Source organism: Anoplopoma fimbria, chromosome 16 (assembly GCF_027596085.1).
Source record: "Anoplopoma fimbria isolate UVic2021 breed Golden Eagle Sablefish chromosome 16, Afim_UVic_2022, whole genome shotgun sequence".
NCBI lineage: Eukaryota > Metazoa > Chordata > Actinopteri > Perciformes > Anoplopomatidae > Anoplopoma > Anoplopoma fimbria.
Window position 1 is genome coordinate 14,065,004 of NC_072464.1, and position 288,358 is coordinate 14,353,361.

At 40.5% G+C, this 288,358-nt stretch overlaps 10 protein-coding genes across 14 annotated transcripts; 5 read left to right on the forward strand and 5 right to left on the reverse strand.

Moving 5' to 3' along the window:
- Window positions 1-891: 891 nt before the first annotated feature.
- Window positions 892-3,089, reverse strand: dap1b (death associated protein 1b). Its single transcript, XM_054615505.1, has 4 exons — window positions 2,940-3,089; window positions 1,743-1,833; window positions 1,512-1,575; window positions 892-1,415 (listed from the first exon to the last, which is right to left on the reverse strand). The coding sequence occupies exons 1-4, from the start codon at window positions 3,007-3,009 to the stop codon at window positions 1,299-1,301; spliced, it is 342 nt and encodes a 113-aa protein (XP_054471480.1). The 5' UTR covers window positions 3,010-3,089; the 3' UTR covers window positions 892-1,298.
- A 1,501-nt stretch (window positions 3,090-4,590) lies between these two features.
- LOC129104279 (plakophilin-4-like) lies at window positions 4,591-77,221 on the reverse strand. 4 transcript variants are annotated; one of them, XM_054614876.1, is made up of 22 exons: window positions 77,049-77,137; window positions 61,441-61,574; window positions 45,645-45,757; window positions 39,950-39,984; window positions 35,041-35,166; window positions 34,385-34,578; window positions 33,300-33,882; window positions 27,214-27,384; window positions 23,906-24,116; window positions 22,831-22,963; window positions 21,198-21,411; window positions 14,615-14,798; window positions 13,699-13,816; window positions 12,800-12,991; window positions 12,256-12,429; window positions 11,874-12,024; window positions 10,809-11,001; window positions 10,184-10,268; window positions 9,382-9,499; window positions 9,136-9,276; window positions 8,296-8,360; window positions 4,591-5,800 (listed from the first exon to the last, which is right to left on the reverse strand). In XM_054614876.1, exons 2-22 carry the CDS (start codon window positions 61,567-61,569, stop codon window positions 5,555-5,557), a joined length of 3,576 nt encoding a protein of 1,191 aa, XP_054470851.1. In that variant the 5' UTR covers window positions 61,570-61,574; window positions 77,049-77,137; the 3' UTR covers window positions 4,591-5,554. The 4 variants fall into 4 exon arrangements, with proteins under 4 accessions (XP_054470851.1, XP_054470850.1, XP_054470852.1 ...); XM_054614875.1 differs by having other exon boundaries at window positions 35,035-35,166; XM_054614877.1 differs by lacking the exon at window positions 61,441-61,574 and having other exon boundaries at window positions 35,035-35,166; window positions 77,049-77,221.
- Window positions 77,222-78,164: 943 nt separating this feature from the next.
- LOC129104464 (coiled-coil domain-containing protein 148-like) lies at window positions 78,165-101,104 on the forward strand. Its single transcript, XM_054615161.1, has 14 exons — window positions 78,165-78,219; window positions 78,543-78,664; window positions 81,506-81,609; window positions 82,620-82,711; window positions 82,819-82,970; window positions 84,770-84,865; window positions 85,030-85,211; window positions 86,041-86,179; window positions 88,624-88,830; window positions 96,932-97,072; window positions 98,656-98,774; window positions 99,843-99,960; window positions 100,134-100,268; window positions 100,937-101,104. Exons 1-14 carry the CDS (start codon window positions 78,165-78,167, stop codon window positions 101,078-101,080), a joined length of 1,806 nt encoding a protein of 601 aa, XP_054471136.1. The 3' UTR covers window positions 101,081-101,104.
- A 95-nt stretch (window positions 101,105-101,199) lies between these two features.
- On the reverse strand, window positions 101,200-103,730 carry upp2 (uridine phosphorylase 2). Its single transcript, XM_054615162.1, has 7 exons — window positions 103,572-103,730; window positions 103,341-103,455; window positions 103,074-103,232; window positions 102,805-102,919; window positions 102,455-102,664; window positions 102,197-102,343; window positions 101,200-101,978 (listed from the first exon to the last, which is right to left on the reverse strand). Exons 1-7 carry the CDS (start codon window positions 103,622-103,624, stop codon window positions 101,836-101,838), a joined length of 942 nt encoding a protein of 313 aa, XP_054471137.1. The 5' UTR covers window positions 103,625-103,730; the 3' UTR covers window positions 101,200-101,835.
- Window positions 103,731-104,281: 551 nt separating this feature from the next.
- Window positions 104,282-108,245, reverse strand: LOC129104882 (uncharacterized protein C7orf57-like). Of its 2 annotated transcripts, XM_054615743.1 has the most exons (8): window positions 108,156-108,245; window positions 107,901-107,932; window positions 107,511-107,675; window positions 107,329-107,425; window positions 106,688-106,808; window positions 106,257-106,336; window positions 104,911-105,008; window positions 104,282-104,642 (listed from the first exon to the last, which is right to left on the reverse strand). In XM_054615743.1, exons 1-8 carry the CDS (start codon window positions 108,164-108,166, stop codon window positions 104,638-104,640), a joined length of 609 nt encoding a protein of 202 aa, XP_054471718.1. In that variant the 5' UTR covers window positions 108,167-108,245; the 3' UTR covers window positions 104,282-104,637. The 2 variants fall into 2 exon arrangements, with proteins under 2 accessions (XP_054471718.1, XP_054471717.1); XM_054615742.1 differs by having other exon boundaries at window positions 104,282-105,008.
- Window positions 108,246-111,538: 3,293 nt separating this feature from the next.
- LOC129104328 (activin receptor type-1-like) lies at window positions 111,539-134,821 on the forward strand. Its single transcript, XM_054614958.1, has 13 exons — window positions 111,539-111,557; window positions 111,701-111,836; window positions 122,432-122,505; window positions 122,996-123,250; window positions 123,553-123,825; window positions 124,053-124,319; window positions 125,645-125,850; window positions 129,064-129,163; window positions 130,472-130,618; window positions 130,981-131,256; window positions 132,696-132,893; window positions 133,452-133,582; window positions 133,729-134,821. The coding sequence occupies exons 3-13, from the start codon at window positions 122,439-122,441 to the stop codon at window positions 133,861-133,863; spliced, it is 2,055 nt and encodes a 684-aa protein (XP_054470933.1). The 5' UTR covers window positions 111,539-111,557; window positions 111,701-111,836; window positions 122,432-122,438; the 3' UTR covers window positions 133,864-134,821.
- A 2,390-nt stretch (window positions 134,822-137,211) lies between these two features.
- On the forward strand, window positions 137,212-147,865 carry LOC129104189 (activin receptor type-1C). Its single transcript, XM_054614747.1, has 9 exons — window positions 137,212-137,256; window positions 141,095-141,325; window positions 144,223-144,465; window positions 144,589-144,819; window positions 144,910-145,077; window positions 145,351-145,507; window positions 146,166-146,290; window positions 146,588-146,718; window positions 147,544-147,865. Exons 1-9 carry the CDS (start codon window positions 137,247-137,249, stop codon window positions 147,667-147,669), a joined length of 1,422 nt encoding a protein of 473 aa, XP_054470722.1. The 5' UTR covers window positions 137,212-137,246; the 3' UTR covers window positions 147,670-147,865.
- Window positions 147,866-151,773: 3,908 nt separating this feature from the next.
- On the forward strand, window positions 151,774-155,150 carry cytip (cytohesin 1 interacting protein). The gene is made up of 8 exons (XM_054615504.1): window positions 151,774-152,028; window positions 152,365-152,414; window positions 152,587-152,641; window positions 152,778-152,880; window positions 153,112-153,205; window positions 153,349-153,415; window positions 153,528-153,594; window positions 153,819-155,150. The coding sequence occupies exons 1-8, from the start codon at window positions 151,861-151,863 to the stop codon at window positions 154,292-154,294; spliced, it is 1,080 nt and encodes a 359-aa protein (XP_054471479.1). The 5' UTR covers window positions 151,774-151,860; the 3' UTR covers window positions 154,295-155,150.
- A 3,146-nt stretch (window positions 155,151-158,296) lies between these two features.
- Window positions 158,297-164,198, reverse strand: LOC129104618 (polypeptide N-acetylgalactosaminyltransferase 5). Its single transcript, XM_054615392.1, is given in 11 exon segments — window positions 158,297-159,195; window positions 159,409-159,561; window positions 159,929-160,009; window positions 160,335-160,664; window positions 160,775-160,892; window positions 160,975-161,094; window positions 161,195-161,330; window positions 161,741-161,860; window positions 162,775-162,941; window positions 163,058-163,991; window positions 163,994-164,198. Coding segments are annotated over 11 exon segments (2,499 nt in total). The 5' UTR covers window positions 164,196-164,198; the 3' UTR covers window positions 158,297-159,057.
- An 80,771-nt stretch (window positions 164,199-244,969) lies between these two features.
- On the forward strand, window positions 244,970-249,519 carry nr4a2a (nuclear receptor subfamily 4, group A, member 2a). Its single transcript, XM_054615382.1, has 8 exons — window positions 244,970-245,115; window positions 245,643-245,744; window positions 245,961-246,832; window positions 247,342-247,471; window positions 247,654-247,817; window positions 248,211-248,413; window positions 248,598-248,776; window positions 248,895-249,519. The coding sequence occupies exons 3-8, from the start codon at window positions 245,963-245,965 to the stop codon at window positions 249,149-249,151; spliced, it is 1,803 nt and encodes a 600-aa protein (XP_054471357.1). The 5' UTR covers window positions 244,970-245,115; window positions 245,643-245,744; window positions 245,961-245,962; the 3' UTR covers window positions 249,152-249,519.
- Window positions 249,520-288,358: the final 38,839 nt, after the last annotated feature.

Consider the following 288,358-nt stretch of genomic DNA (forward strand, 5'->3'; position numbering starts at 1 on the left):
GGTTTATTATTCAGCCCAAACATGACAGAAACAAGTTATTGAAACCTGTAATGCATGTGGGCTGAGGAATTTATGACAAAGTTGGACATCCAATTCCTCCATCTCCCCTTTCCCAACTTATTTGCAAGTCTCGTTGTGTTTTTGGTACGACTGTGACAGAAATGTGATGAGAAACCACCCGGATCTGTTTTGAACAGAACTACTTTCATGTACATGGTAACAAGATTACATGATTTTCAGAAGTTTCTGTATTCTGTCCTTGAAAAAGAAAACTTCAGGCTAGCCATTAGGCTTCATGCGTATGAAGATGCCTGGCCCCAGCCTGAATGATACACCTTTAATTAGAAATCTGCATGCATTTTTGTTTTACTCAACTGTTGTCCTCTCTTGCAGATGCAACATTCTACTGGAGTCATTTGCCTTGAAGCAAAGCTGAGTAGTATCTGTGGCTCTTGTTGACTGACAAGACCTAGCTAGCCTTTATGGGAAGTTCCCCAATAATTCTTCCATTCAGACCATTTAACGGTGAATCACTAAACACAATGGAAAACCCTGATCCTAAAATAGCTCCTTTGGCAACACAGAGGACAATTTTAGATTTTGTTTTTGGATCACGAGTGAGGATTTAGTCATTGGAGCCATTTGTTACGCCAGTAGTTGCAATGCACAGGAGTATGTATAAAAGTGAATAAATGCTTGAAAAAGCACTAAAAAAGGTTGACATTTTTAATGGCGCATGATGTTTAGTTTCATTTTTGAAGTTCACAAAGAGCATGATTTTGTTTTTGTCAGTTATAAATGGCAGTTTGCTACCATCTAGTGGTCATTGTAGCTTACTACAAAATAAACCTTGAGGAAAAAGGAGATCTGCAATCTTATGATGCCATGCAATTTATTCTTTTTTTTATTCAAATCTAATAAGAGCCAAGCAGTACAAAGTGAAGATTTCACTGGAAAAAGAGCCATCTCAAAAAAACCTCACTTAACAATCCCCAACCCTCCCATTGAACATACCCAAACACCATCTGGTTTTTATCAGCTGAGAAAAACAACTACAGCATTCCTCTTACAATACTAGAAAAGACACATTCCAATGCTGGTTTATAGTATTCTCAAAAACAAGCACAGCCTAGAAAATAAACAGAGCTCAATAATAGCTCTCTCTCTCTCCTCCTCTCTATAAACACGGACACTCTACAGAAAACCTGTCAGTCCCCTCATGTGTCTAACACTTCATGTTTGTCTTTCACGGTTGACTTAACATGGTCCCGTCCGGGAAATTCTTCAACACGTGTTGTTCAAAACTTCCTCGGCTGCTGGATGAAAAAGGTCCGGGGGGAGTGGGTCTTCTCCATCGCCGGGCGCACCTTGCTGTGCCTCACGCTCACCGGTGTCTCTGGAAAGTCATGGCTCAGCTGCAAACAGGCAGAAGTTTATTACACACCGAGAGGCACTGTGACTATTCCAGTTTGCTCAGTTTGGAATAAATCTAATGTGCAAATTTTCTGTACCTTGTCGAGAGTTCCTGCCAGAAGAATGCTAACTTGTTGCATCCTGTTGGTGGTGGCGAGGGACCTGTAGCAAGAGCACACATATGCAATAGTTTTACTGAACTTGAAACAAATTTCAAAATACTGCAGACCATTCTAACATCTTATGGTGTGAGACAACACCCATTTCTATGCCCTTTTAGTTTACACTTCACACGCATTTATTATATTTTTAAGATGAAGACTGCCAACCTCGGTTTGTCAGACCTCTTGGTCTCCTTCTCTGGATGGGTGCCACTCTCGTCCAAGCTTTTCTTAGCTACCCGTTTACCTCCAGCCTTCACTATTGACCCAGAGAAGAAAACGGTTTAATGTGGGTTAATCAGATAGAGAAGACATTAGTATGCAGAGGATCACCCCCCCCCCTTTCTGTAAACACGGTAAACTAAATCCTCTACGAAACAATCTTAAAGATGGAAATATTACTTTTGCAGAGTTATATTGCTATATGAATGCTACACAGATGGTCAAAGTATGAGAGCAACTAAGTCATTATTAAGAGTCCAAATTGAGCAGGTGGCCTAAATCTAACAGTATTTCCAACCTGTGGGTCAGGGATCAGTCTGGGGGGGGGGTCACAAGAGGATTACACTAACAGATTTTTTTTTCAGATTTGCCTGCTCTTTTATTAACCTCTAGGCAAAATAACTGAAATTTAAAAAAGAAAAAAAAAAAAAAAAAAAAAAAAAAAAAAAAAAAAACCCCCTTTCATTTAACGACTCAGAAGTAACGCCCTCACTAAAGCCAGGCTGTGATGATGGGGGCCACACAAGAGGAAGTTACTTTATTTTAACAAAATAACGCAAAAAAACAAACAAAAAAAATGTTTAAATCCGACATGACAACGTGAGTTAAACTAAATCATCAAGCAGTTTTCCATAAATCATGAAATTCTCCCTTAAATGAAAAAAAGTGATGTAGTTCGCCTTTGTATGCAAACAACAAAACAATGGGGGGGGGAAAAAAAAAAAAAAAAAAAACTTAGATAATTTCTCTGATAGTCGAATTGCTTCTAACAACAGTCGGTGTGTGATTCTGCATGCATGCATGCATGCATCCCCCCCGTGCCTCTGTGAGGACACCGTGTTACTTTCAGCGGAGGCCTGAGCATGAGGGAGAAACGCAGCTGCACAGAAGCAGCCCGACGGATGCAATCAGCATTATAAAAGAAAAACCTGCGAATCACACGATGCGGTTACACTGTAGCACCCTGTGCACCACAGCCGGGTACAACACACAGATGCACTGCACGCTTTAACGTCTCCGTCTGCACGCCTCTCTGTACGTCTCGAGTGAAAAACAACAACGTTTTTGTCTTTAATGTATTTTCCCCAAATAAAAAAAAAAATTCAACGCAACAACACGCAGTGAGCGTCAACAGCAGCTTACCTGCCGGAGGATGCCCAGCTTTCAGCAGAGGATTCTCCTTCGCTCCAGATTTGGAGAGTTGTTGCACCATTGTTGAAACTTTCACAAGCAAAACAGCAAAGAAAGCACTACACCGAACTCTCCTCTACGCCCACTTGCTTGTTTTTATGCTCAAACAAAGATGACGTCCTGTTTTTACAGGAAGCACGCAGCATGAGAAACGCCTATTTTCCACTGATGTTAAGCTCTGACTTATAAAACGAAACAAAAACGACGATATATTGTCCTACTGTAATCACTGTCTTTCGGTTAATGTCTAAGGAACACGATTTTTTTTTCAGTTTTATTTAAATTGCTTTTTTTTTTAATTTAATTTGAGGGACTGTTTTATTTTGAAAATCTCTGCAAACATTGCAATGCCAGATTAAGAAGCACCGCAATCCACAAGTGCCCTGAGGCTGTCCGACAGAAAGAGTGGAACTAAAATAAATTCACTTTTGTTTTTTGGTTCATTCGTGCTGAAGTCAGATGTCATTTATAGTTTGTGTCTTTTTAGCACATGATTGAGTCTGTACAATATGTTCTTGCACACAGTGCATTGGGCAGGAACTGTCATATGACTAACACACTTATTTGGAATATTTAAGCATGTTATCTGATCTTAAGGCCTTGTTTTTGATTTTTTTAATTCCCGAGGCTAGTTTCATATTATAGAAAAACTGTATATATATATATTGCACAGTGAGGGGGAGGACTGAGGGGTTAATAGGTAAGCAGCAGAATATTAGCAGAATTACCTTTATGGTGGAGGACACGGACAAAGCAAACATGAGACATGTCCATTTCTCTTGTTTCATCACCTTACATACGGTTGCATTCTCTTATAGGGGGATGTGTTCATGTTTAAATGTGCTGATATGTGTTGCTGTGTTGCTGCAGGCTTTTTTTTGGCCACAGATGAAGTTTTCTGAACTGGTTGCTCAATCTTGGGATCCACAGACATCACAGACCAACTGGCTGAATGTACAGCTAAGACTGAGGAGCTGCACATCTCTGGTCCTCTTGAGCATTTTGTCATTGTTTGGATATAAGTGTTACTACACCTACCTTTACTGCTTGCCAAGAAACTCTAGTGTGGAGAGCTGCAACTGTATTCTGTTTCCTTTTCCTTTCTCCCGTTTGTAGTTTTATTTTCTTATAATATTCTTAACATTGCATTATGTTGCTCCTACTACTATACTACTACTACTACTAGTAGTACGAGGACTTTTCTGCTTCAGCATAGCTACATAGAGCGGGATTGTTCATGGCTATAGTCAATTCTTATGGTTACATACATTTTTTTTTACTTCAATATGGTGAATAGTCTTCTTTACAAAACTGGAAAACATGGTCCATACCAGCACTTTGCATTTAGTTGCAAGTGGTAATCATGATCAATGAAGCTTGATGCATTTATTCATGATGTGTTGATTTGAAAATTCACATTCTGAACATGCATGGTAGAATAAAGCATAAGGGTGTGTCTTGAACTGAAAGCTTTCTCACAAATAGTTAAAATTCTGGACGTTTACACGTTTATTTGGCCCTGATAGAAACAGTTTTATGAAAGGCAGGGCGGCTGATTTGAAGCTGGCCTCCCTCCACTCATGTTTGTGTGAATACAATGTTATGAAACATTTTTTTTCCCTGACAGGAAACTGCAGAGAACAAACTGTCCAAAAGAGAGAAGAGTTTGATTTCTCTTGTGGGTTTTTCCCATATTCACACTCATTTCTGTTTGTGTGCATAGAAACAGCGAGGGTAAAGGATATGTTTGCACTGTCATTTTGAAAAGATGCAATTACCCGACAGGTTTAAAAAACAAAACTGACCTTTTATTATTTTTTAGCATGGTTGTGTTATGATGCCATCTTTGTCCATGTATTTCTTCATATATTTATATATCTATAGAGATTTAACATGGCACAAGTTTCTTTTTTTAACCAGTGCTGATGAGTGTAAACCAGGTAACACGTTGTTTTTTTCTATATTTACAATAAAATGAAAGAAATGTACAAGACTTCATGGCATTACACAGCTTCAACATTAAGTACAGATACAATTTGATCCCTCTGTACAATCTAACATCATTAGTTCACTGTTGTTTTTTTATTTTTCGTGTGTTTTTCTTTTTTAACAGATATGAGTTCATGATCCATTTTGGCTTCAGCACATACACATTCCCCATCTTGACTCTTACCGCGGACCTTCGCTCACATGACTCACACCTTTCACCATGCTATCACAGCTAAGAGTTTCATAAAGAAAATAAAACTAACATCTAGACAGGACGCACGTCTCCCTGCTGTAGTGTAGGGTATCATCCCTCAACAGCCCCCCCCAGCATGATTTCATCTTCTTCTTCTAAATAAAAAAATAATTTAAAAAGAACATTCCTTGATTTCCTTCTTTGGCACACATTCCTATCTTTCCATCTGCCATTGCTCAGTTGAACTCATCCCCTCCACACACACACGCATTCACTTTAAAACAAACACTTATGAAGCCAAGTTCATGAAAAAGTTTTTTGTCGGTTCTTGTGTTCTCCTCAAGCTCCCCGCCTTTTTGCTGCGGGATGAAGACGCCCCTCAGACCTAAACCCAGGAGTCAGGAGAGCCGGGGTACTGCTCAGGCCTGTAGGAAGGCCTCCGTGTGCTAGCGTAAAAGTCCACGTAGTTGGTGGTGGATTTCAGTCCGTGAGGCTGGGAGCTGTAGTCTGCCGAGGGCGGGTAGTTGATGACCTCCTCCAGGTACGGGTCGTCGTAGCCGTGGGGATGCTGCAGGTACATTCTGTACGTGTCGTAGTTCCTCCTGCCCGGCTCCTCTGTATAATACACAGGCTGCAAGGACAACAGAAAGATAGGCTGTGATTAACTGATTTACACTGGATTATGATGAAGAGCCAGCAGTGGCAAACACATTTATTCAAGCACTGTTCTTAAAGTTATAATCCTCATGAAATCAAATTCATGAAATTAAATCCTTTTTGTGGAAGTTTTGGACCTTAATGTTAGTGGCGATCTAAAAGATTCAAATGGCCTTCATGAGATATAATAATCCATGTATGTAATCTTGTGTATCTGTTAATAAGTTCATCTCACTGATGTCAGTCTCACTGTTTACTGTTCACTCTCATCACACAGCATCAGAGCCGATATCGACTTAATGCAAACCGAGCATTTCGCACTGCTGCTGCCTCAAATTAAAAGTATTCAAACTGGCAAAATATATCAACAAGATTTGAGTTGATTGCGTTTATTCACCAGAAACAAGTCTGCTAAACAAGACATGTTCGTTTCAGTTGCAGGCGACTGGCTGCACCCACTAACATTTTAAGTATTAAAATGATAGTTTTGAGGTACTTGTACTTGTGTATTTTCATTTCATGCTACTTAATCACTACATTACAGAGGGAAATGATGTATGCTTCACTCCACTACATTTATCGGGATGGTAAAGTTAGTGGCTACTTTACAGATTCCAATTTTATGATGCATTATTACCCTTAAGCATATAAAGTCAATAAAATTAATTTAGACATGAAGATTTATACCACTAATCTACTCATGTATGTCTGTTAATTATAATACTGCAGCCAGCAGTTTAGCTTAGCTTAGCATAAAGACTGAAAACAGCTAGCATTGCTCTGTCCAATGCACGGTATCGTGTTTGTTCAATCCATACAAAAACCGAGGTGTAAATACATTAGGTGTAGTTTTCGGGTTTTATGTGCCTTACTTTTTCTTGTCCGAGCACCTAATGGACTCTCCACTGCTTCTTCTCATCTTACTCTTAGCTAGAAAGGAAATAAGTATATATCCTGAAAGTATTCCAATCATTTAAAGGATCTGAGAACTTCTTCCACCACTGTCAATAACACAAATACTTAGTTAGAATCTTCCACTTGTTGGTAATAAAAAGAAACAACAAATGCTAACATCTCTGCAGTTTGAGCTAAAAGCACTGGGTCTGGCTGGAGTTTTGTATTTTTTAAGCCAGTAAACTAATCAAACACCTCAGAGCCTAAACGTCTCTAGCCACTAATGCAACAGAAAACTGTGTCAAGGTAAATGGTATGAATCCAGAAGATAGAATGAATTTATCTGAATGGGGTGATGACTGTCATTAATGTGATGGGATGGAGGACACAAGAGAACACTCTCTTTTGTCTCCTGTCTCCTGTCTCCTCCCTCCTGCCTCCTCCTCCTCACTGTGCCTGTTATCTGAATGGGCACACATGCATGTGTCCCGCAGTGACAGGTGCCTGAGACGCACCCAGACCATCCCAATCCCAGCAGTCACAATCACTCTCGCTCAGACAATAGCTGATGTGCTGGGTCATACCCAGCATCGCCCTTTATCTGCAGCGGAATACGCGTCAGTCTCTTTGTGTTAGTCGAGTGGGGCGGAAGAGCCGGTGGTGCTCGCCAGGTTTATACAGCGCGGTGGATGGATCTCAAACAACAGCCTCGTAATATTACTATCAAACACTTCCTTCAAAGGTTGGATCACACCTAAAGTTTGCTGTCTAAACCTGAATAATGAAGCAAACAAGATCTGAAAAAAATCATTCGTAAAAAAAAAAGAAAAAAAAAAAGAAAAGAAAATGAACAAGAAATATAATGAATCTAATTGTTTTGAGTCAATACCAGAAAATAAAAAAGCTAAACATTCTCTTTTCCAAGCTGCTTTTCTGCCTTGTAGTTCATAGCCAATTAAATATATATTTAGACTGTTGTTCAGACAAAACAACCATTTGAAGATATCATCCTAGTCTTTGGGAAATTATGGCAATTTTTCTCTATTTTCGGATTTTTCCTTGACTCATTTTATAATCGAGAAAAAAATCAACCGATTGAACAATAATGAAAATTAGCCCTTGTGCAAACTTTACTTGGTTGTATTTTGATGCATTTAAATCCACCAAAATGTAAATATTGTGGATGCAACACTGATTAGTTGCTGACTTATGCAATATACAAAATTGTCAGAACCTTCCACCAAAACCTGAAGCCTAGTGATGACATATAATAAGGACTAATACAATTATTTTTTACAAATGTTCCTCTGTGCACCTTGTAGTGCCCTATACTACATGTCTCTCAAATGTGTGTTGTTGTATGTGAATACCAAGATGCTATTATGTTTTATCCCTGCGGGGGGCGCTGCTTGTTGTTGCAAAAAGTATCCTGCACAAATAAAGGTAATTTGTATTGTGGAAATAATCTCACAAAGTACCATGGCAGGGTTGAATTAATCAAAGAGAACACTTGCAGATATGAATGCAGAGCCTGTAAAAAAGAAACAAACATTTACACAGAATAATTCAATTCACCTGTGTTCTTCTGGGCTCCTCTCTTGTGGGGGATGAGTAGTAATATGGAGAAGGCTTTCCAGAACCTGGAAATAATTAATGAATATAAAGAGCAATTCAGTGGGACTTTATGCAAATACACTTCCTTACTTCAGTTCATATCAGTGAAAAAGTCTGCCCATCCCCACAGGACAAACGTCTGTATTTAGATATGCAGTGCTGTGGAGAGCAGTAACACCAAATAATAGAGTTGTCCACTGCTGTTCTGTTGTCTGCATAGCCCATGGGATGGGTATTTTTGTTGGCACTTTACCTAACGGTGGAATCCGGAAACTCAATTTCTAATTTGTTATGTAACGTGTTGAGGCTGCGGCTCAGTTTGTTTACTCTTCCCTCCCTCTGCTCCCGCCAACCAGCGTAGGCTGGCAAGAGCCCTCGTCTGGCTGTAGTATGTCTGGGTACCCACTCACTGACCCGGTCTGCGTGCTACGACTCAGCTCAGCTAACAATGGCACCGTTGTGGAGAGTCCTCCACTGGCTGACCAGTTCACTTTTTCTGCCGAGCAGACCAACTCTTAAGTGGTCTGAATTAAATTGTCTGACTGTCTGAGGGCTGGCAGGCCTTAGTGGAGATGATAAAAGAGACTGTCTTGGCAGGGAGACGAGACTGGCCATGGAATCTGCTCGGAGCATTATGAGGGAGAAAGTAGATAAAGCGTTGCAGAGAGAGGACCAGAGGGAAGCCTGTGATTACAGTCTGGTACAGAAAGTAAATACAGTTTAAATACGGTTTTAAATACGACTAATATGCAAACTGTACAGACTTTCAATAGCTGTCCGATGTGTGCATTGTTTGAGTACCTGTATACTGGTTTTTATGGATACTGTTGTCCCCTTGGTAATTATAAAATTGCATAGTTGATGGTGCTCTCTGGTAATCTCTGATAGTGTCTCTATGCTCTTTGTTGCCCAGCATGGCAGGAGACGACGTGGCACTGGCAGCTGTGAAGAGAACAACACATTTCAACAGTAAATTCCAGAGGTTTTCCTGTTTCACTGGCGGCGTTTATTTTCATCTGGCAAGGTCTGCAGGAAACTAGAGCCTACCAGGGTGGTTGACTGGGGACATCTGAATGGTGCTGGTGGGGAGGGTGGGCTGGGACTTGAACCTGTCCCGTTCAAGTGTTGACACTGGAGTGAGGAAGTGGTTTTGGTTCCATCCGCCCTGTTGGGAAGAGGAGAGAGGAAAAGTGTTGGTTTGAATAACTAGAGCAGTGCTGCATTTTGTAAAACTCTTGTGTGGTATCTTTAAAACGCCCTGTCTTTGGTCACAGAGGGAATATTTGAAAAATTCCTTTTTCACTGTGGCCAAGAGTAAGCCCATATTGATAAGGCACAGTTACTATTTACAAAAAATCTTTTAACCCTTTAATATTTATAAGACTCGTCTTTCTTTTCGGTTTAAATCCAAAAATAATAAACAATAATACAACAAAAGTATAAAAAACACTAACTAAGGCAGGGAACGGGAAAGAGGGGGAGAAGACGAGCCTAACAAAAACTAAATACAGAAATGGACATTTAGATGACGGTTACAGTGCTCCATTTGAGAGGTATGGGTGGGACCGTTCATGTGGAATTTTAGCTTTTATATTGTAGCATGATAAAAAAAGAATTGCATGATAACACATTGAGCGTCAACAGTTTCTATCATTGCAAATTTCCCCGCTGCGGGACTAATAAAGGATTATCTTATCTCATCTTCTTTCTTACAGTTAAACTGCCTTTGTTTGCATAAGGCAATCAACTGATGTGAAAACAGCTCACATACTTTAGTGAAAACACAAAAGTATGTGACTGTTTAAACAGAGCCATCAGGGGCGGTTGCCATCATCCATAATGTTCTTACTTTCTTATAGATGGTACGCAGATCCCGGTACTGCCACAGCGTGTTCAGCACCTGAGCAGCTGCTTTAACCACCTTCATAGAATACCTGGAAAACAAACAAAACCATAAACATGTACTTTTGAATCACTTCAACCTCATTTCAAATCACATTGCAGATATCACAGGACGGAGTGATTGAAGGACAAGAGCGTCCTCAGTGGGTTTTAACCTGGAACATCACTGAATATATAGCAGGCTAGAAATAGCTGCTGGTACATCATTCCACAGGGACATAAAACCTTGATGCAAACGAAACCACCTTCCCTGTGGCCATGGTCTCTCCTTCTCTGAGCATTTCAATGTGTATATATGTGTGTGTGTGTGTGTGTGTGTGTGTGTGTGTGTGTGTGTGTGTGTGTGTGTGTGTGTGTGTGTGTGTGTTCATTAAATGTATAAGTGTTTGTGTAAAACTGTCGAAAGTCCAGGACAGTCTGTACAGACTTGCCACCAGCCACATATGGCTCTTTGTGTATTCAAGCTGTGCATTTGAGCATGTGCACATGTTAAGTGTGTCCGGTTTGCATCGGTGTGTACTCGACACCCCCCACCAAACACGCCGGGACAATTACATGCTGCTGGAGCCCACCTGTCTCCTCTGCCCTTGGTGATGTTGACCAGCTTCTCGATGCCGCCCGTGTCGGCCAAGGCCTTGGCGTTCTCCATGTTTTTGCTGGTGACCTCGTGCAGGGTGCAACAGATGGCCGCCACCGTCTCGTCTGACAGCAGGGTGGTGTTTCCTCCGGGGAGACGATTGACCAGGTCCCTCATTGCGTACTTCCCTGAGAGGCAGGAGGGGGAAGTGAGACATGCAGCTAAGTCAGTATGACGCAGTGTACAGTAGTAAGCTTATGCACAGAGACAAGAAATACAGACTTCATTGCGTTTATCTTTCCGTGTTACGTAATGTCAAAGTGAAAGTCTGCCACAGTGACCTAAAGGATATTTTGTGCCGTCTATATGAATGATATATTAATTCAGCTCGGGACTGCAGTGAGGTGGACAGTTTTCCTAAATGACATTGCGTTATCGTCACAAGGACGTCAGAGTGTGAGCATCCTGGTGTTAAAATAAATGATTGTTTCCCCCTATCTCTCCTCTAGCAGAGCAGCCTAGCTGAAGGACCTGAATAAATGCAGCATTTTTTCTCTCTCTCTCTCTCTCTCTCTGACACAAAACCAAAAGCACCTTAAACACTACACTGCAACTCCTCCCCCATCTGCCAGACGTCACCCCTGCATTGCTGGACCTGTAACTCCTCAATATTTCCACAAAGAGTGCACGTAAAAACTTGTTTTTCATTAAATGAGAGTGTTTAATGGAACAAAAAGGGCTGGAGTGAGATGAAATGAAAAATGATAACCAGTAGTTAAAATGTTCACAAAACGCTTTTGGTTGTGTTTCTGCATTTAATTGAAAAAAAGGATTTCAAACACATTGTTTGACAGCAAACCAACATTTTTTCTTCATGTTTTATGCATGTAGCCATGCTAAACCCGTTTACAACATGGCTTATCAGTGCAACATGAGCTACACTGTTAACTAGAACATAGCCGTGGTAAGAAGAACAGCATTAAGAATCCTCATATTTGTGTTTAATCTTACGCAACACATCAGAATCAATTTCAGTCTGAAATGAAACAGTGAGACTGACCTATGAGCTCCTTGTTCCTGACATCCAGCGCCATGTTTCTCAGAGCAGTGGCGACCGAACTCACCACCCTGTCGTTATCCATCCGCAGCAGCTCCACCAGGATGGGCAGCCCCTTCTCCTTACGCACCGCTGCACGAATGTACGCTGCAAACTGAAGACACAAAAGACATTAAACCTCCAAATGGGTCTTAACGGCGCTCAGGGAAATGGATGGTCTTGAGGTGGAAATTTCAACGTGTGTGTTTCCAAATGTTAAGCTGCATTAGCTATGACTGACACAGTTTATTTAAATTGTAATTTGAAATAGATGCTTGAATAAATAGTCTGCTGGAGAATGCGTGTATTTGTTTGTGTTTACATAGATACACAAACATTACTGTACCTTCCAGTTGCCAGCTGACAGGTTCTGAAGGGACCCAGCGGCGCCCTCCAGAGTGGCGGGATTTGAACTCTCAGCCAGCAGTGTCAAGTAAGGTTTAACCACCGAAGGGTGCCATAACATCTCTGCCCCCTTTGGAGACTTGGAGAAGCCGGGGATGGGTCCGACACCGTCCCACTAAACAAACAATCACAGTGTTTAGTCAGGTTTATATACAAGTTCTTATGCAGACTTTTTTCAAAAACACATGAAAAATAATACATCAAAGTAGAAAACACACTAACTAAGGCAGGGAAGGAAAAGAAGGGGAGAAGACAAGCCTAATCAAAACTAAAACTAATCAAAACATCCTTTTCATAAAGATGTTACTTTACACAATAAAGAAGAAACAGCCATGTGGTCCGAACTTCTTGCTAAATGGTTTGTTAATTTCCCCCCGCAAAAAAATCCATTAAAGTTGACATGCGTGTTGAATAATGTGGACACTTCAAATTCTTTGCCGATTGGAATATCGCACTGAGCATCCATTTAAAAACGGCACACTCACTGTGTCTTCCGTCAAGCTCTTTTTTTTCTTCTTCTTTTTCCTGCCCCAGCAGCTGGAGTCCACCTCTTTACTGGGCGACTCGCTGGCCAATAAGCCGTCTAGCTCCTCCCCCCCTATCTGTCGCGATGGCGGCAGCTCCAGCTCCAGACGATACGACAGGTTCCTTAGAGTGCAAATACAGTTCTCCACAATCTGATGGAGGGCAGAAGGAGACAGGGGTTTGCGTGAGTAGTTATGGTAGCGACTGTCTAAATCACCATGACAAAAGCTACAGTACAATAAACTCTGTGCAGCACGCTACACTGTATACAGCCAATGTGTGGTACACAGGCCTGCTGTCTGCGGCGTCACAAATCAATACGTTACGGAATCCAAAGGGGCTCCAGTAAGAAAGATTATCTGGAACAGAGCTAATGGATTTTATTCCACACTGTTTGAGTTCTGTCCAGGCTCTGCCCCACAGAATGTCAATGAGCCTACATGTTTGACAAAACTAAGGGGCCTAAATCCTAGAAGATGTGATCTCTGCTTTACAGATGAGCAACTTCACTTTTTATGTCTTTTACAGTCTACAGAAACACGTCTGAGAGACCGAGATAGAAAAATATTCATATACTCTATATGCAGGTCAATGAGCTAGGCTATCAGATTCTGAATGTTGTGCATGTTTGAGTTGTTCTTTGGCTGATAGGGTAAATGAAATAGTCGCTGCTGGATGCTGTGGAGGTCATTCCGACACATAAATAAAGTAATAAAATGATTCAAACAGGGTTAAGTGGGATTCTTCACCAGAGCCTCTTATCATGTGGCAGCATGTTTTCCTCCTGTGTGTGTGTGTGTGTGTGTGTGTGTGTGTGTGTGTGTGTGTGTGTGGGGGTGGGAACTGTTTAAGTGCATACCTTGCTGTCGAAGTCAGAGGTGTTTACACATGCTTTGATGACGTAGAGTAGTGAGTCAACCAGGCCTTCACAAACGCGCATTTGTTTTCTGGCCTCCTCACCAGCTGAACTCAGGTTCCTTTTGAAAAGCAGATCACACACACACACACACACACACACACACACACACACACACACACACACATACACATACACACACACACATACATACATACATACATACATACATACATACATACATACATACATACATAAATAAATAAATAAATAAGGCCTTTGATTTGTGGCTTCACTCAACAAACAAATGAGCATATGCAAATACACAAAAACCCAGCTGTGTGTGTGTCCCCCCCACTTGAATGTGTAAACCATCCATAATGTATGAAGTGTCTGTGTGGTCTGACTGAAGTCATTATAGCACTTTGCTGAGTAAATAAGGAACTAACTAAATGTGCTCTCACACACACATACACAACCTCGACCACATCTATGCATGGATGCGTAAACACACACACAGGCTCAATTAAAGGCTAAACTCTACATGCAGCACACTGTCTTCAAAGGAAGTCACCCAGGGGAAAAAGCTGGCAATAATACATAATTGACTGAAATAGTTTATGAAATGATGATGACTTTGAAACAGAGACATGACGGGTCATAGCTATTTGACTAAAATATGCAAAATTACAAGAGTTTAGGTATTTTTTTCTTTTGATGTTTATTGAAATCATTATTTGACACTATCATGTAAATGTTACTGTTGTGGGGTCACGTCTGTATTATATTTTCTTCAAAGACAATATTAACAGAGCTTTTAAAGAAGCGCCACATGATGAGCTCATTCCCCACTAGGTGTAATAGCGTCAGTCGTCCACATAGGGGTGCTAGTGCCAAGTGTGCTCATCAGGTGGTTTACCTCAGGCAGCCTGAGGTGTTCCTCAGCACCAGGGAGGAGTGGAACTTCAGCTTGTGGTCGTCATCGTAGGTGGAGCTGCTCCATCCAGAGTGAGGGATGATCACAGTGTTGGTGAGAGTTGTTAAGGCGTCCCGAATGATTGTCATCTTGATGGCGTCACATGACGACAGGTTCCACAGCAACCCTGTGGAGACGCCCGCATGAAAACACAGGCAGTGAGAAGCAGCCACGCGTACCTCGGGGTTATGTCAGCTGTCATGTGCAGTTAGGGTAACCCAACAGAGATAGCAACAACTTGGGCTTTTAATAGCTCAGTGGATGTGTGCGTGGATGTGTCCGCAAACAAACAAATGGAGACTGACATACAAAAAAGTGAAAAAAATACTCCTTACAAATGAAAGAACAGCTCGAACAGCTCGAGCATCAAGGCATCACACATTCACGTCAAATTTTATCTTGGCAGAATATCCTCGGGGCTAAGATGATTTGCTTGAAACGGGCAAAAAAGAAATAGGACGAGGCGGAGAACCATATGGCAAAGGCTCCGTTATTTCAAATAAATTATAAATAATGTAATGGATTTAGAAAATGATTCAATGAGTCATTTCACTCAATTCAAATAGACTTTTGATAACCACTGATAATTATGCACAGTCCTGGCAGCCTTTGATGCTGCATCTGTCAAGGATTTGCCAGCATGTAGCATGTTCTCCTAATTAGATGCCTCTTGCTGCTAGGCTTATACTAGGGCACAGGCGGACTTGTGCAAGGCACCAGCAACCTTTGGGGGGAGGCTGATGCTGCAGCTGAGTACACGGTTAACGCTCAAAAATGCTGCTGCGACAAAACTACAGAGTGCATGTGTGTTAGTAGTCACTTCATGACCTGTGTCCAATACTGCTCCTGTTTTTTTTTTGCAGTACAACTTGACCTTGGTTTTGTAAGTGCAGAACAAAGTACATGATCTACAGACCAGTGCAAGCTATTAGACTGAACTCTGTATGTGTGTATGTGAACCTTGTATACAAGTGCGCCTCCATGGTAGAGGTCAAAAATAATGATTAGCTTTCCCCGACATCTTCTCTTTTATCCTTGCTTTTTATTTCCTCTTAGCAGGCTGCACTCTCTCTCTCTCTCTCTCCCCCTCTCTCTCTCATTGAACCAACAGAGACAATAATAGTCTATAATGTAGCCCAGGAGTCCAATTCAGACACACTGCTGGCAAGAAGCTGTATAGACAGATACGCGTCTGCCAAGCGGTGTTCCTGCCAATCATTTAATCAACAGCCATTTCACTTACTACCACATCAAAGCTCTTTAAAGAAACATTAAAATCTATAAGTGAAATGTCATTATTTCATTTTTATTTTGACAAAATGTCAATACAAAGCTGAGGATAAACTGATGCATGGATCTCCAAAAGAAAAGCATGCAGCATGTGCTTCTTATCAGAGCTTGCCAGCAGTGTGAGTGGGGTTGCATGCAGAAACCCTAGCATCGGATGGGGCTACCATCTCTGCTCCACTCAGGCAGTGGGATACATTTCAATCAAATCCCTCTGCGGTGATAGAGCTCTGCTCCTTGCGCAAGCACATTCAGTTCTGTGTTTGCCTTTCTCACGGGATACTCTGATACAAAAGGAATGCCCTGAAACAGGACCACTAATGCAGTGATAAGGCAGAAATTCCCACGCCTGCTGACCAACTACTCTGGTCATTTCAACTCCACAACCCCACTCTAGTCCCTCCACACCCAATCTAATGACAATTTCTAGAAGTGAAACATGCAGGATTTCAGACTGGTCCTGTGGAGCCGGTAGCGTGATGGAGGAATCAACAGGCGAAATTCACTAAGGTGTGACTGACAACGCTGTTAGTGGTGCAACACCAGCGGCAATAAGTCATATCTGACAGTCAGATGGAGCAAATCTGTGTGTGTGTGTGTGTTTGCTTGTGTGAACCAAACTGTGTTCTCTGCTCATATTCTCAAGTGTCTTGTCCCTGGCTTTGAAACAGCGACCGAAGGTAAACACTGTTGTGACACCAGGGCCAATACGTCTATCTAGAGTTAAACTCAATAGAGCAAGAGGAGGGAGAGGCTCAATACAGAGATAGAGGGAAATATATTATAAAGCTGGTTAGAATATCTCTCTCTTTTGAAGCATTGATCCAAGAGCTAACTGAACTGAAAACTGGGCGGACATTTCTCTTGACTTGAGGTAGCTCAGCTGTGGCGGATTCTAGTGCTTTGATGCGATGCACAGAGGAGAAAATGTCAAAAGATCATCGATTGGGAATTAAACGTCTGGAAAGGATTGTGTTTGTTTGACTGTAGTCTAAGGGCTGGGTTATGCAAGAAAATAAAGTAGTTTGTATTAATGTGTTGTCCGAGCATGTTGGAAGGCAAACGTGTACCTAAATGTCCCAAAAAGGCCACACTGGAAGCCGGGGTGAAAAGCTGGCTGTCATAGAGAGAGGGGGGAGATAACGGCACACATTTTCAGACAGTCTCTCCTGGAAGTCTTCTCTCCTGGTTCCCAAAAGCCGTTTGACCATCGATAAGCAATTATACTGGTGACTAAATGGCCCTGACACATGGAGCCAGTGGTCAGATGGCCGTCAGGAGGACCATCAGTGAGTTTTTTGTTTGCTGATCGTTGCCGGTTGAGTTTTTGCAGCACAGTTGGTGTTATCTGTAAATGATCGCCAGAGTTGCATGTAGAAAATCAATAGTGTCACCCTTTTATTGCAGTTGTTTCTCTGCTTTTTCACCTCTGTCTTTGCAGTGCAGGGTGCACCTTTCTATTAGACATACTCTCGTTCAAGTATAAAAAGAGACCGCTTAAAGTGAAAGTGGCCTGAAAATAGTAGGCTGAATTACAGATAGAGAACGCTGATGAGGTATTTCCTACCACAAAGGCGCAGAATATAGTATGAAAGTGGCTAGGTACATTTTATGTCAAATTTTCAAATCATTGGATACCTGATAGAGTAGAGAGACGGGACACAAGAGGTGAGAGAGGTAAATAATAGACAACATTGGGTGGGAAAGTATTTCCTAAGTCTGCAGTGCTGGTTCATTGAGGTTGGATATCTGTTTCAGGGTCTATAGTTCACACCATCTACCCAACAGTCACATTTTCACAACTATCATAACACTGAGCTTTCAGACCTGTATCCGTTCAATATCATTCATATTCAAAGCCCGCTCAGTTACAAGTCACTGTATAACAAAACAAGCTGTAGAGTTACCGCATTGCACGGCTAAACACAACCTGCAACTATCTCTACTAGACACACAGAGATCAAATTGATCTGTTGTTGTTTGATTCCCAAAATTTCAGACTGCTCCTTTGATCTTTGTCTCTTAAACCACCGGGGCAGCATTTCATCAACTTTGTCAGGTGCATTAACTGGGTCAGCATTTAGTTCATTCTGTGAAAAGCTGCTGATCATTCAAAAAAACTGACAAATTTATTAACCTTTACATTTTTGGGAGCTGGACTGGAAACTCGTCGATGCTGCATCGACTAAACCTCAGACGAGCAGCTTGCGGAGTACTTTTGAGGTTTGGTGGGTGTTTTCTCATTTTCTCCCTCATGCAGCGGAAGTCAGTGCAATGCTGCTCACGGCTATAACTGGATTTATTTTGGGATCAAATTCACTTTCTCATTTTTCATTTGATCAAAAGGTCTCAACCTCCTCATTCTTTGTTCTCAAACAATCGATGCCAACACTGGGCAACTATTCAGCTTTGTGGAAAACTTTTCAAAGTACTTCTTAGTTTGATAAACTGACAAATACAAAAACAGCTCAACTGTTAAAGCGCTCAAGATTTTAAGTTCACTAGATTCCCCAAAAAGTATGTTTTGACATATTGATTAGATAAAATAATATCAGTTCTCTTGAAGAGCAGGACTTGAGCCAAATTTAAAAAAAGCAAACAATAACAGGATTGTGTTAAAATACGGTATCTTCATTCTGTGTTTTTTTTCACTATCAACTGACTCAAAATGTAAATAAATGTGGCATGGTCACATTAGGCAATGACAGGAACAAAGACAATACAAGCGATAGTGTTTTATGTGTAAGAGGAGATGAGGAGTTTCTTAAGTTCAATGCCTAACCAAACTATCTCCAGAGATTTGTTTATTCTAGCAACAGATGAGGAGTTTAGATGAGGTGGTTAGTGCATACCAGCCGAACTAATGATCTCCTAAATAAGTGACACTTTATTTGACAAAATCGTTTCTCTGTAAGAACAAAGAATTATCTTTAAATACACTTAAATACAAAATTAGACTCTCGAAAGCTTGAAACCCAATAAACTCATGATTAACAATGTGGTTGAGTTTTATGTACTAAGGAGCCTTGAAATATCTAACAAAGGGTCACAAAACATAGCTTGTGTGTGTGCATGCTGGTCTCAGGCATCCCCAGTATGGGAGCTAATGAGAGACCAGTTTGGTTTGGCCTTTTTGATCTGAGGGGCTGTTACAGGACAGCGCAATAACCACAACAGCTGCTGGGAACCGAGGCAGGTAAGGATCGCTTTGTGTGTGTCCCCACAACACGACCTCTGGCCTCGGAGCAGGGGGGGGGCCTGTTCTTGCAGCTACTTTTAATGACGCACAGGTGACACCTGGACCTCCCAGCGGAGTCGAGAAGGAGCTACTGACGCTAATGGGAGCCCCCAACGCTTCTCAAGCTGAGTTCTGACACCTGGCTGGCTTTCTCACCGGCTCAACACTGCTGCTGCTTTCTAAGGTGTCATAATTCATTTATATTCAGCATTGTCCAAACAGTGCATTATAAGTAGAGATGTGCTGCTGGTGAGTGAGTGATTTCTGGCTGCTCCACTTTGGTGTGGGATGCTCTTGTCATCCAGCTGAAAGCTCTTTATGTGGATTGTTCTCATCAGCCGTAATTAACCAGAGGTGATGCAGCACTTCTGACCTTTTCTAATTGCTCCCCAGTCTGGGGCCTGAACTACAATTAGCTGCAGCAGGCTCTCAGGCTGGTCGGGGAAAAAAAGTAAAACAGACCTCACATTAAAGCTGCTTTCTCTGGTGGGGCAACCTTTTGAAATGTGAATGAAGGGAGCCAAAAAAGTATTACGGGATTTCAACCATTGATTCTTGTGTACCTAATTATAACAGCGACAAATTAAAAGACAAATTCTGCTCTTGTGCTCTTTTAAAAAGGTGATCCTTTGGTATGCGTTACTGAAGACAAACAATAAAAATGCTTCATGTGTTGTGTACGTATTCTGACTGTATTGTTTTCCTTCGGGGGCCCCGCTGGACTGCTACCCGAGGCCATATTAGAGCGGGGGCTGGAGCCGAGCTCAAGCAGCTGACTCAGCCACCTGGGAGCCAAACGTCTTGGCTTGCTTATTTCACGAGTGCTCCACCCTGATCCTAAACAACACAGATTTAGACCCTGTTTGCAGAGCTTAGACGACACACAAACACGACTGAGCGGCACGCAGTGCAATAGCAGAGAGGAGGATACTGACAAACAGACTGTCACATACAGTTGTTTTCAGTCAGAGACGCGAGCTAAATCTCTCTGCAGACGCTGAAAATGCGGTTTCATTTCTTTGCATATATTCTAAGCAGTAGTGACAGCAGTGGCAGCAACTTAAGGGAAAGCCTCTTTGACTCTGTTACTACAACAATCACAATCTTAGGATAAGCCACAGTAAGTCGTCTACTTAACTGTTTAGTAGTTTCATAATTCATGCCCAATCTCTATGAGTAGTATTGAATAGTTAACCATGACGTGCAGCACCATTAAGTCATGACCCAACACAGTGTTATAACGAACCGCCATAAAGCACCTCCAGCGTTGTCTGGTAAATAATTCAAGATCTTCTGCACAATGTTCCTACTATGTAACCCTGCGCTCAACCTGCTAAAGATCGAATTCTCTACAATATAGACCCAAAACAACAGCTTTTAATGCTGAAGAGCTAAACAATGAGCTAAAACTACATATAAAGCTCCGTAAAGACGAAGGGAGTTGCAGCTTCAGGTAATAATCACCTGTAGGTTTATCACCACAAGCTCCTCTCATATTTTTACATTGTTATTTGAGTTTAGCATAATAAAAATATAAACTATTACTGCTTTCAGTTATTCACCAAGCAAAAACTTTATACATTCAAGCCTCTTAAATGTGAATATGTGTCCCCTTTCTCTATTTTAAATGAATGCAAATTGTATATATTTGGGTTTTGGACTGCTTTTTGGAAAAACAACAAGTAATATAAAGATGCAATTTTAACTGAAAATTGAAACAGAGATTTTTTTCACTATTTTCAAAAGAAAATTAGACGAAAAGTTCTTTGATATTTAAACTTGTCATAAGATGAAAGGAAGTGTACTTTTGCTTTCTTGTCATGGCGGAAGGAGGAGCTTTATAGCGGATCATAGTTTTGTGGAAGAATGTTAAAGTGGGGTGGAGGGGTAAAGAAACAGTATGGACACTACATGCCCACATCCTAAACGGGAAACCATCAAGCTCAGAATTCACCTCAGTGTTTTGAAATGCAGATTTATCCTCCACACATGCTGACTTACCCGTGACGAGCTCCCTCACTTCTGCATCCACAGTTTTTCTCAGCAGGCGGAGCAGAGCAGGGATGCCTCCCGCGTTCTTCATAGCGATCTTGTTCTCATCCATAGCTTTCCCATAAACCAGGTTCCTCAGAGCTCCACAAGAGTTTTTCTGGACCTCAAGGGCCTTGTGGTCTAGTAGGTCCACCAGATGTTTAATTCCTCCCATTCGACACACCTATGGGCGATGTCAGTGACATTAGGTGGGGAAAAGATTCGGACCACAAAGAGCTTTTTTTTTTTCATCTTATATACTTTGGAGAGCAAAAATCATAGATTTATTCATATGACCAGATAATCCACATGCAGGGAATTTAATCATACTCGGATACCAATTATTTGAATTGCTAATCTATGTCCACAAAAAAAAGCCTTTACCACAGGAGATAAGGTTTAAAAGACTACATTACCGTTTTCATCTTCAGAGAAGAATGAAAGGTACCAGGAAAGGATTGCTCTATCTTTCATGCCTTTCATTGTATAGTATGAATCATTTTGTGATATGATGACATTTTGCACGCTAGTATAAAAAATACATTCTTCATCTCTGATGTCTTATTCCTCTTTCAGCATTACATTGAGAAAGGACAAACTTGACCTTTAATGCTTTGAGGGAAAAACGTGCAGAACGATGGAGTCCTGTGTGTCTATTTTGAGTTAACAGTTGCTGTGTGGTTCGTTTTTCCATTGGTTTATGGCACGAATGAGCAGCGTGAAAGTGTCTATGTGTGGGATTCAGTCGTACAATCTGTAACTAACATTTAAGGGATCACTTTAGTTATTCCAAGTCATGCTGAGAGGGACATGAATAGCTTTGCAATCCATTCAAAAGTTGTGGCAAGTTAGACATTTCACTTGAATCATAAATAAAGGTTGCCAAAGTCAGTAGGATTCATCCTCTCGTGGCCATGAGTGTCTATGCAAAATTATCTTAATTCCTCCAACAGTTATGAACTAACAACTTGGGGTTTTATCTGTTGTAGTTATGGCCATCAGTTCTATTAAATATGATGACATTGTCTCACTTAAATAATGGCTTGGGTCTTGGAGTGAGACAAGAGCGTTAAAAATAGGCCCCATCATGCAACCAGCAAGAACAAGATAAGCCAAAGTATTTGGCAGATTAGCTAACCCATTAAAACTAAAGGGGAGCCTTAATGTCCCTCAATAATCTCTCACTGCACAGGAAAACTGTGCACAACTATAGCAGGTATTGAGGCTAACGCTTCAAGCAGAACATGTGGACACTTTGGGTTGTAAATTGAAGTTTTTGCCTTTGTTTTCCCTTCCAAAAAATTCTACCTTCTTGGGGTTTTGTTTAGGACTTGTCTGATTGTCTGGATGCCCTGTTGGAACAAGTTTTAGCGATGTTGCTGCATTTGAGGTCAATAAAAAGAACTGGATGGAACCTCCAAAATAAAAAGGTTGTGATAAACTGCAGCTTCACTTTAAACAAAATGACACAATTTGAACTGTTTAAATCACACAAAAGTGGTTATTCTGTGTGCCAACTATCAGAAGTTAAGGTGGTTGAGTTAAGGTGTTGAAAGACTCATTACAATAAGACACAGTATGGCATCGGTGGCACAATACCTACCTCAGTCTTAACCCGATTATCACCAAAGCACAGGTGCTGCAGGTAGGCGGCTGCGTTGGCCTGCACTGAGGGGAAGTGGTGCTGCAGCATGTGGATCACCTCAGTCAGCTCCGGGTCACGCCAAGCAAACTCCCTAGAATTAAACGTGGGGTGTAAAGGCATCAGCTTGGCGACAGAGGAAGAAATTAAGTTTCTCCTTTAAAACACAGGCACACTTTGGATCAAAATGAATAAATCAGACCCTAAGGGCAAACTAATAAGCAAAGGAAATTACATTCACATCCAGTTCTATAAAAAAAATCCACTTTGGTCACACTTGCTGCTTTTCTGAATGCAGTACACTAAAGAAGGAAGTGAGGAATGCATCGTCTCTAGACTGCTCTTGATGTACACTTGGGAACTTTTTCAAGTCAATAAAAAATACTATCTTCTGGCATGTTACTTATTAAAAATGTACATCTGTCTATAAACATACAGTTTGAGTTGTGGCAGCTATGGTCTGCATCACTTAGGGTGAACTACGTGCATCAAGAACCCAGGCTGGTCAACCTCTTTTAGTTTTCATTAAATCACAGCACAAAGCCGAAAAACATCCTGGACAGAGATCCTGTTAGATATTCTAGGAGGAAATTTTACTTCCTGAACAGACCTCGGTAATGTAGTCCCCCCCTGGTGAACTCTCTACAAGTAGTTTCACTACAGCAACATACACGGGTGTAAACAAAGCTCCCGATGTGCAAGGTCAGGGGGTTTACTGCGGAGGTCAACCCACTCTCTACGCTTACAGGTCTGAACGACAAGAGCAGACGCAGCACTTTGGCGTATGTGAGAGTCTTTTGTTGAGAGGCCAAGCATGGTAGAGCCAGCTTAAAAGCTAGAGCTGCATGTGACTACTCATGGGGCTCCCTGTTTGAATAGAAAGAGGACACCGGTGTTGACCCAGCAGAACAGCGACGCCTTGTAAGCGTTAGTAGAACCTTCGGCTGACTGTTTCCTGCTACACTACGCCGGCTGCTAACCACTACATCTTATTATTCAAAATACAGCATTACCCTAAAATGTGAGCAGTGCTTACCTGGGATCCTTCTGGATGCTGTCTATAGAGGGTGAGCGGTTAGCACCATCATCCATGGCAACAGCCTGGCGAGTGTAGTTGGGATCAGAGGGCCGGTACTGGGCTGAGCGATACGGATCAGCGTAGGTGGCTGCTGTGTTTAGAGCATAGTTGTTTCTTTGGTAGATCATAGCACTGCGCTGGCTGGGTGTCCGCTGGAGACTCCCCACACCTGAGGGGCCAAAAAAAAAAAAAAAAAAAAAAAAAAAAAAAAAAAAAAAAAAAAAAAAAGTTTAAAAAGGAAAAACACGGAGGCGAGCTGACAAAGCCTTGTTAGTGGAGATTAGCAGCATTCAAACATTTCCAGCTAAACTCTCAGCTCACCGGTAGCACACCACTTCAAACCAAGCTGAAAATAAAAACATGCGGCCGTTCCGTCAGACTCAGCAACTTCTCAAATCTGGAACCAATTAATGAGGAGGATAAAACACAGCTCCCATGGCTCCACAACGCAGAAGTCCTCTTCTTCAAGGGGCTGTTTGCATGTTGTTTTGCTTTTACAAGATTATGGTAAACCAAAGGGATCCTGCTGGCTTTTTTCCAAAGAGGACAGGAGGACTCCACTTGCTCAAAGATCCAACAAATCTTCCCGCTCCTTTGTGCCACTGTGTTGTTAGGCTAACTTTGCCAAACGCAGCAGAGAGCGGCAACGGTAAAACCATGACCGGCTCCAAAACAGTCAGAGATACACCAGTGAAGATGAAGCATCACAAACATGCAGAGAAGCAATCCTTCCAAGGTCCAAAACCTAGTCCTGACGAACAACTCCCTTCAGTCGTCTTCCTCTTTTCATTAGCTCCAAGACATATTATGACCTACTTCTTTTACCACAATGGGTCACAAACACAGAACTGCATAAACAAGCTTGTTGGATTCAGCCCTCCTTCTCACCAGAGCCACGTGATGTGTGGCAGCATGACTGCTGCGCTGGTTAGATCACTATCAGAGTGCCAGCAGGACTGGGCATGTGCATGCCCCGGCTCCCTTCCTACCAGGAGCCAGGACGTTTCAAACTGGTGGGGCTGCTCCAAAAACACAATTTCTCACATCAGTGCACTTCTATGTTGGGCCGCAGCAATATGGTTATCTCCCAAAAATAGAGCCAAAGACACTGGGGCACAAATCATGAACAACATTGCATAGCCGTGCAATTTCAGCACAACTATTTGGGTTTCATTTCTCATCTTTTCAGCCAAGGATCAATATTTCTACTTCCATAAAAAAGATCAAAGAATGTATGAAAAGATGTTGGAGGGGGAAATGGCCCATTGAAATTTCATTTCACAACGTAACAAAGAAAACTTTGGGATCAAATTGGATTTTTCTAATGAGGTAGCTCTTACAAAGACTCGATATTGAACACCCCCCTCCAGCTCCGTCCCCACCCGCCTTTCCTCAGTATAGCTGGCATAAGCACATTATAGTGGACCGTCTGGGGGCCTCTTCGCAGCATCAATAGCATTTATTAGTGAACTTATCGGTCCAAGCAGATCTCCTGTGTGCCAAGGAGAAAGCTGAATGGAGCGTGTGTGTGTGTCGGTGCAAACTAAGCATGTGTATCCGAGGCAGGAGGGATGATGAGACGAGAATGCCAACATCAGGAGAGCTGGAGGAGAGCCGGCTGTGGGTAACCAAGCTGTCCTCCAGCCCCTCCATCCTTCTTTCCATTCTCAGTGTGACACACGGGTAATGGACTCCTTTGTGGCAGGATGACATATCAGTACCTGCCTATTAACTCATGTCTCACCCTTTTCAGCTGACAGTGGAGGGAGGAACAGAAAGGGAGGCAGGGAAGGAGAGGGTGACAGAGTGGAAGAAAAATAGAGCGCAAAAGAGAGAAAAACAGTAAGGAAGAAAGACATAACATAGGTAGCGTCAGAGCTAAAGGGCAGATGGACAGAGAAATTGTGTTTCCCAAAGGAAGGAGAGACTGCAGAGTCAAGGGGCCGCGGATAAAAGAGGAGAAGACGGAGAGATTTGAAGGAAAAGGGAACATCTGTACTTGATAAGGGCAATAAAGGGCTCTGAATGCAAAGATGGGTCTGCTTGAAATGAAAATGTTATGAGAAAAAAGTTGTGCAATATGAATAATGAATTGGACATACTATATAAATAAACATATAGTATGTACACAGTGTGATTGAAAGAAGATCGATTGAAGAAATCAGCTACAAAAAAAGGGGACCTGAACACGACTGAAATAAATTACGTGTCAAACAGTAGTGTTCTCCAGGAGTCATCTATGTTTTGGTGGTAAATATAACAATTACATGCCAGGAAACAGGATATCTTATTTTTAACCGGACGTAAATCACCTGAAAGAAGCTAATCTCCAACATATTGGAAGAGAAAACGGGTGTTTTTGAGCAAAAACTCAATACGGAGACCAACTCATGAATAAGAATAAATAAATAAATAAGTAAGAAAACCAAATGGAGTTTGTAGTGGGCTTGCTATTATCAAATTGAAAACACTGTCGCAAACCGGCCTAAACATCACCTTATTTAGGATATCACACAATATTATACCATAAGTTCTCTTTGATCCCCTTCAGTACTTTAGTTTTTTTTTAATCATTTTAGATAGCTAGGTGCAACATAAAAAGAAACACAGTACCTACTGGTAGCTAATGACAGACTGGTTACCTTCCATATTGATGTCAAACTCAAACAGACAAAATCTAAATCAGACACACATTGCAAAGTTTAAGAAAATGACCACACAAATAGTCTATAAAGATGTGAAATTATTACACAACAACACAGTCCCCTGACAAAATGTACCTTTAGAGTTACCAAGACACTGAACATTTAGGATTTAAAAACTCTCTATTGTACAGTATGCTGACAATTGCTTTTAATTAATCATTTTCAACTTCAGTCCTATACTTCTGAGCTAACATTTCTTCCTGGTAACCATTTTGGACCTTTTCAACACTTGACTACTGACATAAAAGGTAACGCCTTAAATGTCTACCATCACGTCACTTTTCCTTCACATTATCTCTGACGGCTTTCATTTTGTGAGGAAAAACTGATGAAGCAAAGCAGATTTACAGAACAAAAGCAGGAGTGTTTTCTTATCTACAGGGTTAAATCCTTACAAGGTTGCAGCCAATAGAAAAGAGGCAATTAAGTAAATACACATCGATGAGTGTATCTTTTTGGACGTTGTCTTATAATTGTGTCATATCCTTTGTGGGTGGATTGTCTCCATCCTTACTTATCCTTGCCTTCTGGGTTTTGCATACAAAATCAAGTGGGACCGACCTGAGGTGCTCCTGTAGAGGGTGCCCTGCTGGGGGTGGCTGGGGCTGCGGTACAACGGGCCCTGGAACGTCCGATCCTCGTAGATTGGAGCAATGTGGCGGTCTGGGGATATGGCCGACCTTAAGTCCTGGCCCAGCTGGCTGTGTTGACTAGCGTATGAGCTCCGCATTCCTGGAGATGGAGGAGAGTGGTTGGCGGATAAGTCGTTAGCGGCAGAATGGTCTAGTGAGCCACAGACAGTTATGTAAAGTGTCAAAGGTTTGGGCCTTCTGTCATTTCTACTCCCATGCGTCCTGTCAAAGTGTCCCCCCGCCCCGTTGTGGTGTGAAAATCAGTTTAGATACTTGCTTGATTTAGGCAATCAATCACAGTAGAGCACATGTCTCCTTTAATTGTTGTCAAAGGTAATGTCATTGTTGCATGGTAATGCGGTTCACTGATATGCAAAGTCTGCTCTGCATTACCATACAACAATAACTCGACACTGACAAAAATAAAAGCAGACGTGCTCACCGACACCTCTCTCAAGCAAGTTTCAGGTTTGTAAGTTAATTTTTACACGGTATGAAAATGAATGGAAACAAGTAGAAAAATTGTATACATGAGTTGAAAAAAGCATTTGCTAAAATAAACCAAAAATTAAGCATGATTCTTTGAGACAATAAAAAAGTTTTAACGATCTATTTACATAAAAAACTAAACTGCAATAATTAAAAAGTATGTTATGATAAAAACATAGCACCAAATTAAATGTAATGGTTCTGTCTTTTGAGTGAGGCTGAAAAGGAGCACATTAACTCAAACTTTTGCTGTGTAGGAGAAGGATGATGGGCTGTTAAGCTGCAAATTCCAAATAGTTAAAGGTCTAATGCTTGAAAATGGCCATAATTAATGCATGAATCGGCTAATCACTCCCGATGAAATTAAACTTGGGCAGAATGCCTTTATGTGACGAGAGGCACAATTACGCTCATGCTTTCATTGAAAAGCTTTAAGATGTCATGAATGTTTTATGGACTACGCTCTCATTTAAAGCTGAAGGAAAAAAAAGAAGAAGTTGAAGGCAAGGTGAACATAAAGAGAACTCAGGTTTGCTTTTCTTTATTCTCCATTTTGATCTGACAGCCTAAGTTTCTATGTTTTTGTCAAACCTCACATCAGTGAAGCTCACTACACTGTGAAGCCCCGTGGACCGGTATACAGCTGGCAACTTACTGCTCATTGCACATTTCACGAGCCTCCAAACGTCACTTGGGTCCTCTCCAACTGCATGAGCTCATTTACGGACTACTGCTCAACACCAGCTCTGCCATGCAGAACCAGCAAAATGAGGGATTCTTGTCACAGTTAGAGACGGAGGAAATTAATAACTAACAACTTTTGCCTCCTTTGGGAGCAGAGGGTCTTTGGGGGCAAAGCGAGTCAAGATTTTAGATGTAGATAGCGGGCGACACTGAGGCCGACCTCTGAAGCACCAAGCAGTTGAGTAGCAGAGCTCTGCGGAGGGGCATCGAAAGACCCAGCTAACCTCTAGCTGCATGACTAATGCATAGGAGAATGAAGTATCTAGATTAATGGTTGGCGTTTATTAAAAAGACGGCTGCAATCTACATTATGTACAGGCTAAGTTAATAAACAGGCTGACCCACACATAAATATTAAAGCTGAAGTCTGAAAAGTGGTTTTCCTGGTCAGGTTTGGTTGCATTCCATTAAACAACGTGTCTAAATGAACTATAACAGTGTAGATATTTTGTGCAGGTCAAGTGGAAGCTATTTGTTGCTGAGCCGCTTTGCCAAAATAATAACTTGACTGTCAAAACTGTGTTTAATTCAAATAAAAGGTTTTCTCCGATTTTTATTTCATCACTGGCTGTGTGTTCAGCTATCAGACACCCTTGGAGTAAAAAAAGCTGTGGAGGCTATCTCACATGTGTATATCAGATTGCGTTTGGGTTGAATTCCAATTGTCTGTATCTATATTAACAAATCTTACCTGCTTTATAAACAACAGTTTGGCCCCTACCAATAGAATTCTGGCTTTGGTGGAACATTGTTTAATTCCCGCGCTGAGTGTTAGTCCCACTCCACATATGCTACCAGGGTTGTTTCTTTACTGTTAAAGGATTGCTTGGGGGGGGGATTTTTTTTTCTTTTTTCTTTTAAATTATTCCGAAGAAATTATTTTTAAACAGCATTAAATAAAATCAATGAGCCACTTAATGCAATGCTTTCAGAGCAGCTTAGAGGGTTTTAGGCACTCCAGGGTGAATGTCTCTGAGCTTTTAGTGTCCCCTCTTGTGGCGTTTTTGCTAAATGAAACATTTTAGCTGCAAAATATACTGCAGGTTCACAATGCCAGGGTTTATCAATGAATTCTATTTAATATCAAAATTTGAGGCACCGGGGGTTACACTTAACCAGGAATTAAATATAAACAAAATACTTTGAAATGGCAGGCATGTTGTTGTGAAGGGTAGGGAGTAAAACTGAATAATGCTGCTGCCGCTGAGTGCTGTAGTGGCACCCTCAATAGCACAGGAAGCCTTTCACTCTGTGGCAGAGCACACAATAGCCACTAGCAGCAGCTTGGTGGGAAATCAGTTCTGTGCAAAGGTTTAAAGGGGGTGAGGATATGAAGAGAGAGGAGGAGGAGGTAGTGGGAAGAGCTAAGAAAAAGGCGTTAGCAACAGAGAAGAAAGACAGAGAGAGAATACGAGGGGGAGGATGAAAATGAAAAGAGGGCTAATGAGGCCGTCTGAGACCACCAGAGACTTCTCATCCCCTGTAAAGCCCGGCTGTGACCGAGTGACAGGGACAGAATCTCCCTGGCACGGGAGCCTCCATGCGTATCTCTCCCACTCAGCAGCCCTGACTCCTGAAAGTAGCAACATTCAAACAACCTTAGAGGAGACTAATCCATCTGCCTTCTTTACTACGCTCCCCTGGTAGAAGGGCTGCAGCGACTTCCAAAAAGCATCTGCAAATTGTCAGGGAGAAATAACACACTGCTGTCTATTGAGGATGAATGGCCCACATTCCTGGTGCGTTATAGTCATTTAATTCCACCCCCCCCCTCAGCCCTTTCACCGTGGCTTTAACAGATTGCACTTGGCAGAGGGCTGGATGAAGGGCGGTGGCGGGCTTGGCACGTGCTTGTTCTGGGGAAACAAACACTTAAACGGATGCAGCTGACTGCATTCCTCAACAAGAATCATTTTCAAAAAACCCTCTCAAGATTAAGAGGCGAACTGAAATGATCACCAGTAAAATCGTAATACTTTAAAGTGAGAATAGGTGTAAAAAATAAAGTGTACAAAGGTTAAAGATACTATGGTGGCTTGGCTGTCAGGTCTAGAACGCACACATGCATGGACGCATGGAATTTCCCCTCCCTCAGTTTCACCCACTCTGCTCTGAAATGGACATCAAACCTAATGGCCACATTATTAAGAACAATATGTCTTCATTTTCCATTTTTCAGCAGCAGACTTCCTGCCAATGACAGTGAGGGAGGGGACCCATGTGGGTGGGAAAAAGAGAGACGAGCACAAGATAATAAACAACAAACACAAGTAAAGGGATAGAACTGCTGAGAAGAAAAGAAAGTAAACCACCCAATGTGTGACAGAGCATGAGAGAGAAGAGGAAAGGAGACAAAGCATCTTCTGATAGATACTGACAGAAAACCACAAACGGCAACAATATCAAGGTTAGGTTTTTCAAACGGCTTTTGCCAAATGCTTGCGATTTCTGATCACATCCCATTTCCTTCCACTATGGCTCATCAAACACTTGTGACAAATTACTGTGTTAGAGGTAAGGCTCCACTGTGGTGTATGTGAGAGAAAGGATGACAGTGAAGGGACAGACTTGGGGGTGAGAAACAGAGGAGGGAGATGAGAAAGGAAGACATGGGAGGGATGCTCTACCTGAGAGAGAAAGAGAAAGAGAGGAGAACAGTGCTGGTGTCTGCGTTCACTCAGAGGACGGAGACTGAAATCCCATTTGTGTCTGCTTGAGACGTCATCACTCAGAGCTGTGTGACGTAAGTGTCTACTTACAAGAACCTGCATGTGAAAATTAACGTTGGACAGAATGTTCAACCATAACATTAGGAAATTCTGTCAACGCAAGGTCACACTAGTCTCTGATTCAAAGATGGTTTGGATTATTAACAGATCGCTATCTGTTACAGGTGGCGTGTGTCAATGACGGCTGAAAAACACAACAGCCGTCATTGACACGTGCTCTTCGACTGTCAGGAAAAAGGTACCACTCCTCAAAGTAGACATAGCTTGAATAGTTTGCTGTTATATATATATATCAATAGATCAATTTAAAAACAAAACCTAGTGACAATATTTTTGAGTAGATTACAGAGTTAGACCACGATGTGATATTATAGCTAACAATACAATAAACACGGTCCAAATGGCAATTGGTCGGAGATGAATATTGAACCGAGAACAAATAACAGACAAACGTGCACATGCAGCACCTACATGCAAACACAGCACAGTGAGGATGATGGGATCCCGATGTCACACAACAACAACAACAACAACCAAATATGATCACCTTGAATGTCATCATCCACCAGGGCATCTGAGGATATCCCCCCAGGCAGCATGAAGTCAAGCAGAAAAGAGTCTATTAACCTTGGAACTATCATATAGTGTATTGTTAAAAAAAAGTGCTTCTTTTACCATTTGGAGAGAAATAAAAGTGCTCCACCAGTTATAAATGACTACTCTGATTTCTTTCTCCAGCTGAGAATATAACAATAGGATACTGAATATAAAAACGGAAATGTGAATACATGTGTGATTTAGCTATGTAATAACTGTGGTTTTCATTATTTTGTCAAAGCTTCATTCTTATCAACAGGAGATCCCTGAAGAAGTGAGAGCTGAGAATGAATCCCTACAGGTCGGCTGTGGGGTAAAATTTGTTGGCTCCAGATTTGGACAGGATGCGTGTTTAGCTAGAATACATTAGTCAGCGTGTGTGCTAAAAGCTAGTTCGGGCAGGCAGGTTTTCCAATCATTATCTTCCTGATCTCCTCAACTGTTCTGATTAAATTACAACAAAAAAAACACACAAACACACACAGTTAAACAGGCGCCTCATTTTGTCCTTGGTGAGTGCATTCGTATAATGCACTCATCAAAATAATGGATTCCCACAGAACTCCATTATGTGTTGTGGAAATGTCTTCCTCTACCTTCTCTATTATTTCACTACATTGGTATAACATTAAAATGCCTATCACTTCTTTAACCTGCAAATTAAAACTAACTTGTTTACTTAACATCCACCAATATTCTTGATAAATTTGCTCGATATAAACGGCAACTTAACCGCAGCTGAAAAATCTTGTTCTTGGCTCCCAGTGGTAAAAATATCTTGCTTTGACTGAAATGTTAAATGTGAAAGTGTTTTTCCAAAGCTTTAGAATACTAATTGGAAGTCTTCCTACAAACAATAATTAAGAAAATACTTCTTAGCCACATGTTAGTTGTGTGAGTGTCCTGTTCTATTGTTAACAGCAAAACTAAGTATGATTAGAAGTCTATTATACTCCTCTTGCAGGAACTATGTTTTGTCATCACACCAGGACAATCGCTGACCTCACAGTCGCTGTTTATTTTCAGATTCAGTATGATGAGCACAGAGCCAACAACAGGACAACAAAAAATGAACCACTGTCCAAATATTTACAGCCTGCACTGCAAATCCTCTGCTCAACGAGTTCGGAAGAATTTATGGAAAGCAATTATGTGACAGCCTACAAAGACGGCAAGTTGAACATGCTATGAAACTCAATATAGCCGTTTTGAAGGTTTGTTACTTTTAATTATATCAATGTTTTCTTTTTTACGGTAATATACACTCCAATAATGTTTTTTTTGCATGAATGGCTTAAATTTAAATAATATTAAATAATAGTTATTATCTACTGATTGAGTGAGTTTGAGAAGGCTGCTGAGCTGAAACACTGTACATTTCTGTGTGTGTGTGTGAGTGTGTGTGTGTGTGTGTGTGTGTGAGTGTGTGTGTGTGTGTGTGTATGCATTTGAGCACCTGTGAGGCTGTCAGGCCGCGTCATCCTCTCGTAAATGTCGTAACTCTGGGGTCCATAGGGGTCGGTGTTGTGGAGCATGGAGCGGGGCAGAGTGGAGCTGAAGTGCTGGGGCACGGCGGTCATACTAGCCCTGACCGGAGACGACGAGTGAGTCGGCTGCTTAGTCAGTGGAGGGTTGATGCTCTCCACCATCGTCAGAGGCGAGCCCATGCGGCCCGATGATGACCCCGCCGAGGCCTGATAGGGCGAGGTCGTACGACTGGCGCCTCCCGACCGCGAGTTCGTGGAGCCCATGCGTCGCAGTGCAGCCGGGGAGTTCTTCTGCGTGGAGTAGGGCGAGCTGTTGCCACCGCCGCCGGCGTTACTGCTGCGCTTGGCAGAGGGCAAGGTCGTGGAGAAGATGCTGGAGAGGGGTTTGGGTTCAGTCACAATGGGGGAGCCGTAGGCACTGCCAACAGAGGTACGCAGGGAGCCGCGGGAGGGGGACATACTGCTGGCGTAGGCCGGAGAGTGAGAGCGAGAAGGCACTGAGCTCACCCTCCGCATAGCACGGCCAGGCACTGCTGCTGGGACTGCTGGACCCTGCAGGTCAGAAAAGACAACAATATGGCTTCATGCATTTTGTTTCATTCAGGAGATTTACAAACATTTAACAAATATGTTGTACCGTCTGCTATCACTATGACATGCTAAAAAAACCCTGCAGCTTTACATAAACCAATTCGTTAGACTGCATGTATTTACTCTGGGCATATTTATTTCCACCCCCCCTCCGTCGTGTGTGACAGAGCCATTTGGTTTCTCAGTGGTGTGTGTGTACAGCGCTGTATGAAGCATGATTATGTAGCAGTGCTCAGTGCACTGTGTACCTTCTGTGCAATTTTGGTGATTCTCTTTTGTTGTCAATACAAGCTATTGTCAATTATGTTATGTAACTTTCTGAGGCCTTGGACATTGTGAGCAGTGACTGTTGAATTAAAAAAATAAATGTAATATATGCTAGTGTTACTCAGAAGGTAATACGCTACAGATACATTTTGTGCTCGACAACAGCAATGTGTTGTCAGTTGATTGCTGCCAGTACCTGGGCTGAAGCCTGGCCCTCGGCCCTGGTATTCCTCCCCAGGGTACCAGTGCCGGCGCCAGGGAAGGAGTGCTGCATCCTCAGCTCTGCCTTGCCCAGGTTCTGGCTGCTGACGTAGCCACTGCTGGCATCCTGGTAGCCGCTGTCCGAGTACGAGTTCATCTGAGTTGAGCTACGCGAATTCCCCGCGGATCCTGAGAGAGCGTGACAGAAAAAGAAGGCCAGAAATTAAATGCATGGAGAGAGAGAGAGAGGAAGGACGGGTTACAGGAACGGGAGACGGACACATCATACAGGGTTTCATAATAGATATGACCTTTACCTAGACATAATTGCTAATGACAAATAGCACAGCGGGGGGAGAACTGTTCTGCCACCACTATAATCCAGTGTGCCATGATACATTCAGCCTTTCATAAACTTTTATGAGGGATCAGTTGTTACAGGTGACACTCAAAGTATAAAGCATCGAAAGGAAAACGCTGCAGGATGAAACGGGTTTTCTGAATCATCAAGGAGAAGTAATTATATAATTTGTAGTCAAATGATTGCCAGATATATTTAGCGGGACAATGCTGAGGTAAGAAAACAAAGATGGGACTTAGAGAAAAAAGAAAACTGCACAGGATAGAGAGAAGGCAATAACAGACCCTCACTTTCATGGAGGGAGGACTGCTCGGGGGAGTACAGAGACACCTGCTCTGACTCAGTCCTGATGCGGTAGCTGGGCGACTGGGAGCTGTCAGTCACCCGAGACTTGGCGTCCCCTGAGGCGGAGGCATCTGGGAAGACACAGCAGAGCAGGGAGTCAGACAAAGAGGGAAAGGCTTCAAGTCTGAAGCAATTAAGAGTTTTGGCTTTGGATGGAAAATATTATAATAGTCATTAAAGCAGTAAACAATTGATGGAAATGAGAGGAAACAACAACAAACAATGATTTCCGCAACATTAGTTTCACGCTTGTGTACAGTGGAGTCATTAAATCTGAATAGTTTCAGTGCCACTAACATGTCCCTACACCCCCTACACCCCCCTCTTCATGACATCCAGTGTGGAAAACAGGAACTGGAATCAGCCCCGTTATGTCTCTGTGCACGATGTTCCACCTTAATCCCAATCTAGTTAAGCGTGACCAGTGTCAATGAGTTACTCTGCAATCACAAGCAACAAAAGCCAGCAAGTGGAGGGGAACAGAGGCAAACATTGGCAGCCAGGTTTTTTCTTTTTTTTTTAAATCCTGCCCAATTTGCGGATGTGAGAATGAGAGTTGCATCCAATGAAGAAGCCCCCTCGTTGCACCAAACTGACCGGTTGAATTAAATCTGTTGACACGTAAGCCTCGTGTGGTGTTTGACCACCTGGCATTTTGCACTCCCACCTCTGAAGATCTAAGGGATGTTTGTCTCATTTACAGATTGGGACTCAGATTGCCAGAATACACATTTGTCAAGGCTTGTTGTGTGAAGTTTGACCCAGCCTTTCCTCGTTGACTTCAGCAGGTCCAGTCTGAATCAAACATCCTCACTATTTGCAAAACACCTTGCCAATTGGTCCCTTTCAACAGTGCTGCTATCTCGAATTTAATATATGACCCTGCTTAAAATAACAACCTTATGAATTTAAGTTTCAGTTTCCGATTAGTCTTGCTTTCTTGATCGCCGACTCACTCTCTCTCTCTCTCTTTGTTTTTCTCTGTTTTTGTTTTTAAAAGATACACATCTCTAGTTACAATGTGGGAACATCATGATCCTTGTGCAAGATTCACAATATTCTTTTGAACGTTAATTTACTGCATGTAATGAATTTGTTATTTGGCTAATAAAACCACAGCATTAGAGTTGGACATACTGTAATTCAACTTGTGCAAAATACTTAATGCCCTCAAGGTCGTACCAACCATGCAAGCATGTAAATCACATCTTGTCAGAACCATATGTTTTATCAGCAAAACCAATATGACTGTATGAAAACAGAACAGTTAAGAAATGTAGGCTATTTAACTCGTCAGTATAAAAACACTGACATCATAGAGTCGTCACTCATGATGACAAAGCCACATTCATTTGATGCAACGGTTGGTTAAAAGCTGGATTTGAACTATATTTAGTTCCTGCTAGAGAGTCTGAAACTGGTCCAAACCTTCCTGCCACTTCATGTTAATAGTCCTACGGACAAATTACCACAGCACACCCACACACAATATATATTAGTGGAAACCATCTGGAAATCTTGCTCTGCTTTAAGTAATTAAAACAAATATATCGCAGTTGACAGCAACCGTGAGAGCTGGGGTGTAATGTGACAGGGAAAAAATTATAGTGATATGCATAATATACCTCACCCACCTGGGGGTGGGTTGTTGCTGCAGCACCTTCAGCACCTCTCCTTAACAAGGTAACTAAAACTTTACTCAAGAATAACAATACATGCTCACACAGTGCAGAGGATGCAGCAAGTATTAATCAATTAAGTGTTTTTTCTCTATATATTTTTTGGACCCCAATGCTTTTTGGCGTCAGGTCCTGGCGTACAGTGAGAACGTAATTCAAATGTAAGTTAAGTTATACAAGGGACCTGTTAAAGTATTTACAGAAAAACAATGATATTCTAGGTTTCTATAAGACCGGAGGCAAGTGTATGCCCTTAAACGTAAGTAATAACATGACTGAACTAGTCTTTTGTCTCCTCCGATCCCAGCAGTGACTCTGTGTCTGGCACACACTGTGTCGTTTCAGACCACAGGGCTTTTATACTGAGCCTTGACCCTGTTTGATGAATGAGATGCCAAAAAGCCAGAACAGAGAAGGAAGAGAGGGAGACAACAAGAGAGAAAGAAAGAAACCTTGTAGTCATTGTAGATGAAACATTACTGGCTTTCATTATCCATGTGTGGCAGGGGTTTTGGGCATTAACAATAAGGTCTCTCTTATGTTACAATTGAATGTTGTAAATGTTAATGTTGCTGTTTTCTCTCTAAGAAACTGAAGAAGACAGTTGTAAGTTCTTCCACAGGGGATAGATTTTAAAATGTATTTTGCAGTTGAATATTTATCCCTACTACTAATGCTCACTTTAGTCTTTAGTCTCTTTATTGTCTATTAATTATGTATTAGATAAAACTACACAATACAGTTTACAGTCAAGTGACACCCATACAAACAATCAGCTCGTCTGTAGCTTAAAACAAGTGTATTTACATTTCCCTCACTGATTTTTTGCAGGTATTTCACTACTTCTAATAAATGTGTTGGAAACTTATTTGGGTTTTCAAAAAATATATCTAAGTATAAACTAAAGCTACATCTGGACTTGGACTGGCTTTTGTTAGGTACTTGTTTTAATGTCCACTATACAACAAAGAAACCAGAGGGGTCACATAATGGAGAGTCGCCATGCAAGGTCAAGTTAACTCTAAAAAGATCTGGATTGTAGTGCTAACTTTGAGCCTGTTGAGGTTAAAACATATTCATAAGCATAGATAAGGAACAAAGGCTTATAATTATGAGCCTGCTAGGCATCCAAAGGGTTGGAAAACAATAAAAGGTTAGAGGAAATAATTGCCAACGGTGAGAAACTGAGCTTTGGAGAGAGAAATGGACAGTACTAACAGAGAGAAATACAAAGCAGGGGCAAACAAATGAATTAATCAAACAAAAGAATGAATGAAAACTGATGTTTAATACTGGAGAATCAATTATTCACTTCACACCAGAGGGGTGAATTATTCTGTATTATTTCCAGAGAATTAAAGTAAAACTCAGAAGTAGGCTATTTAACAAAAAATGTTGTTGAATTTACTTATTATTTGGGTATATTCATTATTTAAAAATCACAAAAATGCAGGAAACTAAGTCTCTAAAAGTGGTTTAGAGAACATTCCCATTTTTAAGGTCTCAAGTTTGACAAGTGTGATAAAGACATGTTAAACTGTCAGCATATCGAGAGAATGCAAAGCTGAAGACAATAAGACGGGGGACAGAAACAGATAGAAAGCTTTCATTCTGGGGCGTTTTCTACCCTCAGTGGACATGAGGTGTGACAGCATTGACATTTCCTGCGGCTGAAAGGCTGTTTCCACAGTAACACTTCTATCCGAAACCCTCAGACAGTGGAGACGTACGGTGGCTCATGTTGCCAATAAGCCTCACAGACACAGGTGGCCCATTACACTATATGCCACACATTTACACTTTAATTCATTTTAGATTAGAAAAAGTACATTGCCGCATCTGACTATCATTTATCATCTACACTACAATGAGAAATCAATACGAAGCAAAACAGTGATTGTGATTAGTCCCGGGCGCTGTTCAAACACTAATGAAATGTATTCAGCGAGGAAATAGGAAATGGGCAGCAAATGAGAAAACCGTGTAGAATTAATATTCCCAGTGCATATGTATAACTATAACCCTTTAGGCTTTTCTGACAGGATTGACAATAAAAGACTAATGACCATTGCAGAAATTCACTCAGTTCCACTATGCATTAAATAAGCCATGAAATACATTAGTATATTCAATTCATTATCAGGTCTCTGGTGAAAATCCTTCACTAACAAAGACCAAAGGGGTCTGAGAGAGATCCTTCCGCTCCACATCACTGACGGTGGTGTGTGTGTGAGTGGGCAGACATAGCTTAGACAAATATTAAAATAAGAATACGCCTTAGGCTGCCCATTAGTGTGAGCTTGCTTGAAACGCCTCATGTTAGCGATGATTATTGAGGAAATGTAAAACATGCTTGAACTGCACTACACACACAAACACACATTTAACAGACCACCATATAAAAAGATACACACACTTTCTGCCAATATTAAGTAATTAAAAAGCACTTAGTGGAACAGTAAAGCCTTACTTATATCACATATGTCACTATTTACTGTCTAAATCCATGGGATACTGAGCAGAACTGTCTTATCCACTATCGTTTAGTGTAGACCTCATAAACCAAACCAAGAAACAAGCCAAGCAGAGGGGTAAATATGTCTAATAGTGCTTATTGATTACTGTCTGGTTTAGTCAGGGTCAAACAGGAACAGGAATTATCGAAGGTTGTTCCAAACCTGTAGAGAGGACACCTAATTAAGTCTATTTATTTTGGTATTGAAGGAAATCCAAAGCAGCGAGTATAAGATAAAATAAGATAATCCTTTATTCGTCCCACAGCAGGGAAATTTGAAAACTAAAAACAAAACAAGTGCAATAAATAATCAAACAGTAAAGGTATAATAAAAGAGTAAAACGTTAAAAACAACAAATGCTCATGCACATACACATTATTGCACATATGCGGTCGGAAATAATATTTATTTTGCTCATAAATACACTGATACTGATACTGATCTTAATATCCACAGCAACAAGTGTCCCCTAGATGGTAGGTGGCAGTTTAGGTCCACTCCGGTACAGTAAAACTTGAGTGAGCACTGATTTGTTGCTCCTTAATTGTTTGTTTTAACAGTCTATATGAACTGAACGCATGCACACTTGGTTAAAATGGACAGCAAAAACAGATTTTTGTTAGGAAGAGGGACATTCATTAGTGTTTGAGTTGACATACCTGCATTTCTCCAAGGCAGGGACTTCTCAGACGAGCTGCATGGGAGAAAACAGGGAGGGAGAGGGAGAAGTGAATACATGCACTACAAACCAGATACACCATGCTGAAAGACATGTGTGAAATCATCTGGAAGAGACACCTTTCAGCCTCATGTACTTTTTCCTTGGGCCTTTCACAACAGGTTCACAGATGGTAATCGCTGTTTGAGATAAACAGCTAGGAGATTCAGAGATACACTGCCTAAGAGCATGTTTCCAACTCAGATGTAAGGTCCATTCCTGTCATCTTTGTTTATCAAAACCTAAAGGTGCCTTTGTGGACAGCTAGTGTTTTGTTTGAGGACCCATCAGCAGGAAGAGAAATTCTATAACTGTGGGACTGGAAGCAGTTTTTCCATCTCACACTTTAATAAGCCAAAAAGTACAAAAGGCCAGAGGATTGAATGCATCCTGATGGGAGCTGGAACTGAGCACAGAGATGTGAGGCAAGCTACTAGAAAAAAATCATAAGTAATCATACAGTATATTCACACACACACACACACACACACACACACACACACACACACACACTGAGTGTATAAGCTCACAGTATCCTGACATCCTAAAGTGACCCTGACATGCATGCCGTATATATTCCTCCACAGAGAGAAATCCAGAGATACTCAGTCTCCAGAGAATAATGTGGCAGAAAAATGGTCGAGCCAGAGGGCGATCACAGTCTGTAACTTCTCAGCCACAACTACCAATACCAAGCAGCAAATACAGATAGGATCTAGTGACGGAGTGTGTCTGTGTGACGTGTGTGTGTGTGTGTGTGTGTGTGTGTGTGTGTGGGGGGGGGGGGATCGTTGATGAATCGGCCTCGGTCAATAGTTGAGGGATCATTCTTAATGGCACGATAAGAGCAGGAAAGCATCAGACCAAGTTCCCAGTAGACTATGGACAAACTCCGTTCAATTCATTGGGAAACGTGAGATTTTTTTGTGAAGAAACATCCCCTAGACCTGAACCCACTAGTACTGGGGGGGGGGGGGGCACAAGTTTCCCATACAACCAAATAAGGGAGCAGGCTGTGAGGGGAATAGTTTCTGCCATTTTTCCATGATAAATAAAACAGGCCAGCTTTTGCAACTGCATTGTTTAATTTATAGTTGACACAAGGGGTTAACAGAAACCTACCTAGAAACCTACAGTGAATATTTGGATTAATAGATGATTCCATCCGCTGATATCATCGCAATGTTTGGCCCATGGATTGTGCATAACAAGACTATCTTATTTCCCGGTCTTTAGCTGATGTTGCGACTGCTGCTGTTTTTCCATCTTAGGTGACACTCTGTGAGCTTTAAGAAGCACGACTCTCAGAATTTTAATGAGCACGTAGGCAATTAAAAAGAAGAAGTTGGTGGAGCTGTGCTCCACTGAAGCATGGCAGATGAAGTAAAAGAATGGTGACCATAATGATGATGCACCATGCGTGCTGCATGCCGACCGGCTGGCTGGAAGAAGGCAGCGTAAAGAGATTGTAAAACTGCCGATAAACAGCGGGCCTAAACCCGACAGGACCCTTTATTTCCCATCAACCCCTTTGGCCGGGAGGAGGTTGCATCTTTTAGGAGTTTTGCCAGAGGTCAGGTTTGATGAGCACACCCTGTGTGCTTGTAGAAATGAAGGGAGCGGTCAACTCTGGAGGTGTCATGAAAATGTAATGACTCCCATAACAACCCTTAAGTGCACCATCACCTCTGCCACTGTCCCACTGAGCTATTGAGCCAAGCAGTGTGAACTCAATGGTTAAAGCTAATCCCCATTCACACACAAATGTCCAGTGACAGCCCTTTTATTTGTCCTTCTCTGTCTGTCTTTACCTTTAAAAGGTGTGAAAATGATGTTGCATGTTTTTTTTTTAAAGAGTCCCTAGGGGGTGGTGGATGGATACATGCCCCCCCAGGGGGGAAAGTGTCCGCGTTTTAAATGAGATTACATCTTTCGTCAGTCACCTGATTTCTGAAACATCATAGAAATGGGAAACTTGTATCTTTATAAAAAATAATATTATTAAAAAACTGGATAACAAAGCTAGATTTCCACTGAAGAGCCCTGATTATTTAAACTTGATTCAAACCGTACCACTGTTTCTGAAAGGTCTCGTTACCTTTGCATGCTAAAGGCCCAAACAACAAAAGTACTTGTATCTCTGTTGCAACAGTGAAACAAGGTGAAAGGAAAGTACTTTACCACTTCTTACTTTATAGGGTTATATCCTAAATGTAGCTGACAAAGACGCAGTAATGATTTTTTTGCTAAAACAAATACACGAGGCACTACATCAATCGGGATCCCTTGAACACAAGTGCACAGTGGAAAAAAAAAAAAGAGTCTGCTCATCAACAAGCCGCAATCAGCCTTGTCAAACAAAATGTTGCAAAACAACTGCAGACTGAAATCACTTTGATGGTAACCATAGCTTTTTTTCAACTGAACAGTCCCAGGAACTAAACCAGGAATGAAATCAGCAACTGCAATTATCACATGCAGTTCTTTGTCATTTACACGCACGCAACATTAATGCCGACATGGAAAGGGATTCATTGTTGCTGCAGTATGTAACCACAAGCAAACATCACATGAGGAGAAAAACAATCTAAAAATCTTCTTTTTATCGAATTTTGCCGTTTCCATACAGCTTTTCTAATGCAATACCTAAAAACGTGTATAAAAATGTGAAACACAGCTAATGATCATAAAATCTGTTAGTCACAACAAGCCAATGACTATTATTATTATAATTATCAGACAATTACCTTCTCACTAGAGTTCAAATCCATGTTCTATATTTAATGGTATTTGGCTTGTTTGGTCCAACTAATGCAAAAATTATTGTAATTTTCTTTTGGACGACTAAATGTTAACATGCTGGACCACTGACAATGAGGTAAATGCACTTATCCTATTCGTAGTAGTTTGTAGCACTTATTGTATTTGTATTAGTCTGTTGCAATTATTGTTTTCGTAGTAATTTGCTTCTGCACTATACTTTTGCTCTGGTTTATGCTGTAAGATGCTTGTTTAAGAAAGGAGATGCACTTATGACTTCTGGTGACTAGTAGTTCTCTTGAATACCTATGTTGAATACACTTCCTGTAAGTCGCTTTGGATAAAAGCGTCTGCTAAATGACTAATGTAATGTAATGTAAATGCTTCACAAAACAAATTTGGCTGCTGATTTTCATTGTGACTGGCACACAAAAAGAACCCTTTCATATTAGAGGCAGTCATTATATATAGGACTAAAGAAAGATTGCATAGTCCTCTGGGTTTTATTCTAAAATGTATCTTGTGCTGCCACTCAGTTTGTTAAATGTCAAGAGCTAGTGAGTGACAACCACAGGAAAGCAAATGTGTCTCCAAATATGATCATGGGCGTGGTTGGACACACTAAATTTGGGTTCTAAAACACAGAACTCTTTAAAGAGGACATGAAAGTGAAATGCCTGGCTGTGTATATTGTCAGAGATCTGTCATCTAGACCTTTTTGGCAGCACTTGAAGCGGCTCCATACCTGCACCTCTCTAAAAAGGAAGAAAGGGGAAATTGACACTCTTAGCCCTGAGTGCTGCAATCTGCTGGTAGTAGGTGGGTGTTTATGTAGTTATGCAGGCTGGAGTACAAGAATGTATCGTGCAAGCACAAAGGGGTTTTCATCCCAAAGCCAGAAGAGATCACAGAGAGCCATTACAGCACCTGTTTATACCAAGTGTCATGTATCCAGATATATCACAGTTGTATGCTGGTCCTTTTAAGATCGAGTACGGCTCAAACCTGGCCAATGGTGACCATTTGTGAAAAATATGCAAATAACACTATTCCATGTGGGCCTGGGATGGTACCAAAGGGTTTATCTTCAACTCTGCTAGTCTTAGTTAATGATATTAATATTCAGTTTTCTACATAAAGACTTTGGACAGTAATGCACTTTTAAAAAAGACAGTAAATACATTATTAATACAGCAGGGAACAAGGGAGAAATGATGGAACTGATGGGAGGAACTGTGTAATCATCAAGCCTTCAGTATGTCACTGAAGCAATCAGCGCTTTTTTTACAGTACATTCCCCTCATATGAAAGAATACTCGATATTAATAACAATCCAGTAGGATGCGATATTGGGGGGAAAAAACACTATTTATCACCATGGTAAAAAACAATTAAAAAAACAATGCTTACATCGAAGTCTCAGTTGAATATGGAGACCCTCAGTAGTAAGGGACGTACAAACATGCTGTAAGCACTTGTGTTGATGACTATATTAAAATATGGCTTCAGAGACTATGTTTAATTAAAGGTCTGACCATTATATCGTTATATGCAATCATACATCATTTTCTAATGAAGAATGTGACCAGTGTATAGGTTTCATTAGTAAAATATCCACATAATAGAGCACTATGCTGTGCTATCAAAGCCTGTGGCCTTAATGGAAGCAAAAAGGCAGAAGCAAGAGAAAAGACCATCATTTTGATAGTCCCCGAAAAATCTGACCATTAAGCAATTTCTTAAATGTCACAGTCTATTAACCTCGATTGTAATTTCCCTTGCCACTTTTAGGAATTACATTTTAACTAGCCCTAAAAGACAGTCCCACATAGTACTTGTTTAATTAAGTGCAACTGAAATCAGTGATGCCTGAATGAATGTCACGCATCACGCATTTCAAACCATGTTGCTATGACTTTTACGAAGAAATGCAGACATACATGTTTTTACAGATTATGTCTATCTAAATATTCAACCTTGATGTTATATTCTGCAGTATTGTTCTTTTTGGACAACTACCAGTATTTAATCATACAGATGTTATTGGCCAAAGCCTTGCAGTCCTGCATATCACTGTATCACCTCATCTTCTGTATCTTTGTCAAATGAAATTGAGGTAAACATTCAAGCCCATGTAACGGCATAACACTGGTGCCAACCCCTGTACACAGGAGTTCTGTGAAGCCCATTGGGATATTGTATGTGGTATTGAGCTGTACCAATGAACCTGACATGTCTGAGCCACAGCACACAGGACAGAATGTGTGGTCACTGAGGTGTGACGATGAAGCCTGCTAGTCTGTTAGCTGATGAAATGGGAGTGAGTTCCCGGTACAAACTCAGAAGCTCCCCACTCCTTTAATGCTGATAGCAGCGCTTCACTGAGCAAACAGCGCTCCACTATCATGCACACTCACAAACACATTCTGTCACTGATAAACATAGGCTTAATATTTCCCCTACAAAGACTGTTTGTTTACATTTTCATTTCATCTTAACATAAAAGTGATATGAGTAAATTAGCCAGGACAAAAGCCTGCAGATTCAAATTAGTAACAGCGACAACCGTTATTTCTGATAAGCCAAGATAACACTGGAGCAATTCTGTCCATTTCTAAATAAAAGGACAGGAGGGGGACATTTTCAGATTCACAGTCCAATCATATTTGAGAAAAACTGGGATGCTCCATCACTATGCCATAAGGTTACACTACGGAATATGGTCACCGCTGTGAAGGATGAAAACGCCATGTGTTGGATTGTGGCTCTCTATCTATGTGTGTGTGTGTGTGTGTGTGTGTGTGTGTGTGTGTGTGTGTGTGTGTGTGTGTGTGTGTGTGTGTGTGTGTGTGTGTGTGTGTGCATCTTCTCATTACCTGCTGCTACCAGCGCCTGGCGACTCGGCCCCGAGTCTGCATCTTTCCAGCTGATTGGCCACAATCTGCCTTTCCACTTCCAGCTCCCTGGTTAGCCGCTCAAACTGGAGCTCCTATGTATAAACACACACACACACACACACACACACACGCACGCACGCACGCACACCAAAAGACAAGGGACATTCTCATCAGAGAGAGCTTTACGTACTTCGAAATGACAAATGTGAAGTCAATACTAGGGAGACAGGATGACAGTTTGACAGCTAGCTCCTACAGTGTTGTTCTTCATCACGGCATGTAGGTTAATGATGATACAAAATAGAAGCTTAAGGCACTGTAAACAAGCTAAATCCAAATATAAATGTTAGCTCACAAGTAGGTTAAAAAAAAAAAAAAAAAAAAAGACCATGTACATTCACACACACACACACACACACACACACACACACACACACACACACACACACACACACACACACACACACACACACACACACACACACACACACACACACACACACACACACACACACACACACACACACACACACTTTATGGTACAGCCATTTCTCCAGCCCACACAGAGAGATAAGCACCACTTCAGTGGGTGATATTTAGCCTTGGTGGCACTGTTCCTATGGGAGTCGAGTAGAAATCAGCATTTGACTAATTATCTAGCCTGAGCGAGGCCATTACTTGCAAAGCTCTCTAGCTCTGAGCACTGCATCATGACACTCATAAGATACACACAGGGGCTTTTGTACACATAAAAATGATTGCACACACACACACACACACACACCCCACACACACACACATACTAATTTACATACCTTCCACCCTTTTCCACTAAAATTAGACCGTATATACAGATTTATTTAACACGGAAAAACACGCTAATAACAGGCGATGGAATCATTTGCCATGGGCAGTAGACGGGTAACTCTTCCTGTTTTTTTCTTGTGTGACACGTTCAACATCATGGATGCACCAGTAGCAGTGTAAATGTTACTGCGAACTTCTGTTTTTATTTCTGTTGTTTATTCAGTCTCTCTATCAAATTCTCACAACCAGAGTTTGTGATTGTTGGAACAGTGGAAAGACTAAAAGATGTTTTGTTTCTTGTCTGAATAGAGTCCGGTGGCTTTGAGGAGAGCATAGTAATTATATCTTTTTGTACCTTAATAAATAATAAAACATTTTCAAATACCTGTTGATGTTATTTACAACGTGCCTCACATAGTGACAAATACCTGTGACTACTGCAGAGTAATTTGTCCTAGGAATAAATGCCAATTGTTACCTTTCTCACTAAAGACGAAAGCCAGATGTTAGCTGTCTTTTGACCAGTGTGAAAGGGGCTGTAGAAATACCTTTTATATCCACCTATACCACTACCCACGGCAGCATAAAGAGAAAATTCATACCAGCACAGACACTCGTGTTTTTCCTGCAAAAAAGGCCTCACTCACCCAATCTCCACATGGCAGGATCCTCGCCCTGCCTGCTATCCTTAGCAGACCCATGTAATGTCCATTACCATGGTCAATTAAGTTTACAGTCAGCTGCATTCACACACAGACACACACACAGACCCACTCTCAGCTTCTCTTGTGACCTCTGAGGAAGTTTGGCCACTCTACGACTCTAAGACCAGCCTCCTTTCCACACCTACAGTTGAATGTTCCCTGAGGGTACACTGAAATTTCCCTTTACATTGTAGACATGCTCCACTCACCCCTCCCCCATGCTGCTGCTGCTGTTCACCCTCCACTGCTCTCCTCTCCTCTACCTCAGTTGCAGATATATGAAGCTTAACTGCAGTGAGAGGGAGCATGCGGGAGGGAAAGCTGTTAAGTCTTATTTTCTTAATGGCATTTTTTTCCAGCTCGCTGACATACCCGTGCAGTGCTATGAGCAACAATGATTATATCTTGTGCTGCAGGAAAATAAGATAAGATAAGATAATCCTTTATTAGTCCCGCAGCGGGTTTGCAATAAGATAAGATAAGATAGAACTTTATTCATATAAAAAAAAAAAAAAAAAATGCTGGATGGTGAGGATGCTGGATTGTGAAATGAGCATCCAACGTATTATTACATAGAGTAAAAGTACAGCCTGGTATGGAACAATTGATTGTTTACCTTCTGTCGTGGTGGAGGTGTGTTGGTTTGCACAGTAAAAGCCTGCAGCTCACAGTCAATGTCCGTGGCTGTATCCTCTGGTAACATTCACCTTTTGCAATAATCAAACTCAGCTCACTGACTTTACGACGCAGAATATGTCCAAATCTTGATGCGTAAACCAATTTTTTCGGAACAAATAGTGCTGCTAACAAAGCAGCGCTAATCTTCATGACAAATAAAATGCGTTTTATGTAGCTGCCTCTCATTAAAAGCTTGGCAGGGGTTCCTGGTGGAAAGCTTGTAATGTGGAGCAGCAGCAGGAAAAGTTAGGTTTGCATTAGCTTTTACTAAGAAAAAATTGTAGGAAACTCAAATATATATATATAAATATATAAATATAAATATATATATATATATATTTTTTTTTTTAGTTACCTACAAAAACTAATTTCAGCCATTTCTGTCAATGTAATAATCTTGGTTGAAAATTCACTTACTGCTTGATATTTGGCTACGTATAACCGAATTCCTCAAATATAATTGGCCTTCAAGCAGTCACTTGCTATTGGAGAAACACTCTAGAAAGCAGCGTAATTCCTCTGTTTATCAAAAAATGATTGAGCAAGTTACATTTTAACTTTCCGATCATTATCCCAATCATTTAAATCGGCCAGCACAGGTCAGATTCCCGAGGAAATATCAAGGATCATCCCAACGCCTGCTTACTCCTGATACATGAAACACACCCACAAGCTAGCAGAGTGCAGATCACAGCTCCAGGAGGAGGACAGAGATAGAGTGGCCACAACACAGATTTACTTAGAAGAAGAAATGAGCCATAAATCCTCTTTGTGCCACTTAAACCCTTCTGAGGGTTTATCAGTCCTGTTCCCATTCTTACTCACTACAGATGTGGCTCAGTGATCAAAATACAGAAATGTATTTCTAAATATGTGCAGAATGTCAAGGTGGAGAGGGACTTACTCAATTCATGGGCAACTTTTAACACATTCATTTTAAGAAATTTGCCAGATATGTCTTGAGATCGGAACTCTTGGTTGTGCACACACTCCTCATAGAAATACACACAGAGCCTAAAGTTCATAAACAATATGGACTGTTCTTGCCGAGCTCCAGAGAGAGAGAGAGATGATTCAACACAGTCTACTTGATACAAATCTGGAATTCCTCCAGTATGTGATTCTGCCACCAATGTGCAAGAGAGAGAACATAAGGTGGAAGTGACAAGAGAGGGGTCTAATCCATATGGACACCCACAGACAACAGGAAGGAGAGAGAGAACATTTGAACATTCAAATATTTGAATACAGTTCATCCCCACTAGATATGTCAGTCTGGGAGCACTGGGCCATTGTAGACGACTGTAAATGGAACAAATGCGGTATAAATATGGATTTTCACTCAGCATCACACAAACACTCATATATACAACTAAAAGATCAAATTAATCCTCCATGTACAAAGCTTATAATTACTGTATGCGAGTCATGTATGAATCTGTAGCACATGCTTATGGGGAAAAAAAAGATAATTAACACTATCTAAATGAAGACGGCGATTTCCTGCTCCTGCAAATGTCACTATTCTTGGCCCACCATTTCTTTTAAGCTCATAATCCAATTGTTTTGTTTAGCAGCGTGTCGGCTTCTCAAGTCCGGCAACTTCATCTAATGCAACAGAAGAGAAATAAACAGCTCTGCCTTTCTTTATACCTTCACACAACAATTGGCTAGCCTTCAATCAGGCCGATTAGATGGTCTGTGATATTGATCAAGCACAGCGGAGAGAGACATCTGTTGCAGCCATAAGGCAGTATAAGTCTCTGTCACTAGTGATATTCAAAGCTCCTCCAGGGCTACAGCGGGCGGGCATCTTGCCTGTATGCCCGGCCCAACCCGCTGTTTTCTGACTCTGGAGAGGCATGGAGGAAGTCCAAAGCTTCCTGCATGGAGCTCTGTCCTGCAGGCCTTTCCTATCGCTTCACAAATTGGTTGCAGCCGTTAATAGTTTTAGAATCACTGTGTCGTAATTCTTTTTTTTGTAATATACTTTAATGCAGATTTATTTAGTTGTTTTCATTGAGTTGCTTTTCTTTTTTTTATTGGAGCAAAATTTCCATCGGTAAGGATGGCTGACTTTTCAGAAGCTGGAATATGGCAAAGGTAAGGAGGCTTACTCTTAACCATGAAACAACAATGCAGCCTTTTCGTCATGCGGAGTTTACTGGCCTCTCAGATGGCATCACGGATTACTGTCATGCCTCTTAACGGTCACATCCTCAGGCTTTCCTTAGCAAAAAGAAAGGTTCTAAAGCTCGTAATCTCTCACAAACATTTCAATAGACTTTCCTTATTGCCAACGACTCATTGAGACTATTATGAATAAGGATATATCTATAATGGATCATGTGATAGCACAAAGCTATGTGCCAAAGTGGACCCTGGTCTGATGAAACAGGGACAAGGATCAAACTTCTTAGTGGGGCTCATATTAGCCATGGAGAAGGAATACTCTCTACTCAGTGTAATTCATTCCAGGCTTGGCCCCGACAAAGAATAGGACATATCTATTCACCATAACAGTCCACTAAGTCAGACTGAGCACAGTAGCATGGTCGTTAAGCGAGACCTATGCTTATTTAACGAGTATGGGTGCAGCCTTGGTTGGTAGGACATAAACAATGGGCTGACAGCTTTTCTGTACCAACAAGGCTACAAACGCCTTTATTTGACATAACAATGAGCCTGTTGGGCCTGGTCTGCCTTTAGTCCCAGAGCTGAATCAGATCCTGTCCCCTTGTGTCCTCAGACGGGCCCTAACGAAACAGATGACACATGGAAGCGGGCCCAGCTACCAATATACAGGCTCCCTTGTCATCTTTATGGATGCTGACAGTACAGGACCCATCTGAAATGCCTGAAGTGGCTTCTGCCCGCTGCTGGTTCAGCACATGAACGCTGGTGCAGCATAGATAAGCGAGGGAGCTTACGCACACATAACCCCTAAATGTCATGCAGCTATATTAACATACCATACACATACAGCCCATCTACACCGTCGTGTATTGGTTTTTAATCAATAATTAACATATTTACAGTATATGCGCTGTGTTTAAACATAAATGTAGTCACATATCTTTCTCCTGTTAGATATTTGTGTGAAATTGACATAATTAGCATATGCATTTTGAGTTATGGCCAAAAATGTGCTTTCGTGAGCTTTTACCGCCAAATTCTAATCAGTTCAACCTGGAGTCCAAATAGACATTTGTGCCAAATTAAAGAATTTCATGAGAATTCACATTTACAAGAATGGACTCTAGGGACGGACGACCTGATAATATAATGCTTCCTGCCAGGGCTGTCTCCAGGTTTGAGACCTAATAAATTGTAATATATCGCCTTGCTGACAGAATACTTGAATTGAGTACAGAAAGACAGTACTTTGGCATAATCTAGCGATCAAGAATACAACCGTATATTCAGGACCTTCCCTAGATTTTTTGTGGTAGTAGAAACCATCCAAAAGAGATGTTTCTGACTCTTACACAAACTCAGCAATCAATCGAAGCTCTTTAAGAAAAGACAGATTGTCAGTGACGCAATGAAAAGTCTCTCCGCATTACAAAAGTTTCAGACATCGTTCACACAAAAATTGGTCAACCAGCACACTTTTGAACTGTTGCGTAATTTCCTCATCAATTCATTCAATTGGACAACCAAAGTAAATGTAACATGCGTCAGCATATACTGTACCCCGCTTTGTTTTTGGCATGTTTTTCTGCTTACAACTTTCAATTCTGGGGAACATGAATACATTATTCAATACATTTTAATGCATATCTAATGCTTTGTTGAGCAGGTTCCGTTTCTAGATTGATTATGGAAGAATTTTCTCTCCTAAGTCAAAATGAAATATTATGATACACAGGATTTCATTCTGCTACACCTTTGCATGTATTTTTCCAGAGTAAAATTTCTTGCATCACATATTTTGACTTGAAAAGTCAGTCAACACCCATACCTCGTCCAAAATCGCTCCACTCGCTTACGGCTGTATAATTTGTACGTCTAAAGCAGATGTAACACTATATTTATTGTTCACAAAACGCAGACCTAGATTGGTGATGCCATCTCTCTGACTGTCATGTCTGGACAGGAATACATGTACGTGTGAGATCCACCATTCATACAAGCTAGTTACTGAACAGATGCATCATTTCACCTCCTGTATGTAAAATAAGAAACCTACAGCGTCATACATGCCACATATGTTAAATTAGGATAATGTAATGCTGCGTTAGTGATGTGTGAAATTGTGCTTGGTAACTCAACACCTTCCTTTATGTGACAGAATAATAATTGTGAGCAATACATCAGAGGAATTGCTGCCTAATCCTTGGTAGTGAGAGCCCAAATCCCACTATTAATTAAGTCTTGAGATCTTATCCTTAATAGTTCCCGTTAGCCTGAGCGCCGCCCTTGTGAATCTGTGGCAAAGTGTGTTTTGGTATTGCTGTGAATTTGGCCTGGAGAGATACGGCTGCATGTTAATTTGTGATGTTCAGATCCATTCTGCGTAACTAGTTCGGATGGCTTTTACTCAAAGATGAGAATCTCCCAGAAATATGTTTGTTCATTAAGTGGCAATGAGGCCTGACAGCTCCTCATCCTCACTGCAGTGTTGCAGACCCGTTCCAACGAGAGCCCAACACTGTTGCGCAGTGGGAGAACGACAGCAGAGGTTAAAGGATTTTCTGCAGCAGCGGGGACAGTAAAGCAGGCCTGAGGTGTGAGCGAAAAGAACAGGTCTAAGAACAAGCTGTGTGACCAGACCTGAAGGAACCACGCAGCGCAATTACTTGCAAAAACTGCCACAAAGTCACCTTGTTAAAATACTACGGTTTGAGGAAACTGGCTGCAGCGTCATGCCACCATAGCAAAATTATAATAACCACTTTGGATAGGGAGGCATTTAAAAATACTGTAAAATGGCCAGAGTGTGCAGCAGCTATAGGTGAATCAGAGGGAGGAAATTGCTTTAGCACCCACAGCTGCACCAGAGCTGTTCTACTGTATAAGCTGATAATGTGACAAGAGGCCACAAAAAAAACTGAAAACATCATTCACTCTCAGATAATGGAAAAGCAAGTTTACAATAGAGTATAATTTATGCCAGGATTTCTAATGCTGCATTACAAGCATTTATAGCAGGAAATTTGCAGATCAGCAGCTAAAATTATTTTTTTAATTCTTCTATCGAAAGAAAATTTGCATACTGCAGTTGTTTACAGACATGGAATTTAAGGTGAAAGCAGGATAAATACTGTTAGAAAATTGATTTACTGCTGGCTTCCCATGTCCAATAATGTTGTACCACTACACTTTAACTGCTTATGATTCTGTGTTCAACAAAATATAGTTTATTACATTGATCATTGGTGGAAATTCCTTTGTCAATATTAATATTTACAAAAACTAAAAACTAAATCACATGTACAGATAGAAAACAAGCTTAAAATCTAAGATAAAGTGGTTTCAAGTGGTATGCAAAAAAAAACATTTTAAGGATGATCTCCGACTCAAACATTGCGCTTAAAGCATTGCACCAAAAAAACAGGACAATTGGAATGTGACCTGGAGTACTCAGATTACTCAGTGAAAGACAAGTTGTTGCAAACACTGACTACAACATTGTTCACCAGACCTCATTACTCGAAAAACGATTTCATGTTGGTGGCATTTAAAATAAAACATGATGCTGACACGGAGGAGTGGGAACCTGAGAACATCGTTTTTCATATATTTGAGCATGAAAAGGAAATCACAATTTGGCTTGATAGTTAAAATGCCATTATAGAAACTGTCATTGGTGCATTGAATGCTAAATGAAAGGAGCTGTCATCAGCATTAGCAAGTTAAGCAGCCGGCACTTGCCACGCTGAGATTGACAACGAAAGAAAGACCGTCAATAACAAAGACATAGATGAGAGACTGTGCGAGGGCGAGAGCAAAAGAAACATCGTGTCAGTGCTCAACAGATCCAACAATAATCTTAAAATTTGTGGATTTTTCCCATTTTTAGATTTATTTGTTTAAAGAATAAAACAAAGAAGCAGAAACACAACAAGAAAAGAAAGAAGCAAGTTGTGGAGGTAACATATAGGAAGAATTTCACCCCAATAAAAATGATAAGCAAATCCAAAAGTCCTATATTGAACAAAAGTAAATCTTGTAAGCGAGGTGTGACTGTTACAGGTGGTTTGGGGAAAAAGGATCACGTTGGAAAGAGGGCTAAATGCAAGAGCTGGTGGGTTTTCTCCCCCCTCACACTTACATCTTTATGGTAAATGCCTTTACATTTCTGCCTCATTTGCATTCAAAGCCAGACATAATTACACTCTAAAAGACAATTTATGCAGCATTGCTAGTCGAACCAATTGGCAATATGTTGCATCATTTAAAATAAATTCAATTTGTTCTGTGAATCAGTGGAAACAATTTCTCCTTTACAAAACCTTGACTTATATAATTAACCTGCTTCAAGTGCATGTGGGCACCTGATTATTGTGTTGGGTCATGTCTTTCACACACAGGCTTCTAAACCATGTGCTTCTAATGTAACAGCATCATCTTATCATTGGTGCTGTTATTAAAAGTGTAAAAGACTGAATTAAAAAAAAACAGGACTTACAGCTGTTGTTTTGTGCAGCTCCAAGCTGTTGAACCTCAACCAAAGCCCTTATGTCACACTGTTATATGATAATGCCAAGGCATAGTGGCAGACAGTAAATAAGAGTAACTCGCACACACAAAAAAAAAAGCCAATCTGTATCTCCTCCACTGGAACAAAAAACCCCAAAAGGCTGCAGCAGCGCAATCACACAGCCGAATCAATTCATGTAGACCTGTGAACGAACAATTCCACCGAGAGATCAACAGAGTCGAGTCACAAGACACAAAAGAACATTTGCTCTGGGCCAAAATGAAGAGAGTAAGCAATCTAGGGACTGTCAATCTGGAGGTTGCTGTAGTGAACAAAGACCGCAGTGACTTGTGTGATTACCTCACGATCAGTCATTTAGAGAAACTCATCTGAGGGATGTTTGGGCAGAGGACGAAACGGAGCCATAACCCTCATTGGTGATTCACCCGGTGAAGGTTCCTAAAACTTCCTCTGTGGCCGCATGCCATTCCAAGGACAGCCCAGCAGCTTTTCCACAGTGCTTCCACCTTCCTGAGCACAACTCCTGCTCCTCAGTGACCGGCTCCTCTGTGTGCACTATTGACTGTGGCATGATTACAGTGGTAATGATGATGATGATGACAGTGACGGTGATGAGTATTAACAGCCTAGTTTGGGGGGGGCGAGATCTCCCAGGGCTGGGTTCAAAAACGACAGCACTGTGCCGGGGCCAGATGCACACACGCCACTCCGTTGACGCCATGTCACATTTATCCCCTCTTCCCCTCTTCATTCTTTTCGGTTTCCCTCTGCATTGACAGCCTCCTGCCACAGTGCCTTAGAGCACCACTCACAGGTGACAGCCCCTCTGACTCTGCCTCCCTCCATCATACTCACGCTCTCTTTTGTCCTTTTCCGTTCGCTCGCCACCGTCCGCGCCCTCCCTCTGCATCGGAGCGTTTTGTCTCTCCTCCGTATATCTGAGCACGCTCCTCCACCTGCATCGCCCCCCCCAATCGGTGTCACCCTTTTTTCTCTCACGCTTGTTCTGCTCCCCCGTGGGGTAATTGCTCGGAGCCAGGCTCCGATTTTTTATGACTATAATCGAGGCCAGAATGCTTATGTCTCTAGATTTCTCCTTGCCTGTGTCACAAAGGCAGCGCTAGGGAGAGGAAGGCAGATAAGACCCGGAGGAGTGGAGAAAATCACTAGTCGATTGTAATTAGGGTCCTCATTTCTGCTATGGAGGTGGAATAGACACTATCGCCCCCGCAGAGAGAATTCAGCCTTTCTGCTGTGCTTATGGCACGGAACTGCATACATGGCAAAAAACACTGCCTTGAAGCTTGGCCCCGACCCGACTATTAACTCCTTTAGCTGGGTCACTTAGACAAAGATGACTTTGGCTTCATTGAAACGTGAGGGAGACTTGCGCTGGTATCACAAGAGGGTAATATTTCAGCCAGCTCATCAAGCTTCGAAGAGGGTGCTGGAGTTGAAGCACTCAAAGCAAGGTCAGCTCATAGGCTTGAGTCTGGCTGTGCCTGATTCGGATGAAAACGGGGTCACAGAGTGTAGCTCCGGTTTGCCAGGGAGAAGCTGGAGGCGGACAGATTTTTTCACGTGTAATCGACCCCAACAAAGTGGGAAAATTCCACTGTGGTGTTTTCATGAAGGAGCTGTGTTGAAACACCATAGTGCGGCACGCCTAAGAGGCCACATTTTTTGGCCAGGAGTGTGGTACATATAGGCATGTGCAGGCACAGCTAATAACTACTCTGAGGGCAAAGCCCCATAAAAGGGGAGGAAGAGGAGCACACCAAAACACAGCGTTTCCAGGGGCAAGAAACCACAATCCTGACTCTGGAAATGATCTGCTTACCAGCGCATAAGAGTGCAAGGACTAATTTGACACCAGACTAGCGTTTGAGGATAAATCTCTCCACAACGCAAAAAAATAGACCGCTAAATAAACTACCTCCTTTGCACATGTCTAAGGCTCTTATTGCTGTAAACAAGGGGTCGGCAATGAAGTGCTTTTTTTAAATGTTCTTGTTGATCGGTGTGCCATACCGACATTAAAGTTAAGATTAAGTGTAATTATGACACCACATCAAAACTTAAACCAAATGGTTCTGCAATTTTATTCAATCCATATAGGCAATATGTATGGCAAAAAAAAAAATCACTTATCTACCACCCTTCCACCAATCTTGTTCATCAGCAATAGGCTTAACAAATTTAGCGATGATTACTAGCCAATCAGAAGCCGAGTAGGGCGGGTTGATGATGAATGTCGCCAACAAAAACAAAACTTCCTTCATCACTCTGGATGACACCTGTCAGTGCTGTTAATCGTGGACATTAACCATGCGTTTTTTTTATCAAGGTAAAAACTGTTTATCTCTGACATTAGCACAGAAGCTTGCTGAGGGATACTGCTTCATATGTCGAGTCCTTTATGGACTTAAATGTGCAGCATTGCTGCAAAAAGCCTTGACATTTCTAGGCTTCCACTAATAACCCTTAATACGCCAACTACACACAGCAAGGTTTACTCTCTTGTCATCAAATTTGCATGTTGCAAATTTCCCCGCTGCGGGACTAATAAAGGATTATCTTATCTTATCTTATCTTATCAACTGCCATTGCCATCCCTCCCACTCTTTCTTTCCCCTCAGCAACACAAACATAACTTAAATAGGAATACTGAGAAGCCATTAAAGATGTGTGTGTACATTAAGGAGTGCTTGGTGAGGTCAAAATCGAATTTGACGCAGCTATTCCTCTCCTGGGAGATGCGGTAGGTAGCGGAGATGAGGGCAGAGAGATCATTGACATGCTCTTTAAAGACCTGACCTCACACTCATTGATGCCTGCTCAGTGGGTGCCAACAGGCTCCCTTACTAATCAACCTAAAGGCTCATGTATACTCGATTCAAAATCGAATTTGGCCTGCTCTCAAAAGGTCGCTGAATATGGTGCTGGATGCAACTGCTAGGACACTCCAACATCTACAACCTCTAAGGGGCCTCTAAGGTTTCATCTATATGCTATTTTATGTGCATTTAAATTTGTGCACAAGAACACCTGAATGGAAATGCTAAAAATGCTTTAACAAATAATTATTCTCTAGCAATAATAATGTGTTTCCTTTGAAGTAGATAGCTTTTGCCCATGAGGAAAGATATAACTTTTCTTTTCTTTGTGAGTGTGCAAACAAAACAGACTTACATGTGTTGTACATTAGAAAGAAGTGATTCTCTTGGCTTCCCAACCTGGCTTTAAGATGTCTTGCAAAGTTGTTGTTTTTTTTGTGTATCTCAGCCTTCATAAATTTGATGACATTGGCTTCTATGATCAGTCCCACCTGAAGGTGCTTACCTGAGTGAGTTACCGAATAATGTTTGAAAGAGAACTCACTTGAAACCTTGCATATTGTTTGGGTAGAAACATACCATAGACCAGTCGCATGATCTCAAACATGACCATTGTCAAAAACGTATTTCACGCCAGTTATCTTGCAGTTCGGTCTGTAAGAGACATTCTAAAGCCCTTCAACACATTCAAGTTTTTACAAAATTTCTTACCTGTCAACATCCATCTATGACCTTTGTTCATTTCAACTGATGCAAATTGTTAGTTGCTCTGCTGTTGCACAGTAGTTCAACCAGACAGGAAAGAAAATGTCAGATGTAAAAGTATGTTCTTCACACCGAATACTAAATCACTGTAGAGAGCACTCCTAATCAGACAATGAAGAGGCATTTTTTATATGCATGTAAATACACACAGTGTTAGCTCAGACAAAATGCGGTCAACCATTTTATTCATCAAACAGTTGTTAACTGCTGATGGCCGAGTGGTTAATAGCCACTTGATTGAATGTGGCCATCAACACTCAGTGAACGCCACACAGAACTCGTACCTGCACTCCTCGTCAGGCACACCAATGCGGATGCAGATTCTGATATTTGTTCCCTTCAATTTAATATCACAGTGCATCTAGTTACTATTAATGTTTTACTGTAATACGATATGCAGACATGTAAAAAACAAAAACACTGCTTCGTTATAAGGCTACCAGATTTGCTGTATTAGCACGCAACGCATTATTTCCCAAAGGTCTGCAATAACTGAAGGAGAGGAACTTAAACTGATTAAATTCAAATGTACAAAACGCGGACAATCCAGTCCTTGTGCTTCTCCCTTTCATCCTGAGACTTGATATGGGGTATTATATTCGTCATCAGTCATTGCTGAGCTTTTCATGCTCTCTATAAATCACACCTTTTAAATTTGGAGATCATAGAAAATCCTGACTTAATGAGCTTAACCTCATTGCTTGTATCATTCATACACACTTGACTTGTAGTTTAGATATTTCCAGCAGCATTTTAACGCAGCAAAATGTTAGTTGAGATGTCAACAACAAAATGCACAGATCCGTGACAAATTGTCTTAGTGAGGTGCTGTGCTACCATGAACCTCCAGAAAAGCTTCAGAGTTCTTTGGCATTACATCACACGTTTCTGGGACTTGAACGGAGGGATGAAGTTAAAATCATAATTAAAATTCATTCAGAGTAATTTCTTTGACAACAGAGTTTCACAAAAACTGTAACACTTTTAAGAAAGGAGACAAAGAAAACACTCTCATATTTTAAAATCAGATTGTATGTTTCCTGCTGCAATTTATAATAAACGAGGTCCCTTTCTGGCTCAGACGATGCTTACGGAATGTGAAGAAAAAATGTGAAGAGCTGATGATTGCACTGCCAGAGTTCTTCAATTTAATGAAAAACTAAGATTAATAACAGAAACAAACAACAAAACTCTGTTGTTTTTAAATATTCCAATAAATACCAAAGACAAAACAAAACATAAGAAACAAAAAAATTAAAATACATCTACAAGACACACAAGGACATCGTGGTTGCTGAATCCACACAAAAGTCTGTCTGGATGAGTGCAGCCGCCTCCCACTGCTTCAATTACACTAAAGATGAAACAGATAAAAAACTAGGTCTGAGATAATCCTTGAAACAACCCCCTTTGGTTAAATTAAATTTGAATAAGATAATAAATACTGAAGAGGGGGAATTTGTACAGTTCATTTTAAATTACATATACAGTTTGAGCTTTGAGTCAGGCTTGAAAAAAATGTGGTTCTTCAAAGCAAGTTGTGCAGTGCAGCAAGAACTACATTGACATTTAAACACTTAAATGGGGTCTGTACTAAACCATGATGGATGTGTCATCCTAATGGTTGATCAATGCTTTTAAAGAGGAACAGAGTAAAGACAGGACTCTGATAACCAGCAACTGCAGCACGACACGACCAAATCCTCAAAATAATGGCAAAAAGACTGGGGCGTTTTAGTAGTCAATACAGCAGGAAATACAGAGGGAAGACTTAAGTCCACGCAAATGGACACAAAAAGGATAATGCAATCAAAATATGTTATCGAATCTGTCCTTATTTGGGCATCTTGACAAAGCCTGTGCAGCTGTAACAACAGCACTGACAGGAAAAGAAGTTTGGGAAGAGAGCGGAAGAAAAGAAAGGAGTAAGACAAGCAGTTAAGAAGACAAGACGAGGAAGGGGAAATCAGCCAAAGGGGAAAAAAAAAAAAAAAAAAAAAATAGAAGAGCGATAGAGTCAACACTTACCAAACACCCCGTCATGCTAAGCCCCAGACCTAACCGCGACCACCGCTGCAGCACAGCAGACTCACATGTTTACATCGACAGCAGGATCCCTCGAAGGTCTGTCTTTCCACAATCACAGGAGGAACTCACGCGAAAGCACAGAGGGGGGGAGACGACGACACACTCACACAAACCTAGTCTCTGACCTCCATCTTTTCACTCTCACTCACCCTCTGATTTGCCTCTCCATATCTGTTAAATACTGAGGAGAACAATCTTTTTACGGTCCCTCTAAGAGCAAACAGCTCGGGCAGGCTACTCGCTCTTCCTGCTCGCCTGCATGGATATCTGCTCTAACCGGACGAGCCGCTGAGGAACACTTTAGGGAAGGAAGTGACATCGACAGGTGCTCTCTCTTTCCTTCCTTCCTTCCTTCCCTACTCATGTAAACAATAACCACTTTCCTTCTGCAAGCCTAAATTGGACGTCCGTGGGCTATTTGAAATGAATGCATTGTCTTCTCTGGTATTTATTATCACGTTGTAGCTCAACTTAAGTGTCATTCTGGGGAAGGAAAGAGGTATGTGAAATGTCCCAGAGGGGAATTAACATAATTAATAATAGACAAAATCTATTTAGCCCAGTTTGCCCTGTGCTGAATTCTCAGGAATATGGAGGGCTGGAGCGAAGCCAGAGAGCAGAGGAGTGTGTGCGTATGTGTGTGTGTGTGTGTGTGTGTGTGTGTGTGTGTGTGTGTGTGTGTGTGTGTGTGTGTGTGTGTGTGTGTGTGTGTGTGTGTGTTTAACAGAAGGCAGTGTGGATGAATCATAGAGAGGGAGTGAGTCAGAGGGCATGTCCCTCCACAGGCTCACAAAGCCTGCTGGAGATGATCTTCCTGGTTGTCCATTGGCACAAGACAGGCCATGACTGTAGGCACTAAGCAACCAGAAGCTCCAAGTCAAACGTATCCCACTTCAAGACAACAAAGTGAACAAAAGTCCACTCAAACAACAGTTCTGCTTAAAACAGAAATCATCCCACACGCCGAGAAATGACAACTTTGTACTTTCTACTAAAAGTTGTGTGATTACAGTGACAACAGGGTGTTTGACGCAACTGCGCAAAAAAAAAAAAAAAAAAAAAAAAAAAAAAAAGTCCACATAGTTCGCACAGTTGATTTCTTCTCAATAACAGTGCGTGAGCCACCAGACAATTGTTGGTTCAATAAATGTCACTACAGTGCGGTTTCATAGAGATGAAGCATGAATCAATAGGCTCTTAGCACGGTGTGAACGGAGCAAACACACTACCTGTTCTTTGACGGAGGCCAGGATGTTGTTGGCGGTGTTGTCCGCCTCCATTTTGCGGACAGTTGAACTGTTACAGATGGTCAGCAGAAGCCCCTCCTCCGTCACTGAGCTCTGCTCAGGAGCTGGCATTCCTCCTGTGTGGACAAACACACACACACGCACACACACACAACATGATCCGTTGCTCTTCTGTAAAGACTAAAACAACACAATCTTGTACACACATAGCAGACCGTGTGCTTGTGTGCAAACACACTCCACTCTTAAATACACACCCCATGATACACAGAGGCGGCTGATACTGAGAAGTGACTATCAATGGTCACACACCACTACCAGCAATACACAAACACACCCACACATGCCATATGGCCCGAAGACAAAACGACTGTCTGTGTTTCACGTCTGTGATAGTGCAAATCAATGGCATATGGACGGAGACAACACACAATTTAAATGATGATCAGTGTCTGTAAAACAGTCTCGTAAAAAAATACAAAACAAACACGGCCAACGTTAATAGTGAAGCCAAAAAAACCACAAATTCAAATCTTAGCAATGCAGAAGCTTCCCTGAAATACCAAGCATGTGTGTGCATAGGGGAATACTATATATGTTTGCGTATAAGATGCAGCGGAGAGGTTGAAGAAGATGAGCGAGGGCTGGCTTTAAAAAAGAAAAGAAAAAATGAAAACAAGTCTTCAGCCCGACAGAAGAGATAAGGTGTTCCTGTCTCCTTCGCTCTCTCTGGCCTCTCATCCGGGATTGAAATAAGCAAGTAGGGCGAATAGTTATGGTCTCATTATATCTGTTGACAGAGAGAGTGTCGAGGGAACGCTGCTCAAGGTGGATTCATATTTACTAGAAGGAGCCTGTTGAGCCAGACAGGGAGGCTAAAGGCTGCGATGGCTGCCTCACAGCTCAGGGCTTCAGCAGCAGACAAAAGCAAGGAGTCTAATAACACAGGAGGTATGTGACCTAAGGGAATAGGGATTTCTACTATGACTTTTAGTGCCTTAAGAGATCCACTGCCACTGTCATCTCCAAGAAACAAACATAAAGACAAACTCCACCCGTTGGTTTCTATATCTTGATCTACATGCTGTACCTTACTCTACCACACAGAATGCAGTCACGGTGATACATATGGAGAGGAACAGTGGCTGCGAAAACCACCTTTAAATAACCATATGGTAATTTACTAACGAGCCATGCCACAAGCAACTGAACTCTCCACCCATGAAAGTGTGTATTAAAGCATTCCTAGTTAATAATGGCAGCCTAAGGGTAACTGGATGACGTGTGATACAGTAGCTTTACTGAATGAGTCAAATATGTGCCAACATCATCATTTTAAAGGGTTAAAGGGTCCTTTGCTGTCATGCAAAAGCACACGCCGACTTAAATCTGCATACACACACACACACACACATAAACACACACAGACACAGAGACAAGTAAGGAATAATTTAGCTCAGGCTGACAGCCAGTTTGTGTAAGCTGGTCGGGTTGTTTACAGTGAGAACATAAAAGTTTTTGGGAATAGAACAACGTGGGCGGTCCCCCAGACATTTGGGCGAAATGTGACCCTGAGGTATTCTGGGAGTCTGTCACCAAGGCAGCGTGAGCATTTCAAGGTGTTTGAGCCGAACCCGGGTCACGTGCCAGACGCGGTGTTAAATGACAGATAAAGGTTTTACTTCTCCCAAGTATGTTAGTCCGTACAGGATATTCCATGTATTCCCGTGTCGGTCTCCTGAATTCCTTTCCTGCTCATTCATGGTGTTGCAACATACCGCCCCGACTCCCTCCCACTCCCACTGCAGCCTTTGAATCAAGGACATGGCCCTTGATTCCCAGAAAACCCAGCGACAGGAAACGGGAAAAGCTGTTTGAATTTGAAAACTCCTCCTCCCTGACTTCTGCACAAACACAGGAGAACAACACAGACAGGACTGACTGAGTGCACATTTTTAAAGCTTACAGAAGTTGCCAGCCCGGTCGGGGAGGGCAAAATCCTTTCTTCTTTCTCTTTCAGTCTCTACTCACAGAAGGACAAAGAGAGGAGTGCAGCTACGGAGCTAGTTATGGGAATTGTCATGTAAATCACCATAGATTAAGTATAAAAATGAGCCTTATCAGGTCTGGCCTCTCTGTAACCCTTCAACACTTGATAAAAACACGCCCTTCATAGATAAACTGACTTACTAGCTTGTCGACAAAAATACTTTTCATAAAGGCTTCACCAAAATCTGTGAATATAATCTGTCCAAATGAATATTCTCAGCTAAAAAAATCTAAAATTGACTGTAGGAGAGCACACACTAAGCAGACTGTAGGAAATAGAACCACAGAAAAAACAGCATTGAAAAGTAAACAAATCCCTAACGACGGCACCATTAAGAAAAGAGAAATTTCCTTCTTTGTGTATCGGAGCCTACCTCTGAAATTCACCATTATATATATATATATATAGTCCAAAATGTTTTCACTCTGCTTAGCTTTGAGTTCTCAGCAGCTCTGAGATGGGAGTGAAGAAAACGATGCTGCTGTCAACCTACCACAGTCCTATTGGCACACGGCTGACTGGTTCTTCAACATTTCGCTTTGTGTTTCCCTCCAAATGCTGAGGGGAAAAATAACCTGAAACTGAACTGCCTAGCTGCTAAAAATTTGGTTTGTCAAGCGCTTAAGCTGCATTCACAACAAATCAGGTGCTGCGACGATCCGTTGCAAGGTTGAGTGGCAGTATGAGAGTGTCACTAAACAGACACACACATGTTTAACATGACTTTATATACATCACAATAATTGTTTTCAGTCAGAGTGTTTTCATGATCTTGACACTTACAACCGCACTTGAGGGCAGCTTCATTCAATTCACAGCAGCTAGACAAGAAAAGTCTGATGGACTGTCTCTTGTGCTGGAACTGTTGCAAGCAAACATTTCCCACAGAACTGCTCCAACGGGCATCCAAGGATTCAGCTTTTACACCAACTCCTGGGCAATTGGGGCAAGGGCATGTGTTTTTTTTTACCCTGTTATTTTTCTTTACTTTCTTGTGCTAAAGTTTTTTTCAACCCCCTTCCCCGAGGCAGCGAGATAAAAGTCTCTCACCGTCTCGCTGGTTACTCGATTGGTCACCACAGCTCGACTCTGCGCAGCATTTCACCAAAATGTGATTATGTTTAAACTTTTCCACCACAGGCTGCTGCGGTATTTTTTCAGGATCCCCAACCACTTAAGACCAAACACACTGCCCCGTCTCAAATGACTGGGAGGACTTGGCCTTTTTGCTGGTGGGAATGCCGCCTTAGGACAGTTTGAAGAGCAAGCACGAGACTGAGAAGCAGGTGAGAAGCCCGATCTGAGCAGCTTTCAAGGCTGTCATTAGGTGAATGCCTAAGGACCGTACTGCGTAGTTCCCACAGAGTAAAGATGACCTCATTCTGGTCTAAACCATGAGGCAAACCCGCGCCTAATTATTACCATTTTGGTTATTTCCCTTGACTGAGTTGAAAATAAACACTCTGTATTCCATTTTTGAGCATAGGTTATGACAAAATAAAACATGATTATCTTAAACAATATCTCTTTCAGTGACAGAGTTGTCCAACTATTCAGCGTGCTATAATAAGCATCTCTTTTACAAGACACTCTTTCTAGATGGCTAAATCTCCCATTTAAAGAATCATAATCCTCAATGTCTTCAAGTCTGCCAAGAAAAGTCTTAGCCTGATCCAACCCTGACTCCGATCACATGACCTGATCTACTGACCTCAGACTCCGGCCACTCCTCGGAGCATCTTACACAATCCCTGTTTCCGTGATTCTCTGTCTGGAAGATTAAATGTAGTTTATGGTTCAAGTAAGGCAAAGGAAATGGATGCAAGAGTGCAAACAGTGTGTTTTAAAAGAGCTTTTCTGAAGGGAATGTTCCTTAAGACGGATCTACTGTCCCAGATTCAAATACTGCCTTCTTGCATCAATTTCATCCACAGACACGAATTCATCATTTCTTTGATCCCTCTGAAAGCCACCTGTGCCTTGTGTCACCTTCTCCAAGAGCACGGCAGCATTAAATATAACATCGGCTGTCACACTGGCTACGTTTGCATGCACACAGGAAACCAGGTTACAGGGAGAAATCAGGTTAAAGCAAGAAACTAGAGAACACGTTTACTGGCACTATAACAACACGATGATTGTAACTCCTGTGTTCACATGCAGCTGGTCAGTAAACACATTTCTCCAAGGGAATACAACTGCATATCCATGTGTATAAGTGATATACCAGTAAAGAATTGTTTTTTTGCTGTTCAGAGCATTTGGATTGATGGTACGGTGAAAAGGTTTCCTTGACTGTGTTCATGTGTCTGAATTTTGCAAATATCCTTTCACGGTTAAAACCAACATGTTCATTTCAGTTTCTGTTTTAGTCAGACTTTCAATATGATTATTTGGAACTCAATGATGCATCACTATAATTAATCTTTCCTTTCATGCTGCCGTCACATTGATAGTACCCGTCTGTGTCGTTTGTCATACGATATGAGATGTGTTTTTATAAAAATATTCTTGGACACCTGGTTAAAAACGGAGAAATCAGGTTTCTACAGCAAAACTCTAGCTGTGTAACAAGGTGTTTTCTCTTAATCCCTAAATGATAATTAGGAACCCAGGTTACTGCGGACCTCTGTCTAGTGACTAAAGTGCATGTAAGCCTTTAATTCTCACTTCTACTTCAAGGAGAGTTGAACTGCCCTCACCACAACACATGCAGCGGTCCTCTGAGGCGACATCCACACGACTACTTTTCCATTTTGCAACGTTTACACTGAGCGTCCACCCTACATAGACAACAAACGAGTTTAAATATGCTACAGAAGCCAGGTACGTTTGAGAACTCAGCCGTTACCTCGTAGTGTGGACAGGCGGAAACAGAGAAGTTTGAAAAGTTTTTCCCTACGAAATTGTTTGTTTGTGTATATAGAAGAAGATTATAGAGGAAGATCTTATGTATTAGAGTCGTTTTCAGTTATGCTAGTATGGCTGGAAATCATTTCGAAAACAATGCTGAAACGCCTGTGTGGACTTAGATTGTTTTCGTTCTAAAACCCCGGTTTTAAAACGTAAAAGGTATTAGTGTTGATGTAGCAAAGTCAAAAGCTCGATTGTCTGTCAATCAGAGGAGGGAAGATTTGTCCTCAGGAGGCTGAGTGATACCAGGTCACAGACATTCAAAACAGACAAGATGAGCTGAGAAATAATGATAAATTACCCTAAATTTCAATTGCAGGGCGTCTCGGAGAAGCAGCAGTTCAAATGCTGATTGCTTTGACTTGCTGAGCTAAAAAAGTTCCGGGAAAATCTCCAGCTCAAAACAGAGCTGAGAGCTGATGAAAGGAATACACAGTAGGCCTCATTTCACATATACTGATGCTCTTTTTGGAGACAGAGAGGTGATAAGTAACAGTTAATTAGCTTCATCTTGAAACTCGTTTTTTATTTCCACATACAGAACCAGACATGGCCATCCATGAAGTGCTACACTGTGTAGTGAGCTAATAAATAGTTTGCTGCGTATAAAGCGCCCTTTAAACCTCGAAGCCGACATTGTGCAGGTTTTCATCCATACACCAAATTAGATGTTCACTGATTAAAACAGCTTCAACTTGTGCAGGAGGAGCTGATCAGTGAAATAATCTGATGAATTTTTAATGAAAACATGCATGCTCTCAGGCCCCTGTGGCACATCGTTGCCCATTGGCACTTAACTAGAGTGACCTAGCAGCATTATGTAGCATGTGAAAGCTTTCTGGGGAGGAATACAGTCCCATTACTAATCTCTCAGCAGCTACAACAACATCCCCAAAGACCCACAATGCTTAATTGCTTCTTTCACAAACTGTATTGACTTCCTTGAATGAACTTACATTTTTGTCCACATTTGGTCCAATGTTGTTAATCAGAGTTCACCAAGATGAACAATAAAAAATATTTCCGCCTCAATAAATCCCCAGAATGAAGACGGAGGTAGAAAAACACTTTTGCATCCGCTCAAAAAGCATTCACGACAGCGGCATTATGTTTTTTCAGCAAGTCAATGAATTCTGAAACAATTTCTGAAATCCCCTCCACTGCACACACTACTATTAGGCTAAACATTTGGTTAGGAAGTGCTGACCGAAGCCCTGACAAAGTAATTGCTCTGAGCTGATTTGAGAATGTGGGTAACACAAATACATCAATGGTCCTGTACACACCGCATGTCACTGATTAACCTTAACCTCAGACAGTACACTCCTAAGTATCCACATACTGTGACTTCTTAGGAGGCCACATGTGGAAAATTATTTTAAGGAGGATGACAAATTTTCTGTAAACCCATAATGGATTTGCCAGCAGAAATACACAAAAAAAGGTTATTATTAGATCCCTAGATGTTTCACTTTCTGCTGCTCTCAACAGCTGAAAATGCTTTGCTCATATTGACACACCCAGCAGCAAAAGGAATTTCTCCGTTCTAGAGCAGAAACATGTACATACAATCACTCTATCAATCATTACCCTGAATAGGAGAAAGAGAATGATGCAGCCACAAATAGACACATACCTGTTGTTCCGTTGTCCTAGGATTAAACGTGGTGACAAATATGAGGCTATGCGGAAAGGAGACAAAGAAAGTCCAACAGCATCTCCTCAAACATTCTCTACAAAGCGGACACGCAAAATAAATGATTCAGGCGCTGCACCCATGTCTACCTCACACCTTGTACCTCACCCCGAAAAAAATGTTGCAATAACCGGAGGCCGATCTGAACATGTGTGTCCACAGGGCAGGGCTTTCCTATGAGATAAAGCAGGAAACACAGTCATTATACAATCCATTGAACACACAAACTAATGCTACACGCCGCATGCACACTCCCTGAGCTGCACTTTATTTTGCAATCTACAAGGACATGGGAAAGATGGCTGCATATAATCAATGTTTGCACTGTGCGGCAGTGAAAACACAAGACTAACTTTCCGTTGAACAACTTCCTACAGTGATCATTCACCCTCTACATCATTTCCTCAAGACAATGCCTTGAATAATGGGGAGCAGAGAGGCTCGTCTGTCCCATCAGCTGTTTCCAACATGTCACCACCGGTAATACTTTGTGCCAGAGGAGGACATAAATTATTCTGATTGCATGCAAATCCCTTAAATAGAATCAGTTTGCGCTAGATAGACGGGCTTCATCCTGTCGCATATTGTTAGACGAATACATTCAACACCCTAATGCCCCTCTGCATTCAATTACAATGCAAACACAACTACAGCACCAGTGCTTCCTAAGAAGGTATTACAGCACAATGCTCTGTACGTCTCCAGAGAAGTCAATGCAATAAACTCATTCCTTCTGTAGCAGATGTGGCACCAGACAAATGTAAACAGAATATTTCATGCATTAAAATGACTGACAAGGTTGAATTAAATAAGTTTATCATGGATTTGGACATTTATTAGTTAACCTCATTTAACACCATGATAAAACGTGTTTAATCAATGCTGCAGTTTGATCAACCCTACACACTCCATTTGCTGTGTCAAACATTTTCCCACTGCTGAGCATATCAGATGGTCATCAAATGATCATGTTTACACTTCAGAATATGACAAAGAGATTATATGAACGGGCAAAATTGAAAATTAGCATAACAAAAAGGTCCTGCAATTGGCAGTTTCCTGGCTCTAACTATATAAGGTGTCTCTGAGGTGAATAACGTAGCTCGCTCAGCACCTTCTATTAGGACTGATTAGAGCAAGAGATGATCAATCACAAAGCTATGAATTGTATAAATGTAGCTTCCCTGACTGCTTCTTCATAAAAAGGGGCACTTCTGTAGGTGTGTTGTGATGAATTGGAAGATAAAAGAAAGACGGCTTGTCGTACATACACCTCGCTCTGTCTGACGACATATTAATGAACACTTCATGTGAGCGAGTGACTGTGTGAGAAATAATTATTATTAATACGACCAAGTATCCATTTCAGTTTTGTCCATGCCTGATTTTGCTTTCATATTGGCAGGATCCTCAATTATATTTTTTCACCCCCCAAAAAAAGGGATCCTGTTGCGAACAGCAGGTTTTTATTAGATCATTATTGTACGTCTATGACTCCAAAAGTTAGTGGACATATTTCAGCTAAATGACCATGTTGAAAGATCGGTAAAATACAGTCACATATTTGAAACTTGAGGGTTCCTTAGTGACAGAGTATGCAAATATTAGTGATTCTGGCAAGGCCTGTCCAATTTAAATTGCTTTAATATATCAACCTCAGAAGGTCTCCATCGTCTCCATCAATATGCTGCCTGTCATTTAAGACAAAAATAACCTGTGGTATAAGCAAAAAGCCAACGCAGCGCTTACTGCAGCAGTCCTACTTGTACATGAACAACTATGTATAAAAAGTGACGACAGATTGAAATCTGAGATTAATTTTGGGAACCAAACATGATAATCTAGGTTATTTAGACGTTTTATCTGCAAATATTCTTATGTTGATTGGAAATCACATGAATTATTTCAAGTCCTCGTTTGATTCTAATTGACAAGCGTCAGGCTACTAAGTTATGTTGTTAATATGCTTAATTTCCAAGGCATTTTGGGCCCTATAGAGTCCCACAACTGGCTGAAACAGATATTATTCTTTCACTGCAATATCATGCTGTTTCCATCAGCACTGTGTACAGTAAATGTGGTGCTTGGTAACAGATGAAGATATATTTGTTGGTAAAAACAACTGGTAAAGGTGTCTGCAGTTAATCAATTACTTAAACTCAGAAGTAGAAAACATGTAACATTTGTTATTGCTGTTGCTTTGCAAACATTCTTGCCTTCAGTCTACAATTTTTGTAAAGCAGGCGGGTCTTGAAAGTGTATCTGAGGATATCTCGCGTTACCTGACCACAATTATTGTTTTGATGTTGGCAAGAGTTTAACACTTTAGCCCACAACCGCTCAAATGAGAAATGCCCCAATGCTAACAACTTATTTGAAATAACCAGCAGTCCAACTTGGTATATTTACAACTTATTTTGGCCTCCTTTAGTTCTGGCCTGCGAGTTGGAAAGTGATCTCTAAGAGGAAGAAAAACCTCATCTATAATTCCCTCGACCTCAGACTGGTCGAACTGAATGAACTGAACCTTGCACCTGGTTTCCTTTAGTCAATGCCAACTATAATGACAGAATTATCATAAACTTAAAGACTCAAATATTTTATTGACTATTGCCAGCTCTATTTAACAGACATTGCTTATTAAAGATTATTTTGTTGGTTTACAATAAAACCATCTGCATTCAATTTGAATTGAAAGGAAAAGCAGAATGCCTTTAAGATCCAACTTAACACAAGTGAAGATGAACCTTGAAGAACCAAAGTAACAAGTGGAAAAATGTAAATGTGTAAAAATCTATTTCCTGTACTTTAAGCATCAGGACACCGACGTGCATTGAACCATGATGCAGAAAGGAATGCAGTTATTTAAGTAAATGTCAGGTCAGCCAACCTGCACCAGCTGGCCTTTAAAACCGTGACTTAGTTCAGGTGAGAATACATTACATTAGACATCCAAAAAAAAAATCTTTTTGAATTTATTGGCTTAGTTTAAAAAAAAAAAATGCTGAGAATAAAGGAGTGATTATCTCCAACTGCAAAGTCACTGCGTACTAAAGGGAATGTAGGGTTTCTGTTAGATGGCACCATATGGATAATCTATCAAAGGGGATTTAATTGAAAAAATAAATCACATCTCTCATGTTGGTAAAATAAATTCCCCTTTAGCTGTAATGATTCATAGAGGACGTGTCTGACTTTGCAGTTGTGCAGTTACTTGTTTTTTTTGTCTGGTGTGGGTGCAGTCACGTTCACCGTATCCCGTAGATATAGTTCTGCAAATCTTTTCTTATATCCAATGTATGACATAACAATATGCTATTTCTCATCCCAGTAGCCACAGAACATGTGCACCTCTTCTACGCCGTGTGAGTAAGGTTTTTTTATTTTGGCTGCAGAAATCTTAAATCTTAAAGGATGTGTGAGCACCTGGGAGTGAATGTCCATCCCAAAATAAGTGGGCTTTGGCATTGTTTGGGGTTACTGGTGCATGCAGAGGAGAGTGCACTTTGGAGGCCACAGTTCTTCCTGCGACAAAGAATGAGCCTTTTAACAGGTTAAATGGGTTTATAAGCTGGTATTGAAATCTTAGTTTTTCTTGTGAAACATCACAATTTTAGAATATAGGCACAAAAGAGCTTTTTATTCTGATATTTCTCTGCTTCTTGGGGTAGATCTGCTAACTAAGCTTTGTTCTAGAGAGTGAAGGTAACTTAAAAAGCAGTGTCTTGTTAAAGAACCATTGCCTCAAGGCTACAGGTTTTTCAGCTTTGATGTTGTCCCTTTATCATGACTCTGATAGAGAAAGAAAAGATACAGTATAAGCTTTGATATCACACTGCCCACACCTGCTTCACATTCTGCGACCAAATGCAAATCTTAGGAATCTATAAAATGCCATTTTAAATGTCATGTGCTTGAACTGTATCTGTCCATTTACTCTTGTGTTGGCGGAAATGGGTCAACAACTCTCCTTCTCTGGAGTTAATTTAACTTTGGTGCAGAATTTTAAATGCCTTGACATTTAAAAGAATACTTCACCCACAAAATGACCATTTGTATATAAATTACTCTCTCTGTGTTACCTTTAATTATTGAAACTTTCTCTCCCATGCCTCCATGCTGAACGAAGAATCCCAAAAGAGAAAGGTAAAGTCTTGCGGAATTGGAGTAAATGGGGGCTACGCTCAACAACAGCAAACCCATATTTAAACATCGATTTACAAACTCTTGCACAAATGGTGCAATACAATCCAAGTCCTATTTATCCAGTTGTATTATACTTCCCAAACACAAGCATCTTAAATGAAACCTTGCTATTTAAAACACTTTGGACTCCTCTAGACTCACATGGACAAGTATCCTGCCTACAAAACACGAGTTCATGCAGCAGTGTTTTAAATGTTAAGGTTTTGGTGAACTGAGCAAACACCTGGATAAATGAGACTTTGTTTTTACTACACAAGTTGTGTGAAAGTTCAGAAATGGATGTTTTGATATATTTCTCCTGTTGTTAAAAGCAGCCCCCAATTACTTCAACCCATCCAGACTTTTCTCTGTTTTTTTATTCTTAGTTCATTGTTGAAGTATGCCAGAAAACTAAACACTTTCTTCTCAAGGTAACACGGGGTGAGTAACTGAACAGATGGTAATTTTGTGGGTTAAGTATTCCTTTAAGAAGTGAATCATTTTCTTCTTGGCAGAGATTTAACGGAAGCAGGTGAGGCAGACAAGTCCTGCAGATTGTTTCAGTTTTCAGTTGTAGACTGGAAACAGGCGTAAAGCTTGTGCTCAGAATGTAACCTGACTTTGTGGAGATGCCTTCACCTTCAGACTAAATCCAGCCACTGAGCGTACTTACATACCACTCTGGAATGATACCTGATCCCAGAGTTTTTAAAGGTCTAAAACCAGAAGCGCACAGCCTTAGTGTATGTTTCTAGCTTGTGTGCTGAAACAATAAAACAAGTAAGTGATTGGTCAAAATTGTTTGATTCACATGTTAAGCCTGAAATTTCATAGGCTTGACAATCATCTAAAAATGATCAATAATCCCAAATTGCTGCCATTGAAACATCTAGAAGTGCTCTTGTTTTTAACAGCTCCGTTTGTAGGACTGTTGAGTTATTTACAACAGTATGGTATTAGTATAAAAAATTCACTGTTCAGCATTAAATGTCACCCTAGGTTGTGATATGGTTTTATGACTGTAGAGGTTACTGCAGTGTTTTCAGGGTCTCTATATATTATGTCATGCACTCTGCTGGGATGAACTCCTCCTTTTACCATCAGTCAAGAGAGAGCTTTCGCCTGGGGTGATAATGTGAGCAGCACTTTGAAATATTCAACAAGGTATTATGTGCCCTGTTGAGTTAATTCTGCAGCCACATAGCCTTAGATAGATGGGATTGTTGGAGCAACGAGCTTGCAGGAAGACTCTAGTAGTAAAGCTGCATGTGGAGCTAACAACAGTGGAAAAGCTCTTTCCCTTCGCCGCTGCCGTCCACATAGCAGACAGTGACGAGGGGCAGTCTTTCGGACTCAGCATGTTGGGCCTATGGAGGGCTATTATAGCGGACAAAAATCTATTGTGCCCGTAATCTCTGAAAGTGCTGACATGCTTTGTGTTCTGCATTATCTTTAGCTGTCTGCGATCCAACCAAAGCATTCAATCTAGGGCTCTTTCAGGAATCTATGTACATATCTAGTTAGATCAACAATCAGCCAGCAGCCGCACATGTCAAGGCTTATCCGCACAAGCCATCGCAAGCTGAATATGCGAAGTGTGCTTCTTTATTTTGTTGGATTTTTTTTATATATGACAGGTAAGCACGCCAAATGAGCTGTGCTACTAATTCAAAGTTAAGAATTAAGCTTGGAATCGCCCTTTGTTGAATCTGCACAATATACTTCAGGTATTGAAAAATCATATTTTACAATTATAATAATAATCATTTAAGTCTCCAGATTGATAAAACAAAGAGAGATTTTACAGGTTCACAGAGGAATTCCCCTACTCTGCTACAACATGTGGTTGTTCTCAAGGGAGGCAGGAGAGAAAATCTCTTTAGACTACACCATGCAAATGTGGGGTGGAATGAAGCTGCAGTATGTGGGTTGGGATTTGTTGAAAACGTGCTTCTAGTAACCATTATTATCATCCCACACTGGAACCACACCTAAGAAGCTTTTTTCACATAAAAACAACAACTAATAAATCACAAATCTATTGTATATCTAAAATAAAACTGAATACTTTTGCACACTCCTCAAAGTATTCAGTATAGAATTTGAGTACAACACAAACATTCAATCATAACATCAGTGCATTATCTGTATGGCTATCAATTCCGCGTTCATTTTAGGAATACAGTGATATCATAAACATATTAAATTGTTTATTCAATGGTTGGTAACGGAGTAAAGAAAACACAAAAGGCTGACTGCCGCTGTAAAAGCTCTACTTTTAAGATCATAAGAGAGGCTGACCTTATCTTGCCTTGCCGAGAGAAAAGGGTTGATACTTCAGCACTTTACTTTAAATACAGCAACGCCAAGAAACAATACAAACAACCGTTTTGTTTCCAGGCAAACCGGCTGTGAGGCGAAGAATGGAAATTCTTTCTTTCCCCCTCTTTCTTCACTTTCTTAAAAGAGCGGGTAAAATACTTTTTGATCGTAGCAGGGGAAAAAAGCAAATCTGACATGTAAAGTAAGGGTGAGGGCTTAAGCCTTGATTTCAAGCCAGAAATAGGGGTGAAAAAAGTACAAGGAGGAGAGGCCTGCCAAAGGGCGTTAACCATTCAACTGTTGTCAGTTCCCATTAAAAAGAACTCACCATGAAGACTGGGTCAAACAATCACACCAACACACAAAAGGCCTTTTGCAATTGTTTGTGTTTTTGTCTACTGGAGTACAAGGTTGCTCTTCATGCAACTTTTTCTTACGTCTATAAGTATTCTACCCGCTTAACCAATACAGAAAGTTTCACAGACATGGATCATCATCTTGTAAAAGCGAAAATTATGAATAACGTGCGGCATAACAAATGTAACTGACAGTGGGTTGGTTGAATGCCCGATTTGCTGAAACCTCACTCCTTGAGCCAAACAGAGTGTTGCTGCTAGGAGTTCCTGCAGCTCCTACTAAAAAAAAAAGCAAAAAACAGAGGGAGAGTCTGACTCTTCGAACCAACGTCCTGCTGTTCTTTCAATTTAACAGTAAACCACTTTCAATGACTGTCATCTGTGTGTCTTTTTCTGTAATGTGAATCACGAGAGGAGCAAACTAGCAATTCCTCCTTGGTGTGTGTGCATGTGTGTGCATGTGTGTGCGTGTGAGAGACTTAGTGAGAGAGAGTTCACATATGATCTCATCTGCCACATGCACTTTCACTGTTGGCTGAAATAAAATGTGCACTATGGCAACATCAGTGATGCAGGCTGATAACCTTTCAACACTTGCATGGCAACAGGGGAGACTTGGAGCACTACTCAGCATCTTCCAAGTGGCAAGAGGGGTTTTAGACTTGACCTTTGATGAATAGCTGTCAAAACACAATTAATAACCACTTCTTCAATCTCGTGTTTTCTTCTGTTTTTAATCAGACTTAAACAGAGGGATTAAAGTAATTTATACATTATCTATTACCATGGAAATAACGTTTTTTCAAACTGAAATGATAGTGACAGTTCAGGTACTGGGTTATTATAAATAGAAGTTGAAGAATGAGCAAAGGGATTTATGTTGTATGTGAGACAGGTATAATATTGTCAGAATCAGAATCAGCTTTATTGGCCATGTATGTGTAATCATTCAAAGAATGGTTTTTTTTCTCCGTTGTTCACAACATATACAGAAACAGACAAATAAAACATAAACATTAAACTACTATTTGCACGTATAATTATAAATATATATAAAACACTACTATTTGCAAGTATAATTATAAATATATATAAAAAAGTATGTATAATTAGGTGCATTGTGCAAAACGGTGGTAATATTGCAGTATGACTAATTAAATATACATCAGTGTGCATTTCAAACCAGACCTACTTTTTACACCAAAGTGGGACAAAGCAATGGACATGTGTCTGCTAAACATGTGTGAGTTAGAATATATACCTTATTTAAGCATGCAAAAATAATGCTGCATTAGGTTGGGTAATTTGACTTTTTTTTTTTATTTATTATTATTAGCTTCCGGGGCAATAAAGGTGAGTCCATCTTGTCCTAAATGGGTTATTCTTGCACGTTGCAAGGCAATGGGACAGCAGTCACTCCACACGTTAAAAGAAACCCGCCCCTGCTTAAAATGCAGATTAGGGTAATTAAACATGGCGTAGTGAACGTGAGGGTAAAAGGTAAGTGTATCCTGTGGGAGCAGGGAGCAGGGATCTCCACTCCCCCTTTATTGCCCGACCTCGCATTCCAGAGATTCCCACACTCCAAGCTCACCTGCCCGCTCCTTCACCACAAGGGCAATATCAGAGACAAATCAGGCTGCTTTTTTTTTATTTTTTTTGGGGGGGGTGTACCGGTTAAAAAAACAAAAACTAAACTAGCAGAGAAACTGTTTATTTACGCTCGCCAGCCAAGTTTTTCATCCAAATGGTTTGCCATCGAGGGTCCCTCCTCGGTGTGCGTAATCGGCCGAGGACTCGGTCACAAGATCAAGATTATCGTAGTATTAGGTCCTCTCCCGCTGTGAGGAAGCCTCAATAAGTTGTTTCCCTGTGTTTTGCCCCACGAACACGTTCTTTGCACAGTTATTTCAACACTTTTCCACCAGTCCATATACCCTCCTGCCTTGCGCACAGATGCTTTTTTTTTTAATTTTTTTTCCCCTTACGTTTTACACCAATTATTCTGCAGAAAGTGAAGGATCTGTTGGGGGGGGGGGGGGGGGGGACAAAAAGCAAAATGAAATACCTTAGGAGGACTGTTGTTCCTCTGGCTGAGCTGCCGGCTCGAATCTACATTGGAAGACGCAACTTCATCGGTAAAGTCCCGTCGTTTAGTCCCATGCATGTGGACGAGTGAAACGCGCCTCCATGGTCGGGAGGAAGAAGACTACCCCCTCTTGCGCTGTTCCCTCCGCTTCCACCAGCAGTCCCAGGCAATGCGAGCGTGCATGACGTCAGTGGGAATGTGTGAGAGCAATGCGCACTCCTGATTGGTTGCGAGGGGAGCAGAGGGCGTTCCACATGGTGTTTGCAAGAGCTGGGTGAGCCAATGAGAGAGGAGATGATAGTTTCCTTGGTTACAAATTTTGTCAACTTCACAGAGCAGAGGGATAAGACAAGGTAAGCAAGGGTTCAGTGGGTTAAATGTGCACTTGCATAGCAAAGGCTTGATACTGGTTTGTTGTGGTTTTGCAAAGTTTGTGATTTTGGGCTATACAAAATACATTGAATTGAATTGAGTTCAAATTGTTAAGCATGGCTTGCTTAATTTTTCCAAACAACAGTGCAAACCCAAAGGTAGGGCTTTCACTTTATGTAAAATCATGTTAGGTTGCTTTTATATTCTGACTCCTTACCTTAGCTTGTCATTTATTGTAATATTTAGAAAATAATAATATAGGTCTTCATGTTACTGACATGAACAAGAAAAAGCAATTGTCATCAATTGATCCAGAACATAACGTCAGTTTTTTTTATTTTAGTCGTTGATTAAATCCTCTTCTGCATACTTCACATTAACCCTCTACACATTGTACACAGCTGACACATTGCCAGCGAGGCCAGACATTTTCAAAGCTTAATCCAAAACAAAGACGTATAGATGTTCAAGAAAAATATCTAATCACACTGTGTTCACCACCCGTCCCCTGCCAAACTCTAAAAAATGTTAGTCGACTGATTACGTCACGCAGACCTTGATTGCAAAGTTTGTTTTTTGTTTTATTGCTGTCAGCTTGTAGTCTCCTGTTAGTTATTTGAATGACCCCACAAAAGCCAGGTACCTGTGCAGGTGAAATGTTGCCTTCTGTCAACATGTTTTGCACAACCTCTGTATGTATGTCTTGAACAGGGCTCTACAGTGATGAGTGGAAGGGATCTGCAAACGTTCAGTACAAACTACAGAGCCGAAGATGTGGGTAAGTCAGCAGCAACCGTGTCTGAAACATTGCTGACTTGTGACATGGTTGCCCATTGATCTGTTTAACAGATTTGACCTTTAGTCCCCAAGTTGAATTGGTGTCAAGTCTTTGATGCTTTTGTTAGAGACAGCATTGCCTGTATTTATTCACCTGCCTCGTTGAGTCACAGCTGAACTACTCAAAAGAAAACTGTCTTTACTTCTATTTCTTTCTTTGCTGAAGTCAGCATAAAGACTTTACTTCAGGCATTTAGAGTGATGGGATTTTCAACGATTCCAATGATCCTAATACAGCCGTATCATTTGCTTTCATCCATGCAGAAAAACTGACACAGCGGATGAAATATGGTCTTGGCAGCTCAAAGTACAAACCAGCTGAATACAAAAGACTTCAAGCTATTGTTGATGCCAAACGCCTGGAGTCTGATCTAATTGGATTAAAGGTAAATTTAGGTTGTTATCAATATTGTGCCTGTGCTTAAACTGCAATGTTATTACAAAACCTGTGCTTGTTACATTTAATGATTCAACAGCAAATGAAGAAGAACAACAACACAGTGATAGAAAATGTTTTTTTTCCAGAGAACAAACAGTCCTGATTACCCACCACAGGAAGAGCTTGAACTGACAAAAACCTGATTTTAATGTGAGGTGATAAAACAGCATGTCTCGAATAGTGGTAAATAGTGCAATTGCCTTCTGTTGGTCTACCTTTCTTTCCTCTATTTTATACACATAGCGTAAATGGATTTCATTCAATATGAAAAGAGGCAATGCATAAGCTTAAGAGTTGGTCTAACAACATGGAACAGAGCAGCAATATCACTGCCATACACAAAAGCATCGCCAGTTTCATGAATATTCATTTGGTTGCACAGGGAGGGGTTTCTATAAAAGTGTTTGAAGTTCATCGTCGTCTCACTCTGAGAAGAGCAAAAAGTTAATGCTAGGGGCAATGGAGATAAGGCTGTCAGACCTGCAGTGTTTTAATTGGTAAACTGTGGCAGAAGCCTTTTAGTATCATTATGGTTGCCTGTGGCTCCTTCCAACCCAGCGCTCTGCATAACCTAGATAAGACCTGCTGTGTTCACATTCGGTTGCCCTGCTGAAAGGCTTTCTGAGCATCTCCCATTGGTTATGTGACTGAGGGTAAATAAACGACCATGAGTCACTTCAAGCAGGATCATTTTCTGCTCCCTAGGAAGGAACCGGCAGCATGCCTCGAAACCTTTAAAATTCTGCCTATCGATAAGATTGCTTTCCTCAGCAGTATCGTAAAAAAAAAAAAAAAGGTTTTTCCCAAACCAATTCTCTGAAAGATGCCATCCCACCTTTTCATTGAGATACAAAAGCCCTTAATGGAATACACTTCAACACATCACAAAATGAAAAGCACAGGTGTAAATAATGACATGAATTACGGATTGATTCCATTTAGCAGCTGCAGTTTCAGGGTCCTGAGCTGTCAGTGAAATCACTCCTCATTTGCTTCATAATTCTATATTTTTCCCCTTGCCATTTTATGAGTGTAAGAGATTTTTTTCAGTGTCCTGAAAATTTCCCACAACAGAACAAAAAAATGTGTCCATGGCAGGTGCACTACTTTCTACCATAATCCCACAATTCAATGTGCTGCTTTCTATAGATGTGAAAATCAAGAGTCTGACGACAATACACTAGTCTGATCCCAAAAGAGTAAAAACTACTTTATAGGGAGCAGTAAATGAGTGAACAATAGAGTGGTGCAATCATTAATGTGTTTTGTAACACCTGTGCTTTTATGACAAGCAGGGGAAAAAGGAGGAAGTTATGATGAATAAAACATAGTCCACGTTATACAATAGAGGGAGAGCCATGCATGTACACAATAACTCGATAGTCTTAGCAGCCAAGATTTATTTTTACTGTATTATGGTCCTCCGACTAGCAGTAGAGCCCCATAATTTGTTTTTTTACTTTCAACTCTTGAAAATACTAGACCTTTTATTTATCAATTTTAAAGGTCGTGATTGACTGATCTGAACGGTACTGACATCTGACCTTAAATCTACAAGGGCTGGTTTAAGAGATTACATAAAAAAGAGATATAACGTGCTGTCATATGCATGAAAATGTGCATTACAATGTGGATTGGCAAAGCTAGGAATACAGGAAACAGAGGCATAGGTTTTCTCTAAATCAGTTTTATACAAATAAAAAGGAATGCCCACTAAAAGGGTGGACGTGTGGTTTAGTAGTCAAAACCAGATAGTCAACTTTGGCTGTTAATGGATTATTTTTATTTGGCACAGTGAGACTAGAATTCAGCTGAGGTAAATTTAGCTTCAGGCACAGTTTCTCTAATCCAGCTGAGTTTATTAGCAGTCAATGCAAATTAGGATCACCTACGATACATGGCCTGGAGGAGGCATGGCATGACCTCAATTTGGCCTTTTTTCTTTCAGAGCAGCACTATTTCAGATTGAACCCTGTAATTTCCCTTAACCGTAAAATGGACGTCACCCTGAGGGTAAATGCAACAAAAGCATTAGCAACTTGAAATGCAGGTAGACAGTCAGAACATAAATCAACACCCTTATTTATTTTGATTGCCTATTAATATTAAATTGATTGTACCCACGTATTAGTTATTTGAGATATTCCTTTGTACAATTATCTGAGCCATTGGTCTGTGTAAAAAAACAAACTGATAGAAGACAATGAATCGTTGCATGGAGACACTTCTGAAGGAGGGCTTTGTACTTTCATGATGAAAAGAGTAGAAAAATTAGAGTAGATTAAGACATCTACCGCCCCCTTCTCTCCTAACAACATGCCTCATGCCTGTCACGCATGTTTCTACGTGATTATTTTAATTTGCTGCTGTTTATTTTGCTTTCATGCTTTAACAGAGATACTGTTTCGGTTGAATTACCTTAATTTATGAGGCTCTCAAAGATAAAAAATGCTAACAAAGGCTGAGGCAAATGCCTGAAAAAAACATCCCTCATGGACAGGGGAAGGGAACTTATCCTTGACTATATGATACAAAAATTACCTTTTTATTTTTGACCGTCCTTGCAACATTATTATTTATTCACTTCATAGGTTTTATGCTTTTCTTGTGTTATGAAATGGTCCAGATAATTGATGCATTAAAGTACTCCAGACTCAGGTTTGTCCAAATGAAGTCAATTATTTGTAGGAGGAAATAAATGTCATGGCTAAAGTGCAGTTAAAAGCAACACAGTGCTTATTCCACTTCCAGGGTTTATTCCTGCTGTGCATTAAACCTTGTCTTATAGGTTCAGAAGACTCGTTGTGCAGCCAAGGCAACCAAGGAGAGCTCCATATTACGGCAGCACAGACAGGTGTGGAGAAGAGAGTGCCCCCGGCAGCAAAAGGCTGAGTAAGAGCCCCCTATTACTCCCTGTCATTATCTGCTGCAGTTTTCTGGATCTGCTATTACACCATGCAGCCGTTCCACTTAAGCTCCATTGAGCCCAGACAGGACTCTGCATGAAAAAAAGGGGGTGTAAAGGGGGGGGGGGGGGGGGCTTACTTTTAGTAAAATGTATCAGTGATAGAACAAAAAGAGAAAAAGAGGAACATTTTAGCTGATTTTCTTGCAGTGATGATATTCAATTAAAGGGTAAGAAAACAGAGAGAAGAGGACGTTTTGAGCCATGTGTGGGCAGAGGAGTATACTGCATGGAGGAAAACTCTCCCTCTGCGTGCTGAGGCAGTGGTGTGGGGCCCCAGTGGTGTCATGCCTTGTGAAGTGAGAAGGGCAGCACTAGCTCTGGGGTGCAGCTTGTTTGGCTGCGTAATGACTGTGTCTGAGCCACCCAAGGTTAATGATGTACACAAGCGTGAGCCTCAGTAATGAGCCCAATCATAAAAATGTGTCAAGGCTTGCAACTCTCAACCCATATATCTAGTTAGAATACCATGGGATTCAGAAGCCACCTAGTCAAATGGTAAAGCAAGCAGGTATATCTCTATGGTTACTCCCTCTATTCGCAATCATGTCCACCCCTGGGCCAGTAAGGCCAGTAAGTAAGAGGTAAACAAACACTGTAGCATCCTCCGTCGGCCTGCTAGTGTCATTCTGCCCACATCATTAGACATTATGTCCCCACATTTTTTGGAAGAGATTCTTCCAGTCGAGCCTGAGATAGTTTGTGTGTGTGATTTGAAATGATCGCCATCTTTACCAGTGGACACATCAATAATTTATTTTGGTATATTTGTGCCCAGAATTAGAGTTTTTTTTGTCTTTTCTCCCCATCAAACATTTGAAACAAGTGACATTATCTTGCTATCTCTGCAGGTTGTATGTTGTATTATGTAAATTGTTGGCTTAATGAACTAATGTGGTTCTATTTAACACGGCTTTCTCTTTCTCTGATGGAACAGGGAGAAGGCTGAGAATGACATCCATGATTTTCTAGAACAGATCAGGCCAAATAGTAGAACAGATACGGCTATCTTCTCACTTCAAGATTATGGTAAACAACACTTGTTGATTATATTAGCCACTGTTTCTTCATCAGTCTCTTCTGTTTATAAGTACTATACTAATATGTGTCCTTGCATGTCTGTTTATTGGGTTTAGGGCGACTTCTGGAGAAGGAGCAGGAGGCATTCAGGATAGACACTGTGGAGCCAGTTCATCAGCTCAGGGATGACCTGCGCTTCAGACTGGGTGAACTTCAACATCTGCAGCTCACTGCCCATCCATCAAACTGGGAACAAGTGATACAACAGGTATGAAGTAAAGACATGTCTGGATTTCCACAGTGACTCTGACAAAATATCTTTAGTGTATAAAGCTAGCAGAAAGGCAAGATTTCTAAATCTATCTCAGAAAAATAGAATATTTTGCTGCACCTGTTTTGGAAAACAAAATGGATCAGCGTTTGAGAATACTTTGTCCTTGGCTGTTGGCGAACCATTGGGGGTGTATTCTATCCCGTCAGTACACTGAAAGTTATCAACGATGAATTTTAGCTGTGCTCACTCTCTGCAGTTACAGAACCAAACAGTCTGTCCAGTACATCTAATATATTTTTTAATCTCATCTTGCACACAGGGACGTGTTGACTGTCCATGAATCTCTTGTTTGTTAGTTATCCACAGTCCCTAAGTCACCCAGGCTGCCTCTGACTCTCAGAAGCTTTTTGCAAGCTCTAGAGATGAATGGTGGGATTAAGGAGTCTTTAAAGAGAGACAAAACTTTGAATGAACCGTCTGCCAGGCGTTTTGTCGCCTCTGTGCGGATTACTCATGCTTGTTTCTTTCCCATGACCCCCTCTACTCTTGCTGGCCCATAGCCCCTAGCCACCTGATTTCATGGGCACAATAGGACAAGCAACCCGTACACACACGCACACACCCATCCACGATGCCTCTGCTTTTTGTCTCTCTTTTTTTCATGTCTTTTCAAGCCAATCTTTCCCTTTTTCCTATTTCCCCACATTACTTAACTGTCTGACTCATAACAAATCAAAGAGAGATCCTTTTTCAGGTGCAATATAATTACACTCCCATCCGGGGTGTTTTAAATGAAAACCAGAGTCTGAATAAATGGGCACTATGTTAAGCGCTACTTTATAAAAGGGAATTCAAAAGGTACAATAAGAGTGAAACCCCAAGCCATGGGACTGTCTGTTAAAGATTTTGAATTATTTTGACACTATATATTATCATGTATTTTCCAAAATTTAAGGAAATGAGTAGGGTTAAAGCTGAAACTGTGAAAATTGCAATGTTTATTTCAATCAATCATAATTGTCAAGCGGTACTTCTCCTTAATCATTAATTTTGTGCGGGTTATCAACTAGATATACAAAACTCAGATTACTTGTCTATCCGTCCATTTACCATCTATTCAGCCAGCCAGCCAGCCAGCCATCCATCCATATCAGTTGTTGTGGAATTCTGAAATCTTTTGCCATGTTTAGTAGTTACTTACTTTTATCTTTTATATTACTGATATACTCTATATTCTTGTAATCAACAGAAGGAGTCCCCATCTTTATCATGCATGAATCCCATCCAGGCTCATAGCACCTCTGTGCATAATACGTTCATGACTCATTCACCTCATTGTACAAAAAAATGGTAGAGCTGGGCAATGTGTTTGGCAAAAATAACAACACAATATTTTAAAGCTTTGCAAAGCACTATACTGCGGTCAGTAACGAGTACATGGAACACATCTATGAATTTGATGTTTTTGTTTCTGCTTCAGTTTATCAGCAAAGAACATGCTGCACCAGTACTGATATGAGCAGACATAGCATATTGAGATGGAAAAAGTGTTCCACTCGATAGCTGTGATCTCTTGAGTATGCAGTCTCAGTCTTCAGAAGAAGGCATTATCGAAATAAAAGGATTTTCTGGTCAGGGCAAGATGTGGAAAAATTGAGTCCATGTGATACTAAACTTACGGTTCATACTTGCCATTTTTTATATCCCTGCAAAAAATAATATCAAACTGTGCTACAGCCATGTTTGTTTGTTTCTAAGCTTGTATTTAGGATATATTTATTATTATTATACAGATAAACTTTGTGAAGGACCAGCAAGATGACGTAACTGAAAAACTTCAAGCAGAGTACCTGGCCCTGGAGGGAGAGATCATTGGCCTTGGCTTAGAGGTACGTTTTTCACTGCTGTTCTAGATCTCCTCCTTCTGACCAATGTCCATTCTGTGTTATAGCTCACACCTGACCTAAAGAAGAATTTGCTACAGCGTGTCACAAAAGCAAAAGACTAAACATTTCATCATATATCTAAAAGTTGGTCCTATTGTCCTCCGCAGAAATATCTTACTAGTACTTCAGATAATCTGGTGAACATACAAAACATTCCAGAGGAGGTTTTGAATTCAGACTGCCCTTACCCAGAGCTGAAGGACTCCCTGATCCAGGCCTTCCACTCCCTGTCAGAAAGGTACCAGAGCAGGCTGCAGAATCTCCAAGATCAACTGCAAACAACTGACAGGTAGGCCTGAGGACAACTCAAGTTCAGCTTTGCATCTTTTAATTAAGTGTTCACACATTGATTGAACAAGAAAATTGTTGAGATTTCGGCTGCTATTAAAGATTTTCAGCCATCCAATTTTTATACACACATGGATAGCTGGGCAGAATGGGATGAAAGGGGATTAAAACTCAGCAGGACATCAACAACATAAAGAGGCACAGTCACTTCACTCCACAGATTCAAGCTGATGAACACGACAAGTCTTTCTCACCAGGAGGTTGATTATATCAATGTGTCTTGATTTTTATTTCCATATGGTCGCTCTATAGCCCTGTTAGCTTCTATGAGTAGTATGCAATGTATCCTTTGGAAATTAAGTTAAGTTAAACAGAGGAAGGTGAACATAGGATGCGTTCCAATACCCATACAACCATAATATTTTGTATCTCCCAATACTTAATATGTCAAATGTAGTATGCCAAAAACATCAGCAGGATGTCCTACTGCATCTGGTCGCGTTTTTGCAGTAAACCAGCCCACAATCCTCTGCGCGGTGGAATATAGTACATCAAATCGACTGAGCCGCCAGAGAGCAGAGACAGATGAAATCCTGATGAAAACTTGTTGACAGATATTACATACAGTATACTCGGATGTATGACCAAGTGGGTCAAAGTTCAAGGCGCTGTGTTTAAGCGAAGTAGTTTATCCCAAATGTATGCATACTTGATGCAACAGTAGTGCGTACTAAAAGTTAAAAGAAAAAGTATGCAATTTGGAACATAGCCTACAGTGTCATTGTATTATCTCTATGGTCATATGTTGTCTGGGTTGGAATCTGTTTCAGGTTCTGTGGCTGGTGTGCAGATGACCACCAACGCTTCCTGTTCACTTTGTCACAGTACACTCATGACATACCCAACCACAGGGCACTCTACATGGACATGCTGCAAAGACTCTTCCCCGAGAAAACTAGACAAGAGCTGGTTAGTACTTAGCACTAACGCACACAAACTAAAACACATATAGAAAAGTACTGATAGTTGTTGATATACTTTTAAAAAAATGTTAATTTATCAGCAACAATTTTGATAATCAATTATTCTGTAAGGTATATTTCAAGCAAAAGCTCGTTTGAGGCCCTCAAATGTATTGGGGAGATTATTTGATACCAAAAATAATTGTTCACCCTAACACAGTTACTTTAACCCCTCTGAGAACACTGAGCATTGGGAGGTTATGTGTATTCATCCTGTTGGATAAGTCTTGGGCAATACTGCCCTTTTTGATTTTTCTCCATAACATTACAGCACATAAAAACAAACATATATATATGTCCCCTTCGATGGATCAGAACACACATGCACGTACTGTATATTGATGCACCTCCACTCATTCCCATCTAAAAATGTAGCTCCCTCCCCAAGTCTAAAGCATCCCTAAGAAGTGAGTCCCAGACTCCCTGATCAATGTAGCTCAGTAGCCTGATCTGAGCAGGGAGACACAGATTAGCCTGGACATTGAGCCACTAAAAGCGTGGCTGTGCTATGTCACCCACTGTGTACAACTCGCTCATGCCACCACCTTGCATCGTCATGACAACCGCCAGCTGCGCTCTCCACCCTCACTGGCACCCAGAGACCTGTCCTCATATTAGTTCCAGCTGGGTGCTGCATTTGGAGCTGATATCAGTATTATTATTTTTTTAAAGTATGACATTGGTGGCCAGTATGCTCAAAGGATGGACATTTTTTTTCAGTGAGCTCTGGCTATTCTATAGTTAGCACTGCAATTGTAAAATTGTTTCTATGAAGTCAATGTCTTAGCTTTAAGCTGTTCCGATGTTTTCCTCACCTGCCATTAAGTTTTTATCTGCGTTCAATTGTTTCGGAATGATAACATAATTTACTGTTGCTTCTGTCAGTCTTCTTTCAATTCTAATGCAAGATACATCAGCTCTGTTTTAGCTAGATAGCAGGTGTGACATAAAACTATAGTTAAAGGCTTTGTAGAGTGTAAAAATTTAAGAGCCTTGGTGATAAATCTGCTGCTCAGGTTGAGGGGTAGGATTGAGATGAATAGTTTGAGAGAAAACTTTTTTTGTTTATCCAAAGGAATATAGAACAGAAACATTTAGAGTATTCGGGACATTTACTTACTTTTCTCTGTTGACCCCAAGACGTCCAACAAAATACTTTCTTTTTGCAGTTTTTCTGACATGAGATTTGCAGCTGCATTCAAAGTGCATATCACTATCTCAGCAAATGGGTTCTTCATACTGTATGTAGAAGTATATGGACATTTTCTGTGTTCTTTGAGCTGACCTAAAGTTGAACTAGTTTCTCAGTTCTACTATCAGATAGTACTCCACCTCGCTTTAAGTCTCCCTCTGCTGGATGGGGGCCTTTTTTTTCTATCATGATATACTCCTTGCTGTTCTCTAATAACAAGTAGGAGACCATTTCACAGACATGTCCTCATAATGTTCCTTCACAAAAGTGGAAATAATTCATACCTTTTACCTTTTGTGACTGTGTCTAGGCAGCCAGTCTTATTTTCTCCTTTGTGTCGCTCTGTCCTCGAAGAGACTCCGCAGAGGAAATGTGGATGCAGCAGCTTAACTCGATGTCGTGCCACTTTAAGTGTGCACTGCAGACAGAGTGCGGTGCATGGTTCTACATACATACTGTATCTAATGCGTTGGCTAAAGTGCATGCATGCGTATGTGCGGACACATTTTACAGGCATGAACACGTACTGTGTTCTGGCCCACTCGAAACAACACACACAAGAAAGGCAAGGGTAGTGAAGGAGAGGACAAGACAACAAAGGGTGGATCTTCCTCAAGTTCTAAAGTTGTGCTGTAATAAACAGGATATGCTTGAATGCCGCTGGCACTTCTGTTCCGTTGGCAGCTCTGTCAGCTCACTCATTTTCAATAAAACCAGTCAGCCGTCTAATGCCTTCCCACCGTCAGTTAGCCGCTATTAGCCCTCAGATGAATATCATTCCCTCTGTTCCAATGAAGCAGCCAAGTGATGCAGCCTCTGTGAGTGCTGACACAATGATGAATAGCTACAGGCAGCCTTCACACAGAAAGGAACTGTTTTCCTTCAGGACATTTCACAGCCAGGAGAGAGGGACCATTTTATACACCAGCAGAGCCAGATCTGACAGAGTTTTCCCTATGGTCCTGCTGCCATTATTATAGACAGTATATCATGTAGTGGTCTGTGTGGATTTCTGTTTGTGTGTCATCAATTGTGACCAACACTATGAATAATACAGCAGTTTTGTCCTTTGGTCTTCATATCCATGTTTTGTTTTAGGTGATGTTTTTTTTTAGTTCAGTGCTCATAAGAATAAATAACACACTTGACCCCATCCCATGTGCAAACACTGCCATCTCTGTGCCATGTTGTTCTTCCAGATGGAGCATGAACGGGTGTGGGATTGGCTGCGATTCACCCAGGCACAGCTGAGAGTGGTGACCCAGCAATGTCAGCGAGACCAGGAGGAGCTTCTGGCCAGAGCCCTGTTCACCCTGCAGGAGGCGAGACATGCCCACCAGGAGGAGCTGGAGCTCCACAGAGGCCATCAGCACCAGCAGGACATCTGCTCACATCTCAGGGAGAAGGTTAGTGTCTTGTACACCCTCAAACCAGGAGCTGTCAAACTTCAGGAACATTTCCAACTTTATGAGACAGCACCTTTTATGTTAGCAATTATGCTACAGTTCTGTGCCTCCATCCCATATGTGTTATGTCAGGAAGTGGATGTATTACTTTGAAGAGAGTCATTTCTGCAGCTAATCCAATATGAAGCCTCTGTGATCTAGTTCTTATTTTTAAGGCACACCCACTCTCATTGACTGATGAAGTGGACAGAATTCAGCTGGTTCCCAGTATATATTTATGATGAAGTCCTTTTCCATGTGTGGATGCGATAGTTGTGAGGGACCAGACGGGCAATATTTGTAACTGACTGCCTTCTTGTGTACAGTATATCTGCTGACGAGGCTACATATTACGCCAGGCTGCCTGACAGCATCTCTCGCTTTAGCTGCCACTTGGGATGGGCTGTGAATGCAAACAAGCTAATAAGGATGGCCTTGCAAACATGATGTTGCTGTCTCTGAGGGGCGCTAGTTCACATTCACACAACAAACAAGTTACTCATGTGAACAAATCTGTGTTGTTGATGCAGTGCTGTGCAAATTGAATTTGGTTCGCCTGCCAGTTTAAAAAAAATAATAGTGCTTATGTCCTATGGCTGATTAGATAAGAAGAGACTGATGTACTGAATAAGGGGTAGTGAGGGCCGCCACCACTGGGCCTAGTTTTGTGAAATAACAGAACATATCACCAAACAGGGTGCAGAACGCTGGTTTCATTTTTTGCAATGATTAGAGGAACAAGGTCCTAGGTTTGCTTCCTTCTGACCTGGGAAGTTTGCTTGTGCTCACCCTCTTAGCATTCATTACTAATTTCTCTCTTTTCAGTGTTTTTTGACCCCAAATTTCCCCCTATGTGTCTTGTGGACATGTAATACTGATTTGTGGGAAAGCCAGCCAATGTTATAGTTTAAAAACAATATACATATTTACATCAAGAACATTTAGCGGAGGTAAAACCAGTTTTGTTGTGAACTAACAATCCAACAAGTCTACTGTTGGGACAATAGGAACAGAACATGACAATCTCTAGTAGTCATGGGGGGAACCCCCCTCCCTGTACCACTTGCCTTGTGCAATAGTTGTTTTTCACATCTGTGTCAAATTTACATTTTTTCCCCATTTAGATTTTCCCCTCGTCTTTTATTGTATGGTTATCATTTAATTTTATTGCAAGGCTGCAAAATTGTGGCATAAAAACTGTCTCTTCATTTCACAAGCTACGTGTAACTGTGTAACTTGTGCAACAAACGCTTAAGATAAAGCCAACAGCTGTCTGATTCATGGCAGCGCACCTGTTGCCTGACATCAAAATCTCTCACTAAACCTAAAACAAAGGTTGGGCTGGAGGACCATTTCAAAAGATGAAAAAAAGTTGAGAAAAAGTTGACAATTGATTTGTTGTGTCATATAAATACTTCCTGCCTTATCTTCAAGGAGAAAGATGCTCAATTATGTGCAATCTCTGGCATTTCTCTACTTAACTTAGGGGAGACTGTGGCTCAGTGGTAGAGCGGGTTGTCCTTCAATTAGAGGATCGGCGTTTGGATCCCTGGCAGCGCATTCCATGTCGATGTGTCTTTGGGCAAGACGTTAAACCCCAAATTGCTCCTGTAGGCTGTGATGGCGGTGCATGAATGGTTAGTTAGTCCTGATGGGCAGGTGGCACCTTGCATGGTAACCCCTGCCATCAATGAATGAATGGGTGTGAATGGGTGAATAAGATGTAGTGGTAAAGCGCTTTTTTACAAGTACAATCCCATTTACCATTAACATGCAGAACAGTATACCGGGCATGAGGGTGAGTAAAAGGAAGGTCACATTTCTCTGCTTTGGAGTGCATAAAGTTAAAATGTAGAAATGGAAATAAATACTGAATGTTCTAATGGTCTCATTAGGAGGAGAGAACAACTTGGCCAGTGACCCTTGTCTTAAAAGCTGTAATGAATGTTTTTCTCCCCTGTTACCATAAGTATCCATGAAAGATATAAAATGTGAGAAAATATTTTCTGAGGTGAAAATCTACTTACATTTTTCTTTTTGCTGCATGTTTTAACTTCTGGAATTCATACACTCCTACGGTTTCTAAAAAGTAACGGCTTGCAGATTCTTTCAGTTTGACTGGCATCATGCATAATGTTGGACAGGTAGTTTTTCTCCTAACTTGCTTTTATTATGTAGCTGATTATTAAATATTACATTTAAAAGGACTGTGTTCACTTTGTCCTTCACTGTGCTCCTGTACTACTGGCGTAAGGGAAACAAAGCAAATTCAAGGGCAGTGATCACGTCACATTCAGTTCTGTCAGAATGAGCTACATTGAATACAGCTGCAACAACTGTGGCATAATAAAGTTGTGTTGGGGAGAAAAGACAACACAAGTCTGTAAAAGGATGTAATATGTTATTTAAGACAGTAGCATGTACATGCAAGTTTCTTTTTTCTGTATTTTTTAAAACAACAGGGCCTTTGACTTTCTGTTTGGGTAAATCTGAAGTAGAACATCAACTACACGCCTCTGACTGTGGCAAACACATTTTCTGAGTTTTATTTTCATGGCTCTCTGAGGCAATAAGAAAAATAAAATCACACAAACATTTTCATTCCACCTCCATGTTTATTTTTGTTTATGCTGTGAATGTGCACATATTTGAGTTTGTGTGCAGGCTCAGATGGATGCCTGTTTGCATCCAATCTCTTTTTTGAGCTGCCTTTATCATCCCAGCACAGCAACGCAGCGGGGAGACGAGATCTATTCTCCTCCTGTTGCATCTGCTACTTTAACACTTTGTTTTCTGCAGCTGCTCCCTCTGACCTAAGCAACTATGTGAGTCATTCACCTCTCTTGAGATCAACTCCCTTTCTACAATCAAAATTTCATCCCTATTTTTTATTTTATTATTTTACTCTGTGTGCTGTATAGTGTGATATGATTTTGTAGAAGGCTGATGCAATGCAGCTGGCTGGCCACTTCTAAATGTGTCAACATTTATATTGCATAGAGGACTCATGGTCGTCATTATGCTCCATCATTAAAGAGCAATTCATACTCAACTAAACAAAAAAAAAGTTTGATTTGATTGAAAAATATATCCAAATATCTGTGCTAAGAACAAGGATTACAAATTGGTTATTTAGTTAAATAAAACTTAAAAGTAACGAATATATACTTAAAATGGTCAGATAACATTATTGGATGAAAATGGAAAAACGGTCCGAATAGTCAGCTGAAAGTAAATAACAAACAGTAAAAATATCTTAATGTAAAGTAATGTTGTATTTACCAGCTGCATTAGCAACGCTGGTATTGTTATCAACTGGCAGGTGTTATTGTTGCTGTCTGTCTGAGAACAGATTTAGTCACTGCGATAGAGTCGCAATGGTGCAACACATCGTTACGAAACTTTACAAGTGTGAAGTAGAGACCAAAATGAAGGCAGAGTTCAAAGATGGGTATCGTCTGAGCAAGAGTACCAGGAGTATGGGTGTAGGAAGTGGGGAAGGGGCTGTTGTCTACCAATGTTAACTGCTTTAAGAAACAGCATTCTTGAAACAGATTAAGTAGATAAAGGACTGTTTTGATGGTACCTGTTGCCTGAAGTAGTGAATTGCGTACTTTTTTTTTTGTTGTGATTATGCAAATAGACACCCTCGACATCTCATCTTCTCCGTGCCTCCATGGGTTCAGATGAGAGTATATATTGGATGATTTTACGTCAGTGCTGGTCTGGTTCTCCTGACCTTGTGATTGGGAGCAAGGCTGTGTGCTGCCAGCTCTCTACTAAGGAACATGTAGGGGGAGGAAATCCAGGGTAATTGATTTCCGAGTGATCCTGTACCCTTCTGTTTTTTTGAAAGGGCAAGACTGTCACACAGACAACAGCTTCTTCCTGAGAAGCACAGATTGGCCATGCAAAGATGGCTGGCTGGGTTAATGTTTCTGGAACCAGATGACATTACTGATCAAAAAGCAGATGTTCAGCAGCTCCAGATGTGATATACTTGTAGGAATTCATTTAGTATTTGTGTAGGTGTGTGTTGTGGAAAGTAAAATGAAACGGATGATTAAGATGACTAGTAACACTGCATGCATGAAATATTCATATTTATCACTGAAAGACAGACTCTTTTTCTCGAATCATCAGCTGTTGGTTCTGCGGTGTTCCGGCTGCTGTAATTAGCTGGCATTGTTCTTGGTGTTACTGTTCATTCAAGCCTTATTCTGTCTCTGCTTTCATTTAGCCTCCTACTTACATTTTACCAACAGTCATCTTTGATGAGAAATTGTGTTTTTCACATTAGTAAATAAAGCTTGTTGGAGGACAAATTGTTGCAGCATGCTCTGGTGGGAAAAGGATGAGCAGCCCAGCCGGAAAAGCAACACAACAATTATTTCCTGCTGGATAAATCTTGGTCCTTTACATAATAAACAGCACTGGTACAGATGAACTTATACTAGTATTCAAAAGTTTGGAATCACCTGTTGAATCTATGTTTTTCCTTCAATAATTGCCATTTGATCATAGATAAGAAACAGTACGATTTAGATATCTAAGTATAAGTATTTTATTTGCATTTGAAATAGTTTTGGCCCCAGAAGAAGAAGCAGTGAGAGTACTGTTTTTCCACCCAAATACCCTTCGATTTTGAATTTGTCTTCCTCTCCAGGAAAGCGTGAGTGAAACATGATCATTATTGAACCACAACGGTGCAGTCGGGCTGTAAATATTTTGGAAACCTGTTTTTCTCTGGGCCCCCTGTCAGTCCTTAGACTGTTCAGCAGGCCTGTTAATTCAAGCTTGCTACAGGCGTTATTGTGCACTGAAACACAATACCAATGACTTCTTCTATTCTTATTCAAATGTGGCACAGAGGTTTCTTTTTTCTTTTACTGCCATTTCATTATCATTATTATCAGTCTAGTTGTACATTGTCTAGTTGTACATTGTACAGTGTTTTGTTCCCCATGTACAAAACATTACTTTTCATAGAATGTAACATCTATTTGTAAAGAGGCCTTTCTACAAACTAAAAGCATGAAAGAGCATTCCAAAATACAGAGTAGTCCTCTCACATCTGTAACGAATCAAGCTTTTGTAGCCGTAGATTTCAAACTTTTGAACGACAGTGAACTTGGATAATCTGTGTGCCCTTCCTGCAGTTCCTGCAGCAAGCAACGTGTTATCCAGGCACCGTGTGACTGTCTCTGAGTGTTAGTGACTAACACGTACAACTCTTCATTCTCTGGTGGCGGGATGGACACGGTACAGTCTCAGTGGTTGAGACAGTGCGTGGGCCACACAGTGTTTCAGCTGACAACTGTGAGGCGTTAATTGCTCAAATGTGTATAATTTTTCCTCTGCAATAATCGTGTACCTGTTACAGACCTCAGGGACGCTTTTATTGTGCCAGCTGTGGAAATACAAAGATAATTGCATAGTCTCATTGTTTCTCATCTCTAAATGGACATTAGTTCTTGTCCCTTTTAAAGATTAGGTATATCTCCTTCATCAGTGTCACTCTGTAGAGTAGTGCCACATATGAGGCAGCGGTGCTGTTCATGAATATACACCACACATTCTCTCCAGTGTGCTAGAATTCACAGCAGTGATATTGGTGCAAGATTAACACAAGTTAATACCCAATCTTTTTTACTCATCTGTTATTTATCTAAAGTATGTAATTTAATGACTTGCAATGGTGAGTTGTTGCTGCAACACCCCCTGACATAAGACATTACAATAGCTGTATAGTTATATTAAGAAATGTTTCAAGCAGGCTGCCGCGTTCAGATAAAAAGGCTATCATTCTTTTGTATTTCTGAAATCCCTGGAGTCGTTTTTGTGCTGCCATGAAAAAGGATGGTGTCCCATTTCCCTTTTGAATTCTCAGAGAATGAGAATCCAGTGACAAATTACTGTAGACTGTACATAATGACCATTTTATTCTCTTTGTGCTCCCTAAAATGCCTTTTCATCTCTGCATAAACAAGAACGACAGACAAAACGCATTCAGCCAATGTTGCTCTTGCTTTGTTTGCAGATCTAAGCTATAAAGATACACCTCCGTTTGTTCTGTGGCCTTGAGTGACCAGTGCAATTGAACTTTAGATCTCTGCTTTATGACAAAGATAGTCTTATCAGTCATGTGACAAATCTTTGTTTTTTTTAGTCTGTATGTTTCAAAAATATGCTTTACAGACCCACCAAGTTGTTTACACACTTCATCTCTCAAGGTTCCAGACATCAAACATGCAGGTATCTCTTATCGGGGCCAGGCCGGAGTTTGATGGATGGTTTAATTATGTGCGCTTGTTTTTCTGGTTTATTTTTTTTCTAAAAGCAAAGGTTCCTTAGTTTTATTTTCAGAGGGAGAGAAGGAGAGAAAGACGAAGAATGACATGCAACAAAGGCTCCCAGGTGGACTCTAGCCAGGGCTGTTACTGCAGGTGTTCAGCTCCTGCTTTAGAGCCCTAGGCCAACAGGACACCTCACATTATGGATAGCTTAAATTGTGTTAAAACCCTTTTTATGCATTATATGGAAAGCATCACAGAGCTGTGCAGTGTTTGCTATACATAAAACAACATTATGTATCATAATGTTAACATTGCTTATGTTTCAATTTGTTATGGTTTGTTTTATACACCCAAAACAGTGGTGCAAGTTAAGATACTCACAGTGTGCACTAAAGAATCATAGCAGGCATTTTTTCAATTTATTTTAAAACTTGAATGTGCTTTGAGGTTTTTTATAGGTTATGGTGTTTTGCTCAGGGCGACAAAAATAGTTATTGGAGTCTGACTGTGACTTTCGCATTTACAAGATTATATTACACAAGGCAATATTGGAATCAATGCCAACACCAACACCAACAGATGAAAATAACATATCAACACTCACAGTTATGGTATTTGTTACTCAGTCACTACTCGGGTTTGGTCTTTTCTGGCCATGAAAATTACATATTGAAACCAGTTTCAGGAAAACAAATCCCTTAATATCTGCATGAGGGAACATTTTGACTTCTAAAGAAGAAGCTTGTTTCATCTCCATCTTCAACACTGTCAGATGGAGGTAGATTAGAGGCTTGATTGTTTAAAGTCCCCTCTCAAACACACAGCTGCTGCTTTTACTCAGGCGGACTTCAAGTATGATTGACTTGATGATGCCCCTTGTGCTAATGTGTGTGAGACCATGTTAATTTGCAGTTCATTCCTCCGGGGATTGCTGAGCTCTCCACTGATAGATATGTGAATCTGTCTGCCCGATCGGAATGCAACACTCTTAATACCCAGCATGCCGCAGAGAGGCTGCTGCCTAACCGACCTGTCACTCACTTCCCAGCAAATGTTGGACTGAATGTGTGCATGTGTGATAAGTTTAGACCGTCTGGCTCCAGATGTCTAGCTGGGTGAGTGAAGATTGCTTTTTTCTGCAAGCATCTCAGCACGTGAACACAATTTTAGAAGAGAAATATCTGTCAATTTTCTGTCAAGACAATGTATCTCCATGTTTGGTGATTACCACATTTTCAGACAAGTTTAGACACACACTTTCATAAAAGCTTTTTTGGACAATGACAAGAAGCCATAGTCATAGAGTTGCATTCCTTTGGCTATTAATATTGAATATTTTGGAGATACATTTTTGCCTAATATCTTTAAACTAAAAGTTACTGGTCAGAATATTTAAAGTTAAAAAACTGGATGGGCATTTAGGTGACACTTCCGTTAGATTTTTTGAGTTATGTATGATACCTTTCCTGAATTGCTGCATTGGGAAAGAATAAGCAGTATAACTAGAATATGTTCTATTTGTTATATCGCTTAAACGCAAGGTTTTCTTTTTAGAATATACTGCTTTGACGGGTCCTGAGGCAATGTAACACAAAGTGTGAAAGGAAGTTCTAACACCTCTTCCTAAGTTCATGCCACACGTTGGCACCATGGCAATGGGGCTCAGCTGGTGGTCCCCCTGTGCCTGATTGTTTCAGGACAGCTGTTAACGAACAATAACCTGCCTTTTGTTTCTCCCTGGTGTGTATTTGCATGTGTTTTTGTAGCTGCAGCAGTGGCGAGCCCAGCAGGAGGAGGTGGTGATGCTGGAGGCAGCTATAGCTTCTAGACAACAAGAGGAGGAGGAGGCGAGGCTAAAGAAAGAGCAGGAGAAGGAGGCCGCTGTCAGAACACAGCACAAAGAGAAAGTAAACATCCTCACACTGAATGTATCTTTTAATATGAAAATGTGTGCCTATGACTGTGTACAATCACATTTGATTTTATTGCCATTTGTATGATTTAACAACATAAAAAAAAGAATTAGGAACAAACCAATTAAAATAAAATAAAATGTTAATAAGCAATCTCCATAAATAGGTATTTTACAATAAATATTCTTTGTAAATACTAAAGCAGGTGGTACTTTTTATCCTGTGCCCACAACAACTATAACAAGGTATTCCCTTGGTTACCTAGTTTATATTAAGGAATATTAATTCTTGTGCTTTTTTATTATGCAGCTATGCTCAGCAGTCCTCAGCAGGAATGATCGGCTGTATGTTTGAATGGACAGTAGGTATAGATGAGTTAGGTTTAGATGGATGTTTATCCATCTAAAGAGTCGTATTGGCTCAGCTGGAAACAAAGCCCAGGGCACACAAATAGCATTGATTTTACTGAAAAAAGTATTTCTCTAAAGCACCAAATTATATGTGGTACGTCGGCTCATGCTCTTACTTTTTTGTGAGTGTATGGATGACTGGGGCTGAAAGTTTTATAGATCCACTGGAAATGCTATGAATATGTCCCAAACACTTTTAAATAACTTGTTTGCATAACATAAATAAAAAATAATCTTCTGGGAGCTCTGTATAGATAAAACATATCACATTACATTACAGTCATTTAGCAGACGCTTTTATCCAAAGCGACTTACAATCAGTAGTATATTACATATCATTCACCCATTCACACACTGATGACAGGCTACCATCAAGGTGCCACCATCAGACTCTAACTAACATTCATGCAACATCCAGTCCACACCGATGGCAAGCCTTCAGGAGCAACTTGGGGTTAAGTGGACACATTGACTGTTGAAGCCGGGTATCGAACCACAGACCTTCTGATTGGAGAACTACCTTGCTCTCCACTACGCCACAGCCGCCCGTCACCATACTATATCATAAGGTTTTCAATTAATACTTGCTATAAGATAAAATTAGACTACCTTCAAGTTGCCTCCCATTTGTTGCTACATTTTGTGGGCACACATGGAGATCAAATTAAAAGATACATTGTTATAATTATCTGGGTATTTTAATCATTTAATTTAGTTGTTGTCCTCACAGGTACAACAACTCCACAATGTGTGTGTGTGTGTGTGTGTGTGTGTGTGTGTGTGTGTGTGTGTGTGTGTGTGTGTGTGTGTGTGTGTGTGTGTGTGTGTGTGTGTGTGTGTGTGTGTGTGTGTGTGTGTGACTGTTTAATTAACTCTCTCCTCAGGGGTCTGCTTGGAGAGCATGGGCAGCTCGAGACACTCTGATTAATGAGAGCATTTAGGCTGCATTGGATTCCATATAATTTAGCACAATAGTCCGACAGACATTGAAATATCATCTCATTCCTTCTATTTATACTTATCTGATTCCTGCTCTGTCACAATCAATAGGACATGACGATCTGAAGAGTTCTGTGGGAGTCTAATAAGTGGGACTGTGGCTTCTATTCTCGCGGCTGTTGTTAACTTTTTGTTGTTTTTCTTTGTAAATTGCTGTTTCTCCCCCAGGTCAGGCAGTTTTATTTACAGCAGCAGAAGAGGAGGGAGATGCTGGAGGCGAGGGATCAAGAGAGACTCGCTAATCTGAGGAGCGTCATGGAAGAACAGGCAAGGAGAGATAAAGAGAGGTGAGTGTTTCTACGGGACCTGGAGTTTTTAAAGAGATGCACAAATATGATCCAGAACCCTAAGTATACATTTTTACCTGCTGGAATCACAAATATACTACTACTTCATATATACGTCCAATATCAAGCTTATTTTACTCTTCTTTATGTAACAGCTATGTTCAAAACATTTTCACGACAGGCCACTGTGTCATAGTCATTTACTAGTCATAGGGAGCATGACTTGATACTAGATGCTAGTATAGGATATGGGTGTTTTTGGAGGTTAAATCAGAATATCTCTGCCTCTGGTTCTTTAATTTGAATATTATTTTATCTGTCCATTGTGAATCATCCAACTTTATTGAAGTGCAATGCAAAATTGCTGGAATATCCCTTTAACTAAAAGACAGGCTAAGGAATACTGATAAACAGCAGCTCGTGTCAAAATAACTCCTGGATTGCACTGAATGTCACAGACGAGTGGCTTTGGCTGAGGGGGGAGAGTGGGTCATCCTCTGACAGTTCCTACTCCAAGTTGCTTCTGGGTACTTTGCAGCAGCCCACTGCTCCTAAAATCCTTTGGATGGGTTAAATGCAGAGATAAAATGTCATGTATGTACCTGTATGTATCTGATGATTATAATAAATAAAAAGACTTTGGGTGGATTTTATCTTCAACCCCTTAACAAGCTGCGCCTGCCGTCATTACACTTGAAACTTTTGCCCAGAGTGAGCAGTGAAAAACTGCATTATAGTTTAAAACATCCTGTTTGGTCCGATTTGCTCAGCATTAATCTGCATACACTCACAGAGACTGGCATTAAAACCAGATAATGATGTTGACTTTGGCTGTGAGAATGAACTTGGCAGGAATGAGAACAGCGATGATGGGGTGGGTGGGGGCTTAGGAACAGATAAAAACAGACGATGGGAGAGGAGAGCCGCTCTCTCTGGCAGCTCCATAAAACCTTCCATCGCCTGGAGGCCTGCTGTGTCAGGAGCGATAGGTAATGTTGGTTCGTGGCTGTGGCAGAGGAGGAGAGGGGCTGTTCAGGTCTGATGTCTCACCCTCTGTGCTCCCTCTAGGGTGCAGTTTCGGGCCGAAATGTTGCAGCAGCGAAGGGAGGAGAGAGAGGCACAGGAGCTTGAGCTGCTAAGAGAAGGAGAAGAGAAACAGAATCGTCTGGAAGTTCTGAGAAACCAGGTGGATCTTTATATACTCTTAACCCTTTCAACCACCCTAGTTTCCTGAGTTGAATCGGCCCAAAGAGAAGACTTGGACTCTCTATCCTTATCTGAGTTGAGGCACCCTATGGCAGTGAATAAAAATAAAAGTATCCCTATGTTAAAAGTATTTTTTCCCCCTCTTCATCTAAGGTTAGGGTGGTGGCAGAGGCGGACCCAGACAGGATGATGGCAGATACAGAAGCTTGGAGGGTTCGACGCTTGGATGTAAAGGAGTTTGAGCTCCAAAGGCCTCTCTATAGCCTCAACACGTACACAGACAAACAGGTGATGCACGATAACATCTACCCTCCTATGACCTTTAGCTTTTGTTTGAATTATTACAAATGCTCCACAGCTACATGGTCCTTTGCCCCGAGCTCCTATATAATACGACTCTTTCCCCAGTTTCCTTCAATATTCAACCGTTTACAGAATGTTTAGTGTCATCCTGGGTTAAACTGACCGGTGACCCATGAAGTGCAGGACTGTTATCTAAGCTGGTTGGCTGGTCAATCAATGTCTGAGACTTGTATACACACCGTTGATCTCAAGGCCACTCGGTCAATCAGTGTGCTATAGAGTCTCTCCCTGTGTGTGTGTGTGTGTGTGTGTGTGTGTGTGTGTGTGTGTGTGTGTGTGTGTGTGTGTGTGTGTGTGTGTGTGTGTGTGTGTGTGTGTGTGTGTGTTGTGTGTTTACGTTTTTGTCATCATGGTTAGAAATTGCTTATTGTGTAACACAAGCAGTGACTAATGATTGTCACTCACACAAATCTTCTCCTCCAATACCAAACCATGAAGGATTAGTGATTATACTTGTTTCAAGTGTTAAATGCATAGTAAACCATTAAAACAAACAATAGTAACATAGTGGGTTTTGGATTTCGTGTGAAAACAGCTGGATACGTATTATTCATTGTTGATTATTTTATTTTTTTTTAACATCTGTTTTCCAGATTGTGTCTGATCCAAGAGTGCGGGTTGAGCAGGCTCTGCGGGAGGCGGGTCTGCACCACAGCCAGTATGCCAAAGAGGTCCTGTCTGTTCTCACGCCCCCTAAACCACCAAGACGAGATACCAAATCCATGCTCAAGTTCTGACCAGCGGCTTGTTTGGGGTCACATTATTTAGTCCAAACCCCTGTTCTGGTTTTATCAAGAATCATATTCACAGTTGGACAATATGACACAGTTTAGTGTGACCAAGTGACACAGGGCCATTACTATTATTTACTTTTATTGAAAGTTTTATACTCTACAACACATTTCATGGAAATACAGTAGCATACAGTATCACAGAGTGACAATAAACATGTGCCTCTAACAGATTAGGATGACCTCTCTGCACATTTACTAATATGTATTAAGCGTTTATGTTTCTTTAGGGAATTTTGCCTGCATAAACAAGCTTGTGTGGCAGAAACAACTAAATGTAATATATGTCTCTGGCCCTCTTCCTGTATCATGAGAACAATTACTAAGGAATAATAAGTTTTTCTCATCTAACAAGCAAAAAAGAGGAACAATCTTTATAAGTAGTCTTTATAAGACTGCAAACCTCCAATGGAGGCAAATCATTTCCCAACTTCCTGATACGCCCAACATGTTTTGATGAGTTACATCAAGAAAAATAGTGCAAGAAAAATATTAAAATCACCATGTTCTTTAGAATATTAATGTTACCTTACATAAATACCAGAGTATTAAATATTAAACAATAAGATACATACTTTCATATACATATGCAACATTCTTCATCATTTAAATCATACAAATCATATCAACTTTTTAAATAAGTGTCTAATTCACATATTAACAGGTTAAATACAGTATATATACATACAGATGTAGGCATTTCATACAACTAGTCCCAGGTGTTTCTTGATAAAGTGGGACACCAGGACTTGAGGTCTCTGCTGGTACTCCACCAGAACATCATGAGAGGCGGTGATCTGGTCTCCCTCGAAGCGGTTCAGCAAAGCAACACAGACTACAGCCCCTGGAGAGAAAGGGGAGATTGTTGGTCATTTAGTACAGGCTAATCTCCTTGGTCCTCACGTCATTGTGTCAAATGATGAATCAATTCAGGCACTGTATTCTGTAAAGTTTGTGATCAATATAGAGGTTTTGTACAGGAAAGATTGTATCTTTAAAGTCAACAAAAATATTTTCCACTGTATAAAATGTACAGAATACATTTTGTAACTTAAACACTACCTTTGAGGCCACAGACACGGCACATAGCCGCAAATACGGAGGACTCCATTTCGATATTCCTCACTCCGGCATCGTAAGCTTTCCTCAGATACTCCAGTTTGTCTTCATGAGAGAAGGAGCAAAGAGCTCCGTCGAGTCGGCCTTGACCTAGAGAGACACAGCACAGGATCTGTCACTATCCGACCAACGCTTTTAATCAGCTGAAGTTCTCTGTGATCGCAAATGATGTATGAATATGATCACGAACAACAATTTTACCTTCATAAAAGTCATGGGTGCACAAGGTGTTTCCAATCACTGTAGGAAAGTTTTGAAGCTCAGAGGAGCACTGCAGAAGCTCATTGGCCACTCCTTCGTCCAGCTCAGTGCTCCTGGTGATAACTTTACCCAGAACCACCTGCTCAAACTGGGGGCGGAAGGAGTAGTCCACTGCTTTGTCTGTCACCACCACAGTACCAGGAGCCAGACCTAGAGATGACACCAGGCGGGAATTTTAAATATAATTTCTTTAAAGTCACTGCTTTACAGTCAGGATGGAGGAGAATTCAGGAAAAGTCGCCCTTTATAAAAAATTCCAGCACTTAGAAAACAAAATACAATGTGCTTACCAACACCACCAGATGTTCCAAGGCGAAACAGAACCACGTCAAGGCACTGAGCATGGTGCAGCAGTTTGATGAGCTCATGCAGCATGATGGAGATGGAAGGGACACCCATTCCATGCTGTGATAGAAACAAGATCAGGATTTAAAAAAGAGTTTATACAATACTTTGAAAAATAGTAAAATGATTTAATAAGTAATGCAATATTTGAAGCACTTGCCAGTAGAAGTAAAGCCTACGAGGACAGTATATGCCATAGTTCTGTAATACTTACACTTATAGAGAGCACTGGTCCCACTTTGTACATGCAGTAGCGATCAGTTGCCTCGCAGATATCTCTGACTTCCTCCGGGTTTCCAGGTAGTTCCAGTTCCTGGTGCATGAACTGGGCGAAAGCCTTCATTCGATTCGCGCTGCCTCCAACACACACAAACTATGAAAAATAGAAAAAGAGCACGAATTAATTATGTTTTCTCGCTTTTGAAATTGTAAACCCCAAATTATGATTTTTAGCTTTTTTTGATTTTAGCTTTTCACAAACCTTAATATCTCCAAACATTTCTGGAAGATTGTGAGTCTTGGTGCCCAAGCTTAAGTGGTAGAGAATATCCTCCTCCATGGTGTCCAAGTAGGGATTTTTCACTTGGACTAGTTGTCTACGAGCAATAGTACGGCATATTAATAAAGGCTCCAAATGGATTAGCAAAACGTATTACAGCAACAAAAGAGCAATAGTCAATTCCAGTGTGAGTTGATGTTCCCAAATACTTACTTGATATAATCTGTGTGGTCATTCCCCATACAGTTAAGTAGAATTGGTGCCATGACTGCAGAAAAAGCTTTGAAATCAAGTTTAAAAAGTCTTCAAAAGTTGTTCTTCTCCAAAACCTCCAGATGCTCGCTGCGGCTGATTTGAATAAGAGTTGTGTCTGACTACAGAGCTGATATAGAGGTGACCTCTGACCCTGCCACTGATTGGTTCCAGAGAGAGGAGTAGCACCCGTCCTTGCTCTCACAAAAACATCCACCAATACCAAACAAACAGAGCGAGATCAATCAGGTGAAAACTGATTGGCCCAGTTCCAAAGTGTCAGTAACCCTTCAAAAAGAAAAACATCTGAAGCTGTTGGATAACATATATGTTATGTCATACTGTTGTCCCAAGGAACACTGAGATAACCTCTGACCTAAACATGTAATACATTGTCTCAACACAGACACAGAGCTTCATATACAGACAACAGAAATGCTGTTACTTCAGTGAACATTTTCCCTACAAAAATGTACTAAATCAAATTCTGCATAGTAAGGGTTGTTTTAATAGTAATGTTACACTTTTGATCCCAGAAAATTGACCATTGTTTGCTGTAATGTTGCGGTATTATTTGGCAAATAAATAACGTTCAAATTTCAGCCTGTGAGAGAAAATACAATTTATATGTATATAAGACACGAAAAAAAGAGATTGTGAAACATTTTAATTCACACTGATTTTATTTGAATAATCAAACTTTTACTCCTTAAAGCTGCCCTTTAGAGAGTTACATATACAGCAAAACACAAAAGAGTAACTGGTGCCTTCTTTGCTTAAGGAATGCAGTGAATGAGGCACAACCAAAACGCACAATAAATAACTTATTCGATAGCTTTAATTCAATGAAGCACTTTCACACTTGAGTAATACATCTGACATGACAGAACAATTGAAACCAAGTTAATTATTTGATGTGGCTCAGCATGAAAGGGTTAACAAACGAATAAATGGACGAGCGATGGCAACTATTCCTGTTGGAAGCGTTTGAGATCGTTCATCCTTTTCCCACGGCACTGGCAGGCTTCTAGTCTGTTCACATGGAAATGAATACAAGCACAAGTCATTCACCTAATTGTAATTCACTACTACTCTCGACATTATACTGTCAAGAAGCCTCATAATTAATTAATGATCAATAATCATAATTAATTCATGGCTGAAGTTCACACCTTTGGCTTCATTTCCTTTTATTATCGTGAGGTGAATTTTGATAGCATGATGAAAAAACAAGAGAGGAAATGATTAACGGTGACCTGGAAGAATGTAACTCAAACGGTCAGAAAAACGTGTTACTTACTTGAAAAATGAATGTTGTCTGTTGGTTTGTTGTCGTCAGCATAACCAAAGCTCAACAGCTTAGACATGTCGACAGGAGCTGGATTCTTGTCAAATACTCTGGAAAAAAAACAACAAAGACATAAAGTTTAAGTTTCATGGAAATGCAGTTTTTGGAAAACGTTTACATGAAAATGAAACCAAAAGGTGCTTTTGCAGTTTCCAATGAATTAGTTATTTTGTCATCACCACAAAGTGTTTATTAGATTAACATGAGGGACAACATCTGACACAGTGCAAACATTTAATATGGACCTTACTCTTCAAACAATACCAAGATAAACTCTGGCTACTTGTTGCAAAAGATCACTTCCAATAAACCATTGGTTAGGGGTTTTCTTTTCTTTCTTAACAATTGTCAGTTTTCTCTTCATCTTATACTAAACCACCAACTCCTCAAAAACTATCCAACTATACAAGTAATTCAATCTCAGATATAGCCTTCCTAATCTTACTTGAAATAAAGAAAAAAGGTTGCGAAATTATCATTTTTATTCAGAGTCACCCTTGTTCCGGGACATTTCTAGACTCTCTGTTCTTTTGACTCTTAAAGTCAATATTTTTGTACCAAGACTTTTAGTTTATTAAGTCACTGCAATGATGAAAATAATAAGTGTAGGATTTAGTGGCTCCTCTGTGGATTTGCTGACCTATAGTATCAAATCCATCCATGCACTATTACCACAGTGTTAACAGTTTTGTCTAGGTGACTGCGATGTGAGGTTACTTTTGGGTTTTGTCCAGTCATTGCTATTTTCATAAGGGGACAAGGAACACACTGCACAGACAAGCAGTGAGCCAAAGCAAACAGGTGATGTCCAGTTTTATTTGGAATTTGTTCCAAAAGTGTGCTCCCTGCCCATGAGCATTTCTGCCTTATCAGCTCAACATGGAGAGATATGGTGTAGAATTTACTGACAATATGCTCTGAAATACAAAGAATTCCAATTCATCCATATACCATATGTGTTGTTATACTAATAACAATGAAATTGATTATAGTCATCATAGGTTCAAGTTTTTTCAGGACAGTCATAAAACATGTGCCCTATATTTATCAATCATTTTTAGTTTTCTTCTTTAACTTGCTTGGAAAATGTCAAACCGATCCATTAAGTGTTGTTTGCTATAACTTTCACTCAAAACTACTGATATGGTCTGACATAATAAGTGCACTGATATATTTTAAATCTATTCTACTTAGTGCAATTCCGTTTCTAGGGGTTGTAGTGGCATTGTGAGACGCCAGCCATTTGTACTGAATGTAATACGGAACAACAGCACCATCTTGTGACAACATGAACTTACATCCTCTTGAATTTGCTGTTCCCATGATATTGATTGGATGACTGCAGTTTCTCCATTTGGCTGTAATGAACGTTGTTGTTCTGGGGAACAAAAAGCAAAGTCACAGAACACGGTGGTTATTTTGTGAAGGTAAATAAAGTAAGGACATTGGGCTGGATATTTTTCCCATTTTTCCCTTGAATTAGGGGGAAGTATGTTAGAGTCTCATTTTGACTATAAACCATTGAGAAACAACTACCTGAACCACAAAGTAGGCCTGCCAGGTTAAGCAAAAAAGTGTAACACTAGAGCATAACTGACAAGCCCTCAATTGAGACTGAAACATATGATCATAGCAGAACAAAACAACACAACAGGAGAATAAATTGATTATTGTGGAGGCGTATGTGGCTAAATAACTTTCTGAATGACTTTGACATTTCTTTGTTTACCTTCTCTTTGCCATTGCTGCTGCTGTCATTCCTCTCCCAGGCTGACATGTTGTCAGTCCCAAAGGGGGGCTCTGCTGCTTGAAAAGCTCCAGGGTTCCTCTTCTCTTCACTGTTAATTAGACTGTTGGAAAAAGAATATAACATGTATCCTTCACTTAATGATAGCTGGAATATATAATGAAGACTAACAGCAGAAAGCAGTTATTATTGTGGCTGATTGTTAATGTTTATATTGTTTATTTTAATTTACACTACTTTATAACAAGATTGAAAGTTTGCAGTGTCAGACCTGTAGCAGTAGTAGCATATTAGCAGCAAGTAGTAGTGCTAGTTATTGTATTCGTATTAGTTTGTTGCACTTATTGTATTCGTATTAGTTTGTTTCTGCACTATACTTTTGCACTGGTTTATGCTCTTAGATGCTTGTTTAAGAAAGGAGATGCACTTATGACTTCTGGTGACTAGTAGTTCTCTTGAATACCTATGTTGAATACACTTATTGTAAGTCGCTTTGGATAAAAGCGTCTGCTAAATGACTGTAATGTAATGTAATGCTAGTAATGGAGGTCAAAGTATTTTTTAATCATACTAACTAACAAAAAGTCCCTATGCATGATAAAAAAAAATGAAACAATTGTTACCTTGGATTGCCGTTGTCTTCATATTCAGAGCAGAACCAACCTGGAGGTTTGTATGGTTCAGGTTTAGAAGTGTCTGTTTCCTCGTGCCACAAAAGTCCTGTTGGGAGAAAGAAATACATATAGGCAACATGCATCAACCAGCTAGAGGGATGTGTCTAGATAGGGCAACAGGGTGGCATTACCTTTATGCCCTCCTTGTTTTGCAAGCTTGATATAGTCAGAATCACTGTCCAGGACTCCTGCCCTCCGGCCTCTGGCCTGCTCGTCAGGGAGACTGCTGATGGCTGGGGACAGGCCTGGGATCTGGGAGATCTGGCCATTTGATCCTTGATATCCTGGTTTCCCACCTGTTATGTTAAAACACACACACACAGTTAAGAGAATGCCATTATATCATGCACTACCCAAACCAGTGGTAACCGGCCACACCACATCCCACCAGGGTCCAGCTGCTGTGGAGGTCTGGACGTCTGAGGCTGGATCCATCACTCAGGTCTCTGCTGAGGGTGAATGACACAGTGACATACAACATGAGGAAACTCAACTAAGTCTGCATGAACTCGTGTACTTACCAGATGGTGTGGACGGAAGATCTGAGACATTTCTAGTGGAAACGGAGACAAAAACGCGAAACACTGTCAGCCTGGTCGATGACAGCGTGTCAGAGCATCGTCACGCAGGTTAGCATAGGCTAGCTAACGAGCTAGTTCAGCCAGGCCTTAAATAAAACACACATCGTAAATGCCGGCACTAATATAAGTATGCAGGAAAAGACAACACAACAATAATGGTTTGTATTTAAATAAAATAAAACACAGTAGACTCACTCTGAATACATGTTTAGGAGCCGAGCCTGAGTGAAAACGGAGAACCTGACTCTGTTTGGAACTTCTGACCGCGTTGCCGTGGAAACGGTGTTTAGGTAGAGCCCGGAGCACAACTGCTGCTCCGTGGCGTGAGCAGAGGACAGAAGAATGCTAGGCAACCGGTTACTACTGAGTCGACGTCATAGTCAGTCAGTTAGGAAGTGAGTTAGGAAGTTAGTTAGGAAGTTAGTTAGGAAGTTAGTTAGGAAGTTAGTTTGGAAGTTAGTTAGGAAGTTAGGAAGTTAGTTTGGAAGTTAGTTAGGAAGTTAGTTAGTTAGGAAGTTAGTTAGTTAGGAAGTTAGTTTGGAAGTTAGTTAGGAAGTTAGTTTGGAAGTTAGTTAGGAAGTTAGCTAGGAAGTTAATTAGTTAGGAAGTTAGTTAGGAAGTTAGTTTGGAAGTTAGTTTGGAAGTTAATTAGTTAGGAAGTTAGTTTGGAAGTTAGTTAGGAAGTTAATTAGTTAGGAAGTTAGTTAGTTAGGAAGTTGGTTAGTTAGTTAGTTAGTTGGGAAGTTAGTTAGTTAGTTAGGACATTAGTTAGTTAGGAAGTTAGTAAATAACAAAATATACGTATACAAAGAGTACCAGGGGCCATTTCATAAAAACATCCTTTTAAAAAAAAAATATATATATTGCTGTACTATATATATATATTGCTGTACTATATTGCTAGACATTAGTCAGTTAGTTAGTTAGTTAGTTAGTTAGTCAATCAGTAAGTTAGTTAGTGAGTCAGTCAGTCAATCAGTTACTTAGTCAGTTAGTTAGGAAGTTAGTCAGTCAGTTAGTTAGTTAGTAAGTTAGTTAGTTAGTCAGTTAGTTAGTTAGTTAGTTAGTTAGTTAGTGAGTCAGTCAGTCAATTAGTTACTTAGTTAGTAAATAAAATATTTCATAATAACATCATTTATTTATTTTTTATTATAAATATTGCTGCACTATTGTGCTGAACTAAGCCTCATGTACTGCTAGGGAACTTAATCTCTGTCAATACGTCATGGTTCAGCCCATTTGTTGATCATATTTGGTATCAATAATTTATAAATAGGCTAAGGAGTAACTAAAGGTGTCTGTGTGGCCTACTGGAGTAAAATAGTATGTAGTGGAGCAGTATGTGTAAGTATAAAGTAACATACAATAGAAACACTGAAGTACAGAAAGCTCCTGTTTGTGGGCCAATATGGACCTACGGTGTTGTACAGTGATGTTTGCAGAGTTTGAACACTGAAAAATGTCTGTATCTTGAATTTTTGATAGTTTTGAGTAGACCCTAGTGGTTGAAAACATCATTGATACATTACACAGACAAGATGGATTTACAGAATGATTTGGCTCTAATATTAAGTCTGAATATAGGACTTTATTCTAACCTAAGATTAATAAATAAAGTAACACTTCAGACTTTCTTGAAATTATAAAGTATGTAAGTAATACAATAATGATATGATCCCTTTATTCATGTATTTCACAAATAATAGCCCATGTGATATGTTAGGAAACAAAACATGCAGGGATTTCATGCATTTGTTTCTACTTACTGACCATATTTGTTTTAAAAACATACCGGTCATTCTTTTTGCCTGACATATATGCTGAAAAGCTTGAACCCTTCCCTGCCCTGAACGCTGAGTCGGGAACATGCGCAGAGGAAGCCAAATAGCAATGTTCCTTTCATTATCGCGCAGGTCAAGCTACCCAGGGAGTAGAAGTCTGTTACAGGAAGTGTGGGCCTTGGCTTCAGCATAAAAGCACAGTTTATCTTTGGAGAATTTGTGGGTGATTAGAGGATGGTAAAAGCTGTAACAAGCTAACCCAGTTTGTATGAACATGGACCTTAGCAGTGATCTAAGGTAGGGATGATGTACACAGTGCATAGAGTGTGAGATGTGGGCTACAAGATATGAAGCATCTTAATCCAGCCATTCCTAATAGTATTTAAACATTAGTTCTAGCTTCAACATTAAAATTATCCTCACAAATTAAGGCAATAGTGACAATTGATCAATAGGCTTAGAGGGAGCATGGGGCCATTCTGCATATATGTTATTCTATTTTACTTTTAATACTTAAGTACATTTAGCTGTGTGGGGGAAGTATTCAGAAATCCTATTTCTCATTAAAAGAAGCAATATCACAATGTGAAAACGCTCCATTAAATGTGAAAGTCATTCATTGGAAAAATTAAGTAAAAGTACATTTGTAGTATCATAAGACTAAAAGATTTACAAAAAGTACAAAAAATAAAAGCAGTCAAAACTGAAAACAAGCCCCTGTGAGTTTAACACTGTATTATTTCTATACATATCATGATATTATATAATAAGTACTTCTGTTTACATGTGAAAGTAGTTTTTTTTCTGTTGTAGTGGGTCAAGGTATATATATGGGTAGCTTAATCTAAAACATATTTCATGAGGTCATGATGTGTTTTTACTGTAAACATGTCATTTATTAAATGAGACTAGTACAACATTCCCCCCCCTGAAATTGAATGAAGCAGAAGATATAAAAATAAAGAAAAACCATTGAATGAGAAGGTGTGTCCAAACTTTTGACTGGTACTGTATATATATGGGTAGCTTAATCTAAATAATATTTCCTACGGTCATGATGTGTTTTGTATGTACAATTCCATTTTTATTTCCACATATTTCATGAGGTCATGATGTGTTTTTAATGTAAACATGCCATTTAGTAAACGCAACTAGTACAACATTCCCCCCTTAAATTGAATGGAGCAGAAGTAATATATAAATTGTAAATACACAAGTTAAGTACAAACAGGCCCACCATCAACTCCTTACCTTAGTACAATGCGATAGTAAATGTACAGTACCAGTCAAAAGTTAACACAAAAGTTAAAACATACCTTCTCATTCAATGGTTTTTCTTTTAATCTTTCTTTCTTTTTTTCTACATTGTAGATTAATATTAAAGACATCCAAACTATGAAGGAACACATATGGAATTATGTGGTAAACAAACAAATGCTCAACAAACCAGAATATGTTTTATATTTTAGATTCTTCAAAGTAGTTGAATGAGAAGGTGTGTCCAAAACTTTTGACTGGTACTATACATTTCTTGCATTTTTACTACTGCTAATCTTATTATTCCACTTTCACAAAATATAATCCAATTACTAATTATATATATATATATATATATTTTTATCCCACAATTGGGAATAACGTGACGTATAAATTGTTTTATTTTGAAACGCGCTACCGGAAGCGCCCGTGTGTATCATCTGGCTCCACGCTGGTTAATTACAGTGAGTTGTTCCAAGGTAACTTCCTCCCAGCTTGGCTTTCTGCCGTCGTGGATCCGAGTGCTACTTGTGAAGCCCCTCAGTCGGTGCCCGTGTTTGTAAAAAAAATAAAATAAGGGGGGGGCCTTACCATTTCTTTAAAAAAAAAAAAAATGTGTCTTTGTATCTCCTCTCCACTGAATATCGCGTGATTTCTTTTTTTTTCTCCCACTTTTTTTTCCAATTTATTTTTGTCACCGAGCGGTCGACGGACGATCATGTTGGCGTCATGCAGACTCTGCTCCTCAGACTTTGGAAAAACAAATCGGGGATTGTCGGCGGATTCTCTGGAGATGGCAGAGTAGATCGACCCGCACTTTGAAAAGAAAACCACCGAGGTAAGTGTACTCATTACCAAACATATAAACATATCACTGTGCATTACGCATTGCACGCATTTCAATAGAGAAGTTTTTTGCAGATTTGCATGAAAGGTTTAGTGACGTTTTCTTCTACACAGTTTTTGTTATTTGCAGCCACATATATTTAACCTTTTTTAATACTGTAACATGTAAATACCATGTGATTCAGCACAGAATTACGCAGCAGAGCCTGTTTTCTTTAACGCGTAATCTATGTTTTGGGTGAATGGTGATGTAAAGATAGTGATAATAAACGTCTCCCGTCTGGCATTGCGTGCGACCTGTACTGTCTACGTCACAGTCAAGCAAGCAAGCAACTTTGCAACTAGTCGTGACTTTGTTAAGAGGTTTTGGGTTTTTTGTTTTGTCATGCAAACAGTCTTTGGGAGGGTCGATGCTGCTTGATCGTGTGTCTCATCATCCCATGCTGAGCTCTTTAGCATCACAATTGCAGAACCTGGGGGAGGAGAAAACACACACACACACACACACACACACACACACACACACACACACACACACACACACACACACACACACACACAGTATTGCTTACAATGGTTTAATTTAAAATGAGTTATAATGAAATTACAATCAAAGATATCTCCAATATGGTTCTTATACTAGTATTTGTTGACATGCTTTTTCCCTGCTGAGGGACAATAAGACCAAAACAGGAAATGGCATGTGACAAGATTGCAGGGCAGTTAAATGTAAAGCCGGCAGACCTGCTGATGAGAGGGTGCAAACTTCATTACAAAGGTGTTAATGCTAGCTGGAAAACATTCAGCGGTAATTGTGCAGATTAAAGGATGTGTGAAAGGGGAACGTCTCACACTGGAGTGTCCTTCCTCCGAATCAACTCATTGTCGCTGGATCCTGGCTCTCCACAAATGACATTCCCACATACTAATCAGGTCTCTCTCTTCACTAGCAGCCCAAATGTCTGGGGAGCACTTGAATGTGCATTTGTGGTTTATTGTGAAGCCCAGCCTGAGTGATTGAACACGGCCTGGCCAGGATCCATTAATTGTTTTTGATGCATTTATGCTGACACACCCAAATCACTCAGTTGACCACACTGTAATGTATGTGTGTTTTTATTCTGACAGCTAAACATGTGCAGTGATGGGCTCGGGCACATTGTTTAATCAATACGGATTAGCCACTTAAAAAATAACGTGCAATACATTTCTTGTTGTTGGTGAATTCTCCTAGGACTGGATTAGATTGGATCACAGTGGAGATTATTTGTTACAGTTAGTGGCAGTGTGTTTGTGTGGTTGCTCGATGGTCTGGAGTATGTAACCCCATAGCTGACCAGTCACCGAAGTCGGGCGGCCTCCATGTGGGCGCCTGCTGTTCTCAGTGACTCGCGTCCCGGAGTCTGGCTGATAGTGGTCTGATAAAAGGTCTGCAGGCAGTCTGGGTCTGAGATGTGGTTCAACTCCAGGGGTTCCGCTCAGTTCAGCCGAGGTAACGGGCACCGGGCCGATTGTGGTCGCTCAGCCTGCCATTGTGATTAGTCCACTCCTCTTCAGCGTCTCTTGGTCTACAACAATGTTATTGTTTGGCCTTGGGCCAGTGTCATTGTTCCAAACTGCCTATCTGTGGTAACTTACTCCTCAACCAGTTGGAGGTTATCTGTCTCCCTCAGACGAACAATGCATTCCCAACAATGGGAATGGTATGGGGTGTCTTGGAATGTTGAATAATTATTCCCTTGCATTTGTTTCAAAGAGGCCTTATGTGTGTCTGATTAACGATGCTTGACTGTATTTATGTTGTTACGCAATCCTACTGCAGATAGTTATAGTAATAACCGATCATAGAATGTCATATAAAGAGTGAAAAATCACCAAATCGTCACAGTTTTCCCATCAAAAGCCAAAGGTGACTTCTTCAAACTGTTATGTCTGACTAATAGTCAAAAAACCAAATATATTTAGTTTACTATCACATAGGACAAAGAAAGAGACATAATCATTTGATTTGGGTAGTTGTTGAGAATTTTTCTATCGATTGAACAATTGGAAAGCCAATCTCTTTAGAGTTTAAGCTCTAAAGAGATTTATTTAAAAACGACATTGGTCGCCACTTCTTCAATGTTGACGATTTGCTGCTTTTTTTTCTTTGTGTTTTAAACTCTTTGGTAGGAAAAATTAAACACAGTGTCTAGTTTCTGCGTCTGAACAAGTCTTGGAAATTGGGATTGTAATTTTTTATCCTTAAGTGTCTCAGAAATGTCTTACATTTTACACACTTAAAGATTACCAAAGAATACTAGTCAGAGTACTAATAGGGAAGGTAATCACCGTTTGTAGTGGTGGAGGTAGAGGGAAGCGCTAGCTCCAAAAACCCAGAGAGAGTGGTGTGTGTATGCATATGTGTGTGTGTGTGTGTGTGTGGAATCAGGTTACACCGTCTGTCATTAACAAGAGAACTGCAGTTATGAGACCAAGATAGACTGCTTCAAGTCTGAGCAAGAGTCTTATCGCTCTTCCATGTAGGTGGCTCTGAAGTTAGAGAGGGAGGAGATACTGTATGTCTGCCTACGTGTGTGTGTGGGAGACAATGTATGTATGAATGTGTGTGTGAATGCGGGTCGGAGGCGGCGACTGGAGGATAGAAAGGGGGCCGAACTTGGCTTGAAGTCTAGCTCATTGCAGCAACCCTCAGCTATCTTGTTTCAGCTTTGGCTGTATATGTGTGGGTGTGTGTGCGCATGTGCATCTGTGTGTGTGTGTGTGTATGTGTGTGTGTATATGCTGATTTTACTAGAAAGTTTGACAAGCAACAAACCTGGCATCAGATGAGGCAGCAGGCTGCAGAGAAACACAGCATGTGGGTTGAATTCGCCTCTGCTCTATGCTCATGTCCGGCTTTTTTAGAAAGGGGCCCCTCTGTCTGCAGTGTTATTTTTAGTCGGAAAAATCCTTGAGCCTTTTAATAATCGTCAGCTTTATGTAGCCCAAACATATCACGATGAGAGGCGCTGTCTGGGACTTGCGGGCACTGCAGTCTCAGCATGACACGGGAAGTTAGAGGGGGGGGAGGAAAGAGAATAGAAAGATAAAAGACCGTCTGTGTATTTTCGCAGATTTTAGTCTTGTAACTGTTTGGGAGTTTGCTCTCTTCTGGTGGCTCCGCACAGACTTATTGATTTCTCTCATTCTGTCTGTTCAAATGGGGATGAAGACCAGTGGAGACAGAGGAAAAGGGATACAAGACACTGCTGTCTGCACAGACGCAAACATACATAGATCTGCTGTGCTTATGGCTCCTCTCCTCTCTCCACACTAACCCCAGACTGCACTGGAGACAGTCAGCAATACACATTTTTTATGAGCCCCTTTCATTTGCTTCAGCGCTCTTGTCTTATCGCTCAGCTGTTAAAAGTTATGGCTTTGTTTCAGTTACTGCCTCTCTCTCTGTCTCTCTCTCTCTCTCTCTGTCTCTCTCTCTGTGATCACGTTCTCCAGTCCGAGGCGTGGACTCTTATTTGGTGTGGGCACTTTGTCTACGACTTGAAATAATCTGTTCCATCTCGTGGGGGTCACGGGGTCGAAAGCTGAAGTAGTTCTGTTATGATGGAAGTACTTCAGCAACACATTGATTTGGCTCGCTTGATTTAGTCCAGTCCATTCCCCAGGCTTGAGCCAAGTGGGGAATTTATAAGAGGTTTTAGTTATTCATTGGTTTTGACAAGCCAGTAGGGCCGGGCAATATAGTGGAAACCAATATCACAACATCGTATATATCTTTTATATTTCTCGTGATAACTGTTTGCCATGTCATTATTTGGGTGTCGTGACAAATACAAAGACATGGCAAAGGCACTCATGCAAAATCTAAGCCTGCATCTAACAATCATTTTCATTATCAGTAAATCATTTTCTCACTCTTTTTCTCCAACAAAGAAAAAAGCAAATATTCACATTTTCAAAGCTGAGAACTACTTATTTTGGGGGATTTTAGCGTATTAATTGACATTAGGATTATCAAGCAATATCACTTGAAAAATAATACAATTTTGTCAAACTCAATGCATAGTGTTGGACCACGTTAGACACATTTCATTTAGATAAGAATTGGATTTATTGAAACCATATCATCAAATCATCACATTTCAATCCACAGAAAATTGTTGAGCGCTTAAGTCATCGCTCAGCCTTTCATGCAAGAACCCTTCACGGCTTCCGTTCCCATGTTTACTACTAGTCTTTTTCCTTAGAAGTCCCTCCTCTCCTGAAGTCCAGGAAACTCCCAGCCATAAAGGCTCCATCGGCAGCAGGGTGCAATGCTTACGGAGCAAAGTGCTGTATGCACATTCATTGTTTTGTTGCAAGCTGTTTGCTGAGTGATTATCAGCACGGTGGTGACCGGTTTGTCTCCATGTTTATCGGGTCACACAGCGAGGGATATCATGATAGCCTCCTGACTCCTGGAGCTCAGTCTCTACAAGGCAGGCTGCAGAATAAATCAAGAGGAAATATTCCCTGAGCTTTGTCCAGCTGTGCACACACACCGCTCTTTGGTCTGTTTGGCCGATTTTCTTGTTTCACAAGAAGGAGAATGTGTTTAAAGGGTGCACCGTGATACAAATCAAGGTGTCTTTTGAGAGTAATCTTGCCCCCGGGCGGTGAACTTTGTGAGATGGTCGTTTGGAGGGAGAGTGTTTGTGCATTCCTCGGTTGGCAAACATAGCTGAGGGCCATAAAGACTATGTTTGAATTGGCTGTTTCAGATGTTGTGATGGCTGTGTGATAAATGACTAATTGCTATGGTGACCAATGCGTAGATGACTTGTTAAGAGTGTCTTCACAATGCTGTAAACTCTTCCAAGGGTGGGTCTCACGAGACTTCACGCCTTTTCAAAACCATAATAAAACCTTGCAGAGCCTCAAAAACTGCTTTTACTAACTGGGCAGAAATGCTCCTTTTTAGTTTTGCTTCCGTGTGCCTGTGATGTCTTGTGAAAACGCAGAACTCAGGTAGTGTGGGAGCTCAGCAGGAAGAAAAGGCAGCCATTGTCTCTGATTACATCTGATCTAGGCCGAATACACTGTGTGTGTGTGTGTGTGTGTGCACGCGCACACACATGCACTGGGTTACACAGTATCCAAGGAACAAAAAACCTGCTTCGATGTTGCCCTCTACAATGAATGTGTGAGTGAGGGTTGAACATACGCAGGGGGGCATTTGCATTTGATTACATTCCTCACACCGTGAAAGGAGGCAGCTGCTGAGATACTGTAGGGCCCGAGAGACGCATCCCGGCTCCACCCGATGGGGCACTGCAGATTCATCCCCACATTTGACGAGGACCTCGGCCAGCGAGGTGTGTTTCCAAAGGTTATTGAGCTTTGCTTTGCACTCGGCGGAACCATACGGCTTTCATAGGCCGCCTCAGAGCACGACACAGGATATCAAGAAGGGGTCAACCTGAGTTTCACAGTTACACCAGACAAGGTCACTGCGCCGCATTTAGCTCCATTTCAACACCGCTGCCAGTACAATACCTTTGTTTGGCTCATTAACATTTCCTAAAGATATCAAGAGTTAAAAGCTGTGGCGTTTGGGGCACTTTTGATTCCACAGAGCAAAGTTTTTCTTGTTTTTTGAGTTGTACTAACATGCAGATTAAAGCCAAGTTGGAACAGAGGCATGGTGTAATGAGTTCACTCTATGAGTCACTCGATGTTTATTAGTCAGAGAATAATTCACATTATTAAGCAAATTATCGGTCTTAATATTTGCTGATCCTGCTGCTTTAATGATCTGCCTGTTTAGGAAACAGCCATCATCTTGTTGTCTATCGGTTGCCTGCCCTAAAGACGCCTACACTCTAGGCTGCTCCCGACTGAAGTTGACTGTAAAACATTGTTCCTCGAGTTGCACTTAGAGACACATCCAGCCTTCGTCAAAATATTGACAGTTTGACTGAGGTCCAAATTCTCTCAATGTGGCTGCTGTAGCAAGCCAAGTCTACAAAAATAACCACTCATAATTCTGTCTGGAATTTATAAATGAAGTTTGGCCAAACCTTGTTTATTGTTTGGCTGCATTTTTTTAAATCCCAAAAGCAGTGCAGATGATTTGACTTTATGATCTTTCTTTGCCTTTTCTTCTTCCATATCCTTACATTTCATCAGGCATTCATCCCGCACTCTAAATTGATATTGTACAGCTTGACACGGATTTGATGCAAGATTTTATTGGATCCATCTTGCACAGTGTGACATGCAATAGAGCTGCAAGATTGCCAATTTCACACAGTATGTACGGGCCTTAAGCCAACAGCTAACTTCACTACAAGCCTTCCACTCGACGACAAGGCCCATCAAATCTGCCCTTGAATGTTTTACCATTATCGTTGAGCTTTATGGAAATGGTAAGAACGTTGTGAGGTAGTCCTTGACTTTTGGAAGGCAAATTGTATTGGTTCTTCCCCCCCCGTGACAACATTCATTGTATCAATAGTGAGTGTGTACTCCCTCATAACCTACTAAAAAGTTAAGGTTGTGTATTCTTTCAACTTAGTTTCAGTCACCCCAAGTGCTGTATTTGACTGTAGGCAGAGAATGTTTTATTTATTTTTTAGGCCGAGGTGAACGTGTTGATTTGCTGAGCTGTAGTGTGAATATGAATGTGGGCTGCTGCAAAGAGGACAACTTTCGCCCTCAGGTCTGTGCTACACCCACGTCCACCTAGGAGCCGACCATCTGTGTGTCCCTGATGGCATGCTGGCACTTTGGCTGTCTGGGTCTGGGTCTGGGACGGGGGACAGGGACGGGGAACAGCAGGCTCCGCATTGCCCCAGTCTCTGCCTGTTTCCTCCCTCGCCACCCTGCCGTTTTTCTGCAGTTTCCTCGGTGCCCGGGCTATTTGTGCCGTGGTAGCTGTGCCAGCCTGCCAGCTCACAGACACAGATTCCACCTCTCGTCTCCCTCTTTGCCAGCATGATGACTCAGCAGCTCCTGCAGGGCTTCCAGCCTCCTCCCTCTTCGTCCTCGGTGATACACCACGCTCATCAGACAAACTAAGGTTTTGTCATCCCCTCCTTCGCCTTGACCCGGTTACGAAACAGACCAAAAGAATAAAGCAGCAAACTAGACTAATATGTTTGATCTTGAAAGCAACAAATGCTAATACAATTTTTTTAGGTTAAACATGACAGTTGAAGATGTAGTCGATTAGGTGGGAATGTGTAACACAATGTATTAAATCATCCTAACTGCCAACATGCTTCTCTTTTTTGGGTTCGGTTGTACCAATCACAATATTTGAGTGGCACGTTTAATCATCTCCATCTAATCCCTTAAAGCTCTGCTTAACATTTTAGAGAAGTGCTGATAAAGATAGTCCTCTGGAGTGGGATCACTGGAGAGTCTGGGAAGAAGACGTGGCGTCATAAAAGGGGAGCCTTGATAAGTAGGATCAATTTCAAGTCCCTCCAGCAGCACATGGTGGGAGTTAACCCAAGCGTACTTTTCACGGGGCCAAGTCTATCTCAACTGTCTCTCTCTGGGTTGTGCACACGTTGTGACCACCTTGTGTTGAGGTAAATGTGGTCTTCTTTGTTTTCCATGCTCATTAACGGTGCTTACGCATGTCAGAGGTATTGATATCCTCATACAAAATACCAATCTTGGCAAAAGCATTCAGATTATGTACTAATGAAAGGTGTACATCCATAGTAGATTTGAAAAGTAACTGCATTCAGAATATTATCAACTAAAAATTGTTAAAAAAACAAAATAACTGAGAGGGACCCCTTACATACATCCATACTTGCATATAATTATACCTGTATATGTTATTGTGTTATTAATACTGATGAGTTAATGTGTACGTAGCCCTTTAATGTAACAGCTTGGTTGCATTTCTTCCTACTTTCCATACAGTCTGTTAGTTAAATCCTTAACAGGGCCATCTCATTAAAAAGATAATCACATGTTCAATATGTGACACATCAATCTGCAAAGTAACTAGTAACTGCAAAGTAAAAAGCAAATCATTTCCCTCATAATGCAATGAATCGTGACACATGGCCACCTTTTTTGGCTTCTATTAAATGCTGCTTTGCATCCTGTAGTAAGAATCATTAGATTATTAGTTCCAACAGCAGTAAACATGGGGAAAATATAATTACCATGTGGTATTTATACTGGTCTCCTATTACAACACCACATCAGAGGATATGAGGAGGGAGTAAAAGGAAAGAAAGGGGTTGAGACAGATAGATAGTTGGGGGTTGGGGGGGTGTATGAGAGCACACCCTTGGCAGGATGTCAGCTCTGTGAACACACAGTGCAGAACACTGCCAGAGAATTCAATATGCAGGGATAGAGAGCCGCATCACACACATAGCGCCATAAAGTTGTCTGCTCAGATCGCTGGCGGTCCTGCAGATGCTGGTCCTGGGTCCTCTCCATTCTCAAATCCCTTCTGAGGTTTCCAATATCAGGACTAGTCCTGGGTGAGTATTTATCAAGCACAGCTGTTAGCTGGTGTAGTAGTTTCCTATACTTGTGCAAAAATAAACTGTGTAGACAGAAAAGAAACATACAGTAGTGGACGTGTGCAAAAAAAAAAACCCAGACGTAAACACATGTTGGAGATCAGGCAGAAGGCCCTCAGGTTTTGCAGTGCACACGGAAATGCTTTGTACGTAACGGCTCACAATATGTCCACCTAGTAGCTCGGCTGTCAGCGTGTGGCTCACTGCTTACGATGTCTTATTTGAGACAAAGTGTCTGTTACGGAGAGATGATTTGAGAGACGGAGATCATTTCAGTGCCCCGTGGAGGGTCTTCCAGCAGTAAATGTAAACAACAAATGCAGCAAATCATTTACCTACACTTAATAAAGCCATTAAATGGAGCCTCATTACATGCTCTGCTTAGTTAATTGAGGTGAGTTATTGATCTGTCAGCAGCGTGTGAGACAGGATATTGTGCTCTGTGTCTTCTTTTTTGCCAAAGTGATATACGAGTCCGTATCAAGATAACCAGACAGAATCTGCTTCTTTTTTTTTCGAGGCTCTAGCATTTGCTCCAGACTATTGTTTTTTTTTTTACCCCCTGCTTATCCCTTTATCCTGTTTCTTTGGACCCCCTGGCTTCACTGTAGCCCAGCCGGCCGCCCCCCACCAGCATGGTGCCCTTCTTCCTGCTGTCCCCCCGGGGCGCTGGACTCCAGACACCTCGTTGTCTCCCTTCTCGCTCCCTCTATCCTCCCTCACTGTAGCGGCCCACATTGGCTCCGTTCTCTGCCCTTCTCTGACCCACTGCCCCCCAGTTGCCCCCTGGCCATACCCCCCGTTATGCCCCCATCATGCCCTCCTGCCCGTTCCCTGCCCCCGTTCGCTGCTCCCCTCTCCCCCGGTCCGAAGGGAGCAGACAGAGCTCCTGATTATCTCTGTGTGGCAGCCTCTGTTTTGTGCTCTGATTAAAGGAGCAGCATGTGGTCTGTGTGTGAGCGGCCCGTACAGACGCCACCGTTGGGCTAATGCTAACATTATGTGCTTAATCATTTATGTCTGGGAGACGGGCACAAAGGCTTTGGGGAAGGGGGGTGTGTGTGTGTGTGTGTGGGAGTGGAGGTAAGGAGGGGGTGCTTGGGTATTTATCAGTGGCACAGATGCATTCAGGCGCGCAAACACATGCTTCCAAGATAACGGCCCCGGTGCTTAGTATGGCATAAACAGGGCGCTCTGCAGGCAATGAGGTTTCCACAGAACTCACATGTCGTATTTATAAAATGGATAGCTGAGGGTGGGGATTTTTTTCCTTTTGTGTTTACAGTGTGAGTTAAACCGGTGGTCTGCTAAAAAAATCTGTCACTGGATAAAACAAACAAACATAACCCGCACGGAGAATGTGGACCCTTCTAGAGACGCATTAAATATTGAAGGATTAGACCGTCTCCAGGTCTCTAAATGATAGTATTTGGGCAGCCACACTCCCCCTGCCGTGCTCCTCTCCTTTCCTCCTCTTCCTCCTCCTCTTCCTCCTCCTCATCCTCTCTTGTCTGTCTGCTCCTCTTCTCTCACTGCCAAACAGCCTGTCCCTCCAACAAACACACAGACATCACCACGCACGCACGCACGCACGCACGCACGCACGCACGCACGCACGCACGCACGCACGCACGCACGCACGCACGCACGCACGCACGCACGCACGCACGCATTGAGGCAGCCAATAAGAGAGCACCAGTCTCCCCATTGCTTGCTACTCAATGCCTTGTTGCCAGGACAACAGGAAGGCTTGAGACCCACTTTACTTGAACATTTTAAACTTGGTGATGACTCTTTTTCCAAAAACATGAAAAGGTCTCCCTCTGTAAAATTACTCTTTGGTCCACAGAAAATCCTGTTGTTATCTGTCTTCCTTTCCTTTGGTCTTTTGTCTTTCTCACTGAACTGTGTCCCGAAAGATGTTTTGCAAAAAATACCAAATGTATTTAGTGTAAAAACTGCCCACCATTTGCTCTGAATACAATTTCAGTATGTATATTTATTCATTGGAGTAAAGCCTCATGTTTGTGTTTCTCTTTCTATCTAGCTCTACAATGACGGTGGGGGGCATATTTCTTCTGGTTTTGATCGCCCTGGTTCTTCCCTGTTCAAGCTTGGAAGGTAAGTGTCTTGTCACAGAACACAGCTTGTCCTAAAGTACATGTAGTAGCTTGAAGGGTGTGCACTGGATGTCTCAGATCCCCTATTCTCTTTTACTCTGGTTCAACATGCACACAATCTTTCAGCCTCTGTGTCTCTCTCTCTCTGTCCCCCTCAAGTCTTCTACATGCATAGACAGAAAATTCACAATTTTTTTCCCCCTTCACCACCCCTCCCCAGTCTGTCACCCTCTCATCTGCTGTCTCGCAGTGTTATTTTAAACAACTGCAGTGGAATGCAGTAAAAAGAGGAGCTTTTCTTCGGGCGGCGAGTCACGCTTGTCCCCGTACTGACAATAGATACATGCAAAGGATAAGCACTGATCATGTTATGTCACCAAACAATTAGGGAACATATTAGAGATTGAAGTTCTTTGTTGCAGCAGCTCTGTCTATTTTCAGGGATGAATTCTGACCAGTTTTTTTAAATGTTTTTTTCTTTTCTTTTGAAGGTGATGTCAGTTCGAGAAACTCTGAATGTTTGTGTGACGGAGCGTCCTGCAGCAGTGGGGACCGGTGTTTCGGCCAGCAGTGCTTCACCTCCCTCTCCATACTGAACGGGACTTCGGCCCTTCAGAGGGGCTGCATTGTGGGTAATGAGGAAGGGTCCTCGCGATGCGGAAGCCCGCCAACTCCTGAGTTGGTTGTAGAGTGCTGCTTTGGGGATCTGTGCAACATGAACGTCTCCTTGCAGCCACCGTTGAAAGGTGAGGTGTTCGCATCACAACAAAATATATCCTGCATAAACTTCTGTAAGATTTTCATAATCAATGCATGGAAGCAAGTGGCTTACCTGAGGTTCATCATTCAGTCTTTTTAAAAATATGAAGAAATTGTCATTTACTATTGGTCAGAACTTGCATTTAAACTGACTTGACTAGCCTCTTTGGCCAGCCAGCAGAGATACATTTTCATGTTTTCTGATCTGAGTGAATGCTGTTTTAATTTAATGGTCTGCTAATAGCATCGCTGTAATGGGTTTCCCCATATCTCTCGTTCCTCTTATCAGATATAGAACTGTCTGCTGGCAGACCGGTCCTCAGAGACCAGGAGTGTGTGTGCGAGGGCGGTGTGTGTGAGCGAGACCGTCGCTGTGCGGGCCAGCAGTGTTTCTCCTCGCTGAAGATGATTGACGGGGCGGCCGTCCAACAGAAGGGCTGCCTGAGGGACGACGAGGAGGGCAGAGCCACCTGTGCCATGCCACCCTCATCGGCCCATGTCGTCAAGTGCTGCCAGGGCCATCTGTGTAACATGAACGTCACCGCACAAACTCCAGGGAAAGGTGACTTTGTACACACTGTACACATTTCTCTTGGCTGCCGTTCACCGTAGACCTTATGTCCCTCACAACATTATCATTTTATTTGCAACACTGCTTGTATTTTGATTTTTAAAACACCATAAAAACCTTTATGCATATTTAAAGTTACGCAGAAATAGCTTAAATGATTTATTTTGTCAAAAGTGTACTTATTAACCTGCTGTGTCCTCTTCCTGAATCTTTTACAGAGGAGCAAGTAAAGCCCGGGATCAAAGAGGAGCATGAGTGTGTATGTGAGGGCAGCTCATGTGAAAGAGGGAAACGCTGCAAGGGCCAGCAGTGTTTCTCATCCCTGGCGGTCAGCGCCGGCTCCCTGGTGTACCAGAAAGGCTGCTTCAAGGTCTACGAGCAGAGCACGTTGACCTGCAAGACCCCACCTTCCAGGGACCAGATTGTGGAGTGCTGCAATGGGCACCTGTGTAACATGAACAGCACTGTGGAGCTGCCTGTCAAAGGTACACTACGATGCTCAAGAGCGCCATCTATTGATTTCGTCATTGAACTGTGTACTAAACAAATTGCTAAACCCATTTCAGGCAAAAAGTGCTGCTCAGATTTTTATCGATTCAAAATAGGAGAGACCATGTGGGTTAGTTATTACTGTTTTAGACAGAGTGACACACATTCATCCTCTACTGATACGACTATGTCGTCGGCTGTGAAATTGTCTGCCATCGCTGTTCTGGATGGTTTCTCTGGGCCCTAGTTACACCTCTGTGTGGTCACACTCCTGGCACCTCATGAAACGGAAGCGTGGGGAGACGGTGAGCAACAACATTGAGGTTTTGAATATTGTTTAGTCACGGTCCACTTCCCTTGTGCCCTCTCAGATGCTGTCAGAGCTGGCTGACAAGAGCCCAGAGGCTGAAGCCACCTGGGAATGAAGGAGAAGCAGAAACAGAGCTGCTGTTGCGCTTTTCCTTTCTGTCACCTTTACTCTTCTCTCTACGGCAGTCTTTTATATTTATAGATACATATTCATACCTACAATATCCCGGCTGTCTTTTTGGTATTGTATTTGGGGATAAGATCAGAGAAAAATACAACTTTCAAATTGGAATTATCAGTGTTAACTTAACTGTTTAGCACATCATAACAATTAACATACTGTCTTATGTTACAAATCTCCAATGTCTTGGTATTACATTGCTGCAAATACAATATATATTTTTGAGCTAAATGCAAATCTGCCCATGTGCTTGGTTCAAGTCTAGTGAGTTCCGAGAATGTGTTGCTAGTTATGTGTATTTGGGAGAAAAGGTCCATTATTTGAGTTGAGAAAAGGGGATCATTGTCTGGCAGAGATGAGCCGTCTTTCCCTTGGAATGTTTGGAAAGTGTGAATGGTTGTCGGTTCCTCAGGCCCTCTGCTGACTCCATGAGATTCCCTCTGCATGTGTGTGTGTGTGTGTGTGTGTGTGTGTGTGTGTGTGAATGAACGCTCATGTGCATGTAACCCGAACTGGTTTCTCCAGAAGGTCTGCAGAGTGCTGCGACCCTGTGATATGTGTCAGTCTGTGTGGTCCAGTCAGAGAAAAAGCCCCAGCAATGAAGAGTGTTTTCCCTCAACATACATAGTTATGATCACCTCCTCTTGTATCGCTGCTCAGTTCCAGTGGAATCTTCCATCTGTTGTTTACTTGGGCACTCAGTCTTCTGAAAGATGCAAGCCAAAGCCAGTCCTAAAAATCAAGCTTTACTTTGTGTTCTTACAAAGTCCAAAATGATAGCCTGATAGTCTGAAGAAATCTCTCATTGTAAACGTTTCTCTCCCCTCACAGCTGATGAGCTATCCAGCTACAGTGTGACCACACTGGTTATCGTCATCGTGGCGCCCATCATCATCCTCATCATCCTCTCTGCCGTCGCTATCCTGGTGTTCAGACGCATCCACAACAACCAAATGGAGAGACTAACATCACGAGATGCAGAATACGGAACCATCGATGGCCTCATAGCATCCAACGTGGGGGAGAGCACTCTGGCTGTGAGTAGGATTCTATCCGCTGAGCTCATTAGAAAGAATAGTATACAAGCTGCTCGAGGCATATTTTAATTGACTAGAATGTTATATGTCAAATGAAATTACAGTCTTTTAATTTAACCCACTTATTTCTATCTGTGCTAGCTGCCATGCTGTGCATATACTCTTGTAAAATGACTTGTAGTGAGGCACAGAATGTCTGTTTCTGTGGAACAAGTTTGAATTGGTAACAAATCTGTGCAGTGTCTCTATTTACTGAGTAATTGAGTTAAAAACAGCCAGTATCATCAAAGGCACTTAAGAAGGAAACAGTGGGAAAGAATAGATACTTTACATTAAATCGTGTTGGCTTTACTATCTTGATGTATCTAAAATGTGCTAAATAAACCCAGCTGTATTATGTAAGCAAGACAAGGTTGGTAAAGGGTTACGTTATTAAAATTCACTTGGATCAGGATCAGCAAATAAATCTTAGTTGTAGAGGATGGCATTAAACATATGCATCATAGGTATTTTCACATATACAATTGATTATGGATTTTCTACATTTCTCAGCTTATCAAAATAGATACTTTGAATTCTTAACAAAGGTAAGCCAACATTTTACAGCCCCAGAAAACAATAATAATTAAGACAAAGCTGTTGTCTAGTGTAAGCTGTTATATTTAAAAACCTACAGCGTCAATCATTTCGTAAATGATAGCAGATCAAATCTTGTTTTTGGAGTGTGGGTGGTTGGGTGTTTTTTTTTCTGTACACTCGGATTACAGAGAGTCTTTAAAGTGCAAATGTATACAAACAACAGAGATGGAAAACCCCTTCTGAAAGTATGTTTTGTATTAACTTAAGGGATTCAGCTGATGAGTTGAACCACTGTTGGATTAGTGGGGACTTGTGCATCTTCTTTGTATACATTCTTACCATTTTACTAAATATAATACACAATAGAGACCAGATGGCCTCTTTTTATCCAGATTTGTGATCAAGGCTGTCATGAGTTGGCACTGTAATCAAGGGTTTAGTTTTATATTCTGTGATTAACTCAAACACGCTACAAATACTGAATTAAAGATAACCTGGAGCCGTTCAAAAAAAAGCTGATTTTTTTTTTTCATTCAGCATAATGTAGAAAGAAATAAAAAAAGTAAAGAAAGAATACTTCAGGTTGTGTCAAAATCAAACCAGTCCACTGTACCGTTGTTGTAAATGTTATATTCATGTATCTGAATGGCTTCTTCAAGTGGTTTTATTTTGACTTTGCATCACACTGCAAGGCACTCACTGTATGTTGGGAGCAAACACATTAGAAGATTAAATCACTAAATATTCGGCACATACCTCATGATTGCTTCTGCAAATGTTATGAAAGGATAGATAGTTGCACTGTATCACTGTATACATGGTGCAGATTTAAGCCTTTAATATAGTGTAGTGCTGACTGTCGTCGTTAGGTCAACATTTCTCCTAAAATGATTTCATTTTCAGTGCAGTCTACCACTCTTAATTTAACATGTTTTTCAGACCTTAATCTCCAGAGTATTTTGTGAATCTTGTGTAAAAACATCTAAAAAAATGCATAGAGGTAACATATTCATGTAAAAGTGGTGCTATTGCTGGAGATCAACTCTAAAACTTGATTTGAATCTTTTTCCAGTCTGTTAGAGGGATGTCTTTCACAATTTATTTTCTCTCCAATCAACCGTGGATTGCAAGTTTTCTGCTGAGTGGTTTATGTTTTGAGGCCCATTAAACTGATCCAGAGTTTAGGTGGAGTCCTGTGGTTAGCGTTTAGTCTGAAAGACAACCGAGGACATTCACTGGCTTACGCACTGTGTAATCAAGTTCAGCTGAAACTCTCAGTCTAGCTTTTGCCCTAACAAAATGCACAGCGGTAACCGTCCATTTTGTGATTCTATATCCTCAAAAAAAATCAAGTTTTGTAATAACAAACATTATTATCCTTTTTTCCCCATTGAAAGCACATTTATTCACACTTGTAGCTACAATTTGCAGCTGTCATGGAAGCCAGAATGTGTGTTTGTAAGCATGTTTAAACTCCTCAAAGCCCAGATTATCCCATTTATCTTTAATTATGAAACTTGTAAAAAACATGTCCGACTGTCAAAGTATGATCACTCATGAGTTTGTGAGTGTGTGTGTGTAGAGTGACAGAGAGTGAAGTAGCTTATTTTGGCTTTGTTTCAAGCTTTTTCCAAAGTACATCAATGCACTTGGCAATGGAGAGCCCAAATATGGAGCCACAGCATATTTGTTTATTTTAGCATAATTAAAAAGTGCCTGGCAGCACCATGAGAAAGGATATTAGGAACAGTGGTGTAGCTGTGAATAGCATATCAGAGTGAAACACACGTGCTCGTCCCTCTGGAGGGCTGCTGCCCAGAAGTCGTCTGATTATGGTGATAGTGCATCGTTCTGATTGCATTCTGCCGCTTAACAGTGTGGCCCAAATATACCCTCCTAAAAACAATCCTCCTGTACCAAGGAGAGGGATTTAAACTCTCTGCAGAGCAACTCATCATTCATTGTATGGCCTCTGCCTCACATTCCTGTGTTGTGATTCCAAATAGTCTCTCAGGCAGCTCTTGCATTATGCATCTGTTTATCTGAGGCATCACTTCTTTGTTGTTTTCAATCCTCATCTTCCCCTCCCAGTTTAGCCGTTTGTTTTGCTCAGCAGATGCCCGCTCTGTTGCTGCACACTGCCCTCCTGTGTCGGCATCGGGGTGCTGCATGTGTTTTAGCTGAGATAAAAATATAAGGCTTAGCAGCATCACACCTGTTTTGGAGTCTGGTCCTTGGTTAGAGAAAATCTCCAGCGCCCTAACCAGTCATCAGGGAGGGGGTGGCACTTCTGTTGTTTACTCAGCAGGGGGCACTCTGCACCTCCCAGAACAGACACCTCCCCCCCACACACACATGCACACACAGACACACACACAATATCCTGATACACACATTGCTTACCCCCACTTCATCCCATGTGGGTACCACATCAAAGGCTGCCTGTTGTATTAGTCTCCATCTGAGTCCCAGATGCTCCGTATTTCATCTTTTTTTTTTTTTTTTTTTTTTGATGCTCAAGCCACAGGATTCCTTTGGGAACAGTTTCATTCAACTAGATCACTTGCAAATATAACGTTTACATGTACATTTACAAAACCTCAACCTCTTTGTTTCTGTTTTTCTCTTTGCCAGGATCTTCTGGATCATTCCTGCACTTCAGGAAGTGGCTCAGGACTCCCTTTCCTCGTTCAGAGAACTGTTGCACGACAAATCACACTCAATGAGTGTGTAGGTAAGTGTCCCCTTAAAGGCTGTTTTCATATTGACAATAGGACTGTCCTTATTCATTTCAATGGCTCCCACTGTGGTGATATGAGGCGGCAAAAAAGTGTCCCTGTCTCAACTAAAGTGTCATTACAGCCATAAACCATTTGGCAACACACTGTGATTGACAAATACATTATGTGTAAGGGCATATATACAAGTTACAGTGCTACGAAGCTAATCATTGTTGATATGATAACTTACCAGAGGTGTAAATTCCTTCTTGAATAGTTGGAACTGGCTGTGTAGCATCTAACTGTTCAATAACCCTGCAAGTTGGAATTCCTGGTTTATACTTTGACTAATACACTCTTTTTATTTTTTTTCTGCCTTCATTTTTAAGACCATTAGCTCTTCAAAGACTGTCCATAACATGCAATACAATTACTTTATCCCAAATAAATAAATGAATTTGAAATAAATATTTGGGTTGAAAAACATGCTGGTGCTGGGAGGATATTTTGAAATGAGGCAAGAAAAAATCTTCCCGTCATCAAGTCCCCATTGCACTCATTTTAGTTTTGAGATTAGGTGTCAGAGAAAATATGACCAATAGCAGACCTATTTTCAACACAAAAAACTATGGCAACAAACTCATGGCAAACTGTTGCCATAGTTTCCATTGTTGAGTGGCTAGTAACCCATGTTGAAAGAAGTGTAAAGAAGTTCACTCTTAACTCTTCTACACTATTTTTTAAATCTGTAATTGCTTCCAATCTCTCCAAGGAAATCAATTTAAATATGCATGAATTGATTTTTAACCACTAGGAGGCAGCAAAATAAGCATATATTTACACAGACACCACAACATTACAGGCATACAATGTTGTTATGGGGAAAATGTTAGCAAATTGATGCCTAAATACACATTTAATCGACACAGCTACATGATACTGAGGAAAGTGATTTCAGTGCTTTCTTTCGATTTAACTCAACTTCAAGATTTTGACTGCAAAAATGTCTTTATCAGCCACTCAGTAACTTAATCTGCTATTTAGTACGGTTTATACAGTGAACCATATCACAGTTTGTTGTTGCTGGAAACTCTCTACAAAATGACGATGAGCTAAAAGAGGCTAAGTAGCTCATGAGGAAAATAATTGTAATTCTAGCGCTCAGAGCCACCTTTATACATAAGAGAGACCAACAATATGAAGTAGTGCTAGTGTTAAGTAGCACAGTATGACACATCCCTCAGGGAGATTTTTATTATATTTTTATGGGTCCATTTCTGTATGTGCTGTTTGTTCATTTCTCCCATGTTTTTGCCTGCCAGGTAAGGGCCGTTACGGTGAAGTGTGGAGGGGTCAGTGGCAGGGAGAGAGTGTCGCCGTCAAAATCTTCTCCTCCAGAGACGAGAAGTCCTGGTTCAGAGAGACTGAGATCTACAACACTGTGCTGCTGAGACATGAGAACATCCTAGGTGGGTTCCATATTTCATGTTTACAGGCTCAGCAGGCTATGATAATATCAACTGTACCATACCATGTGTCGAGGTATAACTAACTGCTTATTAAACCGAGCATAATTCGATTGATTACGGCAGGATTTCATATATGTCACATAAATCAAGAGGCTCTCTAGAGCTTGAAACATTTATTGATTTACATATTTATCTCTTGTTTAAAAAAAATTAAGCTTTTGCACACCATCCAACCTTGCCATAACTTGCTATTTATCACACTGTAGTGCCGAGACATGTCCCATTGGCCTCGTACAATGATGCATGTATTGATCGATTTATTTTTTTGTATTAATTGCGTTGATATATTCCACTCAATTTAGGCTTCATAGCTTCAGACATGACCTCGAGGAACTCCAGCACTCAGTTGTGGCTGATCACACACTTCCATGAGATGGGCTCCTTGTACGACTACCTTCAGCTCAGCACCCTCGATGCATCCAGCTGCCTCCGCATGGCCCTCTCCATCGCTAGCGGCCTAGCACACCTCCATGTCGAGATCTTCGGCACGCAGGGCAAACCGGCCATTGCCCACCGAGACCTCAAGAGCAAAAATATATTGGTTCAAAAGAATGGACAGTGCTGCATTGCTGACCTTGGTGAGAATGCTGACCAATCTATATCTTAAATAAGCTGTCTAAATTTGCCTACTGTAGCTTATATATTTTTTGATTTCAAGATGTGGATACCAGATATCTGTTTGATCCAATAGAAATTTATTTTAAACACATCTTTTAAAAGGACTAAAGGGAGAACTGCTAACTTAAACTAGTTTATTGTGGAAAAAGCCCTTTTGAGGAACTCCTGAACCCGACCAATACGTCCTCAGTTTGTTGGCAGGGTTTTACCTCGTCAACAATTCTGTTTGTGATTTTCATAAGACAGGATCTAAAGGCGCAGAAGATTGTCGTGTTGTGGACCTCCAAAATTGCGTCTCTGCTCTTGGCACATGATGCTTTTCTGATGGCTTCATCAGACCGGGACCATAAACTCGCACTGGGGCAGTTGGTACCCTAATGTGAAGTGGTATGGATGAGAATCTGTACCTCAAAGATTGAGGCCATGGTTCTCTGCTAGAAAACAGTGGATCAAACTTAGAGATAGGCTGAGGAGCCCAGACATCTGTAGGGAACCCGGAAGAGAGCGGCTTCTGCTTTGCGTCCAAAAGGGCCAGCTGTAGAGGTTAAAGCGTCGGATCAGGATGTCTCCTGGACGCCTTCCTTTAGAGGTTTCTGGGCAGGCCCAAGTGGTAAAATGACCCAGATTAGACTGAGAACACGTTGGAGAGATTACATATCTCACCTGGCCCAGGAACACTTCGGGGTTCACCAGGAAGAGTTTGAGGACGCTGCTGGGGAGAGTGATGTCTAGAGTGACCTACTAAGCCTGCTGCTGCAGCAACTCGGCCCTAATACGCGGAAAAAGATGATGGTTGTTGGGAAAGTTGTTTTTAAAGGATGATAGTTGTGGTTGATGGGCATTGCGCAAGAGACTCATCTGCACTAATATCACTCTACTCGCATCTATCCACTTAACCATATTTGTTGTTAATTGAGGCAGAACATCCGCTGCCTAAATGTACCACCGAGCCCTTAATCAAAAACACATTTAGAGGAACTCTGACCACTTTATCTAATATACCAATGTTCCATTTGTAGGTACTTGAATAAAAACAACTTCAGGTACAAGCAATAACCTGGCTCGACCTGTTTACATGCTCGACAACAAAGTCTGCTCCTGATGACGCATTTAGCTGTTACGACAAACGTGTCATCAGTTGTTGTCTCCCAAGCGAGATGTTCTTATAATTGATTACATCCTGTGGGAACAGGACTGTTTCCGACAAACAAGCAGTGTTTCAGCATCTGTTGATGGAGTGAGTGTAGTGTTTTGTTTCATTAAAGTTGTCTGAGACTGGGTGTTTTCAGACCCCGCCACTCAAAAACACCAGAAGGCTGTTTTTCACATTCAAACTAATACTTTCATACTTCTCATATCTAGAGGTTGAACTTAATAATGTTCTGTGTTTTCATGCTAGGTCTGGCGGTCATGCATTTTCAAGACACCAACGAGTTAGATGTGGGGAACAACCCTAAAGTGGGCACAAAGCGCTACATGGCCCCTGAAGTGCTCGATGACTCCATCCAGATGGACTGTTTCGAGTCCTACAAGAGAGTGGATATCTGGGCCCTGGGCCTCGTCCTGTGGGAGATCGCCAGGAGGACAGTCAGCAATGGTCAGTAAACGTTTTACACAACATCGTCCCGATGGTAGTCATACGTCTTTTTGTTGTTATCTATCCTCCTCATTGCCATCAAATTTGCATTACCTACAAACAGCATATTGTCACTTTTTAAAAAAGTGGTAGATGTTATTACTATGTTTTTTTTTAAAAATATAGTTGCAAACATGTAGTTCTTTTCAGATTGAACACAGAATCATTCCTTTAAGTTGGACTAAGTAAAAGCTTTTCTAGGATAGAAACATTAGGCCTTGATACTCAGTTCAACATCTACTGTCTGTGGAGAAGCCAGAGGCCTCTTATATGACATAAAACCTACTTCCTCACTTTACAGTAGGCACTGGTCTCTCAGCAACACTTACGATATTGATTTACCCTCGACACAGTAACCACACGTCTCTATTCAGTCCCACAGCTGCACTTGAGAGCAAGTTAAGGATAAAACTGTTTAAAACACTTCAGTGTGTTTTATGTATCTGCCATTTGTCAGTGTAACTTGTCAGTGTGAGTGTTCTTGAAAGTGAACTGTTGCATTCTCTGCTCTACTTGTAGGCATTGTAGAAGACTACAAGCCACCTTTTCACGACGCTGTCCCAAGTGATCCCAGTTTTGAGGATATGAAGAAGGTTGTGTGTGTGGATCAGCAGAGGCCCAACATCCCAAACAGATGGTTTTCAGACACTGTAAGTGACATTTATATAGTCATTATTATATAATATATGGTTCGAATCTGCATGCTTTTGATATCCAGATATAAGAGCATTTCAGGGATACTCTAATGTTGACACTGGACACACTGATTGATTTTTTTCTCTTTATTTATTTTCAGACTTTAACCTCGATGGCTAAACTCATGAAGGAGTGCTGGTACCAGAATCCGTCAGCCAGATTAACAGCGTTACGCATCAAAAAGACTCTCACAAAGATTGACAACTCTCTGGACAAAATCAAAACAGACATTTGACATCTGCCCCGAGAAGAAGAGGCGGACATACGTAAAGGCCTTTGAAGACAACCAGAGGGTGGACCATCCCTAGAGAAATCTCACAAGAAAAGAGACTTGATTGGTTCAGTGCCCTTATAGTGGCACAAACCTATATTTATTTTAAAACACTTGGTGGGAAACATTTTGGCATCCAAAGATGGCTTACCGGGCATTTCTGAGACTGCCAATCGTCATGGAAATAGGAAAATATAAAATAAACTAATGACATAGGAGCTGGACTGTTTGCAATGTAATTCAAGGAAGAAACTGTTACCGGGGCATTTGATTAGGCTCACCTTTCTAAGAACCGCAGATTTTAACACATTTTTTAGTTCGAAAAAATGTCAGAACATATTAGCATTTTCACTTTATCTCTTTAATGGTACCGCATTGTTCATTATATTACAAGGGATTCATTTGGAAAAGAAATCAACTTGCAAATTGAATCTGCATAATTTCTTAAACGGCGATCACAGCGAGCAGTGTTGTGTTTTACTCTGTGTGTCATGCATCTCTGTTTACAAAACTGTCAGAACAAGTTTCTTGTGATCTCACCAATCCCGTAACGTTTGGTTGTACAGCTACATCAATGGCACTGTTCTTTTCCTGAGATATCGTCCAACTAAAGGTACTCCGTTGTAAACCTTTTGTATATCACCATGGATTTTACATTTATTTACCTGTACCTGTTCTATGTTTTGTTACTTCAGCTTTACAGATACAAAATGCTTAAGGAACAAATAAAATATCTGCTAGATACTGAACTCTAGTCCTCCAGAGGCCTGTAAGTAAGCCTGTAAATCCTGTATACTGTCTTAACGCGTGCATTGTTGTCTTAATGCGTGCATTGTCAAGTAAATGAAGTCAAACTTCAGCCTTTTTTTATTTCTTTAACATTTTATATTAATTAGTGATTTATATTAATTAAATAGAAAAAAAAGTGTCCAATCTGTCTCATTTGTCTTGATGCTGTATCATGTAGATTTATTTATTTTTAGCCATGGTAGTAGAGTTTCTCCAGGGATGGCAATATTGATGAGTTTTGTCATTTTGTCACTTCCTGATTTGAAATTGAAGAGATGATGTAACACCAACATTCATGGTCCCCCCCTGAGGATGGATCCTGTTGACTTTGGAGATCACATAACTTTTCCTCTAGCACCCCCATTAGGTTTACATTATTGGTTTAAAGTGAAATGTCTCAACAACTATCGTCATGACATTTGGTGAATACATTCACGTCCCGCTCAAGAATAATCGTTATGAATCAGGGTGACCCCTGAGCTTTCATCTAACATCAAGTCAAACTTTTAATTTGTCTTATAATTTCATTTATGACAAAATGTCAGCAAAGCTAATGATTTTCCCATCATTCTCAGTTGTAGTATATGTTCAGTGCTAATTAGCAGAAGTTATAGCCTTACAGAGCGGTAGGTATGGTTTTTGACTCTTGTTACACTTTGTGTTAGAACATTTTTAATTTCTCTGCTCATTTTAATTTGGTGCTTGCTGTTTAGACTAGTATTACAGTTGTGACTAAAAGTAAATCTCTTAACTATTCAGGATCCTTAATCCAGTAGTTTTGGTCATGTAGCATTTATTTGAGTACCGTCTATGGTTTAAAAACATCTCTCTTCGAGCCATTCTCCTGTGATTTTTTTTTAAGTCAAAATGAAAACTAAGCCCACAGTATATAGTAGTCATTTATCCTTCCCAGCTAAAATCCAACTTCCATGTTCCTGTGCCTCTATTTTTTCCAGTACACGTAGACATGAATCTATTTCCTAACTGCAAAAAAGCTCAACATCTGCACTGATAATGCAACAAACTTATTTATATTCATTGGAAAAGGTCAAAAGCCCAGGCACTTCCCTTGCCAGCTGTAAAGTGAAACTGCGTGCACAGCAGATATATTGGCAAATGACAAACAGAAACTGGGCCCCTGATGGTTCTCGGACTGATTAATATGCAAGAGGAGTTATGGGCCGTGATAAAAACACTAACAGTAGATGTCGTTGAACAGTGCTGAAACCCCCTTCTTGCATGTATCAACAGCTGTCAAACCTTCTACGCAGACTGTCTTCATATTCATTGTCAATTGAACCACCCTGCACCGACAGACCACGGAGAAGTGCCTCGACCACTTCCAAAATCCAATCGTATTTCCCAGAGATTCTGTACTACTTCTGTTTACTTACAGCTGACAGGTAGAAGTGGAAATCTGTTTATGATTGCCTGCCAAAATTCTATTTCTATGGCTAACTTTTTTAAACATATCCACTTTCACAACTAGTAGAGTCAGAGCAAAGGTTATTGCATTAGTGGTATTTGCAGACAAAGTTCCTGGATTAGCTATATATTTCTCACTAGGTACAGTAGACTGCCTAAACTTAGCTGTGAATACAAATAAAAAAGTACATTTTGTCCTTGCGATTTTGCTCTTGTAAACTCAGTTCACTCATCCACTCTCCTTGGTGACATTGGCACCTGCTGTTGCTAGGGATGGTGCCTAAGCAGCAGGAACACAACTCGGTCACATATGGCCTGCACTAAATAACTTATTGGAAGCAGGTGAGTTGTGCTAACATTTGCACTGAGCTTAATGTACAGAAGACTGCCTGACGGCGTTTACTCTCTGCTTCGTAGGACAGGATGTTTGCAGTGGTATCTAGGCTAGTTTCTTTTGCAACTTTCTTAAGCCCAGGGCCCTACATAGGTTAATAAAGTCACTTAAAAACCAGAATGTCAACATGGACCCACTATGGTCTATGTACACATGAAGTTGGAGAAAGTCTGTGAACTTTCCCAAAACAATCATGTTACCTTTGGGATTGTGTATGATGAATACAGAATACCCTGTGATTTTGTAAGTTTGTAAGTTTCATAGTGGCCTTTTGTATTTACATATTAAGTGTACTTTGCACAATTCTGCCTGGTTTCCAACCACATTAAGCATTCAGGACGTATACGTTCACCTTTGTGAACTGTGTCTGTATTCAACATGCAGACAGGAGGTGGTGCTTCACTGGACCTGCAGCAGTTAAATGGATGTGCAACACACTTTCCCTCTCTCTCTCTGGCTCTCATTCACATGTCTCTATCTGAGGTCTGCAGCTCTAATCCTCTTAAATTCTAGTCAACAGGGGCGGAGCAAAACTCTCACTGCGTTTGACAGCTTTTTCCCCTCCACGCCTTCACTGTGCGGGGCATTTGTGCGGGGTGCATGGCCCACGGACTTGACCGCAATGAACAATGTGTTCGTGTAGAGTAGCGGTGTGAACGGAGCAGATGCTGCTCTTGCCATGATTCGTCCCGGGAAGCACAACTTTCAAGCGGCGTTGATCTTCCTGTCCTTCGCCCAGATGACTGCAGGTACAGTAGCTGACAGATCCACACTCACTCAGTTTGCATTTGTCTTAATCAAATGCACCCATTTAGTAAATTAACTTTAACTTGTTTGATAACTAGGATCAATAATAATTCAGTTGACTTTTGATATCGCCCATAGCCTATTGTATTCACAGAAAGCTGATGTTTATGTCATGGAACCTTGAATTAAAAATTACTTAACTTTTAAGGACACATTCTTTTATACCAATAAAATCACGTTTGTATATTCGAAGATTACAAAAAATATTATTTGCATGAGGCTTAATTTCTGTTGCTAATAAAACTCCAGACCAGTTATTTAAAAGAAAATGAAAATTTTTAGAAATAAAAAGCTCCTATAGGCTACCCTTCTTTCCATGTTGGGTCACGTGTAAGGCAGTGGGTGTAAACAGACATGTGCTGTCCAAAATAACTGTCTCAGAAATTAAAATAGAGAGAGTGCTTGCTCCGATAATGAGTTCATATCGTAAACCAAACAATAGAATACTGTTTTATTCTTCATTGCTATTTCCCAGCCAGTATTATGCTGTATGATAAAAAAGATTGTTTTGGGCAAAAATGTGATAGTTTCATACAGAAGGATATAGTTAAATGTCCACAACTTGATGAGTCTCTTTTCTAGAGACACTTGTATATTACATTTGTTTGTTTTATAATACAACAATTACAATTTGTTTGACTAAACTTTGTACTAGAGTTGAAGCATTTAGGTCAAGAAGAAATACCAAACATTCTCTGGTTCCTCTCCAGTGTGTGGATTTGCAGATTTTATTCTTGTCACATATGACAGTTTACTGATCTTTGGGTTTTGAAATGCTGGTTGGGCAAAAAAGTCAACTTGAAAATATCACCCTGGGCTTTGGCAGGGTGTGATCTGCATGTTGCATCATTTTCTTAGAGTTATTAGACCAAATTATTAAGTTAATAATTATTAATTTCAACCTTAATTAAAACTGCAAAAGGTGGTCCGCAGGCTGTTATGCTGCATTTTATATTGTAAAATACATAAATGAATTCCAGTGACTGCTGGTAAAACAAATGTCGCCCTCACTCACATGCTTTATCTGACTTATACCTACTGCTCTATGCGATTGTGCTGGTATTTTTAAAAATCTTTTTTTGTACCACTGTTTAGTTAATTTGATGCACTGTGGTAAAAAAGACAGTTGTTTTTCTTTTAGCATCCTTGGTATGGAGTTATGTTCCAGCATTTATTTAAGACAACAGTACAATATGTGATTTTGTTGATAGTTAGCACAACACTGTTCTCACCATGTATTTTCTGTTTTGCAAACTGAATACAGTTTGGTGTTTATGGCACCCCTTTCCCAAAACCAGTCATCCATCCATCCATCCATTATCTGTAACTTTTTATCCTATTCAAGGTTGTCGAGGGGGGCTGACACAGCTGACACTGAACAAAGGCAGGGTACACCCAAGACAGGTCGCCAGGCTATCACAGGGCTCATACATAGAGATACCACTCACGCTCTAACCTAACCTATCACACATGTCTTTGGACTGTTACATTGGGAGAACATGCAAACTCCACACAGAAGGGCCAGCCAGCAGGTTTGAACCCGGGCTGTGAGGTGACAGTGCTAACCACCACAACACCATGCCGCTCCAAAATCATCATAAAGTAATTTTGTTTCTAAAAATTGTCATTACTTCCCAGCCATCATACGTGATTAAAGAGGACATTAAACACATCCATATCAATGCTCAGTTTTTCATTTTCTTTAAAAAAATAAAAAAAAAATATATTAACCAAACATTTACCTCTTCTACAGCCCCAGCACATTCAAACTTTAATCGTCATTGTCTTTGAGTAGGTTTGTTGCCAAGCAACTCCCAAGTAGATTTTTAAAGAACCTTGAAAGTGAGGCACCTGTTTGAACTGAAGTCTGCTTTAAGAACCAAAGATTATGATGAATTTATCCTGTTAAAATGTATTCCTCACTTCTATGCTTCTTGACAATAAATATTGCACTGTTGTTGATTTAGAGTCAATTCTACACCATCTTGGTGCTGGAAGTCAGATGGTAATCAGAGACAGACTAACACATTGCTGTTTTTTTTTTTTAAATGAGATTTGTCAATTTTAAGAAAAGAATTGAACATTGCCAGCCTTTTTTCTTTGAGGTATTTATTACTCTGTCTTTGTTGACACTTTCTCATTATATCAAGGGTAACCTTCCAATGTTTCCCCTTGATATCAGTTCAATAGGAAAACAGCGGAGTGCCCCAGGGATCAATTCTTGGACCCATTCTGTATTAAAGCCTTGTATTAAAAATATTTTAGGACTGCTACATGGATGACACACAGCTGTATCTTTCATTTAAGCTGTCTGTCCTTGATAACATTTCCTTCTTACTGAGTTGTGTGGAAACAAGAAAATGACTAAACATTTTCACATGACATTAAAAACAAAACAAATACATCAAAAGACAAATCTTATCACTGACTGAATTGGACAATAGACATTTAAATTCAAACCTCAGTAACAAAAGTAGGAGTCACTTGAACTTTGACCAACATCTACAGTGGTGAAATGTATATAGTTTAGTGTCTGTTGTTATCTGTCAACTCCTGGGAAATATTAATTGATGCTTTTTTCCCTTTGAATGAGCATAACAATACTAGTGGCAGTATACATGCTTAGATTGTTCCATTTCCAGCCCTCAAGGATTCAAAAATGGCACTTCCAGACATGTAATACAATCCTAACACACTTCATAAATTACTCAGATTATACCTTTTCAACACTCAATGTGTAGAATTAGGGTTTAGAATTAGCATGGGGTTTAGCATGTTTACATTTTTCCCAAGGTCAGGTTAAATCACAGAGTTTTGGGTTTTTGACTTTACCTCCTTGTAAAACTTAAACAGCACAGATGATCATGAGCTAAAAAGATAGGCTCTGTTTTTTTTTATCATTAGCACTTTTTTTTGTAATGTTATTTCTCAGTTGTGTTTCCTGCATTGTTTAATCCAAGCACTTCTCACGTTTGTTGATACATGACAAATACAGATGATGTTAAACTGACAAGAACATGGAAAGAGGTGACGTACTGTCACAAGATGCCTTGTGATCTGCAGCCAAATCCTCCTGACAAATTTTGTTGCTACCAGACCGAGTGGGCATGCAAACCACTCATTGCCCACAGGACATACGTTTCAACATCCACCAATTATTATAGGAATTTACTCTTGCTGGTCCCCTTTATTAGGTACCCCTGTAGTATCTAATGCAAGCCAATACAGCAACTCTGCTATGAAATCAACTTTTACAATCTAGTACATTTTAAACTTTATACTGTTTTGTTTGCATTGAGCAGAAAAAATGAAGTACTGCTTTGGCAGTGACATTTTATGATGATGAACATGTTTACAACTTAATAATGTGATTTATAATACATGTCTACACCGTGGAGACATTTACTGACATTATAATTAATGTTATTATTGTTATTATTATTATCGAACTAATGCATAAATTAGAAATAGTTTACTTGAATATTGTATCATATTCTTACAGTTCAATTCAGGCACTGCAAGCTTGCTTATCACTCCCAGTCTAATCAAACAAAGCATGACAACAGCTCCAAGAGGCACACAAGATTATCTGGGTGTTAAACTAAGAGGCATTACGTTGGTTCCTCCACTTCCAGCCGTTTAAGAACATGGACCTGCTTACATAACAGGAGCTTCTGAAGAGTTACAGACTACTTGCCCCCCCACCAATTAATTAACTGGTGTCTACCAAAAGTGTCTGTTGAGAAAATAACCATCTTGAGTGACGTAATGTTTTTTTAGGTCTGAGGTGTGTGTGCCAGCTTTGCGCCAACCACACCTGTGAGACGACCGCAGACGGAGCCTGCTGGAACTCTGTGATGCTGATTGATGGGAAGGAGGAGACGGACAAGTCGTGCATGTCGCCCTCCGAGATGAAGGGCCAGGTCTTCTGCTACAGCTCCCGAAATGTCTCCAAGAGGAACTGCTGTTTTACGGACTTCTGCAACAATGAGACTCTGCACCTAAACCCAGGTACAGAGGTTTTTGATCTGATGGCTCTCTTGTAGTTCATTTAAGTTCAACAATAGTAATGAATATTTAACCTTAGGAAAGAGAAAAGAGACAAAAATAATAGCGGAAAGATGTATTCATCCCCTCAGACAGATACTCAGACAATGACATACTGCTCAGTAGATACAGAAGTCATTTGACAGCAACACCACCCCAATCAGTTTGGGATTTCCCACTCATTCTGGCCCCGGCTAGACGAGGTGGATGCTGATCCTACTAGATCCTGTGACATAACAAATCTGGCAGATGCAATGAGATGGCAGTGAGTGATCCTCCCCCTCCCTCCACTGATTTATAAATAAATACTTTGTCAAGCATGTAGTCCCACTGCAAGTTAAAAGCCTCTCATGGGTCTGCAGGATGGAATTTGACCTTAAAGCACCTGTAGATAGACAATTCAGTGGAAAACAGTAGGAGCTCAGAGTTACACTTATTATAGGGGTACATAGTGCTCTGTTGCTGCAATAAATATATTATGTTTTAATGTATTTTATTTATTTCTGTTTATGTGTAACATAATTAGTTTGAGGCAATTGCAATACTGTATAGGCCTATGTAAATTGGATTATTCAAAAAGACTCAAAAGCAGATTTGTAAAAGCTGCATTCATAATATTTTCACCAGTTAGGGGCAGGACTTCATTAAAAGCTGAAAATCACACACTTTTACATTCTCTACCCTTGTGACATGGTTAACACAGAGCAACATTAGTGTCTATTTGGAGTTGGGTTTTGTCCACTTGTAGTTATGGTTTTGTTTTCCACAAACTCCGTTATTTTTCCTTTTGCTGCTCACTGCTCCTCTATGCCCGCCAGTTAGTCTCTGCTTGTTGCTGTTTGATGAACAGGATCAGGTAGTGGGCAGTGGAATTTTTAAACTCCTGACACTATGTACTCCTAATAAATACATGGTATATTCTTAATATCTAACACCAAATGAAAAAAAATAAGATAAATAAAAGGCAAGGGAACAAAGTGTTTCCCCCCACTGATTTATTCATCTAAAGACAGTGGACCGAATCAAATGTCGAGGTGATACAGGAGATTTAAAGAGTAGTGCTGCAGACTGTTGATGAGATGGGCCAGGGCAGCACCCTCAGGCTGTGATGGTGTTGACTGTGAATGAGGACACCACAATCAATCTGTTCCACTGCTCTGCTAAATATCAGCATGTTAGCTCATCGGGGCAGTTGTGGTGTAGTGGAGAGCAAGGTAGCTCTCCATTCAGAGGATCGGTGGTTCGATACCCGGCTTCGGCAGTCGATGTGTCCTTGGGCAAGACACTTAACCCCAAGTTGCTCCCGAAGGCTTGCCATCGGTGTGGACTGATGCATGAATGTTAGTTAGAGTCTGATGGTGGCACCTTGCATGGTAGCCTGTCATCAGTGTGTGAATGGGTGAATGATATGTAATATACTACTGGTTGTAAGTCGCTTTGGATAGAAGCGTCTGCTAAATGACTGTAATGTAATGTAATCCAGTGTGTTATTTATTTTTAGACACACAAAGACTTAATATTGTTAAGTGCCCTTGCTGTTCTATATAGGCTCAATTAGTAGAATGCATTTAAACACCCATTTCCAAACATTTGTTCAACTGTTGTGTCAAACTGTTTAAAATTAGAAATGACTGCTGAGGTTACTTCCTTGACCCATGCAGAGTCACCAATAAACAGTTCGTGGAAGGTCTTTTTCCTTTTGGCCAGAGGAGAGTTAAGTGTTTTGCACCGTGTCTGCTGAGCTACAGTTGGACACATGGCAGGACACGTATTTAGGTAAAAGGCTAAAGATGTCTTAGGAAACTGTGGTTTAGTTCAGGACGTGTTGCTCTGCATATTGGGCCATCTGCAGATGTTGCATGTTTGAGGCACTGCTGGACCTGTAATGCATTAGGGATTTGAGAATGTGAAAAGGCTGAAGAAACGTGGATTAAGTATGGGTTCCTCAACCCTGCATTGTATATGTCGAAACTGTATGTTGAAAGAGTTATTAATTCCTGTAATGACTCCTGAAGTTAAAATAAGGACAAAAGCTGGCCAAATCAAGTTGGTATCCTCAGAAGTTATTCTTTGTATTTACCAAGGCCTATGATTTAATTTTGCTACTATGCTACAATGTCAGCATGTCTTTAAATCTCATAATATCCCAGCGCCCATTAGCTCTGCTATTTTTGTTTGTATCCAGGTCTCCTCTGTACACCCAGAGACAGAATGAAGGTCAGAGATGGAAAGACCAGGTTACTTTTTTTTAGTTCTTTTAGTGCACCTGTTGTTGATCAGTGCATGTCACTTATTTTAAATGAAGAAGCCTTTTGTGAATCAAAAAAAATACAATTTGATTTGAATTCTTTTTGCAGATTTTTTTTTAAAAGCTTCTGCCTCTGTATCTCTTCATTACTTTTGATTAATGACATTTATGGGCACTGATGACATTTATTTTGCTTTGGATTTTTTGGCAGACAAAACTTTGCATCTGGCAAATGTACGATTTCCATGTTTCTCAATTTTCAGATTGTCATCAGGATGGCGGCTTCATTTGGCTTAGCTTGTGTAAAAGTCAGAAATTTCTCGGAAATACAGAACATCATCGTATTTCAACAGTAGTCATTCACCATTGATAATATATTGTCCCCTTGAGATACTGATTTCAGGCCATACTTTGTAGTACACAACATAAAATAATCAATGCCCACCAGAAGGGACAACAATCACCAGGAGCTCAGTGATAAACACAACTGTATATTCCAACCTATTCTACTGATTCCTTGTCTCAAGGGTTTAATATCAGGGAGCAATGATATGTCAAATGTTGGCTACATCATCATGTTGTTGTGTGTGTGTATGTGTATGTGTGTTATCAGAGAGGCCTTTGGAAGAACCCGGCTGGAGCAGGCTGCATCTCGCTGTGGTGATCCTGGTGCCCTCCTGCCTGTTTTGTGTGGGGATCCTGCTGAGTGTGTTCGTTGTGCAGAGCCACCGCTGTGTTTACAGCAGAGCCCACAAGCAGGACCCAGAGGATCCTCTGGATGACCGGATGCTAATGTCACCCGACAAATGTCTTAAAGATCTGATCTATGACATGAGCACCTCAGGCTCTGGATCAGGTAAGAGCGACTTAATTGATGACTCATTCTATTTTAAACTTAACAACACTTGGATAAATGTGAAGCAAGTGAAACAAAATGATTATATCAATATCAGCTTAAAGTCTTGCTGGTGTGTTGCAGGTCTGCCATTGCTGGTCCAGCGGACTATAGCTCGAACCATTGTCCTGCAAGAGACCATTGGAAAGGGTCGGTTTGGGGAGGTGTGGCGGGGAAAGTGGCGAGGAGAGGATGTGGCGGTGAAGATCTTCTCTTCCAGAGACGAGAGGTCGTGGTTTCGTGAAGCAGAGATTTATCAGACAATCATGCTCAGACATGAGAACATCTTGGGCTTTATTGCTGCGGACAACAAAGGTATCAGAATCAGATACACAGACCAAATAGAATCGAGTTCACATTACATTTATGAGATAAATGTGCAAACATGTGACTCTATTCTTGCAGATAATGGCTCGTGGACCCAGCTCTGGTTGGTGTCAGAGTACCATGAGCATGGCTCCCTGTATGACTACCTGAACAGGTACACAGTCTCTCTGGAAGGCATGGTCGTACTCGCTCTGTCCATAGCAAGTGGACTGGCACATCTCCACATGGAACTTATTGGAACACAGGGTAAGGCTGTTTTCTATCTATTCTAACTATGGCACTTGTATGCTAAGTAAAACCACCATATACTAAAGCAATGTCTTAAGCCAGATTGCACCAGTTATGCTCAGCATGTGTGTCCTCAAAGCTGTTAATTGATAAATCAGACCGTAATTCAGATCTGCAACTAAAGATTATTCTGGCTTTTTGAGTGATTTATTTCTCATTTAGTCTCTAAAATTTCTAAAAATAGTGAAACATTATGGCCTAAAACCTTATTTGTGTCCTTCTTGGTTTAAGGGAAACCTCCCATTGCTCACAGAGACCTAAAGTCTAAAAATGTCCTGGTGAAGAAGAACGGCACAGCGGTCATCGCAGATTTGGGTTTGGCTGTGAAACACGACTCCAGCACCAACTCCATAGACATACCGTCCAACCACAGAGTGGGAACCAAGAGGTTGGATTTGCCTCACAACACACAACTAACACACACACACAAAGTAGAAACAGGATGAAACTGAAATAACTTGGTAACCATTGGTCTGATTAATTACATTTCCCATGGAGTCTACATGTCAGTCAGCCTCTGAGTTTCTCCAGAGCCAAACTGTTTAATAAAGTGAAATAATGAGTGTTGTTTCAGGTCTGTTGGGAAAAATGCTGGACAAAAGTCATGAAACCTCAAGCAAGAAAACAAACAGCGTTGATACAAGCATGGTACTATTAGTTACTGTAAAATATATTTGTTTTTGGTAAAGTGACATGAACACATATCTATATAGACCAAACTTAAATGCTTAGGATATACATTTTTAGACATTGGCGACTCCTAGTGGTACTTAAAAAGCTCACAAGATTCAATATATTTGTCAAATTATTGCCATAAATCACCAGTGAGGGCTGTCGGTGTTGTTTTTAGAGGTGCTGTATTTGTTCTTCAAGTTCCGGATAAGCATAATGTTCAAATCTCTTTTTGGGCAGAATTATGACTTGAGCTTGTTTTTATCCTATATTTATGATTTTCAATTCAGAAATCATTGGGCACCAAGGTCGGTTAAAGAAAGAAATGCTGTTTGTTTTATTTCATTAGGTCTTAATTGTTTTGTCCTCTACAGATACATGGCCCCAGAAATCCTGGATGAGACAATCAATATTAACTGCTTTGAGTCATTCAAGAGGGCAGACATCTACTCGCTAGGCCTGGTTTTCTGGGAACTGGCCCGAAGATGCTCCGTTAGAGGTACTTTAAATGACACACGCACATATAGACTATAGAAAAATATTTAATTGAAAATAATTTGAAAGACTCCACTATGGCACAACTAGTCGGCTACATAGTATATGACACCACTGATGAAACTGTAGATATGCCAATAACAGCCGATGTTACATCAGCCATGTCAATATATCCTTCGCAGGCTTATATAAGGTGGTTAATAATATTTTCTGATTGCCATACGCCATCAGTATTGTGTGTCACCATGTGGGTGAGGAAAAGCATGATGAACAAAATCTCCATCTTTGTGTTTTTTCACAGGACTTCATGAAGATTTCCAGCTGCCTTACTATGACCTGGTGCCTTCGGATCCAACCATTGAGGACATGAGGAAGGTAGCGTGTGAGCAGAAACTCAGACCCAACGTTCCCAACCAGTGGCAGAGCTGTGAGGTGAGATGGAAGGATGCGTCTGATGTATAATCATGTATGATAGTTATGATACTAACTCATCACCAGTGTGTATTAAACTGTTAAAGTCAGATACAAAACAATAAGAGACTTTATATGCCATATGCTTGGAGGATAAATCTGATTTATTACAACAGAGACGTTTTCTTGCAGTAGACGTGTTCAGTGCATCTCAGAACCAATTTTAAATCCACAAACCACTTCCTACACCTACACATCATTTTCACAGATTTTACCTCACTGGTGACTGAAAGCACTGTTGTCAGCGTAGCTCAGCATGGAACTTCTGAGATTAAAAGCGTACTGAAAGACTGCAGTAGGCAGAAAACATTTCTACATTTGTTTCAGATTGGTGGTTACTGAGCTTTTTAGATCATCGATGGTCCTGTTATCGGCCTAGTCTATACTGAACTGAATGAAACAGACCTCTGAACTGAAAACAGTCAAAAATAGCCTGTTTGAACTGTGATAAGATTGGTTATCTTAGATGACTGCATGTACATTGTTAGTGACTAGAATTTGTTTTTGATAATTACCAAAGGTCTTGGTATTTCAATTATTCAAGGTAAGAAACACTTCTGCCTGTTGTATGAAAAAAATAATTTAATGAAGACAATTTTCTGTCTTTGGGCTCCTTGGTAGATCACGATCATGATTGAGTGGGCGCACAGTGTATAAAAGCCCTTATTGCGCCTGCTGGGGTTTAATTCCAGCCCGAGCCTTTGTTGCAACCATAGCTATATAATTAAGCAGAAATGCAGAAAACATATCTTTAAAAATATTCCTGTCTCCTCGTTGATACACCAGGCTCTGCGTGTGATGGGAAAACTGATGAGAGAGTGCTGGTATGCCAACCCTGCTGCTCGCCTCACTGCTCTGCGGGTCAAGAAAACAGTGTCTCAGCTGTCTTCTATCAAGGATGTCAAAGATTAGTAGGATTTGTTGCCCTGCAGACCAGCACTGGTGCTGGCACTGGTGCAACACGAGGGACTGCCAGCAAACTGGGAGAAACTGCAATGGTCCGAGGCTGCCCTCTTCAGGACACAAAAGCAATGTTCACCCTCAGAGAGCAACTTGTTGAGAAGAGTTGTTTTTGATGCCAAAGTATTGTAGAGGGTGTCAGTGGCTGCTTTGCACACACACACACACACACACACACACACACACACACACACACACACACACACACACACACACACACACACACACACACACACACACACACACACACACACACACACACACACACACACGCATCTAGTAAAAAAAATGAACTAAACAGCTGCACTTTTGGTAGAGAGCCATAAGAATGTATGTATCTATAATATATTGTATACAGAGATTATTTTGCTACCTCAGACATTTAAGTGCCCAAAGCTTGAAGTTGCACATTGTGATGTTTTCGTGCCATATCTTGTATCAAACACAGTATTGCTGAGTAGTTAGTGTGCTAACTGACAATCACAAAAGGATACTGAAAAAGAAACCCTGTCTGGTTCTGACTGGTTTTAAATGACACACTTTCAGAATGTCCCTGATAATCTGAATTTTAAGTGTTTAAAGTGCTTTTGAAAAGTTATTACAGTACTAGAGATACAGTACAGAGATAAATAATGTGTTGCCGGTCCATTGGTTCTGTTGGTCCAAATACCTCAACAAGTATTGAATGGACCACGATGACATTTGGTTCAGAAAATCATGGTCCCCAGAGGATGAATAATAGTAATCCCCTGCTGGGCAGAAACTAATAAGAGTTATCCTGAAATCTACAGAGTGGACCCTTTTGGATTTAGTTACAGTCTTGACCGTTCCTCTGGTGCCACCCTCAGGCCAAACTTTAAATATTTAGACTGACTGGCGGTAAAATTTTAATCTATGAAGTTGTTTAATGGGATAACAATAATGGCTATAAACTTGTTTTCTTTTCCTTTACACAAAGAGAATTATAGCTACAAGCTCCTGCTATAAAGTTTGCACATTTAAAGCTTTCAGTTGTTGAAAATAGCTGCTCTCTGATAGTTAAACGCTAGTTTGATGGCAAACAAAACCTCATTCATGAATGTGAAAAAAGTTATGTTTTATATTTCTAAAAATACATAATTTCACTCTGGAAGGATGTTATTCAAATCATAAAATCTGTAGCTACCCTAATGCACGAACTTTAGTATGCAAACATTGGTTTATTGGTATTTTTTACTGGGAAATCTAAGACTACATTCAGTAAATGTTAGAAAACACCCAATAATCCAAGCCTGATGCTGCTTTACAGCAGGTTTTCCCAATGCACTACATCATAGCAAAGACCAAGATAAGATCAGATCTTGATATAGATCCCCATAAAGCTCATATGAAATCAGTTAGACATTTCACTTTTCTGGGTGATGGGTGCACATGTGATCACTGTCTGATGAGGCCTGTAAAGTCTTGTCATAACAGGATTAGGGAAAGTGCACATGAGTGAATCTGTACATCATGTTTGCTTATATGCACCCACATGTGTGACGGTGTGCCTGTTTGTGCCTGTGCGTTTGTTTCAAATCATGTGGAGCGACCATGTGTTTAAAGATGTGAATCTCATTTTTTATTGTAGCGTTCGTGAAACTGGTGCTGTGGAGAAAACCTGTTTCCCATCCATCATGGCTTTCAATTCATCCGCAGTTAAAGTCCATGTTTTTAGTTGCTAAGGCGAGTTACTTACTTCCATGTAGCTGCTTAGTGTTGACACATATAAATGTTCTGTTATGAAGGCGTCATGACGACTTCTTGATAATGTAGCATCTGCTGTCGCTCTCCTGACAAATATCAGTTCATGTAAATCTTTGTGTTTTTCTTTTTATGAGATTATTATTTGACTTCGATAATGGGTTCATTCGACTTTCTGTGTCTCAGAATACAGATATGAAATATTGAAAATGCAGTATGAGAGAGTCCGGTTCTGCCTGGTTCCATTGAAAGTACTTGTGATATATATTTCTTTTTTATCAAATGTTGTATCTATGCTGAACCAAGCTTATCTTTTGTCTATAGTGTCATATCTGTTTCTCCAAGAATCAGACAGGTGACACAACCGATCGCTAAGCATATAAAAGATTTTATCAATCATTCCAAAGAGGAGTGACAGCCATGTGCAATTTCGGACTGGTGTCTTTTTTTATATATTGTATATGAAATTGCTAAATGCTACAATCAAATGTGAAACCACTTTCATAAAGTAAGACCTGCTTTTTGATTTTCAAATCATCCTGTTCTGTAAATCAATACGGTTTTGTGTCATTGCTCAGTTTTCATGCCGTTGCATTGTATCTCTTGCACTATTTATTCTGTATAGAAATCTGTTACATCAGTAGGTCAATAAACTGTTTCTCATGGAGTGAACTGTTTTTATGACTTCTTTTCAAAATCGAAATATGTTTTTTAGTATAAATTGTCTAACATTGCATTTGTAATTTTGAAAGCACTGACTGTGCAGAGCTTTGCACATTACTGAACGTAGTACAGAATTTCCCAGAGCAACTTATCTGAAACAGGTCCTTTTCATCTTCACCATCACGCTTTTACCTTAACTGACATGACTCATCTCTGCTTTCTATTCTCCAGCTCGATTCGTGTACACCGCTTATAATTTGTCAGTTAGACAAAGGAAATAAAAGTGTAACATTGAGGCCATCAGCACTATGAAGATGACTCAACGCTGCAAGATTGTGCTGCAAGTTGCTTTAACAGATTTGACTGTGCTGCCGGTCACCTCAGATGAGAGAGGTCACACAGTGTTACCCACAGCAGGTTTATGGGGCTAAGAATGTAACTAGTTTCACATTTTTTCACATAACAGAAACTATATTTGTGAATACAGAAAGAGTTCATTTCTAGACTGTAACATTGGAAGATAACCACTTGATATGATTTACGAAGAGTCCTTTAGAATCTATTTTAAAAAACAAAACACATATGGCCAATATGGATATATGAATATTGTTTTAAGATGCACTTTAAAACTTGTGAGTCTAGTTTTTTAAAACTAAAGCAAAGATTTACGTTCTGTTTACTCCTGTATTACAACATTTTGACTATAGTACATCCAATGCTTTTCCTCCACACATTCATCAATCATCATGAGAGTGTATGCTGTCAAGAAGAGAAAGAAGTATAATCTTTTCTGTAATTATAGTGCTTTATCTATGGATGGGAGTGTGCAATGTTATGAAGAAATGGGTATCTATGTTCCAGACGGTCCTTTGGTCGGTTGGCCAATGGCTCTGCCGCAGGTCAATGGGGCAGAGGGGATTGCTGTGGGGCAATCTGCTTGTTAAGGAGCATTTCAATTGGGTTCATATATACAGTACTGAGGCTCAAAGCGAAAAAGACAATTTTCTCTGATTTTCTAGTCACCAAAGAAATGTGTCTTTTGTGCACGGTGAAAGATGATATTCTTTTTATGCAGATTTAACAGTCCAGCTTTTGTAAGGACTGGCGTGCTAGTGGAAGAAGGTTTGTGCACTGTGGCTCAGTTTTCTTTGCCCCATTCACCATTGTCACCCTGTCTGAAGGCCTGTCTGTTTGATTTCCCTTTTGAACCAACCATGTCTGATGTGTTCGGCCCATTGACCCATGCTGTCTGTTTGGGGAGCGTGACACTGGCCCCGAGCTAAATCAGCCTTTTGTCTGTCCTCATAAGACAAGTCTCCCTGCTTGGCAGAACACAGGAATCATGCTCGGGCTGAAGCTTAACCCATTGAGAAAGTGAGAGTGAGAGAGGGTGGAAGCAGGTGCTGGTGAAGGCGTGAGGTGGCAGTTTCTCATGCATTGCTGATTTCTGACAGACCATAAATCGAATTGCTTCGACTGCAAAAAGGGAAGGGGACTATTTGAAGGGGAATCACAAGAAATAAGCTCCTTCCTTTGATTTTCAATACAGATTTTCAATACTTCTTAAGAAAGAAGGACAAAAAAAAGATAAAAGGTGAACAGGAAATTACATTTGTGAGGCAGGTCCACCACAACGATCACATGACGTGGATATCCGTTTGAAACATTGTGCTCTTGGCTGCACAGCGGGGCAGGGCCACACAATCACTGAAGAGCTGCTGCAGCAGGACGTGATGGCGCTTTGAGGACTACTCTACCATGCAGTCCACCATGAATTTCAATGGACTTCCACGTCAGGGCAGCCAAGATAATTTCATTCTGGATAATACTCTGAGGAAGAAATGTTCCCTTTGGTACCGACGTTCACTGAGGGGAAACAATGATCGACAACGGCACAACACAGGCTCTCTGCAAAGAGTATGCAAGGTGAGACAATAAATCAAGTGTGATATATGGCTGGAATATAAAGTGCTCACACACACTTTTACAATTCAAATTAGACATCCTGAAACATACACATATAAACTTGATAAGAGCTGAGATATTTCTTAAACAGTATTGTTCTATAGTTAGAATCAACTGCGTAACAAAAGTACAGCAGCTCCCTGCAACTGGCCGAAAGCCTTTCAACAATTTTAATCTTTTTAGCACTGTAGGATCAACATGTTCTCACATTGAACAACCTCTTAAGTTCCCAGAGAAGTTTAAAACTTATAATATAATATTGTTTTAAAGAGGAACTCTGCATTTCTCCTTTTGCAGCCCAAACAAACCCGCTCCAACTCACTGGTTGATTACTCTGACCCACAAAGGTAAATATACCAAGTGTGATGTGCAATTTATCTTAAAAAAGGTTTCACCTTTAACCCTACTATAATAATATATGTATTGCATTTTTGTTTTATTGAAGAGGAGGTTTAAATACATAAAGAGCAGTTCCTAAAATATTTATTTTCTCATGTTTTGCTTTTCTCCTTTGCACAGGACCACGATTGTACTGGAAAAACAAGACAATGAAACATTTGGTTTTGAAATTCAGGTAATCACATTTTATACTCCTACATGTTGATGTCATGCATCTTAATCTCTGATTCTAGAGTATTTTTTATGCTCACTCTATGTGTAAGAGGATCTTTTTTTATAGAAAAGTATTGACAAATGGTCTCTTGTTGCAGACCTACGGCCTGCAGCTGAAGGAAAGCTCTGCAGTGGAGATGTGCACGTTTGTGTGCAAAGTGCACGAGGATAGCGCTGCTGAGAATGCTGGCCTGACCGCAGGTGAACCACCCACACCCTCTATACAGGCCCTACGCCGGCTTACATACATACCAAACCCTCAGACCTTATTGGGCCTCTCTGGTTTACTTATTGACACATATGTCACTTGCCACCCACGTAAACACCCACACACACATACCACCTCACACACTGATGCACATGTACAATGGAAATTCATGTTGTCTTCTCATTATTTATTAGTTCTCTTTTTTGCATCCTCATTTATTGCAGGAGATATTATCGTCACCATCAACGGGGTCAGCGTTGAAGGATCATCTCATCAGCACATACTTGATCTCATAAAAGAATCCACCAACAGTCTAAAGTGAGTACCCAAAAAATTAAAAAATGGATGTACAATAAAGCACAAGAGGGGATAAATCTACTGAACAAAAAATAAAAACAGTATCATAACAGTGTTTGCTGATGAAAGTGTGTGTGTGATTATGTGTTGCTATGTGATTCCAGGATGGAGACTGTATGTGGGAATATAGTGAAGCAGATAGAGCTGGAGAAGAGGATGAACCTGCTTAAGGTATGTCTCTTTGACCCTGTCAATGTTTGTGGTGGACATACTGCAGCTAGTATTGCAGCCTACAAATGATACAACTGATAACTTACTGGAAGTGTTCTTTTTGCCCATACAGCAATCACTACGTGAGAAATTGGTGGAGCTGCAAGCCCTAACATTACAGGAAAAACGTCTGATGCGAGGTGAGAGGGTTTGTTCAGCTGTCAGACCACAGCACTTCCTTTCTCACAGCCATACTCATCTTCTGAAGCGAGACTGTTTATGATGTGAATTCAAGTGTCAACTCCAGATAAATGAGAAGAAGGAGATCCCCTGAAAATGAACACAGAAGATGCTGACGAACTTCCTGTTGCAAATTTCTCGTCATTTGTAGCTTTCACTCACAGGGACTTTGTTATGTTTTCAGGTAACTTGAACAACAGCAGCCTCCACCTCTCAGACTGCTCAGCGATCCTGAGCTCCCCCACAGGCCGCTGTGGCCGGCGTTTTTCTAGTGGCAGTAGTTACAGGAGCATGATGACAGAGGACAGTGACCAGGCCAGTGTGTTTGGGGATCTGTGCTCTCCCAGCCCATGCAGTGCAGCCAGCTCCACAGACGACAGCTGCTTCTTCTCCAGAGATTTTCCCTCACATGACAGCTCGCACAGGTTTTCCTCGAGCTCCAGCCGACATCACCAATCCCTCAGCCGCTGCAGCAGCTCCAGTTTGGCCGACAGCAGCAGCTCCCTCTCTCCTTCCTGGGAGGAAACAAGGATCTCCTCCTTGTTTGGCACCCTGCCCCGTAAAAGCAGGAGAGCCAGTGTTCGCAAACACATCCTGAAGTTAATTCCTGGACTCCAGCGATCAGTGGAAGAGGAGGAGATCGGAACAAACGCTCAGTGACTGTTGTTCACATGCTCCTTGTGTCTACTTGATATCATGGGTTAACATGGTTTCTCCTGCTCTTGTTGCAGAAAGAAATATGTTCTGTAAAGAAGTGTTTCCCCACACTTAAGGTTGGGTTGAACCTTTAAAAGAACTCTGTCTTTGCCTTCATGGGAACACAGAGATGACAGACATTTTGGCACTTGGCATTTGTCAATGTCAAAGTTTACTCAAGAGGGTTCTGAGCCTTAAAGTTGAGCCGGGCTCACTGTTTGGCTTAGACGTGTGGTAGCACAAAAGCATTATGAAAATATTATTTTGTTTAAATGGATGTATGCATACACAATTATAATGTATATAGATGAGATTATGTATCCTACTAGCTTGAATAAAAAACTGCATTAATCAGAATGGTCTGAACTAGTAGCTGTACTCATGTAGCACCTTGGATTTCCAAATAAGACTATTGCGACTTTCTGATTGAGAACAATAAATTTTTCAGGTCACATAGACATTTAAAAAGTGTTCTTATTCTGTCCCGTTCAGGTGCTGAAAACAAAAACCAAAGCTCTACTCAGTATAAATATCTTCTCAGCTCAAAACAGGATGTGGGCGCAAAGGGTGCTACTTAACTGTTTTCATTTCTTACATTATTTTTGGGTGTGTACAACTGTCGGTGTTTGTTTAGAAACACTGAAACTGTTTCTTGTAAATTATGAATGTATTAAATGTGCAAGTTTCATTTTCAGCGGCAAGAAAATACAACTTTTTACAGAATGTCAGGCTTTATTTTTGGGTATCAAATCAAGAACATCTGTATGCAAAAGATAATAAACTTGAAGTCTTACAAACCAACCAGTGTTTTCCTTTAAATACCAGATCATAATGAACAATCATTCTAAAGTTACACTTACAACACACAAACAAGTATTATTTTTCGTAATGAACAATAGTTTGTAAAACATGGAGCTAAACACTTGAGAATAGAAACCTCACACATTTCCTGTAAGAAGTCTCACTTCTTTGGTTTCCTGCTGCTGATGCTAAAGAGAAAGAGAGAAAGAGATGGAGGGAGAGAGAGAGAGAGAGAGGAAGGGGCAATATCACATTACGATAAATTAAACAGAGTTTTCCTGCACTTGATGATAACCATTCTCAAGAAAGATTTTAAAGCTGTAAAACCACTTCTTTTATACTTGTTTGTGTGTTATGAAGCAGAAAATGAAATGATTTCATCATGAAAGGTTGTGTTGCATGCAGACCGTGTGGAGAAAGCATTCACATCCTTACATACGAAGAGTAAAAGTAGTAGCTCTGCAGTAAAATAACTCCTATGTCTGATTATCATAGAACATTATTAGATTGTGCATGTAAGCAGCTTTTCACTGTAACTTGTTGGATCCATCTTTAAGAACCTATAAACAAAAAACTGAGGGTTGTGACATGATTAAAGGGAGATGAAAAACCACAAATCTATACTTGGAGTATTCTCTAATATTTGCTTTTTTGTGAAATACTGGAGAGTTAACATGCTGTTATATCAGCATTGCAGGTGCCTTAGTTAAGATGCAATGGTATTTATATGCACTTAAAACAGAGCTTAGCTTCAGCACGTGCAAAAAACACAGTTGGCTCAGACGGTGAAACACTGTTAGGAAAAACCTATAGGAGAATGTTAATCCAGACTCAAAACCTTACAGAATGAAGGTAGTCACCCAACAGAGATTATAGTACAATCACTTCAATGCGCAGATGCCGGAGTCACAAAGAGTCTTTGTTGGTGCCACAACAAAACCCCTGTTCTTCGGTTGTTCGACATGCACATAGACTTACATGGTACTAGCACTAGAGAGCACACTTGAGACCCTGACCTTGCACTACTAACTGAAATGCAGGATGGATTTCTTCCTCACTCTTTGACAAAGTAGGATAAGAAGAATATCTGGTAACATGCTTGGAACGGTGGAAAGCTCAAATTTTGATATGAGAAACAGTGAGCAAAAAAACAGCTTAGAGCATTGAAGCTTGACTGTTTTCGATATCATAGAGGAAAGAAAAACAGACAGATGGAGATGGAGACAAGCACAATGCCTCCAAAGGCCCCGAGGCTCACAGTAGAAGAAGATTCACTCCCTTCCCAGGTACTGGAGATCATCGGAGGGATCACTTTTGAGGCCCTCCAGACCCTGGAGGATCCTGAAGACAGAGACGTGTGGTCAATGGAGGAGGGTGATGACTCTGTGTTCTACAGTGATGACGACCGAGCTCATCAGGAAATAAGAGCAAACACATCCTGTGGTTTTGGTGCAAACGACCGCAAGCTTCTTGTGAACAGTGTGGCAGCCGATGAGGATGATACGGGGGAAGAATCCCTTTTGGACGAAGAAATCACAGAGTTGGCGACGGAAGTGACTCAGCAGGTCATTCTGACTGAGCAAGAAGAGAAACAACAAGAGCTCCAGAAACCAAAAACTGTACCTATGGATCAGTCAGATCCTGCAGAACCAGGAGCACAGTCTAACCTAACTCCAGAGAAGTCAGCGAGCACCTGTGGAGAATCTCTGAATGGTACAATTACAGACATGCAAACACAGCAAAATACATCAGCAGAAAAAGGTAAGAGGAATTTAGCATTTTTGTGTGGTAAAATAGATTGTTTTTTTAAGGGAGGTTTTTGTTTACAGAATGCAAAACAGATTCTCTTTTCCTCTTCTTTTCAGCGAATCTACCAGTTGGGAAAGAAGAAGTGACCCCAAACATTGAACCTGTATATAAAGCCAATGAGCAGCGTTATACCAGGCTGAACGGGGAGGCAGACGACCCAGAGCAGAATTCTAGTGCTGATCTCCAGATGTCAGGTGAAAGGCAGCTCCCTGTTGGGTTCCATCAAAACTCCAGTCCAGGCTACTCCACTCTGCCTCTGCCAAAGAAATCCTTCAACCACCTCTCTTCCTCCAAATACGGCACCGTGTCCTACCGCAAGATCCGCAGAGGCAACACCCGGCAGAAGATAGAGGAGTTTGAGTACATGGTGATGAATTTATAAGATGGTTGTTATAAGATCTTTTAAGGAAAATTGAAACTGCTGGTCATGATCCATAACAAAACTGACTGCTCATCTATGCCATGTGGTGCACAGTTTACATATTTATTTGTTCTAAAATCTACTTGTAAATTTAGAAAATCTCTGATGCAACTCTCTAGGTGAAACAAGATTTCCAAATGAAGAGTGCTGTTGTTATCTGGGAGAGCAATGCCTCATAAACATCTCATATCTAATATGTACTTTATATTTTAATTTGATGGTTTTACGATGCGCCGAAAGATGGGCAGCGACTCCACTGACGTCAGGACAGCAGAGTCGCTGCCCATCTTTCGGCGCAGGCTGAAAACTCACCTCTTCAAGAAGCACTACCCTGAGCCTTCCTCGTAGCACTTATTGTATTCGTATCAGTTCGCTGCACTTATTGTATTCGTATTAGTTTATTGCACTTATCCTATTCGTATTAGTTTGTTGCACTTATTGTATTCGTATTAGTTTGTTGCAATCCTATTTGTTTAGTTTGTTGCAATTATTGTATTCGTAAATCTGCTTCTGCACTATACTTTTGCTCTGGTTTATGCTTTGAGATGCTTGTTTAAGAAAGGAGATGCACTTATGACTTCTGGTGACTAGTAGTTCTCTTGAATACCTATGTTGAATACACTTCCTGTAAGTCGCTTTGGATAAAAGCGTCTGCTAAATGACTGTAATGTAATGTAATGTAATATAAGATGAAAACATCTTGTTATGTAAAGCAGGTATTTGAGCAGAAGATTACATAAATAAGACGCTCAGGGCTTTATAATCCTACTAATAGCTAAGCTGTTGTTTGGTATTAGAGCTGCGGTATCTTAACCTCTAGTATTATGGTAAACATTTTCGAGTGATAAACTAAACATACATACTTACATGTCCGAAAGACTGGTGGATACAAAATAATAATAAAGAGATACATGCTATTAAATCTTTATCTCCATCATTTTATTTTTAGTTTCTTAATCAAATGCATATCTCTCAGTACTTGGTGAAGGGGTTTGATAAGGGGTCACTTTATCACAGCACAGGTTTATTGCATGTTTTGAACAACACTTCCCTCTAGTGACAAGAAGAAATTTATAAAAAAAGAGACAGTTTTCACAACAAAACCAACACCTAAATAATGCTTAAAATTATAGAAGCAGCTGTTTCACCCATGTGCCTCATCAAACATAAAAGTAAAAGACATCTGGAAAAGATGATGTCTCACAGGAAATTCGTGATATGTTTAGTACTAATACATTCTACATGACAGGGGAGTAAAGTCATTAAATCAGACCCAGTAGAGCAAACACAAAAAGAAAAATATTTTTTACATCTCAAATATAACAGTCACTGTTGTATCTTTGGCAGTGAGATGATATGTTGTTCTCAAAATGGAGTGTTCTTCCGTAGACATTCACTTGAATCCCTTTAGCAAACTCTGGTCCACATCTTCCTAAACAGAGGGAAGATGCTCTCTTTCTTCTGATACAAGTGTTTTAAACTCGAGGTCCGTCCGTGGCGATATAATCAAAAAGGAAATTAGAAACATTGCACATCCCCCACACCCTCTGCTTTACACCACCCACGTTAGCGCCACCAAAGTACTTCCCGCCTCCTCTTGACCGCTGGGTGTTGAGTCAGGACCACAGACCGTTCTGTAACATGAGGCCACTGAAGGACTCTATAGTGCATGTTTTACACATTTTAATTCTCGTAACTAAGCGTGGTAGTGTGTGAACTGCCACTTTTGGAAGGCGTTTCTGGTTTCACATGGATTCAGCTTAAGAGTGTCACCCTTAGGCCCCGCCTCCAGGCACATGTGGTTGGACACAAACTCTGCGATGAGGTGATCCTCCTTCACGAAAGACAAAAAAGGATAACATGATTAACGTTTTAGTCTCTTAAAACTCTCTGATTCTACTACACTTATTCCAACTGACAGCAACATTTTGAAGCGGGCCAGTCCTGTTGTTTGTATTACAGAGACTAAGAAAATGACACGAGTATAGAAAGGAGAGAGAAACAGAGACAGCAGACAAAACAAACGGCACATCCAAAGTCAACCTACCAGAGCGGAGTTGGATGATTTGTGGAACCAGCGGTGTTCAGGCTTGGCGTTGTCACATAACTGTAAAGCAAAGCCGCTGCCCTTGCCGTGGGGAACGACACATAGATCTTGCTGGCGAACATGTCTCATCCAGGTGTAATTAAAGTGCTGACTCTGAATACCAGAGAGAGAAAAGTAGAGAGAAGAGTGACAAGGATGTAATTATGTCCCATGAAAAATGAAAGATTTTTGAGGGATGGCTCAGCGGCTGGTCTGAATCCAAAAAGACCACATTTAGAAAGGCTTGGCCTCGTTATTGGACTTCACCCTTGTTTATCGTGGCTTGCTTCCTGTCTTGGACTCTGATTGCATCTGACCTGATCTAGATTGGTTCCAGGATACTTTGGTCTTGCCCCGCCATAATTGCCACAGTCGTGAAGCCAAAATTGCACAATATCCGAATGTTTTTGTTCTGAACATCTGAAACATTTGCTATATTTTTGTAGTCAAATAATCTGTTAAATAAAATGAAGACACCCACCTGCTTGCTGAGGTCGCATACGTCAAACGACAGAGAGCCTTTCTGCAGATTGAGGCACTTTCTTAAGCCACGATTAAAGACCTACAAAGGAAAAATGAGATGAAAAACAATGTATAAAGTTAAATAAATTGAAACAACAGCACTGCAAAGCACTGTTTACTCATTTAGAGTTACGCATTACAATGGGTCTTGTTGCTGTTTTTATTGCCTTCAATGGATCCTGACAGAAAGCTTTCACAAGCTTTAAAAGATAGCTTATGTATTGTTCCAAAGCAGCACAATCACAGTCTGTGTTTGGGTTTGTCATCACAGATAACAATAGCTCAATTGATGGAAAGCAGAACAGGCATTTATTTTTTAAGTGATCTTTTAGGGAAACGTAAACAAAGTTTATTCAACAACTTACCAGGCCTTCAGCTTTGACTAAGGGAGGCTTCATATCTGGATACACGTTATCCAGGTACCACTTGAAGCTCTTGCATTGGAGCCTCTTCCTCAGCTCAATCTGCCCGGTGAGGTTGCCGATGTTGATGGTCTTTTTATCCAGCAGGTGTTGGTAGCCGTGGCCGTAGAAAAGGTCCTTGTACTCGTCCAGCCAGACCTCTGCCACCCTCGCCAGGTTACGCTCCACCGTCTTCTGCCTGTCTTTGGGGAACTTGTAGGGATTCTGTCCTCGGAAGATGTGTCCCACTCGAGAGCAGGGGATAATCTCGATTTCCCCTCCACACATCCAGATCTGTACAAATGTGCAACACGTAGGATAAGGAGTCATGAGAGAGAACTATCGAAGGGGGTTCACAAACACCTGTGTCCAATACTTGTGTCTGAATAAGATGAGTGATATACCTTAAATGAAATCTCCATGTTCTCCCCGCCCCACACATCCAGGCCTTCATCGTAAGCACCAAGCTCATAGAAGTATTTTTTGTCTATGGAGAACAGACCTCCAGCCATAACTGGACATCTGTGAGATAAGAGAAAATAAAGATGAAGTACAAATAATAATAATAATACAATATGAACATATAAATTGACTGTTTAGGTACCTGATGGGGTCTGAGATGGTCATGTTGTTCTTCTTAATGTACTCCTCTGGTAACGCACTCCAGCCAAAAACCAAAGGCCATTTGAAAATACCTCTTTGGAAGTTGTCAACTAGCATGTAACTATAAAGAGGAAGGAAAGAAAAACAAAAAAAAACAAACTTCAAAATGACATTTACTTCCACATTACTCGAAAAGTCAAATATAGACAGTGTTGAGTCACCTCATGTCCTTATCACTGATGACTTCAATAACCGGACAGGGAACCTTCTTACGGTCCAGATAAACTCTCTCCAGCAGCGGCTCCAGCCAGCCCACGTTGCATTCAATGTGGGAGTCGAGGAAGGTAAGAACCTCACCTACAGGGCGTTGAGAGGACACAAGCATCCTGCTGCCGTTAAACAAATAACCACACGAGCATTTATAAGAGCGCAACCCTTGAGAGGCAATTGTTTGTTTAGGTAAGTAAACAATATGCATACAATAGGTGGGTCTCTACTGAACACATAATGTGCAGTGCAGCTCAGTGTGACTTGTAAATGATATTGCTTTCATGTTCCAGTTGTTACAAGACTATTATTCCATATGTGAACTTTCACATTTTAGTGTTATATAATCCACATGATTTGACAATTTCATGCAACAACTGCCTTCATCTTTCTTTGAGGGACATATCCCCTCATCTTTGCAGCCGTCATCTTTGTTCATAGTAAATATGCAAACCATACATTAGAGATATTTATGAAAATAAAAGTATAGCAGTGGTTACCTTTGGCTACAGCAGCTCCGGCCAGCCTGGCCCTGATGAGGCCCTGCCGCTCCTTCAGACGGATGATTCGCACTTTGGGGAACTGGGACATGTACGTATCCAGCTGCTTTTTCAGATAGTCTGCCGTCAGAAAATATTACAAATGATTTTACAACACTGGCAGCAGACACAAGTGCATGAAGCTCGAACAGATGACATACAGCAATTAAAATGTGAAAACCTATTTAGATCCACTTAGCTTAAACTTGCACAAATGACCAGGAACCATGTAATGGGCGAGTCTTTAATAATAGTTTAGGACTTTTTTTTTTTTCTTCAATATACTTAAAGTTACATATTTCATATTGAAATGTTAGTTGCTACATTTGAATGAAAAGCTCCAACTATAATCATGTGCATTACATAGTGCTCTATTCATTAACTGATGATATCAGCTTTAGAAACTTTTTGAAACTTCATTAGTCCTCCAGAGAGCAGTTTCTCGTTTATCATCAACTGTTAAATGTCTCGCTTCATACGTATCATTGTCACAACTCTTGTATCCACATAGCTTGGATAGTACTCAAAAAAACGTTTATAGAATGCATGAAAGTAAATCAAAACAAAACAAAAAAGGTCACACAGAGTTGTGCGACTCATCTTGATTTTGGTGGACCTGGACCTCGTTGTGGATGAAAATAAGAAATTGGTGTATGTATGTGAGAAAAATTACCGGGGTTTTTCAAACTAAGGCTCTGGGGTTAAAAAATACCTTTATTTTTTTAAACTCTCAAATATTGGTATTGACTTTGGCCAGTTTTGACAAGGCTCTAGGGTTAAAACTGACTTCACCCAAAGAAAATCCATATGACAAATAAACATATGATAAAGCAGTTAAGAGAAAGAAAGCCTAGAGTCAGATAAGAAAGGTTGATAAAGTTAGTATATTAGTTTGCCTATAAAACATTAGGCTATAAACAAGCAATCGTATCTTGTTTAGCACAGCCCTGTACATAATGCCAGAGCCCCACCCGTGATGCATTCAGGACACATACCTTTTGTGCTGAAGTCATCCACCAGAATGATCTCTGTGAGGAGGTGTGGTGGAGATCTGTTGAGCACACTGTGCACAGAGCGGAGGAGCGTCGACCACACTTCATCCACGAAACAGAAAATCACGCTGGTGGACGGCAAGTTATCGTGGACCAGATTCTGTGCACACCTGGGAAAAAACAACAACAACAACAACAACAACAACAGAGAAAAATCAGCAAAAAAAATAAATAAATTCAGCTTAAAGGCACGTTGAGAGGTAAAATGTAGAGGATAAAGACTCACGTCTCCGGCCTGGTGTCTGGGACGGCACGGTCCACTGGAATCTTGTCGCTCAGGAAGACGTTAAAGTGCCCTTCGTTCCACCTCTTCTTCACATCTGCATCTTCATTACTGGCGGCAAGTGCTGCCTGACCAAACTGCCCCACCGCGTTGGCATCTCTGGGAGCGTTAGTCAAATCCAGAGCAAACACTTTGTGGACAGCGTGTGAACTTCTGACAACAGTGGAGTTACCTTTGGAGTCCTCTGCTGCCTGGAGCTTGATTGCAAGTTTCTGGGTTTCCTTCGGTTCCTTCAGGTCACTCTTGGCGAGGTCACTCTTGGCGACCGCCCTGACGTGTTTCTCCTCCGTTTTATCATTTACATCCTTTCCTTTTACGTCCTTATCTGTTGTTTTAACAGGGTGTGCCTCCCCGCCCTGAGGCAGACTCACATCTGTTCCAGTCTTGGCCTTAGGTTCATTCTTGCCTTTTTCATTTGTCTTTGAATCAATTTTGTCCACAGCTTTTTGTACATCTCCAGTTTTAGTGGGTCCTTTCTGTAGTGGAGCATGTTTGTTTTCCTCAACACCAGGTGGCACTTTGGTTATATTAGGAACTACCACAGGTAACGTTGCTTTAACAGAGCCATCTATTACTCTACTTTCCTCTAATTTAACCTCATTCAGATCCAAGTTCACTGCTTTCTTCTTTGCAGGACTATCCTGCTTTGGTGTGACATTTTGTACTACAGCTCCTTCTTTATGGTCAACACCAACATATTTGGGATTGTCAATCTTGGGAAGATTATCTCCCTGGTGATGAAGAGAGTCAGTCTTTTTATCCGGTGTCTGGCCTCCCTGTCTGTACACATGAGCTAGTTCGACGCTTGAACCGACTGGTCCTTTCCAAGCGTGCGTAACAGCCAAGTCCACCCTCTGGATCGGGTGTTTAAACCCCGTCTCAGGTCCTGTGACACCCGGGCCTGCTGTTTGAAGACCTCCCTGTCTCTCACCACTCGCTCCTTCAGCAGCTGGCTGTTCACGTCGTTCATTGACATGCGAAGTGCAGCCATGTCGAGCAGCAGCCAAACGATAGAGGCGATGAACACAAACGCAAGAACCCTCCCACTTCCCCTCAAGTATCTCCTAATCCTCATCATCATTCTTTCGGGTTTTTTTTTTTTTTTTTTTTTTTTTTTTTTTTTTTTTTTTTTTTTAAATAACTTCCACGTGAAAAGAAAAGAGTAAATGTCAAAGTATCATAGTGTGGGATTCACTTACAAGTTTAGGGAAAACTTTTATTTTCTTTGGAGGAGTTATCTGCCTGCGTGGCATGCTGGACGCACGACCCGGAGGAGCAGTCGGTGTTGCCATTCAGGAACACAGCAGCGAGTGACACCCATAACTCAGCCCAGCACAAAGGTACAGTGTTATGTTCCCATACCGTGTCGCTCGGGTCACCTCTTTCGTCAAGCAAAAAAAAAAAATATATATATATATTTATATATATATATAAAGCTCCGTCACTAACAGAAACTTGGCTGAAGTTGTCGGCTTTCTTCTCTGGATCTCCACGCCACAACTTTGACTGACATAGTAGCGACCAACTTCCACTCCTGTAGGTAAACTCTGATTGGACAGATAAGCAGGGAAGTCTCGGCTTACCGCACGGAGCTGACGGCAAAGTTAGATAAGGTTAGATAGAAAGCTACAGGAAGTGTTCAAAATAAAACCGTTCACAGTTTGCACAGAGGACACTTAAAAAAAAAAAAGAAAAAAAAAAGGGTGGACTTGGCTGTTACGCACGCTTGGAAAGGACCAGTAGGGTTCAAGCGTCGAACTAGCTCATGTGTACAGACAGGGAGGCCAGACACCGGATAAAAAGACTGACTCTCTTCATCACCAGGGAGATAATCTTCCCAAGATTGACAATCCCAAATATGTTGGTGTTGACCATAAAGAAGGAGCCGTAGTACAAAATGTCACACCAAAGCAGGATAGTCCTGCAAAGAAGAAAGCAGTGGGGAAAAAAAAGATAAATATGTACAGTACCAGTCAAAAGTTTGGACACACCTTCTCATTCAATGGTTTTTTTTTTTTTTTTTTTTTTCTACATTGTAGATTAATATTGAAGACATCCAAACTATGAAGGAACACATATGGAATTATGTGGTAAACAAACAAATGCTGAACAAACCAGAATATGTTTTATATTTTAGATTCTTCAAAGTAGTTGAATGAGAAGGTGTGTCCAAACTCTTGACTGGTACTGTATATAATACTTTTTCGCTCATTTCCAACACCAATTTGAGGTAGATGGTGGACTTCAATAATGAGTCTCAAACATGGCATAAAAGTGTAGCAGCCATGTTTTACTGCTTGCACTCTATTTAGGTTGCATTTTCTCAATTTGCCGCCCATGTGTTTTCTACTATACATTTACTTGTTCTGCAGCTTTTGACCAAGTCACATGAGTCTGCCAGTTGCCATGTAGATGTTCAAACTTTCCATAATCTCTCCAGGACTTCACATGCACATTTGCCAGGCAAGTCATAGAGTGGGGGATTTTCGACCCAGGCATCATCCATTTTGGATAAAGCTGATCATTATGATAATTATGTTGTTTTTTTCATCAGAAATCCTTCTGCTGATGACCCGGTTGAAACTTTCAGAACAAGTTAGTGAACAAGTGGACCTTGAGTTGAGACAGATGTCAACTGCTTTTTCCAAGGCCTGCTTACCGTCAGGCTGAAGGGTCAATGTGTAGGATATGGCCATCATTTTAGTTTTAAACATTAGAAAATGTACTTACATCATCAACAAAATATGAAGAAGGTACAGTGATGGCGTTATGTCAAAGACGTATAATTAGACGAGAAGAGACGAAGGTGCGGGTTGTTTTCTGGTTTCTGACATTGGATTTAATGCAATGAACAGCCCACAGTTAGTGGCACAAACACACAGATGGCTAATGTAAACTTTATCCCAATGCCTGACATATCAAATTTCAGAAGTTCTGTTGTCTTCTTATCTGGCCCTGCTGTTTGTTAGTTGTTGTTTTTTAACTGATGACTATTGAGTTTGAGGAGTTTGTATGGACCTAGCAGTAGAGTTAAAATGCTGCCTGCTTATTTCTTTGGAGCATTTGGCTAGACTTTACACTTTGCAACTTTTAGATCAACATGGATGAGTAGTCCCAGCTGGTGCTCACAACCATGGAAAGTTTCACCACGTATATTTCCATTACTGAACTAATCTGCGGATGAGGACCGCGTGATTTGATGGAAAGCTCTAGAAAAAGCCACTGATGTGATCTTGATTTGATATTGTTTTTGTCAACTGCTGTATCCTTTACCCAGAGGGAAGTTTAAAGCTCAATTATTGCAACAAATTCTTTATTATTCGAACTTTATTCTGAAGGTCTTGACCGGACTTGATTTCTTAACGCTTTATAACTTGACGGTGACGTTGGCTAAAAGTATAGCCAGTAGCCAATAGAGTCGGCGTCAACCTGCAGGCTTCATGTAACGCTCAGTTTGACAGTTAGGCTTTGACAACATCAGGTCAATTGACGTGGAACCCTGCGTGACGTGTGGACAAGTAAGAATAGCACGGTGAACAATAGCGCCGCTCCTTTAAATGCAGTATAACTTGATAAACCGCTGTGATTAATCCAGAGGCTTTATGTGCTGTCAGAAAATATGCCAAACACGTGTAGGCTTACTGCCCCAAAGTTGCCACAATTATAATATAAATGGGAACATTTTAAATGCTATTTTCATCCTTTAATTTATGCTAAACTTTAGGTTTAAGTGATTAATCATTTTAGTCTAGTGAATGTCAATAATTATATTTGTCATCAGCTCACTGTGATGTATTTCTTTTTAAATGATCTTATTATATGTATCTCTAAGTTTGACCAACACTTGATAAAGTTAATGTTCAGATCTGATGAAAAAAAATCATAATTTTGGGTCACTCAATTGGTCATAATGAGATAAAAGGCTGCTTTATTGTTTAATATTAGTCCTACTGTAAACAGAGGGGAAAATATTTATTTAGGACTGCAACTCAGGATTTGAATTATTGTTTCATCAGCTGTTCAATGTTGTGGTTAAGCCAATAGCCTAATTGTTTAGTCCATGAAATCACAGTTTCCCAAAAGCCGGAGACGTTTTTAAATGTCTTGTTTGTCTGAGCAACAGCCTGAAACACCAACATATTCAGTTTAACTAAAACAGAGAAAAACAGCAAATCCTCCCATTCCAGAGGCTGGAAGTGAAACAACGACAATCAGTTATCGGATTTAATTTCTGTTGAAAAGCTAATCGATTAATCTGCCTATTGTTGTAGCTCTAATTTAATTCTGAGATTATGTTCCTGTATTTAGAGCCAATACAGTCAGTTTGACAGTGATTTAGATATTTAGACCTTTAAAGATATGATACAAAACAAACAAACCAAAAAAACAACAACCAAATCTTCATATTTTATGCTCTGGTAATGGTGAATCCAACTATACTCGGAAAAGCAAAATAGCCTTACACTTGTTATGTAAAATGCAGTTCTACCAAACATCTTTGTTAGCAAAATATGCACACAACCAACCATAGAAACACAATAGGCGCAGAACATTCTAGTGAAATAACCGATATCTTAAAACGCCAGTATTTTTCACATACAACACGCAGATGTGCACAGGCACACATGCCCAATCACATTTGTAAAACCTGTGTTACTGCAGCCATTAGGCAGTGATTAGTGAAGGCAACGACAGGTTTTCCTCTTCATCAGCAGGCCTCTCCTGGGAGTTCCATTGGCTCCATCCAGCCTATTAACGCTCCCCAACATGAGGAGGGAGGGGAGTGGTACCTCCCATGGTGGCTGCCCTTAGCCGCACTACACACGCTTTCATTAGTGTGTTAGCTAAATGATTGGCCTCAGGACAGCCCCCGAGCCCTGCAATGCATGTGTTAGCTTATATGTTCCATCCACTGGGCAATTTATTCATTTATTCACCCGTTTCTGCATTCACACTCATGATGGCATCATTTGGTAAATTTGATTGTATTTTCTCTAAACTGGATGGGCACAGCGTTTTGAGAAAACACCAGCGACACAGAGGTGACAGAGCATACCGCAGTGAAAGTCCATCACCAGCGTTAATATTACACAGGATTTCACTCATAGCATTACCTGAAGTAAAACAACGTGCAAACACACAGGTGTATGTGCTTCTCTTACTAATGGACTACACCGTAGAGGGGACATGATTATTCTATCAATTGATAAGTCTGCAATCATGTTCATAATTGATTACTTGTTTAAAGCATTTGCATTTGAGCTTCTCATATTTGAGGATTTGCTGCTTTTCTCTTTTTCAACATCGATTGATTTTGATTTTTCGGTTGGACAAAACAAGCTAATTTCAGAGGCATCACCTCAGGCTTTGGGAAATTGTTATTATCATTTTTTCATTCTCTTTTCCAGACCAAGAAATTAACTGATATTCAGCAGATTAATTGATAATGAATATGATAAATTGAGGACTATAGCACACTGTCGATAATTTCTACTTAAATGTGTTTAATATTTGGACCCATCTACATTTTGTCCCTGCACTCTGAACAAAATGGTTCCTCAGAGGTTCTCAGACAGAAATGTATTATTTTATAAGAAAAGTACTAACTGAAAACAAATCGAGAATAATCACACAACAGTTCTTCACTGCTTAAGATCATTAACCTTACCATAGTGATCTATGGGGTATTATTATTTCACTCTAGAGTCACAATTACCTCTGTGACACCTTTTGCCTTACTAACTTTGAGTGTGCCTGTTGACCTCAGTATGATAGAGTGAGTAATTGGGATGAGCGTCAGTAAAGAGGAAGCTCAAATGCCCACCTCTGTTAGAAATACTCTTATAATTTACATGTAAGTGCGTTCTGAATGAGTCTGTAAACGCTCACAGCTCCAGCAGACTTGAGTTTTGAGCGTGGCGATTCACCCTGAAAAAAGTTCAGCACTTAATGCAAGAAGCTTTAAAAAAAACAAAAGTATTTTTTGGTCATAATTGATATCTGTGACATAAGCCGTCATGCCGTCTCCCATCAAAGGGATTACAGAAAATTAAGGCAAATGGAAAACTGACATTGACACTGGCATGTGTAAAACGAGCTAAATGTACTTGTATGATATCTTCAGAACATGTTAATTAGACCCTGGAATTAAAATTACAACAGTTGGTCTGTGTAATTTACATAGAGGTCATGTTGTGCTAATATGGCACTCGTTGAAATAGACAGCCAGCAACAATATGGTTAAGTCTGACCCACTGACATTTCCAGCTACAAATTATGCACATTGTGTGAATTAATTTAATTAGAGAATTCATTAAGAAATATGGCTCGCGGAAACGAGAATAATATTTAGTTATGTGATGTCATTTTCTCCCATTGTTAAAGATAATTTGTTTCATAACAGTTCCTGGGGTAGTTTCCCCCCTGTGCTAACTATGATGTATGTAATTTGTTAGCCATTTAATTAATTATGATTAGAATTAGTGAATGTACAGCTTGTTTTGACAGATGGTTTCCATCAGGGAGACCTTTGCACAATTAACTTATAATCAATTACACCCTATTTATTTTTTCTTCTGTTTGTTGCATCTTGAAGTTTGTATGGAAAGTATCCGCAGCATATGCATCGTATGAATGCATTACTTGGAATACCTCAAAATGAGCAATTATCTATAATTTGCCCACTAATACATAGCAGATAAACAACTTTGATTCATTTCATGCTTTGTGAGATACCTGAAGCGCGTGCAGACTGCTCACTTAATGAATGTTTCATCTGTGTTTTATTGTTCTGTTTAGCTTCCTCATGTCCTCTGTTTGATGAATTAATGGCATCCTCAAATCAAAAATGTTTATTCCACTAAATGAGAGAACCATAAAATATGTATTCATTGCTTTCCTGCATTTTTTTGTCTTTTAGTAACAGATACTGTATAATTATACCCACACTGACTTACACACTAATTTAGTGCCTTGTTTTTGTCTGTTCATATCATCTTACACATATTTCATCATTTCAAGGGCTTAAAACAAGCATATCTGTTTCCAAACCTGTAAATGGAAAAGCCTCGGAAGCTACGTTGGCCTCTATGTTGTTCTTGTTTTAGTCCACAAGATGGAGCTTTAGTTCTGTTCATGTTATGACGTTCACTTGGCTTCATGGAGGAATCTGCAACAAGAACTCATGTTGCTTTATTCCCAATGCAATACATCCATAAATTGAAAAAATAAGCTTGTGTAGTATTGACGTGCACCACTGAAATTGTTTTTAATGGATATCAAACGTGTGTTAATATATGTTGATCTTAAAAAGAGTCATTAATGTGATATATGAGTAGGTGCATTGTTTTTTATAAAAGCATACAGATTTAAGTCCGGTGTTTTTTTGTATAATAAACCTTTGTTTGGCTTCAGTATTGTTTTTTTTTAGCAAATTCTAGGCTATTTACTAATTCTGTTCATTTTGTGTTTGTCTTCAGGCCTGAGAGAAATAGTCTCCACAGAGAAAAGGAAACATTTGCACCTTCTGCAGCGTACAGGTAGAAACTTCCCTTTATGACATGGCTGTGTCTTTGTTTTTCTAGGATTCACAGAAAGAGAGCAAGGATGAGACAAACTGAACCGGACTGTGATTTAGTGTTTACTGTGAGAACAGGTAAAATTAGAAAAAAATGATTAAGCTGATGAACTAATATTCCATAAAACTGTTGAAGCATCTGCAATACAGATCAAAATTGAAATATTTTTTTGTTTAGTAAGACCAAATACTTCACTAAAGAGTCAAATAACGCCTCTGTTTAAGGAGATTAAGCAGCCTTTATCAATTTTTTTCCCCAGGTGACATGAAGGTGGTTCTGATTTGGCTCCCACTGGACATGACTTAATGTCTGACATAAAAAATAACTACATAATTTGTCTCAATCCAGAGGGCTGACTTGGCATGGACAGCAGCAGTCCTAAATGTCACCCTATAATGAGTTCTGGCCAAAGGTACACAGTTAGGACAGTGCCCGCTGGCACCTGGGATGCCCACTGGCTAGCGTTTTACCCCACAGCCATTTGGACAACCCCAGTTTTCTTTGTGAACACTGCCGTACACGATCTGCATCCAAACAAAAAGTTTCAGTATTGTAAAGTTTCATTGTACCCTGGCAATGGAGTCTTTTAAAACGGATTACAACAGAATACATTCAGTTTCATAGTGCTAAAATAAAGTAAGATAATTAATAATATTACAATTAAATACAATAGGAAAGAGTGTTTAAAATTGCCTAAAAAAGACAATAAAATTGGGGAAGAATAGTTGCAGATGATCCACATTGTTGTAGTCTTCTATGACTCACCGCTGCAAAACCTTAAGTTTTATGAAGATAACACGTTGATGTCATGGACTGAAATTATTGCAATGATCGTATAACACATTGAGCGATTCACCAATTTGCCGTCTTCTCGAAATGAATGCAGGAAGTCTTGCAGTTTTGAGGAACTTGACTTCTTTTGTTTGCCTGGTATGGAGACCTAATGGCAACACACTGGGCTTATTATCTTACAAAGGCACAGGAGATGAGGGAACATTGTATCTAAATTAACTTTTTCTATTTCCTGGTGAATGAAATCAATTCCATCCTTTTATGTTACTTTTCATCTGCCTTTTGTCTTGTTGCGGAATCTTTTCTTTTTCTCCCTCATTCATCTGTTTTGCCCTTTCCTTGATCTGATAGCATTAAACATATAATTAAGTCATAAAGGAGGGGACTGATGAGTGTAGCAGATGGTAATTGCGTCCTACATTTGAATGAAATGATATGCATTGCTACAATTTACAGCCTTCGCCTCATATTTTATTCAGCAACCTTTTATCTCTTTTCCTGCAGAATTATTCTGCAATAAATTTAGACATCTTATCAATAGCCGGAGTGATAGTGGCAGAAACATGGAAAAAATGAGCCTCTGCCGTTTTACGCTGTTTAAAATAATTTTCCATAATAAAGGAGCTATCATTGCTGCTCTATCACGGTAGAAAGGCGGATATTCCCATTTCTACTAAGGATGCCTTTAGTTTGTGGACAAACTGTAACTCCTGTTAGTCTGAAGAAAAGCAAAAGGACAGAAAGATGGTTTTAGTAGTTCATCTGAGGATTATGAACTTCACATAGGGAAAACAAGTAGAACAACTTGGAAAGCATACAAGTTTCCATACTTGTTTTCTTCATAAAATTGCTGTTTTACAAGTAAAATAAGTTGTCTGATATTACTCTCCTGTTCACATACAATTCTTTATGCCGTGCAGTACTCCACACAGATTTAACTTTACTGTCAAATTAAGGGTTACATTTTTTTTTCCCTGAGATATTTCCTAAAGAAACACCTTCAGATCCCAAGTAAGACTGCAACTTACACTCCATTACCAAAAAATATATTTTCGTTATATTAAGAAGTGTCTTCTACATTTATATCAGTTGGGTTTGATTAAATAATAAAAATACATCTGATTAAATTGCAATACAATTCCACCATACCCAAGGTACAACCTCCAAAGTGATCATAAAGTGTAATCAACGTCTCTCTCAAACAGTTTCAACAAAGACTGAACTTCATAACCTTCATGAATTTATTGCAGGGCCGTTCCTTTCGACTGCAGTCAGTTGTATTTGTACCTACTTCCTTGTGAAAACATAACTCCTGTGATATCACTGAGCAGAGCAGTCGAGAGAAGTAGTGCCAGAAGGAGCTTTTTGTTCCTTGACATGCTTTCCTCCCATCAGTCCCTGGTGAAGTGCTGGACTCCACTGATATTTGAGAACTGGTAGCTCGGGCCATATAGGTTTAATTCTCATGTTCCCCCCCGACCTGCCAAGTACAGGCGTCGGGTGCCAGCTGGAAGGCTTTCATATGTTGGTGCATGAGGGTGGAGGGGAGGGGGAATTAGGAAGGGCAATAGAGAGGAGGGCAAGTATACCGTACACACACAAGTGTCTCTAGACCTTGAAGGTGCGACAGAAGTGCTTTCCACATGTAGACACCCCAGGCACTTAGCGTTTAGTCAGGATGCAGGTCCATTACCTTTAAGTACAAGTGCTTATGTTTGGTCGTCTGTTTTTTACAGCCCTCCTAGCCTGAACGGAATCTACCCGGGGTGACCCAGCTCTATTTATTGATGCCTCCTGAGTTTCTTCTTGCTGGTAATAGACTGGAAAACACAGATAATGCGTTTGATCGATCAACGTGAACAAATTTCATTTGTTGGGATCAATAACAGTTTACAGTTGACAGAGCCCAAAGAACTACATTTATTTGAGCTTTTTGATTGAAGCTGTCCTGGCCAGCCGGCTATGTGAGGTTCTCCAGACCGGGCCTATGTGGCAGGCATGTACTCCTCTGTTTTGTTATTGCCAACAATCTGTATTTAAAACTAATATCAGTGTGTGCTGCATGGCTCGGGGCAAAAGGCACCAAACCAATCTGATATACAGCATGTGTTTCTTTTCCGTTCCTTGTGATGTGAATTAGAATGTGAAAAATAACAATTCCCTTACATTTTTCACTGGTATCCATTTTTTCATTTGAGGGCGTAGTGATTAGATTTTTTTTTTTTTACCAGCAGCATGATTTGTATTATGTTTTCACTGTGTTCAAAAAATAATAGAAAAGTGATGTGGAACCAAAGGGAAAAAGAGGAAATTAACTGACGTGCAGAAGAAAGACGTTTCCATGGCTCAACCTTTTGCAGTTTTCTTCATGTTTCTGCTTTTCATGATCATGCTCGGTGGAACGCCCTGCAGACATGAGAGCCCTTGCTCTGTGTCATACAGTTCCAGCCCAGGCTGCTACCTTCTGCACACACAGACAAAACAGCATGAGATGGGAAGTCCACATGGATAAGCATTTACTACGGTAGGTGTTGCTTCAGGCAAGTGCTATTCAGGGGGAATTTACCGCGTATACACCGGTGTTACGGCAATAACCTTCTTATAGAGGTGTTTCTGCAAAGCTTTTTACGCCAGAGTAGTAAACTGGCTCATGTTGGCTTTAGCGTGAAGGGACAGCGCATTAGGGATATTTGTCAAATTTGAGCCAACTTCAAGTATTAGTGTAGTAATATTTTTTATATTTTTTATATTGTCCACAACAAATTCAATGAAAAGGCCAAAGAAAACCCATTTAATTGATCAGAGTATTTGGGAATATTGTTTTATGCAGTCAAACCTTCAATCCTCTGTACCATAGACTTCCATTATTCTCCAAAAACTAGTAAGATCACATCAGTGTGTCACAATTTTGCACTTAGTGACATGTTCCCTCATTGTGATTAACATGTAGTTTACTTTTCATAGGATTTGTTGACAGTACGAACAATAAGGAATAACACTAGCATCATCCTTTAACTGAGATTTAGATGCATTATTTTTAAACCTACAGTAACTGATTTTAAGGCCACTTGGGGGCAGCAGAAACCAGCTGTAAAAATAATTGACATATTATCACCTTTTTTAAGTTAATGTGGAAAACTAGTTTACCTAAAAGTGCTGCAGGAATGAATCCTTAAAGCCAGAAATGTTTTTTTTTTTCTACACTTCCGGTTCCCTTGTCTCCAAGTCAATGGATGTTTGGCTAGATTCCTGAAATAAGGTCTGAAGTATACAAATTTTAACGTTTTTGTTCTACGATATAAATTTCGTCAGTAGATTTTCTGTGTCCTAAAAATGTGGTAGCTAACAAGTGGCTAAATAAGATCATACAAAACGTCTTCATGTTAACTAGTCCACCTTCCCAGTTTTGTTGAGCATTCTCGCGATCATGTAACCGTGGTGTAGTTCGTTTATAGCCTAACATTAGCTATACGTCATCTCTGCAGCTTTCTATTTACGCATCCAGCTGACACATAGCAATATTGGCATTAATCATTTATTTAAAATCATTTATTTGTATATATATATTTAAAAAAAACAAAACAATTGTAGCCTCTTTAAGGTTTTAGATATTAGATCATTCAACATCAACGTGAAAAATGTTCATCTTCATTAATCTGTCTTTCTTATTTCTTGTCTTTGCAGTACATATAACTTGAATTGTTCTCACCCTTAATATTTTCCTTTCATGTATGACCCCCAGTCCATTTTGTGACCCCTGCAGACTAGAACAATAATGACCAGTGTTAGTGTAGATGCTGGTTACGATGGCGCCTTTTTGCAGTCCGCTCTTTCTGCAGGCTCTGTGTGTGATTGCTGCGTAGCTATACTCACAGGGAAGGGCATGGACTTGGATTGGAGGACAATGCTTTAAGACTGCTGGTCCCTGTGCCTTAGATTTGGCACAGGTTAGGGAGAGGCATGAGATGCATATTGTTTGTGTTCATTTGAATAAGGACAAATGTCAGATTTCCATGGCTCCGGGCAGCCTGCATGTTAGATGATCAACTCTTTTGGGCCCCTGGATGTGGGGTCATCAGTAGCGCTTCCAGGTCACTGTCACTGCATGCCGGTTTGGGGCCATAATTGACCTTTTGACAGAGCGCAGGGAGACAGCCTTTCTCTAAGGGCAGGAATAATCACTTTAGATTTACTTGTGGCTGAGCTCATGTTAGCTAATTAAAATGTTTGCTCTATTAGAAATTAAAATTGTGATATCAGAAAATACTAAATAATATACTTGCTTGTTTGATATTTTGTCGGCTGTGGTTTAAAAATTATGAATACTTCTAAAGCACCCTCTGATAAAATGACAAATAAACACTATACTGTATATAAATTATATATATGATATATAAACATATATTTATATATATATATATATCAATCATTTGCAGGATACAGATTTTTTCTTTTTCATATGAAAATGTATTTATTGCCTCACATCTCTGTGGCTTAAAACGTTGCTGCAGTGCTTCAGTCATTTCTGACGTTTTCCTGTGACTCCATGCAAGTCATTTACTTTTATATGTTTAGTTAACATTTTTTTGTTACTGTGAACAAATGAGTCAGTACTTCTCATTGCATACTGTAAAAGCGGCATCATTCCCTGTTGTTGTGGAGTGTGTGGCTGCATAGAAAGGTTGAATACAGCCCGTACCCCACAAGCCCTTGAGCTCCCTCAGGCTTCTTTCCGGTCCAGGATCTCCAAAGAAGCGTGCGTTTACCCTTCACTGTGCATGTTATTCCTCACAACACAGCACCCACGGCCATGTCTCTGTCTTCATAGCCTTTAACGTTAACTTTCATTCACACCATGTGCTGTGCTTACATTGGATTTTTTCTCAACCTAGTGCATGACTTTTCTAGTACTGTTAAATTTATCTTGCAATTTTCTTCTCCTTCCCCATCCTTCTCTAGTATTAGTGATCATTTTTCTTTGAATTCTTTTTTACATAATTAATGGCATGTGCCACATTGTACTTGGTTCCTAAGCTATCACATAATGCTAAATGCTCTTCACCCACATAGTGCTTCAAAATGCATCAGTGTTAGTTTCAAGCTTTATCTATCAAATCCAGTTGCATGTGTGGGTAGAAAAAAATGCTCCCAGCACCTTTGCTGGGATCTTGAGAGTATTTACAAAAAAAAAGCAGCAAGAATGCCAGGGGTCAACGCTTTGAGACCAGGGTATTACATTATTAATTAAAATACAAGTTGCCTTGTTGCCCATGGGTATACAATGTAACACACTTGATTGAATCAGGTGGTGGCAGCCCAGGCCTTTTGTATTTTGCGCTTGAAGGGGCGAGAGAAATTTGAGCTCGGCTGTATTACTCTACACACAAAAACATGTTTTGAGAAACGGTTCTAAGCTGTCATTGAAAGCTATGGTGGATTTAAAATGCAGTTAAATTCCCATGCAGTAGCAGGACATGATCCATCAAGTAACTTTATACTTTTGTTGTAGAGATTAAATAGCTGGTACACAAGCTTGCTGTTATAACAGTTTAAATTAGCAATTTTTTTAGATTTATTATCATCCTGCATCTGGTCAATGAGACAAATGAACCCATATGCAAATATACAATCATCCATCCATCCATCCATCCATCTATACATCCATCTAAAAAAAATGAATTAGACAGTTCCAGCTGATTGACAACGCTTCTGATCGAGTCCTCACTACACTCCAGTTAGGAGGTCTTCACCCTGGCTTCCTGTCTGTCTAATAGCTGATTTAAAAATACAACTGTTGGTTTATAAAGCACTCAATGGCTTAGGGCCAAAATACATTTGTTATCTTCTGCTACGCTATGAACCATCCAGACCTTTTAGGTCGTCTGGGAAAGGTCTGCTTTCTATCCCCTGAGTCAAAACTAAACATAAAGAAGCGGGCTTCAGTTTTTATGCCCCATATATCTGGAACAAACTCCCAAATAACTGCAGGTCAGCTGCAACCCTCACTTTGTATAAATCGAGGCTGACACTTCTCTGTTTGCTGATGACTTTTATTAAATCATTTCTTACACAGTACGCATTTCAGTCTGAATCAAGATGCTTCTAAACTAATATTCACTTTTTTAAAAATAATAAAACAACATCCCTCCTCATTTTGCCAAATTCAAAATGGACGATGAGTTGTTTAGTCGTTCTTAACGGTCATTTTTTTGACTTTTTTATTTTATTTTCACATCTCAGAGGGATGCAGCAACATAAAATGAAGGATATTTATAAACACTCATAAAAACAATCAGTATTTGAAAGAGAATCATAGTTCTGCACCATATTTATACGCAGTAAATGACTATACTAAACAATGTCTCAAACATTATTTGTTGCTGTATCATCTAGAGTTGGTTCAGATAGTTAGCAGTGATGTAAGCACATTAGATGACCAACACCACACTCTTTGCCTTTGGGAATATTAGTCTGTGAGATACCTGTGCTTGTTTTTGCTTTAAAGGGACACATTTTATTACTTAAACAACATAAGTATGAAAGGTCACTGACAAAAGCAAAATTTGCATTGTTAGTTTTGGCATCTGGTTGAATTTCTGAAGGTTTATTAATCCTTGTGAAAATATTTTTGCAACATCCTCCCATCACTGAAGCTCGGGAGTGCATCTGCCTTTGTAAACAGAAATTATCCTATAATGTTGACTCAAGAAAGTGTTTTTACTACAAAAATAAGGAAGATCTGCAGACAACTGCCTGTTGAAAACATGCCTGTTTAGAATGCTTGGACTCTGGTGGTTGTGGTGTAGTTTGCAGCTTTCTCAAGAACTGCTCATGCAAAAAATGTTACACACACTCACCGCTGTGCTTCTGTTGAGTCTGTGCAAAAACGTCTGCCATGACATAGTTGCTTCACACCCCCAAGTCACGGTTAGAAACACCAGTGAAAGAGTCTGCCAATCTGGTTCACAGGAAAAAAACACCAGACTGTACTGTTAGGTAAGGTAAGCAACCTGAGCCTGTTCCATCGGCTATTGGTTGTCGTTCGTTGACTACAGGGAGGTGAGGAGAAGTTTAGTCGTAACGTTATCCAGCATTAATTTAGCGCTAGCACTCTATATCCAGGATCCAGCAGTCAAAGTGAACTTTAATGAGCCGCTGTCTGCTCGCTGCGGACGACATACCGGACTGCAGAGCCCTGACTTAATCGATAATCAAATCGATTCAGATTATTTTGATTAACTAACCAATTATTCAACTTATTGTTTCAGCTCCACACTGATGCTAAGCTCCACATTTGCTGAACTTTTTGAGAATTAATAAAGCTTTTTTCTTTTCTTTAAACCTATTTACATTCACAGTTACACTATTTAGTGTTACTTTGTAGCTTCGGTAGCAGATAATGATTATTTTAACTGATTTGCTTGCAATAACAAAAACTGCCTCTTTAATTTAAACCAGTTATATTGTCAAACCCACGTGATAACAGTCAGTTGTGCTGGAAAGTTTTAAACTTTTGTAGATTGTTTTGGGTGCTTACTCAATATCTTTTTGGACGTTTTTTTTCTTTCTTTTTAATGTATTCTTGTCCCTAATTAAGCATTTTCTCCTCTTAGACCACCAGGGCATGCTAATAATTTTAGCAATGTGATACCTGGATAATTAGAGGACACCCTTCAGCCACCACCCCCAATCTGCTAGTCTAATGACATTGTCTGTAACAACAGACATTTTAATAAATGCATGCCAGCCAAGACAAGGACAGTCTTATTCTGTATGTATGCTTACCAGACATATACTAGACTTAATATCCAATATTTATCATTTGTTCATGCCATTTTCCAGTAATACTCTGATTCTTGAGTTGTTATGCCCAGACTATAGAGCAGCTTTTTTAAAATTCATCTACACCTTATTGCCTATAGTTTGTCATAAAGTGAGGACAAGCCTCCCTTCATCCTCATTAAGGGTCACAGAAGTGTGAAAATGTAAACTTTTAATAAGCACCCTGACAGAATAAAGTTGTTCTTTTAGTGCTGGGGTGGGAGTGGTAATGGCACAAAATACTAGACAAAAGGTACCTTTAATGAGCGTTGGTGTGTGTGAGTTAAATAGGGATGGAGAGGAAAACTCTGTATAGCCATTTTAAGAGCCAGCGTCTGAGGCAAAAAAAAGAAGTGGACATTTTAAACTGTGCCCCTAATCTTAATTTCTCCTCTCCTCTCCTCTCCTCTCCTCTCCTCTCCCTCCTCTCCTCCCTCTCCTCCTCTCCTCTCCTCTCCTCTCCCTTGATTCCTACTGACCTCCAGTCTAGGTCTGTTAGATGTAGTCCAGGTCATAGCAGACGAACGAACGATGGAAATATCAAAGCCAGCCCAAGGCCTTTACATTTGGTTTTCTGCTCCAGGTAATCACAGCTGAGGCCTTGTCTTCTCCTTAGCCCTGTCTTTTATTCCTCTGTCCTCTTTCATGGGGCTGAATTCACCGGCTCCATTTCTGCTGTCATAAGCAAATCGCAAGGTTAATTATGTCTTAATACAGCGTGGCTTCTAATATCCAAAATGGCAAATTCTAATGAGATTGCATTAATTGGAATAGTGCCATCCAACCGATACCGTATATTCAGTCTATATTCTATCAAACAATGAATAGCTAAAAGGAAGTCAGAAGGCTTTGGAGTGATGGTACCGTCTATCCATTAGACATAGACCTGGATCCATCTGGAGACAAAGTGTTTGTCAGTTAAGCAGCCCAATTGTGTGAGATCATAGCTGGCTGTTCAGCCTGCGAGGTTCTGAAGTGTATCGAGAGGCACAGCTGAGTGAGTCGAATAGTCTGTGGTCTATTGATAACTCGCGCCTGTTTTAAAATCCTGGCACAACAATGCAACTAGGGCCTTGTGTGCTCCGCTGAGCAACAATACCTTCGCTCACTGGCAGCTTCAGTGTAATGATGACAAACAACAATAAAGGGGGTCTTTTTTTTTTTCATGGGCCTCTCCTTCCTGGAACCTTTTGATAAGAATAGTTTTTAAAGTTTATCAAGAGATAGACTCTGGATATTTATAGAAAATAATTGTTTATATTATATAATATATAAATTGTGGTGTTATTATGATAAAAAAATGCACTTTGTCAAGGAAGATTGATAGAGAGCTGTTAAAGGGAAGATACAGAGACTCGCTATGCAGAGACCTATCTTTATTTCTATCTCCTTCTCTTTGCTCCTTGCCCCCACCACCATCCACCCACCTCCACAAACACACACACATGCTCACATATTCGCGGTCTTCATTTCTCCAGCCTTGTTTCTCTCCCTGTCTGTCTCCATGTGTACATAGAGCTGGTTGGCTGGGCCAGTAGCTGGGAGGTATGGTGGAGTGTAAGCAGTGTTGATGTGGATGGCCCCTGGTCAGAGGCCAGGGCCTGGCTGTTAAAACGCAGCCTCTTTTGTGCGTCAGAGCCAGCGTTGCCAGTCCTATTCCGCCCCTGTCGCTAGGGGTGGGGAGGCATTTACCCACCACATGCATTCATTCCACTGGCAGTGCTTGATGCAGGGCTAAATGGCATTGTTACAACGTGCCACTGAGAAGTGTTGACAGGTCCATATGCTAATTTTAATGAATACAAGGGAGCCGGTTTTATTCACCTCAACTCCGCTGCAGAATCCTATCTGCACCTTGACTAGCAAATATAATTGCAGCAAACTCAAATGAGCTCATTAGGAAATGTATTGAATTTACACATTATTTCCAGTAGTTAAGCTGAGTTATTTTCCCTAAGGACTCAATTACACACTCATTTGTGACTCAGGTAAATGGCTTTCCGTGTGTGACTTTTTCAACTGCAAAATTGTAGTCACTGAATAATTTGTAAGAAAGCTGTTGTACAAGCACATCTATTGACATTCATTTGTGTGAGGATTTCAAAATGGAAGGAAAAAAGAACTGCAGACAAGATAACTACTCGCTTTTGTTCCTTTATTCACTTCATTTGATTAACTCATAACATTTCATTCACTCGTGAGTTATTTGAACGTGTGCTCATTTGTCTTCGCTGGGTTTCCTCATAATGTTTTTGTTCAAAACAGCCTTGTTGTCTTTCTGACACATGTCATTTCACCAGTGAGCGTGTGGATGAACTTTATCTAGTCAAAAGTGCGAGTGGAAGTCCTTTTTCACAAAGGGAGATGGACAGAGCGTTCAATCTTAAAAAAAAAAAGACCTGGTGAGTCAGGGTTCAGTATCAGGGATTATGCCGGCCTACTGCGCTCTGAAATGAAAGTGAACATTCATCGAGTGACTCACTTCTTGAGCCATGTCCTCCCTGAGCGACAATGAGGAGATTGTTGAAGGAACGGACATGGTGTGGAAACTATGTGACAAAGAGGAGTGCCCAAAATTTTGAATTCCTCATTAAATTGCTGTTTGTTCTGTGTGAAAATGGCCTGGTTTGCTGGAAAACAACAAAGAATTTTGAATGGGTAAGCATAAGGGTTTCCACAGAGCTTTGTATTAACTTGTGCTGGATGAACTAAAGTGACTCTGGCGGTTGGCAGAGTTCCCAGGAGCAGTTTCAGGCAGTTTTAGAGGACCTCAGTGATAGAAATGTGCTACTGATGTCTGGTATGCATGATATAATGTTCCACAACTTAGCTGTGATCTCTTTGTGATTCGGAGAGTGGTGCACTGCAGCGAAACAACCAGGCCATCCATAGCAAGGCTCTTTTTTTTACTTTATTGCATAGTACATTTTGGAGTGTGACAGAGGAGATTTTGGAGAGGATGACTTGTCATAAAGGTCATTCTCCAGATTCAGACTCACAGTATCACAAGCACATGGCTAACTCCTTGCTCTGCTGAGCCAGCAAGCTGTCCAGCTGAAGTAAAATGTAGTTTTGTCTTAGTCTCTGCATCTCTGTATTGTGATTTTATGCTATTGTGATCTGTGCTGGCTGTCCTCACCCATGGAGTGGCCATAAGGGAAGTGGGACTGGGTCTAGTGCCGCCCTGGCCCTGCAAGCCTCGGTCCAAACACATCCTCCGCACTCAGCTGTAAATATCACCAACAGCTGGTGGCACACAAGTTAGTCGTGCTTAACAAATTACTGGCCTACATGTTGAGGAGCAGGGGGCTTCACTTGTCTCTTTGCCAATAAAGTGGCCGTGCAAGTACAATCTGCAACAAACTGGTTTATAGTAAATCCATTATTTGTCTTTTTTGTGTTTAAAAAAAGAGAGTTTTTATGAAGTAAAAAATCTATAGATACATTAGGGCAGTGTTGTACAGCATGGTAGATAAACCACACAGAAGTGAACTCAATTTGAAGTCGAATTCCATTTAAAAACAACAGAAGGTCAAACTTTTTTGGAAACACAAACCTGTTTGATCCCGCCTGTCTCGGCTCCCACTCCTCACTGACACAGAGCTCTGTTTATAGAGATAGGAATTATCAAATTCACCTTTGAGCTCAGTAGCCCGTCTAGTGCTCATGGTATCAAACATAATGACATTCAGTGTAGCCAAGATCACATTTATGATAGCATATTTGATACAGCTGTACACTGGCAAAGAATAACGCAGCCTAAAAGAATAACCCCCCTCTTTTTCAGTTTAAACACAATCCATTTTCCAGTGTAAATCACTTGTCACTCTATTGCAAATGTAACTGCTCTGATATGAAAGAGAGAGGTGGAGGGAGAGAAAGAGAGGGAGTAAAGATTATCTTTTGGGCCATTTCACCGGCACTGTTGCGTGACAGAGACTGACAGCTCTTTCAGATGACTGACAGGTGTCCTTTGAAATGCCGGTGAAGCAGCTTCTGTTCAGACTGTTGAAATGCATATTTGGAGCTCTTATCATAAAGGCATGGATGGCCCAGATAGGTGCCGTTAACATTGCAAATGGCTCCAGAATTATTCATTGTCAGTGCTGTGAGAAAGAATGGGGGGGGGTGAAGTTTGATTATTCTGCTCACACAATGGCAGGGTGCTTAATGATTCCTCTCCACCTTGGCAGCGGCATGTGCCGACTTCAGGCGCTAGCGGCGGGTGACACAGGTCTGGCCAAGTGTTAGAGCAAGATCATACGTCCGGGCCCCATTTTAATTTCTAATACATTAATCTTTTCCTCACAGATCCTCCATGAATATTCCAGCGCTCCTTGTTTGTCGGGAAGGCTGTCTCGCTTTCATCTATTCAGGTGGTTTCATTCACTGTGAAAGCCAGCTAAATGGACCCGATCAGTCAATGACAACCGGGATACAATAGAGCCCGGTAACACGTCCCTTTTCTCCTTTCAGGCGGCTGATAGACAACCCTGACACCTGCTCCCTGGGGAGACCCTCCGCCAAGTCACTGCACTGTTCCTTGAGAGACTTCCCTTACTTTATCAGCCCATAAAGGATTGTCACAGGTGACTATATCAGCCGAGGTATGGAGCGGCTCCCTCTGACCTGCCCCGCCGCTGAGAGGTCGAGGCACCATGCGCCGCATCACAAGCGCATTAAGGTGGCTTAAACGCTGTCATACAAGCCGACTCAGTGCTTCACACTTTCTAAAAATGTTAAGCCTTTGTTCTCTTCCATTAATTAGCATTGTCTTAAGTTCATTAGACCACTGCTCATGTTGTTACTAATGAGGCAACGTGGACCACCTACATCAGCCGTAGCTTTGTAGAGCCTGACCTGACAATGGCTCCCTGCGCTGTCCTGTCCATGGTGTAATGACATACATAGAGAGAGGGATGCAGGAGCAGAGATACAGCCCAGAGTGAGACTCATTAATGGTTAAATTTGTAAATTTAATGATCATTAGTATAACAAAAATGATATGCATAGGTATGTTTAAAAGGATAACGCCAAATGTCCCCTTTTATTAATATGTTAACTGTTGATTTATAATGGTTACCAGTTTTCCCCCTCTGTTAATAGCTGTGTGAAATCAAGAGATGTTTAGTGACTCAAGGATTAAAAGTTAGTTCTCTACTTTTCCTCAAAAAAAATTCAGGCCTTGCACTTGCGCTTAATCCAAATGAGCTGATCCGTCAAACCTCCCTTTTCCACGGCTAAATGAGACTCACAGGGACCCGTATTCTACAGCGGCGCCTCACAGCACTATAACTCAACCTAGAGAACACCTTAACAATGGAAACTTAAATGTGCATTGGCATATATGGATATTAGAAGTGTCAAGTCCAGTGATGTAGATTTGGTGCCATTCATAATTATGATATCTGATTTCGGCGCAGAAGGGACGCTGCAGAGGGAAGAGCGGGGGGAGAACACCAATATTTTAATGGAGAGGAGACAGCCTTCTCCCTCAAGGAACATCTTCCCTGACACTGGCTGCTGGAAAATTGGGATTTATACTTCCTGTTTTCTATTAATATGGAGATGAATACAGGTGTTCCTGTGTCGTAAAATTAGTTTAGCTCTTGCAAATTGCAATTACACGTGTTGGGGGGAGAGAAGGGATGTCTTTGCATTTTCACAGGCAAGAGAAAATGTGAGAAAATTAGGAAAAAAATATCTAGATTTAAAATGAACATAATAACGTGTAATTCTTTCCTCTCCAGCCCGCTCAGCCCCGTCTGGCAGCTACCTATTTGTTCTGGTGGTGGCTTAACAGACTAGTACTTTTCCTCGCTGTTCATGCAAGGAAAATAAACTGTGAAACGTTTCCCTCTTCAAGGGTGAGGACTTGGAAACGGCTTTTAAACCCGGATGTCATCCAAAATTCCCCACTGTCCTCCTTAGGGGCTTGTGGAGGGCATTGTCGAGCAGAGGGCACTGGTGAATGTACCAGCAAGGTGAGGTGGGGCTCCACCACAGAAAAACAAAGAGCTAGCAGCAGTGATTGGCTTATGGGGATTGGCTTCACCAGGACAAGTCACTGAGGGTAGAGATGGTACTTCTTTGAACCAAATGATTGATAATGTAGAGAAGCTTATCTTGCTCTCTGTAATCTCAAGTACATTTTTATTTAATAGCTCTTTAAAGAATAGTACAACGCCGTGGGAAAAACTCATATTCACTTTTTCGCTAGGTTCGATACTCTTACCTCTGAAGCTACCCCAGCAGCTGGTTAGCTTAGCTTAGCACAACGACTGGAAACCGGGGGAAACAGCTATCTTGTTAGCTTTGGCTAAACCAAAATGTAAAAATGAAAGGTTGTGGCGTTACAAGGTTGTATGTGCCACCGGACTGTTTATTAGACCGGCACAGTCTCTGCTGGTTTTCAGATAAACCTCACAGTGACAATGAAATGCAAGGTTTTACGGTTCAGACGCGCTGGTAGGTGGATTTTGTTACCTTTGGACAGAGCCAGGCTAGTTGTTCTACCTGCAACCTGTCTTTGTGCTAAGCTAAGCTAACAGGCTGCTGGCTGTAGCTTTATATTTATCGAAAAGATATGAGAGATCCTTATTTTGCTCTATGCAAGAAAGCATACAAAGATATTCCCCAAAATGTCAAACTTTTCCTTTAAACAATACCCACACTATAAAACAATAATAAAGAAAGAAATGGTAAAGAAAAAGATTAATCCGATTACAACAATACAAATTGTGTAGTATCATTTGCTGTCTGTTCACTCACAGTTTATGTCACTAGTGGTTATTCTAGTCCTGTGACATAATCAGTATCAACGTATTTTCAGTCCCACAGTACAAGAAAACAAATGTGCTACTAATTTATAACAAGACATGTAAGCAGCAGCATCTACCTGGCATTGGGCTAACTTTCTCTCCACAGCCAATAGAGAGGCTCTGGTATTGAGGCAAGACATTAATTCATTGTGTCAACCTGTCCCCCTGGAATATTTATGATGCTAAATACATTTAATTAGGCACTGGAGCTCTGATGGGAGAGAAAATGCACTGTCAGTAAAAAAAAAAAAGAAGAAAAGATTTTGTTACCTCTAATGCTGATAGGCTGGTGCTGCTGCTTACTCATTCTCAATGACAGGAGGACCAAACACACTGCAGAGGGACTTTGAATCACTCAAAATCATTTGTGGCACGTTCATTATAATATCATCATAGCACCTGAAGAGGATAGTACAGACACTTATTGAGAGAGGGGATATTTCCCTGAGCAGGTTTTGGCACGCCTAAGCAGGTATTATTAATTGCCCTTCAGTCAGACTTGACTGTAGAATACAAAAGGAATTATCAAGTTAAAGTAATTGACAAGAAAATGAGGAAGATTTGCTTACATTTCTTTCCTGCAAAGATAAAACTGATGTTTTCTTATATGAAAGTTCAGTTAAATGTATTTGCCTTTTCTCATGCAGTGTTTGATTTGTGCAATTCTTTTGCCTCCTTACAATTCCAAAAAAAAAAAAGTAACCAAATAAATGTATACTTTGCACTGCTGTTGTTCAAATATCACAAAATAGACTCAAAGGTTTTGATTCATTGGCTGACAGCTTGGAGTAAAGTGAGACATCATGTTTGTCTGTGATAAAGAAAACATGGCTACAGTAAATAATAACCACTTTCAATCTTGACATCTGTCATCTTAGTGGAAATGGATGGGGAAATGACCAGCTCTCTATCGGCCGAGCTCCGGCTGTGTCACTGGCTGAATGATGCAAATAGAAGATAATATCAATGCTATACTGAATGGCATTACTTCAAATCTAATGTCATTAAAAGGGTGGGTATTAGCTCTGCTGTCTGGTGGTGGTGGTGGTGTGGGCTGCTCCGGCTTGACTGACACACAGATTAAGTGCAGTGACAGGGAGCACAATAAAGTCATCAGAGAATGTGACATGTCAGTTAGGGGGGGATGAAGGGATGAATTGTCACTCTCTGTCAGAGCCCATCCTCTCGCTTATCCATGATGTCCCATACACCACCGTGGGAAAACAGGACAGAACGGGCGCTTCAGACAAATATTTATTCAGGTAGAGGACAAGTATACCCACTCAAGCTTTCCTGTTCACCACCATGTTTGCCAATTTGCTCCCAGAAGAAGAGTAGATGATGGATTAAAAGCAAAAAAACGTGTCACCTTGTTTTTACAAGCCATCGCATGAAATCTGGAAAATGCGATACTTTAAACATGGCGTTAAAATAGAGCAGAACACGATGTTCATTTACATTCAGGAAGTTGACTTTGTTTTATCCTGGTACCAGACTACATCATTTTAAATCATAGGTGATGTTACTGTTGTGTTGCCTTGAAAAGGAAATTACATTTAAAGGATTTCAGTCAATTTTCTTGTAGTTTTAACAGAATATTCTTAATTAGTAGTTACAAACATATCAGGCTGTTTTATTTATTGTGTAATCAGCCAAAAGATAATTCCTCCTCTCTCTGTATAAAAAATAAATCCATTACGTACCTTTGTGTCAAGCTGCCTTAGGACCTCAGTACGGGTTTGGAGATGGAGTATCCCTAGGATTTCACATAGTATACAGTCTGGCCAAAAGATGGCAATGTTGCAGTGCTGAATTCCAAATGAGTTTTCATCCGGTTGGCCCCCCATCGCAGACTGGCCACTACCTTCCCCTGCAGCACTCTCCCTTCCAAACTAGCCCAGAAATGTGTCATCCTCACAACTGTACTGAAGTGCAAGAATAACGTTGGAGTCGAACACTAAAGTTCCAGCAGAAAAGTTGATTACATAGAGGTCGAGTGAAAAGACAAAGTTTGGTGCGGTAGTTTGAGGGAATTGGGCCACATGGCATTGAATGCACTTCTCCTGTCATACAGTGTGTGCTTCTTGGTGTCCAATTAGTGCTTTGTTTCTCAGCGCAATTTCCACTTTATTGTTTTCACGTATGCATTTATCAGAATTCAAAATTATTCTCTATGTTTTTTTCCTCTATCTGCAAAGTACTTTGTTCTGTCACACAGCAATTTCTGTAATAACAGATATTTTGTGCTTTAACACTCCAGCTTTTAAATACATTTCCCATCACCTCCTGTATCATGTCCATACATTAGGAAATTAGGTTTAGCTAGTTTAAGTGCTATTTGTGTCCAGAAGATTTTCTGAGTGTTCTGAGTAGTTACAGTGAGTAGGAAAGCATTTCAATGCATTTGGTGCAGCCAAATAGACATCCAGCAGGCAGCAATTGGACAGCTATTATAGCACTAAAACACTTGACATGCCTCTGTAAATGGATTATGAAGTTATTTCCTATACTGAAAGAGTTAACAGAAAAGGGCTGCTGCAAATAAATTGTCAATATGCCACTCTCAACAAAATACATCTTTCTTAGATGCTTGCAGAAGGAGATTTATAAAAAAAAAAAGAACACAAATGTGTTTACTTAATTGAAGAATAGAAGGAAGTTGCAAAACAAAAAAGAAAGACGTCACGATAACTTTGTACACCTGGTTGCATACTCTTGAGTGACACTTGTTTGCTCTGTTGTTTTGAAGCTAGCAGGAAGAGAACCCTCTCCCATGGCCACTTTGCTGGTCTTTATTATTGGCTTATTGCCTTTAAGCTGTCACCACTCAGAGCATTTCTTCTCTCGGGGGATTGTCTTCTGGGACTCGAGCGAGAGCTCGGCTGGCTGGGACTAGTCAGCTCTGTTGCACACCGCTACTGTGTCATGTTGCAATGCAATGCACTCTAATACTGATTATTGTCTACTGATTTACATTCAAAATATCTGTGAGAGAAGAAAATTATAAATTACAAAATGAGTTAATTAAGCCTTTTTTAAAGATATATTTATAAAAACATGTCTACAGTTGTATTGTGTTTTCTGTGACAGTATAAGTCAGCTATTCCTGTTTAGAACTGCTTTGTTCCTGAAGCATATAAATTGCATTGAACAATAGGCTGAGGATGTTTTACTGCATAAGGTCAATACGTATGATGAACACAAGAGCTGAATGCCAGTCGAGCCTCAGCCAGGTAGCCTCTCAGCCTTGGGCAACTGTTGTTTATTGGCTATTGCATTAAAGAGAAAGTGTGCCAGTAAGATGTTCAAATAAAAACCCACAGACGGAGAAAAAGCATAAATATTAGTTTTTCAGGAAAAAAACATCAGACGTCCGTATTTTTTTAAATAAATACACAATTTAATGAAATACTCTGGTAATCTATTAATTTTATATGCTATTTGTAGAATAAAATATTTTGTTTTGGAAACGTGACAAGCGGTGAGCCCCGATGAGAAATAGTTGATTTGAAGTGTATAGAAATCCCAAAATTTAGCAAGAGGGTGTGATTTTCTGCTCCCGAGCCTAATCCCACCATTCCTCCACCTCTCCTCTCTTATGCCAGTCACATTTTCTAATTAGCTTTCCCTGTGGAGGAAGAAGATGGATTATATTTTAATATCTGGGGCCTAAAATTAGTTTATATTTTAGCAAGTTAGCACTTCTCAGAAGTTGATTTACTCTTGAAGCTGTAAAACCCAGTGAGCTCGCAATTAATCATTCTCTTTGGTCTTGTTCTCAAGGAAAGAGAGGCTGCAGTGTCACAGGCTGGATCACAATAGGTAAACACCTAATTTACACTATTTAGAAATCACCTCTCTAGTATTGTACAACACATGACACTCGCTCCCTCAATTGTTCTGTCCTGCTCCAGTTATTAATTACAGCGCACTTTTAACAAAGCGACATTGTCTATGACTAATCATCGACACAGAATGATTAAAGATGTTCCTCGCTTTTTTGAATTACTTGCTTCCCCTACGTCTGTGTTCATTCATGAGCTACATGTCGTTGCGGTCTGTCGTCCTTTTTTTTTTTTTTTCTTCTTCTTGGTCAAGAATTTGGTTCGCTGTTATCCGATTACCAGCGTCCTGAGAGGCTTTCACAGGCCCATCCATCAAGACTAAGGGGTTGAGGGAGAGCCTCGACAATGCTGCTGCAGTGATGTAAAGCACTGAGGGATTCATGGTTATTAAAAGTAAAGCACGGTTTTATATTGAAATACAGAAGACTTGCCACGCAAAATAACATTATCTGATGCTCCCTGATGTAACTTTATAAAGGTGACGGTGTATTTTTTTCCCCCCAAAATGTAATAAAGGTCGTCTGTTTCTGCAAAACTTCAATGGATTTTCATTCCTTTAAGATAAAATCACCTTTTTTAAAACGGAAAAATGTAATGCAAAGCTGCACCTACCGAACACTGCAGGAAAGTTGTCATGCTGAGAAAAAAACCACACAATATGACTTGAGTGAAATGTGCCTGACAGGAGACCAGGAGTATAGATGCTGTTCTTTACCACACAGCCCTCCCTTTACAGCCCTGCAGTATGAGGAGAGCATCTCCTAAGCCTGGATCTGGCATTGCTTTGGAGTGCTGTTTGGTGACTGGAGGTATAGAGTGGTGTCGGGAGGATCATCACTGGCTCTCTCCCAGGGAGATGAGCAGCATAGGCCAATTTCATATGCAGGGCTTGGCCCCTGGGTCTGAGTGGAGGTGGGCTGGGTCCACCCAGTATCCTGGCTTCATTAATCATCCCGCCAAGGCTTACCGGCAAACCCCCTCTCCGCCCTCTCCTAGACAACCCCTCGGATTACACATAGCCAGCGAAATGTCAGCCCAAATCTGAGTCTTGATGCAGATAATCATTTCAATAATATTTCTCCATTTGTGCCCCTGATGCCAGGGGAATAAAGCTTTTCCACTGTCAGGTAGCATAAGACTACAGTTGGTGGGAATACTTGACTCTGAGCCAGATGGCTTAGCCATGCTTGCAGCATATGTTCAACAAGCAGTCCTGTGCCAAGCACGCATTAGGTTTTTATTAATTTGAAGCAGGCAGGAATGCATACGTATATATTTACGTGATCCCACCAGCTCCCTTTAGAAGTTAACTAAACTCTACTGGTGTCTGCAGCAAGAAGAAAACATCATCATGGTTCTTAATAAGTAATAAGATATTAATAGTTTATTTCTAGAATTACCAAAATATATGTATTAGCTAGATATTATGTTGGAGAAAATGAATTACAATCAACACATTTCCTTTTTCCTCTTTTATTTTTAGAAATGAGAATAAAGTTGTTACTAATCAAAGGCAATTATAAGGTATATTTATGGCTCTCATATCTGCCATTGTGGCATGGGTTATTATTAAATTACCATTTAGATGCATGAATATGCTTGGGTCCAAGACAAAAGAAACAGTACTGCATGGGAGGGCAAATTTATTCATTACCACTAAGTTGAACTTCCCTTTAACAGCCCTGTGCTCTGCAATCCTGGGAGTTCTTCTCTCAGTGACTTATGGTAGTGCAGAGGGAGGGGGGGACGGCGCGCTGAAAATGTCAATAGAAATAGTAAGTGTGAGAGGAAAGGCTTGCCTAATTAGTGCCCATTTAGATTTTATGACGGCTCTGAGATCTGCTCTTCCTGACAGAGAGCACTATAGTTGCATATTGTCCTAGCCTGAGGGAACCATAGGAAAATCCAGATTTATTGTACCTATCATACCAGCATATTTCATTTGCCATTATGAGATGCCATCTTGCAATGATGCGAGATTATTTATTACAGATTAAATTGTGGGACCTGGGTGGTTGAGGAACATTTCAAAGTACCATTCCTCTTATTAACTTCTTCATTATCTGCCCCACTGTGATCTAAAAGCTCCCTCCTTCCTACCTGCGTTAACAAATACATTACTGATTGGACAATGCCTAACTGTTTTTCTACTCTCTGCATTTGTTTCCTAACATTAGTGCTGGTGCACAACACAACTCATCTGTTTCCTCCACTTAGGGCAGACTGTGATTTCATTAAGCCTAATTTCACATGGAGATGTTCTTTTTTTTTTTTGTTCAGGTAGATGTTTTTGTTTTAAACCAGCAAGTATACAGAGGTAATGCACAGTTTAATGCTCAGTATTGTATACTCCATTTAAATCCAAAACATATTGTGCAGAATCTTTGGTTTTAATTATATTGATTGTTACATTTATATTTTTTTGTAACCGCATAATGATTTGGAGTATGCTAAAGGAGACACTGAGTGTTGCACTCTCCTCCAGTTCATTCCTGTCTTGCTCTGCAGTTTCCGGACGCCTGAGCGGTTTTATATATTTTGTGTATTAGGTAGTGTTTATTTACTATGTCCCTTAAACCCCAGGATGTTGGCATTTATCCTATTTACACATCAATATTATATCTCCATGAAGGCCTTGAGAGTTGCATTTAAGTCATTGTGCGGGGTGCTATTAAAATGTACTCCATACTGTGAGGGGAGCTCGTCAGGGAATAGCTGGGCCCTGGACTCCCATTACCCAGCATAAAAGTGTCAGCCACTTTAATTACATTCATGCCTTCCCCAGTCCATTTTACTGCAGCCGCAATCAGATTTCATGCACCGATCTCGTGCCTCTCTCTCAACCGCTTGGTCATCGCTGATGGTGAGAAGAGGCTCTAACATGATTTTTAGATTTCTTTCTCTGTCCGTCTATCTGAACTCATGATAAATGACTCAGAGTAGTGTTTAGAGGTTAGATATTACAGGTGTTCCCAGCCCGTCATGGATCTTCAGTCAGTGGCTGAAAGCTTCGTCTGCAGCTCTGTCCCTCAATGCGAATTCTGTCCCTGGAATTGGTCATTAAGTTGGCATACCCGGCCACTAAATATCAGTGCACCCCACTGAGAGCGGAGGAATCGGTTGTACACAGGACGCCCCTCAAAGAGAAGGGTGATGGCAGGGGGGGGAGGATGGTGAGGAAGGGAGGGGTCAAGTTCCACCGGTCAGACTGTTAGCGAGTGCAGAAGAGGCAGTGTCACTTACTGTTTCACGGCGAAGCTTCCTGACCTTCTAGGAGTGAAAGCGAGATCCTCTCTTGTTTATACTCAGCCATGGATCAGTGCATGGAATATGTCTACATCCTCTCAGCCAATTTCACACAGAGGAGGCGCAGTGTGGGCGGCCGACACAAGCCGTTTCCCCCGGACGATGAGGCCCATCCCTCACGCACGTCCTCTGTGTCTGCGACTGGAAATGTAGAGACAGACACAGACAGAGGCACTCTACTGCTCCACTGGGCCACAGAACCATCACCTCCCTGGGGACCCTGATGTTGGGACCAGCCCGACTCTGGATCCTTATTTAAGAGACGAGGAGCTCTCTCAGCCAAACAGTAGTGAAATACTTAATACATTTATTGCTTGGGCAGCACTTCCAGGATAATTGTTTGTTTCTTTTTATGTTTAATTTCCCTTCAGTTAGAGTGCATTACATTTTTTATTCAAAGTATTACTTTTTACAATCAGTGCACTGTTCGTCATGAGTGTGAAATGGTAACAAACATCTTACTGAGCCTCAGCTAAAGAGCTCTGTTTTGAAATGACGAGCGAACAAGTCCATCTTAAGGTAATTCATAGGCCACATAAGTGGACATAAAGCACTCAGGTGAATTATCAGAGAAGCCATTAATTACCTCTAATGATTTGAACGTGACAAGCACATTTGCTATAAAAAGTATTTATGATGCACATTAAGGTCCTGTTTTTCTTAAAACTAAGATTTCCTCGAGTATCAGTTGCTGGAAAATAAGCACAAAACAATCCTGCAAGCTCTTAATTAAAAGTATAAGGGATTTAGACCGTTGTGGCTCATTCCAATTTTGCATTAACAATCAAAAGGTAATCAAACCTCAGTCAGTGATCCCACTTCAAAACCACACACTGCTCTTGGATGAAGCCTCTTCACTTCATGCCCAATTGATCTAATTACATAAAGGGAATTCTCTCTCTCTCTGTCTCCCTGATATAGTGGTCCCTGTTAGATCCGGCTGTTCAGTTAATTAAGTCTTCATTCTTTATCACAGTGGTAGACCTGAGAAGACCATCCAGTCTTTTCATAGCTCTCTTTCAACGCTTTGTCTTGTTTTCAGTACAGCTCGAGGTGAAGCACGGCTCCAACTACTGTCTTATGTTCCTCTACGCTGCTTGCCTCGTAATCAGCGACCCCTGTTTCTCAATTATGGGGTGTGAATTTGGGCTCTTTGGTGACCTTCTCCCAGTGATCCTACTACTGACCCTTCAATAAGAGCGCAGCCTTCCCACCACTGTTTTGTGTGTTGCATTGCATTTTTTTTTTCATTTGTGGGATCTTTATGAAGAGGGAAATGAAAGGAAGCGGGTCACTCGTGTTGTGTTCTCACATCTACCCACTTCAGAGGCTCTGAACAGGGGCTCGATGTTTACTTTGATTCTATGGAAGGTACACCTTAAGTTCAGGGGTTGGAGGCCAGGAAGCATCACTCTCTTGTAGGTAATCATATCCAGCTTTGTGCTCCTTGTGCCCCGACACTGAGGGTGGCAGCTTAAAGGCTGTCTGGAGCCTTGTTCCACCACCGGACCACACTTTTGATATCCGCAGCAGCAGCGAGCTTCCTACGCTGGTCTGTGTGATCCTGGAGGATTCAGCTCAGCCTTATGTACAACTCGTCTCTGTAGCCGACCGTTTTTTTTTTTTATGTAGCGTACCTCATTTCTAGCACTCCACGGTTTTAAGATGACATATTAGCCAGCTCCGGGGTGGTTAAAGGTGATGCAAAGATTACAGCTATTTACTGAATTATCTGTCTGTGAGACTACCCTCATATCTCTGCATATATTACCTTGAGCTTGAGTTTAAAGAGCGATTGCTCAGAACAAGGAAGTTAAAGAGGCAATTACATAATGAAATGGGCCATCAATTCTGCTCGTGGCCTTTTTCTCTTTGAACAGAGATGGCCCAGATATCCCTGGTTTAGCTGACCCAGTAGAAGTACAACTGTTTGTATTACACTCTCCTTTATCAAGGGACTAAGAAGCTGCATGGTCTGTCTGGCCTTCTATCTCCGTTCCGTAATTCAGTTATTAATTACCCATCCTCTCGGAGCGGCAGCGGCCATTGTATTTACAGTGTTTCCATGGTGACCCTAGCCCATTTATAAGGTTTGTGTCAGTATTAAGACAAGACCTGTATTCAAATGGCCTCCATCTAAATATAGCAGTGCCTCATAACGTGAGGTTATTACAGTGAAATTAACACTGCTCCATTGCAGGCTGGGTGATATTACTGACTGGTAATATTCAGCAGTACTTTAGAGAAATGTAGGAAAGAAGCTTTCTAGGTTATATTGAATAGTTTGTATTCAGATATTACTGATGTCAAATATTTATATTCTAGATTTCAATATACTTGGTGAAGAATGAATTACATTATATGTAATAAGACATTGGATTTTGAAAGAGATCCCTTTTTTTGAGTGGAATAATTAGAAAGTATTTTTAAGGTAATTACAAGTATAGCTAATTTAAAACTTGGACTTATGTGATAAGTTCAGTAATTAACTGATGTTTAATAGTTATTATTTATACAACAATGTACTTGTAACTTTAATGGCACAACAGTTAATATATCAAAACATTACAATCCCAAATATCATATTAAATACCAAGAATTTACATTGAAGGTATGCATTCATTTGTTCTAGAAAAAAATAAATCACTTGAAATTATGTTAAATATTACATAAAGAATGTAGTAGTGTCTAAGTATTTATTAGAAAATAATTTTGTAAAAAAGAATGTCCTTATTTGAAGTGAGTATATTGATCTATTGTTAACTACACCTATATGTATGTTATGCAGATGTGCAGAGTAAAAAATAGAGTTTTATTCAATACATACAAGAACAAAGTGGACTGTTGGATTAAGTGAACATAGTTTTATGTCTAATTATTCAGTTCACCACTACATACAGTATTCACGTAAGTTAGTCAGTTCTTACAATATTTTTTATTTAATTTTCTTTGTATTCACTATGGGTACTTACATTTTTGTTTAAATAACTACTGAAACATAACCTAGCGAATATGTTTGATAGGATAAATTATTATTTAACCTATAACTGTAAAAATCTGTTTTTTTTGTAGAACAAAACCCCTTTACATATTTATTACATTATTTTAAATATGTATAATTACATGTTTGTACCAACCAAACATAATAATCACAATTTAGAATGTAATTATGTAATGTCCTATGTTGTGCTTATGACAAACTCTAAATATTCGTATAACTTTCTGTTCATGAAGGCGTCCACATAGTATCAGTAGATATAGGTAACAGTAGGTGTACTCTCAGCCCCCTGTTTCTCCTCTGTTCAGCTCAGCATTATGGCTCTAGTTTGTCCTTCTGGTGTGGAGAGTTAAAGAGTAAGATAGTCCGTGGCTCTTATTCGGGCCCAACCAGGACCCACACCTTCTGTCACAGCCTCCAGCCCTGGGCCCGACGGCAACCTGCTGCCAGGCCTATGCGTGCTGCCAGTTGTAGTTTTTAATTGGCCATCTGGGGAAAGCTGGATCTAGTGGCTGGATATTAATCAGTAAATTAACCCAGCCATAATACAGCTCCCTCCCAGTGGAAGCCCGGCAGCTGTGGGCAGAGAAAGAGAGAGCGAGAGCGCGAAAGAGAGATGAACCATAGGCTGAAGAGGCTGAAAAGGGAGGCTCCCGAATGGGCTGGCCCGTGATTGAACATTTCCTCCATGTCCCTTGCCACGTTCCCCTGTCTGCAGCGCCGCTGACCCCCAATTTGTGCGACAATCACATGGAGGATTATCTCCAGCATGTCAGTGCAGATGTCACAGGTACTTCCTCTCGCTAAGGACAAAGCTGCAAATTCAGAGCTAAAGTCTGCGTTTCCGGCCAAAACTGACAGTTGTATTGAAAGCTGGAGTGATTGGAGGGAGAGTGCTCTACTAAAGTTCAGGGGGAGGTTACTTCTGCAAGGTCTTTCTGTGTGCAGAACGGTATGCGTGCATGTGTGTGTGTGTGTGTGTCATTAGTGTATTTGACTGACTGCAATTGCTGGTGGTCCCCAGAGTTAACCAATTAAAAGGCTAATGAATATACAACAGCTAATTATTATAAGCTAAATTATCATATTATCCTGTGCTTACAGTTTCACCGCTGAGTTTGGACAAACTGAGAATAGTAACTCAATTAGCACACATTGCTAATGAAATGTACGATGTTTGCCATTCACTGTAAAATGAAAGAACAAATGGTTGTGCTATTATGCTTTTAATGCACGTCAAAATAAACAGGTGATGCTTTTCATGCTCTTTGGGTCGGGAAATATGGATAGGATTTCATAAATCTAGTGAATTATATACCAAACAAATCAAGTCAATTTGTCACGTTAATGAAAAAATGTTAACTCCAACATTGTCATGAAGTCCTTCTCATTAATTTGCACAAAGACCTAATGCAACCAGATATATTAAAGAGTCACCTCTGGAGAAACAATATCGCAACATGTCTTCCAGTTGTCTCCCAGTATATATATCGTAGAAGAATGGTTTGACGAAAACATCTCAGTGACTCTTTTTATGAACCATGGAAAGACAGTTTGAGGTATTTATCTTACGCAAACCGCCGATCAGCTCCTTGTGATTAAGGACCATTCATGTTATTTCCCCTTAGGAACATGCTAGATCAAGATCTCCAACTTGAATAATTCTAAACCACAGTAGTTCACGTGGTGCGACAATTTCGGCATTGAAAAAAACAAAACAGCATAGCAGCGGATGTCACAATACATCACAGGAAAGCAATGTCAACCACTGACCCACTCTACATCTAATATATTCATGCATAGCAAACACAAGCTTCAAACCCGTGCGGCGGCGCATGCCATCTGACCCTGCGGAGAGCTTTTATGGTGTGATGTCATCACGCCCCATTGTCATAAATGAACCGACTCACTTCTCTGCCTGCCTGTCAATAAATTTTCAAGGGGCCTCGGTCATACGTCCCCACTCCACTGTGCTCTAGATGGACATGAAATAATTGCCATGCAAAGAGTTGCACGTTTCCCTTTCTAATTTTAAGGGTCAACAGCATTTTAATACAATTTTAAACACACACACAGTGTTTTTTATGATGCATGTACAAGCGCCTTTTGATAGCTTAACCAGCCAAGCATGGTTAAAGAGAGAAACCATTGCAGCTGCTTCCAAGACCCACTTAATTTAGTCCCCTGACCCCGGTTCACCTGAGTCTGCATGGAAATCATAATGCAATTCAAGTGTGAAGAAAAATGATATAGTGTGTATTTACCCCAAATATTTATGCAGGGCCCACTAACAGTCATGCTTACTCCTAATAAAGGGAAAGTGATGCCTTGTAACGTTGGCGGTGCTGGGTTGCTGCTACATTGCCTGAGGCCATTGTTTCCTCCATTATCATTTTCATTGGATTCTATACAGGGCGGTGTTTCCAGTGTTTAGAATGCCGGCCTCATATACTGTAGGCCTTGGGTGTTTTACAGAGCTGTTTTGGATATTGAGAGATTTCTTTTAAAAAAAATTGACTTTATTTTCAATAAAAAGTCTGCAATAATGTTACATTTGTTTTAATTTATGATGCATATTCAGACCAACATTTACAGACACAATATAGAAAAATATATCTGCTAAAAACATATGCTATCCACCCGCAATAGGAGCAATAACATCCCCGGTGGTACCCAACTGAGGAAATAGTGATTTGCTATGAGTGTGTATGATCTCTAGGTGTATTTCTTTCCTCCCATATTCTTCTGTCTGCTCACTGTTGCAGTTCACTCAAACTGACAGCTGCTGCGGGGGTCCAACAATGTGTCTATTGCTCGACATCCCCACTATCTGCTGACCTGATGATACCATGCGCTACCTGAGGGATGAAAAAAAGCCAAGTTGAAAAACACATTAGGATAAAAGAGGAAATCCCCAGTACAGTTACACCTTTGAATTGGATTGTTATTCTGCAGTTCAGTTCCTTAAGAAATATGTCAATAGCTATTAGCTCCCTAACAAGGGGATCAGGTGAGCCCTGTACCAGCGAGGCAAAGCTCCCCGAGGCACAATCATGTTCTATATTTCCAGAGAGGAGGTCTGCACTGTACTCTGGGCAGCAATCTTCCAGAGGCCTATTAGACTACTGTAGCTGTATAAAGAGTCAAGCAGAGAGGGTGTCTCATCAGTGCTGATAACAGGGTATCTGGTCAAGTCATTAGCTCTCCTCTTATTGAATTTCTCCAGCCAAATAGACCAAATGAAGCTAAATAAAGCTATGAGGAGCCTGCAGCCCATTAATATGCTGCCACCTCGCTCTCCTCCTCCCAGAGCTGCAGACATGCATTGCCTTTCTCCCGTTCTTTCACACTTTCTCTCCCTCACATTCCCCCTTTTCTTCCCCCCCTCTCTCCATCTCTTTCCTCCTCTGTCATTCTCAGCTCGTCTCTAAATTCTCTTCTCTCACTCCCTCACCTCCTTCCTTCTCTCCTCTCTCCTCCCTCACTTTCTCCTTGTCTGGGGGCCCTAATGGCGAGCATGTACAGCAGCTCTGACACCGTCACATCTGCTGGCAGAGAGGGTCTCTCCCTCACCACACAGCCTGCTAATGAGATCTTCCCCCATTTAATTAATACCATAAGAATTTTAATTCTGACTGAATCAATTTAATGTGATGTGATTTTGTCAGCTCTATTCCCCAAGTAAGGAAAAAAACAGAGCGGGCCCTGATGCTTATTACATACATCATTTCACGGGCCCTGCATTCCCTGCTGACTTAAACAAATTCTAATTAAGACTAATTAAAGCATCATTTATGAAAACGCTTGTGATAGTTATGCAAACATTCTGGGTGGGTATGCTCTGCATGATAATTACCCCCCGGTTTAAATTAAGACCTGCTCCCTGGCAATTATGCTAGCCACACACCAGCACCTCATGGAAAACGTTCTTTATTCAATTCCTGCAATTAAGTATGAGACCTGGCTCCTGAACTATCCTCTTAGAATACATTTTATAAGAAGAAAAGAATGATTATGCATTGTTGTTTTCCCCTCTCTCAGGTGGAGTAAATGGAGCCGATCCAGTGTTCTGTATCAGAGCTACATTGGGGTTAAAGTGATGATCATAAAGCAGCCAGCGGTGACTGATATGCGAGGTGACACCCGCTGCCTTTGGATGAGGTGATTAGCCTGTGTTTTCTAGGTGAGTTTTTGTCACATTAGTGCTGGTTAGGCAGATGTGAGCAGATGCACTGTCTTAGATCTCCACCTCCGCTCACCAGTCACTTTCACTGAATGACTTCAAACGAACAGCACCCATGTACACTATGTTTTTGTGATGTGCCTTAATTTGGCTCTTTTCTCAGACCAGAGTTAACACCTTTTTAAGAAAAAAATCGTCTGTGATCTTAAAAAAAATAGTGGGTCCGTGCTTGCTCAGTGGATAAAGCATGGCACCACCAAGCTTAAGACTTGGACTCAAACCTGTAATAGAATATTTTAACATTTTAGGAACTGTGCTTTCTTGATGTAAAGATTCCTAGCAAACCTTTCTCCTACAAGATGACGTTCTCATACAATTTAAATGCACTCTCAAGTACATTTCAAATTAAATATATTTTCTCCTGGATTATGGTCACAGTTTGAACTAGTTTGGAACATGTGGTTAACTTTGTGAATTGAAACAAATTGGGGAAAACTAATTTGCTAGAAAACTAATTGGTTATGTTTAGCCAACAAAACAACTTGGATAGGTTTAATAAAAAACAACAAAAGTGGTTAGTGGTTAGTTTTCCTGGGGGAAAGCCCTTGACTACCGTCAACTTATTTGAGACTTATTTGTGATATGTCAAAAGCAAATATGATCTCATTTTTCTACGTCAAATATGAAGCTACCTCCAGCAGAGGGTTAACTTAGCTTAGCATAAGGACTGGGAACTGGGTGAACAGCTAGTCTGCCTGTTTCTGAAGGTAACACAACTATATATATGTAGTTAGTTGTTGGCCTCCATGTAACGTATAAGGCTGAGAAATGGAGACGGTTTATTATGAGAAAAGAATTTCCCTGCTTTAAATCAATGCGCTGATCCAGTTGCTTATGTCAGCTGGCTGTTAATAGACATCCTGCAGAACGCTGCCTCTTTATCAGGCTTTTAGCAGGAGTTTACAATGTGACGTCATTACACCTATCAGATATTGTTGATACGGCAGAACACTCCCTGCAGTGCATTGTTTCACAGAGCTGCGGGACCGGGCTATTCTTACTTCAATGGCACTATTTAACATGCTCCAGCCATATTAATGACCCTGAAACTGTAACAGTGTAACATGTTTATCTGAGTGATAGACCCATCTGTCTTTAGACTTTATACAAGCAGCTTGTCCCATGTATAAGTACAATTGCTGAAGTAAAGTACAATATGTACTTAATACTTTCAATCTACTACATTCCAGAGGGAAATATGAAATTACTAGTTACTTTTACTTTAAAGATTTTACTTAAAAAACATACCATCAGTTTATACATTTGATGCTTTGTTATTGTATATGAAGTAGTTAAAATTGGTTCCACTTTGACCAATTACAACATTAAAGTGCCTTTTACATGTTAATCCATTAATTATATTAATTATATAACAATAATAATCATAATCCAGTAATACAATAATATAATGTTGACAGGGGCGTTTTGAAATGTATGTATATTTTGTTGCAAATACTTCTTGAACGCAGGTTTTTTATGGATTATAGTTTTAGTGTGAATACTTCTTCCACCACGACCCATGTAGGCTTTTCATGCATCCCGTTATTTTTCAGCTGTCCACTCATTATACACATCTTTCATGTCCTAAAGGTACATGATACAAGATATTTTGATACCTTATGATAAGCTTTAAACTGAAACGATGAACAAATGTGAGTCCCTGTTTTTTTAGCACGGTAATTTATCATAGTGTTAAACGCTTTTAATAAAGGTACGGCTTCACTGCGCTCAGATGGCTCAATGCGGTGGTGTTGTTTATATGTTTGCACAACACTTATCACTCCTGTCATGTTTGTTTACTTTCGTTGGTGTGTTCGATTTTGGCAACGGCGCAGCATTATTGCGTTTTACTTCGTGAGAGGCAGCTGGTTCAATAAGATGAGGGAAAAAAAACAGGTCCTATTCCCAAATCAGTTGCTGGTGAGGTTGAAGGGAACTGGAGCAGCAGGGAGCAGACCCCGGTTCCACCCACGTCCTGTTTTACGTGCGCTGCCTCTCCCTGTACATGCAGATGGCACAGCGCTCCCAGATTTCATTTGAGGTAATCTAATCCCTCCACTGCTCCCTCTAGAAAGGAGGAGTATTAGCGGCCATATGTCAACCAGATTTGTCAGATTATTCATTACAATTAATTGCTGTTCCACTTAAGGCCTTTAAGGCTGTGAATTGCTCCGAAATCTATTGCAAACACAAAAATTATGAGTAAAAGACTTTGGCCCTGTCATTCAAATTTCAGGCTGACCTTTAGCGGAGCTTGGCTTTTCTGAGGGAGTGCAGGAGAGGGAGCCTTTCTAATTGGTGTTACTTCAGCCTTTTTTTTTATTTTTCCATCTACAGGTAGAGCATCTGTCTCTATTGACAAGAAATACAGGGAAGACTGTTGTGCCAGTCCAGAGTGATCACACCTACTGTCCACCGAAGTCCACTGTTCACTTTTTGTTGCAGCTCCCGCTCCACTAAATATACTTACATATTTGTTATATTCACATGTGCAATTTGTTTTGCTTATTGGTGGAATGCAGCAACACTATAGTTAGCTTTCTGGACACTGTACACTGTCAACTGAATTTCAATGTGGACCTTTTTTCGAAGGTTGCCTGCAAGGCAGCCTAATAGCCACCTGAATTAATGTGCTGTCCAACGATATGAGCCATAATACTTTGGTGATTAATGTTTCACTGGTGCTCTGCTTCCATAGTTAGGGCTCAGACCCCAGAGATAAACTATTCACTACATACTCAAATCACATTCAACCAGCACACAGAATCACACGGAATTCTAAATCTGATTTCTTATTTGTGTAGTTTAATTTCTTCTTCTTTTTTTTTTATGAAAAAGTGACTAAAAAATATTGATTTAAGATCCTATTAGCTAAAATCACACCAAGTAGTCCTTGAGGTAAAAGTCACAGCAAATTACAACATTATGATTGACTATGATTATGATTGAAACCCATGGGGATGATTCATTGCTGATGATGTATTTTGGTTAATTATGGAGTTAAGGCACTAGAGGAGTGACTTTAAGCCTGTCTGATTGGCCCACTTAATTGTGCTTTATGAGATAGGGCTTACCGAGCGGGGCTTAGAGACTCAGTGTAAGGGCTGAAGTAGGAGGAGAAAATCTCTCCCAGGTCATATTACTCAGGCCAGAGTTAATGAGAAGGTGGAGGTAAGAGAATCCATCACCATATCAATCTGCACCACCTCTCCTTTCACCTGCACTCCGACTGTTTTTGATCTTTTCCACATTAATTACCATTAGATACAACATTGTCATATTCCTACTTACGTTAGGTCTATGTCATTTATGTTGTTTTACTAAGAAAACTAATGAATAACAGGTTTTGTAATAAGCATTTCTTTTAACATAGTTGGTTTTATATAATTGCTATTATTGTGTATGAATCAGGAAAAACAGGCCAATCTATTGCTCATCATTAATCACAGGCGGGAGGGTCCATATGCCTCTGTCTTGTTGCTTATTGTACTCGGCGGCTCAGGCTGCCTCAAGTGCCTCGGAGCAGCTCGATGAGATCTCGTATCCACCTGTATATTGGGAGAAGGAGGCGTTGAAATATTTCAGATTCCCCTCTATGCTCACGGTGCCCGGCGGATCGATGCTCTAAACGCCGGTTGCCTGGCCTCGTCTCATCACTGTACTCCTGCCGACTGACACATCCTCATTATATTACAATACGGTTGCCACTAAAGGTCATTCTCCCAGAACATAATCACACAATCAAAACCACAAACTTCATATATCAAGGAGACAGTAAATAGCCTCAGGGTTTATTTTCTACTGCCACAGAAATGCTTTCGGTCTATTCATAAACGGAAGTTGGGGTGACTAGAATTTTGATCTGATGGCACAAATAATTTAAGAGATGAGCCAACTCACTTTGTTTGTACTGACTTATTCAGACATCACAAATAATTCTAGATATTCCTACTACTGCCTGTACTTGTAATCTATTTGTAGCAGCAAATCAAATCTTCGATTTTTATCTGATATTCATATTCAATTGCAAATTCTCTTATTTTAGCCACCGTTTATCAGATTATAGTCACTGAAGGAGATGGTGGATGTGTCCGAGCTCCTAATCTTTGCCTTCCTCTTCCATCAGGAGTAGGTTGTCATGAAAAGAGGTGTCAAAGCAAAAAAAAAAAGAAGAAGAGCGGAAACACACCCCTCTCCTCCATATTACCATAATGAGGAAAACACACTTAGTGGGCCATGACCTGATGTCATCTGATTATACCCATGATTAATGATATCCTTTTACCAAAACATGCCACTACTGTAACTGTCTGGGACTTAAAGCAGAAGATGGTAATGTATTCATGCTTTCAGTATGTGTTCTTATATCTGGTGTTAACCAACGCGTGCATGTTTAATACTATGCTATTGTTTTTATTGCAATTTTCTCCAGGAGACATTTTATTTTTTGACTCCATATAGGGTTTTTTATGAGCTTGATGTGTCTCTGTGCTTGTTATGAACACCGTTTTGCGAGCTATAAATGGCTTAAACAGCCCGCACCATCTGTTGTAGATTTAGACCAATTCCGTTTTTATATTAGGTCCAACTGTGGATACATGTGCACACTGATAAAAAAGCTTTTTTTTTCAATACAGAAAAACACTTTGACGTCCAGTCCCGTACAGTCCGTAATTGGTCAACAGTGTAAAGAGAAATAACAAACTGGATTTGACACTTTCTGCTCCTTCTGGTGTGAAGATGATCTTAATAATGGTACAGTATCCCGGAGAGAGAGAGAGAGAGAGCGTGAAAAGCTGAAATGCTTGCACAGCTTTAAAGCGTCTTGTTTTGCACTGAAGACTCCAGTCTCCAGATACCAATGTCCAGTCGATGACTCAGTTGAAAATATTTTCCTCTGTTTTTTCCTCTGTCCAGACGCCATGTCAACAAAGCCCCCAGTGTTGCGCCGATGTAGGAGCTACAATGTCAGTCTGTCTGCTTAATTGCGAGTGGGATGAATGTTAATTTACTTGGTCAAGAACCCTCTTTGTAGCACTTTTATAGCCCAGAGGTGTAGATTTACATCTTAGGGATACAATGAGTTTTAGCTTGTGGAAAAAGGGGGCTGTTAGGACCCACATTCCTCCACCTCCCACTGCATATTGTTCTATTGTATATGAACACCTCTCAGAGCAGGGTAGGTGTTGAAGATGATGGGAAAGGGGGGTCATCCTGACCTACAGCTGAACTTGGGCAAAATGCAACACTCTCTTCTTGCTCAGTCTGCACGGTCGAATACGCTGAATAGAAGTGATACAACCATGCACAACACACCTGTCAACACAGCACTGTTTTGTCTGTAATGCACTGGCTGGTGTCTGAATGCACCATGTGCATTCCTGGCTCTTCAAGGTTTGTTTTTAATCACTGAAATGGATCTGCAGTGTTATACTGTAATGGACAAATTGAATTCTCGTTTGAACAGTTCAGGCGTTTTTGTGCGACTCTCGGGGAGATCTACTTGGCTAGTACAAAGTGTAGTACTGTGTAATTATAAGAGAGGTGGTCCTGGCCTCGGGGGATTGCTGCTAGATTTCACCAGAACGGTTCCTGTGCACTACATGAATATGCCGAAGAAATCCGCCCCGCATTTGTGTATTGGGCTGTCAAAAAATTAAATGAAAAGTCATTCTAATAGGCGACCCTTGGCCTAGTTCATATTTCCTGTCAATTATGAAAGTATGAAGTCATGCATAGTTATGAGGCATGGGCGGGCCTATTAAAATTCATAAATGATTTGTGTTTATACCAGGTTACTCTAAACCACTTAATTCCACGTGGTCATGTAGAACTAATGCTGCTCCCCGCTGTATACCTTAAGAAGAAGCAGGTGCATTGTGTTTTCCACAAATTTGTGATTTAATATTACATTAGAAAAAACCAGAAAGAACAAAATAGCTTTGTTCTTGCTTTAATATCGACAGCATTCAACAACTTTTTCATTATCAGTTGTTTGTTTAAAGCCAGAAGCTGCATTGAAACAACTCTCTTGCCAACTGCCACTACAATGGGCTAATTGTTTTCTGGTAATTATACCTTCTTCACCAGTAAACGTTTTGCGGACCTCTTGGGCTCTTGTGTAACTCAGGTGTGTGTAATTACAATTCTTAAGGTCAGCCTTTCACCAGGATGAATTAGTGAAATTGCATAGGTGACCACTTCAGGGCATGGATCCAAACGCAATTATCTTTGTTAATAGATCTGCTCTTCTGTGGTAGAAGATGATTCAGAAAGCGACTTATTGACACAAAACGGGACAAATTTGAAAGTTGTCTCACAACGTCTGAATTTTAAAATTTTTGGTTCCATATGTAAAACATGAGGCATAATATCCAAACAGTCCTTTCATTACTCCAAATTGAAGACACGTGTTTGGATATTTGATCCTGAATGCCAGTGTAAATACTGGCTCGAAATACACAAACACTTGATTTGTTTTCCCTCACCATGTGGGGCCTGGTGCGAGATATTGATCAGAGCATATCCTGGTCAATCAGACTAAATGATTGCTCCCTCTCCTGCTGGCTGGAAGGCATGAGGGGGATCCGGAGGAAACCGAATTATAGCAGCCCAGATATGAGCTGCCTGGCCACTGATAGTTCCCTGCAGCCTCATGGAACTGAGCAATGCAAATGTACAATAAACAGGGCCTAAGCTGGTGGAGGCCTTTCAATCACACAGGGGCAATAGTTCAACCCCCGCCATGCATAATCCCAGCCTTGAAACCCCTGGGACTCCAGCCTCAAACCTGCTCAATGGCACAAAGATATTAGATAGCCATATGTAGATTCACTAGGTAAACAGACTCTCATGATAACACAATACGCTCTCTTTTCTACCAGGAATATATTTGAAGCTAAATTCTGCTTTCTTCTGAGGGAAGGCTCAAATTGAAGGCTTAGCTTTGCGCCATCAGAATTCGATGCAGCTGTTTGCTTTGTTTAACGTCCTTGATATATCTCTTGCTGAGAAGAAATTGGTATCTCTTCTTTGTGAATTAAGTTGCCTGGGTGTTTGCATTATAGACCGGGCTAGACTGAAGAGTGGCCGATAGAGGGCCTGTTGGGGGGGCTGGTGTGTGTTTCAATGAATGTGAAAAAAGATTTTGAGGGCATAAAATGCGAATGGTATGAAGAGTAGGTAGATTTGGATGCTGGTTTTAGAATTAATTTGAATACAACTTAAATGTTTTTATTCTAACAAGATAATGACTTAATTGTCTTAATCTGGCTGCAGTTTATCCTGTGTATGATTATTTGTGTACAACATTTGACATTTATTGTTGGTGTCTCCCCTCGATGTTTCAGCTCATGAGGTTAATCCTTTCCTGGGACATGTTTATTCACTCATTCACTCACACACACTTATACAGCAGACTAAAAAAGCATTGTATAAGGACACGCACACATGCACAGTCTCTCCCTTTCTCTGACACATGCATTCACCAGAGAAGCCCATATGGAGAAAAATGACAAGTGCGCACACACACACACACACGTATACACGCGCATACAGCAGGAATAGTGTCTGTCTGTACGTGGGGGAGGGTAAGTAGGGACAGAGGAAAGGAAAGGAGGATGGGGTGGGGGTGATGGGGGAGGTTGGGGGCTGTTGACAATGTTCTCCAGGTCTGTGCAACCCCTCCTCCCTCCCTCCCTCCCTCCCTCTATCGCCAGCGGCTCGGCAGTCCCAGCAGGAGCCACTCCAGCCTGGGGAGAGGGTCCTTCCGGACAGCGGGGGCTCCAAAGAAGGGAGGGGTGGTGGGGGGGCACAGAGCGAGGCACAACATGGGCCACTTTAGGCTTGCTTCGCATGATCCATGTGAAAGGAGGCGACTGATGAGGAGCTGACACCGATCATCCGTTCTGCCCGTCCATTATGTCAGATAGTGTGAAGTGACAGGAGGACGACGTCTTCAATATCCAGCAGATCAACCTCTTTTTGTTTGCAACAAATGTAGCAGAAATAGCCACAGGAGTTCCAGATCGGATATGGCTAAGTCGTTCTGAAATAGCTCTCCTCTCTACTGTGATTGCCAGTTTTCTCACTTCTAATTGCTTTTAGAGTTGACTCTTTGAATTTCAAACCTATACCGCTGATTTGTCCGAGCAGTATATCTGAGTATTTGCTGCTAATGATGCCTCAGAGGTGCATTTTATTTTGTCACAGATACAGTGCTGTAATTAAGTGGCTCTCAGTCCTGCTCCTCAGTACCCAGAGTGCCGCTTGTTTTCGGTACTACTAGATACTTAATTTCATTCAGCTGGTGTTCCAGGTCTAAATCAGTACCTGATTACATGACAAAAATGAAAACCAGCAGGGCTCTGTATCCGAAAGGACCAGGAATGAGAGAAAACTCTTCACAGTAGAAATCAAAATGCAAATCAGATCATTTAAAAAAAGTAACAAAGTTTGTTAATTTTAAAAAACTTATCTGCAGGTTAGCCAAGGGCATGAGAGAGAAGCTGGAGGCTGTTCTGTGTGGCGCTAAACACATGTGAGGCTGTTCAGAAATGTAAGCACTTGTGAGTATGAGATGATAATGATGGGATAATAGGAATCTATTAGTCCTTCAGTATTTGTATGCCTAATAATTAGATTAATTGAATGACACTCATTTAGAGAAAATGAGGGACCCAGTGGTGTTAATTCAACCTGTGTTTCCAGATGCTCATTTCTAAACAGCTAAGTGAACTACCTAATCATAATCCCACCATCTGGGAATTCCCCTCCAAGGCAGCAATAGGAGATGGTGCCATAATACATTTAAAGACATCGACTGATGGTCGCCTGCCACTAAACATATTGAAGCTGCCGTTTAGACTCTCCAGCCAACAAAGAGGGGGTAAAAGTGAGTGCCTTGATTATTAACTCCCCGTTCATTTAGAGCACCTAATGCTAATTTCCGTCTTTTATATGAAGGTAAATAAGGTCATTATGGCGGTGTTAATGATTAGCATATCTCACAGGTGTAATTCTCTCTGGGAGTATTGCTCCCAGACTTCTTTCCTTCAGTAAAAATCACTCGATGCCATGCCAACAAAGATGGGAAGACTGACTAATTTATCCCCAAATTTGCACCATGTACAAAAAATCATGCAAATGAACTGGGTTCTCATTTGGAAGACACAGCATTTGGGTGACATTAATCAAAGAAAAATATGCAGACAAAGGTGACAGTAATCCCAATACTCATGCATAAGTGGCACAGCTGTGATTTCGCTCACTGTATAGTTGTACAGTACCTGCATGGACTGGAGCAAAAAATGGAAATTCTTTACATTATAAAACCACCTCCTCTCATTATTTTTTATTTGAGCTCACAGTGATCAAGTGGCTACGAACTTCAATTTTTTTTTTCACACTTAAGTTCTCATGCCTTCCAATTACAATAAAGTAATTACATGTATCTGTTGGTTTTTCCATTATCACTTAAAGTTGGCAAGAAGCAAAAAAAAGAATTCCAGCTTGTCAAGAGAGCACATCTTATTACCTATTTGAAAATGAACAAGTAGTTTTGTAGCAGAGGTAAGATATATGGTGCTTGAAGGAAAAAGTTGAGGGAATTCAAATAAATTGACGGTAGAATGCAGGTGATATCTGTCAAGAGTAAGAATGCGGGTTCATATATGTTTTTCAATCTGGTTAATGATGATTGATATAGACGTGTGATAATTGTAATTATCTCCACTGCCTCTTGCTCTGTACAGTGTGTGAAATTTCCCAACAGTCGTCTCCATGTATGAGAGGAGTGCGGTGCCACAGCCCCAGCTCACCTAAGCTCTCCACTGAGTTGTAGTGCAACGTAGCCTAATCCCCCAACAGAGCCGTCAAGCCAGCCTGCAAACAGAGCTCTCTGCTGGCTCTCTCTGCGTGGAGGGAGCAAACCAACATCATAACAAAGGGTGTTTATGGAAAAATAGATGCTGGCGCAGCCGACCAGAAAGGGCTTAGCAGTGAACAGACCCCGCTCCCACCTTTATCCTTCACCGTTCACATTGAAATGCAAATATCAAGGCAGGGTTTCCACCCGCGTGCCACTCACAAATTGAAAAGCAGTTTTTATCTATGCAAATGCAAGCATGGTAATTGAAGTTAATCAATCAATGCTAGCTTTCACTAAAACCTTGAACATGATTGAATAAAGTAATTATCATTCAGGAGAAAATGATGAAGTTGTAGACAGCATGAACCTTATTAAAGGAGGATTTTGAGTCACAATGGCTTAATTTAGCCAGCAGCCCCCTCTGTGTCTTCTTCCTCTTCTCCCCTCCACATCCCTTCTTTCTTGGCTCTGGGACTCAAGCGTGTGTGAAGCAGAATAGTTCACTGTTGAGGATATTTTTCATTTTTTAAGTGGTGTGAAATATGCCCAAATCAGACCACTTATGGTACATGGCACAAGGTAACTCCTGATGGAAGTATGTATGTCAGATTCACAACTGTAATACTTTTTCCCCCAGCATTGTCTCATGGACTAACCTTTTTGAGACATGACATCATGCACCCGTACAGCACCAGTTTGTATCGCTAACATATTAACAATGAAATTACAGAGTTAAGCATCAGATTTTCTCAAAAATAATTACCAGGTGAGCTTTGAAAAGTTTGTTTAAAACATCAGGTTTTTTGAGATATTTCCAAAAACCATAAAAACTTTAAAATAATGATACAAATACAGGTCACCACATGTTTGGCAAAATAAAGCAAATATAATATATTGATAAGAAACATCATTATATAAGAAAATGACAGATTATGAAAATTATACTCTTGGTTCTCGTTATACAAACTAACGAGATATGTCATTTCTGGCTGTCATCTTTGTTTGGGTTGTAAAAAACTTGATTAACAAATTAGAAATCCTTTTAACATGCAGCAAAGGGAATTCTAAAAATACCTGTAATTGAATATGGGTAATTATTTTTCATAAAATCAGTTACTTCCCTTTTTGATTTGCATGTAATAGATACACATGAGAGGCACAAACTGGGGTTAGCATCCTTGATGCTTCTAAAATACTGAATTTACCTCAGTAGGTGCACTGCAAATAAAAATAGCTCACATTTCCCAGTGGAGACATGTTAAATGTAGACCTTGATGAAAAGTACCGTCCCCTCAGAGCTTATCCACACTGACCGAACCCGAACCTTCTCTGATTCACACTTGATGTATCTGTTCTTTGAGGGTAAAATGACACTTGTACATAATTGTTGAGGTTGGGGATGAAAAAAGAGAGAGATGTCAGTGTCAACCATTTTCAAATGAAGGCTCCCCCCCCCCCAGCCTCCACCTGTCAGCCAAGACGCTGGTAATTGAGACTTCCAGTGTGCTGTGGCTGGCTACCTTACTGTGGCTCTCCTGGCCGCTCTCCTCATGGCAGGGCTAGTTAAAGGCCTCTTCGGTTTGTCACAGAGTTTAATATGCACCCTACATAATTATGCAGGATTCACAGTGCTATCAAACTGCAATTCAAATTAGTTCAGGATTAAAGGCACAGAACAGTACTGGTTCCTTAATTGCATTGTACTGTGCTGATCACATTCAAATACCCATTACTCATTCCCTCTGCGGAGCAATAAGTCAGAGGGATTAATACTGAGGCAGGTGACAGGGCCAAGCCATTAAAAGGCAGTTATGCAGAAAGCATGGCTGGTTTTATTCACGTTAATGAAATCAGCGAAATGAAACTGTAATAGATTTATCAAAGCTCAGATGGATTTGCAGTAAATCAGTTTGATTCAGGCAATCAAACTGGACAATGGAGATAGTTTTCAGCTACAGCAGTGGATATCAGGCAGCAGCATGTGAGAAGTGCTGATATTCTTCTTGTGAGGATTTGGTGAACACCCGGTGCCTAGGCCCTATTCCCAGAGCTGGGCCTGCTCATTTTTGTCAGCTGAATGTTGCCAGTGACTGATAAAACATACTGCCTTCCAGTTAAACACCATATTCTTCTACCCCCTTTTTCTCATCCCACACTCTGTCTCTCTCCCCCTCACTCTCCTCCTCAATTTATGGACCGTGTGTCGCTGATTCTGGCTTGTTATACAGTGCACAAGCCCATGAATTAGAACCTAAATTCACTTACATCAAACGGATTAGTGTTGAAATCCATCCGTCTGAGCTCGTCTCATGGCGCAGGGCTTCAAGTAGCCGTCCAACACAGGATGCTAACTGGACAAAACATTAGAGAGAATATGTTCAGCAATTTAACAGAAATTCTCAGATTTAACATTGTTTGTCAACACCCCCTATTTAGCATCTATAAGCAGTATAAAAATGTGTAATAAATGTTTTATAACACACTTTAATGTAGTTATACGTGTTTATTAATGTACAGCATTTGTCAACCATTATAATTGATTCTATTTAAACACATTTTATTACAATTATGATTGAAAAACGGTTTGTACAGCAGCCTGCAATGATTAGTACTCAAATACATTAACAGACACTTATATTTACTTACAACGACATCATGATGTGTTATAAGCCCTTCATTAAGTATTTATTTACTGCTTGTAATACAATACTAAACAGGGGGACTTTATGTAAAGTGTGAGCTTAGATTAGCATGTTAACCCTAAATTAATCAAATTGTTTTTAAATCAAAAATTTGCATGCAATGGTAAAAACAGCCTGTAGTGGTAGTTGCAATGAGAGCATTACACCAGCTATGCCAGTTTTTTTTCTTCCCCCAAGTCCTGCCTTACACTTTTTCAATGTACAAATGGTTAAATGACCTGAGCTCAAACGACATTATTTTTAAATGTGTTCTTAATGAGTCGTCCACTGTACAGTATAAATTCCAATTACATCCAATTAACCCCAATCAGAAGCACCTCATCCCTCGTCTCTTTTTTATTTAATGGTTCGCTGCTGCTTCAACCATTGATTAGGCTGAATGAGCAGCACTACTAAATGACCACCTTACAGGAGACGGGAGCTGTTAGCCTTAATAGAGACAGTCTGGCCATTACACCTCTGTGTGCACAGTCCCCCTCTTTTAACAGGCTAGATCAACTTTTATATTGGGGTCTGACGGCCTCTATCCAGGTTGATTTTGACTTTAGCCCATTTGCTTTGCGGGAAAATGTTAAGTAGAAACCTCCCATCCATGAACACTAGGCCATTATTTTCTAATTACAATGCATTTGGGTCCTGCAGTAGGTATGCATGATTATACACAACGCTTTTTGAATGTGTACACAGTGGAGGTGTTCTTAAAGCAGTTATGAAGCCAAATGTTACTGTGTGAGTAACCTTATGTCTTACTCAGTATTTAGAGATACAGTCACAAAATTAAAGGATATAAAAATGAGATTTGGGCGATGTGCAAAACCAAAAATGTGCTTTTAATAACAATATAAATATAAATATAATTTATTCCAAAGACAATTTGAGGCTGTTGGTATTTCTCATCACTTTGGTCAGGATCAAGACAAGACACGGCCCGACTGCAAAGAGAGACACAGTGAAGATTAGAAATAAAAGCATAAATCCATTGAACATGAAGCATCCTCGAGTGTTACAACTGGCAGCAGACGCGCGGATAAGCCCTCCCACATACTCAGTCTTGAGAATTTATCTGTTTGTGTTCTTTTGAGGAGTTTGTATTGCATAATACCCACGTGGATAGCCACAACAATCTGTAGATTAAGCCCAACAAAAGTGTGCATTAGAACTCCCCGGCTGAAACAGTTTCATAAGTGCATTCAAAATACAATTCCCTCATAATTTGAGCTTTGTAAAAACAAAAAAACGGCGCTCGTTTCTTTATGAAAGCACCCATAGTCGACATTAGAAGTGGATTAACCAGAAGCGAAATAGAGATGCACAATAAGTCTTTGAAACAGCCTTCATATACAATTGTCACAGCAAAGCCAAACATATGAAGCCCTCACTTTGACAGTGTGCAAAAGACAATAATTGCTTTATTTATAGATGGTGTGAAATTAAGCACACTTAAAAGCCTGGGACAGTACGGTTTAATCAACCCCCTTGATTCATGCTCACAATTCACACAGCAACTGAAAGCGGGGGTGTATTAAATACATTCCCTTATTACTCTATAAATGCAAGTGGCCAAGCAGACAAAACCCAAGTAATAAATTAATAGTAATAAAAACACCAACTGCATGGACAGATAGAGAAATTAAAAGCCTGCCTCAAATACAACACGCCATTCAGCTTATTAAAATGCAAGACAATAACATTGCTGGGAACCAATCACATGCACCTACTGGTTATTTAAACACATTTATTATTGATTTGTATTTCATTTGGCCTTGACTGAATTAATCTAATAAATATAAAGCATTTAGTATACTTTTGGGAAGGATGATATATAGATCATGCCTTACAGTACAATCACGCATTGAAGTCAAATTGCATTATGGGGCCAGTTCACCCAAATCCCAAGAAATGTTCTCACATGCCCCTTGTGGTTTTTAATCGTACAGTTTTGGACACTTTTTCTAATGTGGCGTTCATCACTACCCCACCACTATGATAGTGAATAACATTTTGTTCACGCTGTTCAAAGAAATTAAAACTACTTTTCAACAATTAACCATGAAATCCTTTGTATTCAAGTGGCAGCAGAAAGCTTTAGGTCCTAAACCTGGGCAAAATAAGTAAAACCATTGACCAGATACCACCAGGGTTAAATGGGAAAATGTTTAAATTTGGATGAATTCTTTTAATTAAAACATAGCAAAAATATAGCTTTTTGTAGTCAAAATCACCATCAACAGGCAAACACTGATTTTCTGTTTGACTCATTATTCAGTATGTCAGTGTGTTTTGTTTTTACCCTAACCAATCAATAGCGAGTAACAGATCCGTCCTAACAGCGCCATTTTCAGTAAAGACGGAAGCTGTAGGAGTTATTTTCTTATTTTGTTGCTATTGACGTACAACACTCTGTACAACCACGTGAATATCATCCATGTTTGCAACAATTTGAGTTCCTATCTATTATAGATGTAGCTATTTTTTCAGGCTTTAGCACAGGTAGATGGTAGATGTCCTCATACTTAATCACGCCTACAATCCTCTGATTGCCCAGTCGCTTTTTCCAACCAGGCTAAGAACATTCTGTTTTAAGCATCGCATTTTTTTTTATTGAACTGCACAATGGTACAAAACACAGCTGACATATTTATAGAACTCCACCAAATAAACCAATTATAACTGAAGCAAAGACTGAATCATATCTATATAAATTACAGAAGTAAAATGCAACATTAAGATAACTGTGTCTTGTTAAGACATGGTAGCTCATGCATTATTGAAAAATACAAGCACAGTGGAAGAATATATTTTAAGTACACATGTCTGCCACATGAAGTATACAGTGTGATGTGTTTTGAAAGAGCTTCTCATTTAGAGTTATCTACCTTAACACACACTAGAAACACACATGCATTTAAAATCTTTATGTTGAAAGGCTCACACATAAATACAAATACTTCCCATGAATACAGTGAGTTCCACATTGTCTAGAGCGATGGACACTTGAGGGTGAACCAGGGGGTCCCCAGAAAAAATGGGCAACAGTTTATCTCCTCAATTGTAGCTGAAAACTATAGAATTATGGTCTTAATCAGATCTTGCAACCAAAAATCTTTTCAGATGGCAGTTTATAACCCAAGGTGTATCAATTTCGGGGTCCTTGACACAAAAAGGGTTTGAGAACCATCGGTCTAGAGGTCAAAAATTCTTGTATTATGAAAAAAGGAATATAACATGAGATTCTTTGATGGGTTGGCCTTAAATTCATCACTTTCACAAACGTGCTGAACCTCCTCCACTTCTAATTAAACAGCATCAGCGCAATGCTCTGTTACACTGACGGACATTGATTTTGAGCTTCTGGTTCATCATTGAAAACCAGAATTGCTAAATCAAAAACTCTCCTAATTACTGAGATTTCACCAGAATGTGTGATCAAAATGTCAGAAGTCTCGACACTTGTCACTATGGCTTTAGACATCTCATACAAGTAGGATCTACTTATTACAATGTCAGCCTGTACCTGATGATGCACCATACAGGGAAGACACAGGGTCCATTCCCTTAATAATTATACTCTGTAAGGGAGATGAGAAGCATATAGCATTATATAAAAGCGTGACCATTTGGACAGTGAGTGGAGGATATTTTTGAGTCCATTTCAGGTTTGAGGATGTCTTGAGATTCCCATGACCTCCTGCTTCAATAGCAAGGGCCTTATCTCTGGAGGGTCAATTACCATTCGCTTTTTGCTTGATCTTGTTTGTTTAACTTGACACAGTGAAGAAAGGCCTGACATTGACCAGAATCCGCTGCATTAATGTGTTTCATGTTCTGCATTCATCATTGTCACCGAGCCGGAGAAGACTGCCGGTGTCACAGGAGGACAGGAGAGAGGGTGTGTTTGGGTGTGTGCGCATTAAAGAGCGGCAGCAGGAGAGGAAGATATATGTATAAAGTGAGAATGCTTAATTTCCTAACTAACAACATTTTCTTTTAGTCTTTTTTTGCCTTTACTAATAAAACCCACTTTTAATTTTCATGCATTGGGTTTTCATCTTTCTAAACGCTGACGCTGCGGTAGAAAACACAAAAGATCTTAAGATAATTCACAAATTTATGCCTGAAGACACAAAAAAAGTCCACTTGAAAAAAAATGACGGGTTAGCATCTGTGTAATCCACTTCCTGTCTTGAAATTATAATATGGTTTCCTCCTTACATTATTTTCAACCCACACTACTTTGTAGGGTCAATCTAAATAGTCCAAAATGCCGAAGTAATACCATCCAAATATTGTCCCATAATGCAAATCTCTTACTACATAAATTTAACTATTCATCAAATTAGTTGTGCTTCATAATTTTCAGGAAGGGTAAGCAACATACATGTCCTTACCTGTAAACAGTTAATTAAAGTAATTTGAGTTATACTCAGGCGTTGCACAAAACCACCATCCTAGTTCAATATGAAACATTACATTACATTACAGTCATTTAGTTTTATCCAAAGCGACTTACAGTCAGTAATATCATTCAATTCACACACTGATGAATTTGCCACCATCAGACTTAACTAACATTCATGCAACATCCAGTCCACACCGATGGCAAGCCTTCAGGAGCAACTTGGGGTTAAGTGTCTTGCCCAAGGACATCGACTATTGAACCACTGACCCTCTGATTGGAGAACTATGAAACCTGTGTGATGACAGGTGAAAAATTGTAAATGTAATTCTGAAGTAATCCGTATTGTAGGGTCGACTGTTACAGTGCATGGACAGCTAAGAGGAAAGAGTTTTTACCGTGTTTATGTGAATCATCATTTTGTACTTGTATGTATCTATTATTATTTAAATGTTATTCAAGATGTAGTCTAGATTGACGAATTATCCATTTTATAAATTGACTCTATTCTTGTAATTTTGCATATGTGGCTCTACTTAACTTTTTAGTAGATGTTGGTGTAAAAGAGCATTTATGCTCAGCCATATAAAATAAATAAATGTGTGTTTCATATATTCCAGGAATCAGGCATATTTTTGGTTTCTTTGTTTGTTCTTTTTTATTTAATAAACCTTCACAGATTTTAGGCCACTTGGGGACAGTAAAAACAAGGTGAAACCCAACACTGACATATTAGGGCTAAAACTTTTAAGTTGACATGGCAAAATTGTTTGGAAACAGATGCTTATTAATACATACAGTTTGAACAATAATTTAGATTTCAGTTTCTGGTCACCAGACAATGTGGCTCCATTCACACCTGGTATAAACATGTGATATGTATCTGGATACTATCTGGATATTGATATGCGATGGGTCTTTGTTATTTACGGTTATTTATGATATTAAAATGTGTTCTCATTATCTACATTGTGATCATTTCTCAACATGCAAATTAGGTGGGTAGGACTGGTGGACTTATCAATAGACATGGTTTGTCCCAGCAATGCCATGAAAGGAACAGCATTCATTTCTAAAACATTTTTGTGAGGAAAGACCTGCTAGCTCCTGCTACTACTTGTAGCTTGTAGCTTGCTTGAGTTAGCAGGAAAAGGCGAAGTTAGGTGAACTTGTGAGCCACTGTGAGACTAACCAACCCCAAATGTGACCTGGCTGCTCCGATAACATTGTGATCTTTAAGTGTTCTGCACGCATTTACACCTTTAATTTAACATGCTTTTTTTTAAAATACAGATAGCAATTTAATGCTAGGTGTAATCGGGGTATGTAAATCCAATATTCACTCTTCCTGTAGCTCTGTTATGCTCTCCAACAACTCCTGAGGAAAATATCTGACTCTTTAACTGCTTAAAGCTCCACAATGTTCCCCAGGTAGTCGCTAACTGTGTCTCTCTCTGCTGTTTGGTGCTTAGGAGATGCACGTAGCTGTTTTGCTGAAAACAGCTTCCTTAGTGCTGCTTCTGAAACCAATGCCGACGAGAGCGGTAAGAGTGAACCAAACAATTCTAAATTTAAGTGAAGTTAAGGTAACACTGATGTATGGTGTGCCTATCACATGGTACGTTTGGGCTGATCTTCATTAAAGCCTGTAATTACCATGAACTTTGTTTTGCTCTCATTTAAAACCTCTCCATTCTCACTGCAGAGCCTTAAGGTATTTACAAGTACTGCTTACTGTCGTTTCACATAAACCCTAAAAGCACCACTTATTGATTGTTGCCTTACAACCTCAAATGATCTAACTAACTCAATAGTTGAAAACTCCAACAACAACTGATAAAAAAGTGAAAATGAGATGAGAGACTGCCTAGTGGAGCATATCTCAAAAAGTCCCCAAAAATTATCTGATCAGGTTACATGAAGAACAAAATAGGTCTCTTCAGTATTTGCTGTTGCAGAAATTAGCGTTTAATTTAGAAATTGTGTTGACAGAAACTCCCACACAAGCCCTTACAGCAAACCCACAGCTCAATTAGTAGTGCAGCAGGGTTCACTTAGAGAGACCTGTCACTAGCCGAATTGCAGTTTACAGGTAATCCATAATCCTCCTATCAAACTGAAGTGAACTGACTTTAACTAACGACAGGACCAAAATATAGTTCTGTTTGTTATACCCCAATGGCTTTGGAACACCACTGATTGAGTGTGTACACAGAAAGTTGTTGAAGCACACTGTTACTACAATACTACAACACAGGGCTCTGACATTTTAATTACTTTTTCACAACATTCAGCGTAAAAATGAAAAAAAAAAATTCAGCATCATAGATTTTTATTCCCTGTATTTGACTGTATTGCACTAGGTCCATGTAAACTTGGCATTGGTGGAAACATTGCGATGTGTTCATGTCATTTCTATACTTAGTACCTGTCACAGTAGGCGCTGAATCATTTCCATAACCTTCCCAGGTTTGATCATAATCACAGCGTTCAGTGGAGAGACAAAATATGTCATTAGGGGTACAATCACAGAAGAAAACAACATAGATGTGCTGTTCTAGTTAACATCTGGCGTGCTGTTACTGATCCTGCATATCAAACTGGGAGAGTCTGAGTGTCATGGTTACTGAGCTAAAAGAGGATCAACGGCACAGGGCTCCTATGAAAGGAAAGAAATCTAAAACCCCTCCAATTCTCATAAAGGCACATCAGAGAAACAACGCCCACCGGTAATAATCAAATACGAGCATGTTCGTTCGTTCACACACACACACACACACACACACACACACACACACACACACACACACACACACACACACACACACACACACACACACACACACTGATCTCTATCTTTAATATTTTTTGAACATGGTTGATCAAACCTTTGATTCCTTTAAAGAAATGTATGGAACCTTTTCATGTTCTAGTCAGAGGAGAAACGAGGAATACCTGTAAACGGCCCTAAGAGACCATTAAAGATTATGCTGCCTTTATCCCCATATTTACATTATGTGAGTTTGACTGGACAACTCAAGACGGTTGTATGATAGCAGAGGTGACTGTGTAAGGGTTAAAGTCCTGTTCATGGTGAATATAGCACTATATCATTAAAAAAACAAGTTTTAAATTATCTTCAATCAAAGACTTTGTCTCGAGGAAGGCTTCCATATTTGCTTGCCTTTTCAGTCACTCTTTTTGTATTATTAAAGCTAGGGTAGGTAAAAGTGGAGAACGCATCAAGAGTAAGACAGATTTTTACAAATTATCCAACCAAAAACCCAGCACAGTGTGTTGCCAACTGTTTTGCAATGGCTGTACGTAGCAACACTAGCTCCAAAGTCGCTAAAACTAGCAAGACGGTCACCAAGTCTAGACCACTGACAGCCCCTCCCTTCAGGCTTCCAACCAAAGCCACTCCCCCAAAATTAGCATTATGAAGGAAATAAATGTAAACAACGAACATGGCTTTTGTAAGCTCCCACATCTGTTAAGATGGCAGAATTTGCACAGGCAGGCAGGCAGGTAGGTGTACATGCAGGCAGGGTGTCCAATCATTTCTTTGGGCCCAAATGAAATGACTGTAAGGTCTCATTACAGTCATGAGACAGCCACATATAGCAGATGTTTATATTTCTATTTTCTCAGAGCATTTTATGTATTGACTGCTGGAAAGAGAAAGTACAAAAAAATTCTAAAACACAGTATCCACCCTATAGATTTAAGCACTTTGTTGGCTATAACAAAGCACATTAGACATTAACAGAAATAATACAGCTAAGAAATGTACTGTACTTTCAAATGTTTGCATGATCAAAATAACAACTTTTATAACAGGATTTGGGTTGTTGTTAAGGAATATTATTTTTAATATGTATGAACAAAATTGTTAGTATGAATTGTTTGGTCTCATCAGAGAAATAAGTAAAAAAAAAAAAAAAAAAAAAAAAAGCCCTGTATAGTTACCAAAGTGTTGTTTAAACTGTACAAATCCCACATAGAAGAGGAAAGGACATCCTGGTCACTCAGTGTGAACTGCATTAATGTGAGAAGAGGATGGCTTTAGTAATGTGAGGGCGTCTGAAGCAGGAGTGGGTTCTGTGGGAACTAAGACCTTAATCTGAGCAATGTTGGTACCAAGGCAGACATATAAGGCCCATTATTTTAAGTTTTCATTTCAAACCATCTGGGAATTTATTATCATTTATTTTGAACACATTGCACACAAATACATTTTTATTGAATAATTGAAAAATCTGATTGGAAAAATGTCATACAAAAATCTATCTGAAACTCTAATCTTAGAAATTGTATTTGCAGTGCATTCTAGAAAGTTCTAAAAGAGTAGCAGTAGTAGTTTCCTTCTCGTAAAGGCTCTGTGAGGAATGTAAGGACAGCAATCAGATCCAAGCCAGGGCTGCACTCAGATGACTTATTAAGGAGAGAATGACAGGAAGGGCAAGGTTTCAACTAAGCTCAGTAGAATCAAACTGTATCAAAAGTACTGCTTGGTAGAGTGCTAATAATAGACCAATACAAACAAAACTCCCGACAGGAATAGAAAGATCAAAACAATGCCTATTTAGTGTTCATGCAGGCGGTGTGAATGGCTTTTGTGTGGCGCTTATTATTGCAATCTCTGTGTAGCAACGGTACAGAGCAAATCTCAGTAATTAACCTATGGTAATGACAAAAGCCAATTTATGGCTCTTAAAGATCAAATGTATCTGGGTTAATGTGAGGTCAATCTAATGCATGTGCGGGAATAACGGCGCTGGAATTGAAGTAGCTGGTTGTACTGGGATTACTGCCAGTGTGAATGGGGCTGTCAAAAAGATCCATTCTAAATAGACAGTAATGCAAAAGCTGGTGTCGGGCTTAATTTGACATAATAACAGTGCGCATTGTTAACACATGTGTAAGCTGAATCACTGATCTTTATTAAGTACGGGGAGCCAAACAGAAGACAGACAAATGTCTTTTTTTTGTCATTCTTAGACAGCCTGTTTTCACTATTTGTTTGTTTTGAATATGAAACCTGACTCCTCTGCTCACTTTCATTCAAAGGCCTCACTATGAGCTTCACAATTCAAGGAAGAGCCTCCTCTGCTGCCTGCATGCTCAGGAAGCCCTGCAGTGTCTCACACAATGGCTGTGACTACTGTACAGACTTTAGTGCAGCATAAGCCCTCCCTCCAGTGCATTGTAACCTGGAGATTCCCATAACTTGAACTCGTTAGGCTTTTGGTACAAGGTTCTGTCCCGCGTTTCCACTCTGTTTTACAAACCAAAAAGTTTCTCTATATACTTTATTCAAAGGTGAGCACAGCTGTGGGACAGAGATGGTGTTCAAACTGATTTTCTTTACACAAATTTAGATTTGAATTGTCGCTATCATTGAATCTATTGTTAGTGTGATGATGATGTCGCTCCATAAAGTTCCAGGAACTTGCATCCAAAAGAAGACAGAGGACAGTGGAAACAAAAACAGAACACTAAGGTCACTAAGTTACTGCACTAGTAACGGGGCTATAGAGGACCTCAGAGCAACTACAGTTAGTCTGATAGTGCATACATAATCTAATGCAGGTGTCAATATGCCACCTTGTTTTTTTGAAAGGGAGTTTCGATCTAAGCTGTGTCAGCAGCAGGCCACCTGCAGGTCACCTGCCTTTGCAAGACAACCCTTGATTGCTCTAAAGTGATCCTGAATTCTGCTTTAGCAAATCTTTTGATCACTAAATTATTTACACTAGCTTCCCATCAAGATCAAAATCTAATCAGTGATTTTCGCGGGGTCTGCTATAGTCATGCACCCTCCTACGCTAGAGAGCTACAGTACTGTCTGCCGCCCTACAACACCAGTAGGCTTTTGTGCGGTCGGGGCTTCTGAAGTTTAGAACTCGCTCTCTTTTGGATACATTTTTCACATAAGTGTAAATGTTTTACTCTTCTCAAGTTTGTTGCTTTGTTTTTGTTTTTGTTTTATCGTGAATCACTTTTTGACATCTGCTTTAGAAAGCTGCTGTTAAATGAGCTCACTTACTTTTCTCTGGTAGTATGAGCTCTCCTGACCACTTCCTAGGCCTCGGTGGGTAGAGGCCAGATGTTGGGCCACCTGGACACAGGGACAGACAAAACAGGCATTAGTTATTCAGCCAGACTCCAAACAGAGCCTACCGACAGATCATGGCTCCTGGGGAGTTATGCTGCATTTAAATAGCACCTTTTGATATTAGATCAATACGACGGATTAACAGTCAAGTCACTCATGGGCAGATGCTGCGGGGAGACAGCATGCTTTGACTGTGATACATTATGTGCCAGAACTAAACAAAGAAGTTATTTCAATTCCAATGGTTTTGTTACTTTTTTCACAAAAGGTCAAGCGCTGTCAAAAATATCAGCATATTGACCTTTTTAAACATTCCAGAAACATTGGGATCATAGATTATGCTTTCTTCCCCTCTTTCTCGCCAACAAAGGGTTAAAACTCATTCACACCAAAGTCGCAGGGGGCTGCAACTCTCTGTGCTTGTCATTTGCAGGTCGTTGTACAGTTCATTTGAAGTCTAACATGGCATGGACTGTCCTGGTGATATGTGTGTGTATTATCAGGAGGACAGCGACACTGTACAGTTTGACAGAAGGCTCTGTTACTTCTTTAAGGGTACCTTTGATATTTTTCATCCTGGACACTTTTATCCAATGTTTTTGTGTCTAAGTGACTAATGGGGACAACAATTTCTGAAATTGGTTCAGTATTGAGCGAGGACGCTGCAGACACACCGGTGGCTAATCCAATCACTGTCCAACACCTACACGGGTCTCATGGTCCATGTTTGCAGTCGAACTCTGAAACACCCCACAAACATTTTCTGTTTTTGAATCTTGTTTTATCTGTTCACACACAGTTACAGGACAAACAGCTGTCCGTTTTCACTGTTCAACACTTGCTTCTTCTAGAAAGTGTTCAGAGGATGGTCTTCCATAATCTATTGTAGGATATTTAAAAAAGCATTGATGTTTTAATTGTTCTTAGTTTACTGTTCATTAAGGATGAGACTGTGAGTATTGCATGGTTTTCTTATTGTCCACAGTTCTTATATTTGGCTTTCTCTGTGCCATCAACCCCCATTGTTATGATTAAGAACACATTAATGAGTTACACCGTTGCACTGTGTGACATGCTACTTCATTACTATGAACATGGGCACTGTAGGTTTGTCAATCCCACAAACACCTTCTAGATGGTCTAAATACTCACTTGCACATCCAAGTGTGTGTTAATCTGCACCTGAAAATATTTAACAACAAATGCACTATTTCTTCCTGTTTTGAGTATCAGTTGCTAATAAAACTTGTGTGTTTTGTTGCCCATAGTAGGGATATCTAGGAAAATACAAAACTGCTGCTTTGGTTCAAGAAGAACACTTTCCTTGATATAAGTTAACTTCGGTGCCGTTGGTGTAGTTGTTAGCACACTGATAGCTAGTACATTAACTGAGTGTGTCTTACACTGGTGGCCAGTTCAGCGGGTAGAGAACTGTTATTGGAGTAAGACAAACAAATTGTGTCAATGCACTGGAAGTTGACCAAGAATCTCTTCAGCCGACGAGGCCAATACTGGGTCTGTTCAGGTTTGAAATTCACAGCAATAAAAATGTAATTACTCTATATGATTTATTAGATAAATATATAATAATTATATAATATATAATGAATTACCAGATAAAAATGTATAAATCAGTGGCTAACATCGTGTTAATCATGTGTTAACGAACATAGTGGGACAGACACTTGATTGTCAACAGTTCTAATGTCCATAGTGTTGCTCCTGCAGATTGACGCAGTGTCCTTGAAGTTAGGCTTCATGACTAGAGGACAAAACTCTCCAGGATCGCGAGACATCACCTCTCCTCTCTTAAACAAAGACGGCAGGGACAGACGAGTCCACGAACATGTGGACATCTACAGTACGAAGACACACATATCCTGCCGGATATATGCAACATGAGTGTGTCTGCATGCCAATATTCATTCCTGAAGTCAGTTGTTTATTCTCTCTATTTCACTGCTGCAGCAGGAGAGTAACCGAGCTCCAGCTGCCGCCTGTCAACAAACCACTTTTTTATATCGTCGTGACATATAAAGAATTAAATATTAATACGCTGTTGTGTATCGATTGAAAAAATACCTGCCACAATAATGGGCTAGTTGATATTTCTGAATAAAACAATGACAAACTCGTTACCAAAGGGCATTTTTTAAACATTTATGACAGCAGAGTAGCTGTGGAGCAGAAGGCCTCACATGGGCAATAAAGAGCATGCTGATGAAGACACTACCCATTTATAGTTGTTCAAATACGAAAGTTATGCATGACAAACAATGTCCCTTGAGCTGCATTAACCTTACAAGACCTGCCACAATGGATTCAAAAGTCCAATTGATTATTTTGATGGGTGAAAATTGTCCCAAATGCTTACAAGTCAGTAGTGTACAGCTCCTATTGAATGAAGAAAATATAACACCTCTGTAGAATTTCTATATAAACGATCACAGCGAACAAAGGAAGATGTTCCTTTTAGATGTGAGGGCTTAAAGATTGGACTGGAAAGTTTTTCATTCTTTAATTCCGGAGGCAGAGTGAGTGCCTCTGATGCCTCCTTTGTTTGGGCTGACTCATGGTTTGGGAATGGAACTGTTGTGTGCTGTGGAAAGATTTCACCACAAAAACAGAAAAGAGAGTCCACTTCAGGCTGCGGGAACGGAACAAAGAGCGTCTTTAAACACGCCAGTCGAGTCAGTGCAGAGCAGAGTCAAACTGACTACAGTGGAGTGGAGATGTGCTGCTAGACATGCAGAGACTCTGGTGTGACTGTGAGACCCCATGGAGACCCGTTTCCCTTTAGGGGAGGACTGGGGGAGACACTGGCTGTCCACTATAGGGGCCAGTAGGTCTTTGGAGGTGTCACCTCCACACAATGTGACAAACCCCTCTGGTATGACCCGTCTTCACACTCCCCCATCCCCTTCCTTCCACATTCTTAGACAAATGAGTGAAGACCCCGTCCCGGGCACTACCACAGGCAAGGACGGAGACCATGTGGACTCCGCCAGTCACGGCTTCTCGCTCCATCACTTCACACTTATATCCCACATGCTCTCCTCTGTCCCCCTTCCTTTCTCTTTGTATTTCTCAGGCTCCAGGCTCTCTCTCTCTGCTCATTTTGTGACTACAGGACTTTTACCAGGGTCTCGCCCAGACATACGCCACATGTCAACCCTGCCGTCCGTGGCCACACTGCCTGAAGCCAGATGTAGTCTGAGGCTTGAAGTGGAGAACTACTGTGACACATCCCCAACAACCCTTTCGCTGTCGTATTCTCTGTCTCTTATGGTGATGGAAGAAGCAGTCGGATCCTTCACATAAGGAAAAGTACCAACACAACAATGTAAAAATACTCAAAGTAAAAGGCCTGCATTCAGAATTCTACTTAATAGTACACATGTCATACTAGCGCCTGAGTAAATGCACTTAGTTACTTCATTTTTAAACGCTTTCCATCATTCTTTCATGTGTATCAATCTGTGTATAACTGTCTCACATATCTCCCCTGTACTTTGCAGGAGATCAAATGGATTATATCAGCCAACTTTTTCTCTTGCTTTTTCTTCAGCATATAGAAGGCAGAGCTAATATTGAGGAATGCAAAAAAGAAAAAAAAATCCCCATAGACTAATCTTGTGCTGAGTACAGCCATGATAATGATGATGGATTAGAAATACAGCAGTGTATTGGGATTACAGTGCTATTAACTTGCCAGGGGAGGAGGACGAGGAGGCAGACCAGTATCAAGCTAATCAATCAAATAATCGGGACAAGCCCTTGTCTACTAGAAACAATTAGACCACTTCTCCAAAATCAATAGCCCTGCATTCTGTTTAGATACCCACTGGTCACTCATTCAATAAAGCCTCCCTGGGTTTTGATAAGCCTGCCAGTCGGAAAGGGCCATTTGAGGCTCCAAGTGGGAACAAAATACATCAAACAGGCTCCAGGAAGGCCTCATAAAAATTGCAAATCGAAAACAATATAATTTCATGTGGCAAAGGTTATTTTTCCACTTGTTCATTATCAAATGTCTCATGTGAAAGCATTGCTATAAAGGGGGAAAAAAATCTATTTTGTCTTGAGTGTTTGGGGAAAACTACAGGGACATGTATTATGTCTAAAGGAAAACAAAATAACGATGGAATCAAAGGGGTTCATAAAGTTGCTCTGAGAAATAGTCCTGGTAGTAGAGGTGTCTCCTGTTTCCAGCACAGCTCCCATACATAATTAAAGCAGGAATTTGTATCTGTCTGCACTCTGTGGCCTCCTGATGAATTAATATCTGGTGGAAGTCCTACACAGCCATCAGATTAGCTCATTTATTTCTGTCAGCTGCTTGCTCTATCAGCTATTTGTAAATCATTGAGGGTGGATGGATTGGGGGGGGGGGGGTTGTTGAGATTGTTGGACATATATTTATTATCATAAATGGATGTTATGAATTAGGTCTGATTCAAACATCCAGGCTGTAGTGCCGCAAGTGTAAGTGCACAGTGATGACTCTTTTTCCCCCAAAATGTTAGATTGACATTGTTGTGCTGGTTAAACCTTACTGTCACAGCTGTTCCCTGCATATGCGGACACTGTACTGTAAGTTTGACTGCAGACACAGTTTTTTTTTCAGGTTCCGTGAAGACCTGCCAAAATAAACACATCTGCTTGACAACATCAGAGGTCACGATCAGGTAAGTTTGTGTGAGAAATCAGTGTGTTTCGGAGTTCAGTCAGGATGAAGGTGATGTCCTCCTCCACGGGGATGGCTCACTGTGTGTGTGGGTGTGTTTGGGCATCCTTTCCCAGTACGACGATGACGTGACGGGATGTTGTCAGGACCGTGGGTGTGTGTGTTATGTGTATGGGAGGGAGCAGGGGTAGGGAGGGGAACAAACAAGAAGACTGCATTAACCTTTGGTCTGCTGGGGAGGGGAGGGCACCAGCGGGCCCTGCTGGTTGAAGGGACACCCCATAATCAGGCTCCTGTCAGCGCTGTTTCCAGGAGATTAATTCAGCTGGTTTCAATTCCAGCCGCTGCTCCCCTAGCCTCAACCCGGGGTGCACATATTGTCCTGTTTAAAACACATGCACGTGGCACTGACTCAATTTAACACAGGCATAGCTGAGGCGGAAGGCTGGGTCGCAGGAGTAGCCATCCGCTCGTGAAAACACAAATAACATGCATCAACAAGAAAAATCCCAGATCCGGCCAAGGCAGAAAGGAATCCAATCAGAATTGAGTTACACCCTCCACAGGAGGAAATGATGTTTGATCAGGCTGGGCCACTAAATCTACAGATGTAAATCTTCTCATACAGTTAACAAAATGATTACATGATGCTGACACTCTCCTCAGCTGTGGTGCTCATTTCTGCTAAGCACCTGCTCGGAGCCATCCATACCAACAGAGCTGCCAGACAGTGCCTGGTTGTTGTGGCCAGAGGCTGAGGAGACTCTACTAGCTCTAGCTAATGAACTGATGAGGTGGCAGCGCTAAGGAGCAGGTGATACAGGGGGACAGTGACAAAGATGTAGGGGCCCTCCGTTACTTACCTGTAAAAGCCCGGGATGACGATGTGCACCCCAGCACTGAGCTGACAGATGTCGGGGCTCTTCTGATCATCCATTTTCTGCAGCGCGTCTGTAAAAGGTCCCGTGGCATTGATAACACATTTGGCTCTGACATCAAATTCCTGCCCTATGAAAGAAAACAGCATCAATCACCAGGGGCTATTCATCTGTGGCTGGTGACAAGCCGGATTATTAATTTATCAGCGAACGCCCCCCTCTCTCCGTAATAGAGTGGCTCGAGTGTGTCCATGGGAGACTTCCCAGGATTGTAATTAATAGGAAACAGACATACCTAATTTCCCTCTTGCCTCTTTGTGTCACAGAGTAGCTCAGTGGCAGTGACTGAGGGAGCCTTTTGAAATTGTGGAAGGGAAATGTTTGTTAATGTGATGCTTGATGTTGACGGGCTACAGTACATAATGGGACGCATATCAAAAGATACCATGAGGATAGCAAATTATCTGTTTTGACAACATGATGAACGACGGACTACCCTTTCTAATTTGACATGTGATGCTGCCACTACTAAGAGAGAGGAAGAGGAGAAATGGAATGACGAGGTTGAAATCAATATTTTTGGAAGGAGGAAGAAAAAAAGACAAAGAAAAAAGAACTGACAAAACTGTTTCTATTATCCTTTTTCTTTAAGCCTCTCCCTTCTCACATTATTAAAGTGAGACATCTCCTCCAAGAGCACACTTCCATCTTTTAAAACATCAGGGGGTGGTCATGTGTTGAGATCCTCAAATCTTGGTTATTCATGAAATGTTTCAGAATACCATCTTTTACCCTTAACTGCTTTATTCTTCCAAAGCCAGCCCTATGCATGACATTTAAAAGGTAAGTAAGGCCATTTGGAGTACGCTAATTCCGTCTTATGTTCCTCCCTACCAGATCTGAAGCAGCCCTCTGCACCATAAAACGCTTATAAAATATTAAAAGCCCCTGCATTAGATGTGCAATGACTATGTGCAAACTAGCACCGAGTAAGAAGTGCTGGGAGGGCCCCTGGTGTGAGGGCTATAGAGGCAGTGGGAATAGAGTGAGGCAGGAAGGAAGGAAGCGGCTTTTGTTGGATTTACCTGTGATCCCATCCCTGCAGTGCGCTCCGCAGACCCTCTCCTTCCCCGTCTGAGGGTCTGCCCTCTTCAGTAGGTGCACCACTTCAGTGTAATTGGCTATGGCAGCCCCATACCTGGCAGCAGTGAGGGCGACGGCGAGGTTCATTCGAGCATCGTTGTGTTGTCCTGCAGCGGGGGGACAGGACCAGAGCAGGGGGATGTGAGTCACCCCGAGCCTGTGACTGGTGGTATGGAAGTGTGTCGGAACCGATATGTCACATCTGTCCCTGTCACTTTGCATCAGCGCGATGGCTGCTCTGGCCACACAAGGAGCACACTTAAAGCCACAGTGGCCCTTTGGCCTGAGTGTGCCCCCCCCCCCCAATCACCCCTCCCCTTTCTTCTCCTGCACTGGGAAGGGGAACTGCTCCTTGGGAAAAGGCAGGAAATACAGGGATAAAGAGTAGACGCATCAAAGCCTGAAACGTACCATGAGTGCAGAGGTAGCTGACGAAACTGTTGTTTCACAGTCTGTTTTTGCCCTTGTGTGTGACATGTGATGGGTTATTCCTGTCTTTGGAGGATGCTCCTTTAATGTTAATATTAATATATTTTAGGCTCCCACCTACATGTCCACATAACAATTATGTTCACACATTATATATAGTTAAATAGGGAAAAAATAAGACATCCTAGATTTAAAAAAAAAAAAAAAAAAAAACATCGAATGATCACTGAAAACAATCACCTCCACTGCTAATAATCACATTATTCAATATGTCAATGTGACGATAAACAGCTCTTGACAGCGGCTGATCTGCTTTTCCAGCTGAAGATCCTGTGGCAGAATTCTTTCAATGAAGAGAGAAATCTAATATCAAGATTTATGGATTAATTCCCTTTTCAGCTCTAAAATACCAGAGATCTATATTCAGAGTCACAAGGTCACAAGTTTTGTAATTTAAATGAAAGGGTCTAAAAGGTGACAAATGAACAAAGCCCGGTTTCATTAGGAAGTGATTCTTATGTACATCTTTGAAGATTTATTGCTGGACAATCCCTTGGTTCAAAAGTAAAGAGAGAATAGCGATGATTAATCACTTTTAATGTTGGTGTCTCGGGTGACTTTCTTTCTATTTGTTATTGCCAGGGAAGTTCAAGTCCTCATTGTTGGCCGGGGAAAATGTTGCTACTTTGCAGGAATGAGCAGGGTCCTTTGTGCCCTGATTTATTTTACGTTTGAGCGACTTGAGGCTAGCTAGCTGGTGGGCTCTGCTTAATGCTACGGCATGCTGGAAGCTATTCCCCCACTACGGGAAATAAATAAATAAATTGAAAGAAAAAAGTAAAAAAACAAGAAAACAACAGATTTAAAGGCCACATTTTAGAATGAATTACATACAAGAGTATGCACCCTGCCATGATGTATTAGGAAGACCATGGAATCCACTTCTTCATCTCTGTAGGGTGAATGTGACCATTAGGTGGTTAGCAAACTTATGCCACCGGTGGTGTGTGCACGCATGCATACACAAGAGCACACACACGCACGCGGCCCAGACTTGTGAGGGGCTCGGCCCCAGTAGGCAGTGTCTGATCCTTGGTGATTGCTGTGCCTGCTAGTGACCTTTGACCCAGTGATTCACAGCTCTCTGTTGTGAGCCCGTCACAGATTGGCGCTGGGCAAAGAACAGGAGCATTAATACTACATTAAATGTCAGGAATTCAAGGATTAGTCAGATCGTGGTGCCAGGATTTATGAATGAACAGCATACGGCGGCTATAATAACCTGACACGCTGATGAAGATAACAATAATGATGAGGATAATTATCATCAGCAATTAAAAGCCAAAATGGCCGAATGACAGAGCTGAGCTAAATGAGCCTCAAAGCTCCCTGGAATAACAGGAGCCACCCCAGCCCCCCTTCTCCTCCTCCCCTCCTTTCCCCTCATCTCCCCTCCCTCGCCCCCCACCCCTACCTCCGCTAGGCTCACACCACCACGGCTCGTTCCACCCTCCTGGAGGTACAAAACTCAGTGGAGTGAGAGGAACTCTGTGGCTGGACAAAAAGCTGCAAAATGACAGGGACAATAATGACAATGAATGTCATGTCTCCCAGTCATAGAACCAGGGATGCTTGGATGGGCTGACTTGTCCAATTAAATTGTTACAGGTACAGTGGGAGATGAAGTTATTATCCCAGATGGTTTTGTCAATTACTCTTCTAGCACAGAGACGAAGGGCAGAGTTGAATGATGTATAAGCACACAAGAGGTTATATTTCCTTAAATGTATCATAGTTTAAATTCGGCCAAAAATTGGGTCTCTATAACATGCAAATTACTACAGAATATTAAGACAATTGATAAATGTGTTTTTTTCTGTAATTTCTTACTAAACTCTATGTTTGTAAAGACTACGTCTTCTAAGGCTAAAAGATGTCTACATGTTGAAACTATCTGATCATGATGGCTTGAAAAATCCTGAGGAGATGAACCCGAGCAGTCAAAGCCCGATCCCTAGTAAAGAAGGTCAGGACAGGAAATGTCACTGCCATAATGTACCCAGTTGCGTATGGGAAAAGGGGTGGAAAAGACAGCTTGAGGAAAAATTAAATACATGTAAGCGGTGTTATGTTTAGATTATTTTTCATTCTTTCTTTTGTCCCTTCTGCACTTATATATGAAAAAAAAACTATGCATCCATTTTCATATTGCCTATACAAATTGTGCCGCTTTCTAGAAGTACAAAAGAAAACTGCTAGTAAAAAACAAATAAAAATAGCTCATGTAAAATACCCCCCTCTCCTACTTACTTCTGCTAAATGAATAAGGTTGACAGATCACTGCTCAGATAGTGGCCGTATTCCCTTAGAAGTATGTTGCCTTTTTGCAGTACATGGGAATCCACATGTCCTCAAATGCTAAATGAAGTCTGACAGATAGCCTAGAGAAACAAAGTTGGGAGTTTGCAGCTACAAGGGAGACCTTGAGTGAACAGGACATGCTATGTACACCCTGGCTAACAATCAACATATGCTTTGTTTTTCTGATGCCAACACGAGGCACATATAGCCCCGAGAAAGATGGATCCTGGGACTGGTTGGAACGCGATGCCTACTGGCTATTTTCTATTTAAAAAAAATGCTGTTTCTAATTTGTTTACGCTCACATAGACAGCAATTACAGGGCTGTGTGAAACACAGGATATTTTACTTAGAAAGTATGATCTAGAATTTAAGATTACTGACAGATAATAATTAAGAATATATGTTTAAAATTACATTTTTCTTCCTGGTGCCAAACAGAGTGTGATCTAAACGTGTTGTCTGTGCTCATCTCATGTTAATAATATCTTATTTAAGGGTTTATGTTTGGGCTATAACTGTTAATGACAACAAAGATGCCTTTAAATGTGCATTCAGTTCCATACATGTCTTACATTTGGTGAGACATTCTGAGAAATCTTTCATACTGCTAACCATACGTCTGTTGTTCTTAAAGACAAACTACTAAACTAGTATTCCTCTCACTTGTTGTGTACATGTAAGACAGGAAAAACAAAACAAGTTTTGCAATCACGTGAAAGAGATAACAGGACAAATTTAGATTTTTATCATTTGCAGTCAGATTGCTGCTACAGCCGTCTCCAGCTGTGATAAGTGCAATCATTTTTTAACATTGCAGTGATTCATACACTTTCATGATGCTTGTCGTTTCGCACAGCACACTACACACTGTTAAAGGTACGATGTCATGAATTTGAGGCTCTGAGCTTCGTAATTAACAACGGCATGGAGAGCAGGAGAACCACCAACTTGCAATACCAGGAAAAGTTCATCATTGCAGGGTTGGCAATGTGTGCTGTGGATCACATGTTACAGAGTCACACTCTTTTATTCCCCACTGTCTGCATATTCCGTCTCTATGACAGTGTTTGCAGCACTAAAAAGGACTTAATTTTATGATAGCCTGAACTCTGGTTTGACTGATGATAGTTAGGTCAGATCTGGCTTTGTGTGAGTGAAGGAGGGGTTCTGGGATGGTGACAGGCAGCATGATGAGTTAAGACGCTGCCACGGCCCGGCGATGAGAGAGAAATCAGAAAATCTCCTATCTCCCTCTCAGTAATGAGCCACACCTGTACACTGCTTTAAATACCAGAGAGAAGCTTTAAATGTCAGGTGCAATTAAAGCTTATGATTCAAGGCTGCACAAATCAAATCAAGGCCTCTGAGTTCACCCAAGTCTGAGAGAGCAAAGGCGAGATGGTGCAGAGATGCCATGGACCACTCTTCCTTTGCCTTACACTTCAATGGGCCTCTCAGCCCAAAGGTGATTGTAAAGTTTACTACCATTCGGCTGAACTTCTCCATCTTCCAAACTCCATACCTTTATCAAGGGAAAGGTTTACTGCTCTCACTGGTATATGAGGTGAAAAATGATCAGGAAATTGTTGAGATGTGGTTTAACTTAAAACACCTGAAGCGGTTTGGATAGAGGCTCTGACAGATAGATGTGAAGGTGTGTTCAGACCAAATGTGAAGTGGAGTTTCGCTTTGCGTTACTCGTGAATACTGCTGCTGGAGTGTTTGTTAATATTTAACTTTTACAGCCTATCGGAGCACTCCTTCCAGAAAGGAAGAGGGGCTTACGTCCATGGATACCACATCCATTAGCAACATGTATTTCCGAAATAACCATTATTGCTGCCTTGTACATGTTTCGGAAATCCCAGTTATGTCAGGAATACCATCTTTCTCTGTGTTCATAACATCATACCGAGGCACAAACAGCTTTGTAAATTTCACTGCCTTGCCCAGAAACTGCGTCTTGATGACAACACAACGGTGATAGGTTTAGGTTTATTTCGCGATAATTTTTTGCTTTAGTTTAAATATTTCAATAGCAAATTTACACTTTTGCATTGATTTTGCGTCTCCCTCACGCTTTGTGTGAACACGACAGACTAGACTAGACATGGTGTGGACATGGAGGGTCAACTGGACCATTTTTCCAGAAATGAAGTATATTGTTATCAGGGCTGAACTAAGGATTATTTCGATAATCAATATTTGTAATTTGATAAATATATGAAACTATATTTCAATAGTTCACATATGGAAAGCCGGACAAGTATATTTTTGTCATTTTTGCCTTAAAAAGGACTTATCGACTAATTGTTTGAGCTTTAATTTAAATTCCAACTTTATTTCAGCCTTCATGTAAATTATTTAAGTAATAAATTAAAAATGATATGTGCACATATTTGAATGACAGCAATGACCTATTACAGTTACCTTGTCCTGCCGGTAACAGAACATTTTATTTCACTCATGAAGAAACAGAATTTAATTCCCCGCCGTTTTGTTAGTTATTAGTTAATTTGAAACCCGAATAAGGCTTTAGGTTTTAAGAGTAAATATTATGGCTACTGGAAGTCTTAAGTTCCAAGAACAAAAAACTGTTGCTTTAATTTGCCCTCTGTTTCATCCAAGACATGTACCACAGCCTACATTTTACCGTCGAGCTGCTGACTAGGCAGTTGCGCTTCTCGCAATCACACTAATTGGTCTCCTCTGCTGCTCACCTCCAGGACCCTCGTATGTTCCTACAGATAGCAAAATAAGGCACCTAAAGAAAACACACGCTGAGAATAATGAGATTTCGCATATACTGTGAAATGTAACAGAAAATGGTGACATTTCAGTTTGAACCTAGGTGACTCTTCTTAAACAATTCACAGACAAAGGAGGACACATAGGCTTCATTCTACCTATTACTGAGAGATCATTTTATGAATTAAGTCACAGTATGATAACAGCAGAGGTCTGCTTAGTTGTAGAAATTCTTTAAAACAACTTCAGAAAATTCCAGGCAGGCAGTCATTCAAGGAAAACATGTCAGTGCTTCCGTGAATGAAAAATGAACACAGGAGGGTAAATAAAGCAATATGACCAGAGGGACCAGGAATTCTGCGGATAAGTGTCAGCTGCGGAGAAAAAATGAAGCATTTACCTGTTTGTAATCCAATTTCATGATGGCTTTCTGTAGATATCGGACTCCTCCGTGAATGAGCTTGGTGCTCCGGCTGCTGGTGCCTGATGAGAAATCGTCTCCCTGCACAAGGGCAGTTTTGAGATCTGACAATGGGAGCCAAGGAAACACATCAACATTTGGATACTTATTGTCCCAAATCTTTAGAATGGATCAAGATGCTATTCACATATGCACAACTTTCCACTGTAATATTCATGACGAGAACAATATTGTGAGGCCATACATATTCCATTGGTTAAAAACAGCAATCATTTCCACCAGTATGACAGCATGAATCTGAAAAAAGGAACTACATGTTCTGAGAACAGTTATATAAACCAAACATAGAAAAATAATTCTAAAAAACATTGTTTCTGTATTTTCTGGAGATCTTATGACTTTCATAACATTTTTAACACTGGCATCGCTCTTAACTTTGCCTATTAGGAGCTTATTTGCCGTCCCAGATGGTCTACAAATCCCAGTTTTGAAAAGAAGAAAGGAAGAATAACTGAGGATTAGAAGGAAGTGTTTGAAACCCCCCCTCTACACCACCATTAGACAACCCAAGTTAATAAAAGGGGGCAAAACACATTTAAGAAGCCTTCTACCAGCGGCGTGGATAATTGATTTGGTATGTAATGGTAACCACAAGAGGGTACTCCTCTCATTGGAAGAGAACAGAGGAGATATCATTCTTTTTTTTTTGGTGATTGGACTAAAGCCCTTAGACTTGTAAAGGAGAGAAATCCTCCCAGTCTAAACATGCTTCTGCTCTAGACTTCATAGCAGACATGCGAAGCGTCTTACAGATCAAACCCCAGAGAGACGGATTGGAAGCAACTCCATCACAATGGCAGGGAGGTTACGCAACATCAGGATGGAGAATGCCCATTTGTGGTTGCAAGCAAGGGCTGAACGACAGTCTGCCATGAAAGATGCTCTGAAAAAACCCCTACTAGAAAACGATGGCACTGGTGCTTTGGAAAAAAACGGGCATTTATCAGTATGTTTGCTGTTTGAAAACACAACACATTCCATGAAAACCAGAAGACAATTTATCCTTGAAACAAACAATGTGTAGTTTGTGAGGTGTAAATAGTGCATTGGTTGGAGAAACATGTTTAATTCAATATACATTCACAATCTTTACACAAACTGGCAAAATCTTAACTGTAAATCAAAAAGGTTCAACAGTTAAGGGCCCAGAAACAACATACTAAATAGCCTGCTGCTTGGATGAGCCGTATAGTACTCTAGCCATTTTTTTTTCTAACCAGAGTACAAAATAAACTAACTCCCGCACATCCTCCACCGATTCCGCCATCAAACTCCTGTGAGACCTTCTTAAGGGCTCTCTGAACTCTGAGCTCATCCATGTAGACAGTTCTTACCTGTTCAGCCGCCTCCATGTGTGCTACATGAGCCAACAACATCCATGCAAAAGAAAAACCAGTCATCAATTTCATTGTCATGTGACTCCAGGGGACAGTACACATTAATAAATGTGTTTCATTATTATGCACATGTCTTTATATTCCCTATGATGGATTTAGAAAAAAGGAGCAATGCATTTTCTGTGACAAAGCTGTCAGACACCATCAAGCAATAAAAAACAATACATCACATGCTTATTTATATTCCACTCCCAATAACATTTCAAAATATTGTCTTTCTAGATTAATCACAAAATCTGCATGTGGCAAGCAGACGGACGGCACTGAGACATGTTAACAAGCAAACTTGACTAATTGCAACACATGTACTTAGTAAAGAAGATGATGGCACAGGATTATCTAAAATCAGCAAAACAGAAAAAGACAAATGACAGACATTCAGAGACTTTACAGCGGCACCAAACAATCTACCATCTGTTAGAAAGAATAATGAACAGGATGAAGAAAAAAAACTAAAATTAGTGCCTGCTACTCAGTATTTATCCCATTTATGATCTATGATACATAAAATGTAATTCTGTTAAAAGCATCATATAATATGAGGCCAATTTTTAAACCTCCAAATTATACTAATAAGACTTTGTTAACAACTCAACACACTCAGCATTGCTCTTCATCACTTGAGGGAATCTCACCTGTTTTCTCTTGTATTCTGCCATCTGAGTGAGGCCGTAAAATGCAAGTCTCCTCCAGCACTGACAGCAGTTCCCATTACTGCCTTGTGGAACGCCATGCCTCCTCCTGCAATGCAGGGATACAGCTCAGTTTGTGATCAACAAGAAAATAAAAGGTGAAAAAGAACAGCAAAGATCGCATTTAAGTATTTCATTGTTGAAACAAACCGCATACAGCAGTCATAGTGTGGCAGTTAGTCTGCATTCAGAATGTATGGATCTGATCTTTTGTGTGTTTGCAAGCCTTTATTAAGGAAACATGCAGAGGTGGAAAGTAACTACGTACATTTACTCAAGAACAGGTTTATGTTACTTTATACTTATACTGCACAACAACTCAGAGGGAAATGTTCTATCTTTACAACAAATATATTTCACACCAATAGCTACTTTTCAGTATAAGATTTAACATAAAACAACAAATGAGAAAATTACAAAATGCAATTTGCATTAGCAATCTAATAACGTTATATTTGTCAACTAAAAGGGACATTTAACTTTCACTTTGTTACTTCAAGTACATTTTACTGGTATTGTTTTTGTACTTTTTCTTAGTTGCAATGGAGTATTTATACACTGTTGTATTGATACTTCAGGAAAGGATGTGAATACCTCTTCTACTACTGGAAACATGGCGTGCCTATGAAGTTTACTTTATTCAACACAATGTAACCATCTCAATACTGATCCTTCTACTAGAACCAGGTCTGCCTCCTTACACCACAGTTTGAATGGTTCACTGCACTAAACTGAAGCCACAAGGACTGAAATCCTCCCATACAGCTGCTTAGAGGAGAAAGCCTTGCAGATTAGGCAAAGCTTTATCCAATTCCCTCATCATCCATTCTAGGACACTTTAGTGGGGCCGAAATGGAGTCGCAGCAAATTCCAGCACAAAAAGAAATCTGCCACAGCGAGCACAGTATCATCGTATAACCTCGATGAGCAGGCTCATGTCTGTGCAAGCTGCTAAATCTACTCACACCTCAACTTGGATAAGAGATAAACTGTAAGAATCATTAGAGAGCAGAAGCTCATTCCTCATGAAGCAAGAATAATTCAATAATTCTGGTGTTATTGTTTTAGGCCAAAGTCATCAACACATTTTTACCAGTGATCTTTTTTAAAGCCCAGTAGCCAGTGGCAATGACACGGAGTACTTCCTGAAGGCCTGCATTTATAACTATTACAAAGAGATTCCCTTTACACTATTAAGAGTCCTCTCAACCTTTTATAATTCAGATATATTATTAATCAAAGAGATTGACAAAGAAACTAATGGTTTGTCTGATTTTCACTGGGGCACAATCCAGCCAGCAATTGATTGTGGCACGAGGGACACCTGCAGCTTCAGAATACATTTCCACTTTCAGGAGGAGAAAAAAAAAACAGCACCACGAGGAAATATTGCCCCACCACATGAATATGCAGGGACTTGATACCAGCAGTGTCATTACTAATGTTGCTGCCAATTACAGAGCATGTCATGACACTGTGATTCATGAATATTCATCGTTGACTGATATAGACAGCGGCAGTATGCAGAGGCCTCCATTCCCATTTTACTGTCTCATTGTGAATGGTGAACAGGTACCTCCATCATACCATGGAGGCACCTTCCAGCTGCAAGACAAGCTGTTCCATAAGGCATTGCTAGTTAACAGTGTGTTATATAAAGGTGTATAAAAGTGATGAAGTGCTCCCTGGCTCTAAAGAGCAGGCATTAAAGCATATTAAGTAGACATTTAAGCTTGTAAAGTGGGAATCTAGAAATGGAAAGACGACACTGAGCAAAGGGATGCCTTCAGGGTCGGGCTGTTCAATTCTCAGAAAGTTTGATACCTGCTGGTGCTTAGAAATGAAATGAGGTTTGTGCGAGGGACCAGCAGATTTTTGCAAACCCTACTGGGCTTCAATTTAAGTGTGTGTAAGTGAGTGGATCAATTCCCTCAAAATTTTCTACCCAGTTTCAGGGCTAATTATTGTTAAGTAGTAAGTGGATCAATCAGTGATTATGAAATTAGAAGAAGTGGAAGGCTCATTAGTTAAACACATTTTCTCAGTTTTCTCAATTATTTTCATACCTTTGTTAAGTAATGTGCTTAAATACCATTTTGAGGAAGTGGTGCTTCACAGAATATTTCCTTGTTCTACAACTTAATACATCTGCTCCTCTACACTTAAAAAGAACACAGTATTTTATATACTGTTCTTACTCTACAAGTTACTTCACAGGTTAGATATGGCATGCAAAACAAGTGACGAGCTAAAATACTGTACTATAGATTAAACTTTCAGAATAAAAGCGGTCTGATTTATTTCAGGACCAGGACCACCAACAACATTCAAGTTCTACTTACACATTAAAAGAAGTGGAAGATGTATTATAGTCCTTTCCTTAAAGTTGCTTAATTCAAAATTCAGAGCACACAGAGAGAGAGAGAGAGACCAACAATGGGCCCAAGGCCAAAATCAATCCCTGGACGTTGGGGTTCAACCCTTTCTAACTCCCAATGCGTCAAAAACCACAGCTTGGTCATTGTTCCTCTGCCTGTTACACTGATGAAAAGCATCTGACTTGCAATTAAACCCAAGATTAAACGCCCCTGCATCATTATTAAACAATCAGAGCAACTCAGGAAGAATAAAGAGCGAGATAGTCCATACATGGTGGGCAAGGTCGGGTTGGTTGATGGGTCAAACAAACACAGGACTTTTGTCCAGGAGACCGCTGTTTGTGTCCTGTGAAACTAACTATTTTGTCATGTCAGTTATTTGACATGCGAGTCATTACTCACAAGAGTCGCTAGCCAAGTCACTCGTTTGTCACTGGCTAGCCACGTGAGTTGCTAGCCACGTGAGAGTTAACGCCAACCACCCTCTTTTAGTTGCCAAAACATCAACTTCCTGTGAAGACGGAAGTTAGTTTTGAAAAGACACTGCATGTAACAAGCATATATTAACAAACAGTCCCTGACCCTGAGTTTGGAATGTGACACCTTTAAGTCAAAGTAGCTATACAACATATATATATACTCCGTTTAGTAAAAGTACAGAACTATAAGCTAGCGAAATGTACTTAAAAAAATCGAATGTACAAGTACTCGTTATACCTCTGAATGATGCCTGTTATCATTGGATAATTATTGCTGTTGCACAATAATGGAAGCATGTATTTTGATATTGTAGGGTAAGGCTAATTTGAACAACTTCTTATAAACTGGTGGGCTGTTAAATCTGTAACAAATTGTCATTTTTTAAAGAACATGATTTGTATTTAAAAACTGAATCAAAAAAGTAACTAAGGTACAATATTTGCCTCTGATGTGTAGTTGAGTGGAAGTGTAATTTAGTAGGAAACTGAAATACTTAAGTATTGTTAAAGTACCAAATAATTTAACGTAAGTACAGTACTTGAATTTATATACTTTTGTTACCTTTTGTCCACCTCTACACATAAATGCCTCAATCATTTAACAGTAAAAGAGATCATTCTACATGCTATCACACCCATACCTTTAATAAAATGTACTGATTTAGAAGGGTATTCAACACTGTGAAATAACCACTTATAGTCAAGTATCTGAATGCTTAATGATTGGAAATGACAACATCCAGTCTTCCTCCACTACATTAACTCATCACAACAATAGTGAGACTGTATCATACCTGTTCAAGCTCAAATTCAATCATGTAAAACTGGAACTAAATGAAGCTGTGCCACATTTGCAAAGGCTGCCACTCCTGGTAAGGCACGTGGTGTGTGTGTGTGTGTGTGTGTGTGTGTGTGTGTGTGTGTGTGTGTGTGTGTGTGTGTGTGTGTGTGTGTGTGTGTGTGTGTGTGTGAGTGTAATATGATCTTATAATTGATATCATGGTCAGATATCTTTGTGTCCAAATCACGTTGAAAATTTGATTGGATCATTCCACTGGTGGGACAAAACCAAGTGGTGCTGATGTGGCCAGTAATGTGAGGAACACTTGCACAAGTGACGTAAGTGCTGACGTAAGCTGAACCCGCTCTGTGTTGCAGGGGCTAAAACCAGTCTGGACTCAGAGTTACTTTTGCGCAGGGCGATGGGTTAAAAGAAAAAACAGCCATCAGGAGCGTTTAGAAAGTAGTTGGTTCATGATGAAGATGGCGAGTCAAATGTGATCACTGTTCACTTCCCAGGTCTCACCCTGGGGCGACCTTCCAGCTGCTCAGACTGTAACTGAGATCAATAAGCACCCTGCCACATTGGCATGACGTCAGCGTCTATATTTGTATTATTTTTGTGCATTTTTGGAGATTTATGGATTGTACCTGAAGATACATACACAGTTTGAACAGAACTGTGTCGGTTTGTAAGCCAATGAAAAATGATGTCTATCTCTCTCTCTCTCTCGCGCACACACACACACACACACACACACACACACACACACACAATCGCGCGCCCACACACTAAAATTGGTAATGTCAGTAGACATTTCCTCAAACAAAGTTAGAAATATAATCTCAGGAAATGACTTCAGTGTGATTAAAACCAACTACTCACTTTCAAATGGCTGTCAATTAATTGCGCATATAAATGGGAAGTTAATTATTCTTCGGTAAAACGGCCAATTAAACGTGAAATTGTGTTTTCATTCCAAATTCTAAATGGTAAATGAATAACAGAAACACAATGTGACCATGCCACGTCCTGTAGTGTTTTCACACAAACTAGTATACACTGGTTATGCACATACTGTATGTGGATGTGTCTGTGTGGTCCGTAGATTTCAGCACACTGTTAAATGGTTTTTTTTTGTGTAGACAAACTGCAAGCCTCCTGTGAAAAACGCAAGTGAAAGGTGGTCTAATAAGCACCATGGAGGCAAGGAGGAGGCAAAAAAAAAAAAAAACACCCACTAACTTTTACTACATTATTTATCTCCTGAATATTCATAGTGCAGTGTGGAGAATTTGTAATGCACAAATCCCGCCATCAAGTCCACCTGAAAACGATTGGGCGTGAACACCCTTAATGGGGTTGGGTTAATTAAAAGGTTAATTGTAAGAAACAGGAGCTGGTTGATGTATTGCTGGTGAACAATAGTGTCCTCTAGAGGTGAGTGTAACCATGATATACAGTTTCCTTTTCCACCCTCCTTGCACACTCTGTCCTTGTGTGCACCGAGTACACAGGGCAGTCACACACAAAAAAAAACCCTGCTCTGAGACTGATGGTTGTTCTGTGACTCCTATAATAAAGCGCCAGATCCACTAGAAACAACACACAGCTTGCTATGTGATGCTGGCTGCTGTAACGTGCATGTGGCCCATACGTCTTGTTGCACCCCTATGTGCACGCTCCCTCCTCACCTTGGCTCGCTGCCCAGGCCAATATGAATGTATGAAAATGTAGGCCAACTGCATTGGCTACAAGGTGTTGGTGTAAGATTACACAGAGATCAGTTATTCCATCGCTGCAGAACAATAAAGCCAAAAGATTATTTCGGCGACTGCGTCAATTTGAGCGTTTTTCTGCGTCACTCTCCATTCTGCAGGCTCCTATCACGTTTCCCTCTCTGGGGACCAAATTGGTTCCCTCATGACAACTGGCTTCAGGCCCGCTAATTATCCCCCCCTTCTTCTTCCTCCACCGGCAGCTCCACACCAGCTCTATGAATAGGAAGCCCACCCCGCAGACCCCACCCCATCTGAGGTCTAAATTTGGAACACAATTGAAATACAGAAATCCTGTCAGAAGATAACGAAGAATAATATTGACCCTCGCTTCATTAGGCCTATTTCATACAAGTGTAGTGAGTCTGGCGTATCAGCCACATTGTGACATAACTGTGCCAATGTACACTCCTCTCAGTGTTACACCGCAATAACAACTATCAGACACTAAATAAGATCAATAGTAGTCAGTAGAGGTGTTTCTGCATGAGAGCTGTGTGTTTTAATACCGGATTATAAAAAATAAAAAAATGCACCTTGCAACCACAAGTTGGTTGCTGCAAAGTTTACCCTTATTGTATGTGATATTAAATGAATTGTCTCGGTTTACAAGCAATAATTTGTGTTTTGATGTGGAGAAAAACAAACGTGATTACATACATCAATGTATATAAAAATAAAAAAAGTTCGCAGAATATTCCAGCTCATCATGCATGACCTGTCTCATTGACTTTGCCGATCTGTGATAAATACAATGAAATCACAGAACAGATTAATGCCATCTCCAAAAAAACAAGTAGTGTGCACACACACACACACACACACACACACACACACACACACACACACACACACACACACACACACACACACAAACGTGTCTGAACTGAGCCCACAAGGGTTTAGCCTCCACTACATCTCTGCTAATGTCCATGTGGGAAGCAACATGGAACACATACCACAAGACAAACATATTCGCCAGAAAAATTGGGGCTTGAGAAAGTTCCCAAGCGGATTGGTCCAGGTCGGTGTCGACGCCGATGACGTGGCGCTGTGAAACACGTGGGCCACGGCATCCAGAGCTCACATAAACAAAGCCACATTGGCCAGACTGGGTAGTCGAAGCTCTTGTCGCTGTCAGTGCGCGGAGTCACACGGTTTGTCTGCCTGGCTTTTGTTGAGTGCCGCCGCTCATGATTTGGAGCTTTTACAGAAATTGATGAATACCCCCTGCATGCTTATCGCATGGATTGAAAGCCACGATCCTGATGTGAAAAAGGTAAGATTCACTCATCTCTTTACAACACAATCTGTGTCTTGCGCTTTTACTGTCATCGCCTTCTCTCAACCTTTTTAATTGCGTTTTCCTTTTAGTCTGTTTTCGCTGTTAAACTGATTTTTTTGTGCATAGCTTCCAAAGCTGAGTCTGACTCAGACTGTGCAGATCTGTGGGTGCTGCTGATATTTCACGAGAATTTAAGGCTTTCTGCTTTTTAGACAAGTTGTCACTAATGTCAAGTGCGCGAAGTTGGTCTGTTTATCACTCACTACCGCACACTTTTTGGATAAGAAAAGAACAACACGACTGATGCTGTTTAATTCCTATATGCATGTATTTTGTCTGTATAAGTTTTTTTATGAAATTTTTAAAAAACTGTTCATAATTAGAAATTGGTTGCAGTTTGTGCGCATTTGTGTTGTTGAAATCTTTTTTTTTTTTAACTGGGATCTCGTGGTTATATATATATATATTTTTTTACATTTGTGATATTTTATAATCAATGTCAAAGCGATGTGTTTTATCAGGGGAAGATCCAGAACAGAGCCGCTTTCTTGAATCCTGACAACCATACAACTCCCGATAATACCCATTTCAAGTGTCACCGAAAAACTGTCAGAAGACTTGAGGTAGGACATGGAAAAATATTTACAATTAAAATACAGATGCATTATTGTTTTATCTTATTTTATGATGAAATCACTTATACATATAAAGCACTTTTAAGTCTTTTTTTTGTTGTTCTTGTTTTAGAGGAAAAAGTAGCTTAAACACTCTTTTTTCTTTTAACTTTTTAACATTTATTTGATAAAATCTTATGTGTTTTCTACCGGTTTGGTTTTCAGCCATGCCCTGCGTTCAGGCTCAGTATGGATCATCACCTCAAGGAGCTAGTCCTGCTTCCCAGAGCTACAGCTACCACACCGCAGGAGAATACAGCTGCGACTTCTTAACCCCTGAGTTTGTGAAGTTTAGCATGGACTTGACCAACACAGAGATCACAGCCACTACTTCTCTCCCGAGTTTCAGTACATTCATGGACAACTATACCACCAGTTACGACGTCAAACCGCCCTGTCTGTATCAGATGCCCCACTCTGGAGATCAGTCCTCTATCAAGGTGGAGGACGTCCAGATGCACAACTACCATCAGCAGAGCCACCTGCCACCTCAGTCGGAAGACATGATGGCTCACTCTGGGCCTATGTACTTCAAACCCTCCTCTCCTCACGCCCCGAGCACGCCAAACTTCCAGGTCCAGCCCAACCACATGTGGGAGGACCCGGGCTCCCTGCACAGTTTCCACCAGAACTATGTCGCGGCCACGTCTCATATGATGGACCAGCGCAAGAATCCGGTGTCGAGGCTCTCGCTCTTCTCCTTCAAACAGTCCCCGCCCGGTACCCCCGTGTCCAGCTGTCAGATGCGGTTCGACGGGCCGCTGCACGTCTCCATGAACCACGACAACCCCGGCGTGCACCGCGGCCTCGACGGCCAGAGCTTTGCGGTGCCAAGCGCCATGCGGAAGCAGGCTGGTCTGGCCTTCCCCCACTCCCTGCAGCTCGGCCACGGGCACCAGCTGGTGGACAGCCAAGTGCCATCGCCCCCGTCCCGAGGATCTCCGTCAAACGAGGGTCTGTGTGCGGTGTGTGGGGACAACGCAGCCTGCCAGCACTATGGAGTGAGAACCTGCGAGGGCTGCAAAGGATTTTTCAAGGTGGGCTGACGTTGACAGCAACCATGAATCAGTGTTACTGTTGTTACATGAAAGATGTGCTGTGTGTTCCTTTTATTATTCACGGCACCCGTCAGTAACAAGCTGCCCAATTTCCTTAAAAAAATAAAAATAATAATAATAACACAAGCTGATCATGTGATATAAATACAATCTGGGCCCCCCGTTAAATATTACAGACCTTAAAGTGTGAAATAACTTTATATGACAAGCATATCTAATCCATACATAGTTGATCATCTCAAAGGAATAAGTCAAATATGAAAGACCACGATTGTGTATTTGCTGTCGGTCTATTTATTCCCTCTTGTTGGCTCTTACAGCGCAGTCCCAAACAGGAGATGAGACAGATATTATATCGTTTTCATCTCTTATTTTTTTTTTTTATATGTTCTATCACTTGTGCAGCAAACCACAGTCCGTGCTCTACATGAAACATAGCCTTGGAAATAAGCCTGCAGAGTGACATTATGCTTTTTCTTCCTTTCCAGCGCACCGTTCAGAAAAATGCAAAATATGTGTGTTTAGCAAATAAAAACTGTCCTGTTGACAAACGCCGAAGAAATCGTTGCCAGTTCTGCCGTTTCCAGAAGTGCATGGTCGTCGGAATGGTGAGAGAAGGTATGTTTAAACCATGCATTCAATTATTTTACACCAGCACTTTATATTCCCCCACTGATACACTCGGGAGGCATGTGCGTAATAGAGTGTCGGATTGTTATTTATGCCACATTTAAGTGTTTACGCACAGCAACAGGAGGACATATGGATGACTCATGTGTCATCTACTTCTTCCAATGCAGTTGTCCGAACTGATAATCTGAAAGGTCGGAGAGGACGCCTACCATCCAAACCCAAAAGTCCTCAGGACCCCTCCCCACCTTCGCCGCCGGTGAGCCTCATCAGCGCACTTGTTAGGACCCATGTGGACTCCAACCCCTCCATGTCTGCTTTGGACTACTCCAGGGTGAGTAAAGTACCACGAACACAGAAATAAAACACACACACACAGCACTTAATAAGAAAAAAGTTGACAACTACTACTCCGGGCTAAAAAAACAGAAAGAACAAGATTGACGGTCTTTTTTTTAATTTAGTCCTGCTTTTAGGTAACAATTCACTGCCTGGGAAGTTTTGTGTAATACATCGCCGAACTCCTAACTTTGTCAGGGCTTTTAATGTGGCATATTTTTTTCCCACCTAAGTAAATTGCGTTGAAATAGAGAACTTTAATAAAAAAGGAGACATGAATTTTATCGTGAAAAGGCACCCTCTCCCTCTTGGAAATGGGCATTTTGCAATTTCACGGATTATATATTTTAAAGGACCTCATTAAGGAGCTGTTTAAATTAAATTCCAGTTCCAGGCTAACCCTGACTACCAAATGGCCGGAGACAACACTCAGCACATCCAGCAGTTCTACGACCTCCTGACGGGCTCCATGGAGATCATCCGGGGCTGGGCGGAGAAGATCCCCGGCTTCTCTGATCTACCGAAGCAGGACCAGGATCTCCTCTTTGAATCCGCCTTCCTTGAACTGTTCGTCCTGCGGCTGGCGTACAGGTAGTACACCGCCTCATTATTACACAAAAACAATCTGGGCTTCAGATAACCATCAGCTCCTCCTTCAAGCTTCATTGCTTTTGGGTTTTTTTTTTTTTTATTAGCTGCCCAATAATTAGAAGGCTCTTTAAAATTCCCATTTATTGCCGTGCGTAATTAATGGCGTTTTTCTTGTTAATTGCAGGTCCAACCCAGTAGAAGGCAAACTTATTTTTTGTAATGGAGTGGTGTTGCACAGGCTACAGTGCGTGCGTGGATTTGGAGAGTGGGTGGACGCCATCGTGGACTTTTCTTCCAACTTGCAGAGCATGAACATAGACATCTCCGCTTTCTCCTGCATCGCAGCTCTCGCCATGGTGACAGGTGCGTAAAGGCGGCCGATCCTCTGCAAACTCTGCGTGCGCAAAAGCAGAGACAGTGAATGCATCGGAGATCATTTATCTTTTCATTTATCCTTTTTTTTCTTTCTTTTCTATTTCAGAGCGACACGGGCTTAAGGAACCCAAGAGAGTCGAGGATCTCCAAAACAAGATCGTCAACTGCCTCAAAGATCAAGTGACATTCAATGGCGGTGGATTGAATCGTCCCAACTACTTGTCAAAACTCTTGGGAAAGCTCCCTGAACTGCGCACACTATGTACCCAAGGTCTGCAGCGTATCTTTTACCTAAAACTAGAAGATCTAGTCCCTCCGCCAGCAATAATTGACAAACTTTTCCTCGACACCTTACCTTTCTGAGTCTGACTCGATGGCAAGACCCTCAAAGAACTTCCAAAAGACTGTTTAAGAGTCGGACTTGACAGATTTTTGACGTTATTATTTCTGAGTATTTGCAAGATCCGTAGGCTACTAGAACAAACCGTACACATTATGAGTAAGGATTCATGAAAAAAACAAAAAAACAGAAGGGAAAGACAGACAGTGTGATTGCTGTATAGGCCTTTTTAATTTGATTGCCAAACGAATGATCGGAATTTCTCTCCGGTGGACAAATTGTTAACAAAGTAAACACGGTTTTACAATCACTTACTGTTTATTTAACATCGGCTCTACTGATTCAGCATCAGATGTAGTATACTCCATTTATATATATGAACACTCACACACACACACACACACACACACACACACACACACACACACACACACACACACACACACACACACACACACACACACACACACTGTATATTATGATAGATTATGTGATGCCTCCAATGCATCGGTTTATAACATGTGTACAAAGTTTGTTATAATGAAAATATTTAATTTTCTTTTCCTTTTCTTTTCTTACTCGTGCCTATGTGTTTCTGACAGGATCCCAAAAAGTATCCAGAAAAGACAACGCATGTTCTAGTTTTATTTTATTTTTATTTTTCCTTTTTCTTTTATAGGCACTTGCTGAGGTGATGTCTATATATAATATATACCGGACACTATGTAGTCTGCTAGATTTGATACAGATTCGTAGTTATGGCACTCCTTTTATGTATGACGCATATGTGGAAAAATATCTCATCTGTATAGAAAATGAGGGACCCATGGTGTTTGTAAAACTGTCAGACATTCCTTGTTTGTATGTGCTGTAAGTATTGTTGCTGTTGAATATAAACGTTTCTATATATTTATTATTTCTATTGCCAAGAGCTACACTAAGCATGGTGCAATTTAAACGATTTCAAACCATCCAAGTTCATGCTGAGCACGTTGTCTATGTTTTATGTCTTATGAACGTCTAGGTAGTTATGATTTAACACGTTTTTTGGAGATGAAAAACTCCCATCTTATATCAAGAGGTTCATGAGTGTGTGATACAGGCCCACATCTTTGACATCCTGATGTACTTAGAACTTCTGTAACGCATTTGGTGCCGGATTAAAAAAAAAAAAAAAAAAAAAAAAAAAAAAAAAAAAAACTTTAGAGAGAAAGAAATATTTAATGTTTACAAATAAAACTTTAAAATCAATTCTTTGCTAAATAATTTCTCTGAAATTAATTTATTCTTTAAATTAAGACATCTCTGGTCGGAAGGCGCTACTTTAGCAGGAGAGAAAATATAATGTTGGAGTTCAAACTTATTTTAATTCCCAGGTATTGTGATCCGAGCGTACAGGCATATTTAATGAAACATTATTTAATACGTTCTTGATTTTAATACCTTACTTTAACTAAATGGGAAATTACGTAGACCTAGTTGAAAAAGTAAGTTAGAGCATTTATAGGCTAAGAATATTTCGCAAATAATATGCAGGCCTACTCATGTTTCATCTTGATTTTAAATGATCTGTTTATACAAAAATATGCTGCTCATATTTTATCACACTAATCGTTTTATTTAAGACTAATCTGAGCGAATATTTCAGTCATGAAAATAACACTGACTAGAGGAAACACCTTCAAGTTTTCTCCTTTATATTTCATATATTTGAAATGTGAAAGAAGAAACGATTTTATTAAAACACCACAGGTTGTTGAAATCTGTTTTCATTCTCGAATGTCTATTTATATTTGACAAAGGAAAAAAGCTACAATGGATTAAATATGAGAGTCTTAATTATTCGCTTGATTCGGGAATAAAAGCACATTTACGAGCGAACAATTTAAAAAGAGATTTTATATTTCAGTCTGCTCCTCTGGATGCTCTCTGCTGGTGCGAAAGTTGATGGGATAAAAAGTTTGAGGTTGTCTTTCTGAACAGACTTTCCTTGCTGGCAATAATGTAACGTCCACCTTTACATTATTTAGATTTGTATAATTAGATTTGTATAATACTTTGTAAAATACTTTGAGCCTGTTTCACTCTTCTGATGAGTCATACCAGCCAGAACTTTAACTTACAGAGCTCCCATAATAAAAAAAAAAGGGCCGACTACCTAAAACCTGCAATTACGAAGAAGAATAAAGTGCAGCTGAAAAAAACCCAACACCTTTATTGTGAAATTAAATCCTGTTGCGCACAGGTAGCACAGTTTATCTCGTGCGTCACAGCGCTACACTTTGCGGTGTAATTTTTGATGATGAGTGATCGAGAAAGATGCCATACAGCCACACGCAGAGGCAATTTTATTAATAGATAGATTATAAAGTTTTTTTGTTCCATAGACAAAAAGTGACCCGGTTGTTGATTGTAGTTTAATAGTATGTTACCATCAACCTCCCACAAACCCCCTGGGACTCCGGGGTCCGAGCCTCTGAAAAGTCCCACTGCTTTCACCGCATTTAATGATCGCCCTCATACAACTACGATTCAAGCCACTTTGGAGATGCTGCTGCGCATCAAATCTGCAGTAAAAAAAAAGAAAAGAAAAAAAAGAAAAAGTAATTAGGAAATGTATATAAAACGGCAGTGATTGGCCCGCACGAGCTGAGGCAGCGGCGCTGTCACAAAGCCTTTCCTTTAGTCTATCAGAAGAGATAGTGACGCCAGGCTCTGAGGCATGTCTGGGACTTATCCTCGCTGATTCCACATTTATCACATGATCAAGATGAAGGGAACAGCTTATTTTGAGAGATATTAGCAGCAGGCAATAAATTGTCTAAATAATTAGATCGTCAGCTGTAAAGTGCTAATTCCAAGGCAAACTGGGATTACATTCAGAACCAGTTTGCTGACATTTAGCAGATCTGTTGAAAGGGTGCATTACAGTGTCACAAGTCCTCTCTATTGACTCAAAGTACAGTTAGGTTTTTAAACATGTCTTTCTCAACACAATAAAACATGACACAAGTAGTGAATACATCTGTCAGTGTTTGTGCATGATTATATATACTGGTCTAAATTCATTAAAAGAGCCTATGACTTCATTTTTCCTCGCTGCACTTGACATCAGCGGAAGGTTAGGCGTGATGGTGGCAGCATAAGCAGGGCTAGAAGAGAGAAAAGAAAGAGTTCTCTGGTTGCCCGTCTACAGCTGTGGCACAGAGAACAACAAACCAAAGCCAGCAGGTGAAGGTGGCCGTCTTCCAGAGAAAGGAGCCTGTGTATCTGCTGCTAAGTGCTTGTACACAAAGTGAGAAACCAAATTATAAGACTCAGTCCCAGCTTCTGAGAACGCTGCTTCACATTTACAATACCGCTAATAGATGCCACACACATGCACGGTGCACTCGTGGATGTGTGTGTTGCACCCACAGCTGCACCTTTGTCTAATTCTTTGATACAATTCGACAGGTTCACGTGTGCTCGGTGGATTTGAAGTGCTGTAGCTCTGCTGTTGCTGTTTTCATTTACGTCGGAGCCGTTCCCAAACAACAAAACTGAAGAAGGATATAAGTCGTTTTGACTCCAATAAAATCTTTTGTAATTCTTTGCAAAAAGGTTCCCATGTCGACGGTGTTGGCGGTGACTTAGCTTTTGTTCTAGAGGTCTGATGTGTGAATTATCGTGTTGGAAGGCCAAGATAAGTCAGACCTTTTGCCTCATGCGATCCCCTGTGGTGGGAGAGCACTTGACATTTCACCTTTGCACTACATGAGAACTTGTTAGACAGACTTCTGATGAGGAAAACTCTCCCATGCTCAAACTGCTGGTGGAATTACGTTTATGAGCAGCCTGTGAAAGATATAGAGAAAAGAATGAAGAATTATAAAGATGCACACATAAGCATGCTACAAACATCTCTGTAAAACTACACAGATTTTCTCCATACAGCACAAGTTTCCGACACAACACGTCGTTTTTTCTTACTAGAACTAAGCCTGGAGTAAATGACAGTTACGTATTGTCTTTCTTTACATTTTATGTGAATGGCATTAAAAGATGTTTTGAGGTAGAGTGAGAATCTTATTAGAAAGCTCCTCGTGTGCACGACCTGAAATAGATCCACATGAATTGTTTCATGACTAAAAACATGCTCTTTATTACTTGACTTTCTTTCAAATGGAAATGATTTAGACAACTCGTCTGACTTTTTCCGTATGTCAGCACACTCTAGATGTTATGTCGCTATTACCCATAGAGGTAATATTCCACCTGTCTCTTCAGCAGTGCTTGTTTATGTACCACTTTTCAATAACTCTGCTTCTCTTCATTCAGTCTACTCTCAGAATCACCTTCCTTTCATGTTACCTTTCCCTCTGTTCGGGAAGGCTGCTGTTCGAGCCCGCAGTAAAACATGTTGATTACACAACTTATGAATCTCGTGAGTCCTTCCGACTTTAGCTCTAAACAAAATGAATGAATAATGAGTTGAAAGAAGGCCCTTTGGATACCACTGCCTATAGTTATATTGCTGTGACTATTTGATTTACCATATTGAAATGTTGATGATTGTCCAATAAATAATGCAAAAAGCTGACTTCCAAGTGGCGAGGCAGGAAGAAGAAATCCACCTTGCATATAGATGGAAGTGAGCCGTGTCTGTCCCTCTCAGCCTGTGGCCCAGAGCAGCTTTATCATTCATAGGACTAAACAGACAATCAATTCAGCAGCCATGTATGAAGGATGAAGGGATGCGACAAGCTGTGAATGATGAGGAGCCAAAAATCAAAGGCCTCACTCCTTCTTAGCTCTAATGGCCATTACCAGCCCAGACAGCACCAGTAAAATGAGGTTAATCATTTGCACAGATCCTTTCAAAAGAAGATTGACTGGACTTGATGCCTAGTTAGATCACTCATAAATATTTACTTCAATATTAAACAGCTGTATATGCTCTGTTATTGCACATTGATTTCTGACGGATGCTATCAAATTATTGTTTCAAGTGTGGTCAAGTTAAAACCGCTAATGCAATGCTTGTACCAGGACTCAATTATGCTAACCACAAGATATTAATAATGCGACGACATTGACAGGACATTGTGTGAGAGAGGGAATTCTTCAGGTTTTCTGGAGGAAACTAAAGATTTGGTGAAAAAAAAAAAGGTAGAGGGAGTTTTACAAATTATCATATGATCACCAAAAGATTGTGAATGGTACATTCAGTGTTGAAAGGTAGTACACCCCGAGTAAAATAGCCCTACAGTTGAAGTTTATGGGCAAAGCATGTATCAGTATTGAACACACAGGCTCAGTCCTTTGACCTTATTGACAAAATGAAATCGGAAATTTCCTTTATAGAAAGACTAAATGTTTCCTCGGGCGGACATGTTTCCGATTCAATTAGTTTTAATGAAGCCGGTGCTCAGTGGTCACTGAAGTAGAAAAAACATGCATAAATGCCTGATGGTAATAGAGGACATATTAAGGAGGAAGGCATCGGACACACAGTGCGTGTTTCTAAGTGGCGAAAAAATGCCTCTATCAGGCTGGTAGGAGCCAGTGGCTTTGGAAGCAGTGAATTATATGAGCCTCAAATGATGCATTAGGATCTCTGGGGCGAGGCTTGAGGAGACCGAGGAGCAAACTGTAAAAACACACGGGAAAAGAATCTGGTTTTGATGACGCACGTGAGGGTATCACCAAAGCAGATGGTAACGTCATGCCCTTCACAAAATCACATTTACATAATAGTATCGTAGTAGTCTAATCTAGAAAACCGATTTATTCTTCGATTTATGTTATTTTGTAATTTCTAAATTATATACCGCCCATTACCTGCTTTTTGTATTTACCCTCATTTACACCTGCCACTGTGACAATGTGACTGAATGCAGGGCTGCATCCGTCCCCCCGTCTAATGTCAGTGTGTAAAATGTCAACATGGTCAGATGCACTGGCTCAGTTCCCGCAAGAATATGCCCTCATCCAGTGTTATGGTTTGTGCTGCTGCTCCATGTGAAGTGAAACATATTAAACACACCCATGCACATGTAATCTGTTCATGTCTTTGAGTCAAATTGTGTGCGTATGTGTGTGTGTGTGTGTGTGTGTGTGTGTGTGTGTGTGTGTGTGTGTGTGTGTGTGTGTGTGTGTGTGTGTGTGTGTGTGTGTGTGTGTGTGTGTGGTCTTCTATCATGTGCTAAGAGTTCCTTTCAGTCTTTTGCAGCCGTCTTCATATGCATTTAGTCCTGTTGAATTAATCCAGATTACAAGGCAGGTACATGTGTGCTCTGGCAGCATAGGGGACTAAGGTGCTGACTATTTAGCTGCAACGTCCATTCAGATTTATCCATTCAGAAGAATACAGGTGTAGCATAAAAATATATTACCTTTGGACAAATTCAGAGCGACACAAAAATGATATCTATTGAGGGATTTATTTAAAGGTTCAACCAGAAAATTTGCTTTTTCATGCACCGAGACCCCAGTAGTGTCGCTCCTTGATTAAACAAGCAGGCTTGGAAAAGGGTTGCTAAGGTTTTGCAGCTACAAAGTCCTCCCCTCAGTGTATTTTTGTTTCTGAGCTAATCCCAGTAGAGATCAAATCAAGTTGAGAAAGGGAAATATAAGAGCTAACTTTAATGTGTTTTTCTCCACCAGCAGCAACTTCACCACTTTTTTTTGACGTTAATCTTCCCTTCGCTGAGTCATACAAGCCTGAAATTCACTCACATTTGTCTGCATCTGCAGGGCGTCTCAGGCCTCTGCTCTGGTTTGCTGCATGAATTTCTGTGTGCATGAACACATACACTATTGGCATGTACCCGCAGAGTGACAACACAAATAGATACAGGTATTGTAGTGATGGTTTTATAAAGCCCTTATAGCACATATCTATAGTCAGAAGGTGCCAATAGATAGTAGAGTGGTGGGTTCTTGAGGGGTCAAGAGGGGAATATTGTGTGTGTGTGTGTGTGTGTGTGTGTGTGTGTGTGTGTGTGTGTGTGTGTGTGTGTGTGTGTGTGTGTGTGTGTGTGTGTGTGTGTGTGTGTGTTTTTTTGGACAAAAGAGAAGGGGAGAGGGGGTGGGGTGTGTCACAACAGACAGAAGAGATCCAGCCCGGGCTCCCACACAGCTTTGTCATATCACTAGGAGATTAGGAACACACACACATGTCAAGCTAGGCAGAGCCTGCTGCAATAATGCACCTGCCAGCTCTCAAGATCCACTCAACCCCTGTTCAACCTCTTGTTCCTACCTGCTAACACAAAAGCACCAACACACACAAGTGCACACAAGTGCTCCAAATTTCTAAATATTGATCCCCTTCTTTAAATCGTACAATAAAACAGAAGGAGAGAATATGAAATCAGGAAAATGAATGAATTGATAAATAGCATTAAGCATATCAATAAATCAAATGCAATGTGAGAATTAAAGTTAAAGGAAACTGTAGTTCAACACACAGAAAATGAACAAGAGACAATATTGAAGACATGAAAAGGTTGGGATCGAGGGAAAGTGGATATTTTACATGAAAAACCTGACGGGAGAAGGTCGTTGTCCCTCTTCATGACAGAGTTCCCCACGATAAAGGAGAAAGGAGAGGCTCAAAGAGATTCATCTCCACCAAGACTCAAGGTCATCCAACCTAGTCATCCTGGAAGCACTTGAAAAATATGGAGTGAGGACTGGAGATATTCTTCTCCCCAAAAAAGGAGTGCGGAGGGAAGACTGACTGAAGAGAATCACTGACCTTCAAACAAGCTCTCTATCCATATAGAGTAGGGGAAGACATGCACAATCCATCAAAAATGCACATGAACTTTCCCTCTTCAAATAGTTCCCGCTTGAATAGCAGTCAATGGATCAACTATGAATATTGCATGTACTGAATTGCAGGAGGTTCAGATTGAAAAAAAAAACTAAACAAATCTGTGATATTAGAATATCAAATTTTAAGCTCCAGTCTCAAAGAAAACGTTGTGATTACAAACAAATTCCGAATAAGTGAGTGAACGAGTCCCTGTTTTTGTTTAAATAAATTTGTATAGTAAAGTAAGTGTGTAATTATTATAAATGATCTAATATGTAAAGAGAAAAAAAGGTGTGCAAGATATTATTAAAGGTGTATGAAGAATTCAGAATCCACACTATGGTCATGGAATTGCCTTTTGCCACAGTCCCTTTTCAAGAATGGAAAGATCAGTGTTAATTTTAAGCCGTTCTTTGATTGGATGAACCTGCCTCCCTCTAGCACGACATGGCTACTACAGGTCAGTGGCTGGTGCAGTGTAGCATGAAACAAACAAATAGAAAAAGGCACCTTGTGGCACTTGACTCTCGCCAGAATGCAACTGACGGCAAGCCTGCCAGCGTCCTGTAATAACGACCGGTGCCTCCTAACCAAAGGATTGAGAGAGAGAGAGAGAGAGAGTGAGAGAGGGTAGAGGAGGGGTGGTGGGGAGAGGAGGAACGAGAGCTGGGAAAGGGCGAAAACATGGATCTAGAGCTGGAGCTAAGGAGGATGGAGAGAGGTGGAGGAAATGATGGGGGGAAAGAGTCTAGCATGTTAATGCCTAGAAGGGGTGAGACCAGATTAAAACCAGCTGCAGTGGAAATAGATTCAATATTGAACGGCAAAAGTATTCAATGGTTTAATCGAGAAATATGAATTATGAATTGTGACAGAGCGGTGGCTGTGAGAGAACCAGTGGGGCACGCGCACATGCATCAACAGCACGAGTGGCCGGCCCGGCTATGTCAACAGAGCAGGGAGAAGCTCCGATAACAAAAGGTAGAAAAAACTAAATACATAAGAAACATGTACTGCTCATCATAAAGGAACTCCACAGATTTTACACATGAAGTCTGTTTACAGGTCTTGGGGAGTACTACTGCATATACTGTATATATAAAGGTGTATAAAGGGCTGCTCACATGTTGCGTCTGAAAGGATGTGGAAAATGCCAGCCGTGCATCTTTTATTCTTTTATCCAAGGTGGTTGGGGGGGCTACTGCTGTTACTATGCAACCAAAACTAGTACGCTTTGATGATGATGAACTTGCGGTAATTTAGCAGTAAGCTTACCTGACTGAACTAAACAAAGTCAAAACGTAGATACATGGATTTCCAGTGTCCAGCGTTCCAAAAGTGGAACTATTTTTATCTCGGGGTGCAGCCTTTTGGGCCCTGAAAAATAGACGCTTGGCAATCATTATGCACCGTTCTCACTTTTGAGCTCTATAGGACTAAAAACTTGAAAATTAAAAATATCTGGAGGTGTGGTGATAGAAAGGAGAGAGCTTACCAGAACTCTGTAGGCTGCTCCTCATCTCTGCTTGAGGCCAGAGGCTCGAGGCTACATTAGCTGTTACTAACAAATCACTACCAAATCCCTGAACGAATTGTTGACGGTCGAGTTGCATTGTGGGTAATTTAGGCACCAGGTTTCAACCAGTAAGAAGGGTGTGCGGAATTAAAAGGAAGTTATCTCTGCTTCTGCTGAATTGATTTTTGATTTTTTTTTATAGTCTGCTTAAATAGCCCAATAATGCCGAGTACTCTTTCAAGGATCTTTATTTAGATCAACTACTGGACAAACTTTACTGTACTCTTTTACCAAATCTAAACATAAACTAAACACAATTGTGTTTTAAGACAGCCTTTTCCAACCGCATTCTCAATGCAAAATTTTAAATACATAAGATGGCAAAGAGGGGAAGAAGGGACAAGACAGGGGAGAGGGGGGATGGAGAACCGGAGAGCCAGGCCGATCATCCTGTGATAAGACGAGGAAAATAAGTCTGATTATCAGAGAGGCCGGGAGCATTAGACAGACAGTTGGAAGTCATCTCAAAACTCAAGAGGGAAGAGACAAGACAAGAGGTCACAATTATGCCCCGCTAGCTGCACTCCCCTCCTCCTCATGAAGTCCTCTAATATATTCGGTTAGTTCCTGTATGGCGCGGAGGGGAAATTCTAATTAAAGGGTGGGGGGAATTTTGACACATGTGAGGCAGAGATCAATATTTAGCACCATAATCAGCCATTCCTGATGGCTTGACGGTGTCACTGCGAGCAGACTGCAGCTCTCCATTAGAGTGCTTGGAGAAGGAGCAGACGAGCAGGCGAGCAGGCAGTCAGCCAAGCGGGCAGGCTGCGTAGAGCCGCCAAACTCTCAGCCATCATGAATCAAAAGCAAGTGATGCCTCTTGTGCTTCATTTTGCTCTGCTTTTTATCTTCATTCATCCTCTTAAGGGAGAAAAGTGAACTCTGTCAGACTGGTTTGTGACAGGGGTGCAGGGGAAGTGGAAAAGAAAGGAAGAAAAATGCCATAGAGGGGACACGGTAGATCAGCTGTCAGGACTCTGGACTGTGGGATGATTGTAAGGTACACAGATGGTCCTGTCTATTGAGCGACTTTCTGTTATCGTTTGATAAAAATGTCATTTTATCTTAAAACGGTGGTCGAAGAAGAATTCAAATCTTTAAACAGTAGCAATAACACACTGTGAAAATATTCTGTTACAAGTAAAAGTACAATTTTATTTCCTCAGCAAAAGCACAAAAGTAATTATTTCAAAATGTAACTAAAGTACTTAATGTAAAAGTACTCATAAAGCAGAAATATTCCCCCTGTGAGTGTTACATTATTGGTTGGTTGTAGCTGGTGGAGGTGGAGCTCAGAACAGACATGAACCTATAACGGCATATCTGTAAAAGCTCATATGTTTGTGTGTATAATCTTCATCTGTAAAGTGAAACTAAACCCGTAGAATATATAAAAAGTAGAATATTTCCCTATAAACTGAGAAGAAGTATAAAGTAATATGAAATGAAGACACAAGTAAAGCACATACTTAAATTTGTATTTAAGTGCAGTACTTGAGTAATGTACTTTGTTTCATTGCAACAATGAATTTAAATTAAAAAAAAAAATCAAATGGCCAGCTTATTTCATTGTCGTAACCACAATTACTGTATTATTTTTCCAAACAGATACACGCACACACTCTCACGCACACACGCAATATTTGCTGCATGTGAACAAGGCTGCTCGGCTGACATGGATAGCGACTACTGACTCGGTATCAGGAACATGGTGTTGTTTCCCGAAGGCGAGGAGAGAGGGCGAGGGGGGCAACGGAGGGGGGGCATTCGGAGGTGTGGGTGTATGTGTGTGCATATGTGCGTGGGTGGGGGTGGGTGGGGACGTCCAGCCCAGGGTGTCCCCTGTCTCCATGTGTCAGCCCATCTCCTTGTTCTTGCATGTCACTGACACACACGTGGGTACTTACCAACCCAAGTTGCTCCAATTAATGGCTGTCCCACTGCGCTGTCCGTTGTGCGGTGTGCTAGCCGGGGTGACAAGATATGGCCTGGGATCTGTCTCTCCAGTGACATAAGGAAGGAATTTTAAGAGGGGAAAGTGATGCAAACACACACCGCCTCACGCTGCGCCGAGATAGGTAGATAACAAAGACTCTTGTAAATGAGTGGCAGCGAGGACGGCATTGAGGATTCTCTAATTACTTGCTGCAATCTATCTAAGTCACTGGCCTTCTAATTTGATTTATCAGAATGCATGAATTCCCTTGGAATAATGCCCTTATTAGAAGGACAGAATTGACGGGGGTACAAGAGGTCTGCCGAGAGGAGGAGGAGAGCGGAGATTTAAGCATCAATTACAGTCAAAAGGAGAATTAATAGTTATTAATCCACAAACATAGCCATCGTTCTCCCTGCTGCCCCTCTGCCACTTGGAGACAATCCTCTTCACACTTGCCCCACCACACACACACATGTGGTCACACACACTTCCAAGGAATGCACAGACACACATAACAGCGTAAAGAATACATACACACAGGCATGTAAAAAAAGCACATGCACGCCTACAAACACACAGATGCAAACCAGCATGCAATACGCCCACACCCATTCATTCGTGAGTCAAAATACAGAAAAAGACAGACGTAGTGCAGAACTGAGTGAAAAAAAAATGTAAAAAGCAAGACAACAGTTACAAAGGTAGGATGCCATAAATATCTCTTACTGCGGACGGTTCGTATCATTTGGCCCACCGGTAGATCAAAGGTCTTTAACTCTTTAACTAAATTCTTGACTGACAAATTCAATTGCTGTCAGTCTTCCAGGGCCCTCAATGTAATATGTGCATTTTGATTCAATTTACCCTGCAAATACATACATATACATATTGTTTATCTGGTTATGGGCCCACAAAAATCAATACTTATATCTGTGCTTTGTCATTCCTAAGTGCATCATGAAATAGCAAGATATCCCTCTAATTGAATCGTACAAAACCACATAGATTGTTAATTTTGTGCTATTAAGCTAAGCAACATTTACAATGTCTTCTTTTTGCCTGTTGATGACTCTTGTTTGTCCCCTTGTATGGGAAAAGAACATTTTATATATCTAAAAATTGAATTTAGAAAGGTCAATCTCTAAACAAATAACAATAAATCAAAAGATTGAAGCTAACTCGTATCATTTCTAAGGAGAGGAATTCAAAGTACACAGCAACAGTTTTTTCATAAGTTCTTACCATTAGAAACAGAAAAATATCGTATTGCCATGTGAAGGATAGGTATTTCGTAATTGCCGATTATCAGGATTATTTAGATCATCCTAATTAATTCATATGTTACAACAGCACTTTTTAAAAAACCCCACAAGGTCCTAACCCTATCACATGCACAAGAATAACAACAAAAGGACAGCTTGTCATGTTAAATAATTTAAAGATCAGTGAAGGCGGCAGTGCTGCGTTACAGTAGTTGACACTCTGGTCTGAGTTTTATGTTAAATCCTGTGGTTTTTGTTAAAGGGTTGCTGAGTGGCTGAAAGGAGAATGCCAGTGTGCTGTTGCCTTGCTGTCAGTCACACAGAGGCAGTATTTAGACAGGGAGCTGAGAGGTCCGCTCCGCTGCCAGCTCCTGCCTTTTAAACAGCCCTTTCCTCAGAGAGACAGCTTAGCACTGAGTGCCAGTCAACCTCGCCTGCCCAGCCTTGCCCCCCCTCCCCCTCCAAATACACACACACGTAGACACGCACGCACACTTTGATAGCCTCTTTGCTAAAGAACAATTTGGCAGAAGGGGGAGAAATGATCTTGTATGGTCCGACCCAAAGGTACATTGTAATGGGTCTTTCCCCCCTGCCTCAACAAAGTGGAGCGAACGGCTTCTGGACAGCAGATTCATCAGCATTACTTGAATGGAGGAACAAGCTCATACAGCATTACGTGGCTGACAGGGAAGATGAATCTAGGCAACTCAGCGCATCGGGGATCCTCATGGACCTTCAGTCATGGCCTGTGGTAAAGACTGAGGGATGGGAGAGAGGTTGTGGAGATAACACATCACGCCCTGTCTGCGTCCTGTATTATGATGCCGTCCTGTAGCGTCTGGGACAATTCTGTGTTAGCTGCCAGAGTGCCGTTGACATCATTGACAAACCTCTATGGTGTCAGGCAGTCACTCACACTTCAACTGGGTGTCTGTCATCATGCTCAAACGGTCAGGCACTGACACCTTTTCACGTGAATGAAGATTCTCCAGTGACTGACAAAAAATAGTGGATGGCCTTTAAGGAGGGGGAGAAGACACAACAAGAATAGCACCTCATCTCAAAAGGAGAGACTTATAATTTGCAATAATGGCACACCAGTAGCTCTCAGAGAGAAAATTACAGGAAAAAGCCAATCTGAAATATCCTTTTAGCTGGCAGAAACACATCCATTGTAGACAGAAGTCTTGTTTACTTGGTAAAATGGCATCAATTAGGAGCGGATGGCAAAATTAGCATATTCTCTTAATGGACTGGCCTTTCTTGTGCGGCGCTCTCACACTGATTGTATGGAAGGGACATGTTAAGGGAGACTGAGAAAAGGTCAGGTGTCTGCACCATTCAGGTGATCATATTTTTCACCAAACAGTTGTGCATTCTCCACGGCTATTGTCATGTTATACTGCAACATTCCAGGATGCAGGGAAATTTGCTTTTAAATCGTTGAAGAAAACAAGTCACTCATCCTGACACTTCCAGGATTCTGGACACAGAGCCCTTCAAAATATATCTGCTGGGTTGAAAAGATTGCATATGCCTAGGTTTAAAAAAGATATATATATAATTGAAAAATACATCTTATTATTATAGCAACATAAAATGTAGCTATTTCAGAAAAGTAATATAATTCCAGTGAAAATGCTACAAAAACTTAGTAAATAGTAGTTAGTTCAATAAATAAAATAAAAAGATCCCAACAATATATATGTAATATATGTAGCCAGCACTTGCTCATCAAAAGTAAACACAAGAGTAAAAATAAAAACAATGAGTGTGTTTTCTTACGTGCATGACTAACACCTGCACACTGTTGGGATTTAAGCATACTCTTTAAAATCTGAGAAAAAATATTTGAGAAATGAAAAGACAACTTAAAGCAGTGTTAAATCCTTTTCCTAGCGTTGAGCTAATCAATTTGAATGATTTGCCAGTTTATTGCCATCATTAACAGCCCCCCATCACTTTGGAGGCTAATTAATTCTAAAAATGATATTTCACCATCAATGCTGCGCTACGTATCTCAAGATGCACTCAGCTCCTCCCAGCCAGACCGAAGCCGCAGACTGCAAATTTTCTCCCCTCGTCCTCCCTCCCTCCTCCCTTGTGCCTCTGTTCCCACCACCCCAAATTGACTGGTCTTGCACAGTTGCAGCTGAACAAGAAAGGAATTGCTAGTGTCAAGACACAGTTTACAAATATGACATCTCCTCTGCCATGGCTGGAAATATGAAATATTGATTTATGTGCAGTAAAAGGTCTTATAAAAATGATCACATACACATGAGGGATTAATGCGCAGAAGATCAATAGAAATTTCATTCTTGACACTAGACTGTCACCTATGGTGAAATGCTAAAATAAAGAAATCAATATTATCTATGAAATGTCAAATTTATTATAATTATGTGGATGAAAGCTGGCCAAGTGGCTCCCAGGGGGCTGAGAGGGATAGGGTACGGCTCTCAAGCATCCCTCTTGTCCCTCTTTCTCATGCTGCCAATTTTGAGAGCAATATTGGTGTAAAGGGTTTTCACCCGTTATGTATGGCCTTGTTGTAACAAATTCCTCCAGGAATATTTAACTGTGGAAAGACTGACAATGGACAGAGCTGCAGTTCATAGCCTGCAGGTTGCGTAGTTAACAGCTGTTAGCTTTGGCACATATTGTATGACTCTGCCCTCTCGATTGAAACCTATTTGGCAGCTGCTGCTGACACGGACAAGTCGCAGGCCACCAAAGTCCAACATCTCAGCATGCGTCCTGGTTCAAAGATGACAGATTCAGTCAGGCTATGTATTGATCCTATGGCTCGTATGTAGTGAGTGATCATGCAGATTTGTTGTGCTTTGGACATTGACTATTTAATAAGAAAAGGTGTCACACAAAGCCATAAAACAATCATATTAATGGAGAAAGATGACCAGTTTAGAAATGATTTTAACTAGCTTTTCAATCCACAATTCCAAATGATATCAAGAGACGTTAGCTCTTTATGTGTCATTGGGTGTGTCTCAAAGCCCCCTCAATGTTTTATTTGCATTTAGACTAAGAGCAATTTGTGTTCATTCACTCGTTTTCCATGTCTAATTAATATCCTTTGAATGTGTGGGGATCAATTTATTTAATCAATGTTGGGTGGTGCCTCCGGCCTTCTAAAGGTCACTTAGATATGGAATGGGAAATCATCAGAGTCAGATAATGTGGCAGGCAAACTTTGCATGTATGATCACACATTTCTGAAAAACTACAGAAAATTATTTTCCTTTCTGTCTTCTCATTTCAGGCAATAGTCTTTTTTCCCACCAGAGGCCCACTGTACACACTAGAGTGTGGCAGCTGTGTAATCCCTTTAACAACCGAAGGGGCTATTAAATGAACCGGCGGTGCAGCTGCAAATAGCCAATAAAGCCAGCACAATATCATCCCTATTAAATAGTAATCTCGGCAGGCTTAAGAAGTTCTCTGAAAAAATGGCAGGAAAACCATAACAAAATGTAATCAAGCAAAACATGGGGATTTTCCTCAACAAAACAATTTTCACAGTGGCTTACATGAAAGGTGTTGAGCCAAAAAGCACTCGAGCCTCAGAGAACTTTGCGGCCCCTTCAGGTGACCAAGGTTTGCCTCCTTATCACAAATACAGAAGCGCACAACAAATAAAATGAGCCTGTCAATCGAAGCAATTTATCGCCACGGATATTAACAGAGAAAGGGGAAACAGGGGAAAATAACAAATTGTGCAGTTACATTTTAAAAGTGGCCAAATCGAATTCATAAGATCACAATTTGAGAGATAGAACCCAGTTTATTTTTTTCCTCCCTTTCACCGGCTTATGTGCTCTGTCAGATGAAAGCCGAGCAGAGAGCTGCCGTTGATGGAGCCTTTGAGCCTGGGAGAGGAGGCAACCTGCCTCTTGAAGGGGTGCCGGGGACAGCGATAACCAGGGAGGCCGCGGGAGCTCCCCTCCGCTGCCGGGGGAAGGTGTTCCAACTTATCAGAGTCTGCACGCGGGGAATGATTACCCCTCTGCCGGGCCGATTACTGCTGGCTCTCCGGGTCAAAAGCAGGCCAGGATGAAAGAGAGAACTGAAGCCTCCTATCCTGCCTCCAATCATCCATTAGCACTCAGAGCGAGGGGCTTGTCTACCCCTCCACCCTCTCTCCGACATTGGGCTTGTCAGTCTGGTGCATAAGCAGCAGAGGGACGTAATCACAGGCGTAACTCTCACTCACACCGATGTCATGGAGGACAGCGTGGGGCCTGCAGAGGTAATTTATGGATCTGAGTATAAGCACTTCCGTGACATATTATTTATTCATTTGAGTTTGTTTAAGAACAATCCTCGTCATCTGCGCGGCCGAGGCAAAGTGTGTTTACACTATTGATGTATGGTATATATGCTGATCTGCTCGCATGAATAAGAATGTGAAACAGGCCAGTAAGCGCAAAACAACAGACACATCAAACAACAATAACTGACACACACACACACACACACACACACACACACACACACACACACACACACACACACACACACACACACACACACACACACACACACACACACACACACACACACACACACACCATATCGAGATTTTTCTGCTTTTTGTTTGCAGTATCCTAATAACGTAGGAAAAAGGCATGAGGAATGCACTCAGACCGGGTCTTTCAGTATGCCTGCTGCCTGTGCAATATCTGCTTTGTATATATTTTTTTGCACCACTTTCACACCTCTCCATTGAAAAGAAATGGGACATTGTTTTCTCTGTGAAACATCACCAAGAACTTGGAACAAACCACATCAACCTGGAACTGTTCCCCAGTGTGAGTGAGACACTACACTTAAGAGTATCTACATTTAATGCGTCACTCTGTATGCATTCCCCAGCCGCCATCATGTTATGGATGGACAATGGGCTGGTGTTGCACAGCTGACCTGACTCACCGCTGACTATAACAGCACACCCCTTCAGAATAAGGTCAGTGCTTCAGTCACCTACCTCTCTCTCTCTCTCCACTCCTGAATACCAGAAAAGGGACCGGGAAATACTCCAAGCCAATAGCTGGTGGCATCTCTGATGAACAGAGTGTGAAAATGTGTTTCTATGCTTCCATGCACAGGTCAGTGTGGGGGGGTCTTTACAATACAACAGGGTAACACCTTGCTCGGAAACCTCAATCGTGTAATTTCAGTGACCAATCTATTTGGTGATCGGGAGAGCTGGGTCTTGGGGGATCAGGTCCAGCTGTGAGGATTTGGGACGGATGTGAGTGAAAGCTGGGCAGTCTCTCACACAGGTGGGCCAAGAGAGACTGCAGGTCAGTACTGAGAAAGGAAGAGTGGACCCTGCCATTTACAGGCTGCAGTCACACAGACACGGAGGCAACACACAAAACACCTGTGTTACTGCTCAATTTAAAGTCAAATGTAGAATAGAAATCTTTAATGTGCAAACAAAAAAGGAAATCAGAGGATCGACATTTCCGCAACAACTGAGCAAACCTGCTGAGGAAGGTTTTCAACTTTGCTAGCAGCGTGGTGGGAAAACGGTCTGTGGGTTATTCCACCACTTTGGTCCAGAACAAAATGTCTTGACTATTATTTTGATTGACATGAAATTTGTTCAAGACACATGTGTTCCCCAGGGGATGAATCCTACTGACTTTGCTAATGCCTTAAATGTTCTACTAGCGACGCCATGAGGTTGAAATTAGTTGTCTTGGCAACTATTTGATAGATTGCTCTGATATTTGATGCAGAAATTCATTCTTATTTGTTCAATATATTTATTACGAAATACCTGCAAAACTGATGAATCTGCCTCACTTGTATCTTGTGCTTAATACCGAATTAGAAAATGTTAGCATGCTAACAAGCTAAACTAAGATGGTGAACATGGTAATCGTTTTACATCGGCATGTTAGCATTGTCATTGGGGGAGGTTGCGTTGTTGGCATTAACAGCCTCACAGAGTCACTAGACTCTTTCTCTCTGTGATCATTTGCTTAAGAAAAGTTTACCAGCATCTCATCAAGATATTTTAGCTGCTGAGGAGACACCAAGAAGACCATGAATCACTTTAAACTCCAGGGCTGCTTTTCTGTATCGTTCCTTTTAAATAGAGATATTAATTTTGCACCAGGGATCATTTAGGAATCAAATTTGTCCTTCGGAGTTACCCCGAGACCAAGACTTCTTCTTGGAGAATGAAAAGAAAAAAAGCAAATGCCAGTCATCAGATATGACGTACCAACATAATAGAGCACATTTCCTGACTACGAATCAATCAGATTAACCTTTATATTACTGATAAACTCTTCTAATGACTTAAACAGAAATTCAGAGTAACCATCCTAATCCCATGATGCATATCTTTATTGAATGAACTGATCTTTCAGGCTGAACCTATTGGCTGCCATCTATTGTATAGCAGGGCGATAATGTTTCCTTACATGTCAAGGACTTCTGTACAACGAGATGTGATTTGTGATCTGAGTTTGGAGATGCTGAAACAGTGTCAGTGTGGGTGTTTCCTATGCTGTAATAGAAAAGGCATGCTAAATGATGATTCCAAACCAGAATAGTCTTCACAACAGTGAAGATAAGAGCTGACCTTGGCCTTGTAGACGAGTGGACAAAGAGCATGTAATAAAAAGTAACCCACACTACTGCAGTGATACTACTCCTGAGTAAAATCTTAATGCTATTGTTCCTTCTAATTTGACCATCCTCTATGCAATGAAGGTATTTGTTCTATTCAAATATCCTTTCAAATCAATCAAATCAGAAAACAAAATGAATGAGAATAAAACTGAAATGAAGCGCATTCATCATTCGGCCTCATTCAGATGAGAATGCAAGTTCAACGAGGTAACACCTTTCTGAGGCCTGCCCAAACAAAGAGAGAGATCTGGCCACATGGAAAGACCTGTGGAGATGCTGTTTTCAATGATCCAAAGCATCTTGTCTTGTCCTTTTCACATGCTTCCAATGAATTATGTATCTGCAGTGATTTATGGTGCGCCATGCTCAACCCTCTTCCTCTCCCTCAACATGGAACCCTACATGGATTTTTTTACAGAGAGCCAACTGGGAAAACCGAAATTGCTCAATTTAAGGAAGTAATTAAAACTGTCCGCAATCAATATTTATCTTTAGACGGACCCTGGTGGGGGTTTAGTGGCTCACCATCCCCCCCACCATGGCCCATGTCTAGCCCTATGTCCCCCTGCTCTTCTCATTGACAGCTGTTCAGCGCCTTCAAACAAACCAGAACAGGAGCAAGCTGTTCCCACTCAGGACTAAAATTACATGTGTCATGAATAATCAAATGACCGCAACTCGTGAGCCAGCACAAAACATGTTGAGGAAGTTTAGTTGACCAAGATACAGATCAATGTGGAGAGTCTATCTATAAAGGGATAACCTGTCATTCATTGTTTATGTAGTGCAAGAATTACCTGTAATTCTAAAACAGGCAATGCATCATTTTCTCACCGCACACATTTAGATATAATGAAACTTTCAAAACTCATGAATAATCAAATGCTGAGCACTCTATTTTGACACTCTGTAGTCAGATAATTAGTTTGACATTATCTGTTCACCTGTGCACAAGTGGAAGAAGTAAAGCAACACAGATTCCTAGAATGATAATTAGATTATAAAGATAAAGAAATGTACATTTACACAAAATAGAAAACTTATATTCTGGATACAATCATTTTAAGTTGGTGGAATTAATTTTATGTCAACTATTATCCTTAACCAGCCTTCTTAGCATGTATATGTGAAGTGGTATATACATTTTTTATATCATTATTATACGCCGATAGACTAGTATTTTTAGGTGTTTGATTCCTTCCCCCAGTGAATCAGCTGTAAATGGCATATAACAGTTAATGAATGATTTATAACATAGTAAATCAAAAATGAAGTGAGCTAGACAGTTTTTAAAGTGGAAATTGTAATTTGACAAAAATCTAAAAAGAAAATTTTAGCTCAAGATCCACTTACTAGATTTCTTTTGGACCTTTCAGTCACATTCCGTGACCTTTAGGAGGAGTTTGCACAATTATTTTAAAATTATGGATATCATTATAATTAGTACTTTATTATTAATTTTAATAAATACATATATTTGCAAATTTCCCCGCTGCGGGACTAATAAAGGATTATCTTATAAGCAAATATAAAAGATAAATACTTCACAAGATTACAACTGTTATTTTGTCATCATTTATAATGTATTTATACACCAGTTACATATGCTTCATAGGGATGATAATTAATTATCGAAGAACATAAACATTTATGTTTTCATTTAATTTTAATTTCACCTCTATACTGGTGAGCTCTTTAAATTAGAAACTCCTCACATTAAACTTACCATGACGGAGGGTCTAGACAGGACACCTTCTATCAAAAGAAGGTAACATTAAGTCCCCAGACTGATATTTCACACTTTAATTCAATAGAGAGTATTTACTTGCGATCAATTTAGTAAGGTGAAACAGTCATGTAAAATAGAAAAGCGGTGGCATGACAGTTTGGTTAGACTGTCTTCAGAGACCTCTTGCTGCAGGCAGAAATCATGTCTCTGTCATTCTATATCATCAATTTTAATTATCCTCACAAGTGCTCATTCTGCTTCAGGCAGCAGTGGGAAAGGCAGGATCTGGGAAAAAAATATATTTTAATCTATTTGGGACGTGAAGTGTGAGGTGAGACCTCTGTCTGTCACAACCCCCCCACCACTTCACCCCAAAACCACACACATACACACACGCTCTTTATGGGCATGTGCTCGGATGCAGACATCTAAAGTAAAAAGATCCAATGCATGCAAACATCCCACAAAAATACTCTTATACTAAGTGTATAAATAAGTCCGTTTGTCAAGTTTATCTGTAGTTACACTGAATTTTTTTTCTTTCTTGGCCATTTTCCCCGTTTTCCTCCTTAATGTTGTTTCTTGTGTTGTTGCAGCACCCCACTAGGAGTCAACCAGTAGGTCAATATAGCAAAGGTCATGCACCTCCTTGCCAATCTCCTGCTGTAACTGAACACCACACACATTTAGTGATCATTATGACTACCCCAGTTCCTTCTGTCCTCAATAACTTGGCAGGGGTCTCACTAGCCATTGCCCTCCCTGCTGTGTTAGACCACCTTCTATTTACCAACAGATCATAGAGACTGCACAGTCACTGTTTGTGGGAGTTTTCTAATTGGTTGGGTCGGATTATTGGATTGATGAGGATGCAGTGACGTAGAGTACTGGTTTGAGGTTATTGTCGGGGTCGAGATTACTGGGGTTGATCCTGAAGAGTATGGAGTATTTTGGTTTTTCAGTGAACTGGAAGATCCCACATTTTCACTAACCCTCTATTAAACTGCCAATCGTTAAACGTTAAACAATTAGGGTTAAGAAGAAATATAAAAGTTAGATGTCGCAGAAGGCTTTATTTGTGTTAAACAATCTTTGATAGGTCGATCCATAGCTTTTAGGCCAAAGGAAAATCAGAAACACTTTGGATAAAGCAGTCACATCCTATCACCAGAAAAAAAATTCAATATTGAATGAATTTATTTCCATGCAACCACTTTGAAATGCTCTCTGTCTACACTATATGTCAAGTGCAAAACTGTTGGGTTAAGTTTGTGAAAAGTATAAATATTATCGATGGTTAAGGGTTAAAACACTTGGTTTAAAGTAAGGGAAAAATTGTGGTTACAGTTAATAGAAAGGCAAATGTTAAGTACAGGATTAGGCGACACAAAACTCCACTCCCTTAACTTCCTCCTTGTTTGAATCGGCTAATATAGACATATTTCTAAGGGCACTTGGCTAAGAAGATAAGAGGGCTGGTGTTTACATACTTCACATATGTTCTGCTGTAAAGTGAGTCTTAACACTAATATTTATATGGCTGCAGATAATAACTGTCCGTAGCATGACACTAAGCAAAACTAACCCTTAGACACCTGCAGCAACAGGACAGAGAAGTTTGCTGCAGTTCAACATTAAGGCTCAAAGCCCTTCTGTTACAGTGTCAGTTTTATGACATGAACTTCAACCATTATAGAACAGCTGTGGTATTTTGTCGATGCCATTGTTTACCATACAATGTCTGACGCTCAATCAGACCTTCAGTGATTGGAAATCTGTAGCACATAAGTATACAATATGGTTCAACCCAATTGAGGCAAATTGCATGCATTTTTAGGGATCATTAAGTTATTAGCATCACTAGAGGGGGCAGAAAAACACTTGAAAAAATCTCTCCGCTAATTGCAATCAATTTCTCCTTTCAGGGAAACTTCTGATGCCTTCCGGTAGTCTGCTCTTCATGGATTTCACGTGGGGCTTCGTGAATCTCATCCTAACAACAGTAACAATGTTGCTGGCCACTAAAGAGGTCTATTGATACATGTCTGAGGATATACAGAAAAAATATTGTAGTTTACTGCATGAGCTATTGAGGATTCTGCTCTGCATATAGGCCTTAACCATAAAGTGCAGGCAGGAGTGACCCATAAAAAGACAGAATTAATAGGAAACGGGTCGCCTGTGATTGGCAAGAGCTGAAAAAAGTGAAACAGACAGAACGAGGAGCTGATAATGAGTTCTGGTATTGGTGAAAAATCCCCCCCACCCCAGGGTAAAGAAGAAAGGTAGCCCTCCATAAAAACAAAGGATAAAAGAAATAAGTTAGAGAAAATCACTGGCCAGCTTTTATGTTTCACTCTGTCGGCTGAGTGTCAGGGATTTGCTGTCATAAAGATAGTGAAAGCTCAAGAGCTGGTGCTTACCAAGAATTAATCAGTTTAGGTTTTGGTCCTGAACATAAAATGTCAGACATTGCTTCTCAACTCTTGTAGGTGATTTCTTTGAGCCGAACAACACAATAATCCCACTCTCACTTCTATTGAAGGTCAAAGTTGGTCAGTGAGCCAAGAAATACCATATCAGAGCTTCCTTCCTCCTCGATTGCCGCGAGTATAAATTATGGAATTAGTGTATTGATTGCCGACTATGGCTTCAAGCAATCACTTTTACAGCCATGACAAGATTATTTTATCCTACTTTTCCTGTATTATTATATGTTGTGTTTGAGTTATTCTACCAGCATGGGAAGTGACAGCTTGAATTTATTCAATAAAGCGGGGCAGTTAGGGAAGCCAGTGAGGCAAAAAAACAGAAGACATGGCATGAAGGAGAGAGACAGCGTTTCTGCCTGCAGGCCTGCCATCCTAAATAAAGAAAGATATCTGCCCAAACAGAGCGCTGATCAATACATTCATACAAACACAAGCACATCATTTGTTAACTCTTGGGTGATAACCTCACAGTGTTGCACATGGGATACTGCAGGAGTGAGGAAAAAAAAGACATCATAAATTACAGATAATAGAGTTTATGAGGATTTGTAATACTGCACAGAAATGGGATATCCCTGTTGTGTTCGATTTCATATTTGTTATCAACATACAATGCGTCATAATAGACAACAAGTGATATCATTTTACAAATTATTCAACTGTGTCATCGCACTGGTAGAAAATATTTCTACATGTATCAGATTAAAGATAAAGGTAACCTGTGGAGTTTTTGACTAGCTTTGATTTAGGAGATCGGTGTTTAGCTGAACGGGTCCTCATATTGTTGTTTGGAGTGCAGATGGCTGTAAATTAGCAGTTGTGGTGAAAAACATTGACTGTAAATAACATTGTGTTTTTCCTACAATAACCACAGGACACCTTTAAATAAGTCAAACATGAGTGTGTCTTAGGATGGGTCACCTAATTTGAAGTGCACCCCATTTGTCTGTAATAATCCTTCAACAACGGATTGTGGAAGATATCAAAGTTGAACCAGTAATTCTGTCTGAAAACTGTGATGAATGTTTACAATTGTTGGCTAATAATTTGACAGTTCAACTTGTTTTGTCTTCCCAATAAAGTTGACTAATCTAGTGTTTTTTTTAGAACCTGTACGATCATCTGACTGCTCATGTTTTAGCAAAGCCTTGTTTTTAGTGAACTTGGTGTTTAAAATGTTATTCTACAGGTTAGATAAAAAGACGGGGTAGATGAGAATGAAATTGAAATGATTCTTTAAGGGCAGGCAAGTTACTATAAAATTATAATGTGGAAGATACCGAATCATGCTTATAGTATTACTCAGTCTCATGCATGTGCACACAAGCACATAGACTACAGTGTCGGTATGCGCCCTTGAAATATGGTACACATAAAAGTTGATCAAAGAAACCCAAAATAAATACACAACATAACATGAAATAAAAACAGATTTTGGCCTACGATAAAACCAATAATTTGACTAACTGAAGATTCATGCTCTTTTGTGCTGCAGCAGCTGGTAGAGCAAAAAAAAGCAATAATACACGTGTTACGTGATTGATGTACCTTCCCATTCATAATCTAATTTGTATTGGCTTTCACTTATTCCCTAAGCGCTTCAAAATGATGAAAGGTAACGTATGACAATGAGACATACCGTATGAACAAGGAAAAACCAAAGACATTAGGCAAAGATTTACCTATTTTATACACTTTTAAAGTTTCACTACCATATATTTAAAGTATTAGGTGCAATCCTTTACATATGATAGTGTTGGGACTTAATCAAATAGTTAATAAAAAAAAAACTATCATGTTTAGAGTCAATGTGATCAGAGTAGTGAAGAGATTCAGTTTTCTCAGTGACCGATAATAAAAAAGCATAACTCTACAGTCGACAATCTACAGTTGAACTCTTCAATTAAGTTATTTAGACGAATATATGAAAATAGCATTTAAGGCTGAGACAATGCGTCAGCCTAGCACATGACAGACAAGCATCTTGGGCCTGTATTGCATCAAAATGACAGGACCCAACACAAGTAATCTGACACATCTTGATCACAGCACAGTCTTGATCTTTCTGTCACACTGGGGATTAAAACAGAAACACAGGGCTAACAAGGGTCAGATATGAAATTTCAAGGAAGTGACACATGACAGGACAAACAATTAAGTGTCAGTGTGCTGACCTTGGGGCAACAGTTTTACACCATGACCCTCTATGCATTAGTCATTTCACCCGCAGCAGGAAGGGAGGACAAATGGGGAGCCTCACTGCTCTCGGTTCATCCAATGCCACAAGCCCAGTGTTGTTCATTGTTTAGTCGTTATGATTAAAAGATGTACAGCACTATGGAAATTGGAGAGCTTGTGATTTGTCTTTGTCTGGTCAGCCTCCTACAGTATTCAGGGTGAGTTGCAGAGGTGCAGCTCAAGGTAGTTGTGGTCTTTATGCAGCACAAATAAGCATGAATCACACAATATATGAACACAAGCACCCGTCATTTTATTTTGATAAGTTAAGAAATAATATAAATGAAGATTTGATTCCCTCCTTACTGGTTTTGGTGATATGGTTTCCCTTTTCAAAGAGCACATTCTCAGTGTTTGGCAATTTAAAAATGAACACCTCGTTATAGGAGGAGCCTCTATCAATCTTTTGATTTTTTTTTACTGTGGAAGCTATACAACTGCACCTCAGAAATCAAGGATGTAATTACTCATGCAGAAAGCACAACGTGAAGGAAAAAAGCCATGTTCTGCTGAGTATTGCTTTTGGAGGAGGCAACCAAACAAGCAAATGGTGGCGCTGTAATCAGTCAAACCCGACTAATAATTCTTCAGGTGGTGAAGACCGCAGCATTTCTACCTCAGTATCAGTGTCCTTTATACACAAACTACAGCAGAAGAACTTCCCTTTCATATGGTTCAATCTTATCTGTGGCCCAGAAGTTATTTGACAACTTTACTGTTATATATACACATTTTAATGATAAAGATAATGCATATACGTGAAGTAATGTATGTGTTCATTTAAAGAAAAGCGAAAATACAAATTGGTGCAACAGCTATGGAAGAATTACTAGGTGAAGTAAGATCAACTTTTTCCTTAGTATAAATATAAATGTACTAAAACTATGTTCCAGCTTTCTCTTCCACCTGTTGAATACATTTAAACAGCCTTATAATTGTCTCCAAAAACATTACTACTCCTTATTAACTACCTTATTCAAAATAAATATCTGAATAATGACCAGTAGCACTGCTGCCTTGCAAATAAACAAATATCAGCTAATTAAATATTAATTTCTAAATGTGTTTTTTAATCATCATAGACGTTGGCCAGCATGGTCTCATTTCTCTGTGACAGCTGGTGATGCTTTCCTGTGATTCACGGTAATCCACTTTTTATTATGAAGAAAGTACTGGTATTTTTTTATACAGTGGGGAATGACTATAATATTGTACGTGGTAGGGACATATGGTCTAAGCAGAAGAGAAATTCAGAGAGAAAATTCTGCACTTACTACCTTCTACTGTATGGTACTATCTACGAATGATTAAACTGTTTGGCTTGATTAACTTTAGGTTACAGAAGATACATTACAAATTGTAGGAATGTTTAATTAAAGCTGTCTTAGTCTGTTGGAAACCCAAATATGTTTGTTTCCTAAAGAAGATACTATTGTGATAGAAATTCAAATTTCTAGCATTCTTTATTTTAATAAACAAGGTGTTGTATTTTATTTAATTTAAGTATTTCTGGTGGCAGATTTAAAAATGCAACAAAACCACATCCAGACCAATAAATTCATTAAAGTTTTGGACATCTCACAAAAAGAACTGGGCACAGTCTGTATGAATAAACCAACCAAGGCCAACTGCCACAGTTGAGTTTCACATTGTGTAATATACTGTTGGCAGACAATATTTACTGGAAACGCTACAGAATAACAGACAAATATATTAACTTTTCATGTAATAAGTTAACAGACCAATGATTAAGTGTAAGCACTTTGACTCATACTGTAGTTTACCTGCTTTGATAACGCATACCATTATGTAAATGAACATGACATGACCCAAATCTGCTCTGTGTAAATTAATGTATTTTACCTTTAAGATAAGATGTTGCATATCCACCGAGCCATTTGTGTGTTATGTTAACAAGAAGGCATAGCTGAGATTTAGTAGCTTAAAGTGGCATAAATTACAATAAGACAAAGCTGCTGAACACTTCTCCACTAAATGATTTCCATAAAAAGCATTAATATTATTCTATTAGTAATAATAGTATTTTCAAGGTGCAAAACAAAAGTCATTACTCATCTGTGGTCTCTAACGTGAAGCTGGATGCACAATTGTAGTAACTTGTTCAGTAATTTAATTTTGGAGCAGTCAGACCTGAATAAAGTTATCTTAGCACAGGTACAAACCCACAATGCACCAGAGGGGATGTTTATATTCTTATAGCAATCTTTAATTTCTAATCATCTGTGGCAAAAACACTCATTTAAATTGGCTAAAGTGATAAAAAAAAATTGTGAAATAAGAAAAGAAATGCTCTTTTCCTTTTCTTCAATTTGACAGAAAACCCTTATGTTGCACAGGCAGAATGAATTATGATAAACTGGCTAATTCTGGTACATGAATATCTAGTTCTTCAGCATAATCTGGAGGGCAAAACGCACAAAGAGCAAATAAGGAAAGACAATAGAGAGAAATCCTGACAAATGCAAACCTGAATCAAAACCCTACAAAGAAAGGATAGCAGGCTTTGCAAATGAAAACAAACAAACAAACAAACACGAAAACGCACACAAGTTTAAGAAAGCAGATAAGTGGGGTTATGACCGCTACAACATGAAACGGGGAGGTTGACTGGCTGGAAACAGGGGGCTGGGGACACCTTTTTTTTTTAAACTACTTCTCCAGCAAACAGCATTATCTTGATTAAAGTTTAATTAAGGATCACATTTGGCTGTGCCTTTCAGAGCGATCTACATGAGCAGATTTCCTAGGGCTTAACTCTATCGCTGGGAAAATCCTCCTTTATTACTTTCAACCTGTTGTAAAAGCTGTTGGCACGGAGGGACGGCTGCCTCATTCACTGGCCTTGTTTGCTGCTGGAAAAATCCAGAGTCTCAGGAGATCTCCCCACTGTGGTTCAATTTAATATCTGTCCTATCACTACAAGGCTCGGGCTCATTATTAATGATACTATTCATTAATTTCTTGTTGGGCTGATGTTATTTATTAAAATATTAAAGAAAGCTCCTGAGACACTCACGTAATGAGGGATGTGTCCTCCTTCCACAAACCCCCCTCCTCCCCTCCCTCCAAACACCCCCCCTCAGCTGGATGGATGGTGGGTGGAATTACCCCACTCGGACGCTGCTAGCCTGCGCACCCTCATTAGTCGTTCTCCAGGGCTGAGTGACACCATAAATCCATTCTACACGTCCACCACCGGCAGCCATATACAAACGCACACCGCTTGCCTCGCCCCGTTAATGAGCCATTCCCATGCACAGGGAATTGACTCGTGTCCATCCACCATAACCGGACAGTATTTTTTTGGAAGAGCTAAATTGCAGCCTTGGTTATAGATTTAGGGCGTGGGGAAAACTGTTTCACTTCTCGTTAATAAACTATCATGTTATAAACTTGAAATTGAACTGATTGGCCGTGTCTGCGGTAAACAGAGGGGTGCTGATTGTTAAAGCAGCATTACTGTAATGACTGTAGACGTTATGAGTGAAAAAGCTATTGTTTTTGCTTTCTTTAAGGCAGGAAACTTAATTTGCAAAAAGAGATAAAGTCGAGCTTTTATTATTTATAAATTATATACAGTATAATAGTCAAATATTAGGAAAAACAAGAACTACTCTGAAGTATTGAAGTACCATGTTAACAAATATATTTATACAATATAACTAAATAAAAACACAGACTGATTAAGTCTGTGAAAACGCTGGAGTGAGTGGTTCAAGAGGCTTGGGCGTTACATCTTATAAATCTTCTTATTTTGCTGTGGTACCTTAAATTTGTGTATGTTGCCTGTTTCAAAGCCCTAGTATTAATGGTTGCTCACGGAAACCCAAGAATCCATTAATCATAATAATTAATCTGATCCAATTATATTGTAAAGAATATAACAAATTGCAGGGAATAAATAATGATCTATCACTGCCATGTCATCGGGATATGGGACTAAAGCAGTAATTAGACAGAGGGATTTTAAATAGTACACACCGAGCGAGCAGCTGATGGCTCTACTGTTTGGATCTGATGATGTAATTAGAGACGAAGTTGAACACAGTGTTTTTGCAGGTTCAACTAATGAAGGTCTAGCTAGAGGTTTAGCCAGCTTTTCAGAAGCAAGATGTACAAGTAATTAATGTTTTTTTGTGACAGTGTGTGCAAAAAATGTAAACGTGTTGTTGGATGAGACTTGGACTTTGTTTGAAGAGGTTGATTTTTACGTCATATAAAGGATTCCTGCCCAGTCAACTACTAAACTTTTAAGTTGAATGATTATAAAATACAAATGGTTTTCACGCTGAATGTTTAGCAATTTAAATTTACTAACAGATTGCTGGGAGCTCATAGATGGTAAAATATGTGTGGTGTGTGATAGGAATTCAACAAGAGGCTTCAAACTATGACGACTTTGATCTCAGTGTTGCAGTGAGTACAAAGACGTCAGGCGCTTATCACAGCGGCTCAAGAGCGTCTGCACAACAAGACCTCAGCAATGCTCGGAAACATGTAAAGACGCAATAATTTTCACAGAGCAGGTAAATCCTAAGACGTAAAGCAACATCCAATATACAGTAAATCCTCTGTTTGTTACTAGATAACACACCATGTGCAAACCGTCTCAGAACATGCTGCACTGCACTCAGCTTATCACAAGTAAGCTAATACGGGACAATAAAATTGGTTCTCTACAAAAAAAAAGCCCTTTAGAAATCCTCCTCTGCTCCTTGTTGTGGAAGTGGTGACTTCTCGTGAGTACAGAAGAATTAATCACCTGCCCGCCTTCCTGGTCTCTGTGCTAGGGGCCCGAGGACGGAGGTAATAAGACAAGCCCTTCAGGGACGCACCGCCGAGTGTAAATATCAGCTGCTGTGCATATGTAAATCACTCCCAGATTTATTTATTTTTTAATTTCTTCTTAAAGGCTCAAGTGTGCTAATATCAAATAGCAAGCTTTTAGGGAGTGTTTAATGGCTGTCGGTGGGTGGTAGGGGAGCGCCGGACTCTGGAGCGTGCGCCAGTTCATGAGTAATTAAGGGGTGTTTTGCCGAGCATAAATAATGCTGTTTGTATTGGCCCTGTGCAGGAGTGGAGCGCGGAGAGAAGAGAGGAGGTGGGCTCGGATGGGGGTGGGGGTGTGGATGGGGATGGGGATGGAGGTGGGTGGTGGGGGTGGGGGTTGGTGTTGGGCAGACAGGAACGGCAGGGGTTAACCCCTCAACACACACACACACCTCTCCTCGCCACTCTGCACCTCTTAATGCAACACGCGGGCTCGGAGAGGCTCATTTGTTAGTTCTATACCACTCAGCATTACTTAAAGAAAATGATTGTTCACGAGGATCACTCTGACGCGGGAAGAATTACTGTGATTCTTTTCACTAACCTCACTAATCGTTCTTTGATGAAATGCAGTTAATGTCATAACAGGAATGCATACACAGCAATGAGTACTGAGACACTAAAGGTACTTAGTTTTTGTTTTTGATCTATGAATGTAGCCACATGTAATATACCAAATATTAATAGTACAAATATAAAAATGAATAAAAGGCATCCTTTGGGTAATTTACTTAATGCTAATAATTTTTCCTCTAGAGAAACACACCTAGTTCAAACCTCTCTGTGTGATCTTTGCACTTGTTTTTTGTTAATTTTATAGTGTTTTTTTTATTAGACTAGCCAGATCTGTTTCATATTCTAAACTGTTTAAAACTATTCATTATACGGATAATTTGCCTCTCTTCCTTTTATGTTGTTTGTTGTCATTGGTGTTCTCTTTGCTATCGTTTTTTCATGTAGCTCTTTGTAACAGTGCTTTTTGTGTAATAGTCTGATAGTTTTAATGAAACAACTTTGGTATACCATCCTTGAATGTTACTTTTTCTTTGGGTATTGACTTCATACACATCTTACACTATGTTAACAGTTTTATCATGAGGCTTCTGTAACAAATTCACCATAAAAAAAAGATTTTCTGTACAGTGTGTACTGTAAGTCATGTCAGAGCAGGTGATTTTCTCTGAGGTAGGAAATAGAGTTATTTCCTCACACATTAGTGGAGGAGTTGACAGGCCATAGAATGTACTGCACCGGAGCGCACTAATGGTCAGTGAGTAACCACTCCTCCCCAACTCCACCGCTGCAGACACCAAAGGAGTAGGAGCCATTTTTAGATCATTCCCCCGTCTTCCTCTTGCCAACATGATCACCTGCACTTGCTAAGAAATGTGTGGCTCTTCTTGCCAAAGATATCACTCCAAGTGGGGAGATTTTCCCACAGAAAGAATATACAAACCTTATGATTTAGATGTATATAAGAGCAAGTTATTTTTTACTCATAATCATAGCAAGAGGGTTTTATTTTCCACAACACAAAGCATCTATCATACACATGAATTATGTTTCTTGTTAGCATTAACATCATCTTACCACAGCAAGTGCAGTAAATTTGCCACGAGAGAAAACAAAGCTCTAGAGGAAATAAGTGATTCTAAACGGTGCTCTACTTTATGAAACTGTGATCCAATATTGCCTCTAACAAAGAGGGAATACATACCCTCCACCTCCTCCTCCTCCTCCTCCTCCTCCTCCTCCCACTTTAAGGTGCCACAAAGGACTACCTCGTGAAGAGAAACAGACTCACTATATAGGCTTACAAGTTCCTCTGGGTACAATTATACCATATCTCTCCAGTAACAAGTGGCTTAGGTAAGGGGGACAAGAGGACAACCTCTTCAGTGAAACAATTTAGCTGTCATGACTGTGTGGCAGGACCCAGTCCTGTTTCGGAAGCAGGCTGATCCCCAGAGTCAGAGGATAATCTTGTCCGGCCAAAAGAACCAATAAATCAATCTGGTTTAACAACCACATTTCACAGACCTCTGTTTAGCTCCATCAACAACAACAAAAAAGAAACATTGGTTTGTGCTTTGAAAAACACATTTCTCACCATGTGACATCCATAAACACCAATACACATCAACAGGAAAAAGCATCTAATCCGATTACTTCTCTATACATTTCTCTGTTTTTAAAGTAATTAAAAATGGTAAATGTGTCATTGCTGATGATGCCAAAGGACTGTTATTGCTGCTTGATAAAAATGACCAAAGACAGCTAAGAGAATACTATACCTATGTTTATTCCACTATCACCTCCATGATCATACACACAAAGGACGTGTTTATTCATTAGACTTTTAATAAGCTGAGGTATCAGAGCAGACGCATGCTGGGGTTGTTTGTGACTCACTGGGAGGTAACTGTACAGCTAACAGGGGCTGGCAGCACCTGTGCCCCCACGTTCCAGCTGCCAGCGCTGTGCTGCGGGGCCCAGGAGAGGCGCATTAGCCGGGGCTGCGACTGCAGCTCCACTTGCCCGGTCATGCTGGGGAAATGTCAGCCGCGAAACCAGCCAGGTCCACTGAGCCCTGAGCCTGGCTCTGGCGCCCAGCAGGACTCTGACATGATCATGGACGGCGGTTGTGACACATGTAAGCAATGACTCCACACGGCTATCTGATCAGCATTACGCCACTGTCAGAAGGGTCTGACTACAGGAGCGTGATGGGAGCTGTGATAGGGCTCCCTCTCTCAAATGGGTCAGAGATAGAGGGGGCCGGTCCACCTCCCTGAAAGTATGCAATACTTTAAACTACCTTCTCTGTATTTGATGGTGTATGAAAGCACTCAAGGAGTGAGACAAAAACATATTTTCATAATTTAAATCATTCATTTATTTTCCATTAATCTATTTATATATTTCTCACTTGACGTATTTATTTTTAATGAACACACAAGGAGGATTTAAAATACACCGGTAGCAAAACAAGCATTATTTGTCATAAGCCTGTGTGTGCATCAACCATCAATCATTGCCATCAGAATTGCTACAGTCTGCTGTCAGGGCCTATTACTGCTGAATTCATTTCCCTCAATTAATTCAAAATCTAACCCCTTGGCAGCCACCAATGTATGTTTTTTTATATCCATCCACCCACCTATTTGTCAAAATGGACTCAGTGACAGTACAGTAATGCATTCATTATAAAAATGAGAAACAATAGTGCACACATGTCATTAATTAACTTAGCATTTAGGAAAGACAAATATACAGCAACAGCATTTCTGCATACACTGTGGTCTGGATTATAGTCCACATCTCAGACTACATACTTGAATATTATCAGAAAAAATCTTGATAACAAAGAAGAAATGTTTTCTGATAATAATGTTTGCTGATCCCACTCTTCTTTGATTTTTACTATTTTTCTGATGACAATGAGCATTTAAAGCCAAAGCACACACATGAGATCCCATCAGTTAAGTAAGAAAAGACATAGAAATGTCATCAGCAGTGTCGTACTGTCTGATCATTTGTCTTATCTAACGCCCCACCCCCGCCCTCACACACACACATGAAGATAAACAACAAAAATATAACAAGTACATAATTAATAAACAGAACAAAGCGCAACTATCCTTATCACCAAGGCTACTGTATCCATTTTGTCTCGACTTTCATGCCTAAAAAATGTAGTGTTTAAATTAATTAAGCATGACCAAGATTTAACTTCAGGATATCATTTGAAAGTATAATTGCCCAGAGGGATTAAAATGAACTTGGTGGGCTGCAGTGTCACCCCACTGAGCTCCCCGTGTTGGGAAATGTCCAGTTTTTAAAGATTAATTAGCATCTTTGAGGAGAAAGTCTTAATCTCAATCTTTCTCAAACGTTGAAAGATGAAAAAGAAAAAAGAATTTGCAATCAGATGCCACTTGACTAAAATGTTCACCATGCAGAATTCACGATTACATTTTTTCCCCCGTGCATGTTCCAATCGCTTTAGTGGCTGTGCAGGGAGCATTTCACCGTGTATATTAATTACACAGGGACTTTGTCATGTGAGGGTCACAGCAGCCATGCTAGCTAAGCTGGGTCATTTAAACTGGGAGTGCAGCTTTGTGAGCCTGCTGTGCACATCACGGCCTCAGTCAGAAGGCAAAGAGCTGTAGAGATAGGTTGCTGGTGTGATTACCAGCTCTGTAATAAATACCAATTTTTCAACGGCACCTGCAGAACTCCTGCTTCTAAGCAGCTCACAATAGGATTAAACTACGCCTATTAGACTGTGTTTATTACATATTAGAAAGTTAGGACAGCCAATTATTCTGCCCACTTGTAGAATAACTATATAATTTCTTTATTACGTGAAAGAACAACGAGGGGAATGGGGATTCTTATAAATCATGTTTATTGAACGTGCACTAGAGTTAATTTAGCACCACATGATGCACTATTTCCCAAGTGTGAAACATGTTTTTTAACAAATAGATCACTGTGTTGTGTAAACCAAACAATTACATTTTCTTCTCGTGCAGTGCCTTTGCCACAAGAGTTGGTTGACATGAGCTCATGTGACATTTGGGAGGAGGGACAGGCATTTCGTCGTGGATGGTTAGGCTTACAGCTATGACTCAGCTTGTTGACGTGTGGGACATTTCTCACATCTCTTTAGGCAAACACACCAAACAGCTCCAAATTGCTCCTAACAACTCCCAGAGAAGAAGAAAAGGGATGCTCCTCCTGTTATTCCAAGAGGCACATATTTTGGTAATTTTATTTCATGCGCTTCAAAAAGTGTTTGGAAACATGTGCATGTTTCAAAGAAGAAAAACAAACAAAAAATAAATAATAATAAAACAAATTCTGGATTTTTGACAAACTAGTTACTAAACAAGTATAATAATCCAAATGCTTTGGTGTTGAAGTGAAAATTAAGTGTTAAACATTAATTTCATTATTCAGCAGAGCGCTGTTACTTATGACCAGTGAGACTGCCTGATTAAATAAGAATAAATAGAAAATGAAATAAAGCTGTTGGCTCCTTATTTTCTGTATTTAGGAATGAAATCTCACAAAAATGTGACCACACCTAATGAACTGATCTGCACAAGGTTGATTTGTCATGTCATGTGATATGCACATGTCAATACTTGCGTGTCTAGATGTAAAGAAGTAAGTTATTTTCATTAAGATTTTATACTACTGTATGAAGAATGATAAAAAGGGCCACAAATATGCAGCACAAAATACTATTTTCTGTGATATTTGCATCAGAAGGCCACACCTGCAGCAACTCTATACCGTGAAATAATTACAGTTGTACTGTTATGGGGGTCATAATTCATCCTCCTCGTCCTGAACTTTCCTGTGTGAAAGAAAAATCTCAACACACACTCAAGGCTTACGTCCATATATAGCATTGTGTTGTTCTGTGAAAAGCATGAATTAGGCCCCACTCAGTATGTAGAAGTGATACCCAAATCATGTGATGTGTCCTTTTGAGGCACACCTAACAAGTTTCATTTCTGATTAGCTCAGCAGAAACTGTGATAGTTTACCTTGATAAATTAGAGGAGGCAAGATTTAATGAACGGAACATGAGGGTCACCTTTGTTTCTTGGGGTGATACAATAAGGAAAAAACAAACAGATTTTTCTTACTGCCACATGCCTTTCCTTAATAATCAGATTTCTCATCCTCCTCATAATAGAGGGTGCACAGAATCTCATTACCTCCTCTAGCTGAGGGGAGAGAGGCAACACTTCTTCTCTGACTTCCTCTGTAAACCGGGGAGGGGAGGGGGATGGAGAGGGGGAGGGAGAGGACGGGGTGGCGGTAGAGAAAGCATGGGACACACAGAGTTCTGCTTATTTGCACATACATCGACATCCCCTTACAGATATGTAAATGACTCAGGCAAAACCCAAATGCTAAAGTCGACACCATTAGTTTTCCACTTCATAATCTCCACATGGGGCCGTTAGAGGGATAATGTACCATACAATACATGGTTTACTTTTAATTAATAGGGAAAACGTATTTTGAAACGAATATTAAATCTAGATTAATATGAAAAACCTCCCAGCTCTTTGTAAATATAAGTCTCTGCTCCTTACACAGAAAGAAGGAACAAAGCAAAAAACAGTCCACTTGAGGAAAAAACAAATCTTAATTCAAGAGCCATGAAATTATTTAATGGAACAATGGGAGATCACAAGTTTATTTTTTTGCAAAAAGAAAGGGATAGTGTGGTCTTCCTGTCACCAGAGAAGAGACAAAGTCATGCGGTAATTAAAAATGAATGTTCAAACTTACAATATACGATGTAGAAGCTGTGAATATTGTTTTAATTTGTGAAACAATTAATAGATTAATAGATAACAATTTTCATAATGGACTAATTGTTTAAGTTATTTATCAAGGCACAAGAGTCTACAGCCACACTAACTGCTCTGTGAGGCTGAACTTATAGGCACATCAGCGTTATTATGAATCCAACTGCTTTTTCCCACCCTGCGTAGTATTTAAGGGCTAGGATTTGTTCAAGTCCTTTGGCCTTACCAATGTGCGATTCAGACCTATACTACCTCAAACTCAATGCATAACCTTAACCACTCATCTCTGCTTCAACTAGCTATATGTAGAGCGGATGCATCAAGAAATGTAGTTGGATTCATTGATAGGCGGCAGAGCAATGCTTTGAGCTAAATGCTAATGTTGGCATGCTAACATGCTCACAATGACAGAGTTAACATGCTGATGTTAATGGTTGTAATGGTTAGAACAAAATGTTAAGTACAGCTGATGAGAATATCATTAGATTCGCAAATTTGACTAATTCAAACTTGGCCTGATGGTGGCGCTAGAGGAAAAAAGTCAGTGTGGTTCATCCTCTGGAAAACATGAATGTCTGCATCATAAATTAAATTGCGATTCATTCAAATCGTTGTTGAGATACAGACTGAAGCTAAATGGTGGACCGATCGACATCCCAATCCCTAGAGCCACATTGCCACATGGCTTTACAGTATAGTATTTGTGCTTCGCTCTTTTAAATTATTTCTATCATTTTGAATAATATATTTTTGAGAATGTTACCTTTAGCTCTCATAACTAACTATTTGTAGACTAAACAATAGATTTATTATTTTACATACATTTATTGAAAAACTTCTACCACTACCATGCATTAACGGATAATTAAAACAATCTAAATGTACAGCTGTAGTCAATTTATTATCCCACCTTTTAATTTCAACTTAATTCAATGATTCATAAACGGTGAAAAACACTATATCTAAATGTTCAATCCCACAGACCTTCTATGTCACTGCTGCTCAGAAATATATCCCCTACTAAAACGTAAAGCAATCATTAGTGTCTTTTTCCCCTTAACTATTTAAGATATTTTAAACAAAAAATGTCATATAGCACATACCTTCCATTCTAAACTCTTACAGACAAACGCCCTGTGGTTATATAGGTTTTGATTCATCAGACTTCTTCTGAGGTTTTAAAAAAGATCACAAAGTGAAAGCAACAAGGAACAGCTCCTCCACCACCCAAAGTGGCACAGTGCGGTATAACCCTCCGCATGCTCTGCTCTCTCCAAATGCCAGACTTTATTGCCAGGTTGAGCCCTGGTTAGACCAATCTACACTTCTTATATCCCCTGTCCCCACTTCCTTTGTCGTAAATCCATCCCTCCAACATCACAAACTCCCTTGAACAATACAATGCTCCATTCCTCCTTTAATTCACAAGCATACATGTCAGCCTAGCCTTACAGCTGAAGGGGTGTTTGTTCTGTCACTGATGGTGCTTCATGAACACTGTACAAGTGGCTCTTCTTTTTCTGAGCACATGGGGTGTGTTCCCACTCCCCTAAGCAGGAGGTGACAAAGCATTTAGCAGCTCCTCTACAGTAAGTGACACATTTGGCTTCAGTTTGCATTAAGCGCAACAATTAATGCATGTTAATTCTTAATTATGCTAATTCCATTTGAAACGAGCTGTGAGGTTCTGTGAGGGTGGCTGGGTGAGAGAGGATGCTTTGACGACATGGAGTTGTTGTTTTCTCTGGTAATGCTTCTAGCACATTCACATGTCCTCTGGTGTTAGGGACCCTTAATGAGGATGGAAGTTCAAACATGACACGCTCTCGGCTCATACAAATAATTGGGAGCTTTTTTTTTCTGCCAAAAAAAAATGTAATAATCGGAAAACAATGTAATTAATTTCCATGAATCCCTACCAAATTTTACAAGAGTACTTTAAAACACCATGACTTTTTATTTTAACACAAAACAGAACACTCTGAATGGCTTTCAACTGTTGTAAGAAACATAAACAATAAACTGCTCTGTGTACATTGTAGTTTTAAGTATGGAAAAACTTGTGATATTCTTGTACAAATATGCTGTCATTATTCTAACTTGACATGAATTAATGGGGGTTTAATGACTTGATGGATAACATATTATGAAAAGCAACAAAAGGGTTTCGGTGGACAAATTACACTTTTTGGAAACTGTACTCTGCCTTCAGTATTTCGGTTTATGACCAATCTATTTCCATCCATCTAAAACTTACTGTCCCACATGAAAACGAAAACAGGCCACCAAGGTGTCATGTTACAAAGAGCAGATTGAATTG

Coding starts and splice junctions, on each gene's coding strand:
- dap1b (XM_054615505.1), bottom strand. CDS start 3,009: ATGGTGCAACAACTCTCCAAATCTGGAGCGAAGGAGAATCCTCTGCTG. Junction 1,834..2,939: donor AGCTGGGCATCCTCCGGCAG/GTAAGCTGCTGT, acceptor CTGGGTCAATAG/TGAAGGCTGGAGGTAAACGG. Junction 1,576..1,742: donor AAGAGGTCTGACAAACCGAG/GTTGGCAGTCTT, acceptor CTCTTGCTACAG/GTCCCTCGCCACCACCAACA.
- LOC129104279 (XM_054614875.1), bottom strand. CDS start 61,569: ATGCCAGCTCCTGAGCAGAGCTCAGTGACGGAGGAGGGGCTTCTGCTG. Junction 13,817..14,614: donor AACACCTCAGGCTGCCTGAG/GTAAACCACCTG, acceptor GCTTTTCAAAAG/GAACCTGAGTTCAGCTGGTG. Junction 12,992..13,698: donor CCTCTGACTTCGACAGCAAG/GTATGCACTTAA, acceptor GCCCTCCATCAG/ATTGTGGAGAACTGTATTTG.
- LOC129104464 (XM_054615161.1), top strand. CDS start 78,165: ATGAGTGGAAGGGATCTGCAAACGTTCAGTACAAACTACAGAGCCGAA. Junction 78,665..81,505: donor CTGATCTAATTGGATTAAAG/GTAAATTTAGGT, acceptor CTTGTCTTATAG/GTTCAGAAGACTCGTTGTGC. Junction 84,866..85,029: donor TCATTGGCCTTGGCTTAGAG/GTACGTTTTTCA, acceptor TGTCCTCCGCAG/AAATATCTTACTAGTACTTC.
- upp2 (XM_054615162.1), bottom strand. CDS start 103,624: ATGGCACCAATTCTACTTAACTGTATGGGGAATGACCACACAGATTAT. Junction 103,456..103,571: donor GACCACACAGATTATATCAA/GTAAGTATTTGG, acceptor TATTGCTCGTAG/ACAACTAGTCCAAGTGAAAA. Junction 103,233..103,340: donor AAATGTTTGGAGATATTAAG/GTTTGTGAAAAG, acceptor TATTTTTCATAG/TTTGTGTGTGTTGGAGGCAG.
- LOC129104882 (XM_054615742.1), bottom strand. Junction 107,676..107,900: donor TCTTCCGTCCACACCATCTG/GTAAGTACACGA, acceptor TTAACATAACAG/GTGGGAAACCAGGATATCAA. Junction 107,426..107,510: donor AAAACAAGGAGGGCATAAAG/GTAATGCCACCC, acceptor TTCTCCCAACAG/GACTTTTGTGGCACGAGGAA.
- LOC129104328 (XM_054614958.1), top strand. CDS start 122,439: ATGACGGTGGGGGGCATATTTCTTCTGGTTTTGATCGCCCTGGTTCTT. Junction 125,851..129,063: donor TGGGGGAGAGCACTCTGGCT/GTGAGTAGGATT, acceptor TCTCTTTGCCAG/GATCTTCTGGATCATTCCTG. Junction 130,619..130,980: donor GAGACATGAGAACATCCTAG/GTGGGTTCCATA, acceptor CACTCAATTTAG/GCTTCATAGCTTCAGACATG.
- LOC129104189 (XM_054614747.1), top strand. Junction 144,466..144,588: donor CACCTCAGGCTCTGGATCAG/GTAAGAGCGACT, acceptor GGTGTGTTGCAG/GTCTGCCATTGCTGGTCCAG. Junction 145,078..145,350: donor GGAACTTATTGGAACACAGG/GTAAGGCTGTTT, acceptor TCTTGGTTTAAG/GGAAACCTCCCATTGCTCAC.
- cytip (XM_054615504.1), top strand. CDS start 151,861: ATGCAGTCCACCATGAATTTCAATGGACTTCCACGTCAGGGCAGCCAA. Junction 152,029..152,364: donor CTCTGCAAAGAGTATGCAAG/GTGAGACAATAA, acceptor CTCCTTTTGCAG/CCCAAACAAACCCGCTCCAA. Junction 153,416..153,527: donor AGAGGATGAACCTGCTTAAG/GTATGTCTCTTT, acceptor TTGCCCATACAG/CAATCACTACGTGAGAAATT.
- nr4a2a (XM_054615382.1), top strand. CDS start 245,963: ATGCCCTGCGTTCAGGCTCAGTATGGATCATCACCTCAAGGAGCTAGT. Junction 247,472..247,653: donor CGTCGGAATGGTGAGAGAAG/GTATGTTTAAAC, acceptor CTTCCAATGCAG/TTGTCCGAACTGATAATCTG. Junction 248,777..248,894: donor AGCTCTCGCCATGGTGACAG/GTGCGTAAAGGC, acceptor TTTCTATTTCAG/AGCGACACGGGCTTAAGGAA.